This window comes from Calypte anna, chromosome 1 (genome assembly GCF_003957555.1).
Source record: "Calypte anna isolate BGI_N300 chromosome 1, bCalAnn1_v1.p, whole genome shotgun sequence".
Lineage (NCBI taxonomy): Eukaryota > Metazoa > Chordata > Aves > Apodiformes > Trochilidae > Calypte > Calypte anna.
This window is the reverse complement of record NC_044244.1, coordinates 85,248,009-85,524,883: the sequence shown is the minus strand read 5'-3', so window position 1 is coordinate 85,524,883 and position 276,875 is coordinate 85,248,009. Positions and strand designations below refer to the sequence as shown.

Below are 276,875 nucleotides of genomic sequence, written 5' to 3'. Positions count from 1 at the left end.
TTGTGAGCATGTCTTAATGTGACTGTTACTTTTTACTGACAAGTTTCTGGTACTGGTATGGAAGGAGGACAGAACTTTAAGCAGAGCCCAGACTACTAGGTGACAGCAGTGCCTCAGAGGAAAACTGTCCCCGAGTTTCTGGGGTCACATTTTCTCTGGTAGATCATAAAATCATAGAATGTTTTGGGTTGGAAGGGACCTTAAAGATCATCTAGTTCCAATCCCCCTGCATGGGCAAGGACACCTCCCACCAAAGCCCCATCCAACCTGGCCTGGAACACTTCCAGGGAGGGGGCAGCCACAACTTCCTTGGGCAACCTGTGCCAGTGTCTCACCACCTTCAAATTAAAGAATTTTTTCCTAATGTCTAACCTAAATCTCCCCTCTTCAAGTTTGAAACCATTTCCCCTTGTCTTCTCACTACACAGCCATGAAAAAAGCCCTACCCCAGCTTTCTTTCTTGGAGGCCCCTTCAGATATTGGAAGGTTGCTTTAAGGTCACCTTGGAGCCTTCTGTTTTCCAGGCTGAATAACTCTGACTTCTTTAGCCTGTCTTCATAGGAGAGGTTCTCCAGCCCTCTGGTCATTTTAGTGGCTCTAATAGGTGGTGGCTGTTGCTTCCTTGGTGCCCAACAGAGAAAGTAATGAAACACCTTGCCATGTTTCAGGTAAGGATAGAGCATCTTCACCACAACACTTAGAGATTCAAAAAGATATGGAAAAGCATATCAGACATTTTCTGGGCTGATATTCTTTCTCTCTTCCTTGCCAAGGTTAAGTCCGCTATGTCCTATGGAACGAACTACTGAAAAGCAAATAATCACTGCAGTCAACTGCAGGCTCTTTCCATTCCATCCTGGTTCACAAGGCTCTCCTGTTACCTGATGCCCCATGGAAATATCTACAATCATCTACAGAATGAGTGTCTGATCTTGAGGTGATCTTAAGGAGAGAGACATGTGGTCTGTCTGCTGCAGAAGAGGGCTTTACACCCTCTTACACCATGACCTGCTTGCCTTGAGGCATAGCTACCCTTCCTGTGCATACAGCCAGGCAGCTGGTGAATGTGCAGCAAGATCAAACACATTGCAGCTGGAGAGGTCAAGTATACCATGCATGGCCTCTACATCTGCTCACAGCCAACTCCCTGCCCAAGTGAGAGGACCATTTAGGAAAGTTTCCACCTGCATACAGAACTATGGCCAGAGCATCCTTCCCACTACTCTGCCTACCATTTTCCCCAAGCACTGCTAAGATGAGGCAGCAAAGAGATCTGTAGTAGCTCTGCTACTGAGAGTGTTCCTTGCTGCTACCTTTCCAAGGCCACACTCTCAACACTCGGTGAGCTGATAGCACAGGGTGCCTGAGAAAAAAAAGTGGTCTGCTCCCCGGCTGAACCACTTCACCTGTTTGGCAGCCTGCTCTTCAACCATGTCCAAGAGTGGGTAGGGCCCTCGGGAATTCTTCTGGAGCCTGAGAATGGTCTGTGAGAGCCTGAGGCTGACAAATGAGGTCCACCACATAAGCTCTGGTCCAGCCAGTCCCAGAATGAGTGACACATACCAGTGAAGCAGGATGTCTTTGGTGCAGCTCATTGCCCTTCCCTCTTTGCCTGCTTGATTTATCTATTTGAGTAGGCACATCTCCCATTTAGCCACCATTTCTGTCTGGCACAGGCATGAAAAGCTATGCTGGGAGCTTCTGCTCTTAGAAGCAACAATGTGTTGAACAAAATATTTTATACTAGTTTTGATTTGCTTCTGTGTGTGTTCTGGAATGAGCAGTCATAGAACAACAGGCCAAAATTGGGGTCCTCGTCTGGACAATCGAATAGGGAACTTTGTTCTGTAAGAAATAGCAGCAAAAAAAATAAGTAAAATGCTCTTCTGGGCTGCAAATGGATTTTTTAAAAAAAGAGAATTAATGCCCCAGTATTATTGAAGTCAATTTAAATATGCTTTCAGTTAGTGTTGGCTCAGATAACCCTGTTGCAATGTAGCATATAGCAGGTCAGAAAGCCAGAAAAAAAGCTGTGTGTTTGAGAGAGATTTCATGGTTACAAAAGCTGGCATTATTTAAGAAAGAATAAAAAGGAAAGAGAAGAAAAGAACAGATCTGAAATGATAAACAGTACATGGGGCCTGATATGACAGACAAGAGGTCATGCCTGACACTTATGGACAAAGGAAAAGAAGGGGAAGCTGGAGCTTTGGCCAATGTCCATTTTCTATGGGGAGACCCTTGCCCACATCTGTCAGAGAGTAAGTGGGTCCAGAGGAGCTGGTATCACCTGCAAAGCAGTCATGTTAGGGTGGAGCACTCTTGTTCTGATATTGCCAGGTTTGAGGATAGTATAAAAAGACACTGCAAATCACATCTGATAAGACATGAGCAAAATGTGCTGTGCCCAACTCAAAAGCAGGCTGGGCTTCACTCCTAGGCTGAGGACTTACTTCAGCCAGCAATGGAGATTTACAGGAGAACAGGGAAGAGTCTGAGGAAAGGGAAACAAGAGGAAAAGGGACATGAATTTTCATTTCTTCAGTAGTTAAAAATCTAAAAAAAGGAAAGAAAGAAAGAAAGAAAGAAAGAAAGAAAGAAGAAAGAAAGAAAGAAAGAAAGAAAGAAAGAAAGAAAGAAGAAAGAAAGAAAGAAAGAAGAAAGAAAGAAAGAAAAGAAAGAAAGAAAGAAAGAAAGAAAGAAAGAAAGAAAGAAAGAAAGAAAGAAAGAAAGAAAGAAAGAAAGAAAGAAAGAAGAAAGAAAGAAAGAAAGAAAGAAAGAAAGAAGAAAGAAAGAAAGAAAGAAGAAAGAAGGAAAGAAAGAAAGAAAGAAAAGAAAGAAAGAAAGAAAGAAAGAAAGAAGAAAGAAAGAAAGAAAGAAAGAAAAAGAAAGAAAGAAAGAAAGAAAGAAAGAAAGAAAGAAAGAAAGAAAGAAAGAAAGAAGAAAGAAAGAAAGAAAGAAAGAAAGAAAGAAAGAAAGAAAGAAAGAAGGAAAGAAAGAAAGAAGGAAAGAAAGAAAGAAAGAAAGAAAGAAGGAAAGAAGGAAAGAAGGAAAGAAAGAAAGAAAGAAAGAAAGAGAAAGAAAGAAAGAAAGAAAGCTGATACAGTGTGCTGAGATGAGGGCCCGCAGAGGTGGCTCTGCAGACCCTGTGCAAGAAATTTGAAGTAGGGAGAAGTAATTTTTGAAGAGCAGCTGTGAAGAAGTAAGATGGTCTGACTACTGCTATCTATCCTAGGGCATCCTCACCCCTGTCTCTCTCTCTGATGGCAGAGACCTGGAAGACTGAGTGCTCCTTCAGGGGCAGAGGTGGAGGTGGCCAGCATTAGGCAGGCATCTGTGTATAGGGCTTAACCAAGGTGGAAGGTGAGCAGTGACTTTGCCCACTTGCTGTGGGAAGAGGGTGAGCTCAATACCACAGCTGATTTATTACTCTATTTTTCTTCTTTTCCTTCAATAAGGCTTTCTTATATCTTGGGGGTTCTTTGCTTATGAAGAAAGGATGCCATTTTCATCATGAGCAGATAGACAATGTAATTTAGCTTGCAGGGATGCTATGGAGGGGTTTGAGTTGATGCTACTGAATATGTAGGAAACACTCTTTGTCACCAGACAGTACGTGGCTGGAGTATTAAATGTAGATAAAGTAAATTCTCTTTCTTAGTCTCTTTTCTCACACCAGGCAAAGTCAAATGTTCTAAAATGCTAAAATGGGCTTCATTTTAAAATCACATTTATAGCATGCAATACTCCAAGATGCCATTCAAGATGATGACAAGAGAATAGTGAAAAAAAAAGTTATTCATTCATGGTATAGGGTAACACTTGGTATCCTGAATAATTTGGAACTAGGTATTCTCAAGGACAGTACACAGAACTGAACAAATATCAGAAGTGCTATCTGTGACCTAGTTGGGCTGTGCATGTATAAAACACATCCTCAGAGCAGCAAATATAAAGATAAATGTCTAAAGATGCTATGGCACAAACTTTCCACATGCTTTTTATATCCATAAAAAAGCAGAACTAAGTGTATGCCCAGCTCCTTGTAAATCTCAGTGTCAAAATTTACAGCTCTCCATACTTAACCACTAACCAGAGCTGGGAAAACAAAAATCTCAGACTCATTTAAAAAGACACACAGGGCTCCCAGCTGCTTTCAAGTGCTCTCCATGCCTAAGGTTGAAAAAATTTGAAGCTACGAATTTGAAGCTATGATTTCCTGATGAACAGTTATTAGCTTGCTAGCAGTAACTTAAATTAATGTCCTCTAGAATCATCTTCTGTTGTGGTGAATCTTCCTTCATTTCTCTTTTCTTTAATTAGATTAAGATTATGAGGGTCTTCCTTATTAAAGGAAAGCATTATGCGGCCAAAGATTGAATTACCTGCTAACTCAGCCTGACTACATAAAGCTTAATAAAATATAGGTGGAAATTGTTCTACTACTAGAACAAATTACTGTGGTTCTATTGTTTTCAGCTAATAAATTAGAAAGATTATGTTAACAAACAACTGAATTAAGAAGAAACCTTGGAATCCATCACTATTTTTTTCTTTGCAAATACTTTCATTTAAAACCTCATTTAGTACAAGAACACCAATTCTTTGATTATAAGCTCTTCAATGCAGAAGACATATTCCCTGTGCATAGATTCAGCAAATACAATTCTATAAGATTTATTTTTCATGAAAATTATTAAAAAAAAACCTGTCATTTTCATACTCTTTTTCTTTTTTTTTAAAGCAGCTTATTTTAAAATCCCTCTCCCCTTTGAAAATATATTCTTTAATATTTTTTTCACTCTGTTTTGTAACTACCAGACATTTTGATTTTCAACTCTTTTGGAAGTATCTCATCTACACTCCAGTGAAGGAAATTAAAGTGGTTTCAGGAACATGGGGAGACATCAGGACACTACTGTCACAGCAGATATAGTACCTGAGTGGGGACAGAAGATACGTAGGCTACAGTCATGGGTATTTGGAAGGCTTGCAGTAATAAGTACCATTTTGCTTTTTGAATGCATGTTTTAGTTGCCAGACTAAATCACACAGAAAAAACAGTAAATCTCTGTTCTTTGGGTGAAAAGAAGCTGAATGTCACACTCATGGCATATATTACCTATGATGCTCTTCTTAATCAAACAGTAACTAAACACAACATTAAACAGCAGCTGCTCAAATTTATGTAGTAGCTGGACTGGAAATGATCCCAAGAGGTCATGCAGCCTGTCCCTTAGCCCCAGAAGGTCTCAACAATGGTAGTGCTGTTCCCAGAATATTTTCTCTACACTTTTTGAGGAAGAAGGCCTGTCAGACACCCAGGGCAGCTTATTCCCATGTTTATCCGCCCTTACTGAGGCAAATGTTTTCACACATCCCACTTGGATATGAAACCTCACAAGAATTCTCATCTTTCAAAAACTTTTCCTTCCCATTCAGCTCAAACATAGAACTGCTAAACTTCATGTGGTCAGCTTGGATACCAACAAGGAGCTGGCATGCTCAGGCTCAGCTGAGTCTCCTGGGCTTTCAGGACCTTTTTCCAGCAGAAAAAGAGATCTGGGGAAGATTCTTGATCCTGGCCATGGCAACAGGGCTGTCCCAGACTCTGGACAAAGCCTATTCAGTAGGATTTTCCCACCTTTGGGAGGCTTGGGTGTCTTGTGGCCAGCACAGACTGCATGGGAGGTTGCCCCAGGAACTTCAATGTTGGGTGGTGTGGAGAAGCCAAGCTGCTCATCCACACCTTGGGGATTATTTGGCACGAAGTACAAGCTTGTGGAAATTCCAGCTGCATTTCAGCAAATCACAGTCTCAACAGGAGACTTCTACAGAGCTTCTTGCTTTTGAAAAATCACTGTTTTCTGTTGAAATGCTGCTTTGTCGTAAAATGCTCAAGCTCTCCCTCTTCATACTTTGCTTATTGAAGTTTCAGAGTTTCCATACCTTTGCAGAAGGTCCAGTATATCTCAGTCAGGAGCTGTGATAAAATAATTACTGGCTAGAGAGCTATACCTTTTGTAATGCAGGTGCCAGAATAATTCATTAGGGATCTTTTGGCTTTCAAATCTGGTTTTCATTAAGCCTCACTCTAACAGATAGCTGTAATTCCCTAAAGTGACAGAAACTCCTCAGCAGATATCCTGCTGTACCTTGAAATTCACTCAGTAATGCCAGGCATGCAGTTAGATCATGGTAAAGCTGAAGCCAGGAGAAATATACCTGCCCTCAACAGATGAGGAAGAAGTTCAGTTGGAACAGGAATCAGAGAGGATGAATGTGGTCAACTTTGTTCCAAATCTCATTGCCCAAGAGAGATACAGAAGGCCACTTCTGTGACCTGGACAATGGACACATGGTAAAAGTCTTCATAGTTCTGAGACCAGTCAAGACTTCTAGTGCTGAGATACCATGACAATATGCAAAAAAGTAAATTGTTCATGTATATTACCAGACCAGACATTAGCTCAGTCTTCTTGCACCTCCTTGGTCAAGATAAGGGATGAGCCCATTAAAGATGCATTCAAAACCAGACTGCTAGTGTGCTTAAACAGAGAAACTGAGTTTGAACTTCACCTGTAGAATTAAACTGTTTTGTTTAATTAAAGAGGCAAGTGTTAAATGGAAATTACTATAAAGCACTTGTCGCCAGTGTGGAAACTGACACTCCCCAAAACAGGGAGATTTGTGTCTGTATAAATACCATGACTGGAAAATGGAATCTCAGCATTGAAAAAGTTTGGAGAGTTAAGACACAAAAGGAGTGTAGACCAAATTTCAGATCTAGAATACTGAATCTACCAATACTTAGTTTTGAACTAAATACAAAACATGCTAGAGCTTTTACTAGGTATAAGACTTTACAAAATCATCAAGACCATTAGCACAGGATCTCCAGGACAGTATTTCCTTTCCCTGCTATTAGCTTAAGAGGGTGTTATGTGTTAAAGATGGAATTTTACTGGCAAGAATCAAGATGCTAATATCCCATTACACTACAGAAAATGTATATTAAAAAAAGATAAATTAGAGTCACACTTGGCATTGGAAAATCCAAGAGGAGGCCAAACATACTGCATACAAATCAGCCATAGTACTGAAGAAGCTGCTGAAGCTCGTAAATAACAAGACCTGGCCAGTTCAAATGAAGAAAACCACATTCTTAGCAGTGGGAGGAAGAGCCCACAGAAAGAAAAGTAGGCCTAAGAGTGTGTTTAAGTTGGCTACAAAAAACCTAAGCACTTGTCCTAGAGTAACCTTCTCAATTCTCCAGGTTAAACTAAACATAAAACCAAATGTAGGAAATCAGACAATTGTATCACATTTAATTCTGCTCCAGCTGACATGCCCAACATTGTTGAGTTCATTAGTGACTTTCTAGAATTTTTGTACCTATAACATTATTCTCATGTAGCAGTCATATAATTAGTTTTTCTTTACTCCTGTGATCATGTTCTGGAGTCACACCCAGATCCATGCTTAACACTGAGAAATACACAAGTGGCAGAAATGTGGCTGGGGAATTACTGCTGGCATTCTGCTCATCATAGCAGCTTGAGAACAAGGAAAGCTAAAGTGCTGGAGACTGGTGTCCAGGCCTCTGAGGAACTACAGATATGGAAAAAGAAGCCAGGATTAACCAGAACACTTCGTTTCAAGGAATCCCAACTAAATTTGGTGGTAACAACAGCAGTCAAAAGAATACCAGCTCCTGACTCTTGCACAACTAGGTAAAAATCCAAGCCTGCCCACAGGCAGAATTTACTATGTGTGGGATTACAAGATCTGTGATTTCCCTCCCACTTCAGCACTGTCTGACAAAGTGAACATCATCACACGTCAAGCATGGCTTTATAGCAACCACCTTTCATTTAGCACAGTATCTGATTGTGGGATTCACATCACACTCTTCAAGTAATTTGCATCTGTATCATGTTAAAAATCCCTTATTTTTGTTATTTGGGTCTTGGCAACTGATACCCCTTTGTGGAAAAAATCTGTGTTTGCTGATGGGTTTTTTGAAGCAGAACATGGAAAACTAAGTGGTGATAGAAAATACCTTAGATACTCATTGAATGTACTCAAAGAACACCATTAGCAGACACAGGAATGTGTCACCAATAAGGGAATAAGGCAATTTTGCAACTTCATATCTTTCCACTTCTTGTGCCTTCTTCAGTAGAAGTGCAGCAAAAGTACATGCATGTACAGATACACTGAAATGCATGAGGTTATCAAGGCATCCTACCAAGCAAAGCATTCTGCTGTGTCCACAGGGCTCAATGGGAAATGGCTAAACAAGAAACAACAAATAACAAATTAATTAGATTGCTTAATGAACTGCTTAGAATGGCTGGGGAGCTACAGCACCACATGGGAGCCTTGGCAGAACAGCAGGGCTTGGATGGATTTCCAAGTCTTAGGGACTTGCAGAGGCACAGCAGCCCATCTGCAGCCTTTTTGGAAAGTCATTGTAAACCAGTTATTGATTACCCTAATTTATGTTGGGAGCTACATTGGACCCTTAAACAATCTCAGATTTAGAGAACATAGGTACCAGGGAATCCATCCGGTCTTTATCTTAAAGCTTTCTTGTTTTACCTCTCTACATTCTAGACTCTGACCCTCTCTTGCTGTCTGGGTTTACTAACCAGGAGTGTCTGCCACCCCTCCTGTTAGAAGCCTATAATCTTAAAAGCTGTTTAAAACATGAGAAAGATGTCTTACACTTAATACCTTCATATACTGGGGAGATTAGGACCATTAAAAATTGCAATAAAATAAGAAGTGATTTTTATTACACTGGCTTTCCTAACTTGTTTCTAAAGAAAGCCCCACCAAGCATGCCAATGACTGTGCATTCCAGTAAAAGCTATTTTACCCACCCCATTAAGAAGATCAGACTCTCCTGGACAGATAGAGAAAGAAAGACTGTGGGGTGCTCTGCAGAATGAAGACACTACCTCCTCGTGGGATGGTGCATATGGCACTGGGATGCTGTTTGCAAAATTTGATTAACTCAGCCTCTGGCCTGCAGGTGAAACAGCCAGGCATACAACCTGTGTACCTGCATATTTTATATACATTCCTGCATCTCAAGCAAGCTTTTCTTTCTACTGCCAGTGCAGAAGCTTTGATCACAAGTGTCACACAACTGAATTGCCCTTAATTCCTAATTTGCAGGATTAATAGCTTTTCTGGGGATGGCCTTAAAAGACACAGAAGTGTGAGTGTGTGCCGTGATCACAGCCCACAGAAGTAAAGTCCATCAGTTCTCTACAAAACAACCCTGCATATGTAGCTGGGAAGTTTCTCCACTGTTCCCAGCTCCTAGGCTGTCTTATTTCCTTCTCTCAAGGAATATGTTGCATCAACAAGAGGGCTCAATTCCCTTAGCACAGTCCTTTTCATTCCTTGCTAGGCATGCCCATAAAACATTATGATCATGTTAAAATAAGGCAATAGAATAGTTTCTGCTCACTTGACCAATGGATAATAATTTCTATTTCACTAGAGTAAGGAAAGGTATAATTATATTTCTGTATTTCTCTGAGTTAATCCAACAGCTTCTGATCATTCTTTTGCAAAATAGCAGGAGCAAATAAGCTCAGATCATGTAAATAAACATGAGAAGAAGAATATGGGTTGTTTCAGCAAAAATTCTTCTTTCCAAAACCTTCTGCAATGCATAGGTGCATAGGTGCAAGCAACTGGAGAAGTCAACCTGTCTGTGAAAGGCAGCTTTTAAATAAAATCAAATAGCAGATTTCTTATAACAACTTGGTATGGTTGTTGAAAGTGACGTTCTTCCAGAGCTGGCGTGGGGAACGATCCTTGACCTTGTACATGCTTCCTTCCTGTCTGGATGAGCACCCTTATTTCAATCATTTTCTTTGTCTGGGACTTGGCTTCCCAACTTGTAATCGTGGCCAGAAATCATTTCAGAAACGAATTGCAACTACGCTTTGCCCATGTGAACAGATGTCAAACTGAGTATCAGCTGAACCAAGGCTGATGCAGGCATTTCTCTAGCAAAAAATTAAAATCACATACAACTTTGAGAGTTGAACTTTTTTCCAATTCAACTTTGTCAAATTGCTTAAAGGCGAAAAATGTATTTTGATTAGCAGTTTTATTTAATTTTACTTTTTTTTAAACCTCTGTGTCTGAAGCAAAACACTTTATTTGATCCCACTTTTTCTCTGCAGAATCCTCAGTGAACCAAACAATAAGGACAACTGTAATTCTGAGCCAATTTCAACATAAATCCATTTCAGAAAAGAACACATAAGTATGTGCTTAACTTTAGTGAGACTTGACTTTAATGAAATGTAGTAGATTCTCAAAGCTTAGAATGTACTTCAGTGGTTTGCTGAATCAGAGACTAAAGTAGCCCCTGGCTGGCTTTTCCATTCTCATTTATACTATAATTAAAAACAAATAAACACATTCTTTTTGTCAAGTGATTTATTTTTACATTAAGTCCAGCAAGATTTACTACTAAATCCTTATGGATTTGTTGTGGTCTTCTTTTTCTACCCTTTCTGTTACTTTTCTAATTCTCTACTGTCTCAGGAAGTATTTTTTTTTCCAATTTTTCCATTGCTTATTTTCTCTCCTTTATGATTTTCTGAATGGAACAACTATTGCTTCTTCTCCAACATTCCTACCTCTCTTCTTCTTTCATTCTAATACCAAAATACCCTTTCCTGTTAATATACTCCTTTTGCCTGTATACTATGTGTAGCCTCTTCATGCTAAAGAAGGGAGGGGCGAATTGGGTGCCCAGAAAAGGCACAGTTAAACCTAAAAATAGGTTTAACTGAAAGGGAGTCTTTCTAAGCTCATCAGAAATTTTGGACTCTAGCAAGGACAGAAATTCTGCTGAACGCATAGAATCACTAAACAAAGACCAGTGGATGGCAGAGGAGACAATCAAGAGTAGAAATGCAGGCATGAGAGGAGATGAGTAACTGGCATGGGCAGACACATGTCCCGCTCTTTTCCTACCAGGAGAGAAAGCAGGTTTTGCTGACTCTTCCTTGCAGAGCTGGCTTGTGCTAGCATGCCTCACGGGGCACAGAGCACAGGGTGGAATCCAATACTGTGTGCTATACACTGACCCCTGAACAGAAACAGTGACCCTTATCTGCCCGTGCAATGCACTGGAAGATCAATGTGATAGGAAGGGACTTGTTTATCAGTTATGAGTATTTGTATTATTCACCTAAGAAATGCTGGCTGGGCCTGTAAGGCTGCATTTCCCTGCAAAGATGTCAGTAAGTTGATACCACAGACCCATGACATACAGCCAGTACAGGCAAGCAGCAATATAGAAACAGCAATGTCCAAGCACCCAGCATATGCTGGTTTTTGCTTCAGGGCTGCACTGTATATATAATTTACAAGGTCATAGGAAGAAACGTTCCATGATTATTTGTAAAGGATGGGGTGGGTAAACATTTTTTTCAATAATCCTATATATATTCTTTACAGGATTTATTCTGAATCCTACAGATGCCTGTTTTCTGTTCTCTTAAGTGTAAGGATTGATTTTCCATCCAGATTCAAATCAGCATTCCATTTGGCATAAGAGCCTACTTCTAGCACTACCCACTGATATCGGTGTCATAAAAGTTGTGCTAGGCAATCATAGTGTGAGTGTCTTACAAGGAACATTTCTAGCTCCAAGAGTTAGCAGTTGATTAATGTCCTAAGCAATTAGTTTTGTGAAAAGCAGACCTAATTTCGCAGAAGTCAGTCCTAAAATAAAATAATCAACACCTTACATTTTTTAAAGATAATTTCACTTTACATCTGAGACATTCACATCCCTGAGTGATATTCCCCTATTGGAAATTCCCGGTCACTCTCTCAATTTGATACAATAACTTAAGATATCCCAATCTGACCTGTGATTTTTAAATTGCACCACTACTGGAGGTCATCAAGAGCTCCAAAGACTCATCAAAATAGATCTTGAGCCTTCACCTGAGCTTTTTCCTGCAAATTCTAGCAGTTTAGCTCAAACTACTGTGGAGATTAATCAAAGTGGCTAGATTTGGCATTGAAGCAGATCAGGAGCATTGTTCTTGCTGGGGAGACTCCCCAGGTGAAAAGCATGCTGATGCAGGAAAAAATAACACGTCAAACTGTCAGCTAGATTCAGAACACATAAAATAATGCTCAAAAGAGGGCTTTTAAAACTGCATTTATCTCAACAGATCTATTTTCACACTTTTAAACAAGAGGAAGGCTAGAAATTTTATCTTTCTCGCTTCCAGATTTATTTAGTTGGTTAATTCTGTCTTGCATCTGATTCTACTACAATATTCAGTAGGAATTTTCATGATTTATCTGGTAAGTAAGCCATTTCTCAGTATGGGTAAAGACAGCAGAACAGACGTGAAGGTAAGGACAAGAAAAGTCATTCAGCTTTTAAAATAAGCTGCATTCAGATCACAGGATTCATCTGTTCTTTGCACTGTACAAAAATAAAAGTCATAAAAGGGGACATGTTAATTTTCTTTCAGTATATCAAAATTTATGTTCTTTAAAACAGAATATTACAGAATCACAAAAATCACAAAAAGGTTTGGGTTGGAAGGGGCCTTAAAAAACATCTACTTGCATCCCCACTGCCATGGGCAGGGACATCTCCCAGTAGACCACGTTGGCCTTGAACACTTCTAGGGAGGGGGAAGGCACAACTTCCCTGGGCAGCCTGTGCCCTGTGCAGTGTCTCACCACCCTCACACCAAAGAATTTCTTCATAATGTCTAACCTAAATCCACCCTCCTACAGTTTAAAGCCATTGCATCTTGTCTTATCACTACATGACCTTGCAAAAAGTCTGATTCCAGCTTTCCTGTAGGCCCCCTTCGATTACTGAAAAGTTGCTGCAAGATCTCCTGGGAACTTTCTCGTCTCCAAGCTTAATGACCCCAACTTTCTCAGCCTGTCTTCATAGGAGAGATGCTCCATCATCTTTGTGGCCCTCCTCTGGACTTAATCTAAGACCTCCGTGTCCTTCCTGTGTTGGGGGCTTCAGAGCTGAACACTGCAATTCAGGTGGGGTCTCATGAGAAGGGAGCAGAGAGGAAGAATCACCTCCTCAACCCAGGTGCAGGAGCTTGCACTTGGCCTTATTGAACTTCACAAGGTTGGCATGGGCCCACCTCTGAAGCCTGTGAAGGTCCCTCTGGATGGCATCCCTTCCCTCCAGCAAGTCGACCACAACATGCAGCTCAGCGTTGTCAGCAAGCTTGCTGATAGTGCAATAGATTCCACTGTCCATGTTGCCAAGAGAGGTGATAAAAAGCAATTTTCCTGTTACCAACCCTTGAGGAACACCACTGGTCTCTGTTATCCACTTGGACTTTGAGCCACTGAGCACAATTCCGAGTGCAACCATCCAGCCAATTCCTTATCCACCGAGTCATCCATCCAGCAAATCCGTTTCTTTCCAATTTAGAAGCCAGGATGTCATATGGGACAGTGCTGAATGCTTTCCACAAGTCCAGGCAGATGATGTCAGAGGCTTCCCCCTTATCCACCACCACTGTGACTCCATTACAGAAGACCAACAAATTAGTCAGGCATGATTTGCCCTTGGTGAAGCCATGTTGGCTGCCAGCAACCACCTCCTTTTTTTCCATGTGCCGTATCAGAATCTTCAGGAGGATCTGCTCCACAGTCTTGCTGGACACAGAAGTGAAGCTGTCTGTAGTTCTATGGGCCTCCCTTCTTTCCATCTTCCTTTTTTCCCTTTGTGAAAATGGGGGTTATATTTCTCCTTTTCCAGTCAGACTGCCTTGACTTCTGCCTTCACCAGACTGCCCTGACTTCTCACAGATGATGGAAAGTGTCTTTGCTACTTCATCTGCCAGTTCCCTTAGGAGCTGTGAATGGATCTCATGAGGTCCCATAGACTTGTGCACTGTTCAGTTCTTTAGATGGTCTTGAACCTTCTCTTCTCCTACAGAGGCAGAGCCTTCTCCATAACCTGGATGACAGTATCTCCATATTATCATCCTTTCTGGCAAAGTTCCTCTCTGAAACAAAGCTGGAGATCCCAGGCTTGTCTTTGATAAGCCCAGTTCCCAGGCTTTGCATTCTTCGTCATTCTAAATGCAGCCTTCCCTTCCCCATTGTTTTAGACACAACACAATTTTTTTCAGTTCATAATTTAAGAATCAGTAGTGAGAGCTACCAGAACTTCAGAGCAGGACAAATGACTCTTTCCTCTGCATCATTGCAATATCCAGCACAAAAAGTTCCCAGTAGGTTGGGAATAAAAGCAAATAAGAATCCTGTGGCATGGAAAGAGTTGAAAAGCAACCTGCTTTATTGCAGAAGCTGGCATGGTGTGATGACTTGAAGGCCTCCAGTCATTAAAGGAGCCTGGCTGCTGGAGTACCAGTTGTCGCTTAGAGGAGCAGCATTGCCTAGAAGCACTACAGACCTGGAGGCAGGGCTGCAGCTGGCAGGGAGCTCTTGACCAGGGAGGGAAGAACTAATATCAGAACCACTGAAAGATACATGAAGGTTTCATGACCCTTCTTACCACACTGTCCAGAAACCTGAAGAGACTATGGCCACTCACTTCCTAAGTGCATCCCTAAGAAACACAGCCATGTTATCTAACCACAACATAGCAACTCCTTGTTAACATGGTGCTTGTTAAATTAATATTTATTAATTGACTTTCCCTCTCCTCCTTTCTGAAGGTGATCTTTTTGGAGCAGAAAAACACCCAGGGTCACACTCCAGTGAGCCCCAGCCACCTTGCCTTCCTGCCAACTCTGCAGCTATACATGCTTCATCTCCGGGACGACGGTGTGACTTTTGGAGGCTCCATGCCTCATTTAGCCCTGGTAATGGCCTAATTGGGCTGGAAAAATGCAGGAGCAGGACCGTGATAAAAAAAAAAAAAACACAAACCCGCTCTGCTGTGCTTATTTAAGCAAGAAAAAGAAAAGAATAGAAAAGAAAAAAAAAAAAAACCCACCACATTTTCTACATTGACTAGTTATTTATGTATGTATTCTTGTTTGTAACAGGACATTATGGTGCCTGGTTGAGCTGCTGTCAAGATCAACATTGCAAATAAAGAAATTTGGACCTAAGAAAGGGACAGCCTTTGATGGGCTTTTCACCTCTAGCAATGTTTTCCATGGGAGTCAGCTTTCCTGTCCACAAGTCTTCCCTCCATCCCCACATGGCTCTCTGTAGGAGCAGAGTTAAGGGGTGCTTTCGCTAGCTATATGGGAGGGGAAAAACAGGAAAGGTGGGTGACAAGAGTCACTATTCCAAGCACAAGAATGGAAGGAGTCCTTCTCTACCTTGTCACATTAACCAAATGCTCATTCATCATTACTCTTAGCCTTACTCTCCTTGGAGGAATTTTGCTCCCTATGAAAAGAAAATCTTCCTGCAGTCCCTTGACCTACTCCTCTAATTTTTCCTACGACGTCTATGAAGTCCCCAAAGAAGGAAATGCAACATCTGCCCTTGGGAAATCACAAAAAAAAAGAATTGGAGGGAGATATACAATTTTAAGTTTAAAAAGGTGAGAGGTGAGGAGCCTCTTCATCTAGGGATCTCTTCTCCAGTAACAACATGACTGCAGGACCAGGGATTGAACCAGATTCCTCTTCATCAAAAGATAAGTTCAAAGCATACTCTGTAGTGGAAAGGACACCCTTCCCTTCTGATGGTCCTTTTCTCATGGCCTTTCTTCATCCCCAACAAGACCCCAGATATCTGACTTACTTTTCTCCCAAGGAGCCAAAAATCATCTCAGAGTGGAGCATTCTTCAGCTGGACACAACACTGCTCATACAGAATAGAGGTTAAAGAGGTGAGCTATACTTGCCACTGTGTAAAGGACAATCTATATCCATTTTACCTTTCTGCTCTAGGGACTTCCATAGAATACAGTATCCTGTGCTTTGTTCAGCCTAGTATCACAGCTTCCAAGAATAGATATTTGGCTGACACAACTTCCAGGGAACCCAGCTGTAAATCAGAACACCTCTTCTACCTAAAAGGTTGTAGCAAGGTGGGTTGGTCTCTTCTCCAGAGTAAAAAGTGATAGAACAAGAGGAGATGGCCTCAAGTGGTATTTGATGTTCAAATTGGATGTTAGGAAGAATTTCTTCACCGAAAGGGTTGTCAGGCACTGGAATGGGCTGCACAGGGAAGTGGTTGAGTCATCATCCTTGGAAGTATTTGAAAGATGTGTAGATGTTGTGTTTAGGGACAGGGTTCAGTGGTGGAATTGGAAGTGCTGTGTTAACAGTTGGACTAGATGATCTTAAGGGTCTTCTCCAATTAAAATTATTTCATTATTCTATTTTATGACTCATTGAAGACACTTTTAAAAACTGGGTTTTGGTGCTTTTTTTAACAGCACAGCCCCATAAACATTTTTACTAGCACAACAGCAGGAGCAGCTAACAGCACAAAGAAAGAACAAGCAGCCAGTGGGGCAGAAAAAAGCCCAGGGATTTTCAGGCAACCACTTATACTTCCTTCAGGAATCTCACTGGAATTGTTCCTAATGACTTTTTACTGACATTTCCTGCACACTTCTTATTACAATTTCCCTGCTAACTTGCTATAAACTGTCGTGGGGGATGTGCTCTTGCAATGAGTATGTGCTGTACCTGCCAAGTGGCCAGTGATGAAATGAGAGTTAAATTTCCTAGAGCTCTGGTGGTAACAGAAATGTTTCCTTGTGGAAGCCCAACAGGAAGTTTTAAGTACTTGCCTCAGACTGGCAATTGCCTAGGTACCAATGTTGGTGATGGGGTTACAGCTAAAATATGAAAGCTGAATGTGGCATCAAACAGTAAGAGAGGACTGGTTCCACTGTGCAGACTTGGAGCATTAAACACATCAACTTTGGAAGTTTAAAACAATCATCAGTCCACTTGACTGGTAGTGGAAAATCAACTGGGAAATGTAAAATAAAGTGTCAAGCCTATCCAATCACAGGTCAAAAACGCATAAAAATATTTACACTAACCCAGAAACTGTCAGAGATAACACACGACAATAAAACATACTAAAAATCACCTATTTGCAGCCTAGAAAAAAATGGGAAGGTAAAAGTTAGTAGTAGTTTCTAAGGCACAATAGGCAGGGAACTTATGAGGAATGTTAATAAAATCCAGGAAGTACTAATATTAACAGAGGTAAAAAAGATATTTTTATAAATATTAGAAAAAGCTTGAGACTGGCCATGAGCCCATTGCTAGATGCTAGTGATAAAACTGTAAATGACAACCCAAAAGAGGCGGAAACATCCAATCAACATTTTGTCCTTTGCACATTGTTTTGTCCTTGGAATGAAGCTGAGAATGTATCATCCCATATTACGTCAGCACAACAAAATTCACTGTAGGTAATAAAAGGAGATGTGAGATGAGATCTGCTAAAATTAAATGTTTTCAAATCAACAGGCCTGGAGTCTTACATAAACTCAATGAGGAGTTCTCCGAACCACTAGTGTTGATACTGAACAACTCATGGAAAACTGGGAAAATTCCAAAGGGTCAGAGAACCATGAGTGTATCTAGGTATTAAATAACTACTCAAGAAGGAAGGCCCAGGAAACTACAAGCACCATACCCCGATACCAATTTGAATACATTAATGAAATAAGTTAAATCAGCATTCTTTCTAAAAATAAATAATCTTGTCAACCCCCCCCCAGTTCCTTTTATGAGAAGCTGACTTGATAAAGACATTGGTGTAGAGAATAACATGGACTTCTCGAAGGCATATGACTATTCAAATTTTAAAATTGCAGTTAATAGCAACTTACAAAGAGTAATAATAGAGATTTAAATAGAGTTTGCAGAGAGATTGCAAAGGTTTTGTGGAAGGGATTATATAATTATATCTACACTATATAATTATATAATATCTATATCATTTCTATGTAATATAATTATATAATTTCTAAAGAGATCACTCGAGGTACACCTCATTCTGAACCTTTTCAGTATTTTGCAATTATTCCTACAGATACTGAAAAGAAACTATTTTTCAGTAAGTGAGAATAAGACAAAAGCCATCAAGGAAAAATGCAGTTAGTAATGGATAAACAATCACTGATGTTGGACACATAAATCTCCAACTCTACTCTGGGAACCAGTGGTTTCCTGTATTGTGCACAACATACTTATCTTTCTGGTATCTCTGCATTGAGATGAACTCTATAACCAAATCTCATGTTACAGGGCTTCTGCTGGCCTGCAGGAGGGAGAGGACAGTTTTTTTTCTGATGCCCAATTTACCTGAACACTCTAGGATGCTGGAGGGAAGATAAAGCTTCACTGATTGGCAGCAGCTAGACTGGGACCCGGGAAAAGTTGCACCAGCATCCTGCTAGGACACAAAGGATCTTTTTTCTGAAGTACATGTGTTGGTCTATCTTGCTCACATGCTGAGGGTCAAATTTAAAGTCAGATATGGAATTAGGAAGGAATTTTCCACCCCACAAAGACTGGCGAGAATCCCAAGCGCAGCTAACCCACTGCTTCTTTTCTTATCTCCCTAGACTTGCACAGGGAGATGCAAATAACAAACCCAGAGATTTTATAGATACACAAAATCTGGTTTCTTAAAAAAAAAAAAAAAAAAAAGATGACATTTCTCCAGGGAATGATGACTCAAAGATTCTTTCTTTTGAGTAAATGTGAGGCAAAAGACACGCCTGAAAAACACTTGGGTAAAATCAGGGTATCTGTGATACTTTAAGTTTCATGATAGTTTTACTGCAAGCTCCTCAGGGTGCAACACAAGCTTAGTGCTTCATTTTTAAAAGCCAGAATGTGTATAGGGTGTGCTACAGGCGTGTCATTCACAAATGAGAACAGGACACTGCAGTCTGCTGCAGATCTTTTGCAGAGCAAACAATTCCTCAGCTTTGGTTGTTGAGGAATTAACTCACTTCTCAGCAGAGCTGTCATGTTTCAGCTGTTTAGGCAGTCCTTTTAGAGTATCTAAAAAGATTCCCAGAAAAACAGCTAGAGACATTGCCACTGGTTATAACTGCTGTAACTACTTCTGCTGTTGACATATCAACTTACTGACGAGGGAAGTATTTCCTATAGTGTCAGCACAGTGAAAAAGTTGAAGTCTAGGTCACATGTATACTTGTCTCAAGCATAAACAAAAAAACCCTGATAAGTTCCTCATCCAGAGCCCTTTTCCTGTGGGTGCTACTGTAGTGAAGCAGAACAAGCCTGGCTTGATGTTTAGATAGCAGGCTAAACCTGCAGCGTTAGCAACGGAGTGACACTTTGTTTTGACTTACAAACTGAGAAGAGCAAAGACAAAGCCGCAAAAAGAGCATAAATATAGAGGAGCAAGAGGTCATTTCATTGATAGTTCACTTTTATGGGAGCTACCCACACTTACAAGGGGAAGTGCAAACGCTGCACCTGAGAAGTCGTTCTCAAACTCTCCTGAGGCTTCTCATGAAAGCAGTGCCCTGATTTCTCCTCTTCTCTGCACCTTATGCTAAATTCAAGTCTGGCAGATTTTTGGCCAGCTAACAGAGCTAGCATGGGGTACAAAGGGAGAAGGAATTATTTTAATCTATCAATGGAAAAATGGTCGTATTATCTCCCTTCCCACTACTGAAAACACAGACCTAAAGTGTACCATAGAAATGCACTTGAGATAACCTGAATTTCTGTAAACTAGAAAATACTTTGAAAATATCAGACAGACAGTGAAAAGGTACCAATACAACAGTCAAGGCAACAAAAATTTAGAAAGTGACTGGGAGCTGCAGATTTTAATAAAATTGCTCAACCTAGGGGGTTTTTTGTGTTTTTTTTACTCGATTATGTCCAATAACATTGTTAAAGAGACTTGCTAAAGACTTAGTGCAATCACTTTTTCAAATTATAAAATACCAAGGCGGAGAGCTCCTAAACCTTCAGGAGACAGGATATTCCTCTCCCTTGCTGTTTTCAAAGCTGGAGGAACCAATTTCAAACAAAAAGCACCCCCTGTTCCTCTTTCCCCAAGGAAGCAAGGAGAGCACAAAAGTAACATTTTGTAAGCTCCTTCTGAGCTCAACCCATTAGCAACAAAAACATTGCTAAGAAAACAGTAGGAGGAGGTACTCCAGTAAACAATTCCATCAGTTAGATTTTGAGTGTTCGTTGTATATGCCTTATTTCTTGCCAGCTTCATTTCTTGCTCAGTCATTTACTTCTTGTGGCATGGTAAATGCAGTGAAAAAAACCTCTTATTCCCTAGCCAGTAAGTAGATAACAATTAGCTTTGACCTCTTCTGCAGAGAATGGAGGAAGTTAAGACTTAATTGTTGCTCCTCAGCAAAATAAAAGAAGAGAATATTATTAAATAAAATTATTATAATGATATGGCATACTGCTTTCATAGCTTCTCTCCAAGGATCCAAAACTTCCTAAAAAACATTAAATTAAGCCTTGCCATCACACTCTTGGAAGACAAATAGCTCTTCACTACAGTCAGCAAATGGGAGAACATAATGAACAGGTGATGCTTATACACCTAATTTAAAAAATGCTTTCATTATTTTATTTATAAATATTTATTTAATTTCCCAAAAGTGAAATTGGGAAAAGTATACTATTTCATGCCAGCCTCTATCCACCCCTTGGAAGCCTTAAAACATTGAGCCTGTAAATTCAGTTGCTGTGTCTAGAGGCTCAGCACTAATAGCTCTGTCTGGAACATCAGTATCAAGGGACAGTAAGTGTCTTCAGAGTTTAGTGGAAGCCAGCAAAGGGCTTTCTGAAGAGACAAAAATATTTCCACTATTTATTTTAGAGAGAGTTCGTATGAGGGAAATATTAAAAGAGCATATTATTTTGATTACCAGCATCCTGGAAAAAGCACCAAAATTTATGTTTAGACATGGGGAAAAAAAACAAAGCCACACATCTACATAAATTGCCTGGGTTCTCTCTGCAGCAGAAATCATTGCTGGTAATTTCAGAACAAGATACACTGAGCTCAGATAAATAATCTCCCACCTCAGATTCCACCTTTACCTCCAACAATTACAAGTTCTTAAAGCATTGAGGCAAAGGGATTTCCTATTCCTACCAGTAAGTGTCATCTTAAGTGATTAATATTCCTACTCTTATGACTATTCATCATTACTTAAAAAAAATTTTTTTTTGCAATCCTTCTATGCTCTTGAACCAGTAAATTTTCTCTAGTGCTTAATTTTTCCACTAATTGATACATACCCAGGGTGTTTCTAAAAACCCATACTGATTTTCTGTCTATCCTGACTGAAAGACAGGTGTAGGTGTTCCCAAATATACTATTGTACACACATTAAGACTATCACAGTGAGATAATACTCAAACTTAGGAGACAGAATATGAGAAAGACTCTGCTGAAATGTAGGAAACCCAAGTTCAGCTGTTCCTTTTATCTTTTCAAAGGTGAGCCATTTTAAACTCAATTTTCCTTACCATGTGTGTTTGTCATCATATCTTCTAGCAAGAACTATGAATCCCACTGCTCACATCTATATATTTGCATGATTAATATTTCTGAATTTATAAACACAGTTTTATATTCAGGTATTTAACGTATTTATGCATCTAGAATCACATAAACCCAGCAGTGTGTCTGTATATCTGTCAATCTGCTGTTCTGGCTTTAGCCTTGTGAGTAATACTGTCAGCTATGATTGTGTCTTCTGGGATCTGGATTTAAATAAACTTTGCATCATGTCAGCCCAGTAAACATAAGCAAAGTCATCTTTACCTGTAGCTTTGAAACAATACAGTATTTAGGGAAAAATCTGATGACTCATTTGCAAAGGCATGGGTTCTAAGCCAGTATGGATACACAGGTCCATCACCTTAAGAAATTCAGGCCTTGAAACAGGCATCTACCATTAACAATAATTAATGTACTTGACACATGTTAAATGGATCGATTATTGCAGTTAGTTCAGTTTTCCTTAAGCCAGACTCTCATATATAGACCTATAAATATGTAGAGAAAGACCTATAAAAATAGACAGATTTCTGATATACTTACAGCAAAACACATTACTGAATAAAGACAGTTACAATGATTGGTATTAATAGGAAAGGAAGAAATAAAAACCTGAAACTTAGAATGGAAGATTCAGTGAGAGAGAACATACTGGACTGCAGTATAAAAAAGAAATACTAATAGCTTATGACACACCACAATCAATTGTCATTTCAATGGACACTTCAAACTCAGGTCCTCTGTGTTGAGAACTGAAACCCAGTAAGAGCTATGTGACATTGGAAAAACTATGTAAGCTACTAATCAAATGTTTAGGTATTAAGTCTAAAAATCTGACTCTTGAGAACCTAAGTTGTGCTGAAAAGCAGCAGGAGTTTGGCTCACATCCATCCAAGAAATATTTGTTTACCATTTAGGTGTCATTCAGGGTTTTGAAAATACAAATCAGACGCCCCTGTAGGAAAGCTATGTCAAAAAACTTGCTCCATGTAGTGAATTATGTCAAAATTTAAGACACTTTTTTCCATTCCACATCAGAATAACTAGAACACCTTTCCCAGTTTTAATCCAGAAATGTTAGAAACATTGCTCAGGACCACTGGTGCCATTGGCAAGGTGGGTGCTTGCCTGCAACATGCAACTTCTGGAGCCCAAATTTATCTACTTGGCCCCACTTCAGCTGAAAGAATTGAACTGGGCACACATTATGTACCAAGTGAGCCACCTACATATTAAGTTAGGATCATTCACTTATGACCCTAACTTAGTGGGTCTTCCTCTTGTTGACCCCAAAATGTATTGAGTATTTGAACTGAATTCGTATTGATATCAGGTAGCTACATCCATAACATCTGAAATGCTCAAGGCGCAGGCAGGGACAAAATTTGTGATTATTATTTGAATTCATAAGTGCAGAAGAGTTGTTCAGACAAGTTACACTGGAGAAAGCTTCTCTTGATATCATGTGACCTGTAAAGAATCCAATAGATGCATATGTGCTTTCTAATTTCTCAACTTATAATAATTTAAGACTATGGAATGGCAAGGATTACAAGAACTGCAAAAGAAATTAATTCCTGATACAACTTGCTGGAAAAATATTAAAATCTGTGTAAAGTTAATTAACATTTCAGAACCTGCTATAAATTTTACCTGTATTCAATTAGTAATTATTTGATTAGTTATGCATGATTAAACCATCCTGTAACCAGGGAGCAGGAGCTTTTCCTCAAATCACAGCTGAACCTGCATGATTATTTTGATATTTTGTTTAAATGAGCTGAAATAACTTTAGTCATGGCAGCACATGAACTAGAACTAAGATGAATTAACTAGCTCAGCTCCACAATATGGACTCAAATCCATCCTGCTCTAGAAACCCATTTTTCCATGTTTTGTCTCCATGAATGTGAATGAATGAGAATGATCTTCTGATTTTTCAACTAGCTGAGATGTGCATTGTCACGCAACCTTTATTTACACAGTCATGCAGTATTCCTAGAATAATATAATGTCAGGCAGCTGTTACTGTAATTTTATATGTATCAATGCAGAGTCTTGGAACACACAGAGTATTTCTGAAGAAATGGTCCAAGAAGGCAGTGTACGTAGAATAGTTCATTGACACAATCAGCAGAGGAACCACAAGATCTTTCTGTTTCTTCAAACATTTAGAAAAAAATAGAAGTATAGTGAGAAAGGGCTGGGATAAGGTTTGCTATTTTATATAGCTGTGGATTTTGTTGGGAGGACTTCTGTACACTTTTTGTGTGTAATTATTACCCTAGAATATTTAAGTTGCACAGAAAACATGCACTGTCTTAAACAGATATCAGGACTGCACTTGGCTTTACAAACTAAATAAGCAATGGAAGGGGAATTTCTTTTTGGCCTCTAAGATTTACACAATCCGTGCAGATAAGGATTTTATTACTTTGTTAATAGAAAACAAAGCAGAAAGCAATTAATCCAGGCATCTCTTACAACCCCTAGCTTAAACATGTAAACATGTAACTGGAAAGGGACTACCGTGCTGCAACAAACAATTACACAGAAGTAAATGTTGCTGTACAAGTCATGCCCAGATTCTCCAAGCTGTTCTTGGCATACAACCAGAGAAGGTAAAACGAAAATAGCTTTATGCCATCTTTGCTGTTGCCCAAATCCAGTGACAAACAGGGAGGCCAACCCCATCCCTGCATGCCACTGTGTGGCTGCAGGGCTGCTCCGGGTATTCCCACTGCCTTGTGCTTTCAACAGGGTTTTTGAAAATTGAGGACCACTGGGAGAAGGTGAATTTTAATTGCCCCAGATATTTTGCCCAGGTACAGAAAATACTAAAAGAGCTGGCAGGTACTGAGTAAATAGGTCTCTGTATTTTAGAAACATCTCAACTAGAAAACTGCATTCCAGGGCCTTTTTGGATGAAACAATGCCATAAAATTAACAGAGAGCACTTAATTTCAACTGGACAAAGTATATAGGCAAAGCAGATGTCACACAAGTCACTGTGTTCATCTTCAGTTTCTACTAGGCTGGGGTGTTAAGAGGAAAAGATAAGAGCCATGAGTTATCTAACCCTGATGCCAGGTGTATTAGTGAAACTGTGTTCCCCTAATTAAGGGAGATATATCTCATAATCCCCTTCTCCAACAGGATGTGAACTCCTGCTCACTTAAAATACTTCATTGAGGAGGAAGTGAGCATTATTAGTTACACACCTACGTACCCACAATACATGTATAAATAAAAATTATGATTTCTTTTTCCTTCCTAGTTATTGTTTCTGTAATTTTCCCTGAATAATTTTGGTAATTGCTTTGCTTCTGAAGAAGGCTGCATAATATTACTGTAAGTATCACAAAGATATGTTAGCTGGCAATTATAGGCTGAGGTCAGAGAAAAACTATCAAAACTAAAAAAGAAGTTTAAGAGAAAAAATATCAGTGAGAAACAGAATAATTTAGGCTTTTAAATGTTTTATATGCTCATCAAGAATTCCCACTGACCAACTTTGGGCCTGGAAATCAGATCATTTTCCAGCTTGAATGCAATTTGCCATCTAAACCCATATGTAGATCAATAAAATAAAGTATAATATCAATGTAACTACCCAACAATGGAAATCTGAACCTGAAAATTACATTTGTGTATTTTTCTACTGTGACAATCCTTGATACAAAATAGGAACCCATTATGCCATAATTAGATATTTTTAAAAGCTCTTTCAGACCTTTGGATAAAAGAGAGTATCTGGATGCCAAGCTGTTGTCAACTGTTTTCATTGTCTAGAATTTGTATGTTCAGATCCTGGCTCAGTCAAGCAAACCTTTCTCATTTCTGAGACAGCTATTTCAATGTGCTGTGATTTACTACAAGCAAATCTTTAAAACAAGGTGATATATTGTAGGGTTATTTCAAAAAGTGCCTGTAAAAACAAAATAATCCTTCGCATGTGCTGTGTGCAAGTATATTCTTTATGATTTACAAAATGCTATTGTTTCAAGTGGCCATGCCTCCAAACTTACCTGCCAGTTTGCAAATTATTAACAACAACAAAAAGTCGTCAGAATAAAGTATGCCCTCAGTGTCACCTACATTCTTCTGTATCCCCCAGTTTCTTGGCACAACTGTCAAAAATTCTCAACTACAAGACAGTAATTCTCCAGGCAATGCACATGAAGAGATAGGATACAAACTGTTGTGTCAGCTCTGCAATGTGAAGAGAAACTACAGTGCCTAGAATTTTTTCTAGACTTTAGTAACTGCAGCAATCATCTTGATAAATATGGCAATAGACATATTGAATAAGTAAATGGGACTACCACAAATCACCTCCCAGAATAAGAATTCACTTTAAAAACTGCGGAAACTAACAATATCATGTCATTGCTTATAGGAAAGATATCTTGGTAAAACTATAAAACTTTCAGGAAAGAGAAGAAATTTCAGTATATATTATTCAAATTATTTTGATATAGTGACATTAAAATGATCTGTTCCTCAGTAATAATCTTTGTCAACAGTCTCCTCTTGCAGGATGTCATTTGGAGCACAGTATAGCAGCATCCAGCCTATGGCTGTGTATATTTTGTCTTGAGATCTTTAGCATCACCTACCTAAAGGTTCTTTAAAAATATCATCAAATGCTGCTACCACCATTAATAGTCCCCATCTAGAGCCATGGATATTAAAAATGCCAGTGTCATTAATAGGCAATAAGTCTGTCTCTACATATAACATGTTGATGCACAAAACAAGGAGTAGTGTATTAGGGGACAAGGGAACCAAGCATTGTATAGGAAAATCATGTCATCCTCATACAAGTAACAAATGGGGAGCACTCAGCCTTTGTTGACCCTGATCACTCTGACAGCCACACAAGGGAAAAAGTTCTTCCTGCATTTCATCTAGGCAGGTCTGTCAGAGAGTACCAGCTCTGTGCCAACCTCAATTCCCACCCCACCACTGCCTCTTGTTAGGTCTTTACATCTGGTCCAGACCCTCTCACTGCTGCTGGGTTTGGTGCTATCACTCATGCACCTCTCATCACACTGCACTGCCAGCTACTTCATGCAGTGCTGATGATAAAACATCAGACATGTTCTGCTTCAGTTAGAGCAATTCCAGCTTGGCAAGGACTGAAAAATGGCTAGATATAAGCCCCTACCAAAGTACCTTTATCACTATACAAAATCCAACAACAAGGAGAATCACTGCACTTCTCTCCATACTGTTCACCTGTGACACTGACCAGCATGTATGGATACTTCTGGTTGTAGTCAACTCCTTCCCATTAAGAGTGCATTGTGTCCAATTTTTGTTGCTCTTTCTTCATAAAATACTTAATTGCCCAAACTTGAAAAGGAATTAAACTCTATGAAAGTGATGAAAATAACTACAGCGAAACAACTCCTCAAAATTTAATCTGCTTCATCCTGACTGTTTTCAATATATGGTGACAGATCCTGCCTGTGAGAGTATCCAGCCACAGAGTTATTGATGTTTCCATGGTCAGAGCACAAACTCAGCAAGAATCTACCTATGACTTTGATGATCAGGGACCACATGGCTTCAGTTAAATCTCAGTTTTCAATGAAAACGAAACACTTCCAGATCTTATAGCTGTGAATTAAAACTTCAGTGCTTTTTAAAAATGAAACAAATACAGTAAATGTTGCAGGCATTCCAGAAGAGGAAAAGATTGCAGTTTTTAACACTGAGGTATTAATGCTCAGGTTCTCAAAGATTCTCAGTCTATTCGTCATCCACTTTAGGGAGAGGTTTTTACATCCTCAAAAGTGTTATCCAGGTGGTACTGCTTAAACTTGGAAGGTTGAGATCTCTTCTCTGCAAGCCAGAACATTGACACTGTCTCTCCTGCATCACTTCATAGAGGCCCATTGCTCAAAGTTTTCAACTGAAATCTTCCAAGTAGAATATTCAAATTATGTTCTCTCATCTAACTGCAGGGGAGGAAAAGTAAAGGCTTCTTAAGATTAAAGCAGAGCTTTCTGATTGACGTCTGCATTCAAAGGCTTAGGTATACAATTGCCCATGAAAATGGACATGACACATCAGAGACCATTAACAATGCAAACATCACTTCCTGAGAAATGGAAGCAGCAGTAATTGTGCTTTAGCAAGCTGCTAAAATTACTCAATCTAAAACTATGCTGGGAGATAAAAGAAGCATAATCTGCTATCAGTGTGCCTGTTCCAGGCAGAAGTCTAAAACGTATAAAGAATTCATGCTTATATATTCACACATAATGCACACACCACTGCTGATATTAATGTTTGCATCCCCATTGCAATGCTTTAGACAAGGTTATCATATGGAGTAATGGATTTAAAGAACATTGTGTGCAATAGGTGGAACCTATTTCAGTTGTTTAGAAACCAGACTGTAATTCACTAACTGGATTCAGCCCCTTCAATCTCTGATACATAAAACAGGAGAATTACAGTTGCCTCCCTAAGGTAAGATAAGGACTGTAGGCAGGTTCCCTGAAATAATAAATACAGGCAACACAAGATTTAGGATTACAGCTCAGTTTATAAATCTGTGCATTTTCTCTAGAATGAAGGCCACTGAATGTAGGAAACTCATAAGCAGGGTTTGATATTTTATCATTTGTGCAAGAATATGACAGTCTTGCAAAATATATAGCTATGCAGAAGACGTAAAATATCTGTGGGACTTAAATGTTGCATAGATTAATTGTCTTTTGAGATGACTGTTACATTTCCAATGCATTATCCTGGAGGGAACTACCACCACAATTGCAATACTACATGGTATAGAGCATAGTGCTTGGTGTAGAGAGGGTACAGCTTAGTAAAATTCCAGCTCAAGGTTAAATGGAAAACATCATCTGAAATGTACAAGAAGAGAGATTTAAAAACTGGATTGTTGTAGGACTTAGATAGCTTGCTTGCTCAGAGTCAGTTACAGTTCCTAACAGTACTGATTTTGGTACACTCAAAATATTTAAAAACACATACAGTTATCTTGAAAGCAGCTATCACAGCAGACTGAGCATGGTACATGTGGACCCGTTCAGTCATGGCTTACCACAACAGGGTTTCAAGTGGTGCCAAAGAACTGAGCAGAAATGTGTGTGCCAAGGACAGCAATGAGGTGACAGGAGAAGGGATTAAGGATGCAAACCCTGCCACAAACACCAGCTATTGAGGCATTAGTCTAGACATTTAAATGTGTCTACACCATGCCCTGATAGAATGTAAGAGAGAACTGCACTTGTTTGGAGACCTGACACAGGACCTACAAAAATCCTTGCCCTTCTGAGGTACAGCTGCTATGAGTTAGGCAGCATACAGCTGTGTATCTGAAATGTCACTCACTGGGTTTTTAAAAAGTACCTGAACCTTTCTGGGAAGAGGGAAGTGTGCTAACAAAACCATCTGCAAGCTCTAGATCAGCTCAGTCTCATGAAAGAAGAATTTAAGTTGAAGACTGGATGAATTACCCATCTGATACCTCAGTCCCTAATCTGTAATTGACTGATGAGCTCCATCATCGCCAGATCCCTTTCTGCTTTGCCTCTATGGAGAGTTTTGTGGAATGGACAATGTGAACAAAGCCATGAGTGGATGCTCCTGAGCTTGCTGAACATTTTGACTCTATCAGAGAGTATGAGACATAGAGCTTTTGCACATTCACTGAACCAGTCAGTTTGCTCCCATACACCTTCCCTCCTGATATTTCCAATTGCTACTAGAGAATCCAGGAGCAATGAGGCTGCAGGAAATCTCACCATAAAATCACATGCCTCCAATGGCTTGTCTTCAATGTTGCTTGTTTAGGCTCTTCTGAAACAAAGAAACTTCACAGGCAAATGCTTAACTAATGGTGTCAGGCCACTGGTGAAGGCTGAAAATCAGGAATGGGGAATGAATGTCCCCTCTTCAAGAAGATTAAGGTTACAAGGTAAAAACAAAACACAGAGAAGAGAAAGCAGAAAATATAGGTAGATAGTACTTCCTGGAGAAGAGGACTATGTTTGTTAAGCTCTGCCTTGAAGAGATGATGACAGGCAATGGAAAGCTGGAATGCCTTTCATCTTCTTAACCTAATCTGCCTGAGGCAACTTCAGCACTCTATGAAAGGGATCAGCTCTTTCCTGTTTGCAGAGCACAGTGTAGACCCTTGGTTTAAGAGATGTTCTCCTGATTGGAGACAAATAATGGTTACACTACCAGGTCAGCAGCTCTACTGCAGACACCTCTGAGCAAGGTTGCAGTGCTGGAAGGCAGACTGACGGCAGAAAGTAGGCAGAGCTTCTTACAGCAGAGATGATTTTTAGTGACACTTTAATGTTAGACTTTGTTTTGCGTTGCTCCTAAATGTTCTGTTTCTAATAAAATGTATGTAAGAAAACCCAAAGCATCTTGTTTCCCAATGTTTGAATTTACGGCATCAAGTGTCAAAGTATAACAGAGACACGCTGGGCAAAAAGAAGCATCAGGTGTCAAACATTTTCAAATCAAAGTGAACTTTCTGTATCTGAATAGAACTGCATGTTGATTATTTATTACAAAAACCTGAAAAAAATCCTGAAATCAACCACCTTAAGTTCTATGAATTCTTATGTATTTTGTTTGCCTAGAGAGGTTGGTGCAGCTGTTATCTATCTTTTAAAGTGCACGTATTGCCAAAAATAAAGTGCACGTATTGCAAAATTTACTAAACTGATCCCATAATTTAAGAAAGCATTGTAGAAAGTGTATTGTTATTCAGTAGAGATCACTTAATGCATTCTTAATTTATTGGTCTGAAAGTTAAGCAACTGGTTTAGATGCTGAACCCAGGTAAAAGTCTCAAAAATATTTATTTTTGCAAACTATTACACAAATCATGTGTATTAAGGAATTCCTGTAGACAGTAGCATGGAGACAGAGTTAATTTTTTTTAAATATATGCCAACAGTTTAGCTGCAATGAACAGAGTATTAAGGTAATTCACCTAGTATTTTGGCTGTGGGATGACAGGCTAATTTTCATAATTTATTTATGACCATGAATATACCTTTCTGGTTGAGTCATGGCTCTGTGTTCATTTTTTAAGAGGTCTGAATTCCATTTCTTGACTGTCCATGGATTGCATCATAAATTCAAGACTACACACTCCCCTCTCTTCACCGATCTCCAACAGATGCCAAAAGGAAGCTTGTACAGAGATCAAAGGAAGAATCTGGGCTCTGAGTAGTAAAATAAAACTTTCAGTTGTTATTTTTCACATCACATTCAGAAGTGCTTACTGGAAAATGTTCCCTTTGCTAAGATTATTGCCACACTGGCTCCTGTCTCTTTTCCCTTCCCCATCTTTCTTTCTTTTCTTTGTCTTCCTTTTCTTATCTTTGTAGGTGTCTCAACAAATTCCCATTCCCTGTGCAACATGCTGGAGTGGCCATCACCAAGTACCACTGTTAACCATGAGCATTTGCACTCTTGCACTCAGGGACCTACAGTTCACAGACCTTAGGACAGAGTACAACAGCCCTCACTTTCTGCACAAGAGAACGGTGCATATCTGTATCTGCCATGCCAGAGCCCTGTTTAATCCCCACCCTCTCCCCTGTTAATATACATTTTTCAAGAGGCAAAAATGACAACCTGAGCACTTAGTAACTGCCATACCCATATGAAACACTAACACAGGTGTTGAGTGTCTTGTACAGCAAAGTATTCAACACTAAGTAGTCTCAGTCCCAGTGCCAGGCACTACAGGCAGAGACAGGTTAAGAAGCCAGCCCCAAGTGCCCCAAACTAACTACTACTCGATAGAAATTATCAAGTTTAGTAGCACCAAGTTTTCCCCTCAGTTCCAAAATGGATTTAGACAATTGCAAGACCAAAGCAAGTTTCAAGCACAGACAATCTAGTTACAAGGTCTATCTGAAAATTGCAGAACAGAGAAGCAGTTTGACCCTATGCACCACAACGGTGAGTTGAACCCTTCTGAAAATGGTGGAAAAAAGGATCAGCAACTTCTCTGCTTTGCCTGTTCCCATATAGAAACCATAACTTTAAACAATACATAGTTCATTGCATATAAATTCCAGTGTACTTCAGAAGAGCCTTTTTCTAAACAAGACATTTCTAAAAAGACCCTGTGAGTCATGTCTTCTCCTCACTTCTGAAACATAAAAGCTAAAAGGAAATGTTTGGGTCAGTGTCAGGTGTCCCAGCCCAGTACAGATCCGGGAATTGATTTTACAATTAAGTCCCTTGCTCATGCTGCATTCACTAATGTTTCATCTATACATGAAGAGATTGCAATCTCTCATATTTCGTGAGCTGAGCAGTTCATCTATCCTAACTTCCTGAGCTGAAATAAAAATGTAGGCATGCAGAATTAGTCGTGATACATCAGAATGGAGGATTTTGGTACTAAAGCTACAACACTGTCAACGCTCCCCTCAGTCTACTTGAATGTCAGTAATGTTCTTATTGGCACAAATTAGTGCAGGTAAAGCATTCCTCACTCTTGCAGTTAATAAGTGACTGAGAAAGCCTATCGACTTATGCAGAAGTGGTTGTTTGTAACCTACAGCGGATGCAACATTTTGCAACCAACATGCAGATGGAGTAGGAACTCACTAAAAAGCTCCTGTTATTCGACTTGGTATTTTTGCTTATATTTTGGGAGATAATTCCAACACGTTTATCAAATATCGCAAAAGTTTTGAGGCCTGAGAATGGCGCAAAAGGTGTCAGACTGACAGACCTGGGATATGAATTCCTTCCTTAGCATAGGAGAGAACTTTACAACCTTCTCTGTCAATACCACCCTATTGTGTATGAGGTCAAAATTTTCCCTGCATGCCACCCACTCTATCACTACTCTCTTTGAGATGTTACAGATAGGATGGTTGGGTGTCGGATACTGTGGTGAGATTTGACACACACTTGAGCAGAGGATTGGGATCACTCTAATAATTTTATAGATGATCCCAAACGTCAACCATATCCTGTCCTAGAACAAAAGAAATTACTCTGAGAAGTTCTGTATGCCTTCTCTTCATGAACATGCCACTACTAATCTGATTTTAAACAACTTTCCTGCAAGTTCAATTACATTGATTAAATGTAAACTAGTTACTGAAACAATATTTCATCTGAACAGCCATCAGAGCCCTTCACCACAGCTCAGTAAACGCCAGCAAAAACGTTTCTAATAATAATCCTACTAATTTCTTCACCTCCCACAACTAGAAGAAATGTATGGATCCAGACTCCACAACACTGAGATCAATGACCATACCCCAGTGCATGCACAAGGAACAAAACTGGATGCTGTCTCTAGGGATGGAACCTGGATTTCCCATTGAAGGGTGAACTTAATCCTGCAGTATGGTGAGGTGAGAGGGTAGGGCAGAAAGTGAAAAGAGTCCACAGTTGCCCAGCCCCAGCCTAAATCAAGAACAAGACTTAAGGGCTCTGATTTCCACTGTCAGCATAAACACTTTCAGGGACACTACACTGCCTGGGAAATAGACATAGCAACGCCTCACTAATACTCCCCTGACCTTGCCCCTCCCAGCACATCCTCTTTGCATTTACACCAGGTGGTGAAACTCGAGTAGGAAGCAAAAAAAAAAGTCCTGACTGTGAGAGAGACACTATTCACATGGAGAAATCTGAGGAAAAGCCTGCAAAACCACTCTCCCCCCCCCCCAACATGACCAGTCAGGAGCACTGACTGCACTGGGCATGGCTGGGAGATGCCCTGGCCTTTTACCTCCACTACTCTGCTCTGGGTGAGGTCCAGAGTGTCTATCAAGGTAAACTGTAGTGTGCACCAGGACTGCAGAGTAAGACACACAGAGATGGTTTTGAGCAGGACAGTGAGCAGGAGGGTGTGGATAATGGACCATCAGTTTTAAGTATGAAAAAAGTCAATAAAAAGGGAAATACTTCAAACAACTAAATATATCAAAGAAATTCTTAGATCATATCCTGTATCCTCAGAAGGAAGAATTAAAATTTTAAGGACAGATTAGTTAGTTTTTAGATTCTCTGTTCAGACGTACAGTGAAGTTTTATTTTGAGTAGTCTCAAGAGCTTCCAAAGCTTCTAATTATGTTACAAGTTAGTTTACACAATACTGCTTTTTGCCTGTTTCTCTCAGGACCGCTTGAGGTGATCTTCTTCCCAGTGTGTATGATTTCAGCAAACCAACCTGTTGCTCTTCAAAGTTTTGTTATGAATTACTGCTCTTCCCCTCAATATTATTTCTAGATAACTCCAGCCAGATAAAACACACCAGAGCTCTATGGAAATGTCTCCTTTTGCATGATCCTCCATGTATGACAAGCCACCCTGCCCAAGATTTGGGGAGGGGAGGCGGAGGGGTCCCTCGGTGGAATTACGTCTGCATCCGGCACAGCCGGCGGGGCTCAACCTGAAATGCCCCTAGCTGCCCCTCTCCTTCGGATTGTCCCCCCACCCAGCCCCGCCGGGGGCTCTGCTCCTCTGAGTATCTGCACCCCCAAAGCCAGACGCCGGCGTCGCTCTGCGGGCCCTCTCCCCTCCCGCCTCGCCGGCCGTGCAAACCCCGCAGGCTGCGCTCCATCCCTTCCCCTGCGCCCCCAGCCCCCAGAGCGGGCGGGCTGGTCCCAGCGGGAGCCCTGCCCGCCCCGGCCCCGCTCCCGGGCGCGCACCCACCTGCACCGCGGGCCCGCGCCCCGCTCACCTCGTCCCGCCGCCGCCGGGGCTGCTCCTGTCGCCACCAGCTCCTGCCCCTACTCCGGCACTGGGCAGGGCGGCGGCAGCAGCAGCATCCCCCGCCGGCCCCCCAGCTGCCGCGGCGGCACTTGCAGCCTCACGGGAACCGGCGGCGAGGGGAGGAGGGGGGTGGGGGAGAGAGAAACCCCTGGCCGGGGCCCCGTCCCAGCCCTCTCCGCAGCCTCCGGCACCCGGGCCCGCTCCCACGGGCCACGCAAGGCGGGGCGGGCGGCGGCGGCGACCGCGGGGACCCGCCCGGGCGTGCCCCGCTCCGCACCGCCCCGCTCTGCGCCCGCAGGTAGCGGCCCTCGGCTCCGCGGCTCCTGGGCACGGCGTCCCCGGCCGGGGCATCGGCGCGGACCGCCCAGGAGGTGCAGGAAGTTTGGGGGCCCCTCTCCTCAGGAACCTTTCTGCACCTGGGCCACCCTGGGCTGACCGAGCTCCCCTGCACGGCACGGGGTGGAGGGGGTGGAGGGTACGGTGCAGGGGAACCCGGCTCTTGACCTTCCCCCAGGCAGCGGCACTGGACAGGCCGGTACCCGAGTTCTTAAACCTGCAGCAGGACGCTACTGTGAGGGGAGAAAACAAGCCAAACATTTATCGTTCACTGTTGCTTTCAAGACTGGGGTCTTCTCCTTCACAGTGGAGAAGTCTGGCTGCCTGTTTTGTGCTCTGCTCTGGTACCAGAACCCCACGCAGTAAAGATACCATTAGGGACCTGTACCTCTTGAAGCAGCAAATCCTCAGTTCACTCTCTACAGCTGAACTGCATTGTGTGTTTGTGTGGACATGAACAGCTCCAGATTTGATCTACTCACTAGCTTGTTTTGATGTTAAGAACTGAAATGCATACAGCATGGTATTTTTATCATTATTTACTACCACTTGCATTATTACACTGCTTTTCACATCCAAATATCTGTCAAAGTTGGTTGAGAGCAACACTGTCTTTTGGGATTGTTATACAGTTCATATCTAAAATTCAATAAAATTCATAAAATGCTTTTTTTTTTTTAAGTAGCAAGTACCCCCATATTCAGATTATGGTGCCATTGTACAGCCCAACCCTGGTGGTTTGGATATGTCCGGAGAGCCCAGTTTTCATTTTTCCAAATAATAACAGCAAAAATGTTATTAGAGTTATAATATACTGGTGATAGTGATGCTTAGAATATATTAAAAGTGTATTTTATTTTTCATCCTGAAGGAGATCCATGAGGCCTAACTTTAGTTAATGACTAGTCCATATATTACTGCAGAATTACCTTTTTACTTAAAGTCCCCTTGGTCCTCAAATAGCATTTCATATATTAGAATGCAAGTAATTTTGATAAAGAATTCTATTTATTTTCCCACTTCGACTGTAGGACACTAATTTTTAAAGAAACAAATCATAATCCTTACGATATCTATCACAGTATAGTTGCACAGTCATAATGAAATGACCACATATACTTTCCAGGTAAAAAAAAAGTAAATTACTGATTGCAAAGGTGAACTGATGTTTTTCTTTATTCTTAATCAAGCTTAATTTGAGATGATTCCAGAAACAATGTCTACAAATTCAGAGAATTCCCCATCAAACTAAATGTTCATTTAGGTACCTAAGCAAACCCAACACTTCCCTGCAGCAGTCAAAAGTGTTAATGTTGTGAATCCCAAATCAAAATAAGCTCTTCTTTGAAGAAACAGAGATTTCTTTGTATGTCAAGCATTTGGGGTGAGTTTTTTTTCAGGAATACACCATAGCAGGGCAACAAAACTAAACTTATTTAAGGCTATTCTCTGTGCAGAAACTGCAGGAAAGGAGGAAGCTGGTTATTTTAAGTAATCGTCTGGATGTAGCTATGGGGCAGAGGCAGGAAAGATGGAAGAAAACAAAATCTTTAAAATGGGAAATGATTCAGGTTAGACATCAGATTGTAGTACCTTTCCAAATTTCTTCCAAAAAACCTGTAATTGGGCAGGGATATTGCTGTGTTGACTCACTACCAACCCCTCACCCCCACCCCCCACGCCTCCATTAGCCAACCATGGAATTTATGCAGTAAATTTTTTATTTGAGCCATGGTGGTATCAAACAGGAAAAAATGTAACAGAAGAGTTGTTATTTTTTAATTATTATTTCTCTTAATATCATTGGGAGCTCTCCATTATCTGCCACTACATCACTTTGTGTTTTCTTCTTTCACCATGATAGTAGCAGCAGAGAAAAAACTCTTTCTACTGATAAGCATGAGACAGCACAACAAGCCCATGGGGACCTCTTGCTGGACACCTTGATGCTTCCTAGAGGGTAGCTACACCAGCCAAGGTAGCAAAGTTACATCCATTGTATCTCAGTCTTTGTATCTAAGCCCGAGTAACATGACAGGCATTTATATGCCTGTCACAGAACTACAGAACACACAGAACTGCATAGAACATGAAGCTATTTGTTCCTTTAAAACAACAAGTCAAAACCACCTTTGAGTATTTCCTGGAAACGCCACAAGCAGTTAAACAAGGAAAAGGCAGAAAGGGTTGATCTGGAACACCAAACCATAGGGTAAAGAGAAAAAGCTAGGTGGCACAAGAGTTCTGTGGTTTCCAGAGTAGTGTGGTCACCTCTACTGCACTGTGGCCCTCGGGGTTTGATCTCGAAGGATCAAAAGCTGTATAGTCAAGCAAGTCTGTCAAGTTGTACCAGGCCCCTTTTGATGAAAAGACACCTGTGGGGAGATTCTTAAGGAAGCAGCAAGGGATGTCTCAGAGAACAAGGAGAGAGTTCAGAATGACCAACAGAAACAACTACTTGCTCTTGCAAGGGTTTTGTTTGATTGCTGGGCTGATGTGATTTGCAACTTCATATCATCAAGTGCCCAGGCATGTTGGCAACTCAGAAGAAATAGAGGGTTGGGAGAGAGGTGGGCAACTGCTGGGGAGGAATCCTGAATGAGACCATTGACTGGAGGGATATCTGTAGTCAGTTGGATCTACTGTGTCTATGTGTCTATGCAATACACCTTATTATGCAGAATTAAGACAAACAGGGTACTATGCATTGTCCTTTAGGACACAGTTGGACAAGCTATGTTTGGATCATAATTCCTTTGATGCCTCTGATGATCCCGCTGACCCTCTAGGTTAGTGTCTTTTGTCTTATCTGTGTCCCTATCCAGGGTGTGCTTGCTGTGCATCAGACTGGAAACTGTGACAGTGATTCTAACAAAGCTTTCTAGCTGGCACTTGCTAGAGGTATGCTTAATACAGCAGCTGTGAGTCTAAGTTGCTTTAGCCAGTTACCTGGGAAGCTGAAGCCCAAATTTGAACCAGGTTACTGATGGCTGAATCTTGTTCCAAAGACCTGATATGCTGAAGAGAATTATACTGATAAAGGCTAAACCAGAATCTCCATTGTCTGCTCTGATACATAGGCTCAGGGACACATGTGACAGGGAGAATGATTATGTCTGCCTCAACTTCTTTAACTACTTTATTTTTAATAAAACTAGACTGACAGTTTGAAGACTGACAACCCAGAAGGCAGAGATCTTCTTTCTATTCATCAAGCTGAGCACCACAGGCAAGGCAAATGCCTGGTTTCCTCTATCACAGAATGTTCCTCATCTTTTTCTTGTATAGGAGAAAAGGCTTTACTCAAGCCTGATGAGTACTCAGAAATGCACAGCATAGGCAAAGAACACTCAGAATACTCAGGATACACAGAATACTCAGAATACACAGCATATGCAAGCTGAGTTTTGGTTTGAATTCAGAGAAAATCTGAGCTGTTAAGCTGTGACGGAAATGCTTGAGAGAGGCCAGGGCTGACATATTTTGGCTGTGTAAATGTGGCTATATCACTGTCTAGTGGCTGTCCCATGAACACAAGTCCCCTCGCTGCAGCTAAACTTTATGGATACGCCACGTGCTCAGATAATGAGTTCTGTGTTTCTCAAATCAAAATTTCTTCTTCCCCTGCTGAGGACCACGTGGTCTGTATCTGCAACACATGGATGCCTTACAGAGGAGTGGCTTTGCTCTTAGAGGGCAGCTGATGTTGTTTTGATTGGTGCAAGAATGAAGTAAGGAATCAGCATTTGATGACTAAATGATAAAAGGACTAAACTGGTATTACACTACCAGTGTACCACATCTACTGGTCCAGGCAGGAGTGAAACATGAGCAAGGCAAAATCTGAATTAAGAGCTGCTAGAGAGAAACAGCATCCAGCGTGCAATGGATAAAACCAGCAGCCTTATGGACTGAGGACTATCCAACAACAACTCCAGCTCAGCTCCATAAATGTTATTGAACAAGTCTCATGAAGGTGTGTCCTATGTGAATTAGGCTCAAACAAAGAGGACTAAAAATCTCAAGCCTGTTCCTTCTTCCTCCCTGCTGTTTTGGTTTAAAAAGTTGAAAAGTCATGATTAAATTGGCTGAACTTGTTATTTAATATGTTTGATTTAGTTTGTATCTATGATTTTTTAAATATTTATCAGATTGCTAAAGAATGGTGACTGTTTTCATAGAAACTGGAGATGGAAGAGACCCAGTTAAGTTCACATCCAGTCCATCCCCCCTGCTGCCATTGCAGAATTTTTCTTCATGTACATTTTCCAGGACCACCTCCAAACTAATTCTGAAATGTTCTCCTTTCTTGGGGAGGGTCTGTATGCCTCATATGCAGATGTGAAAATGACTGGGGATTTCCATTCTCATGTTTTCCTTATTCCTTTCCCTCTTAATCTTTCTTCTTGTATTCCTTTTTTAGGCAAAGTTATCCTTAATTGTTTCTTCTCCTTTCTTTAGCTTTTTAAAAGGATCTGCACAGTTGGGTAGGGCTACTCTGGCAGATGCAAGCAGCCTAAGCAATATCATTTGAGCAGTTATTTGTTGAGCAACCCTGGAATATCCTGCCCTGGGGAGTTTGAATAACCAAAACAAAAGCTCCAAGGTATTTGCTGAATATCAAAGCAGAAGCACACAGAGAACACTGTCTCTCTACTAATCACAGCTAAGCACACTGTTCTTAAAATCTTAGTCTGCTATAACTTTTCAGCAATGAATTTTCTGTTAAAATGTTATTTATAACTATTGTTGCTCCTTGTTTATTATTCAGTCCCAGCATTTGTTTGCTCTACAGGTCACATTTGTCCTGCTTAGGGTAGCTTAGTGAGCTGGCTGTTTTCCCTCATGAGAGAGTCATCTTGTGCTTCAGGAGCTAGCCATGGATAAAATAACAGTTTCATGTCCACGTTTTATGATTGCAAAGAAAACTTTCCTGATGTGAGCCAGGCAAAATGGATGTAGTGGTATCTGCACCAGAAGGCTGCCAGCTTCAAACAATAATTCTGAGAGGTAGGACTTGCTTTCCACATTTCAGCTCCAGAGCTTGCTACCAACTATTTAAAACCAACAGTGTTCAGTATGGTGAACACTGTCAAGCTTTCCAGCACAAGTGAATCAAAGGCAAAATTTACTAGTGTCTGGCTGTGTGCTTTTTCCAGTCAGAAGTAGCTCACATGCTAAAAATAATTTTAAATTATGATTTATGTAAGAAGTCAATTCTGCTCCATGCAGTTGCAGGCATGAGCAGATTCAACATACAGAATGAGTGAAGTGTGGTTCTCTTTGGTTTTGGTCAGTTCAGGTATTGTCCATCTGGACGAACATTAACTGGGAGATGAAACTTAAGTTCAGCTGTTGTCATGGTTAATTATTCACTATAAGGAAGGTTAATAGCTGGTTTTCCCTACAATCTTTGTAAGTGAAAGTTTTTCCTGTAGGAAAGTCTGAATGCTCATGTACTCCGTATAAATCTTCCTTTCTACACAAGAGTTGCTCTCTCCTGCTGTTCTCTAATAACAATAAAGAGATGAAGATCTGGCAGTGCAAGCAGTGAGACTTACTATGTATCACATAAGTACAGGGCCCCATAAACAGAGATGAAGAGCCCCCTGGAAATACCTGTTGGAGCAGAGAGGCAGCATGGGAGCTTTTCCTCCCAACTAAGATACTTCAGTCAAGACCTTAAAATCTGGATGGAAAAAAAATTATGCTAAACCAGGATGAATAACTTATGACTCAGTTTGCAGTTTGCAATGTGAGGGTGCTCTTTTGTCTCCTATCTTTCTCATATTTTCTTTCTTTTGTAGCCCTTAGGCTTGGCCAAGCAGTCTATTTTAAAAAATCTTTCAACATGATCACCAAACAGGATAGTTCTCAGTATCTTTTAAGATTCACACAAAATGCTTCGGTCTTATCAGTCTTATCTCATCACTTCTACTCAGTCATCCACAACAATCTAATCTTTTCAGCTGTTGTTGGGTTTCTCATGATGAGAAATCCACATGCATTGACACTCATACATATATACACTGAGACTCAGCCTTCAACTACTATGGAAGCAGTTGGACCTCTCAATGGGCACGTAGATGAACATCAGGTTCATTCAAACAGTGCTGCACAGAAAAGTGCTAATTTATAAACTGCCTCTGATTTGCACTGCTGTAGGAACAGATGGAAGAGTGTATCAAGTGCAAGTTTCTCACTTTAAGACAGATGGCCTTAAAAGTGGTGATAAGCAAGAAAAAGGCCATTAGAATTATTAGAGATTTGGAAAAATATCTCGGTGTAAATTTGAAAGACACAGCTTTTTTTAGTGTATGAAAAGTAAGGTGAAGGTGTGAGTTTATCATAGCCATCAAGCATCAACATAGAGGAAGGAAAAGCAGTAATGGAGAGCTCTTCAGTTTCAAAGTCAAAGACAGTTTTCTGGCAATAAAGCAAAAAGTGGTGTATCTTACCTGTTTGGTGTTCCAGGTTGGGCAAAAAGCAATGGGTAAGCCCACAACTTCTCAGGAATGGACAGACATCGTTTGCCTGTATTTACACCCAGAAACCTAGCAGGGCAAGAGACACTGAATTCAAATTTAAGCAACATCAGATTTGAAATTAAGTACATTTTTTAACATTACTGACATAACTGTCAGAAAAATTACAAACAGTTTCTGGTACAATCTTCTACAGTGAAAACCTTTTTCAACTGATTTTTTTTGCAGTCAGGATATTAATTCCAAATCCAACAGCCTCTGTTCCAGAAAAGGTCAGACTACATGTTCACAACACTTTCTCCTGTCTTTATAACACCCCAGCCTTTGAATTTATGCCTTTATTGCAGTATTGTTTGGTCATCAATCTTAATGAAGCTCTCATTAACCACCTCTCCTTCCCTGTGAAATGGTCACACATGCTCTTCAGCCTTTACTGAATAAATCTAGTCATTAAAAAAAGGAAATAATTAATCTCCTCTTATCTTCTGTGTCACAGCTGCTAATGGGGTGATACGAGATCTGTAATACACATTAGAAAGTGCATTCTACTTCCTTTTAAAAACACAAGAAGTAATTTAAAATGTTGCTACTGTATTGCACCTACATTATGTAACACCCTTTCCCAAATTTGCCATGCTTTAGCGCATGCTTCTCGAGCAGAGTGAGTCTTCAAGCTTTCATAGACAATGAGAATTTTCTGGGGGGCTTTTAAATTTTCTATTACTGGAAAATATTCACATCACATTTGAAGGGCAAGGTAAGAAGAGGTGTTACGTTTAGCTATATATCCTACCACACTATTTTTCTACATCAGTCTTACTAGTTTCTATGACAAAATGTCCCAGTCAAGCAGGTATATTGCTTCTTAAAAAGTTCTTTGCTCCAAATACTCACTATTGCCTCTCCTTTGCAAATTGCCAACTCACTTGAATTAATATCCATATTCAGTGTTGCAGTGATTAGTTTCAGATAGTGACAAGAATGAGTGTCTCTTCAAACAATCAGGTAGTTATTTATTAGGTAGGCATTCAGTGTTAGGTATTTGAAAATAGCTTCTCCACCTTACCAGCTGTGACTTGGTCTAATTGTCTGTAACAAATCTTGGTACAGTCTTGTTCACTCATTATCTGTCAGTGACTGGCCAGTTTAACTAATTGATTTCATTGCCACACCCACTCCTCCTCCTGCTAGCTGATTCAACAGCTAGGTCATTATTGAAATAAAACAAATGGAGCTATTATCGTGACACCAATAGTTCTATATTTTTAACAAAAAGGAAGGGCCTAGTAAGATATATAGATGAATAACTTGTCACATCTGTCTGTATCTGAGGCTATAGCCCTAAGAAAATCCTTCCAGAATAGCTTCAAGGTTAAGAAATTCCTACTTGCCTGCCTTGGCTCCAAACATTCATATACCCTTTACTGTCATATGTAGTTCACTGTGGAGAGGGACACAAAACTGGGGAACTGATCCAATGAAAGAATCAAAATGAAAAATACGTATTTTCAATTTGGTCCTGTTCTCTGCATAGCCCCACAGTCATTAGTATCATCACAGCTAAGGAGAGTAGATGGAAACAGAAAGTGCACCTGCTTGAATCAGGAGAAATAGTTATTAAAAAGTGGCCCCAAAGAATACCTCTGTTCCTTGCAGGTACCTGAAACTATTCTGAAGCATAACCTGGAAAACATTAGTTAGTCCAAAGGTGATTCTTCCAAGTGGCCAGCCCTTACGAAGTCTCAAAATGTTTCTGAGAGCTAAAGTCTCTCCTCAGGTTGAAAGGTCCCTACCCTTAGTATAATCAACTTTCAATCAGACATTAATTCACATTTTTGCCTCTGAATGCTCACCTCAGATTTCTTAGACTTTGGGGAAAGATTGGTATAAGTACAATTACAATCCAGTTTCCCAGCTCATTACATTGGCTCAACCCTGAAACTACAGGAAGCACTTCAAACATAATTTATTTGTTGTAATAAAGGTTCAACAATTGGTGTCATCATTTCACAATTTTCCAGTCTAGGATGACTGAATGACAGTACTCAGTGATGATATCTCATGTAATATTCCAGATTCTTAATACTAATATTCTATCTTTTTCTTTATGTTGATCATTCCATAGTCCTCCATCAGTAGCTGACGTGCTTTCATCATTTGTATTCTCTTTTAAGTCATAACACTTGCTTTGCATTACTTGCTTTTCTAAGTAACTCTTGCTATCCTCAGAAAATAGTGTAGTCATTACTTTTTAAACTTTCACAGAATCCAATTTATTCTGGTTGGAATTTGAAATAAAAACATAATCCATAATTTTGCAATGCAGAAGGCAACATTTGGCACTGTAGGTTGATGTTTGTAACATTTTTCAAATTTATTTTTCTGCTCCTAGTTTGTTTTGGGTGATGGTAAAAATTTTATTATTGTTTACTGATTGGACTTTTTTTCTACTTTTTTGGGCCACTGCTAATTATGTTTATTTAATCCTTTGATTTTTTAGAAGTACTTGCATATTACTAGAGGACTTGTACTGATTACAGCTGGTACCAATTCAGCAACCAGCTGTTTCCCTTTCAGCTCCTTTCTGAATTCAGTAGAACTGGAGATGCCATGGGGAGACTTAAATTCTGACTTATCCACATCTTGAATGTTGTCCTCAGTTCTGGTATTTCCCACTAAAACTATATATATATATATCCACACACACACACAAACTGGAACCAGAATTATCATAAATTAAAACAGTAAGAATAGTCAGTGGACAAGAGTGGATTACATACAGGAAGAGACTACGTAGGCTGTTCAGTTTAGAGATGAGGTAACTGAGGTATGTTACAATAGAGATCTGCAAAATCAGGAATGGTCTGGGAAAAAAAAAAAACAAAAAAAACAAACCACAATAAAAAAAAAATTTACCATTTCTCATAATATAAGAAGTGGGTTGGAAGGCAAGTGAAATGATATGGAGAACTCTTGAACAAACAAAAGGATAGAATGTCTTTTCCACACAGATTGTGGAGTTCAATGACAAGAGATGTCATTGAGGCCAGAAGTATGAATGGGTTCAAAATTTTATTTGACAGTCTCATGAGGGAACGCTCCACCCAGGACTGTTCTGGCTTGTGGGAAAGAATTGAACTGGTGGATTTCTCAAACCTGAGAGAGAACTGAACCACATTTAGACTTTTCTTATGCTCCTTCCCTCAGAATTTGCTGCTGGCCTACAGAGGTAGCATGCTGCATTCTTAAGTGGACCTTTACTACAACTGAAGGTAGCTGTTATGTGCTTAGGAAGGTTGGGACTGGGGAGGGAGAGAGAGATGAAGAGGAGTGTGGAATGCATTGGTATGTGAGACCATGTCACCAGTGAGAAACTGATTATTAGAGATGTGATTATTAGTTGACTGTTGGACAGCAAGGGCAGAGACGAGGAGAGCAGGAAAAAGAATCTGCCTTTTCCTCTCCTTGTCCTGTACTTGTGACTCAGTTTGCAGTTTGCAATGTGAGGGTGCTCTTTTGTCTCCTCTCTCATGTTTTCATTCTTTTGTAACCCTTAGGCTTGGCCAAGCAGTCTATTTAAAAAATCTTTCAACATGATCACCAAATAGCTGCATATATAAGATGTTTGTGGCCATCTCCATTCCTATTCCTGTCCCTTTCATAGCCCCCCAGCATTCACTAAATTGAATATTAAAAGCAAGGTATCAGTTAAAAAAGATCTGCCCTGAAGTAAACCTACCACATTCCATACCATCTCCTTTGTCACCAGAAGCCCTATAAAAACTGAAATTCTACTGTTTCTTCTAGCCATCATATTTCTAATTCCAGCTACTTTAATGCTGCTAGTGGTTTTCTCTTGTTGTGCACCCTATGTATAAACAAAGGTCTTTTTTCACAAAACAAAGTCGAGTTATCATCTTTGATCAGATTGTTTGGATTGGGTTCAGCTGACAACTACAGAGTTGTTTTTCCACCCCTATGCATTTTCAACATGCTGCAAATCCCTTATGCTTGTGGGATTTCTTGTTTGTTTGCCCAGGTTTCTTCAGAGGTTAACTTCTCCAAAGAGCAGTGTGGAAAAGAGAGAAATGCAGCATATTTCCCAGATCTTGAGGAGCAAAGAATGTGTATTGCTGGCAGAACATGATTGCTAAGAAACACCTTGGATGCCATCAAACTAAAAGCATAAGGGTTGTGAAGTCAAAGAGTGCACCCATGGGAAAAAGGTGAAGCTGAAGCTGTCAGGCCTTTGAACATATGGTGCATGCATGAAATAGATCTTCAAGATCAACGGTTAAAAGTTATTTTTTAACTCATGTAAAAAGTTCTTTTGTGCTTCCATGGTGCCATTTGTCCAGGGATGCTAAAGCATTTCTGTAGCTTGGGGGGCCATTACCTTATCTGACAATGAGGGACACTAATGTGCAGAGAGTTGAGGTGCAAAGTCAAGTCACACAATCAGAAAGTAAGGGCTGGCAACAGCAGAGACTGTTCTTTTTTCTGTGGATTTTATTTTTACAGCATTAAGGATTTAATATCTAAAGAGCCGAATACTTTGTTAGGAGAGTAATTATGAACTGACTAACCCTTCCTATAGCCAAAAAGACCACCAAAATGTGACTTTGTAGTGAAGTACCTGTGACTTACCAAAGGGGAGAGTGGTGCCTACCTCTGTAAGAAAATATTATTATTATGCTTTTAGAGATGAGATACTCAACACTCAGTTCTGTGTTCTAGTGAATGACTGACACTTGCAGCATTTTTTATGTGCATATACCTATATTCTGACCACTGTTGTAAGAGTGTATATACTGACACATGTGCAGTTGGACAATGTGGTAACCCTTGTTTAAATCTCAGCTTTCCTGCAGGCTTTGGTTGACTGCCTGATGCTGAAGTACCAAACCTCTACCTGGGACCCTCATTGCAGTACTGATGCAGTCAGTATAAAAGAAATTATTTACAGGATACAGAGCTTGACAACAGCAATGTCTGGCATATTTTGTCCAATATACTGAAAATCACTGCTCAAAATTCAAATTCATTTTATGCTTTTAAGTGCTGACACATCTGTTCGTTTGCCCTCATCAGGTTGGGATGGAGCTAGAAATAGCACAGTACTTTAGAGATAGATCACATTGTCCTTGCAATATTTCAGACCTTGGAACTGAAATATGAAGTGGTTCTTCCTTTGATCTAGAAAGCGTGAGTTACACCTAGAGTACCAAAGCGATCTAGAGTAAAGGGCATGATGGAATGTATTCATTTTGCCAATATCTGTGATTTTAAATGAACCTCACCAAACATAAGCAGATGTTTGAGAAACAGGCAAATTTATTGGAAAAAGCCCTAATAAGAACTGCTTTAGAAGAGTGTCTGATTTGCAGTATCTGGATAGGCATCAGTGATATGAAAAACATAGAGAAAGATTACAGAGGAGTCTCCAGCAACTTTCTATTTCTGTGAAGATCCAGTTTTTAAATGTGTCTTCTTCCTGAAGTGCCAGAAAGACCCCAAGCTTATCCAACATAGTGAAAGGAAATTCTGTGGGAAATAATCTGTGGCAAAAAATAGATTTGGGAGAGTTGAAACTGTTCTGCAGATTTTGAAACCCACTTTTTCCATTAGAGCTTCTGAATATTTTAAACCTTTTAAAAAACAAATATTGGAAACAAAACAATTTTCCAGTTGAAAAAGGCTTCATTTTGAAAACATTAAATTCAGATATTATTACCATATAATCTTTTTTCCAGACTTTGACTTATGAAAATAGGCGCTTTTTCATTAGCAATGTTGATTTCAAAGAATTAGCTTTTCATAATGGACAATGTTACTTCAGAAAATCCATTACCAGTTTCAGGAAGGACTGTGTTTAAAGGCAGTGCAAAATTCCACTCATGGGGCCCTGGGAGGGCATGCTGCTTGTCAGAAACAAACATACCATCACCTGGTGGTAACTAGCTTTTATTCAACAGCTGCTAAAAGGTACAGGTCAGCAAGACCAACAGAGAAAAAAAAAGGTGCTGATGCAGGTATACTGAGTAGGAGGCCTGACCATATAAGTAAGATGAGGAGATGATAACATGAAGTTGTTGGGGCTTTTTTGGTTGGGGGTTTTTTATAGGGGCTGGAATTACTGGTGGTACCAATTAGCAAAGTGATAATGCACACAGGGAAGCATGTTTTCGAAAAAATTTTTTTACTGTAAGGGTGACAGAGCCCTGGAACAGGCTGCCCAGGGAGGTTGTGGAGTCTCCTTCACTGGAGACATTCAAAACCCGCTTGGACACGTTCCTGCGCGATGTACTCTAGGTGGCCCTGCTCTGGCAGGGGGGGTTGGACTAGATGATCTTTCGAGGTCCCTTCCAACCCCTAGGATTCTATGATTCTATGATTCTATGTTCTCTGTGGCTGCAAATGAGGCAAGAAATCCTTTACATGTCAATCTGTCTATTTCTATATAGAGCCCAGCAGGGTAAAGATCAAACATTCCTGATCAGCTTAGTAACCTGGTCCTACTGCCTACTAACAGCTTCCAGGTACTTCCCACCAGATGTATCTGCACTGTTCTGCTGATGCAATTAATTTCCTTAGGTGGCTGGGAAGCAAGCAACGACAGAAGGATTACTATGGAAAATCTATTGATGCTGCTGTGTACTGACTCCACAGGTACAATGGTCTAGGATCCAGAAGCCATGGAAATTGCAATAGCTGGTTTAAGATATGCAGTTATTAATAAAAGATTAAGTATTCTTGTTTGGATGGGTGACAAGGAGGGATATTTGCTCTAGATAGCACAAAGGCATATTATAACAAGAATGCAGGATACTTAATAAATCAATATTTCCTTCAATCCACATTTGCCAAACCACTACTTTCAAGCCTCTGACTTGACTTGTTTCCTCCACTGTGCTCTTTTTCCCTTGCACATCAAAGTCTGTTCAGGTTCTAAACCTGCTTGTTATCCATTTGCCATTCAGAAACATCTACAACCTTTTTTAACCTGGCTCAAGCATAGCCCAGAATGTGGACTTCCTGTTGGGAAAGGGTCTTGTATTGACTGAGATCAGTTGTTGAGTGGTTTGCTCAACAAGGAAGAATGGCCTTGTGGATCAAGCAACAGCTCTCAGGAGATCAGATTCTGTACCTTGCTCTTTCAAAGCCTTCTTGGATGGCTTCAGTCAAATTGTTTAATTCTGTGTTTTAGTTCTTACATGCCACAGTGTGACAGCACTTGTCTTCTTCCCTGGGGAATTTCTTGCATGTTGTACTGATGCCTAAGTGTATTTGCAACTTTTCTTTGGAGCTGCTTAGCTCCATTAGGTCAGTTCCAAGCTTACCCTATTGCTGAAAGCTTTCATTTGTGCCAGATTATAAATTGCAGCTAATTACAACAGCCATTTAAATTTTTTCCTATCTACTTTCAAATGCAGAGAATAAGCTTTTTGGAATTTTCAGCTAGACAGTCATCCTTCTAATTTCTTTGAACCATTTGTCTGTAGACAATATTAAACAATTGCTGTGATCCATCTCAGATATTTTGATAGTGAGCTGTTCCTACATAAAAGGAATATTATTCATACAGAACTAGACAATCTTTCAAGTGGCTCCCTAGCTGAAGGCAACAATCTCTCAGATACATTTCCTTGTGGCTGAGACTCCACTGCAGGAGTCTCATTCTTGGGATGTGTTACCATAGCAGAGTCTCCTGCAAAACCACCGAGGGACAGCTCTGGGTCAAATCTCTCAGTTCTCCATTTTCATGTGGGGGTTTGGCTGCAGGGGAAAAGTTGTTAAAAGTAAGGGTCCACAACACCAGTAACTTGGGTTTTATTCTCGCCAGGGACATTGTAGAGAAAAAGCTATAATTTTTTCTAAGAATTAAGGGTGGCAGACTCCTCCTCTGGTCTGTGAATGAAGAAACTTATTTAGTTTAAAAAAAAAATAATAATTCCGAAACAAAATGCATCTTAATAATTTTTGCTTTATGAGACATCACACAAGTTGTTTTATTGTACATTAGGCTGGAGGACTACCAGGGCAACCACATTTCTCTCTCACTGAAAATAAATTCTGCCTAGCATTCTGCTGCAGATGTTTCTGAACTGAGTGGAGCTTCAAGCAAACATCTTTTCTCATTCCCATGTTAAGTAGCAGGAAACACCCACAAGTCCAAATATGCAAACTCACACAGGTAAGTTCTTTTCTTGATGCTGGTCTAGGCATACTTATCAGAAAGGTAAGGGATAAGGCTGTGATGTTTCTATAGCTTCAGAGCATGATTTATGTAGGATTGGTTCCAGGGCCTGTTATATTTTCTGGTGCAAAGTTTCAGAATTTAGACTTTCTCACAGATCTTCTTAAGTCAGTTAAGAGTGGCTTTATCACTCAGCTGCTTAATCACATCAGCTGCTTCCAGCTTTCAGAATGAGGACTTGAATAAGCATGTTCCTCTTCAGTAATAGAGATTTTGATTAATCAGTTGGAGAAGACCACTGGAAAAACAGGTCTGATTAACCTGCATTCTCTACCATGTGTGTACTGTCACTCACTTTTACCTGACACTGCATTTCTACCAGCTATATTTGACTACTTGCTAAAATAAAAGTAATGGATCTTCCCACTGAATGCCAAGTACGCATTCACTATCAGTACTGCCCTAATACACTAAGGGATGTCAGGTTTTTTTCTTATTTTCTTTCACTTAACTACTGTGAAGATCCTGATGCACTAAGGGCACCTACCTAACCCTATTCAGAAATTTTCATCAGCAGCTTCAAGGAGTCTCAATTTTTTTTTCACTGAGCATCTTTGCAGAGAGATCACTGAAGTCTGTGCTGTTTTATTAATCTTTTCAAATAAAGAGCATTTTAGCTGTAGTTACATCATCTGGAAGAGCTAGGAAGGCAAAGACCAGTTACCTGCCATCCAACATACTGTATTTGTTGACATTCTTATTAGAGGTTATTTAAGAAGTGCACCTGAATCAAGAAATTTACTTCAGTGGATATTTTTCTTGCATATGTTTTGAAGCATATTGTGCAATTTGGCTTCCAGGAGAATTTTTATTCTCATATTAGTGGGACAAAGTCCATGGAAAGTTCAAAGACTTTTGTTTCTAAGACAGAGACTTAAGAGCTGGTGAGATCCGCAAGAGACTGTTACTTTGATTTGTTCAGTTATCTAAAGTGAAAGCTAGAAAAAAGATGCTCCTACTGCAATCTGTCTATCAGCTGCAACAGTTCAAATGATATTGATGGCTTTCTTCCAGAATATTTTGTATTCTTGGAATTTGTAGAGCTGCTGCTGGGACTGGAAGCAGGGAGCAGTCCCTATTATTTTTTTTCTTTCCTGCACTTGTGAGAGAGAGTAAGGAGAGTAAAGAAAAAGGAGTGGTGTTTTAAAGTACTTTTTAGATATTGCCAAGGTGAAAACTTCAGTTAATATTGCTTATATAGCCAGAGTATTAATCTAGACAAAGTATCTAAGAGAAGGTCAGTAATAAGCAAGTAAATTTTTTAATATAAAGCCAATAAATAATTTCTCCAAGACTTCAAATCCCATATGCTCCTCAATTTACCCCCTAAAATGTCCAGGGAAAGCAAAAGTTGGCTGCTAAAGAATCAGTACTTACTTCTCTCTGGCAGAGCCATTATCTCCTTTGCTTGCCAGCAATGCCATAAGGATGTGGTACCACATCATGAAGATGCTGAGGTCACCAGGGAACATGGTAAAACAGTGCTTTGCAAAATGTCACTGTGACAACCCTACCCAGCTTCACACTTTATCAGTACTGCTCTACATTGCACACTGGGGGTCATTATGGGTGTGTGATAAAAGTGATGCTGGAGCTCTGCCTTACTATGACACCTACCTAAATGCTTGGAAACTGTCAGAGATGCATGTGAGGGAATGGATTTTCATGTCTCAGATGGCTGATAGTCTACTGTATGGAGTGCTAATGCAAACTGAAATACAACACTTCTTGGGTTTTTTCACCATTATGCCATGTAAGGACTCTTTAGAGGGCTTTTTCTTGTCTGACCTTTCTCTTAGCAATATTGCTCAATTCCATTCTTTTAATATTATTATATATTTTTTAAATTGTACTTATTCACACCAGTAACATACTCAGGAAATACAACTGATGGAGAAGAGTATACATAATGGAGCCATGATGCTATGTAGCTTAAAAAACACTGTACTTATATCCAGATGTATCTAATGACACGTTAGGTAGTAGAATCTATCAAACCAAAACTAACAGGCATCTATTCACTGGTATCTATTCAGTCTCTTAATGTTTCCCCTTTTGATCAGTTGAAACCCTTCCATAAAGAAAATTCAGTGTAAATAAGTCTTTAGGTATTAATAACAAAATACCTACAGACTTTTAAAAATCCTCTTGAAGTTACAGAAAATAATTTGCAAAATGGTCTTCAGAAGCTGGGGAGGGCAAATAATTAAAGTTAAAAAAAGAATTATTTTGACATATACTATGTGTTCTCATGGTGGCCCTTATTTTGTCTGGATTGTATAGTACTGACACTATTCAAATTAAAAGCTTTGTATGCTTTTGAGTATTTTTTCCCATTTTTTACAATTCTTTTTTTTATAATTTTCCTTTTGAGAGTAAGAACATACTTTAAATCATTAACATTTTCCCTGTGAGAAAAACTACTTTCTATCAGCTGAATTTTTTTATCTGCAGGGTTTGTAAGTTTCAGGAAAAAAGAACTTCTCTCTCTAAAGAGTGTCTGTCTGTCTCCGATGTGTTATCATCCAGATTCTCAATGGCCTGTAGAAATTCCATTCTCCCTGTTGCATTCAGTTGTCTGAATATCTCTTTTCTTTCCAACATGCTAAAATTTAATTTCCCCTCTTTTCTAAACCTCAGTATTGTTGTCCAATGGATTCTTTTCTGCCTGGACTGCCTTACAATTCTGTCCACACTGAATAAACCACCTTTTCTTTGTATTTTCTGAATACCTTCCAATTTTACATGAAAAGTTCCCACAATGTGAGCGGAACAAATTGCAAGGAATTTGTTGAGAGTAAGCTAGCCTTATGGGACTGGTCATGAGCCAGGCCTGAGAAGAAGAGATGTCAAGAAAACCACAACATAACATTAGAGACTGTCAGAGTGAATTAATAAATTGTCAGCTGCTGATCTCCAAAAGTGCCAGCTGCTGCTGGGGAAAAGGTGAAAAGAGTCCCATTAGTACAGAGGGAGATGTTAATGAGATTATTTCTGTACCTGTAGTTCATGACAGAAGAGTGACCTGGTGGCAAACAAGGCTGATGTTTTCTGGGGCTGCATCAACCCCAGCATTGCCAGTGGGCTGAGTGAGGGGAGCAACTCCACACCTTTTTACTCAGCACTTCTTAGACTACATCTAGAATAGCGCAGTCAGCCTTGGGCTCCTCAGAAAGATCTGGATAAACTGGAGCAAGTTTGGTGGGAGATTGTCCAGTCGGTGATGGGGCTGGACCACTTGGAGCTCTGAGGAGAGGGCGTACGTGCTCACTTTGTTTAGCAAGGGGAAGAGATACCAAACTGCATCTTTCTAACCCTGCAAGGAGGTTACTGAGGGCTCTTCACAGCAGTGCGAGGTGGGAGCATGGGAGATGACATTAAGTAGGTAAGTTCTAGCCGAGTGCAAGGAAACACATTTTATCTGCGAGGACAGTCGAGCAGTAGTAGACCAAGTCCCTCTGCAAGGCTGCACTGCTTCCATCCTCAAAGGTTTTCAAGACCTGACCGGACAGCTCGGTACGGTCTCAGAGCCGAACCAGTTTGGAGCTGGATGGTGGACCGGAGACCTCACATCCTCTGTCAGACACTTCCTCAGCCGACGCAGCCCTGCCAGGCAGCTCTGAGGGGAGCTGCCCATTGCGGGATGCCCGGCCGGCCAGTGGCAGGGGGGAGGGGGACACGCAGCAGCCGCCAGGGGGCAGGCGAGGCGCGTGCTTGGCTGCCCAACGGCCGCCGGGTTGGGCTGCGCCGCCCCGGCTGCTCCCAACGGTCGCAACGGTGGCTGCGCTTCTCTGCACCCTCTTCTTCGTCTTCTCTCTCTCTCTCTCTCTCTCTCTCTCTCTCTCTCTCTCTCTCTTTTTTTTTTTTTTTTTTTTTTTTTGTGGTATCGAAAAGGGTACCGGGGGCCTTTCCCCGACCAAAGGCCGGCGGAGGTCGTAGCTCGGGCCATTCCCCTTCCTGTCAGGGAGGGTTGGTGAGTGGGAAGCGAGGTCTGATTGGGAGCCTGTGGATGCTACTGGTCAAGCGTTCGGGAAAAGCAAAGGAGATGAAAGAGGGAATAAAGAGCCAGGCCCAGTGGTCTGACTAGGGACAGTTACTGTAAGATCTGATAACATTTTTTTCCTCAGTGAGGTACTGCTGCTGTGGGTGTGAGTGTTGGGTTCTGGAGAGGCTACTTACAGTCAGCCTTCTGAAACTCCCATGCAGATGAATGTGCAGGATGTGGTACCCCAGCATGTAGTTTTCTGCTCGCTTTTTGCCAATGAAGGGAAAAGAGTTATAAAAACCGATAGGATGAGACAGGTCTGTGCCATGGTTTCCAGATCTGGTTTCTGAGATCAAAGAGCTGCTTTATATTAGGGGAGGCTCTTGATTTGTCAATGTGTTAATGCTGGTACAGCATTTTGGTATTACGCTTGATAAAACCTACTCTGTTCTTGTACTGCAGTTGGTTTTTTTACATTTTCTGTTATGGGTGTATACAAATTATCGAACGACTTAACAACCGACCCAGTTTAAAAAAAACCCAAACAAATGCATAGTCCTTATAATGTAATTGAATTTCTATACAGGTTTGGATCTGCAGCCTAGTTTTCACTCCTAGTTTTCCCTCCTAACCTGTTTTGCTATGATTTCAAAGATGTTAAGCAATACCTTTACCATTCAAATATAGTGATCATCTGTATCTGTAGCTGAACTAAAGCAGAAGAAGGAATTAGTTATTATTGAGAGGTTTGTTATTTTGAATGATCTTTTCCAATACGTCTGGACGAAGCTGACTGGCCATAGGATCTGTCGTTATCCATCATCGTAATTCTGCCAGTTTCAGCCAATCCAATCTGACAAAACCTCATCTGAGACAGTCTCCAAACAATAGTTGTAGAGCAGATCTTGCACAACATACCAGACACAGAAAGAAGATCTCTGAAGAAAGATCTCAGAGTGTTAGAGTCTGGCTCTGCTACGTCTGATAGGAAAAGCTTGATTTCTACTGCAATCACAATATGCTCTGCTGCAAGAGGCGACTTGAATAGTGGAAACCGTGAACACTGATCATTCTCTCAAGGAGCTATCTAGTGATGAGTATCTTGTTTTCTTTCCTTGGGTTTGTCTTGGCTTTAGAGTCTCTTGCTAGGTGTCATAATTTTTCTCCCTCTAATATTTATTTTTACATCAGTTCCTTTCTATTACATAGTACAAAACTTTATTATATGTTGGCTCTTTCAGATACATTCCAGAAACCTGCTTACTTTGCTTCTTTTGACTTGTCACCTTCCCATGCAGCAGCTCATGCAGGAACCTGAGAAGTTGCAAAGCAGCTTTGTAGAAACACACCTGGGGGTCCTGCTGGACACCAAGCTGAACATGATCCAGCTCCATATCCTTGTGGCAAAGGCATTGAATGGTATCCTGGGCTTCATTAGGAGGAGTGTTGCCAGCAGTTCGAGGGAGGTGATCCTTCTCCTCTACTTGGCAAGGCACTGGTGAGGCCACACCTGTAGCACTCTGTAGTACTTCTGGGCTCCCCAGTACAACAGTCACTCAGTAAGAAGGATCTCTCACATCTTCCTTATGTAACCAGTCATTCCAAGTTGGAATGCTGGACAGATTAATTAGGTCCTTTCTCCACTTTCTTCATCATCTACACAGGTTCAGTTCCTAAACTTCACACTGTAAACTTGCTTGCTGGTGCCTTGGTCATTTTGGTCACTATTTTTCTAATAAAAGTAGTGTATTTAACAATGCAGGGTAAAGAAGTACAATCCCTCCTCTGCTTCTGTGTCATAGTCCCATTTTCATACCTGCAAGGATTGAATTAGCTTTCTCAGGTGTGAAACAGACTGTAGTTCTGGCAAACCAAAAGGCAAGTGAAAGCTGTTTCCATGGTATATCTTGAGACCCTTTCTCAGATTCTGTAATACTTGTAGGAGAGAGGGAGGGTGAAGATTAAAATGGTGTAAAAGAGCGTTTTTGAGGTGGTAGAGAGGTTCTCAGTTTTGAACACACTTAAAAGGGACCACTAACAGCAATAGAACTAGGATGAGAAAAACTGTAGAAAAATATTTCAAAACAAACTAGTTATGTTTTTCATTTAACATGTATGCTTCAGAACAGGGTGGGCAATATGATTCAACAGCTGTCCAGGTATGTACAACTGCAATTTGACCTCACCTCATCTTTCCACTTTTCCTAGTTCTATGTCCTTTTGAAGAATAATAAGCATTGCTTATTAGGAATGGGTGGCTAAGCATAATTTTATGATTTGCATATGATTTTGTTTTAAAAGGTATATTAACAAAGGCAGTGGACAAAAAGTCTCACCATAGAGCACACACCAAGTGCAGGAAAAATTGATCTTGCATATCTGCCATAAAATTCACAAGTATGCAAGGATGCATGGCAAGGCAAGGATTTTGAGAGTATTTGAGAGATTTCAGGACTTCTGTGCAGAAACTCTCCTTGCTGTTGGTGGCTGGGGAATAGCCTTCCCCAGAAGGCAACAGGCAGACAACTGCCAGAGCCTTTTATTTCCTGGGATCTGTGAAACAGGGTCTTGTGCCCAAGCTCTGCACTTGATGCATGTGCATTTCCTGTTGAAGCCAGCCTGGTTTGTCACTCTTTTCTTTACACTGTCTCAGCCTTCATCCATTTCCCCTCTCTTTCTCTTCTTTCATCAGTTTTTTTTTTCAATCAGACTGTGGTTCTTCTGTTGAGAACCCTCTAGTAGCCCATCCTCAGATAAGAAAATGTCTTCCTTAGACCTTTCACTGCCCTAGCACCCTCCCAGTGCAGAAGATGGAAAAGCAAATAGAGAACAGTTATAAATTATGACAGCCCAGTGTTCCAGTGTTGATAAGTATTTTGTGTATATTTTTTTCTGCTTTTTTCCTTCTGAGTTTGATAAGGAAAAAGAATTTGAAGCCAAAACTTAGAGGTCATACACACAAGAACTATATTTCTTTCATAAAATTGCCATATTTATGCAGTCAAATGTAACCTCCAGTAGCAAATAATTAATCTGAAGAGGGAAAAGTCCACTTAGGCATGTTTTCCCTGAGATGGTTTGTTAATTATAATCTCTTCAGAAGTGACCATAGTATACAGCAAATGCAACTCTTCACTGTCTCCTCATCAGGCAACCATAGGAAAGTATTGCTTGTTGCAGTAACACTGGCTGACATTAAGAAATCCACAGCAAAACTAACTGACTTTCCTCTTCACTAATGACCTGGATGATGCAAGTGAGTGTACCCTACTGGTTTAAAGATGATAGAAAACTGGGAGGAGTGGCACACCAGAGAGTTGTGCTGCCATCCAGAGGGATCTCAAGAAGCTGGAGAAATGAGCAGAGAGGAACCTCAAAGGGAAATTCAAAGTCCTTCACCTTGTGAGGAATAACCCCACACACTGGCACAAACCATCTGGAAAGCACATTCCAGAAAAGGACATGGATGGCCTAGTGGACTAGTTGAAGATGAGGCAGCAGTGCGCCCTCGTGGCAAAGGAGGCCAACAGTATCAGGGCTGCATCAGGGAAAGCATTGCCAGCAGGATGAGGGAGGTGATCCTTCTCCTCAGCACTGGTGAGGCCCCATCTGGAATCCTATGTCCAGTTTTGGATTCACCAGTACAAGAGAGACATGGACATACTCGAGAGAGTCCAGCAAAGAACCACAAAGACGATTAAAGGACTAGAGCATCTCTGGGCTGAGAAGGGGCTGACTGACTTGGGACTTTTCAGCCTGGAAAAGAGAAGCCTCAGACATATCTCATTAGTGTGTATAAATCCCTGAAGAAATGCTGTGAAAAACAGAGTCAGGCTCTCTTCAGTGGCGCCCAGTGACAGGATGAGATGCAGTTGCCACAAACTGAAACCTAGGAGGTTCCCTCTGAATACAAGGAAAGCCTTTTTGGTCACCTGTGAAGGGTGACCAAACACTGGAGCAGGTTGCTCAGAAGGGTCACACAGTCTCCCTTCTCAGAGGTAATCCAGAAGCTGTCTGGATGTGGACCTGGGCACCTTGCTCCAAAGGACCCTGTAGAGCAGGGGCTTTGAACTGAGTGATCTCCCCAGGTCTGTTTGAACATTAATTTCTCTGTAATTCAGTGCTGGTTAACTGAAGCAATCTATCATGACTTGGAGTCTGATGAGAGGATTTTACCTCTGGGCATTGGATACTGTTTTAACAGTTTTCTTTTCTTTGTTAGTATTTTCTGAACTTTATAATTTTATGCCCAAAAATAAAGGAATGGTGTTTTTAAGGGAAGGTATGCTGTGGTATGCAGTGGGTGGCTGCTTGTTTGTTTGCTTGCCATGTTTATAGAGTCACTAAATGACTGGAGGCAAAGAAAAAACTACAGAATAGGTGAGGAGATATCCTGGAAATCTGAATGTATTCATATGGAGGACAAAAATGCCAGCACATCAGCTAATGCTTTTCTTATGCCTTGCTGCTGTGCTCATTAGATCTGCTAGTGCAGAGGATTAGTGCATTTTAACAGATAGAGACAAACTAACATTTTCCCTGAAGTCCATCGGCTTTTTTCCCCCTTAACTGTCTTCAGATGCAGGAAAGAATTAGAGTTCTTTTTAAGAGCAAGTAAAGATGAGTTAGAGAAATTGATCAGGTAATAGAAGGAGGTTGGCAGGCTAAAGTAGACGGATGGCAAGGGAGAGAAACAAACAACTTCAGTAATTAGGAACAAATTAAGGATGAAAGGGAGCTATGAAAAGGTAAACCTAACCCACCATCTCACTTTTTCCAGTAGTTACAGTTGCTGATAGTGATAGTAGGCAGTGTACCAGGGTGAAAATGCCTGTCAGAGGTACTAAGACATAGTGCAAAACCTGTTCATTTCCATGTGCTAGGAATTTATTTATTAATTTATTAAGGGTAAGGGAATATGCTAGAGAAGGACTCTTGAGTCCTAGCATGGATTTCCAGATACCTTATTCATTGTGGAGGAACTGGTTATTGTTTTTCTCCTAGTGACAAATATGACAAGTTGGTAAAGGTTTTTTTCCTTAGTGTATAAAGATGACAATATAAACAGCACATTAGTATTTAGTAAGACAATTTAGTTACAAGACTGTAACTTAGTAATGCTTAGAAATTAATACTTAGTAATACTTAGTTAATTTAGTTACAAGACTGTGAGTTCAAGACTGTATGTGTACACGTGTGAATCTAGTCACAGGGAAGACCCACAAGGCTTCTTGTTTGAGTAGGAGCGAAGTAGGGTTTAGCTGTTGTTCTGACGACCTCAGTGTTATTGTGGCTTTAGGGTGGATGACTTGAGTGGGAAGGAAAAATTATGAACAAAATGAACCAAACCCCAGCACATGTTTAAAAAAGCAAGACAGATGATACACATCTAATGAGTATCTTTGGTTTAGTATACCTCATAGTTTAACACATGCTTTTTTAAGCAACCAAATATTGATCAAAAGTCAGATAAGATTGTGTGACCCACTGGAGATATATTTTACAACCTGCAGCACAGAATCAAAAGGCCAAATTTTCAGACAGGGATTTTGTATCTTGTCTTTGAGGTGTATAGGTCAATAAATCAAGGAGGTATGCATACATAGAGTTGTGCACATATATCTCTCTCCATGAATGAACATACAAAACCTTCAGTTGTGCCATTCTAGTCACTGCAGCAATATCTTTTTTATTCATTTGCTTCCAAGAAATAATTCTGGGAGTGTTTCCTCCTTGGGAACAGCAAATGGGGGTGTTCCCCAATAGACTGCTTTAATGGCTGGAGAATAAAACACCAACACAGAAAAAGACATACATGTTAATAAGTCACTAAATGTATTTTATAGCAAATGCAAACTTTTACATAAAAATAAAACCTTGAACTTTTAATAAAACATTAATAATATTAATCTAAATTAAAATATTTGGAAGGTTAGTGTAACAGCTTAATAAACTGACTCCCAAATGGTTTAGCTAACTCAGAGGACATGTACATTTTGTCACACACTTGAAAATGGAGTAAAAATTGAGGTGGAATTTAGTGACTCAACATCATTTAACAGAAAAAATATCTGTATCCGGCAGAAACTGTCGAGAATTTATGTCCTCAGACTGCAACCCTGAGCTGAAATTTGTCTTGAGAATGTGATGCTAATGACCCTGCTATTGCTGAAAATGTCAGACCTACAAACACAATCAAAACCTCAGAAGAATTTTGTCTCAATTCTGCTGCATTTTTCCTCCTGAGTGATGTCAGTGCTGTTGAAGAACATAAAGTGCAGAGCTCATTGGAAGGATGGAGAACTGTCATATTTTGAATGAAATGGAGAACCTTGTCAGAAAGGTAAAACAAACTACTTCCCTGTAGCTGAGCATACCTTAGTGTACAGATTGCTCTGTCTTCCAGGTTTGAAGCAAAATTAAGAAGGGAAGAACACAGTCAACCAAATTTGAACATGACCTACTAATATAATGTGTTTTTGTTATCTACTTAGCTTAGTTTTCTGTATTTAGATTTATAAACATATGAGTGATAACTGAACTGCTTTCATTTTCTATTCCTGTATCCACCTGAGCAACTAGTACTGCATCCTGTCAGGACACAAACAAAAATGTGGAGTTAATAACTGGGCATATTAAGCTTGGGATAGTAGTAAAAAAAAAATTGTAGTGAGAAATTATGTTTAAAGCAAATCTCTCCTTAAGATGATTTTGAGTTTCAAATGCCAGACTTGCATGACTTTTCTCAGAAGGTGAAGAAATCCCTCAAGTTCCTCTTTCTGCTGTGAAGTTTTACAAGAAAATTACTGGTAGAAAGCCAGGCTGGCTCAGCCAAAAGTGGCTTTGGCTCATGATTAATAGCCTCCCTCAGATCATGTTTCTGGTGATGGTTACAATTCAAATATTGTAACCTCTTTCTCCTTCTGAGACATTCCCTCCTGTAGCCTATGCAGCTTTGCTTTCCTCATTGGCTCTCAATATATTAAAATGTCACAGTGTGTAATGAAAGATACAACAAAAAGATAGTCATGCAGAGGCAGAGCATCGTATTTCCTACCATTCTGGAGCAAAAATAAAAGCAGAGAACACTGGACAGTGGATTTAAGCCATCAGACAAAAATGTTGCATGTTGTTCTGCATGTGGGGATGGTTCTTATTTTGGCAGAGCATCAAAGAATATGAGACCTCAGGCCTTGCTATGTGCAGACATGATTCCCAGTCTGTAGTCTGGCTGATGGCCTTGGTTTCAAATTGGATAGCTTCTATACTGCTAGACTGACACCTGAAACAGATGAATATGTGATTTACAAAAAAATTAAGAAATAGGAGCTGATAAAGATTTGACAGTAAATGCATGGTTGTCTTAGGATTTGGAGAAAGAATGAGGTGGGGATCAGGACCCTTATTAGGACTGACTATGAGGAATGTAATTCCATCTTGCTACAAGGAAGGATAGACTGATGTCAACATGAGGATCCTGCCAGCGCAGAATAAAACCTGGAGTGCTGAGACTTCATCTTGGAACAAGACAGAGAAATGCAACACAAAGATCAAATTCTGTCACAAGTTCAAGATGATTCTTCCAGTCTAGTGTTAGGAAGCCTTTTGTGGAACAATGCCTTGTATCCTTCAGCTCTCATGACAGAGATACTTACACTTGACAGAAGCCTCATCTCATCCCAAAGTGCAATGATTTTAGGATTCAAATCTACCAGTAAACTGTAGACAACAATAAAGAGGAAATTGCAGGAAAAAAAGCTAAGCTGGTGCCATAGCAGTCTCAGAGAGCACAAAGAAGAAGGTGACGTAGACAAGTCAGACAAAAGATGTTTTGATTTACTGCTGGATGGACTAAGTTGTTACAGGAACTAAATAGTCCAAGGAAATTTAGCATGAAACCCAACTTCCTGTCAGCAGCTTGAATGTAGGTAAAGGAATGATTACAAAAAACCCACAAAAAACAAATAACTTACTCTGGCTGGTAGATGATATATTTCTGTTCTTCTTCAGTATCACAAAACCCAGAAGAAGTGTGATCAGTATAATCACAGCTATAAGTGAACCAAAGAAATCAATCTTCACTTGTTCCATGTCTTTTATCTCTATTTCTGAATAAGAAAACAGAGGAGTTACATGCAGCGAAGATTTAATTTGGTGACAATTAGCATAATCTATTCCAAAGTTACTTGAATTAGAAGTTTAGGGAAAGGTCCTTAGCATTCTTTGTTTTTACAGTTTTTATCAATAAATCAGTAGCCACACTGCTTTATTTCCATTTCCAAGTGCAAGTCTTAGCAGCCACTCCAACAACAAGGCAAAGTACTCCTGCAGTTTGAATAACATGTAAAAGATTAACAACTTGATGAATACGAGAGTCTATGAGGCTGCTACTGTGCTACTACTGCTCCTCTGCTACTGTGCAAGTTGGAAGAACATGGGATATGTTACTACATAGGTATCTCTTGGAAATGATGGTCAAAGCCTAATGAAATGACATAAGGAATGTGAAAGTAGCTGGGAATGCAAAAGAGTTTCCCTCTGCTTCTGGTTATTGTGATTTTGAGGTTTTGGTTGCTAAAGTTACTAACTGATAGAGCTTTAGTTACTGCATGATGTGTGCACAAACTTTTGTTTGTGGTAAGTTCCTAGTTTCTTACCCACCATCGCTTTTTACCAGGTGGCTAGTTTCATAAAGCCAGGGAGGAGAGAAGAATTGAATGGGGAAGAGGAGGATGCAGCACTATAGCTAATATAGCCATGTTAACACCTATGAGAAAGGTGCAGAGCTGTGCAAGCCTCAGAAGACTCTTGCATTGTATTTTAATATTGTTTAGAAATCTTGGAATGTAAGGACATAGGAGGCAGTTTGCCATATGTAGCATTGATGACAACACTTTAGCAAAATTTATATGAAGAAAACTGCACTGTAGAACTTTTTTCAGAGAGCAACAAGCATCTTTTTAAACTGCAGTAGTAAGGTTTATGCCTGTACTACCCTGGTAGGCTTTCCTCAGTACTACCATTTCCTCTTGGCTATTCATGTCAATTGAAGCATAGCTCTCCATCTTCAACATGCCTAAAGGAGATGTGCAAGCCAAATAAAGTTATGATAAAAGTGGGAATTGTCTTTATTTTTATGTGCTTGTATTGTAATTTATGAGCAAAAACATGTCAAAGGATGTTTTAATTTTATTTATCTCTTGTCACAGGAGATAAATAAACACAGCTGTAGTTTAAAGAAAGGGTTAGTCATGTGGAACCCTGATATGCTCCAACAGTAAAGTCTTTTTGAAACTTAGTCCCCAGCTTCTTACATGTTATGTCTGAAAAAAGACACAATCTCAGAGCAAATATAATCACCAAATAGTAATTTTGGAATGCACATTTCATTCTGCCAAATATTATGAAAACCACCAGGAATGCTTCTAAGATTAGTCAAAGTTTTGTGGCCTTTACACTTAAACTCAGTGCAGCCTACTTGGCAGCCTATGGGCCAAATCTGGTCTGAGGGATTCTTCTGTTTAATCTTCTGCCTTTCTCCAGGGCATAATTAAGAATAGCACCTGAACATCAGAAAAAAACTTTTTTAATGTCAGGGTGGTCAAACACTGGACTGGATTGCTGAGAAACGTTGGGAAGTGTCGATCATGGGAGATGTTTAAAACTTAACTGGTTAAGGCCCTGTACAACCTGTTGACAACCTGTTTGAGCAGAGTGGTTGAACTATATGATCTACAGCTGCCTCTTCCATCCTCCACAGTTCTCTGATCTTGTGAAGTGATAGCCTCTCTTAACAGCTAAATATCACCTCTAGAGACTGGTTGCAGACTAATCCAGATATCCATGTTGACTTTTTGCTAGTTCAGCACCATATAGGGAAGGGACAAACAGGGCCGTGTTCTTGATCATACAGCACTAGCCTTCCTTTCTGTGCCCTCTCCTTGCTGTAATAAGACTTTCCATCTGGAAAGGAAAGGAAATTTGGTGCACATGGGTGTTGGTGAATAGGATGGAGAAGGTATGACCTCTGTAAACAACTTCTGCTGCAGCTTAGGGTTTATTCCCTGCCTCGACTATGCTGCTATTTGTGATCAGTTCTACTGCAATGTACCCTGCTCCCACCTGTGCAAAAATCGGAATAGACAAACGAGGACTTACCTATACTTAGTGGCACTGAAACAAGGCTCCCCAGCTGCTCTCCAAGGTGAAGCAAGCAGCTTATATTAGTGAGAGCATTTGTAGGAACTGGGATATCCAGCTTGCTAGTAACATTGTACAGCCTTGTTACAGCATCCTGCGAGACATTCATGTGATACGTAAGCCTGTCTGTTGTGTTTTCATGTGAAATTAGCCAAGTCATCTCCTTGGGCTCTGGATAACCTCCGCTGGAAGAACAGGAAAGATGCAAGTATTCATTGGGTTTTAGTTCCCTGGTGTGTAGCTGTGCTATCTCAGGTTGACTATAGTTGGCTGAAATAGACCAGAGAGAAAACATCGTGAGTCAGAAATACCACATCTTGTGACCATTCCTGCCAGTTATTTAAGATTTTCAGGCACAAGCAAAACTAAACTTGGGACTCTCAAGAAGGGTTTTCTATGTCTTCGGTGTATATGTAGACTTGCTGCTCTTTGTCCTCAGGATGTTTCAAGAACGCAAGTCTGAGCAGACAGACAATGGGGCCTTTAGATCTATTGACACCTTAGATTCATCAAACCTGACCTGCTTTCAGGTCAGTGCTTAAGGATAACATAGGAGTGGGACACAATGCTGCCTACTCCTAACCTCCCGATTATGTAAGGGGAAAGCCACAAACTTCTAACTTGAAATATAGAGGTAAGTTGCAGGTCTAGTACTATAATAGGTAGACATATCCTTGGAATCTGTCACTACTATGAGTAATCATTTTGCAGCATATAAAGTAATTTACTCAACTTGATACTGGGCCTCTCCTATCTCAGCTTGTTATGTGGTAGTGACTACAACACAAGTTCTTTCACTTTGTGTCAATGGATACTCATCCCAGTTAATGAAAAACATATATGTTGCTTTTAAAAAATCAAGTTACCCTGGCAAGAAATTATTAGTGAAACAGGATTCGAAAGAATTATTTAAACATAAAATATGAATGACAAAAGGAAACTTTTAAACAATACTCTCTGTTAAGTAGTCTCCCAGATATTCTCAGTCAGGATTTGTTTGGTTAAAAAGTCATAGTAGAAATAGTAGACTATAATGGGAACATGGACATAATACTGACTGCACATTGGCATACAGCAAATTAAAAAGCCAAATGCTACAAAACCCAAGAAACTGACTCATTGAAAATACTTCATTATTTTAGTTAGTGCCAATAGGGATATAGATAATATGGAACTATTAGAACTATTAGAGAAGGGGAAAATAATTCTTAGAAAAATAAGAGCCTAAGGTGGTCTCACTCTTCTGCACATGCACTCAATATGTTGGATCCAGGCTCTAATCCTTGCCCCAGTGAATTCGTAGCATGAATGTATGAAGAAATACGATGTTTTTATTTGCTCTACCCCAACACAGGGGGTAGGATTTAGCTCAGTCACTTAAATCCCCTAGAGAGTCCTTGGCTATGAATTCAAAATGGTAAAAACCCCACCAGTTTTATGTTCCAAAATTTTGTTTTCTCTCATGGGAGCTCAGCTTCCTCTTTCTCTTCAGGATCTGACTTGCTTACTTGACTGTTCACTCCAGCTTCTGGTCTATAGTATTTATTCTCTCCTTGGCATCGTATAGGCAGGAATGTAATCCACTGCTGTGAAACCTGCCAAATCATCCAGGCGATTTAAGAGTTCCAATCTTATTGACAGGAAATAAGTGGAAATAGTGGAATATACACTGATCAAAGCACTTTTGTTTTTATGGCTTCTGGAACCTCAGTTTACTGACAAGTGATGCTGGTTGCATAGTGTGAGCTATGTATATGTGAGCTATGGATTGTTAACAGAAAAACATGTTTCAGGAAGTTTTTTGTAGCTAAAGATAACAAGTCTTCCAAAGATGTGGGCTTAGATTTAAATACCTAAGAAGACAGCATACCCTTCAAGCCCTTAATATTTTTCTCAACAGCTTAGTCACCCCACCTGGTTTTGTTCTGTTTTCTAATGTGGCAATGTGCATTACTTCTCACTTGCTTCCAGACACTGACTGTTTTTATATCTTCAATAGAACAATAAAAAAATAAATCCAGTATTAATGTGTATTTCAGGTTTCCACACTCTGAAAATAAGATTCTTCTCAGTCTTCTGTGTTACAGTGTAATCAGATTGATCTTTTAATATCTCTAGAAGGACTGTATTCTTTCCAGCATTCAGATAATTCAAGTAGAGCTTTTCTTCATGCTTTTAAAAGTAGGACATAAACTGTTAGTCTCTATTCTGGCATCAGTTTCACTCCCAACACTTTGAATAGCACATATTTTGAAATAGCTTCCCCAGTCTCATCTACTTCCTTTATTGATCCTTATTGATCCATTCAAACAAAGGGCCAGAGACACACTACAGAAGCAGAATTTCCAGTTAGGCTGTTTGTTACTATGGTCCCTACCTTGCCTGTTTTAAGAGCCAAAGCTTTCCATTGTGAAGCCCTCCCTTCTTTCTCAGGAATAATCTGTGTTCATTGTTCTTACAGAAATCATCCTGGTGGTACACAATACCCACAATTATGTCCATTTTAAGTGTGACGTGTCATACTACAAAAAAAAACTATGTATGATATGAGATTCTAATTAAGAAACAGTAGGTAAGCACATGTACATGTCAAATTTGTAATTTTCTTCTAATTAATTTTGAGGCTTTTTTTTTTTTTAATAGGATTTTATACTGCTCCTTCTTTTGGGAGATTATTGAACCATAACTAATTTGGAAGGAACACAGCAGCAAATAGCTTAAAATAGTCTTCTTAATTTAAGCCTTAAAAGGTCTGGTAGATTTTTATTGCCTAAATCTAAGACTTGTATAACATAGTGCTCAGATGTTGGCTATGCTGGTAACTGATTTAACTGCTTGAATTAACTGAATGGTTGATACTAAGCACCTCTTAAATTGGAGGCTTTGATACTGAGGACACATTATGAGGCACAACCTTGCTGAAAATACTTGTGAAGAAAATTCTGGAAGAATCAAAATTAAGAATCTAGGTTTTCTATCTGTGGATCAAGGGAAGACTTGCTGGTAGCACAAAGCTAAGCGGTCTTGGACATCCTGATACTCTGTTTCTGGCTGCTGTTACATGTGGTCTGTTCTTTTTTGAAGAAGTATGCTGAAGCCTGAAAATACCAGTGGAAGTTAAAAGTTGTGATAACTAATGACTAGTATCACACTTCAAGGCATATGTCAAAAGTTACTAGCAAAATAGTTTAAAATAGAAAAACATAGGAAAAATATATTAAGAATAACTAAAATATTAAAAAATATTAGGAAAAGATTGCTTCCTTATTTTCATTTCTCATTGTCATTCTTTGCTGCCTTTTTGTCATTCTTTCCTCCTCTGTCATTCTATGTTGCCTTTTCCTGTGATAACACACAAGAAATCAGGTTGAATTTTTTTCTACACATGCATTTTTTGTTCAGAAGTATTTTCACTCTTCCTTTAACTGAATGTGTGAATTTCTACTCCTCCATATAGGATCTGCTGTTTATTTTCCATGAGATTTATATGATCATAAAATATCTGGGTGTTTGCAGAAATCTTATGTTTCAATTCTAATTTACCACCAATTATGATAACTACTACTACTTTTAATAGAAGGTAGTGCATCAGATGCAAATTAAGAAGTATATTTTCCGGAGTCCTAAAAGCTGTATAGCTTACAGGAGGCAAGAGGAAGAAAACAGAATAGTTTCTATAGTTTTCAGGAAGGAGATTGAGGTGCTGGAGCAGGTCCAAAGGAGGGCAACCAGGCTGGTGAAGGGACTTGAGCACAGATCCTGTGACGTGAGGCTGAGGGAGCTGGGGGTGTTCAGCCTGGAGAAGAAGAGGCTCAGGGGAGACCTCATCGCTCTCTACAACTCCCTGAAAGGAGGGGGTAGCCAGGGGGGGGGTTGGTCTCTTTTGCCAGGCAACTCTCAGCAATACAAGAGGGCACGGTCTTAAGTTGTGCCAGGGGAGGCTTAGGTTGGACATTAGAAAGAATTTCTTTATCGAGAGGGTGATCAGACTTTGGAATGGGCTGCCCAGGGAAGTAGTGGATTCTCCATCCCTGGAGATATTTAAAAAGAGACTGGATGTGGCACTCAGTGCCATGGTCTGGTAACTGCAGCAGTAGTGGACCAAGGGTTGGACTTGATCTCTGAGGTCCCTTCCAACCCAGCCAGTTCTATGATTCTATGATTCTATAAAGTATCATGGGGTGGGAATCAGAAATGATGCAGATCTGAGCAAATTGTTCCCTAATTTTCTACTTCTTCTGCTTCCACCTGAGTACTTTTCATTCAGAGCTGAGGATTTTCTGTTGAGAATTCTTTTATCCATCTTCAGAAATTCTGCTCCAATGCAGCTACAATTTCAGTACCCCATATTCCTGGACTGAACAAAGTGACAGAGAACCCTCTTGAAAAACTCAGACCACATAGTGATTAGAGGACATTACTTACCAATGATGTGCAGTAAGCACTCAGATGTGTGTATGACCTTTGGTGATCCTTTGTTGCTGTGCTGTATAATACATTTATACCGTCCCTCATCCAAAATTTCTGCATATAACAGTTGCAAGGTCCATTTGTCCATATCCATCTTGGTGCGATTTATATATTTAGGACTAAGGTTATCATATTTTTCCTGACCGTAATATATTTCATGCACCACTTCAGTGCCTTTTTGCCAAAAAACTCTTAAATCCCTTACGTCAATTTTCTGAGGGTTTGGAAAACAGCAGGATAGATATGCAGTGTGATTGAGAAATGATTTCACTTGATGGACACTGGCAGCAACACCTTAGACAGAGAGAAGAAATTAAGATTTCCATCAGCTACAAAAAGCACCAAGTATTTGCACTCACAGAGGCAATGCTTAACAACAGTAGCAATGAAACTGCCAGCATTTAGACACAAATTCTCCCATTAGCTACAACAGGACCCATAATTCTTCAAACTGACTCACTTAGTCTTTGGGAGTTCAGATCATAAGACTGTTTCTTATTTTTCTTCCTGTATTTTATTTTCCAAGAAAGGACTACCACATACCATTCTTGTATGTAGAACCCTGAGTGTAGTAAGATTCTGCCACAAAGGAGATAGTTGCAGTTTCTCTTTTTTTTTTTTTTTTTTTTTTTTTTTATGTTGAGTCCATTCTCTTAATAAAATAACACAGCATTGCATTTTTGAAGAAAATGTGACACGCACACTGTAAATGTTGGTGTCTATGGGATATAAGACCATAAAGTCAGAAACAGGTGAACGCTTTCAGTCTCATTGAAGAATCAATGTGAAGTTTAATGATAAATTAAATGTCAGATTAAACTGTTGTGTAATTAATTTAGAGTTTAATGACAGATTAAATGTCAAATATCACCGTTCTGCTCCTGGTCTTGCTAACAGAAATAGTAAACAAACACAATTATGCCTTCAAGCAAAGAAGGCATGAACCATATTATAGAAGGGATGTTTTTTCTCCCATTTTTATCAGTGCATATAGCCATTATTACAGGTGGTGATGGGCTGGGAGAACAGGATTTTCTTGGAATGAGAAATGCAGTCCTCTGTCCCAGAAGATACAAACACCTCTGCTATATTCAAAAGGAGGAGAAGATTTATAGTCTCTCCCCTGGTACAAAGTTTTGTCTGCTCCTCCAGAGCACCAGACTGCAAAATTATCTCCATGGCTGCCTAAAACTCCAATTGTCCCATATCAAACTGTCAGTTCTCAGTTTAATACTGCTCTCCTCTATGATATACAGAGGTGATATACACATATTTTAAAGATAGATTTAAATTGAAAATTTAAGAGTAACATAAATAAGTGTAATGTTAAGATATGAAGTTGAAGAGAGAAACAACTCACTTTTATTTAAGAGTCCCTGCACACAATTTAAATGCATATCATAGAGGCTATCTGACCTTGACTGAGTAATGGAAATGATTAATTGCTACTGAGAAATTAGACTCTTGCGGATGAGGAAGTATCATCTAGTAGGACACAGATAATCAAAACAGTTCTTAAAATTAAAAATTTTACTTTTACCTGGGACAAGTATCATAGCGTAATGGAAGAATATGCAGACCTCCATGATGCTGTAAGAAGGAAGAATAAACGAAATACGTCAGAGGTTGAAAACACTCCAGTGTCTTCTCCGGTACTCCCAAAGAAGTGGTAAAGCAAGAAGAAGTTTCGACAAGAGAGTGACTTTTGGGAAAGTTAATCCCACCTTTTCCTGTGGACTGCTGCAAGGACGTCTGTGTGTGTCACAGCCTTTAGCAACAAGAAGCATGCCATCTCTGACCTGTGGTTTACAGAGAAGGTGATATGGTGTGAAACTGCTACAGACAGGGTATGCCATGGGAGAAACACAGTCTCTTGGGTGCAAAAGACAGGATGAGTACCCAAAACGCCTGGTGTGGAGGAAAGATGAATGGAGAGCATGCTTGGGTCTTGGTTGTATGAGGAAGAATATGGGGGAATTGAAAGTAGAGTTAAAGTAGAATGTGACACAGAAGGAGTTGAGGGAGTGGCATGATGACGTCAGCTACCAAAAGCAACTGTCTGACCTTCAGTTTTGTAACAGGAACATATCCTTCATGAAAGTAAATGATACAGAGAAAATCCTGTATGATTTAAAGAACTGAGACTAAACAGCTCATTATTTGTGGTCAAGAAAACCTGGTGTCTGCTAAGTAAAAAAGAAAAACCGTATGACTCATAAGTCAACAAGTTCTGTGATTGCTTGGGTTCATGAGGTCTAAGGGCCTATAATCCTGTAAACAGCCAAATGGTGAGAGAAGGGCACCTCCATCTGACTGGCCTGTGGCTGCTGGTTTGCACTGTAGCACCATGGGTTTTCCTGTGCCTTTTCCATATATCTGGGAAAAGCCTCCACACCACTCCTGCCAAGGTCCTTCACTCACCTTTAATCCAGAGAATCTTCTTTTGCTGGAGTAAATGTAAAAACTCTTCAGCTCTCACGATACTTAGAAACAGTGAGATTGCTGTCTGCTGCCTTGACTGGTACAGCTTCCTGGTGGTATTCCATTATTTGTCATGTTATATTTTAAGCTGGTACACTGTGGTCTTTACTCCAGGTCACTGGGAGAAAGAGTATCTTCATTTTAATACGGAATTTCCCTCAGCCCACTGACATGCTTTTTGTTTGTGTATTGTAACCTACAGAACTGTGAATGGTATTATTTCCAGATGAGTTTAATCTTCCCTCTCCTAGAAAAGGGGAGAAAGAAGCCCAAGTATCTCAGAGAATATAGGTAATTTTCTTTGTGATTCACCTGTTGTAGAAGGGGAGGAAGGAGGCCTTGAGCAGAATCCTTTGTTTGAAGACAGAGGTCATTCTTTTTCTGCTTCAGCTGCCCTACTACATGGTGCACTTTTATCAGGGGTGTTCCTCCTAGGCTGGGCCCCACTGAATTTAACCATATTACTGGTTGCCTAAATAAAATCGATTGTGCCAAGACACTGAATCACTGAATACTACAGAAACTCTCTCAGCAGTCATATTTTGCTCCTGTGAATAAGAATTTTTGCTTCTAGTCAAGTTTAAAAAAAAAGAAAAAACAACAACAACAACAAAAAAAGGATAGCCCCCCTCTTTTTTCTTTTTTTAATACAGTGCAGGTGGTTAAGAGGAGAAATTTTAAAAAAATTAGCAACTGGAAAAATAAGTGAATTAGAGTGAGTCTATTGCTATATTTAAGTATGTTTTGCAATGACTACCTCAGAGCAGCAAGGAGCAAAACTGGAACTGAAAACAAGAGCAAGAGAAAGAACGAAAACCCAGGCAAACATACAAGACAGCACTCCTTGCCTTTCCTTATGCCGTTGGAGCTGTGAGAAGTCTCAAAGATCCTAAATGATTTCCTGGTTGCTGTCTTCCAGGAGAAGGTATGTTGCTGGAGAGAGCTGCATGAAGGATGCCAGGAGTCTGCAGAGGGGCAAAACCACATCCTCTGCAGAGGGAGGTCACTGAGTGTGACAAGCTGCTTCTCTTGGGTGAGCTGCTTTATAGAGCTGCTAATTATGAATTGAGCCACTACACCTTCAGTACTGCAAGCAGCTTCTCTTTCCCTTTTTTACAAGATGCTTTTAAGCGTAGAATGTAAATCCTTGGAGCCGGTTAACAGAAGACTGAGGGGAGGAAGAATTACATAGTCTCTACTTACACAATTTCTTTGCATACTTACTACAAATTCTATGCTCAAATCTCTTTTATATCTGCAGGCCAAAGATTGGTCATGTCCCAGAATTGTTTAGCAGTCTAAGGGGACTTGGTTAGAGGGGAAAGATAGACTTTGCCTCAGGGTATGGCCTGCTGCTGGCAAACAGTGCAGACCAAACTGCCCTCTGTGGCCATGGCCCAGTGCGTGAGCACTTGGCTCCACTTCAGAGCACTGTGGATCTGTGTATGGGTGTGCAGTTTTTCTGTTCATGTGCTGGCTGCATCCAGCTGTGGAAATGGTACTTTTTCATGATGCCACTGATAACTGATGAGATAGGAGTGGTTTGAAGACCCAGTGCTCAAAAATTTTCTTTGGCATCCAGAATTGCATGAGTCCAGTCCACCAGGAGGTACCCATTTTCCCTTGCTAAATAAGGTTTGCACTGTGTAGCTTGTCTTTCTTGCCTTCTCAGGCTTTGTCAGCCATTTCTGGAGATGTCCCCATGACTCACAATTGCAAATCATGTGTGAAAGTCAGAGATGAAAAATGGAGAAATATATTAATGGGAATTATGTCACTATGCAGTCAGAAGTCACATTCCATTCTTTAGTTATTCTCTCTGCAGTCCAGACACCAAAAGGAGAAGAAACCATAGAAGTACAAGCACTTCATTGGCACTATTCATGACTGCTTTGTTTTGGCCCAAACCCACCTGAGAAAAGTCATAAAGCAGTTCCCAATTGACTGAGTAGAGGGGGACTCCTTCACTGAAGAATTCAAAGATCCATGTTTAGGAAAAGTAACTTCACTCCCTTTATTTTTGAAGGCAAATGCCAAAAAGCCCTGTGTGGCTTACTTTGAGACCATGCTTCCTTTCTCTTGTTCCTGCTAATTCAGCATGTGAATCCAGCATGTGAAAACCCAGTACACATAGTGAAGCATAAAGGTCTTGGAGTTCACAAGAGCTTTCTATGTGGTATGTTTGCCTGTGTTTTTATTTGCTCTTTTTCCATGCTTTCATTCTTGGATGTAGTAGTTATCTTTTGAAAGAGTGTCAAATGTGTGCTCTTAGACTTCTAAGTTCCTTCACTGCCCTTCAGTTCCTTTCAAAACATTCCATTTTTATATGTAATTACTTTATTATCTTAATTAAGTATACGTCTTCTATGGGAAGAGTCTCTACCCCCATGTTTCATGATGAACTCAAAGCAAAAGTGGCCACTGAATTAGTAACCTATTCTTTTACCTCTTCTACTGTAGGGAATTTTTCTAAAATTTCCATCCTATGCAACACTGAGTAGCTTCCCAAGCAGTGCTGTGAGCCTCTTGGAGACAAGACATCCACGACTAAGACTTTCCACTGCTGGCCTGAAAGCTATCCTAGAGACTTCTAAATTAAATTCTGCTGAAAATGCATTCACCAGTCTTCTCTCATATTGTAAACAGGATTGATTTGAACAAGTGTTATCACAGAAATCACAACTGAAGAAAATTTCCTTAATATAGCAAAGTCAGAGAATTCTAGGAGGCCCTCCACCCAAATCCTAAGCCATGCAACCTCATATATACCCAACAAGGGACACATTTTAAAAACACTACCCAGGCAACTTGTGTTTCCTATGTGCTTCACTGCTTTAATTAACTGCTAAACATTTGCTCATTCTTTTAGTCTTTTATTTCAACTTTCATATAAAGAATCTGGATTTGTCATTTAATTATGTTATTACAATAAAAAACCCCTCTGTCTTCCTAATTTCTGAGTACTAAATCAATTTCATATTCCTTCCCAATATCCCCTTTTCCAGTAACATCCTTTGATTGTATCTGAGATCTTCAGGAAAATCATGACTTTCTCTGTTATTCTGGGATCACTTTGATCTAACATCCAGAAAATGCTCTTTTAATGCTGGTTTAACACCACCAGTTATTTACCTTTGGTCCAAAGATCATGGAGCATTCCACTTCCTCTGCAAGCAGAATTCTTCATCCACAGCTAAAGTGAAGGTATTTCTGAAAAGAGAGCACAGTGACTGCCTAACCAAGCACATTCCCACAGCACATACAGGAAAGGAAAACGTACCCCACCCAAGTGCAGCAGTGGGGGAAATTCAGAGGGGAGGAACATCATCAACCAGAATGAGATTTTCATTAGCTGTGGTGTTTATTCAGAGTTCAACATAAAGAACAGGTCAGGTTGACATATTTTTCAACACTCTAAGCCACACCTGGCCACAGAATGGGCAAGTTGACTTAACCACTTCTGCATCACAGGTGCCACAAGAGGTGATGTCTCTCCTCCTTTCCCAGCTCTTACCTCAAGGTTGGTCAAACAAACTCATCAGCTAGGAAATAGCAATTACCAGATTCACTTCTCACCAGATTACACTAACCTGTTTGACTTTGCAACAAAACAGAATGTGCACACCCCTTTTCCCACACAGGTCACAATTTAGAGATGAAGAGACCCACCAGATGATGGGATTTCTTTGAGAGCTACAGAAGTGGGAATTCAAATGCCCACCTCCAGGCTGTCCTGCTGCTGGGCCTCCTCAATTTGCACAGGGCACTTTGCCTGCAAATGCCAGCACGGGCACACAAAGCAGGACAGGCATAACCTCAAACTGCAGTTTGCAGGGCATCTCTGGTGACAAGTTATGCACTGTACACAAAAGGTGAAATCTGTAATTGGTTTCTGAAATATACCCAAGCACACCTAAGAAGGATTAGCAGCCATACAATATATTATATATTTGATCCACAGGTATTTTATTTTTTATTTTCAAAGCTAGCTGGCCATGTGACACAAACCTCATACTGCTATTTAAACAGAAGGGTAACTGACCAGGAGCTACTTTTTCTTGCAATAAATTAAACTCAATTATTAAATGAAGATGTCATCTTCAGCAATACAGTTAAATGAGCCAAGTCCTCCAGCTCTCAGTTCTAATGCAGAAATCACCCTGGGGATACATACTTATTTTCTCATAGTGCTTCTCATGGCACATTAACTGATTTACAAAGCTAAAGGAAGAGGGTTTGCCTTTTGGAATTGGGTCCCACTCTTTAACCACCAGACTTACTGTTGTTGACAAGAAGAGACATGAATCTCCTATCTGCTGGTGTAAAATAAAATCACCATCATTGTAACATGCATAGTCAGAAAATGCCCCACAGATCCACTTGGTCCTTCTGCTCAATTTCTGATTATAAATTTCCTGCTCCAGGAATTAAGGAAATAATTGTGCCTATTCCACTACAAAATGGGGTCTAGCTCATTTCATAGAATCATTGAGGTTGGAAAAGACCTGTAAGATCATAAAGTCCAGCTGTTAATGCAACAACAGCTGGCATCTAAACCACGTCCCCAGCTGCCATGTCCACACATTTTTTTAACTCTTCCAGGGATGGTGACTCCACCACTTCTCTGGGCAGGCTGTTCCAATGCCTAATCACTCTTTCAGTAAAGAAATTTTTCCTAACATCCAATCTGAAACTCTCCTGGTGCAACTTGAGGCCATTTCCTCTTGTCCTATCACCAGTTATGTGGGAGAAGAGACCAACCCCCACCTCACTAGAGCCTCCTTTCAGCTAGTAGCAGAGAGCAATAAGGTCTCCCCTCAGCCTCCTCTTCTCCAGACTAATCAATTCCAATCCCGTCAGATGGCCCTCATAAGAGTTGTAGTCCAGACCCTTCACCAGCATCGTTGCTCTTCTCTGGACATGCTCTGGCACCTCAATGTCCTTCTTATAGTGAGAATTCTCCTATAGATCAGTCAGCTTTCTCCAGAGGACAAGGGATGTGTGTGAGGGTGCTACAATTGGCATCTGTGACTCAAATGAAATACAGAGAAGCTATGGAGTCACTTTACTTACAGCAATTACATTTTTACAAATATATGCTCCTACTTGTTTATAGGAGCATTATAAACGCTTGCCCCAGTAACTGCTGAAATCATTACCAGATAAATAAAAGAGACAAAACATTCAAGTGAAGGCATTACTACAATACTACAAAGTACCTTATTTCTTTGTCTAGGCTTCTTGTCTCAAAGGCAGCAAAATATTCCAGTATGGATCTTGAGCAACAGAAATGTTCATTCTTTCCTCTATCTGTAGTACCTGTCCTCCTCCATGTGCAGCCTGGATCACAGTAAATCATCCGTTTCCTAGCATGAATACATATACGGTTCTTCCAGTAAGAACCCTCTGTCCAAAGAATGCTTCCTCTTTTTAAGCTGAAATTCCCCTTTTTTCAAAACACAAGTGTCAGGTTTTTTTAACAGTGTCTCAGAGCTGCTGCCATAGCCCTGATCTTCAAGAAAACCTTTGCTTGGATTTTGCCTGGAGGAAATAGTCCTTTTTGAATAAGGCTTAGCTTTCATGGCTGGCAAATGTAATTAATTTTTGTTTGCTTAAATAGGTCTCATATTAATAGAATGGGAAATACTTTTGCTGGACTGAACTTTCTCCAATGAGATTAGGCAAAACTGTATGTTCTTCCTCAATGTTCTGCTGCTGAAAGTCACCAAGTTAATTTAAGATCTGATAACAATAAAAATACAGCTGAATAGATTGTTCTGTAAGAAAAGTGGTATAAGGGCTGATGCCATAACATTTATGCAAAAATAGAGAAAATTAAGGCTATACCTTTACCACAGATGCCAAGTTTTCCATGTTCTCATTGATTTTTCAAAAAAAAAAAAAAAGTAAAGGAGTTTATGTGTTTGACTATTTGTATGTATAATTCTTTGGTAAACTGATAACTTCATTTTCCTGTAGTGCAAATTTATTTACATGGAATTTGATTTATCCTGTAACCTCATTTTTATTCTGCCAGTTTAGTAAAAATTGCAGCTTTATAATCCATTAAGATTTGTTTTAAGCTGGTTTATGAGCATGCAGTGAGCCTCATAAAAGCCCAACTTAATGACTGCTGTTGTGCTTTCCAGCTGTAGATAAAACATTATTCACACCTGAGTCTTTTTTGTCTGAATTACAGTTTATACATGCAATCCAAAAAGGAGCCGTCTGGAGAGAAGAATCTGTCCTGTATCTATTGCCTATTAAGCTTTATTAGAAACTAATTCTAAATCTGTTTCTATACACGTGTTTCTTTGCCTAGGACAAACTACTCAACAGCCCTGATTATAGAAGTAGGCTGCTATGCATGAAAATGGGAAGTTTTTTCTTCAGCCTGTAGCAACTAGAGAAATATAATTTGCTTTTAACTCAAGTTTTTTCTGAAAGAAGGAAAAAAGATATTTTCTTCACCTAAGCTGATTAAAATCTAACTGGATCTAACAGAAGAGTTTTCCAAACAAGTTCAGCAAAATCTTAAAACTAGGAGCTTTTACAGGCTTCAGGTTTTTTACTTGCTTGCAACTTAGTCTTGTAGTTAACAGGAAAAACAGGAGAAGTGTGCAGGATTTTCAAACATGATGGAGTATCTTCCCTTTGCTCTGAGATGTCACCAAAAGTAATGATGGATGAGACCTAAACACTGTACTGAAAGTAATCAAATTGGAAATGCTAAATATCCTTTGTCTTTCTACCTTCTGAACCTCACCATTCCTAGTGAATGTCATACAAATTTATTGAGTTCAGTTTTCAGCTGAGTCAAATCACCAGCCAGCCAGGCTGGTAGTAGTTGGATGGGGAGACAGTGTCTTTTTTGTGAGCCTGAGTAACTTTTGATGTAGTGGAATTTGGTTCCCTACTCATGGTAAAAGTTTTGCTATGCATTTATAGGCTAGCTTTGCCTATACTGTTATTGATAAACATAGGTTTCTGATGATAGCTCAGTTTGCAGTGTATTACCTCTGTTTCTCCCTTAAAAAGTTGTTCGGTGGTATTTGAAACAGGAAAGCAATATGGCTAAATCAGAAGAGAATCTAAAAGGTTTCAAGCAAGAGAAACAGTGTATAGGCAAGGAAAGATAAAGTAGATGAGGTTTTAATTGAAACATAGAAAAAGTAAATAAGAAGACCACAGAGAGGCGGGGATTTTGTAGAATAGAGATAGGAGCTCACAGCCGATAAGAAGTCTTTTAAGAACAAGTTAGTGAAAATGGTCTCTAAGAGTGTTAAGAGAAAAAAATACTTGCTGCTAGGTCGTGAAGAAAGGGTTAGAAATATATTCAGCCAGATAGACTGAACTTGAAAGCCCAGGCTAAGAGTGATTTTTCATAAACTGTTCAGCCACTTTTTTATCTGTTGCTGAAAGGACATTCAGATTGAAGGGATCTTAGTGCCTTCAGAAATTATGTGTCCTGCAAATAAGCAAGTGCTGCCTTCCTTGGGAACCCCATAAAGCATCCAGAGAAGGTGACAAATTGCAAGCAGCCCAAATCCATGATGCTGGCACCTCTGTAAAGAACAACCCATTTTACAGTGAGAGAACCCCCTTCAGCCCATGAAGGGCCTCAGTTTTCTGTCAAAGGCACAAAGGATTCCAAGACATTCTTCATAGGCTCCAGAATATTAAATGCTGATGCTTGACTGATTAAAAAGCAAGCTACAGATAAGCTCTAAAAAGATAAGCTCCAGACAATGGTGTCTTACAATAAACAACACAGAAGTACCCAAGGTATTGTTAGGAGGTAGCTTGAGATTCTGGAGGTATGATTATGAAATTGTTTCAGCATAGTCCCTGTAGAGTCTCTAGGTACCACTTGGGTCAAAAACTCTGCTAAGTAGCCTGAGAGTCCAAAGCACAAAGAGATTAAGAAACAGAACTCTTTTGCTTATACTGCCTCATTCATGGCTCACTCCAAGTAATGAAAACAACCCTGGCATAAAGTATTCCCCAAATGGGATGTATGGGATAAATTTTAAAATCTAGGAAAAGTGGGAATACGTTCTTTGCCATAACCTGAGGTAACAACTTCTGTAGACAGAGAAGTATCTTTTATTAGATCCAAACATTGGTCAAGAAAACCAGGAAGAGCTTGAAAAGGCTTGAAAAAAGCCTGTTACCCTGCTTTCTTTTTTCTGTTCTACAAGTTACTCTGATACCAACCATTATCTCTCTACAAATCTTGCTTCACTTAGACTGTCCCAGCTACAGCAAGATTGCTGTTATAATTATGGCTTTGTATGTCCATGTGCTGAGAACAAGAGAGGCTAAACACAGAGTTTGCACAGTTCATGGGGAGAATGTAATGCTTCAGAATGGAATTTCTTACAATTAGCCCACTTAGGAGCAAGCCACCTCCATGAGTCTATGGGAGAAGCCAGAACAAATACGTCTTCAGTCTGACCACATTTTAGGATGTGGCTTTCTTATTCTATGCCGATGGGTACCTGCCTTCCCTCAGGGTTCAGTCTAGAAGCCTGTTCTGCTAATAGAAACCTTCATCACGTCCTTTTAAAAAGAAGGCTGCGTAACCCTATTATAAGAGCCCAAGAAAATCCCCTTTCTTTTCTTTAGGAGCCAAACCACTCAGTCAGGACACAGGAGGCCCAGGTTTATGGTTCTCATTGGAATATTCCAACTTAGTTTTTCACACTGCAGTGTGACTCTATGGTTCAGACTAAAGGCAGTCCTGTAATAGGATTGAATCTCCTCTGAAACAGTTCCACTTTGCACAGAAGAATTACAAAGTTTTTGCATCAGAGGAGCAGGAGCAGAATGATCTCCGTTTTCTAGCACTTGATTTGGGACATGGGAGCTCTGGATTCATATTGTTGCTCCCAGGACTGTATTAAGAGTCTTGCATTAAATATTAATATGCCAAATGCATTGGCAGTGGTTTAGGGCTAAGAGAACAAGACCAGGAATGACCTCTTTTGTGAGTCTGCTCTCATCATACATCTAAAGCAGTACTCCCTCTTTCTCATGGGTTCAGGAGTGGTTAATTGCCATTCACCAGGGAATAGCAATCTCCAGTGCTATTCCAAAAAGTGATATACAGAAGCTTACAGAAATTTCACAAGGCAGGACTGGGAATTGGCCTGCACCCTCTCCACCCCTGAATGTGGGCTCTAACCACTAAGCATCTGCAAAAATAGTCCAAATATAATATTCAGGGAGAGACATCATCCTTCTAACCATATTTCAAAAGGAGTAAGCACATGCAATCCAATTTTGTGCAGAGACTTGATTCAATAAATATGTTCTGAGAAGACCAACTCTTATCAAATCCATCAGAAAAGACAAAGAAAAGAAAGGCTGGGACTGAGTCTTGCTAGGGTCTGAATTAGTAAACCCTCTCTAAGCATCTCAAGGTTTGTCACCTGGAAACCTGAAACCCTGGAGGCCTATAGAATTTAGGTTAAATAACTGCTGAAAAGCGGGTTTCCTGTTTTTCAGTCTGTGTTTGGATGCCTGAAATCCTGCCCATGAGCTATCTTAGGTACTCAGAAACTGTGGTGGATTTGATCCCAACTGGAAAGACTTCTTTCCTCCTCCCGTGACCAAGGGCAGCTCCTGCATTGCTTCCTGATAGGTCTTTGGTTGCTGAAGATTACCAATACCTGCTGAAAATAACATCCCACATCTCATCTGACAGGATGACAATAAACGTCTGGAGATTAAAGGAAATCTCATAGAAGGTACCTACTGCAGTTCCTAGCAGCAATGGCCAGCAGTGCCAGGGAAAAGACTCTAGCCCTCAGGAATGCCTGAACTTTAAAACTCTGCTGGTCCCAAGGACCATTTTTGGCAAATCCTAACAGTTGTCCAGGAATCAGAACTGCATTAGAGCTCTCAGGCACACGGTGTTTAGTTTTTATTCAGAGAAAGAAGTAGTTGCTGTTATGGAGCAGGGTAATTACATTTAAACGCCAATCCTTAAGGCTATTTAATTGTCTGTGTCCTACAGGATGTTCCAGTTAAACTGGGAGCGAGATTTCTCTAACATACAATGCCTGACTTTTGTGAGATGCAGATTAAAATATACAGTGCATTTGGAGAGGATTTATTTCTCATGACTTCTGGTTTAGCAACTTCTTTAAACAAAATATGATACTTTGATGTGGGAGTGATGGTAACGTACAAGGGAATTAAATATATACAATTTGAATTCAGGCAGTGAACTTACAAATACTTAACCCTCTATATATGCTGATGTATTGAAGCACTACTGCTCATGCATCCTATAGACTTACTCATTCTTTTTCTATGTTATGGTAACTGGAAAAATTATGACATTTGAGACCAGAGCAAAGAGCACATTTTTTCAACTCAGGACCTCCCAGAACATAAGAGAATCTGGCAGTCCTCCTAACAAAACATAAAAAGTAAAACTGGCTGGAAATGGATGAACATGACTGTAGTCTATTTTGCAGTTCAAGTCCACTGTGTGGAAATGTTATCAAAAGAGAAGCAGCACATGAAATGGATTTTGCTCTTAAGTGGTTTGCTTTTTATATGTAACTTATGTGAAACTCAATGGTGAAACTAGAAATACTCATTTAAGAGGTTACTTTTCTAATTTACAATCACTTCTGTGGGGTTTTTAAATAAGTATTGAGAATAATTAGTTTCTCTTTGAAGCCATCACTTCAGGCAACAGTGAAATAATAAGCCTCTTTGAACAAAGTTTGAGCATTTAAACTTCTCTTTTCGTACTCTCCTAAGCTAAACTCTGCTAAGTGCTGGATTTTTTGCTTAACTAAATTTCTTAGTAAGGTAACAACAGACAATTCTTTTGCCAGGGGTGATATTCCTCTAGTTAGAGTGAAAAAAATTACTTTATTTCCCCAACTCTTTGCTGGTAATAGGACCAAGAATGATGATGAACTGTTAAGAGAGTACAAAACATTGACAGGTGCACTAATTTAGAAAAGGTATGGAAGAATTTTTTTTACAATGATGGTGGTGAAACACTGGAACCAGTTGCCCAAAGAGCTGGTAGAAGACTCATCTCTGGAAGTATTCAAAGTCAGGCTGGACAGGGCAACCTGATTTAGTTGAAAGTGTCCCTACTCACTGGGAGGAGGTTGGACTAGATGACCTTTAAAGGCCCCTTCCAACCTCAACCAATCTATGATTCTATCATGTCAGAGAAAATATTAGTGAATCAGGTCATCAACAAAACAACCAGAGGAAATGAGAGAGAGTGACATCATCAGGAGCCTATCTCTTATCCTAGGTAGGACTTGATAAAAGACCTATGCAGTGATCTCATCCTTATCCTGAAAGCTTTGTATTTTGACACTCTGCTATTATTGCTTTAAAAGACAGTGAAAATATGTAAGCTATCAGCAAAAAAAGTTGAGTTTTCAGTGTTTGATATGGGGCTAAATTGAAGATAATCCCCTGAAGCAAAAGGAAAGGAAACAGCATATTTCAGAGATGCAAGATTTGACATACCTCAATATGTTTAGGGAGTTAAAGAGAGAAAAGGAATACATCCATAAGCACAGGCAGCACAGGTAGTTTCCCTTTGGACCAGCAAGATGCAGACTGCTGCTGTCCTGGGGCTAATTCAAAGCAGATGACAGCTCAAGACTCTGCAAACTAGTCGGCAGATAGCATTCCTCCTGTTGAGTAATTTTTGTAACCTTTAGGAACTGTGATTAACAGTGTGTGCCTGATAGCTTCCACACATCCAAATACGTAGAAATTGCTATCTTAAATCATTTTGCATTGCAAGGACTGGAAGCAGTGTTTGTAGAGTGTTAGCTTACCAATATGGTAACAGAGGGGTTTAAGCCATTTTGAATGAAATGAGAGCAATTAGGTTGAATAATGGAAAATTGCCTAAGTTGCTCAATAAGCAGCAATTTTCCGAAGTCTGGCAGCTGCCTCAGAGAGACGGAAAGGTTATATTTGTTATATTACCATTATTACACATTTTTAAGGCTCAGACAGGTAAATTCACAATCCAAATCCCACTTGTGTTCGTCTAGAGTGCAGTTGCTGACTGCATACTGTATTTTAAAAATATATTAATTCATTTTATTCCAGTTGTATTGTTAACTTGAGCATTATCTTGCTGGGCTTAGTTAGCTTCATGACAAATACTGTTTTATTAGGATATAAATGCATTTTAAGCTTGTTTGTTTATTAATAGGTAATCATCCACGTAAAAGGCTCTCAGGCAAAGGGTTTTTCCCTTTTAGAAATGCAGTAAGGCTATAAAAGCTATAGTCACTCTGCTGGTAAATACTTGTCTCTACCTCTTGATGTGTACCACTGTTCTTCATAGTCCAATACACTGCTGTATAAGACACATACCTACCTTATCTTGTAAGACCATTACATTAGATTCCTATATGTGCTTGTGTGTGAGAATGTACTATTTTAACAGGGTATGAACCAGGGAAAAATTATAGTTAATTCTAATCATATAAAACTTCAGGACATGTGATGTAATGTTTGTGTAGTTATGGCTTCCTAAAATCTAGGGGGTTTTTAGGAAAAAAGACACCTTAATACTTCCCATTTTATTTTGTCATCCCTCATCACTAAGCTCTACTCTTCAAACAACTGTAACTTCGAGAACTCAAACTTCATCACCTTGAAATTTCATTATGTGTAACAGCCAATGGGTCTTGAAATACTGTTCAACGTGCTTCTGTTATCTCATTACATTTCTGGCAAACTCAAGTGAAAAGCTGTGGAGTTTATTAGCAGTACTCTGAAATAATGTGCAAAAAAAGGATTATATAATCTACAAACACCTTTTTTTTTTATATACATTGGAGATTTACATTTATATTGAAAAGGCAAGCTCTTCAAAGCTTGGAAATCCCTGCATAAATTATAACACTCCACCTGTCTTGCTCTGTGATGGACCAACGTACCAAAACTTGTATTGTGCAAGAGTGGTACAGTCAAAAACACTCTTTAATTGAGACAAATTTATCTCCCTATGTGTAGTACCATTCAAACACCTCCTTCAATGCATTATTTCTGTTAAGTGCTATTTTTATCCTACATAAAGTCAAGAGAAGTGTTAGAGTACTTCAGGACTATGGCATACTGACATTTGAAATAAGACATATTTTGAAAGACTCAGGTTTTATGAGGGGTTGGGTTGAAGTCTGGGTGAAAAAGAGACCTGAAGAAATGGAACTGCCTTAATGAAAAGATATTTTAATTTCGCTGACATTATCAATGAAATTGACCTGCTCTGATGTTAACAACATGAATGTTAACACCTCTGTTTCTGATGTGATTAAACAGAGAGAGGAAAAAGAATTTCAGAAGTAGGACCGTACAAAGAAGATACAATTACCTTGTTTTAGGCCTGCAGTCCACAGAACCATGAATAATTTAGGTTGGAAGTGACCTCTGGGGGTCATCTAGGGAAGCCTATCTGCTGAAAGCAAGTCTAATAAGATCAGGTTGCTCAGGGCCATGTCCAGTTCAGTTTTGAACACCTCCTGAGAAGGAGATCCTGTAACCTCACGGGGCAACCTCTTCCAGTACCTGAACAGTCTCAAGATAATAAAAAAACCCCTCAAACCAAACAAAAAGTCTGATGTATAACAGGAATTTCTCATGTTCTAACTTATTTCTTTTGCCTCTCACAAGAGAGGCAAAGATTTCTGACTTCCTTTAGACCCATGTGCCAACTAATATTGTCTAGGAAAACACCTGAGAGTGAGTGGAAGATGAGAGCAAGAGGAATATGAAAAGGTTCAACCTCTTAACTTAGAAGGGCTAGAAAAGCAGCAATTACATTGATGAGTTACACCTAAACAGGTTTCTAAAATGGACAGAATTCAAACCTGCACTGATATGGGGAAATGAAAAGATTTGCAGTTGGCAATTAAACATCAATAAAGTTTCTTTTTTTGTTCAGAGACTTGCAGACTCACTGGCCAGAAGGGACTTCCCTACCCACTCAGGCTGACCCTCCCTCTGCAGAGGCTGGATAATGTTTTTTTCAGAACTAGATCAAAAAACATCTTTTGAAAAGAGATCTAATGTTGTCTTCTGCATTGAAAGGGATGGTGACTTCACTTTTTCTTAAAGCTGGTAAAATGTCACTTACATAACTTAAAAAGCTCACCAGCATAAGGTAAATATTTTGGACTTCACGACAAGGAATAAAGATGAAAGTTGCTGAATTGGAAGTTGGTGGTTGCCATGAGACCAGTGTTCACAGCCTTATATTTAGCATGGCCAACCACAGGAGAGTCCCAAACACAGTTTCAAAAGCTTTAATTTATCAAATCTCAAGAAAGTTGTAAGTAGAATCAATTGGGAAAATATATCTGGGCAGAACAACGTAAGTGGAAGATGGTGGCTCTTGTGGAGGGTTCATTAGCTCTCCAAAAGTCACCTCACCATAGAAGAAAAGAACACTGGCTGTACTGTTTTTAGTTGCTAAGGGAAAGCCACTATTAGAAATAAATAAATCATTTATAACAAATTGAAAAATTGGACAGGTAAGAAGGGTAATGAAAAAAAATTACAAGTCTTGGAAAACTGATATGGGAAGATAAGGCTGCTATAGAAGATCTCTGTCTGGAAAGTAAAACAATAATCTCAAGTTATTTAACTTGAGTAGTATATAAAAAAAACCCTAAACCCAGAAATGCTTGGCCATAGCTAGATGCAGCTAATTAAATTGTTTCTATCAGTGCAGAATAATAATTTCTTTACAATATTTAGAAGAAAGCGGTGTGATATGCATATGTCAGGTTAGACATTAACTAATTTCTGATTCACTAATTATTGATGTGTTAAGTAACAGCTGCTAAGACTGCCAAATCTGCAGGCCCAAATTATTTACTCCTAAGAGGTATAAAAGAATTGGCCAACTCGACTTCTGCATTTTTGATAATTTTAAACAAATCTTGGAATGATGGAAAAATACCAGAAAACCAAGTCTTTGTGATAATGTTGTGCCAATACTCAAAAAGAGTGAGAATGATACTGCTAAGTATAAGTCAGTTAGCTTGATTCAGTCATGGTAAAATGAAGGAAAAGCAGTTTAGGGATTAGCTGAGAAAGACCTTAAGGGTAAGATTATAATTTATGTCAGTTAGCATTTTTCCAGGGAAATTAGTAAGATCAAACAGCTGTGCTGGGAAGACAGCAAGTTACACTGCTGAAGACAACAATGTTGATACAGTATATATGGGTGCTTATAAGGCAGTTAATCTATTACCTCATGATGCTGATGAAAACGTTTGCAAAGTGCAGTGAGAAGAGAGTTTACATTGACTAGATTAAAAAAATAACTGGCTAAATGATGGCTACCAGTAACTAGTTGAAAAGCAGAAGCTGTCACTGAGCAATTGTGTTTCATTCCCCAGAACTGAGTTTCAGCTGGCAGTGATACACCAATACACTTCTCTGGTGGTGTATGGTGTGGGTGCCTTTGAATCTCCTCTTGGGCAGCCACGCTGTGACTCAGCACTTGCTGGTAGGTGGGTTTGTGCCCCATGGGACCATGCTGTGGAGCAGCTCTACATGCCATGTGGAGGGCCTAAAGGCTCTCACTGTGATAACTCTAGCTCAAAACCAAAGGTTAAATGGACCACAGCTTCTTCTAGATGATTTAGAAGAAAATGCCCACTTCCTTAGCAAAAGTGTGGAAGACTTTGGTCCGTGCCTGCAGACAAGCTGCTCAGGGCAAGTCACTGCAAATCAGGACAAGAGGGTTTGATAACCACAGGATGGCTTTTCTTGAGTGGGAAAGCTATCTTGAATCCTTCCTGGCTGTGGCACCAATGCCCTGACTGCAGGCATCTAGCAAGACATTTTCAAAGTCTGATCACTTAATTAAGTCAGAACTTTCCTTTTTCAACTTGTTCAAGATTGAAATGCTTTGGACACAAGATTGTAACACAATAGGAATCTCCCCTGCTTTTCTGATGAAAGAGGCTGACACTGTTTTTGCTTGAACTTAATAGAAGAAAATTCAGGAACCAAATAGACTAGGCATGGGAAATTCCTCTTGGAAGACAATTATGGGCAGTTGCAAACAAAAGAATAGCATTTAAGACCTTACACAGCCAAATCAAAATGTACATACTGATCCAATAAAACCGTATGGTAGATGATGTATTTGTTTGATCTCAACTTTTCAACCTTTTCTCTCTTTCCAAAAAAGGGCTCAGGGTAGGCACAGACTTCTTTGCTTTCCATGAACTGTGTCCCAAAGCACTGAGTGAAGGGAAATTTGGAAAGATATTTCAGAATGAATCTTGGGTGCTTTCTTCTTGGGTGCATTTCTATTTTAGTAGCAATAAAGAACTCCTGCAGTGGAACATTTATCCCGACCTGTGGGGAGAGTGTCAAGATTTGTTTCCTGCCTGAAGACTGATTAAGCTGCTAGCATATGAAATGCTAGTTGTTGGCCACGCTGACAAAAAAGGCATTTGTAGTTTTTAAGAACTGTCATTAATCATACCTCATGTCAGGAAGTAAAGAGTGCAGCAGTGCCGGCACATTTCTGAGACAAAAAAAGAGCTGACAAAAAGGGAAGCGGGACTAAAGGATTGCCTGTGTTTGGCTGTGTGGCAATTTGGTGCTGTATCCTGGAGGCAGAGTGGGCGGGTGAGGCAGGCAAGGGGGGTACCCAGGCAAAAGAAAAAGAAAAGCTGAGCTTCTCTTTTGGAGGGTAACTTTCCCAATGCACATGCCTTTGGGAGAGGTGTGGAAGGCTTAAGTAGCTTGCCCTAGCTTCTCACTCCTTTGCTTCCCAGGGTCTGTGCCAAGACTATTATGTAGCTGTGTACCACAAAATGATTCTAAAAGTCTATCAAATTAGTTTCATAATACATTTCAATTGTTAAACAATGTCTGTGAAGGATATGAAGTGTAGCTGATGACAGAAAACTTCTAAGATTTATATGCTGTCACCAACCACACATACATGAAGTGCAATGCTGTAAGTTGTACTTAAAAGTCTTCTGTCTAATGTAAACCTCACAACTGTTCTACCTGTTGGTTACTAGATAAATGGACATGAAACGAAAGTGAAATAGCATAAGAAGAACTGTTCCAGGCATAGATCTACACCAAATGTTACAGACATTTGCATTATTTATTAAGGGATATCCACGAGCAATCTTTTGATCTTTGCCATGAGAAAAAATCAGTCAAAACTAAATTTCAAAGTCTTTCTAAAAAGAATTAATCAAAACTGGATGACAATGCTAATACTTCAGTGGTAGCATTTGAACAAAAATGAATGTCTATAAATTAGCCCAATCAAATTTAAACAATGCTAGAAGATTTTAAGCATCGGAGAATGAATTTCTGAAATAACCTTGCACACCGAGTTGTAGCTGAAACCCAGGTTGAGTCAAATTTAGCACAAAAGAGAGAGAAAATGTGGAAATAGGATGTTGTAAGCTCACAAAAATGTAGCTGAAAACTGAGAAGTTTATGAGAACCATTTGTGCCTGTTTTTAATATAGGCATTATCAGAATCTGCACATTCTTCCTTTATCCTGATTAGGAGGAGAGTATTTCCAGTCATTCCATCTTTAATCCAGATATATTCCTGCCCTGTCTGTACACTTTGGCAAACTATTGGGCTTATCATTACACTTGCTGGGCTTTTGCTTGGCATTTGAATATTTTCTATTACACCTGCCAGCTATTTTGCTGACACTGTTTGCATGTTTATTTCCTTTGCTTTTTCATTTTCTCTTGTGTCACGGTTTAGCAGTTCAGGCAGACCAAAAAACAGAGCACAGATTTATTCTCTATTATACCCTCCGAAGGGAAGATAAAAGGAGAATAAAGACAAGAGACTTAAAGTTGGAAATTTTTAAAAATGGAGATTTACTAGAACAGGGGAAAGGCAGTTAACATGCGGGATAAAGAACAAAAATACAAACGTATACAAATATGTATATAACCCGATCTGGCTGATGGCAGGGATAGGTTCTTCAGGGCCCCATGTGGCAGGGCTGCCTCAGGAAGGGGCTCCATGGCTCTTCCCAGGACACAATGGATGTGGATGCTGAAGAGCAAGTGGGGAGCTGAGGGTAAAGGAACCCTCAGGGTTCAGGGGAAGAGCAGAGGAGCAAGGAGTGGGTGAAAGAGAGGAGGGGCTGATGGTCTGCATGACCTTGAGAGAGGATGGGCAGGGAATGGGAGGGAATAGAGCCCCATGTGATCCACCCCCTCAGAGTCTGAAAGCCCTCCTGCTTTAGTTCCTCACACTCAAAGTATTACATCTAGGCTTTACTGAAATAAATAGTTTAAATTGGTTGCTTAGTATCATGTAATCTGTGACTTTTAAAGGCCTTTGGTATTTTGATTCAGTGGTCTTTCAGATATTCCTTTCTTCACTGAAGTGCTAGATTTCTGTTCATTAATTAATAGCCCTGATTTAAAAATACCAAACAAACAAAAAAACCTCAGCCAATAAAAAAACAATCAGCCACCCAAAAACAACCAGCCACCAAAACCCCACAATAAACAACAAAACCCTTCAGGATAGGGAAATCCTGGTTCCCTGATTTGTTTTTTTTTTCCCCTGAACTCTTACTGAGGAAATGAGTAAGATTTCCTCCTCTGGACACAGCAGTCTCCCTACCTGTGCATTAGCATTTCAAAACAATATTGCCCTGTATCTCCTTGCACAAAATGTAACCAGTGACCTCAAACCAGTCCCATTCCTTTACTTCTAATCCATTTTACTAGTCCTAGTGATCTGCATGGACAATGGAAAATTCTTGTTGAATCTGAATTTTTTTAGGATTTCATCAGTATCATAATTTTTTTAACTGCCTGGTTATTTACATGGTGCCACCCTGGAGACCTTGGAACTTTGTTTTTATTGTGATTTTTCTGTACTGAGGCTAGTAATTTTTATCCATCATAGAATCATAAAATCATTCAGGTTGGAAAAGAACTTTAAGATCACTGAATCCAACCATTGACCTAGCACACTGCTAGGTCGACCACTGAACCATGTTCTTAAGCACCACATCTACATAGCTTTTAAATAACCCCAGGGATGATGACTCCACTGGTTTCCTGGGCAGCCTGTTCCAGTGTCTGAAAACCTTTTAGGTGAATTTTTTTCCTATTATCCAATCGGAACCTCCCCCTTTGCAACCTGAGGCAATTTCCTCTTGTTCTATTGCTTGTTACTTGGGAGAAGAGACTGACACCTACGTTGCTACAACCTCCTTTCAGGTAGTTGTAGAGAGTGAAAAGGTCTCCCTCCTCAGCCTCTTTTTCTCCAGACTAAACCACCCCAGTTCTCTCAGCTGCTTCTCATAAGACCTGTGCTCTGGACCTTCAATTAGCTTTGCTCCCCTTTAGCCATGCACCTCAATGTCTTTCTTGTAGTGAGGGACCCAGAACTGAGCACAGTACTTGAGGTGTGGCCTCACCAGTGCTGAGTGCAGGGGCATGGTCACTTCCCTTCTGCTGGCCACACTGTCCCTGATACAAGCCAAGATGCTGTCAGCCAGCACCCTCAGGTCCTTTTCTGTCTGACAACTTTCCATCCACTCTTTCCCAAACTTGTAGCACTGCATGGGGCTGATGTGACCCAAGTGACCTGGCATCATCTTCCACTGGCTTAGTCTTTTTTTCTGTATTTACTGAGAATTGTGATTTCTGCTTTAAGGACTCCACTGCATTCCAGTCTTATTAACCGTAAATGCTAGGTAACAAAAAGTAAAATTTAAACAGTAAGCACAGCACTCATGCTGCTGTCTTTCAGCCTGACTTTAGTCTCTGCCTCTGTCCATGAAGTATGTGAAAATATAGCAATGGTACAACACGATAACCTGCCAGCAGTTATTTAACTATTGGATGGAACATAAATAGATTTCTGTTTATGTTCCATGCAGCATTTAAAGGGAGGCTGGATAAATTCTGTGAGGTGTGAAAGGACTATCTCTAGAGCTCTGAAGATGTTCAGGTAAGATCAGCAGATTTTTACTCATGCATGAGAGAGAAGGGATGAAGCTGGCTTCATTTTTCCTGAGAGGAGATGTCTTGGTGTTCTTAATTATCACAGTGTGTGAATGCATGTGTGCATGTGTGCTCCTGGAAGGGAAAAAAAAGAAAGATAATGTAAAACAATGATGAATGATCTATATAATCTTAGATACAGTAGAGCAAAAATTCCCAGTCTAATCTTTGTGGGTATTCCTATCAACAGTGGCAACACTGGCCACCACAACCTGTAAAAGCAGCAGCAGAAATAAGTTTTTTTTCCACTTGTTGTTACATGCCTAGATTTCCCCAGAAATGTCTGGTTTGGTATCCAGAATTTCAAACTTACTGGTACTGGAGGATTTTTAAGTGTATCTGGTAGGTCCAAGAGGCAGCAAGTCTCCTCCATAATAGTTCCCACTGGGCAGCTGTACGGAAGTCATGATGGTTTCAAACACATCCCGTAAGTAGAGTAATGCCATGAGATTGCACTGAACTCAATTATCATCTGTCTGCTACTCAGTCAGTTGAGCCTGACCAGCATTTCTGGGAAATGCTGGGTTCATCGTGCTTGTATGACTTTGATTCATACCTTAATAAATGCGATATAGTCCAAAAGTCAGGCTTACTACTCTCACACACCTACATGTATCTGGGAAATCCCAGAGCAGCAGCAGGAGACCACTCAGCCTCACATGGCACAGGTGGAATACCAGCAGGGATCTGCTGGGGTTTGTGGCTAGGAAGCCTCATGCAATGGGAGTGGGGAGAGTACTAGAAGGTGCATAAGGCATATTCTAGCTGCTGCCTAAAGGCACTTTGGAGACACCATGTAGGGCCTTTTCTGGATAAATTTCCATTGCAGTTTCTGCAGGGAAGCCCTGCAGTGCTGGAAGCCTGATGTTTAGGTATGTTTAATTACAGATCCGAGCAGAAACACAGCTCAGAGGCTGTGGGAAGGAAGAATGGTGACCACCTGAGGGCTGGGTGGCTTTAGATGATTTGAAGAGGACGATGAGTGAGAGGGAGGAAGTACTAAATAAATGCGGGGGAGTGTGATTGAAAAGCATTATGGGCAGACTGCCAAATCAAGAGAAAGCCTGTGGTTGGATGATGACTATAATCTTTCGTGGAAAGCAGTTCCACTGGCTTGACTTGGGACCTGCAAAGAGGTGCAGGGCAAATCCCTGTCTTACTGTTGTTGTCCTGACAGGCGCCCTGACCGCTTTACAAGGTAGGAAGTACAATGCTTGGAACACAGCAATGCAGCTTTCCCTGCTGCATGTCAGTCTGCATTTAGCTGGATAAAAGCAGGCTAGACAACAGTATGCCGGGAATTTGTTGGCTGTGCATAACATCCATGCAACAAATTCTTGCGTTTTCCCACTGTCGCTGCTGCTGATGTTCATGATCTGGCTTTTTTTGATGCATTTGGAATAAGGAGCACTGGCAAGTGAGCCTCATATAGACCACAACATACCATGCAAAATGACACATATTGTGTCTGGTTAATTCGCTTTGATGCCTTCAACTCCACCCTCAGGCTTGAGCTAGCCTAGAAAATCTCAGGTATAAAGGTAATATATAGGAATAGCCTGGTAAAGCTTCTGTTTGTGTAGAGCCCTTCTTCCCTCTGGACTAATGGCTGGATTAATGATTAGAGATGCTAATGTGAGAGCTGACTGTTACTTTTACACTAAGTGGAATATTCTCCCTTAACAGCAGAATTCTTCACTGGCTGCCCATAAAACCAAGTCTAATTCAGTAGCATGAGCTGAATGGGAACATTTTACCTGGAGATTAATCTTCCAAGTGATTGGCTTATCAACTTGTTGTAGTTCTAAGGCAGTTTAGACTTTAATGTTCATCTGTCTTTCATGCTTTTTTCTCTTTCTAAAGAGAAAAGTCTTTTAACTGCTCTTTTAGCATGGGATGGAGATAACAGATAACTATTGACAATGCAACGATAAAATGTCAAATGGCAAAATATGCAGGGGCCCTTCAGTTTTCTACATATATCTATGTCTACATCTACACGTATCTATATCTACCTAACTATGAATGACTTTGTTTAAATATAAAATTTTTTTTCTTTCAATGTATAGATACAGAATAAAATAAATTGAAAGCAAAGAGTGAAGCTTGGTGTCATTAAAACATGGAGTTAGTGAAATGGTGGCAGATGGGCCCTGCTGGGAAGGAGATGACAGAATGAGACTGGGATAAGTTAGCAAGTTTGCAATTATAAAGCATGTGGCTTTGTAATTTCTAACCCCCAGTTCTGCAAAGTAATCAGTGCAGTTGGGACCATATGCCTGCAGGGAAGCTCACTGAGACAGGCATGAAGATCTGTGTAGACAAACAGGGACAGGCAGGCACTTCAAAATATAGCTGAAAGGAAGTGAATTTCTCTCTTTTTCAGCCAAATTTTAATCTGCCCTCTCCAGAATGCAATAAAACTTCCCTCTAAAATATGAATCTGATTTTCATGCTCCCCTGTAGTTGTTACCAGACCTGTGCTAGAATTTTAAGAGTATCACAAGCCTTTTAAACACTGACTGATCTGCCACTATTACCTGTTGTCCACCTCAGTATGCCTGTGGCAATAGGTGACAGGTTTTGAAATTATGATTGTAAGAGGACTCTGACTTGCTTTTTATAATGATGAAAATCTTTTATCTTGACTCATTTCTGTAATAAACTTTTGGAAACTGAAAGGTGTAATTTATTTACTTAGAAATTCCTCATCTCCATTATCATAAAGATGTCAGCAATTCTATTTTTAGGATTGCACAAATGGGGCATAAATCCGTTTTTTCTTCTAAAGCAGATTGTGCTTGGATGTAAAACATCAGATGTATGAGACTTGTGTCTATGTAAATGATCAACTTGTTTTTTATTTCCAGGAACAAACTCAGTCATCAAATCCCATCATGGACAAATCCAGACTACCATGCAAATGACATACTTAACTTGTTACACAATCTGTTCCATATGCTTAACAAGCTCAAATAATTTAGGAATGGTCTTCCCAGTGCACACTACAGGCAATTACTTGGACCCTGAGGTCCTCAAGCCATGCATCTCCTGACCCTTGTTTCTGAACATCTTTGGAAAGCTTATTTTCACTTTCTCATCCAAAGAGTGGCAGTGTTTCTGTTGATCCAAACACATGCTCAAAGACCTCACATTTTCTTTTACCATCTGATATTTATGACCATTTTGTGTCTCTGTACAAAAGCTGTCATGAGTAAATACAGTTTTCATATCAGCAAATTTTCTGGTATAGTCTAATTCTCTGTCATGGTTCCCAAGTTCCTTTTTGATGTGCAAGCCTTTTCATGCCTTAGGGAAGCACAGAAGAAATCATGGAAGTACTTGAAATGTTAATAAAGAGGTGCTGGAGGCTGATATTATAGGCCAACTGGTGTAGGAGGAGCTGGTGTCTTAGTGATGAATCAAAAATCGTGGGAGAGGGGGGAGTCATGTCAGAAAAGACTGGGAGGATGCAAAGCTTAAAGTGACACAGCAAGTGCAATAATACACAAAAAATTATTTTTCTGGAAGCATTCTAAACAGACCTGAAAGGCACAAGACTGCCTCCATGAGAACCAGAGACAATGAAGCAAGACAATGCCTAGCTGGGACAATCTTTGATATATTACACAGAAAACACTCAACAAGGTGTGATTCAGAACTTGGATGTGAGGACGTAGGAAGAATTCAGAACAGAAGACTGCATGGGTTAAGGGTTTGAATTGTGAAAAGATTGTGTTCTCTACCTTGATCAATAAAGGAAATAGGAGAAGGAGATTAAGGCAGTATTAATCAGCCTGCTATATCCACTTTGAGGATGAGCAAGGGCTTCATGGGTCCTCGTAAAGATCAAACAGTAAGCATTTGTTCTGAACAAAATAGCATCTGAGGGGAGAGTTTTATTTGTGAGTTGTCCATATAGGAATAATAGTAATATATATGCTTACATACATTCAGTAACACTAGGAGGAGTTATGTAGGGAGCAGGAAAATGGCTGTGGATGAAGAGTCTCTTCCAAAGAAGTGATGATTGGAAGGATAGGATGAGAAACATGAAGACAGAGTCACTAGAGACTAAATTTCAAAAGAGTGTTCTCACAGGATTCCAGTAACCATCTGGTCCAAGAGGACTTGAATGCCATTTCAAGCTGTGTCAGACTTTCTGTGAAACCTGGGGATCAGAGGAAAGACTGCAAAGTGCTTGTCAGAAAACTGAAGAGAGTTAGCAAATAGTGATGACAGACTGGGTGCCCAGACTGTGATGCTGGAAGGGATCATTGTGGGCATTTCAAGAAGAAAGAAGAATTATGTGGATATGGATCCAGACTTCCACAGGACTTACTTTGTCCTCCTTTGAAAAATGTGAACTACCCTAATAACTTTCCAGAAATGTGGGCTTGTGGAAATACAGTAACTTTAGTGGTCACGACCAAACACTTTTGCATCTCAAGCTCCCTGTTACATTAGTAATTGATCAAAGACAAGGCAACAAGTACAGGAAATCCCTGGTTCCTGAAACCTTTAGGTTTCGTTGGAAGACACTTCTGAGAATGGCCTGTACATCTCTGAGAAAACATTTCCAGCTGCATAATCTACAGAGCATAGCACAGGCTCACAAACCCACCTGATTCAATATATTTCTATATTTAATGTTCAGCTACAGAGCAACACCACTGCAGTGTGGAAAATCACTGGCAGACTTACAGGGATATGCATATTACCCGGTATGACAGAACTAAAGGATGAAAAATTACTCTTAGACTTTGGTAATCAGTAGGCAAGACAAAACAAGCACAAAATTGTAGAAATAAAAAACTTCATCATGGCTTAGACACAAATGCTTTAGAATTTGGAAAGGTCATCATAAACTACAAAACCTACAGAAATGTCACTTCATTGCAATGAGCTAAGCACAAAGAAACAAAGAATTTGGAAGCTTCTGCTCAGTCTTTTAAAGCAAAAGAAAAAACTCACAATTGGCAGAGAAGAGTGAAGCAAAGGGAAAAAATACTAAAGAACAAAAGTCTTCATGGGCTGATTTTTTTTTCAAACTGTGTGTGAAAACAATTTAACAAGTGAGGACTTGAACATGTTTGAAGATCTTTTACTTTATCCAGATCAAAACTAGAAGAGAGCTGACATGGCCAACAGACTGGTTGAAGCCTGTTGATCCTGGAATAATAACACAAAATGTTTAGTTGCTGCACTGGATGGAGTTCATTGTAGGATCACTGGTAACACAGGTCTTTTTGTGTAAACCCTCTCTTTGGTATCTCTGTCCCACACTGGCTTTTTGGTTGTTATCACCTCATGGCAGAGTTTCTCACTTTCTTTTGGTTTTACTAGAGCAAGGTTAGTGAGTGGGCCCAGCTGTCTGATGCACACATTGTTGTGGGTCCCCTCTGTATAAAACAGAGAACAGGAAGCAAAAATCTAAGTTGACCAAAGAATTTAGCTCCATGGACAGATGGGAAAGGCCATTATCTCTGGTATGTTATGCAAAAAGATCCAGCAAGGTGTGATTCATAGCTTGGATGTGAGGACATGGGGAGCGATCACACCAGAAGACTTAGTCTCACTTACAAAATGTCCCTTCACCTTGACTGATTAACTTCAGATAACCTGACTGACCCTAAGTGTTTATTCATCTGGATTTTTTTTGACCCCCACACACCTGTACATTGACCATCAAAGTTTTTTTATTAGCTCAGCTGCTTTCCCTCCTTGTAATCCTCCCAAATTCACCTCTCTTGAGGGCTTAATTTCCACAGTGCACATGCCCAGCTGGACTTGGGATGTTTTTTCACATGCCCGCTTGATTCCCCAATGATTCAAAACATTTAAAGTGAAGTATAAGACTGATAACAGACTCAGACATCTGGTGCTACTATTATCAAACCTGCTCTGCTCAGATGGCAGCAGCTGCTGAGACTGGGATCAAGGGTACCCTATTCATGGGTATAACAGCATCAGTGGTGGTGGAAGCCACCCACAGCTCAGTTGCCTGCTCTATCTGCCTGTAGGACACATGGAAAATGTGGAGGTCATTGCTGACAACCAACACAGCTTTACCAAGGGCAAATCATGCCTGACTAATCTGGTGGCCCTTTACAGTGGGGTCAGAGCATCAGTGGGCAAAGGGAGAGCAACTGATCTCATCTACCTGGACTTGTGCAGAGCATTAGACACTGTCTCACACAATGCCCTGATCTCTAAATTTGAAAGATATGGATTTGATGGTTGGTCCACTCAGTGGATAAGGAATTGGCTGGATGGTGGCACTCACAGAATCACAGAATTGTCATAGTTGGAAAAGGCCTCTAGGATCACTGTCAACAACCCCCCTCCCTCCCCCAAAAAACATATATATCAATATTTGTATCACCTACTAGAGCATATCACCTATCTGAAGTGCCTCATCTACACAATATTTAAATACTTCCAGAGATGGTGACTCCACCATTTCTCTGGGCAACCTGTTGAAAAGTCTGACCACTCTTTCAGTAAAGTAATTCTTCCTCATTTCTAGTCTAAACATCCCTTGGTGCAACTTCAGGCCATTTCCTCTAGTCCTATCATTGTTCACTTGGGAGAAGAGGCCAGCACTCACCTCTCTACTGCCTCCTTTCAGGTAGTTGTAGAGAGCAATGAAGTGTCCTCTCAGCCTCCTCTTCTCCAAACTAAACATTCCCAATTCCCTCAGCCTCTCCTCATAGGACTTCTTCCCCAGACCCTTCACCAGCTTGGTTGCCCTTCTCTGTACTCACTCCAGCAGCTCAATATTTTTCTTGTAGTGAGGGGCCCAGAACCGAACACAGTACTTAAGGTGTGGCCTCACCAATGCTGAGTACAGGGGCACGACCACTTCCCTTCTCCTGCTGGCCACACTGTTCCTGATACAGGCCAGGATGCTGTTGGCCTTCTTGGCCACCTGGGCACACCACTGGCTCATATTCAGCTGGGTGTTGATCAGCATCCCCATGTCCTTATCTGCCTGATAGGTTTCCAGCCACAACTCCCCAAGCCTGTAGCATTGCAAGGTAGTGTTGTGATTAATGTGTGGGACCCAGCAAAGAGGGGTACAAACTCAGTTATACTCAACAGCTTGACATCCAAGTGGAGATTAGTGATGAGTGGTGCTCCTCAGGAATCAACACCTTTGTCAGTGACATGGACAGTGGAATCCACTATACTTTCAGAAAGCCTGCTGACAACACCAAGCTGTGTGGTATGGTAGACAAACTGTAAGGAAGGGATTCCATCCAGAGGGACTTTAACAGACTTGAGAGTTGGGCCTGTGCCACCTTCATGAAGTTCAATAAGGCCAAGCACAAGGTCCTGCACCTGGAGGGCAATCCCAAGCACAATGGAGAATAGAGTGAGAACAGTTCTGAGGAAAAGGACTTGAGGGTTGTTGTGGTTTAGGCCCAGCTGTTAACAAAGCACCATGCACCCACTTGCTCACTCCTTCCCTCACTGCGGGATGGGAAGGAGAAACTCCAACTAAAAACTTGTGGGTCAAGAAAAGGATAGAGAGTGTTCACTCGCCAGTTATGGTCATGGGCAAAACAGACTTGATTTGTGGAAAAAAAATTACTTAATTTATCATCAATCAAATCAGAACATTACAAAGAGAAAATAAAACCAGATCTCAATCACCTCACTCCACCCCTCCTTTCCTCCCAGGTTCAAATTATTTTGCTCCCAATTTCTGTGTCTCCTCCCACCCCAGGGGCGCAGTGGGACAGGGAATGGGGTTTATGGTCAGTTCATCATATGTCACTTTCTGCAGCTCCTTCCTCCTCGGGGAGAAGGATTCCTCACAGTCTTACCCGCTCCAGTGTGGCATCCTTCCCACAGGAGAGAGTCCTTCATGAACTCCTCTGACATGAGTCCCTCCACTGAGATGCACTCCTTCAAGAACAGCGTGTGGTTCCCAGAGTTAAAGCCTGCCTTGGAAACAGTCATCTGCCCTGGCATGGTGTCCTCCACAGCTGCTGCACTGTGGTACTTGATGGGCTGCAGGTCCGTATCTGCTCTACCATGGTCCTCCATGGGCTCAAGTGGGGCAGCCTTGTTCTCCCTATGGGGTGAGCAGAGGGGAACCTCTGCTTGGGCACCTCCTCTCCCTCCTTCCTGACTGATTTTGACATCAGGTGCTCAGGTATTGTTCTTACCTTCCTCTCTCCTCTGTCCTGCAGGTCGTAATCCAGTTTCATTTCCCCTTTCTTAAATATGTTAATCACAGAAGCGTGTTCATCATTGCTGATGGGCTCAGCCTTGGCCAGAGCCAGATCTGGATTTTGGAGCTGTGGGAGCTTCCAGCAGCTTCTCACAAGAGCCATTCCTGTGGCCCCTCCTCTCCTACCAAAACCACTCCACTCTGACACAACACTGAGGTGTTGGTTGGTGAGAAACTCAACATGAGCTGGCAATGTGCACTAGCAGCCCAGAAAGCACACTGTATTCTGGGCTGCATCAAAAGAAGTGTGGCCAGCAGGTTGAGGTAGGTGATTTTCCCCCTCTACTCTGCTCTTGTGAGACTCCACATGGAGTTCTGTGTCCAGTTCCGGAGCCCCCAACAGAGGAAGGACATAGAGCTCCTGGAGTGAGTCCAGAGGAGGCCCATGAAAGGGATCTGACGGCTGAAGCACCTCTCCTATGAGGACAGGCTGAGTTGAGGTTCAGCCTGGAGAAGAAAAGTCTCCAGGTAGACCTTATACCAGCCTTCCAGTAGCTGGAGGGGCCTACAGGAAAGCTGGGGAAGGACTTTTTCCAAGGGCATGTTGTGGTAAGACAAGGGGTAATGGCTTTAAATTGGGAGGGAGGAGAATCAGGTCAGACATTAGGAAGAAATTCTTCACTATGAAGGTGTTGAGACACTGGCACAGGTTGCTCAGTGAAGCTGTGGCTGCCCCCTCCCTGGAAGCATTCAATGCCAGTTTGGATGAGGCTTGGAGCAACCTGGTCTAGCAAGAAGCATCCCTACCCATAGCAGCTGGGATGGAGGTAGATGATCTTTAAGGTCCCTTCCAACCCTAGCCATTCTGTGATTCTACAGTTCTAAAATGGTAACATTTGTAAAGGGTAAACAGATTCTTTTCCGTCTCTCACTTTTCATAGCACTTCTGCCTTCACATTGCCACAGGTTTGAAGCAGCTGGGAAAGCTGCACGGCTCTAACAATTAAAGTCACTGGGCCTGGCACTATTTCCTCTCGGCTCTCAGCTGCCCCAGGACGTGTGCTCCGCTATCCCGACCCATCCCTTACCAGAGACCAAAGCAACCACACGGGACCACGCACAGGCTGCGTACATGCGCTCACATCACACCTCGGCGGAGCTGCCTCGGGACGTGGCTGTCGTGCCAGAGACATATATTCCCCCGTTCTCAGGGGCAGGCCCTATCTTATAAACAGTCCTCACGACGATTAAGCGGCTTAGCCGGCTCTGCGCGATGTCTTTCTTCCAAAAACAATACCCCTGGCTCTGCTGCTCGACCTGCCGGCCTCTCCGGGCGCCGCAGACCCGGCGGAGAGCGCAGCCAAGAGCGATCCCGGCGCTGCAGCAGCGATGCGGCACCATCCCGCAGGGGGCAACGCCGAGCCGCCGCGGCCTGGCCGGCGGGGCAGAGCTGCCGGAGCCTCAGCCGTCCCATAGGACCTGAGCTGCCGGTGCTTATCCCGCTCCGCCTCAATCCTTCGTTCCTGCCCGCACACCCGACTCGGGCCGCCCCTGCCCGCAGGGAAAGGCGGAGGACGGCCCCGCCTCCTTCCCCGCCCCGGGCCGGAGGGGCGGAGCATCCCGGGCAGCCCCTTCCTTGCGACCTCTCTTTCCCCAGCGCGCCTGCGCCGCTCGCCGCCGCTGCGCAGGCGCCGTGGAGGCGGGGAGCGGGTCCGGAGTGGGATCGCGGTGGCCGTTCCCGGGGCCGTCCGCCGTTCGTTAGCGGGGCGGCACGGCGGGGATGAGCCTCCGCCCGGCCCGGCCAAGGGGACGCGGGTGGAGGGAGGCCGCACGCCAGGCCGGGTCGCCAGCAGTCCGCCGCAGTCGCTCTCCGCTTCTGCTGGCGGCGGCGGCTTCGTCCCGCAGCCAAGCGGCCGCGGAGCTCAGGGAGCGCCGCTGACCGGAGCCGCCCGCTCGGGCCCTGCTGGCCCCGGGACGAGGGAGGGGGTCGCGCAGGTAGCGGGGCGGCCCGAGTTCCCGGGGGGGCGGGCGGGGGCCGTTGGGGCGGCCCGGCCCCCCCCCCCGCCCTCCCCTACTCCCTCGCGGAGGTTCGGCGGGCGAGGCGGGACGCGGCCCGGCACCCACGGGGAGGATGGTGAAGCCGCCCCCGGTCCCCGCGCCGGGCCGGGAGGCGGCCGAGCCGAGCCGGGCCCGCGGCTCCAGGGCCGCCCTCCGCAGGGACTGAGGGGATGAGCCGTGCCCCGTGGGGTGGTCGCTAGCGGAAGGATGACCACTCCCGCCCTGCTGCCGCTCTCCGGGCGGAGGCTGCCCCCTCTGAACCTGGGGGCCTCCGCCTTCCCGCACCACAGGGCTACCTTGAGACTCTCCGAGAAATTTATCCTGCTCCTTATTCTTAGTGCCTTCATCACCCTGTGCTTCGGGGCGTTCTTCTTCCTCCCCGACTCCTCGAAGCACAAGCGCTTTGACCTGGGCTTGGAGGATGTGCTCATTCCTCATGTGGACACCAGCAAAGGGGGAAAGAACCTCGGCGGCGGCTTCCTCATCCACGGGCAAGGGCACGACGAGCACCGGCACAGGTAGGTGAGCCGCTGCGGCGGCGATCAGGTCCCTTTGGGATCAGGAGCGGGTGAAAAGGATGTCCCTTGGAACAGGTCCTTCCCGTGTTGCTGCCGCTTCTCTCGCCCACGTCCCCGCGTCTCCCCGACGTCCGTCAACTTGGGATCGCTAGCCTCGTGTCCTCCCGCTGCCATCTGTAGCTCCATGTTTTCTTTTCAGTGTGAGTTTAGTCTTACGGCTAGCTAGGGCTTGGAGGGTACACTGCAGCTCTCTACCTCCAGAGATTGATTTGTTTTTCTCGTGTGGGTCCGTCCTGGAAAACAAGGGGTTAAGGTACAGCGTTTGTGGATGCACTGTAAGCGACTGAAAAACCGCTGCATCTTTCCTATAGCTTTTATGTGCTTACTCAAAACAGCTGCTTCTTGCTGAATAGTGAAGCAAGAACTTTGATCTGACAAAGACTTCACGCTGTGACCCAGAGGCTGTCAGCCTGCGATGTGCAGGACACAAAACTCTAGCATAGATGGCATAATTGCCTTTTCTGGACCTTGAAATCACTTGTTACAATGTTGTTCCAGACAATTGGAGATGCCGGTGGCTAAGTTTCCTTAATTGTGTTTGACAGTGTAAAGAAATTGGAGATAAAACAGCAGTTCAGAGTAACAAGAGTAAATGCTATGCTATTGATAAGCTTTTTGGGGCCACCCAAAGCTTTGTGTAGTGCAAGCTGATCAGCGTTCAAGACTGGGTCATGTGAAGTTAAGCCCTCAAAACTGAGATTCAGAAACTTAAATGAGGGCTTTACAGTATATTTGCTTCCAACATAGATTAATTGCTTAAATCCTACCCTGTGTCTGGATCATAATAAAGCTGACTGATCTGTCTTCACTGTCAAAGATGTGCAAAATGTGATGATGAGTGATAAAATACATGCTCTTCAATACTCAAATTAGCAATACTGTGAAAATTAAAGGAAGGTTACTTATGCTAATACCGTTCCTTTGAGAACAGTTTAAAATATACCCTGTTGACGTGATGTAAGAATTATTTAAAGGTTATTTGTGCTAGATTAAAAGGAGAGGGTAGAATTGCCTCTCTATTAATCTATTATGAGTTATGAAGACTACCTGAATATTATGATATTTTTTTCTTCAGGCATATTTGCTAGTGGATGTCTTGGGGCTCTTATCATGAGCTCTCTCTCTAACTGAAAAGACATGGATGCTTAATATTTAATGAGGACTTATTTTGTCTATAGTGTTAATAGCTGGTGTGGTTAAATGCTGCACAAAACATAGGTGTAGATACTCTCTAATATGTCTTTGAAGTTCCCATCTTTCACTGTCTTTTTGTGCATGAGCATATTGCTTAGCTTCCTCAGTCACTGGTACATGCAGTCAAAATCAGATTCTGAAACAGAAGACAGACGAAGAGGTGATCATCAGAAATTTTTGAAACTTCAGCTTTGACTGTTGTATCTTGTGTTGCCCAGTAGATGGGCTGTAGAAAAAGGAATTTGTTGATCCTGATAGTTCTGGAGTGATGCTCCTGATTAACTTACTTATATGGGTTCTTTACAGGTTTCCCTAAGTATAATTACTTTAGTGACAATATGAATCATGTGCTACTTATGTCTGTGATATGTAGCTAAGGAGTAGATTTTAACTGTCAGAGCTACTAAATGCAGTCTGCTTGTTTGGGATCTGTTCTTGAAATGGTTATCCTGTCATCAGTTAACTCCTATGGTTCCTCCAAAAGCTACAAATGTGTACCTCCCCCAGGTCCTCATCTAAAATTCTCTGTCACGTGCAGTTTTTTATGACCCTCTTTTGAATTGTTATTGGAGCATGAATAGATATTGTTTCTCTTGTTTTACCCATGGAAACCACTGGGTTACACCAAGCATGTCTTACCTACTTAGAAAGCCTGCTTGCTTATCCTGCTTGTGAGACACTTATGTGAACGCCACAATATGGTTTGTGAGGCAAGGTTATGTGTTAACTTTTGGAGCAACTTTTTTTGGCTTATTACCATGTAGTCTTACCAACAGTCTATTTGCTAGCTTGGAGCTGATGTGGTCACTATTTTCCATAAGGAAAAATGCCTGCTGCCATCTTCAGTGCTGAGTTTCAGCTTCTGAGTTGCAAGGACCTTAACAGACCATGTTTTTAGAAGGTAAAGGATCTTTCGTAGTGAATTCCAGATTGGTTGTTACCTCAGTTTGGAACAAAAGAAAATTTGCTCAGCATATCATCAAGGAGCAGTGTTAACTGGTTCTTTACAGGCAGTGTTTTTTGGATAGCACTAAGTAAACCTGGTGCAACAAATGAAGATAAAAAATAACCTACTGTTGATACAAAGGAGAACAAAGAAGTCTTAAGATGTGAAGCGTGATGGTTTAACAATCTGTCTTTCTGAGAATTGTGGGACTTCAGAAGAAAATAGATTTCAGGTCATTCATATGAAGTATACACTTGATCATGAAATGATAGGTGTGTTGATTTAGTGACTAAAGGAAAGTGTTTCTTCTGTGAATGCTGGTGTTGACCTTTGTGGAACAATAAAAAGTACATACCATTATGTACATGGGCTTTGATATTTTAAAGCTAGTTTTACTCAACTGCTTAAACCTTGAGCTTTGTAGGGTATTGGAGGATATTAATACTTCTGTCTTCTACCAAAATATAGCAGTGATGTAGATAGGTCCTTGCAGCCATGCATTAGGTTTGGGTGTAGTTGGTTCTCACTGGAGCTGCTCTGTATTCCTCACATTGTTTTCCCACCTCTTCCCCTGTCCCACTTTGACATTCTTCTGTGTTTTATTATTGTTGTTGCAGTGGTTACCCCTTGGCAGCATTTACATGTTCCATCAACCTGTTTTTTTTACTACTGTTCCTCTTCCCTTCTTTTTGCATGGATGTGTAGCAAGAGGACAAGGGTTCAAAACTTGAAGAGGGGAGATTTATATTAGATATTAGGAGGAAATTCTTTATTATGAGGGTGATAAGACACTGGCACAGGTTGCCCAGGGAAGCTGTGGCTGCCCCCTCCCTGGAAACATTCAATACCAGGTTGGATAAGGCTTGGAGCAACCTGGTCTAGCAGGAAGCGTCCCTGCCCCTGGCAGCTGGGATAGAAGTAGATGATCTTTAAGGTCCCTTCCAACCCTAGCCATTCTGTGATTCTCTGCTTCCAGGCAGAAAACTGGGGAACCCCACTCCCTGATGGTCTTCAGTATTTGTTCAAGAATTATGGTGTCCTTGCCTGTCATCCAAAGAAAACAACTTTGTTGTAAGAAGATTTTAACCTGGAATAAAAATCGCAACTTATTTTTTAGGACATGGATGTGCTGTAGTACAAGTTAGTATTAATTTGTTGCTGTTCATTTCATGGGTAAGCTCCTCATACACACTTGCAGGATGGCTCATGGGGAATTTGTTAGTAATGTAAAGGTGTACCACAAAATTTTACTTCTGGGAGGAGAGAGAGTGGCAAAGGCTAGTCCAGGACTCATGAAGATCTGCACGTACATGCTTTTAAAAGATTAATTTCACTTCCTAAAGGTGAATTTCTCTCCATTTCAGCAGACAGGATATTGCAGAGAATCTGGAACAACAGTAGAGATTCTGGAACCAAGAGAAGTTCAGTTTTGAAGACGTATAGAATCATAGAATGGTTTGGGTTGGAAGAGCCCTTGAAGATCATCTGCTTGAGGGGGAGCACCTTCCACTAGACCAGGTTGTTTAAAGTCCCATCCTAGCCTAGCCTTGAACACTTCCAGGGAGGGGACATCCACAGCTTCCCTGGACATCTTGACAAACTTGTGTGTCTCTCATAATTGGTTTTGGGGTTACTGTCACTGTTCCAAATTTGTGCATATCCCCTGACACACAAAAACACTTTAGTTGTTTCCCGCTACCCAATTACTTTCCAGCTATTTTAGGTATTTTATTCTTCAGTACCATGTCTGAAAGATAGCTTTGGAATGAAAGCAAAATGTTCTTGGGGTTTCTTGGCATGAGTGAGAATGCAGCAGTCCTGTAATCTCCTTGTCTTACTGGATTTTTTAAAAATAAAAATACATACATTGCATATCTGTAATATGAAAATTGAGCTGACTTGTTTCTTTAATGATGTGTCAAGCAGCTGCTTTTTGTATTACTTGACAAAAGTTAGGATTGTTCCTGGGGTAAAAGTGCATTAATCTTTGAGGCAAGGAATAATGTAGCTTTATGAGCTCAAAGCTGCAAAGCCACTTTGTAACAGCACTTAGGCTGCTGTTGTGTCAACAATTTAGTCCTTCAGAATGCACAGAGCTGTATCTTCAGCTGCTAAAATTCCTGTGTTACTTCAAGTCATAATTCCGGCCTGTGCTAAAAAAAAAACCCACCAAGCAATCAAAAAGTCCTCCTGGCAACAGATGGATAGGTGCTGCTAATACAACTGATCACCTCAGGTGCCTTAGCCCCACCATGTAAGGAGGAATAGATCAGTATAAATCATGCCTTCGACTTCTTTTTTGTGAAGTTAAGCAATATTGACTTCTGTGTCATGCATAGATACAAACTCAGTGGTCTGATGTCACCAGCTGTGGGTCAGCAACTATATGGCAGTAGGCTAAAAGTGCTCCTGTTGTTCAATATATGGTTATCTCTGGCAGTAGCAGCTGCTCTCACCTACTCTTTGCAGGTGAAAGTAACAAAAATTATTCTGAAGAGCTTTCAGTCTTAGTTTCTTCTTTTGAATCCTGCAATTTACTTGTTTGGTTTTTTTTAAGAAACATGAAAGGCTTAGTATGCTGCTTCTGAATATGTTTATATTCTCTGGTCTATAAGACTTAATTAGCCAAAGTAGAAGTGGGCAGAGATTTCACCTCTGTTACTCAGTGGGATCAGTGTCTCCTGTCATCTTCTGCTGTGCCATCAAGTATGAAACTCAGTACAACTCTTTGTTCTTCCTACTACACCTTTACTTGAGGCACAGCTCATTAGTGCAATTAAGAGTATTTGCTATTGTGATTCAGAGAACCTGTTTTTTCCCCTGAAAAATAAGGAGCCACTCTAGTGCCTGGGCCCCACCTCCTACTCTCTCCAGTTTTTTGTTGCATGAAATTGCATCTGTCTTCAATGCACACTCCACAGCCTCTGGAATGTGGACTCTCAGTTTAAGCTGAAGTGCTTTATCTAGAAGGAAAGGGCTTCACAGGAGATGCAGATGACATCTGTGGAGCTGATGAGTCCATGAGAAGTGCATTCCAAGTCAGGCCTCAGAAACAGCTTGTTTATATAGAGTAAAATTGTAACTGGTGTCAGTCTTTAGCTGTTGAAGCTGTGGCAAGAGCACTGCCCAGCTTTGTCTGGAGACTTTTTGTGATGTTGTTACTTGAAATTGTACAGAAATCTGATACCCTTTGCCTTCTTCTGGAGTCCCCATGTTATACTCTTAAAGCCACTTTAAATTTCTCCTGAAATTGTACTTGTCTGTGGTAGAGGTACCCTCTTGTATAGTTTCTAAGGTTTTCCTGAAATTAGTGCGTTATGATGTAGGCTCTCTAATTTTTTAGATTCTTTAATCTTCAAACTACAAAATGCAAATTCTAGACCATCTGGCTAGATGTCCTCCCTCCTCCCCCCCCATCTGCTGAGCAGCCTACATCACATGTAGAGTGCTGCTTTCTTCAAGTTATCTTGCTGTGCCCCAGGTTGTCAAAGTATTTCCTGTCTTATGAAAGAGATAGATTGAGACCTGGTGTTCTCTGGTATGATCTTTTACAGTTAAAAGGAAAAAACCCAACCTACAACAAAACAAAAAAACAAAACCAGAAAAAACTTGTTGGTTTTCTGCATGATGTACACTTTGTTTGGATGCTGGAAAACAATCAGGCATGGGAAAACTGCAGAAAGTCTGCTGGCTGGATTTTGGCCAGGTAGTGGGTGGGAGGCAATAGCACTTTGGTTCATTTGGAGTTTTGTTGATTAAAATCTCAGAAGAACTTCAGCATAAATGTGGGTTGTTTGATGATGGTAGCAGTGTAGGCAATAGTAAGCAGCATGGCTAGTTGTGGGCAGGTTGCACTGTAAGAAATCTCCCATCTTCTGATCCTCTCAGTTTCCTGTAGTAAATAAAAACATCTGGATCTTACTTAGGTAGTCCTGAGTTACACGTTTTTTGCTTTCTTAAAATAAATGTATGTAAAACTAAGGGCAAGTTTGATGACATCATATGTTGTTAGTGTGTTCTCATAACAGTTGAACTGAGAGTCAAAGAAGAAAAAATTTGTAATGCCTTTCTTATGCCTTTTCCTAAGAAGCCTGTGAAGTCCAAGACATGGTCAGCACTTTGATTCTATCATCCCAGACTTTCACTATTGCAGCTCTCATATTGAGGAAATTTTGGTCTGATGAGTAGGCAGCTGTTCCTTGCAGTAGTTATTCAGGCTGACAGAGTTTGAACTTCAAGGCAAATGTTTGGGTACAGCTTGTGGGATTTGGTCTTTTCCCCTCATTTCGAGTTGCAAATTCAAGTGAATGCTATAATCTATCTTAATTCAGTAACCAGATTGTCGCTTTATTACCAAAATTCAGTGTTCTTTTGCAAGTTAACTGTTTGTGGGGAAAAAAAGTGTTCAACAGGCTAAGGCAGTAAGGCCAAGAAAGGGGAAAAAGAAGTACCTTTGTTACCCCAAATTTTTTATTTCAAAGTATGAGGGCTCTAGATGTCCTACATGATTGTAACTTCTCCAAAGTATCTGCATTTGCAATGTAGTTATTTTCCTCTTGTTTGATGTAGATGACTTCTGCTATTTGTCTTCACATTCAATGAATAGATTTTTCTTTACTATCTTACTGTATTGAGAGTAAGTGCAGTTATTCACAGGCGGGAAATATTTGGCATAGCTTTGAGAACTGCTAAGTTTTTGTAATGTATATTTGCTGATAAAATTTGTAGACTTTTAATTAATTCTGTTTGTAAGTTGTCTGACCTAGCGTCCTGTACAGAGGAAAATATGTAGCTTAATTCACTCCGAAATCTGGAGGTTCTGTATTATTTTGTATTTGAAAGGGTAATTTTCCCTGGTAACTTCCATTTTTGGTTTTATTTTGAGTATCCAGCCAGTTACACTGCTATTTCCAGAATTAAACAAAAATAAATAAATTCAGAAGGTATGCATTTAATTTTTAATTTAACTATTTTAATAATTTTATTTATTAACCTTTTTTTTTCAAACTAGAAACTGCTCTTTAAAGGTATTTTAGCCTTGCCTGCTAGACAGAGTTTACATGGCTGTGCAGCATGTATAGTTGCAGTGCTTGCTGACTGTTCTGTTCTTCATTCCCCCTTCCTCCCCTATAACATATAGCAGTAGCAAAGGGTGACCTCTCAAAATAAGTGTTTCTGTATCTTTTGTGTATATTATTGCTGAGTAAAAAACCTTAATTAGGACAGTGCTGAAGGAAGAATCAACTGTGAGCCCAAGACTCATCTGTGATGCTTACCTTCTGCAAGTCAGTCTGCACAAGTTCAGCTCTCAGCCAGCCACAGTATGTGCCCACAGTTCTTCACCTGTCACTGGAAAAGGCTGGTTGAAAATTTATGCTGTGGTGGGGAAGAGGCAGGTTTTATGGGGTGCCAGTAACAATGGGATGTGTTATCAAGGTGATAGGAAGCATTGGGATGGCAGGCTAAGGCAACCAGGGCTGTCTAGTCTGGAGAAAAAGAGGCTGAAGTGGGAGACCTTATTGTTCTCTACAATTATCTGTAAAGAAGTTGAAGCAAGGTGGGAGGGTGTTGGTCTTTTCTCCTAAGTAACAAATTGGCCTCAAGTTGTGCCATGGGAGGTTCAGATTGTGTATTAGGAAAAATTGCTTCACTGAAAGTGTTGTCAGGCACTGGAACAGGCTGCCCAGGATAGTGGTGGAGTGACTGTCCCTGGAGGTATTTAAAAGATGTGTAGATTTGGTGCCTAGGGACATGGTTCAGTGGTGGACTTGGCAGTGTCCTAGGTTAATGGTTGGACTTAATGATCTTAAAGGTCTTTTCCAACCAAAATGATTCTGTGATTCTATGATATACTGGGCTGCTCTCACACTGCTCCTTACAGGATCTATTTGCCCAGACATTGAATCACATTTATGATTCTGTCTTGCTCTCTTCACTTTTTCAGGCGTTCTTACAGTGCAAGCCCATGAACTTGATTGCCATGCATATGGTGTTCAGCATTAGTTTAATTAATATTTTACATGATTTCTTACTTATTAGTCACCACTTAAACCACTGGGGGATTTTGTAAATGCTTCCCCTACTCCTTACTGCAGTGCTGCCATTGAGGACAGGTAGCTATCTTCTCTGATTCTATTTGAGAGAGCAAGTTTGATTTTTTCATTGGGCTTAAGATGATGTAATCTGATCAGTATGCCATGAGCAAAATTACCGCTTTTAGGGAGCGCATATGATGAAAGTATTTTCTTGCCATATAAAGATTTAAGAGCTGTTAAATGAAATTACTTTGTATCTATTAACACCAGCATGCTATGCAAAAAATGTCAATTTTCACATTTATTGTATGCAGTTAGCAACTTGGAAGACTTTTCCAAGGTGACATTCATTTCATTTCAGCTGAGGCTTAGTCCTGTTTGTAGGCCAGCAAGGCGTTTGAAGTTTGCACAGGCAAGCTGCGTAAGTAGTTTTTCCCTCTCAGTAATTCATTATGATTTTTCTCTTGGAGCTGCTGACATGGTTTAACTGCTGAAGTGTACACTCATGCCTCTTACGAGCAGGCCATTATGATCAGTAAATCAAGCTAATTAATTTTTGTTTTTATTGGATCAAACAATGTTATCTCAAAGAGTAAGAAAATATCTCGTATGTGGGAGCGGCATAGACCTGAAATCCTTCGGTAGGAAAGGGAGGATCACAAATGCCATGTTGTTGCTCTGAGTATCCTGCTGGATAGGTAAACTTCAGCTGAATGCGCTGGGTTCAGTTGTATTCATGGTTCATGTTTGTTGGCTAGTAAGAGAAGCTTATAGCAAATGCTGTTTCCTCCACAGATTTTTCCAGATGTGTTATCTCATGAATCGGTTGCATTTTGAATGCTGTTTATTGTTTCCCTATGCAAGTTAGGGACTCAACTTTTGCTCCAGGATACTTGCATCCTTTCTGTGGTGTATTTAAACAATCATAATGCAGAGTTGACTCTCTGGGCTGCAGACTTTCTGCTTGTTTTCGTTACTTCATGAAATCCAGTTTGCTCTGTGCTTTTAAAACAAAGCCTTGAAAGAACACCTGCCATTCTTTGGGGTTATATGAGATGGCAACAGTAGAGAAAAATACTTCTTAGAGAAGAGGGGGGTTATTTTCCTGAATAAGATGCAATATTCTTGCCCCCTGTACTTTTTTTTTTCCCCCCCCTCTCTCTCAAAGAAAGAGAGAACTCAGTTCTGAAAACAAATGACTAGTTTGACTAAGAATCAAGAATCATCTTTCTAGTGACCTTTTAAGTCTCTTGTTAATCAAGCTTATCTTGGAAACTGAAGACTGTTTAATTCTAAACTTAATAATTGCAGATGATGTAAGCATGTGTGTGTTTTCCCAGTGCTGTAATCACACATCCTTAGTTTCCTAAAAGCATCTGTTCTTCTGTTGTTGGTTTCTATTTGGATAGTATTCTCCAACTTACTAAGTAATGCATATATTGAATTCTGAGTTGCAATACAGAGTGTTTTGGAGAATAAAATACTAGATGGGGTTAAGTGGGGTTTTCTGCTTCATGGATCTCTGATGTTATAAAGGGGATGGTTCATACAGGAAAAAATTTCTATTTTTTGGTAACTAATTCCACCTATAGGCAGTAGACTACATGGCAATTAAAATACAAATGGGTTTCTGACAGAGCAGTTTTCCAGTAAGCAAGAAAATCAGAACAAGTGAGAAATAATACTAAGACCTGAAGTTTGAAAATTATTTTATTTTATTTAGCATATTGGTCAATTTTAGCCCCTTGTTGTTAATCCAAACTGTTAAAAATACTGATTTAGATACTTAAAACAAGTCAAGTTGGAATCAGAAACTGATAGACTTGTTAAGTTAGTCCAGATCAGTGTGGTGAAAAGTTCATACAGTATGAATATTTTGCCTGTTTGCACATGAAATGAATTACTAATTCAAAGGGGACAAATGTGCACTGCAATAACTGTCACCATGATAACTGAGAATTATTTTTGAGGATTCTTGTGTCTGGTCTGGATACTTTATCATCTTGAGGAACCAATGTTGATGGAAGGGTACCAAAGTATCTACATATGCAATGTCTATGAACTGCTCTGTGTAGTGGGTTGTCACTGCTGTCATTTCAATATTACATTAACTTTAAATGAAATTAAAACAAATGGCTAGTGAGATGACTGATATTGTACTGACAGTTTTTACAAATTACTTCTTTTATAAACTTGTAGATTTTCCTTGGTGTGATATTGCTGAATGGAATGATTTGGAAGGATTCAAAGCTGTACTGGTCATTAAAGGAAGCTTTTAACGCTCTTCCCTCCCCCCCAAAAAACCCAACAAACAACCAAAATAACAAAAAAAACCCCAAACAAACAAAAAAACTATCCTGAGCCAAAATCAAATAAAAAAACTGCCAAACGCATCACCCCATCATTATTGATACTACTTGATACAAAGAACAATAGCAAAACCATTGGCACTGCAACATTTGATAGCTGCTTGCTGGCTTGAGTAGGTGATGGGAATAATTTATGGACTCAGAAGTTCAAATGCCTAATGATGACTTTTTTCCTGTGTTTGTTGAACAACAGAATTTTTGACATTGTATTACTAACATGAATACTACGTGTGAACCCCAGGTCCTTGGCTTGCTCAAGGTTTTATAGATCTGTAGTTTTTTTATATGTTTATTTTGGTTTCTATAAATCACCTGAGCACTGATTTTATTCAGATGGATTGCAGTTTATGTATAGTGATGTTCTTGACGCCCCTGTCCCCTCTTTAGACATAATTTTCTCAGAACAGCATCTGGCTGTCACACTAGTGTGGGACTAGATCATATAGTCTGCTGCAATTACAAAGAAAAATGAGGCTTGACATATTCGTGTCAATTTGGCAAGATGCCTGAATCATTATGCTCAATGAAATATGTGATGTTTCAAGTGGCAATATAACTTGCAGGAACACTTTCCAGAGGAACTTTGCCATGCAGAGAAAATGCCACCTTTATTTGGTGTGTGGGGTTCAGGTAGCAATGCAAATCACCAGATCAAACCCCATCACAAAACTGTGATTTAATCCATTAAGGTATGCAATTTTATTCAGAATTTTTTGTGCTATAGAATTTGCTGGTGGTGACCTAGAAAAAATTGAAGTGCTTTATGAGTTTAAAAGGTACATATTTTTTCTTGGTTGCCTAGCAAGTTTGTTTTGAACATTCATGGGTTCACAGTGTGGAATTTTTAGAAAAAGCAATCTATAAAATATTTTCTGATGTTTTTGTAGCTAGGAAATATGTGGAAACATAAAGAAATTAAAGTATTTTTTAAATGTGGTACTTAGTAAATTGATTTCTCTATCTGGCTTCCATTACTAACAAAAAATTCTTGAGCTTTATGCAGACTATAAATAGAGTTCTTCCAAGTTGCCTTAAAAAATTACCTGGAACTGCATCTGCCATAACCTCACCTTGCCAGCTTTCAGGTGGCTTCAGTAATGCTTTAAATAGAATGCCTTTTGAGATTTAGAAAACTTTATATTTACATCAGATGGTTCAAAAACATTTGTGGCAGGTGGTTTTTGGTTTTATATTTTATTTTCAGTTGCTGTTCTACCTCTCCTTTTTATAGAATTGGTCACTTATTTTTAGCAATCTGACCCTTCTGTTTTCAGTTCAGTGCTCAACAGCTGAAATAAAACAGGGCTGTGAAGGTGGCAAGTGCTATCCAATAGCTGTGTAGCCCAAGGCATATAAAGCAGCATCACCATCTCCTCTACTGTGTGGAGCTGGGAATACTGGGAGGGAAGGATTCCAGGAGTTGCATATGGAAGTGCAACCTGTAAGTTTTCTTAGGTTCCTTTGTGATCTGAAAAACAGTGTGGCATAGATATCCTTTGCCCCAGCCTTTCTCCTGCAAAGTCTAGGTGTGTTCCTGAAATATGTTGTAGTCACCTGTGGCTAATACTGCTTCAGCTTCTTTTACACCATTAGGAATGACTGAAGTGTAACCTCTGAGAAGCAATAGTTAATAAAAGTCTCCATAAAATCAAAGAAATCTTCATGGAAGGAAACTATTAGGCTTTAACAGCCACTTAAATACCATGTTTTGTGTTCTTCCATACCTTCTTTATGGAATCCAGAGTGACAGTGGCTGAGGATTTATAGGGGAGGCAATTAAGCATCCACCTCCTAGTCTGAGTGCTTTGTTTTGTAGCATCTTCACTTTGGGGTTGGAAAGAACTTCCAACTTAATATCAACTTCCATTCATGACAGCGATTGCAAGGTTATGACTTTTTACCACAGCATTAATCTTCAGAAATAGTCTTTGTAAAATTGCCATGGGTAGGTGTTCAGCATCTTTTAGAGTACACAGAGGTGATTCAGGCAGGAGATATACAGCCATTATTTGCTGGCTCGTGCAGAGAGCCTACCCATTTAGGCTGCTTACTGAGGATTAATGTGCTCACCAGCTTGGTGAGTCCCTGCTGGCCTGGAAGGTGGAAGGTTGGAAAATATCAAACTCCCATGATTGTTGGAGTGTTGTTTGGTTTTTTGTTTTGTTTTTTAATCTTACTGAGTCAGCATACTCCAAATCCACTTTTTTTCCTTGGATTTTAAACCATTTTGAGTCAGTATTTGTCTCTTAAAGTAAGTTAGTATCTTGGCAATTTCAATATTTTTCTTAACCTTTTGTGGTTTATAGTTGTGAGTATCCTCTCCTATAATAACCGTTTGGTTTTGGTAGAGCTGAGCTTGGGCTCACATTGGAATAGTTAAGAGTTGAATCTTTTGGTGTGGTAATGTTGAGACTCTGTGCTTATTTGCTATGGACCAGTATGTTTCAAAATTTTGAGTCTCAACATCTCAAAACAAAAAACACAGCAGGATTTTGTGGCCTACAGCCAATGAAGGAAAGAGTTGTGTGTTGTTTCTGGTTCCAGAGTTTCCATTAGTTCAATCAATATTACCACCCCGTTTGAGTCATCTCTTTCTTACGTTCTATTACAGACAGTATATTTATTAGGGAATTGACCTGTTTTTCATGAAGGGAGTAGGGAAGTTGCCATAATAATTTGAGCTAGGGAAACATAATTTCATCTTAGAGGAATCAAACATATAGACTGCAACTATCTATGAGCTGTGTTTTGCTGCTGGGAGTTTAGACAGTTGACTGTGATGGAGAAGGAAGAAATCTGACTTTGCATGCTGGATGGATATGTGTTTATATTATGGAAATTAACAGAGGAAGATAACACAGTGTACCATGTACTGTTTATAAAGCTATCTGAGATTCTGTAGATGAAAACAATTCAAAGATCAAATTGCTGAGATTTTATAACCCTACCTGTTCAGTTGTTTTAGGGTTCTGGGCTACAGCGTTTCTGTGTATTTTCTGTCTTGTTCATGTTGGGTAGTTTGTGTTCAACTGATCTGTTGCATGCATCTAGAACCTGTCTATGTAGTCTGCAAAACATGTTAACATTAGAGTATGTTGCTGATCTTGGGAATTGGACTGATAGCTATTAACACATGATTGCTTTAGTTTAATCTCTTAATTTTATCATGGGTTTATGAAAAGCATCTGTGATAGTTTTGGATGAATATACTAGATGTACTACTGTACTGTAGATGTGAACTCATTTGCTGTATTTGGGTTCACTTCTTTCATTGACAATATTTTTAATGCAAATATATATGAACAAAGATCTACTTAGCAGTTTCTGAAGGATGCCAAGTCATCTTTTGCTGACTTAATGGTAGCATGTAGATTAATCATCATAATTTGTTCTTTTGTACTCTGTTACATTTACCATAGTGATGCTAACATCCTTATGAGTCAGTCATTCATAGAATCATTAGGGTTGAAAAAGACCTCCAAGATCAAGTCCAACCATCAACCCAACACCACTAGACACTAAATCATGTCCTCAGGTGCTACATCTGTATTTGGTTTGAACACCTTCAGGGATGGCCACTCTTCCTTTACCATTCAATAAAGAAGTTTTTCCTAATGCAATCTGACCTTCCCCTGGTGCAACTTGAGGCCATTTCTTCTTGTTCTGCTGCTTGTTTTTTTGGGAGAAGAGACTAACCCCCACCTAACTACAGCCTCCTTTCAGGTAGTTGGAGAGAGCAATAAGGTCTCCCCTCAGCCTCCTCCCAACTAAACAGTTCCAATTCCCTCAGCTGTTCCTCATAAGACTTGTGCTCCAGGCCCTTCACCAGCTTTGTTGCTTTTCTTGGAAAACACTCCAGAAACTCAATGCCTTTATAGTGGAGGGCCCAAAACTGAACATGGTGTTCAAGGTGTGGCCTCAACAAGGCCGAGTACAGGGAAAAAATCGCCTTCCTGGTTCTGCTGGTGCCACACCACTGGCTCATGTTCAACTGGCTGTCACCCAGCACTCCCAGGTCCTTTTCTGCTGGGCAACTTTCCAGTCACTCTTCCCCAAGCCTGTAGTGTTGCCTGGGGCTGTTGTGACCAAAGTGCAGGACCTGACACTTGGGCATGTTGATGTTCATAGAGTTGACCTTGGTCTGTTGATCCCACCTATCTAGGTCCGGCTGCAGAGCCTTCCTACCCTCAGCCAGATCAGCACTCCCACCCAGCTTAGTATCATCCCCAAACTTACTGAGGGTGTACTCAGTCCCCTCATCCAGATCACAGATGAAGATGTTAAACAAGATTGGCCCCTAAACAGCCTTGGGGAACACTGCTTGTGACCAGCCACCAACTCAATTTACCTCTGTTCACCAGAACTCTCAGCGACAGTACATCTGTCTAAGCCATGAGCTCCCATGTTCTTCTCTAGAACACTCTGGGAGACAGTGTCAAAGGCTTTACTGAAGAGCAGGAAGACAACATCCACAGCCCTTTCCTCATCCACTGTCCAAGTCACTAGGAAATCGGGTTGGTCAAGCAGGATCTGCCTCTCATAAAGCCATTCATAAATATCTTGGCTGTCCTGCACTTTCTGGATGAGTTCTTTCAAGATGAGCTCCCCCAGTGTAGCCAGCTGGTCAAGAGAGGTGATTCTCCCCCTCTGCTCTCGTGAGACCCCACCTGGAGACCAGTTCTGGAGTCTTCAACATAGGAAGGACATGGAGCTCCTTGAATACATTCTGAGGAGAGCCACAAAAATGATCAGAGGGCTGGAGCATCTCCCCTGTAAAGCCAGGCTGAGGAAATAGGTTGTTCAGCCTGGAGAAGAGGAGGCTCTGAGGTGACCTTACAGCAGCTTTCCAGTTCCTGAAGAGGGCCTACAAGAAAGTTTGGGTAGGACTTTTTACATGGGTGCCTAACAAGAGTGCAAGGGACAATAGTTTAAAACTTGGAGGAAGAGGGGAGATTTAGATTAGATATTAGCAGGAAATTCTTTACTATGAAGGTGTTAAGTCACTAGTTGCTCATGGATGTTGTGGCTGCTCCCTCCCTGGTAGTGTTAAAAGGCCAGGTTGTATGAGGCTTTAAGCAACCTGATGTAGTGGGAGGTGTCCCTGCCCATGCAGGGGAGTTGTAACTAGGTGCCTTTTAAGGTCCCTTCCAACCCTATCCATTCTATGATTCTAAGATAAACCTCTCCATAATCCTCCCTGGTACTGATGTCAGGCTGACATGCCTGTAGTTCTCGAGATCCTCTTTCTGTCCATCATGTATGGATGTCACTTTGGCAAGCCTCCAGTCCTCTGGGACTTCCCCTGTTAACCAGAACTGTTGATAAAATGATGGAGTGGCTTGGTAAGAGCTTATCTGCCAGCTCCCTCAGTTCTCAGGTGGATCCCATCAGGCCCTGTAGATGTGAGTGTCCAAATGGTGTAGCAGGTCATTAACTGCTTCCTCCTGGATTATGGGGTGTTCTGCTTTCCATCTCTGTCATTCAGCTCAGGAGGCTGAATCCTGTTGATAACTGGTCTGACAATTAAAGACTGAGGCAAATAAGGCCTTAAGCTCCTCAGCCTTTTCTTCAGCCTTGGTGCTAATGTTCGCCCTGGCATCCATTAAGCATGGAGACTTTCCTTGGCTCTCTTTTTTTGGTGTTCATGTGTAAAAACATTTTTTGTTTTTTCTCATGACAGTGGCTAGATTGAGTTCTATCTGGGCTTTTGCCTTTCTAATTTTTTTTTCTGCATGACCTAATGAGAACTCTACTTGACCTGAGATGCCTGACGCTTCTTCCAAAAGTGGTAAAGTCCTGGGGTTTGGTGTTTTTTGTTTGTTTTTTTCTTCCTGAGGCCCAGCAAAAGCTTCCTGTTCATCCAGGAAGCTTTGTCCCTGTCTGCTTTGTTCCCTGCTGCTTTGTCTTAGAACACATAGAAAGAACCTGCTCCTGTGCCTTTAAGATTTCCTTCTAGAACTATGACCAACCTTTCTGGACCCCTTTGCCCTTTAGGACTGTCTCCCAAGGGACTCTCAACCAGTGCTGAGGATAAAGTCTGCCTTCCAGAAGACTACATGCTGGATTTTACTAACGTAGTTGGCTGTCAACAATATTGTTTACTCAGTTGGGAATACAAAGCAGTTGGAAAGGTGTCTTTTTCAGAATGAAGCTTATCACTCATATTCTTTGCAAGTTGCTCATGTCTGAGTAAATTCTGCTGCATAGTTTATGGTAATGATACCTGCATCCTTGAAGATACTCAGAAGCTGTCTGAACACAATCCTGGGAAATTTGGTCTAGGTAGCCCTGCTTGACCAGACAACCTCCAGAGGTCCCTTCCCACCTCAAACTTTCTGTGCTTTTGTGGTGGTGACTGTGTTCCCTTTCGATGTGCACAAGACTGCTTTCCGTATTTATAAATGTACTGAGTAGTGTGAGCCATGCGTTGTTACAGTTTTGTTTTTTTCACTGGGGAGCCAGTGATACTTTTCTGGCCTATTTTTTTAAAGGGAAAAAGAACCAAACCAACACCTAATTATTTGTCTCTTCAATCAAAATTGTGTAGTCTGTTAGCATGGTAGAGTATTTCAATGTGGAAACTTACTGAAAGCACCTGGAAGGCTAAATAATTTGTCACACAGTTGTCTTTCATCCTCTGTTTTATTGACAAGATTAAAGAACTTCGGAGGTAATGAGATACTGTTTTGCTCCATGGAACAGTTTAGATTAGACTGTATGTCATGATTTCCAGGTATTTCATGTCTCTGTCTTTACTTACTGTTTTGGTTGATTTGCCAAGTACAGAGGTAAAAAGCTTTGCTCTTCTTTCCCTCTAACCAGTCCCAGAAGTACCATAAGGGAGAAGAGCTTTACTATAGAGTATCTGCATTTTGATTACTCCAACATTACTGTAGAAGTATATCTACACTGCAGTCTCTGTCCTCTTATATGAAATCCTTTTGAATGACAGTCAGTAGTAAGTTCTCTACATGTGTTTGTTTTCCTCCCCTCCCTCCGCTCCCCCCCCCCAAAAAAGGACTATGTTTAACAGGAGAACATGACCTGCAGCTCCCATTCTGTCTGGGTTTTTCCTCATGAGATGTCACAAAATACCTGCTGAAATCTAATAATATTCTGAGATTGAGTTCAGATTATTTTTTTCTATTGTTGCTCCATAATTCTTCCAGTTTCTGTGAAGCAGGGCTGCTTTTTAAACTGCTGCCATGCAGAGGGATGGTAGTGCTGGTGACTGGTATGATCCTGCCAATCCTATGGTACAAAGAACTTATTTGTGAATTTCAGACTAATGCTTCAAGGCTCACTGAGTAGCACTATTGCTGGATTAACCAGGAGAGTTGTGCCTAAGAAGTTCCTAGTGGTGAGAAGAGCAAGTAAAGAGAAATTGGTCTAGATATGTTTGGACTAAGATGCACATCCCTAGTAGTGGTGTTCCCCTGTAATGAAGAGACTGTATCAGTCTCATGTGGATAGGTCCCAGGGGTTTTCCCCCGCCTTTTCCTCTTCAAGCTCTTTGTCATTCAACATTTTAGTGACTGCTATTCTAATTTTAAATGCTTTGATACACAGGTATCAATTTATCATATAGCTATATGCTAACAGTTACAGATGGAGGAGAAAGATAATCTGACCAGTACCTGTGAACTTCCAATAGGATGTTTAAAACACGGCTGCTTCTTGGATTTGCAAAGTAACTCTGGCTGGCTGAGTGAAATAGCAGTATGATAATGTGGTAGCTTGTGTTGACAGAACATCTGCGTTGAGGGTAGGCACTTCCTTAGAGCTCTGTAGATCCTGCCAGAGGGTTTCCCATGCAGAGAAGTCTGGTACCATCTGCTTACCTGAAAGTTTGCCATATCTGAGTCTACATTATACACTACTGTCTACTTCTGCTTTCTAATAACCTTTCTTCATATGTGTATTTGCTAGCTGTCAACTTACTTTATTATTTACAACTTCCTTGAACAATTTATGATTTTTAGACTAAGACCATACTCTTATCATGGTTGTTGCTTTAAATCACTACCTTTCTTCAACTCTTTTTCTTTAGTTGGTGAGAGTCTTGAAGTTTACTGCTGAAGAAGACTCATGGTATAGAAAGAGGGAGCTACAATACTTAGCTGTGGTACCTGTTTTGAACACAGGCATCAGGAAAAAGATGCTGCTTCAGTTAATAAAATTCTTGTTTTTCTAGTATAGGGATGGGAAAAGGGAAAAAAAAGTACCTGAGTAGCAACAGCAACCTTCGGGGGCAAACTGAGTCAGGACTAGCAGAGGGCCTTGGTGGTGGTGAGAAGCAGCAATTAATTTATTTCTTTGAAAGCTGAAGATGGGAACTGCACACAGAGCAAAATAAAAGGGAGTGGGCTGACTATGAAATGGTGCTGCCTTCTTTGCTGCCCTTTTTCCCTAAGTAGAATCAGTGTTGTCTGAACCATAAGAAGAGGTGGGAATTGGCTGAGCAAGATATCAAACACTAATCAAAGTAGCACCGGGCAGGTGAGACATTTGATGCAAGATAATGCCTTAATAAGGCAAAAATAAAATTTAGGATAGTAGAGAGTGACTCTTACCTGATGGAGGAAACAGTAATATTGGGTTAAACCTGGGGAGAGGAAACAATATGGCTGAGAGAGGGGATAGTAGGAATGACTGGGGTTAATGGCCATGTGCAGCAGACATTCTTCTTAGAGCTTGGGCTCTAATTTAATGTCTGTGAACATGCATGTCTGTAACACTTGAGACTCCTGTCCTGTTCTGCTGTGTCCCCAGCCATCTATCCTTACCCCAACAGCAATGTTTGGGCTGTCAGCCAGATTAGGAGACCTGATTTGGCCTGAAATGATTGGTGATTTTTCAGCTGGCTCAGTTCACCACTGGCTGGCTGCCTGATTTCCTGAGTGCCAGCATAAGGAGTAAGAGAGCTTGGTTTTGTAGGGCAGCTAAAGCTTTGAAACTTAAGGAACGATTTGCTCAGAAATTGTGATCAACACAAGGACTATAAAATTAGAATATAATTTATTACACAAACCAGTATTCCAGTTATTATTGTTGATCATGTTATTGGTACTGCAGTTGCACACAACCAATCTTTAACCTAATAAATCAAAAGCATTTGTGGGGATACAAGTAGTCAGATGGTACTTGACTTGTTGCTACAGGACCAGACATATTCTAGCCATCAGTGACTCACTGGAGCAACACTGGAGAACCTGTGTTGCAGTTCAAACTGTTGGTCTGATGATCAGGAGAGAGAACCCATGCTGATGGTGGGCAACTCTTACTCACCCAGGGAGATTCTTTTCCTAGTCCATACATGTGGCTTTTCTACTCTTTACTTCCAGAGTGAAGGCAACATCATCTGTCTGACTGGAAGTTGGGCTCCCACTGAGGTGGTCAGAACTTCCCAAAGCTTGACCTGCTATGGCTTGTGCTTGTATTGGTGGCCTCTGCTCTAGGTGTTGTGTGCATTGTCCAGTCAGTTCATTTATCTTGCCATTTTATCCACTAGTGCTCAGTTTCCAGCAGATCCTTGCCCTTTTACCCTTGGCTTTGTTTACTTCTGAATTCTACAGTTAGTTTCGTTTCTTGCTATGCCAGTGACCTTAAAGCTACAATTTACACATCTGTTACTGGCAAGCTCTCTCAAGGGGAGGCTATGTGAGCTCATCTGTAGAGGGAAAATTGCTCCTGCTTCTTCACCAATGTTAGCTTTGTCTGTCATCTGACACTCACCACCAGGTTAATTCTTCAACAGCATCAAAATCTGTATCGATGACTTGGACACAGGATTGGAAGGAATTTTAAGCAAGTTTGCAGATGATGCAAAATGGGGAGGAGTGGTTGACTCCCTTAAGGGCAGGCAGGCCCTGCAGGGGGACCTCGGCAGGTTAGAAAGATGGGAAATCACCAAATGCATGAAATTTGACAGGGATAAGTGCTGAATTTTGCAGCTGGGCCAGGGCAGCCCTGGTGGCAAGGACAGCCTGGGGAATGAGTGGATCAAGAGCAGCGAGGCAGAGAGGGACCTGGGGGTCCTGGTTGATGGGAAACTGAACATGAGCCAGCAGTGTGCCCTGGCAGCCAGGAGGGCCAACCGTGTCCTGGGGTGCATTAAACAGTGTCACCAGCCATCAAGGGAGGGGACTGTCCCTCTCTACTCTGCAGTGGTACGGCCTCACCTTGAGTATGTATGCAGTTTTGGGCACCACAGTGTAGAAAAATCATCAAGCTTTTGGAGAGCATCCAAAGGCGAGCAACAAGGATGGTGAAGGGTTTGGAAATAATGACATAGGAGGAGCAGTTGAGGTCACTTGGATTGTTAAGTCTGTAGAAAAGGAGGTTGAGGGGAGACCCCATCGCAGAATATGGGTTCCTCATGAGGGGAAGAGATGGGACTGACACCAATTTCTTCACTTCTGTGACCAAAGACAGGACCTGGGGAAATGGTAACAAGTTGAATCAGGGGAGGTTTAGGTTAGGTATCAGGAAAGAGTTTTTCACCCAGAGGGTGGTTGAGCTGTGGAACATGCTTCCCAGGGCAGTGGTCACAGCACTGAGCCTGCCTGAATTCAAGAAGCATTTGGATGACAGTCTCAGCCACATGGGGGTGCCCTACACAGGGACAGGAGTTGGACTTGGTGGTCCTGATGGGTCCCTTCCAACTTGGCATATTCTATGATGCTGTGATAATTCAGGGAGCCAATTCCATGCAAAAAATCCCTCAGGACACACAAGTGTCCAGGAGAGCACTACCAAGTCCTCAGATATTCTACTGAGTTAAGACCCCCAGTAAGTTCACCAGTTGCTGACATGCACCAGATCTGGTGCAAGGTTGAGTAGGATCTTTCACTTGGCAGTGGTTAGGTATTAATCAGCTTCTATATAATGTGAAATTGTAGCCAGAGACTTTTTTTTTTTTCTGCTGCAAGCTGATATGTGTGAGAACATGTTAAGTGAGTTTTGTCTTCTTTTGTTGTTGACCTACACAGTAACTGATAGCAGGAGGCTCTCATTCTGTATTCGCTCAAACGGTTTAGTTTTTTATGGAGGTAAAGCTCCAACCTTACCACTTTGAATGACTTGGATGTTTACAGAATGATAGAATGGCTTAGGCTGGAAGAGACCTTAGAGATAATCTACTCCAACCTCCTTGCCATGGTCAGGGATGCCTCACATCTAGATAAAGTTGCTGAAAGCCTCATCCAGCCTGGTCTTGAACACCTCCAGGAAAGGGGCGTCCACAGCTTCTCTGTGCAACCTGTTCTATGGTCTTACTGCCCTTGTACTGAAGAACTTCTTCCTAAGATCCAGTCTAAACCTATTTCCTTCAGCTTAAAGCCATTTCCCCTTGTCCTATCTCCAGACACTTATGAAAAGTCCCTCTCCTGCCTTACTGTGGGTTCCCTTCAAGTACTGGAAGGAAGCTATAAGGTCACACCAGAGTCTTCTCTTCAAGCTGAACATTCACAGCTCCCTCAGTCTCTCCTTGTTGCAGGGGTGTTCCAGCCCCTGAATAATTTTGTGGCCCTCTTCTGGACTTGTTCCAACAGATCTATGTCCTTCCTATGGTGAGGACACCAGATCTTGATGCAGCATTCGAGATGGGGTCTCACGAGTGCAGAGTGGGAGAATCACCTCTTTTGATCTGCTGGCCACTCTTCTCTTGATGTATCCTAGGACATGGTTGGCCTTCTGAGCTGCATGAGCACACTGCCTGTTCATGTTGAGCTTCTCATCGATGAATACCCCCCAAGTCCTTTTCTTCAGGGCTAGTCTCAACCCACTCTCTACCCAGCTTGTAAATGTGCCTGGGATTGATCTGAGCCAGATGCAGGATCTTGTACTTGTTGAACCTCATGCAGTTTGCACTGGCCCATTTCTCAATCCTGTTCAGGTCCCTCTGGATGTCATCCCTTCCCTCAAGTAAATCCACTGCACCACACAGCTTGGTGTCACCAGCAGGCTTGCTGAGGGTCCACTCAGTGCCATTGTCCATGTTGCTGTCAAAGGTGTTAAGCAGCACTGGACCCAGAAGAGACCCCTGAGGAACTCCACTTGTCACTAGTCTCCAGCTGGACATCAAGCTACTGATCACAACTTTTTGAGTGTGACCTTCTAGTCAGCTCCTTATCCATCAAGTGGTCCATCAATTACATTCATATCTCTTAGAGACAAAGATGTCACATGGGTCAGACATCTTGGACAAGTCCAGATAGATAACATCATTTGCTCTTCACATCTACCAGAGCTGTAACTGTTTTAGAAGACCATCATATTTGTCAGGCACTATTTGCCCTTAGTGAAGCCATACTGGCTGTCATTTATCACCTTGTTTTTCATGTGGCTTACTACAGATGCCAAGAAGATCTGTTCCATGATTTTACCTGGCACAGAGGTGAGACTGACTGGTCTGTGATTCCCTGGGTTTTCTTTGCTCCCTTTTTTAAAACTGGGGGTTATGTTTCTTCTTTTCCAATCTGTGGGAACTTCTCCAGAGTGCCATGACTTCTCAAGTATAGTGCTATGCTAGTGGCATAGCAACTTCAGCTTCCAGGTTCCTTGGGCTTGTGCAGTTAAAGGTTCTCTAAATGTTCCTGGACCTGATCTTCACTGACACTGGGTGGTTCTTCACTCTCCCAGACCCAGCCATTGCCCTTTGTGGTGTGGCTCAATTGGTTACCAGTGAAGATTGAAGCAAAGAAGCTGTTGAATACTTCAGCCTTCTCTATATCCTCAATAACCAGGTCATCTGTATCCCTCTGGAGGGGCCCCACATCCTCTCTTTTTAGTTTTTCTCTGACATATCTGTAGAATCTTTTTCTGTTGTCTTTTATGTCCCTGGACAGATTTTACTCCATCAGGGCTTTAGCATTTCTAACCTGGTTTCTGGTTTCATGAACAATTTCCTTCCAGGTTACCTGTCCTTGTTTTCACCCTTTGTGGATTTCCTTTTTGTGTTTGATTTTGGCCAGGAGTTCCTTGTTCATCCATGTAGGTCTCCTGGCCTTTTTGCCTGTTTTCTTCTTTTGCCATTGAGCTTGAAGGAGATGATCCTTGAAAGTCAACCAGCCTTCGTGGGCTCCCAATTTTTTCCAGGGTCTTGTCTCATGGTATCCTACTAAGGAGGTTCCAGAAGAGGCCAAAATAAGCTCTTCTGAAGTCAAGGGTTTCACACTTGCTGAGCACCCTCTTCTTTGCTGCCCTGAGGATCTTAAACTCCACCATCTCATGGTCTATGCAGCTAGAGCTGCCCATGATCTTTACATTCCCTACCAGCCTTTCCCTGTTGGAGAGTACAAGGTCTAGCATGATACCTCTCCTCATAATGACAGTCATGTTAAAATGATTGTAATTTTTTTTTTGTTAGCTTTCTTATAAAACATCTCCCCTGCCTCCAGATACGCTTCTATATAGCAAATGTCTTTTGGCACCCTATTCTTCTTTTCCACTATCCTGAGCTCTGTTTTAAGGTAACTTACTTGACACTTCCAAGGTGAGCTGAATACTACTACTCACAGTTGGTGTGTTTAATTTGTTTCTGATTGTTATTTGAAATTAAATAAAACATCTTCACCAAACAGAATCAAGGTAACTATATACAAGTGGGTTAAGAGAGCTGTTTGCTTGTTAACTCTGTTAAAAAAAAAAAAGTTTTCTTGATCTGTTTTATGGCTTCCTTGATATTTTTTCCATAACAAGACTAGACCAGGAGTTGTCTTCCACTATTGTTCTTACTGGACTCACAGATTTAGTGTGTTTTCATGTGTGTTTGATTAAGAGACCTTAAAGATCATCTAGTTCCAGCCCCCCTGCATGGGCAAGGACACATCCTACTAGATCAGGCTGCTTAAAGCCCCATCCAACCTGGCAATGAAAACTTCCAAGGATGAGGCATCCACAACCTCTTTTGCAATGTCAGAGAATGTCATCTCTTCTACCGTATGTGGAGAGTCTGTCCTGATATATTAAATATTTAATATGTTTATATTTATCACTTCCCATTGCAAGGAATTAGCAGTGCTTCCTGGCATTCTTACATCGTGATTTCAGGAAGCCTTTGCTACCAGTTAGAGGGAGGATTTTCAAACTGTATATTTTGAAAGCAAACAGGCAAAATCCTTTCTGTCTTTTGCTTAAATGTTCTCTCAGATATTGCTGTTTCTGTGTCTCAGGTTGACTATTAGAAAAATCTCCGTAACTTATTAGTCAAACTGATCTCACATTTTTTGTTATGGGGCTAAACTACCTGAACAAGAGCATGCTGTAATCAATAGATGTACTAAGAAATTTCATTTCTTCTTCACTATGTGGGTATGTAAAAGGAAAAGGAAGTGCTCAGCTCGCTGAGGCTCCTGCTTAAAACTTGGTTCAATTTCTAGAGCCTGTTTAGGTAATTTTAAGTCATTTCTAAAGATTTTCTGTGTGCATTCAGGAGTTTTTTTTTCCTCCTTTGAGAGTATCGTGCAAAAGGGGGGATTTGTAATTCTGGGAACAAAGAAGATGAGGAAGAAGACAGAGTAAGGTTACTGTGTGTGATGCACAGACATGATTTAAGTTCTTTTGTTTTATTTTTGTTATCGTTTCTGTTCACATCCCAGAATTCCTGTACAGATCAAAGGTAATGAACCCAGCATCCCATCTTGACACAACTCTTAGGCAGTGTAACTAATGCAGGGGGTGAAGGAGTGATTACTGTACTGCTAAAGATGTAGTGCAAGCTTCCATAGAGCATATACTGAAACACTTGCTGCTGTTGTATAAAAATGGACCCATGATTCATTTTCTTCAGATAAAAAATTATGTAAGAGTTATGTTTTGCAAAACCCAAAACTTCATTCCAGAGAATGTTGAAATGTTAAATAGTGTAGGAAGTGCTAGTTCTGTGCTTGCACAAGCAACTTTAATGTGGCCCTTTATGTATTCAGAGGAGTGAGAAGTAGGGTCTAATGGTAACTTGTAATCTTTTTGGTTTTCATGTGTTTAACTATATTTTTTGAATCTAAAATTAGCCATCTAAGTCTGGCTAATTTTAAGATTGTGCTTAATATTGGGAAGCTTAAGTATGACTATGATTTCCTGGAAAAAGCTGCCATCAAAGCAAGTTACTTTTGTAATTGTGAAAAATGACTGCATGAATTTAATTTTGTATAAGATAAAGAAAAATAAACGACTCACAAAGATTGTAGCATAATGACATCTAAGAAAGATGAGCTTTGAGTGGTACAGAAAATACAGTAATGCTTCAGACTCTGCAGCAATTTCTGTGGTCTGTGCCAAACCATAGAATTCACCACTCTTATTTGTTCTTGACTTGTGTTGTTAAGTTTGCATCCTTTTTTAAATTATTATTATTTTCTTTTTCAATTGGAAATAGATTTTTGGAAGTGATAGTACACAGGACATGCAGTAATACATGAGAGCGTGATGCTGTGTAATGGAAGTGCTCTGGTCCTTTTATTTCTGGTCCTTTATTTCATGAGCATATACTTCAGGATCTGATCTGGAACACCAACATCAGCAGCACTGCTTTTTCCTATATGTAAAGGTGCTTATTTGTAAAGGTGCCTTTTCACAAGGAAGCAGAAATGATGCATTGCCCTTGTATGGGAACCCAGTTCTGTCTAATTGCTTTCTCAGTATCACAAGACCCTATGTATTATTCTGCCTTGATCAAACTGTCTTTCATAACAATGAATAATATAACGTGCAAGGTGTTTGTCTATACTGTATTAGACTTGTCTGTGGTGAATAAAGTGAAAATACCCTTATACATTGCTATCTATATACATATCTACACTTTCACAGAAGCAGTGTTTCCAGCTACCTAGAGTGGTTTATAGTAGAAATTCTGGGGTTTATCATTATTAATTGTAGTAGGCTTCTGCAGTTTTGAATTAAAATTATCCTAGTGAGCTTTGGTGCTGTTTGAATCCCGCATCAAAAAATCTGGGTTTTCAGGTGGTTGTTCTTACTATCTTGCTAATTTTATTTTTTATTTTACCCAATTATCTTGTTCAGAACTGATTTCCCTTTTCGTTTCTTACTTCTATATTCTATACATATTTTTCACTCCTTCTTGCAAAGGTCTTCCATCTTCATTACTTAAATAAAAATATATGTCTCGTTGGTGTACTTACTGGAAAGGAAGAGCTCTGCGAGAAAGGAAGCTATTTATAATCCTTTTATGCAGGGCAGGTAGCAACATACTTCTGTTTAGGTTTCTTGATAAATCATGAAGAGATCCTAAATTTCATAACTTTTAGTAAGACTTTGGCTTTTCAGTGTCTTTTTGAGATGCAAGATTGATTCCTAAAAAATTTTTTTTCCTCTATATTAGCATTGTAAGTGCTTTGACAGTCAGATTTAAGACCTTGTTCTGCAGGAGCTTAATATTCTGCATGGAGGTAATTAGCTGCAGCTGTTAAATGAATTTTTTTAATCAGCAAGAATTTTGAAATAATGCCTACTTTTGTTTATATGCTAGTGCCTTGAGGCAAATCTAATTGTATTTTATGTCCTATAAACAGAAAGTATCTAAATGAGATGTGTTTGATAGAGCTGTATTGATTGAAAACTGTATGTTGTTGAACTTAATGCATCTATTGCTTTTCCTAAGAAAGTGCTTTCATACCTGAATGGCATTGACACTAAAACCTGAGTTTGCTTATATGTAATTGAAAACTTAAAGCATTGTCTAATTTGTATTTTTTATTTTCTCCTCACTAATGAAAGTTGCATTCATTTTTGCTGTAGTCTTTAAACATGTATCTAATTTCTTCCTGAAATAGTTGATCTGATGCTTCTGAAAATCTGTCTTGGCTGATACTAAAACTGCAAAACTGAGAAATTTCATGTAAGCTTAAAATGCTTGCATGGTCTCTGGTGACCCCTCTGTGCACTGACAAATGCCTGGTCACTCAAAGGAATGCAACTGTAAGAATGCTTGAAGAAAACATCTGTCTGTCTTTACTAGTAAAACTTAAGCTGACTATACCAACTAGGACAGTGGTTTCAGATCCCAAGATTGACATTAACTTGAGTTTGCCATTCTCCTTTTTTGCACTGATACTTGGGATTATGTGGCTGCTAGAGGTAGGGGTGAGGAACAAGCAGTGCTTGTCAGAATATAAAGATAAAAAAAATTCCAATTCTGTTCATGTTAATATTTGACATAGGAAGCAAATAATTCCTTAAGGATGTTTGTTGTTCTGGTTTTGTTTGGGTTTTTTCCCCTTTAGAATTTATACATGTTCTTAATTTGATTGTGGGATCTGTACTGTTTTTTCTTAACCGGAAGGTATGTTTTACTACCAATGTGAAAGAAAGCAGGAGATATCATATGTTCTAATGCATTTTTTAAATGAACTATTTAATTGGATATCTTGCCTTATGGTGATTTCTGAGAGTTCTGGATATGTTTCAAAATCTTAAAAAAGGTATCTGAAAATACTGAGTAATTTCTTGGCTTTTAATTTTCCAGAGGGCTTGCTCTTCCTCCCTAAGGGACATGCTTCAATTCTCTAACCTCTTCTGCAATTTATGTGTGTCTATTCAATCTGTGTTTGTAAAATTCTCTCTAAATATATTCCCTGAGTGTTTTGATTGTCCTCATTCCAGAACTGTTTCCGAAGGCCCTGCCTAAATTACAAGACAAATTAAGTAGAGACACATTCAGGAGTAACATCAAGCAGTGTCTTTTAACGATGAGCATGGAAATCTGTTCATTTAATGTGTGGGACATGTAGAAGTGGCCATGTTTTCTTCCTGTTGTGTCTGGGCAATACATGTAATGATTTATAATTTTTTTTAAAAACAAAAAAGTGTACAGAATGGCAGCATCAAGATGCAAGGAGTTAAGTGGATTGTCTTTCTAACAGGACTGCTGGATGAACAGAACAAGGTCAGGTCAGAGAGGGCTCTATGGTTTAGGAAAGACTGCATTTAAAAATACAATGAAATGAAGAAAAATCTAGGTGTAGTCACTTTCTAGGAAGTAGGAAGTATGTCCAGACACTGACAATCTAGGCAATGAAGAACTTTCTACTGCTGAACAAAAGCTCTGCGAGGAAGATTAAGACTGAAGTTACAGTTCATTTGACTTAAGGTGAAACCTGGCTATCTTCAAAGAAAAGTCAGAGATTGAGGTTTTGGTTTAGATGAAAAAGCAGATCTGGAACTGTATCTGTGAGCTTCCATTATAGAGGTGAGAGGTTTTGAGAGCTGCGAGAGAGGTGGCTGAAGGCTTAGATTCTCAGTCCAAAATTTGGCTGAAAAAGAAATCAATTAGGGACATAAGTTATTGTACAGAAGTAGAAGGAAATTTTATTTGTGGGAATTCTACATGGAGTTCAGTAAGGGATATTTAGGATTAAAGAAAAGTGTCAGTGCCAAGGAATTAATGCTGTTATCTTGTTTAATGGTCCAAGTAAGTTGAATGATGAAAGCTAGAATGGGTGTTCAGAGTGGTGGCCATGCCATTATAGAAGATCGTGAGAGCAAGTTAGCAGAGCCCAAGTTGATACAAACAATAGTAAAGGAAGGCAGGAAATAGGAACATGAAAAAGGTTACAGGAAAGTACAATGATGAGATAAAAACTGTGTGGAGAGGGATAAGAGAACAAAGGTGTAAGGACTCCGTCTTATGCTCCCGGTGTTTAGTAACAGTACTCATGTCATTAGCAAGCCTCTCTTGCTAGAAATAAGTTCTACTGCCAGCTTTGTCTAAAAGAAACCACTCAAGGAATCTGCAATTTGAAATAATTTTCTGGGCAGCAAGGATGAGTATGTATATCTCCAATGTGCTTTATGTGTCATGAATGTATATTCTCTATATTGAAGGAAAACATGATGGGATTATAACATGTGTGGATGTCATGAAATAGTGTATGCTGCAAGACTGGAGGGAGAACTAACTTCTGTAGTTAACATCTGAAATGGTTTTTAGGCACTGACTGTCAAAGATTTTTTTTTTTTTTTTTTAAATAGTGCCTATCTTATTGTTTCACTATCTCTAAACTTCACAAAAGGGTAAAAGTTCAGAATTTCCACACAGGGGTTTGCTTCTGCATGGCAGGCTTAGGTACATATTTGTGGGCTTTAACAGATCTCATCTATCCCTCTGAAAAATCCAAATGATAATAAACTGGTGACCCTTTCGCTATAGTGAGCCAGTACTCTGCTTTTTAGTCTGATGGAACAGTTGCTGTTGGCTATTCTTCTTTTCTTGACTCCATTCAAATGTTTGTTTCCTTTTTTTATCTCAAACCTTATGAAGAAGTTTGAAAGCATTTTTGATTTTTTGCAGTTCAGTTTCTAAACCTGTTTAGTCACAGCAGGTATGAGAGATGTTGAGAGACACTTGGCAAGTGAGACTTCAGTAGCTGTTACATTCAGAAGGCTCACTACCTCCTATATACTTAAAGCACATGAAGTTTTAGTTAGTGATTCAGTTATCAAGCATTATAATTTGTGGACATTTCTGAATGATGCTGCTCCTGGATACATCAAGAGTATACAAAGTTCCTGTATAGGCAGCTGCAATTGTTAATTACAGTGATGGTTTAAAAAACTTGCACCTATTTGTAGTTTCAGGCTCTGATTGTTAGGTCTATTTATGGTTCTTTCTGGCAAAAATTATCTAAACACAGATTGATAATATTGCTTGTTTTAAATTAGCTTTTGCTCTAATTTCATGATACTTGAACCTCTGTCGGTAGACACTAGAATGAGCAGTTAGGGTGATAAGAAGAAAGCAGCAGGTTTCTGTTAGGTGAGATTTTTTTAAGGGTAACTGAAACAAAATATCTTCATTTTAAGGTTTAGCTTCTGTGGCTTAGAAGTGAGGGGGGAGGGAGGGGGGGGGAGGGGGGCAGTTGCATGAGGGAACTGTTTGACACATTTTGGTGTATGCATTTATGTTGGGATTCTTTCCAATCTTGTATTTTTAGATTGATCCTTTCTGAGGTCTCTCTTCTTCAACTATAAGTATTTGAATGTAGTGATATCTGCATACATTAAAGAGTTGTTGACTTTTGTGCTGGATGGGAGTTTATCGGTCTTCAAGTGTCACTTGGCAGTTAGGGGAGCTGTCAGCTGCTCCTATGGTTCCAGTCATCTCATTCTCTTTATTCTGTAATTTCACTTAATTATTGTTGCTTAAGAACTCAGAAGAAAGATGTGGTGTTGACATTTAAGGGTGTGATTTTTCTTCCATTAGGGTTATATGTATATATATATATATATATATATGTATGTATATTCTTGGTAAAATACATCTTTAGCTGAAAGGTAGGATATGACATTTTTTGCAGCTCATGCTGTCCATCATTGGTAATTGCATAGAGGATATGTACCCGCAGAAGAAGCTCTTGTACTGTCTCCTGTAAACTCCCTGAAATACCTGCTGACCTTTCTCTTCATCTTACTGTTTTCTTATGTTTGTCTCAAAATGTCACTTCTGGAAGAGTTCTTTTTCATCTCTATTGAGTCTCAGCGTATTTTCCTCACATATTTCGGTATTCTGCCGAGTGACTGAAGGGAAGAACACTGTCATTCACCTCTCCTTAATGACTCTAATTAGATTATAGTGCTGTAGAAATCAACAGCTTTGGCGTTTTTACATAGTGGTTCCTGCAGTGTACCCAGATGTGAGTTCAAAACTTTTTTTCCAATTTATGGCTGTGTCATGGATTCTGAATCGAGAAATAGGTGAGGTTTGTGGAGTGATGGACTTCTTATTATTGCTGTTGTATGCAGCACCTGGGATTGAAAATTTAAAGATTAGAGAAAGGCAAAATCTTCATGACACTTGATTATGAAGGTGCTTAAGGACATTGCTAGTGATTCATTTTAGTGAGTCACACTCACTATAGCAATTCAAGCAGTGTTATTATTTTTCACACAGGGGGGGATTCTATTTGTGGATTTTCATGTTAACCATAGAAATACAAAAGCATTTCTATTAATGAATAAAGCACACTCATTGTAAAGCATCCTCTGCAAATTAGGTTAATGTTGGGTATGCTTTGAACATCATTTCGTTAAGGTGTGAGAAACATTGTTACATTCTCTTTCTAAAAATTTAGGGGTTCCAGTGGTAGTTGATCCTTTGCTGAAAGAATATCAATATCTATTAACACAATATTAATAGATTTAGTCAGGAGGCAAAGAACTGTCACTTGCCTCTAGAAACTGAGTTTTGAAAATGAGAAGCATACCTCCAAAATACATTATGCCTATACTGAATTAATTTGATTTTTATGTGTTCAGTAAGACTTTCTATTCCACGTTCTCTGTAAGTTGTCTCTTCTGCTCCTTTAGAGTATGCTGTTCCTTGGTGAGAACATGGCTGTGGGGAATGATGCCTTGTTCTGGTGACCTCATTTTCATTCTCTTTAGCTGCATCTTAGACAGAGCCCTCTGCTAGCCCCAAAGAAGCTTTCCAGACTGCACATCTATGTTTTGAAGTCGGTTCAGTTGATAGAAATTTTTACCTCCTTTTGAATTTTGAATTGAGCTCATTTCTGCCACAGCAGAGTAACTTTTGCAGGAATACAAGGAAGTTATGCTCCCCCCCCTGTAAGTGGGTCAGAGTAGAAGCTATCCTAAAAGGTGGAAGTTATCCCAAATGGTATTTGTTTTCTTTCTTTAGACTAGTCTTTTGCCACTTCAAAAGTTGGTACTTTGTTTTACAGTTCAAGGAGAGGACTGCTACGATTGAACACTGTTTATAAGCTTGGATTTGATATTCAAAGTGAGGAGCTCAGACTAGACTTTTTTCTCCTTTTTTTTTAATTGTTTGGGAGAAATATGGATGTGATGGGGGTACTGAGAAAAGTGGCTGAAGAACTTCAGCTGGAATACCTCTCAGTCAGTGCATCTGTTAAAAAATTGCACAATGTTTCTGTATTTATACTGAAAGATGCTGCTGCTGTAATTTTTTAAAAATGTGAACTATAGCACACACACAAAAAAAGACTAACATCCTTTGTGTAACCATGCTTTTTGCTGACAGTATTTATGTTATAGTTCCATTGTTCTCCCACTGCATGCAATACACATTGTCCTGTAAACTGTGAAGTTATTTTCTGGATGATGTCATATTTGTTCAAATTAGAATAAAATGTGTGCCTAAAAAAAGTCTATTTGAGCTTTTGAACCCAGGCTGATGGCTCGAGCAAAGAGATGTATAAATTTTAACTTAAAAATGTACTGTGTGTTTTTGAGATAGAAGTCAGGGCTAGTGCACTGGAGGTTTGAACTGTGACATTCTGTAGCTAAAAGCTTCATTTTATTTTTTCTGCCTTGTCTTAAAATCAGGTCTCCTTAGGCAGTGGACTGTGACTTGCACAGAAGGGACCAATCTGGTCCATTCTATATGTACTATATATTGTAACTCTATGCAAATTAGTAATTATTAGCTTCATTAGTGTAAACTATTTGTAATTATTACCTTCTTTTGTAAAGGTGAAGCAGTGCTCTATACTAGACACAAAATTATCTTGATCTGCAAGATTAATAAAAGCAGTTCTATTACACATGATACTTGCAAAGCTCAGTAAGACTTCTCCATATCTCCCGTTATTCCAATGCAGCACTCCAATGAGTTACTTGAGATTTGTTAGAATCTCTGGAAACATTATTGTTTTATCATAGATTATTTTCAAATATGTTTAATTACCTTCGTAGGAAAAATACCCCAGTTTAAATAAGTGAAAATATTTGTATTTTTGTTGCCAAGTGTTTAGTTAACAGTTGCCAATCTTGTGTTTATTATTTCTGTATACACTGGATTGGCTTTTAATTGCAATTGGACTAGATGATCACTGTTAGGTTCCTTCCTAATTCTCACACACCAAATGGTGATTGCTCTTTCTCATTGGTACGTTTTCCATATACTGGAAAAAACACATCATATGGGTCAGTGTCTAAAAAATCCTAAAAGCATTTAGGCTAGAGCTTAGTGTTTCTTTCATGGCTTGCTGCTTGCCTTCTTTCTTTTCTATTACCCACCATTTTCTCCTTAATGCTTTTTAAGGAAAAAATATTTGTGGCCAGGGGAGGAAACAGGCAGTGAGTGAGTGAGTGAGTTGGTTTTTGTAACTAGGGTTGTTATGAATCCTAACAACTATTTTGGCTTACATTAGTCATTTGACTATATTGACAGATAGAGAGACTAACTATGTTTTAAGGAAGCTTGAAAAGGTTGTATTACAGTGAGAGCCTTATATGTATCCTTCTCCTGTCTTGAAATCTTCTAGGTATGAAGTGAGCCATTTTTGTCTGTTGTTACAATAACCTCTCATTTAGCCCAGGCTGTAAAATGGTACTCTTTGTTTTGTGTGTAACTTATGAAACTTTAACTGATCATTAAAGATTATGGTGTAAGATCATGCTTAGAACCATGATGTTGGCTTTGTTGATTGGAAGTTTCATAACCTCTGAGGCTTATGGACCATGCTTTTTGGTGCAATGAGTTCTTAATTAAAGAAAAAACATGCTGTGGTAGGGTTTGCAGCTCTTGCTGCTCACATCTCATTGTTAATAGAAGGAGTGGCTGCAATTTAAAAAAAATTTAAAATTTTTTTTAGCAGTTACTTTAGATCTTAAAAAATTGTATATGATGTATTTATTAGGCAGAAGGTGAGGGAGAGGCCTGATAATTTTTATTTTTTCTTAAATGGCATGATTGCTAAATGTGTCTGCACACATCCTGTAGCTGAAGTACAGGATGTAGGGCTTTTCCTCTTCGACTTCTGGAGTAGAGAAGTAGAGGTGGTGAGATATACTGTAGAAAACCCCTGTGAAAATTTTTCTACAATAGTGTTGGAGATGGGTGTGCTGTTCTTTTTTGGTTCACAGAAAATAGTGTAAGGTTCTGCACTAATAATTTAGTAAACTTTTATGAATCATTACAATTAATTGGAGTAAACTAATTTTGGATGTGGCTCTGTTTTGAAGCTGCAGTTTGTTTATAAGCAATGTGTGTTAAGTAAGGAAATGCTGACTGGCATTTGTGTCTCTAGAGAAGAAGAGGAACGTCTGAGAAATAAGATCCGAGCAGATCATGAAAAGGCTCTGGAAGAGGCTAAGGAGAAATTGAAGAAATCACGTGATGAAATTCAAGCCGAAATTCAGACAGAAAAGAACAAAGTAGTGCAAGAGTTGAAAAAGAAAGACAGCAAGCCACTGCCCCCTGTTCCTTTACCAAATCTTATAGGAATAAACAGTGGAGAACCAGCAGACTTGGATATTCGAGAGAAGAGGAACAAAATTAAAGAGGTAAAAATGATGATGATATGGTCCTACCCATTTTTGTATCTGATAGCATTTGTTTATATGGTGTTAAGTTGCTGTTATGATTGATACTAAAAAGAAAAGAAAAACAGGACTACAAATGTTTTTAGTAAATAGAAAGTTAAAAGTGCACATGACGTATTAATTACATCATCGCTGCATGTTTCTCCTGGTTTTGGGGTGTTGATGTTTCACTGGAAAACAACTTAAAAAATATTTTAAGTGTATGGATTCACTGTGAGTTTGTCGTTAATACATGGAACAGCAGCAAGTGTTTTTTTAAAGCAAAGCCTGAATTTGTGAGGTTCCATGCTAAAAGTGTTTTTTGTTGGTGTGTTAGAAAGTATTTCCAAATGTTTTAAAAATGGATTAGAAAAGATAGGAAAACAGAAATTAAATGCTGCTAAAATGTGCAAATTACCAAACTATCATACATACTTTCAAAATAGGTTTTAAATGGGACTGAAAAAACAGGAGTCATTCAAGTAGATTGCCTCATCTGTAAAACATTAAAACTAAGATATTGGCTTAGACTTCTGGTTCTGTGGCAGGCTCTGCTATAGCAATTGCTGTTTCTGATCTTTTCCCTTCCACTCCTGGTTGGCTGTGAAATTCATTACTCCCCGGCATTGCTAGTTTCCTATTATTATTGACATACTTTTTAAAGTCTGAATTTATAGGTAGTATAGCAGAAACACAGGGCCTTTTTCTCACCCCAGCCCACTCCCTTCCTGCCCCCAAATCTGCTTAGTTTTATGCCTAAAAATTGCGTTAGCAAACAGGAACAGTTCAGAGGTAAACAACCACTAGCTCTGTGATTAAAAAAACCCTAGGACTGTAGCACTTAGTTACACTAGCTAAGTCTTATTTAAAATTGTAATCTGAGTTTAATTAGCTCATAAAACCAAGCAAAAATAAGTCAGTCATACACCTGTCATCGTAACAGTTGCAGTTGGAGTATGTGCCATGTTGTGGGTAGATTACTCAAGCTGGAATTTTGGTTCGAATATTAATGATGATTAGATGAAACCCACTCTTATCAAATAATGAACAACTGCTTATGATACCTGAGTGATACAGCATGGAGGTGCTGTGGGGCTATTTGAATCTCTCAATGAGCTGATCCTACCCTGGAAGGGAAGGAGGCCTGTTTTGCTAGAGACTACTGCAGAAGGACTTTTGACTAAGAAGTTGTGTGTGGAATACCAGATCTCCTTAAACTTGCTTGGTTAGGGCTCTTTCCTGAAGGACAGTACTGAATTGTGCATTTCAAAGGGCTTTACTGCTTTTTAGAATTGCCTTTAAGTATTTTCAATGAGAATATTCAGAAAATCTTGCTTTTTAAAATGTCATCTATAGGGTGGAGATGAACAGTAAATGGTATGGTCTTGTAATTGTCAACACTTCTTAATGTTAACTACAGATTATTGTATTTAAATACCATTGAGTTTGCCACTGATGGATCTAATGGGTTGAATAAAATTGAATTGACCAAATAACATGGGAGTACTGAGCACAGCTAACAGTGAAGAGCTAGCTGGAAGAAATAATCAACTAAAGTTCCTATAACCTCGAATTCAGAGGAGGGTTGAAAATTAGTATTTGCATTTCTGAGGTTGTTTTGTAAGAGTTTAGACTGAGAAGCTATAGATTAATAAAGAATGGCAATTTTCTTGGTGATGTGAATAAGTAGTAAAGTTTAGACAATTTTTATTGAGCTAAACCTGATGATTTGGCATCAACTGGTGAGTAAGGAATCCAGGTTAGTTCAAATAACAACTCTAGTGATTGTTAGCTGCAGTTGCCACAAATCTAGTGCTGTAGAAGGCTTACTCCTTTTTCTGGTGATCAGCCTACACATGACAAGCTGTTTTATTATTGCATAAGTATTCTGATTTCTGAAGTGTAGCTTTTCATAGCCAGACCAGAGGTTTTATGGGTCTGTGTATTATGTGGGTAAGTACTTCAGTTAGGGTAATCATGCCTTTGTACTGAGCAGTTCTCAACAGTATGACCACTGTGCTTGAACAGTCCATGATCTGAACTTCCCGTCTCTGTGGTGTGAATTGCCTTCACTGAGCCTTGTTAGTAGTCTGGTGATTGGTGATCAGGTGATCTCCAGAATTTTTAAATTCCTGGACACATGGCAGCAGATTATCACTTCTAGAGCCAGGTGTGTGAAGGGGCAGAATGCAGGTGTGGAAGGTCTGCTAGTGGGAATAGACAAATAATCATGCTGAAAACCCACTGTTTATACAGTGTCATTTTTCTTTGGCCTCTGTATCTCCTTCTGGATTTTGTCATCCACTATGTTGAAATGAATATAACATGGCTGAGATAAAATATGTATCAACAGTGTCAGATGAATAATATTTTGTCTGAAACCTGTTTTTGACAGCATCAGATGTATCACAGAAGGCTGCAGCAATTCCAGAGATGCAAAGTGCATTTTGAAATATGCTATGATCATCGCAGAGGTCTTCACTCGCTGTTTTTTATAACCAGCAGAGACTAATCATAGAATCATAGAATCCTAGGGGTTAGAAGGGACCTCGAAAGATCATCTAGTCCAACCCCCCCTGCCAGAGCAGGGCCACCTAGAGTACATCGTGCAGGAACGTGTCCAAGCGGGTTTTGAATGTCTCCAGTGAAGGAGACTCCACGACCCCCCTGGGCAGCCTGTTCCAGGGCTCTGTCACCCTTACAGTAAAAAAATTTTTTCGAATATTCAACTTGAACCTCCTATGCTCCAATTTACACCCATTACCCCTTGTCCTATCACTGTTCATCACTGAGAAAAGCCTAACTCCATCTCCCTGACACTCACTCCTTACATATTTGAAAACATTGATGAGGTCACCCCTCAGTCTCCTTTTCTCCAAACTAAAGAGACCCAGCTCCCTCAGCCTTTCCTCATAAGGGAGATGTTCCACTCCCTTAATAGGAATGGTCTGTGTAGATGAGGTAGAAAAATAGCAAAAAAAAGAACAAGTGCAGGCGATGATGTCTCTAACATAGGTCTACAGCTAGCATATGTGTAGCATTTCTGACTTGCAAGATGTTATGGTTGCCTGGATTGAGACCAAAAAACAAGCACAGGGAATTTCCTAGATCTGTGGAGGCTGGAAATCTGGCTTCAAAATTCCAGGTGGTTGTGAGAAGGCATTTGGCTCATACCTTGGTTTCCCATGGAGTGTCCTGATGCATATTTGAAGAACTTTGTTCTCACAGAGCAGCTTTTAATTGTTTAAATTCACAAAATTAATGAATTTATACAGCTGATTTTACTTAGTATCAAATGATGAAAAACTATGTAGAATTGGGCTGTCTGTTTGGGACAGTGTGTAACACATGCATGGGCCATTACAGTCAGGAGAAAGAAAAAAAATTTCCAAACAGAAATCTAGTTTCTACCATTTTTACATAAACTTTTTTTCCAACTTTTTCTTTTCAAAGAACTACTTGGTGAAGTCTTTTTTTTTTGAGAATAAATCTTTTTTTTATAAAAAGTGCTTTGCAGTACTTACTTTAAGAAGGCATATTTGATTTTTTTTTTCAAGTGCATATAAAAGTAAGAAGAATTTGTGTAATGCTCTTAATAGTGTTTTGCCAAGTATTCAAAAGCTTTATATAATAGGAATGTTTACTGAGCACAGAGGGGAAAGCTTCATAAGTTCATAAGCTAGTAACAGAACCTTCATCTCTTTATTTAGTTTCTGTGTGTCTTTGGTTTTGATGCTTAAATGATGTTTTGTCAATTATAGCTAACTCACAGCATTGTAGAATTTGTCTGTATTCTTCTAAGAAGCTATTAATTCGGTTATTGCAATAAGGACCACTCATGAGTTGGCTGATTGTTGTATATGCAGAATAACAACTTTGAGAAGTTAAGGTGGTCCAGCCTACTTACAGTACCTGCTTTTTAGAACTTTTCTAATGTATTAGCTTGCTACTCTGGCTTTTTAAAAGTGCTATGGCTTTTAATTAACTGGTGTTTTAAGAATAAACACATCCAAAAATTGTTCTTGCTGCTACATTCCAACTTTATATCAGTATTTGAGATATATTTTTAATGCTAAGTAAAAGATGAGAAAATGTATTTTAAGAGGGTAGATGTATAATTTTCAAAAAAGATGTGTCTTTATATTGTAAATCCAAAGAAATTAAGAACAAAACTTAGCTTTTGGAAGTAATTTGCTTTCTTTCCAAGTTAAGTTATTTATAATTTCATAGAATCAGATAATGGTTTGGGTTTGAAGGGATCTTAAAGATTATCTAGTTCAAACTACCTCTGCATGGGCAGGGGTACATTCTGCTCAAATCCCCATGAAATTTCATGAGCACTAGGAAATTTTGACAATTTTCTTTATTAGGTCCTTTAAATGGTGTTCAGAATATATTTTTTCCTGCAATTTAAGTGTAATTATTACAGATAGTGCTTTTTACAAAAAGAGCTTCATTTCCTTGAGGAGTTAAATTTTACCCAGTCAAATAAGGAAATTTTTCTTATTCTTTACACTGTACCCATGGTTCAGGTTTTCTTTTTATTTAAGCCTAAGATTTCACAGTACTGCCTTACTGCCAGCATTCATTTCAGATACTCTTTAAAGTATGAGTATTTCAGCTGAGTAAGGTTCTACTCCCATGCAGTATATGCTATATATACCCTGTTCTAAACATTTAAATGTTTATTTTAGGTCTTTGATTCTCAAAACCCAAAGGTCTGAGAAGCTTTGAAATAATGGCTTTTACATACATAGAAGTCAATATGTTTTGTATTAGACAAAGCATTGTTTTTGCATTCATAGTGACTACAAAGCCCTAGGGGTGATTGCCAGGGACCCAGGGTCCTACCTGGTGGTCTCCTTGATCCTGCCATCAAGAGGAAAGGGTGTGAGGAGCAGTGCACTGGCAATGCACATCAGCGTTTGGTTGGAGCTTGTGTTGGCAACAGGGCTTTGTTCTGCAACCATGGGACTGTTTGAAGGGTCTGCCTGGGAGAGGTGGGATCCACATCTAAGGCAGGAGGAAAGGCATCTTTGTCCGTGGGATGTAAGGAGGGCTTTTAACTAGGAATGATGTGGGAGGCAGAGAGTAACTCACAGCCCTGAGGGAGTGAATGATAAGGGGTAGATGAGAAAAGGGCCTTCAGTGATGATACCGAAAGGGATCACAAAATCAACAGAACAGGGCTTTAGCAGCATCACCTCTAGCATTTGGATATAAGCAAGGAAGTGTCTGCAAGGCACCCTTGTGAAGAAATCCTGAGAACCATTTCTGGGAAATCAGCATGCCAGGGTACCTCACTGAACTGCATGTTCAATAATGCATGTGGCACAGGGAATAAACTTGATGAGTCAGAGGCCTGTGTACAGTTGCGGGGCTGTGATCTTGAGAGATGTGGAGATGGATGGAGATGTGATGGGATGACTTGCATGTGGAGAGATACAGATGCTTTAGGAAGAGCGAGCCAGGAAAATGGAAGGATGAAGTCACCTTTTATGTGAGAGAGACGCTGGAGAGCCTGGAGCTCTGCCAGGGGACAGGTGATAAACTAAGTGAGTTTATGGGTAAGGATTAAAGACCAGACTTGTATGACTTACAGTATAGTGTGTCTGCTATAGGTTGCCTGATCAGGAATAACAAGTGGATGAGGTGCTCTAGGGAGATTGGAACAGTGTTGTGTTCGCAGGCCCTGGTTTTCATGGGGCACTTCACCTCACTTGACATCTGCTAGAGGCACCACACAGCAGGACATAATAAGCCATTCAGGAGTTTTCTGGAGTGCATTGATGACAACTTACTCTTCCAAATGATACCACAGTTAGCAAGAAGAGGTGCTCTGCTAAACCTCTTACTCACAATGAAGGGTTTGTTGAGCATGTGAAATTCAAAGGTGCCCTTAGCTGTTAGGGACCATGAAATGTTGGAATTTATCATCCTGAAAGGAGGAAGAAGGGCAAAGCAAGCTCAGAACCCTGAACTTCAGGAGAGCAAACTTTGACTTCTTCAGAGATCATCTTTGTAGAGGCCCTTGGGATAAGGTCCTGGAGGGGCCAAGAAGTGTTATTAAAATTGAAGGATCACTTTCATCAAGCTTAAGAGCAGCCCAACCCAATGAGCATCAAGTAAAGCAAAAATGCCAGGAGCTGCTTCAAAATGGAAAATGTGGAAAGGAAGCATAAAGAAGGTGAGAACAAAGATAGCTGACCTGGGAGGAATGCAGAGTTATTGAGTTGGGGATCAGAAAAGCCAAAGCCTGACTGCAAGTGAATCTGGCAAGTGATGTCAAAGGCAACGTGAAGGGCTTCTGTAAGTACACAGGTGTCAAAAAGAAGATGAAAGAGTCTATGTAGACCTGCAGGTGAACAAGGCACGGTGACAGAGAATGTGGAAGAAGATGATCTTTTTTTGCCTGAGTCTGGAGCATAAAATAGCCATACTGGAAGAGGCTCAGTTGAAGGAATACTTAAGCAAACTGTACAATTCTAAGTCTATGGGCCATTATGGGATGTACTGAGGAGTGCTGAGGCTGCTGGCTGATGTCATTGTGAAACTTCTTGAGAATCTTTGAATGATCATGGTGATTGGTAGGAGTGCCCAAAATCTGGAGGAAGGCAAATGTTATTTCTATCTTCAGGAAGAGCGGGGAAGTGTACCAAGGGAACTACAGGCTTACCTCACTTCCTAGGAAGGTGATGGAATAGCTAATCTTGGAAGCTATTCCTAGGCCCATGAACAACAGAATGATTTGGAATAGCCATCTTGGATTGATAAAGGGGTAAGTTATGGTTGATCCACTTGATAAACTTGACTGGCTTAGTAGATGAAGGGTAAGCAGTCAGGTAAGTCTGACCTAGACTTTGGTGAGGTTTTTTGCACTGTCTCCCATGAAATCCTCCCAGAGAAGCTTATGAAGTGTGATCTGGATAAGCAGTTTGGTGTGTTTAAAACTGTCTGAGTGGCTGGGCCCCAAGGATGGTGACCAGCTACTTTAAGTCTGTTTGGAAGGCAGTAACTAATGGTGTACTCCAGGTATCAATACTGGGTCTGATCCTGTTCAACATCTTCATTAATGATTTGGATGATGGAATAGAATATGTCATCAGAAAACTTGCTGATGACACCAAACTGGGAGTAGCAGCTAATATGCCAGGGCATTGTGCTGCCACCTAGAAGGAGCTCTCGACTGTTTTAGTGCAAACTGAAACAGAGAAAGTTCCATCTGAATATTGGAAATCCTTGTTTATTGTGAGGGTGACCAAGCACTGGAGCTGGTTTTCAGATCCTTTGTGGAGTCTCCCTCCTTGAAGATATTTGTAAGCTGACTGGATATGGACCTGGACATCCTGCTCCAGATGACTCTGCTTGAGCCCAGAGGTTGGACCAATTGACCTCGAGAGGTACCTTCGAGCTTCAACCATTTTCTGATAGGATGATGTTTCCTGGCCAAACCTCTCATCTGGAAGAAAGCTACTCTAGAATGTTACACAAGCAGTTAAGTACACTTAAGAGTGGAACAGTTCTTATGTTCTAGGTTTCAAAGATAGAATGGAAAATTTGGGTTCACTGGAGCTTCTGTTCTACGACTTGTTCTGTATTTTTTGTGTTATGCTGTCATGTAATTAGGCAGTGCTAACTATAGACTTTTTGAAATTCAGCTCAAGGGAGGTGTGTTCACACAAGCTAGAGTTGTGAAGTGACTGAAGGTGCTGGCTGTAGCATGCTTGCTGGTTGTGCACTTTAAAAGCTGTTATGTTTCATGAGAAAGGATAGCAAGGGGATACCACTTTCTGATACACTGGAACAAGTTGCCCAGAGAGGTGGTGGAAGCCCCCTCCCTGTAAGTTCATAAGGCCAGGCTGGATGGGGCTCTGAGCAACCTGATCTAATGGGAGGTGTCCCTGTCCCTGGCAGGGGGGTGGAAATAGATGATCCTAAAGGTCCCTTCCACCCCTGAAAATTCTATGATTCTATATTGTTTTCGACACAGGAAAACTTGGGTTCTGTTCCTGTTTGTCATGGCTTTCTAGTAAAAAGCAGAGCTATTTAAACAAAAGTTGCTGTTAGATGGGCATCCAAGGAGCATAAGAGCTGCAGATACAGTTCAGTCACTACATCTGACATCTGCTGAATGAGTTGCTGTTGAGTTTGCATGCTTTGCACAATGAGGGATGAGGTTCTGTCTGGGAAGCTGGGGATGTTCCGACTTGAGTTCTCTTGCCAGTTAACTTACTGTGGCCTTCAGCAGAACTTTCAGCATAGCCTCTTTTAAAAAGGGACTTCTGATACATTGCCTCTTAGAAGGGGAGGTAGGAAGATAATTTATGGATGGAGGCAATTTTGGAAATATTTCTAGAGTTGTGCTAAGAAGATAAATGATTAAAATATGTTTTTGTCATGGTTTCTGGATGCTGCTAACACAGTTGAAAAGTAACAAATTGTTTTGTAAGCAGCAAAACTAATGGTTTCTTATGGATTTTTTACAAAGTCCCCTCTGCTTCTCAGGCACACGTTGTTGTGAATACCCTCTTGACTGCATGCTATCAGTGTTCTGTGCCTGATTTATAGCTACCTGCACACTAAATGTGGCCCCTCTGAATGTATGAATTGGATTATAACTGCTTTCCTCTCAGTTGAGGTACTAATTTGTCTGTCTACCTTACTCATCAACTATATTAATTAATTACATCATTAATATAAAATATTCTGAGATGTAACATCATCAGCTACAATTGTCTATCAATTACATCATTAATTAATTACACCTCTTACAGTGTGTTCCATTAACACATAGACTGTCTGTGTACAATCCTGTACTGAAACCCTCAACAGTTTAATCTTAATTTGCTCTGAGATTTGATTTGCATTGCTGGCATATATTCTGATTTGTTTGTTTTTTTACCAGAGGGTAGAAGATGGTTAACCATCAGTTTTTGAAAGAGATTCAAAGGGAGATCAAAGAACTGCAGACCCTTATGTCTGATGAATGAACTAGAGATTAGCAGAAACTATGATAGGGAATAAAACTGTTGAGCACACAGATACCCAAGATTTCCCAGTATACTTTTAATGATGTCAAGATACACTGAGTTACAGAAGATCCCTGAAAGACTCAACACACATGTGAATAAGGGAGATCATGGTTATGTACACATTTTTCCAAAAGAAGTTCATTGCGAGCAACTGTTGAACTATCAGCAATAGGATGGAGAATTGTGTTTGCCTGGAGAAACTGGTTAGAAGGCAGGAAATGGAGAGTACAAATAAGTGATGCTAGGGGCCGTAGAGGACGTGTGCTGAGGGAGCCATGCTCTAAATTATACAAATAAATTATTTAGAGTTGGAAAGTGGATATGACCAACTTTGCTGCCAACATGGAGATTTGGAGCAGAAAACTGAGGCCAGACTGAAGAACTGCAGAAAAATCCTAAATGGTCAAGTGGTTATCTCCCCTTTTATTTCTCATCTAAATGTAAAATTATGCATATCGGGGCTGGAGGGGAAGAAATTACAATTTCACACTTAATATTGAAAGGTGTGAGGTGACATTACCTCTCAAGAATGAGAGCTTATATTTTACTAGTTCCTTGGAAATGTCACTGTAGTGCTCAGTATTTGACAAAAACGCAAATATTCAGTATTGGAAGGAAGGAGGACAAAAGAGTTCTTAAATTAGCTGTGTGCGTGAGCTAAAGTACCTCTGCGTATTGCATGCTACATTCTAGTTCTAGGCTCTCAGCTTCAAAAAAAGATACAGTAAAGCTGGTAGAGGTGTAAGCTGCTAAAGATGATTAGATTGATGCCTGAATGAAAAGGGAAGACTGGAAGATGCAAAATTGGCAGAAAGGCACGACTTTCTGCTGCCCGATGTTCAGCTCTGGTTCTTTGAGATGGCCCAGGAGGTTCAGATTTTCTTAACACCACAGGACCAGTCAAATTTCTGACTACTTTTTTTTCTTGAAACCATGAGTGCACACAAGACCAAAAATACAGATTCATCACCTTGGAAAAGAAACTTTTGGCTTAGTCAGTTCACTGCAGTAAGCTCTCCCAGCTTAGATCGTGTACATCTACTACTCCAGTTCTCACCAATCTGAAATATTTTCTCCTTATTTCTGTCAGGCATCTTAGACTTCACCTATTGCATGCCAGCAAAAAAGGACAAGCTTCCCATTTTACATACATTTGATAAGTATTTTATTTTTGTTTTAGTAATTAATTTGCTACCACATTAATCAGTAAAAGAAAACGCAGCTCTCTGTACATTAAGAACATGTTCTAAATAGACTTGTTCAGAGACAGTTTTCAAGAAATGTATAGCAGAGGTGTGTAGACTGGTGTCTGAGGTAATTTTTTCTTAAAGACTTGTAGCTCCCAGAAGAATAAATTAGTCTGTATGATTTTTCTAAGTTTCCTAAAAAATCTAAATATCTGTGCAAAGAAAAAATCATTCTTTAATTTAAGCTCCAAAAAGCATTCTCTGAAGGCAGTAGGAAAGTGGTTATCAATTTTTAATCTGCCAGTTGAGCAGTAATCTTGTCTAGCAAATTCTTGGTTAATTTCAAAACAGAATATGAAAGTGGTGTATATAAGTCTCTTGAAATCATACTCTAAACCAGGATATGTTCCTTTGAAAGCAGAACCTATTTGTTGTCTCTGTTATGTACATTCCCGCTGAATGGCAAGAATAGGATAGGCTTCTCATTTCTAGGCATAACCAGTCTTTGAAATTTGTCATTAAATTATTTGTTTTGCTTATATCAGGACTATTATTTGTTGTTTGCTAGGTTTCTGCCCTTTCTTGAGGAGTGGAAAGGGGCTTTTGAAACAACCTATGGTTTGAATGATTGTTTCTAGCATGCTGCTGAAGTGAAAGAATTCCCTTACATCAGTCTCTTTTCAATCACTGTCCCTTTTACTGTTACAGTTATGATTTTGTCAAAAGACATCATTACCACCCTGTCTCTACAAAAACCTGCTTTCCCAGTGACTACAGAAAATCAGATCCCATGAGTGTGTTCTGAAGTCAGCAAAAGCATAATGATGTATCTACAAAAACAGTTTCATTTGAGACATGCCCTGCTTCTTGGCATTCTGTCTCTCTTGCAGCAGAGGTCAGATTCATCTTTTTGTAGAATTATCAAACTGTGCATGGCAGTGGCGTCTTGCTGGCTGTTGTATTTGGTGCATCCCCTAATAAATCTTTGAGACTGATATTCAAGCAATCCATCCCCTGTGAATGGTTTTTCCTTCAAAACCAAAATCATTTATTAAAAGTGTCAGTAAAAAGTCCATCAGAAAAAAATTGGTTCTCTGGTGGACAGATTGCAAGATCTTTACATGATACTCCATCGAGTTCCAAACAGTTACTTTGACAAACTGCTTTCATGTATGGTAATTTCAGCTATGGGAACCAACCCCTTGCATTTTTCACAATTACTGATTCATGGTTTCACTCTACTGATCTTAAGATGATGTTTATGGGTTCTTTAATATTTGCTTTTTTTGGGTAGGGTTTTTTACCTTCTTTCTATTATTGTTAATGATGATACTCAGTGTGTAAGACTTCTCTCTCCTCCTAGATACAAGTTCTTTTTGATGAAAAGACTGCCTATGCCTGCAGCTATTCCTCAGCATTTCCAACTTTCTCTACACAAATGCTGTCTGACATAACTCTAGACTTAATCTTGTTTTTCAGATCAGGAATTCATGTTGCTTGTACTTACTGAGCCGAAGTGGCATCCTCAGATTTTTAGCTGGCACAGGCATCTATCTTCTCCTGTCTCTCAAAAGCTTCTGCATGCACAACTGCTCCCAGCAGTATAGCTGTTATATTTGTAGTATATCATACCACCAGTTCTGCCAGTAACAGAAATCTCCATGTTATATACAAAATCTCATATCATATTAACCTTACCTTTGTAAATTATGCAAGAGCTGTGAAGTTTCTCACTTCCATGTAATGTGCTAAAGTGATGTCATGAAGTTTGCCAGAGTAATGTTCAGGACTCATCTGGAAAAAAAAAAAAAAAAATCAGTTGACCACTTACTGTGGTACAGTCAATAGGTTCTTGGGGAATTATAACACCATATTCCTGGATCTTCTTGCATCTGGAGAATGACATCTGCACCCAGGCTGATGTCAGTTTAACACAGGAGTGCTTCCCAGCTTCTGTGCATGTACTTTTGCTATAGTTCAGATTTATTATCTGGGCACGAGTTAACTGTGACATGGGAAATTTGGAGGGAGTTTATGTTCAAAGGAATTACAGCAGTGTAGGTTGAACAGGGATCTCTTGATGGCTGTAGAGAGACAGCAGTGTAGTTTTGCATGTTTCAGCAGGCAGTTTAGATGCCATTTGAAATACTTGGTATTGCTGGATGCTGACTTCCACTAAATCCTAAACTGAGTAAGAGAATAGAGCTGCGTCGATGTAAGACAGTGCTGGTAAGACACTTGTCTGCAGCTTAGTTTTTTGGCAGCTTCTGCTTGTTTACTCCTGTTTTCTAGGAGTACAAGGACTGATTAAGAAAGCTACAGTCTTATAAAACATTGTGAAAACTACTTGCCCTGATACAATCAGTCTCCTAAAGTTAGTATTAGTCTATTAGCTACAATAGTTTCTTAGCTAGTCTATTAGTTTCTTCTCTTGGAGAACATTCCTCAAAGTTGCGGTTACTATTATTTAAGTTCTATAAACTGTCTATTTTTATTTTTTTTTTTTTTGTAATTATATTAACAGTATTTTAATACCACTTTCTAAGATACCCCAGGAAAATAAAATATTTCTAATGTTGTGGGTACAGCTACATGGCTGTTCCTATAGAACACATTTATTTTAACTATCCCTGTGTCTGAGGCAGTGTCTTTTGGAATCTGCTTTCTTCTGTTTAAGTAATGGTATTTGCTTTTCAGCATTTGTTTTGCAGTTTGGTCACCGCTGAATTTCTGCTTTGTGCAAAGGAATTTTAAAAGTTTTGCAAATCCATAAAAGCACTGCTTAGTGACTGATCTGCATAGCTAATACTTGTGGGTCAGGAATACCTCTTGGTTTTTAGCCGTCATTTGCTACAGTATGTGGTGGAAACATAAATTAAAAGACTTGAGAATATGTTCCAGAGCAAATACTAATAATTTTATACTGGTTTGCTCATTTTGTTTTCTAAAGAGTGAAGCTTTTGGCATTCCTTTTGTTGGAGGCTGTATGGGAGTGTATCTTTGTCAAGAAGATGTTGCTAATAAAAATTTATCATGCCTTTTACTAAATTGTTTAATCATGCTTGGATGCAGCAGTATAAATCCTTTTATGCTTCAGATATTGGTGGATATTTTTTCTTTTGGTTAGAGTCAAAGACATTAACCATTTTTTTCACCAATTCCTTATGCATATTCTTAAATGTCTGTGCATATAATTGAAGAAAAGAACAAGAAAGTAACCGAATGAAGAGCATTAGGCACTATAGCTCATCTTAGACTTCAAGTTGTTTCCAAATTTATTCATGTTGTATGATCTGATTTCTGTAACGGATAGAAATAGTGGCAAAGTAATTATCAGTATGCTAGGATGACTGTGAAAGATGAAATCTTAAATAAGAAGTAAAATACTGTATTTGTACAATGTAGTTTTATAATGTAATTGAATCCTATTTTTTCTGTCTTTTAGATGATGAAGCATGCCTGGGACAATTATAGGCAATATGGATGGGGACATAATGAGCTCAAACCAATTGCCCGGAAAGGACATTCCACCAACATATTTGGTAGGCTATATTTTCTGGCTTGTTTGTGGTTTTTTTTTTTTTACTATCCTTTTTTAAAATCTACCCAAACTTTCAAGCAAATTCTGTTTTAACCTAAGTCTTTTGAAATATGGATTACAGAAGAATATTGATTTTTTCAGTGGTACTTCAATGAATTACTGTACTAATTAATCTATTTTGGAAGCAATATGTTCTAATTATTAAGTTGTGTCTATGTTTACTGTTACTTTGTACATACACAAACATATAAAAAAGGTGCAATATAATGATGATATTTTTGAATATATAGCCTCTGTTGCATACGTGTGATCAGACTAGGTGGATTTTCTTCCTTAAAATACTAGTGTCTGTATCTTTGTGCGTGTGTAGTCCTGAAGGACTAATAGTTCAAAACAACTTGTTACTGTTGAGGACTGAGCACTGGAGGTTTAAAGTTCATCCCCTGCTATGGCAAAATGCATAACCTTCATCACAGACATCAAGTTTTAAGCCAGAATTTGTCCAGAATGCACCTAAGATGACTGAGCCATGAAGTTCCTATGTTTTTTTGAAATGTACACAGAGAGCTGCTCTAGGACTGGGTAGGGTTTTTCTATTTCTGGGTTCATACTGGATTCTAATTCAGGGTTTCATGCTGTGTTCATGCACTCTCTGGTACCTAAGGAAGATAAATACTTATCATAACTGCCTTTTACTACAAGAAGAATGAATGTGATTATACTGTGTATATTGAAAGTATATTAGTATTGGCTGTAATAGTTTGCCTGAAATCAAGATTTTTACTGTCTTTTATTGTAAGGCAGTTGGCTAATGACTATGTGAGGTTGGTTCTCATTCTAATCAGTATTTGTTTTATCTTGCTTTAAAACTTGAATTTGGTTCTTGTGGATGACAGAAATACAAATTAGGATGTGTAATTATTTGTTTTTCTGTGTTTAGTGCCTGAACCCAGAATAAATTGTTTTGATTTAAATAAAAATTTGCTTAATTTTTTGATTCAATTGGTAGAAGAAAAGTAAACTTCCACAGGAAACATGTTCCAAAAGAAGAGTCAAAGAACTTATTTCCAAAGAATTGTAATATTTAAAGGAATTTCTTGATTTTTGCTCTGCCCCTTCCCCCTCTCCATTTAACTTTTATCTTGAACAAGATACACAAACAAACAAGTAATTTTCTTTATATCCAAACAATTTCAAATCAAATTTATATGCATTATGAACTTCAGCTTTAAATAAGTACTGGAAATAGAGAGGGAAGGAACATCAACTGGCACACTCCTTCTTTCCCCTGCTCTCATCAGGCAGGAGAGCCTCTGAGTTAAATTTTCTGCAATTCCTAAAACCAAAGAAACCTTCCAAAACGCACACAGATATGAACCTCCTACCCCCAAATCTGGGGTGTGTCAGAGCTTATTAAAATTGATTGCTTTTTGTCATTTGCTGGCACCCTGTTTCTTACAGTTCACTGTGAGGTGAAGACTGATAGTGTTTTACTTCTTCAAATTTATGTTTTTGCAAAGAACTTGACTGGGTCAGGGAAATGTGTCTGAGGGGGTCAAAGGTGAACAAATCAGCATGCTCAGGTGTGTCCAGACTGGATGGGGCATTTGAAAAGTGAAATAGAAGAGTCAGAGATGTGTCCAGCACTGAGCACAGTGCAAGAATAGAGTGTGAGTTTGAAGGGAAGACCAGAACAAAAGGCTTCTGGTGAGAAAGGCAGAAAGACATTTCATAGGTTCCTGGAGAGTGTTATGTAGTATTAGGTAATTTCTCTTTGCTACCTTGAGAACATTGGCACTGCTTTTTACTGAAAAAGAAGCCTCTTCTGAAGCTTCCTGTAATTTTGTTGTATGTTGGTAGGTTCATGGCTTTCCTTTGTGTTTTATCTAGCTGGCGACATTTTTTTTCTGCAGTCTTGACAATGAAAATCTTTGTGCAAATGTTCAACTGTACAATCATGCAGTGTCTTTGCTGTTGAATTTACTTGGAGTTTAGTTGCTTGCTATGCCACATATAGTTTCATACCAGCCTTGGTTTGTTACCTATGCTCTTTATGATGTGAAATTTTTCTAGGGGTTGTGTTTGTTTGTTTTTGCTTTTTTTTTTTTTTTTTATTTGACTGACAAATACGTTGAAACCATTTTGAATTATAATTTTACTCTTATCTCTTATTTTCTTTTTATTCCTCCTTTGCTTACCTCTAACATGTCTCCTAATGAATCTGGGGAACAACTTCTCTTTGGAATGCTTATTCTTCAGAGTTTTGTCATTGCTATCTGAAAGAAATTGCAGGTTTCCTCCAGAGTGGAATTCTTGATCCTCTAGCAGCTGATTCCCCAGGTGTTTGTCCTTTTAGAATCCAGATGCTATTTTGTACCATTGAATTTCCAGCCAAGCTGTGTTATGATTGCTCTGCTCAAGGCTGTTTCATATGAAAAACTCCTCTGGAATACGTAGTTTAAAAGTGCATATCAACTCTGAAACAGAATCAGCTATTGTTTATTTGCTGAGTGGTTGCTGGGAAGAGAGGGGAAAAAAATTGTCCTTGTACTGAGGATTGTCTTGGCTGTATTGTTACTGCTAGTACTTTAGCAATCTCTATTGCCTATAATGAAACCATTCCCAGCAGTATATGCCTCTATGCAAGCATTACGTAAGTCTTTTTGAAATCTGATGCTATTTTTAATAAAAAGCTGCTCAATAAAACCTGTTTTTATTATTCATCACGAAGGTGTTTTGACCCAAACCATTACTGCTAAGTAGGTTGTGCTTACATTTCAATTCATAGCATGCCTATGAGATTCAGCAAGGAGATGGCATCGCTGATTGACCCTGCAACCCTTTGCATGAATCTTTGGGAAATCAGGTTTACTGATAACTCTCGAGTGAGGTAAACATGATTCAATTTAGAAGGCAAATAAGCCATTAATCTTCCCTGTTGGACTCCCCTTTTCCTAAAGAGCAGTGTATATCTCTATCAATGCCAAGAGGAACATCTGTGTTCCAAGCATTGCAGGATCTAGCAGGGTTCAGGCTGGGATCAGAGAAAGGGAGGGGAGGTGCCCTGCTCTCTTCTCATAAGTCCTGACTGTATGTGCTTAAAAAAATGAGGAAAGTTGATAAACTTTAAAGAAAGATGCTCTGTGCCTCACTGAAGTATGCCACAGGAACACTTGTGAGTTGTCCCAGTTATTAGTTTGACTTCTATTACAAAACCAGCTCAGGTTACTTTGGATTACCTGCAACTAGAAACTCTTGCAGTTTTTTGAGATGTCTGACCCGGTGACTATAAATAGTAAATCAGAGCCTGCTGAATGCATTGCCTTAGAAAATCACTAGTTAAAATCTTGAATAATACTTCTTCAGTAGCTGGTTGACAGCATTAATGTGGTGATTCTGAGAAGCTATGGCCAGGATTTGGTGGGCTTTTAAAGATATTTGCGTTTAGATGACATATGAAACAAACCTTTATAAATTCTGTGTTGGTGAAACAGGATGGTAGCTTGCTCCTATTTTTGTGCAAACTACCTGTTTTTGAAAGAGATGGCAATCTCAAGAATTTTTAAAAAACTTATTCTTACCCTGCAAGATAAAATAAAGTATAAAAGGCCAGGAAAACGTATAGCAGAGAGGTGTTATTTCCCTTTTCATTTAAAGTTTTTATTTGCAGCTGTGATGTGGTTATAACCACTAAGCTAAAAGAAAACAAACAACCAACCAAAGAAAACAAACAAAAAAACCCAAACAAACCCCCACAAATGTTAACTTTTTTGTTGGGCTGCTTAATTTGCTGGAATTGATAGCAGCCCTAGGGCATTCTTGCAGCAGTGGGATTGTATGTGATCTGGGTCAAGCTCTCATTAGAACACAAAGAGTGAAGAGAAAAGACTAATGGCAAAAGATGCCTATAAGATAATGATCAAGCATGACAGGCACAGAGCTTACTTCAGAGGGTTTTCCTGGGTTTTGTTGATGGTGTGGTTGGATTCTCTTGCTGTAATTAAAGCTGATTGGATTGGTCTTCAATCTTTATTTTTCTAAAATAATGTTTATTTAAGAGCCTGAATGACTTTTCTGGGAAATAAAAAAAAAAAAAGCAAAAAAAAAAAGCCCACAATAGTTAGGCAATTCAGAACATTGTCCTTGGTAAAACTAGAAAATCATGGCCTGTCATCTTACCTGGTACTTTCTGAAATTAGAGTTCTGAAATCTGTGGTCGGTTTTATTTTGTAATGCTAACTATCTAAAAATATAAATGTGGAGTTTGCCAGGTAATAAGTACATGACAAATTAATTGGAGAAACTCTTGCTTAATTGTATACTTCCCATATCTTTAGCAGTGCATTTCTAAACCTTGCATTTGGACCTGTTCTGTCTACAGTTGAGCTGCATTATGTGAAGATAATCTGATAATGTATAGCTACATAAATGTATGTGTATCTAGATTTTTTCCAAGGTTGTCAAAAGATCCTTCCTAAGGCATAATGATGTGAAATTTTGAAGCTGTAGATGCTTGCATACAGACATGCACATTCTTATGCACATAGATTTAATGAAACTATTACTTTGTATTTTGTCACACTAGGACTGTCTCGCACATATGTAGTGCTTTTATGCCTCTCTGGTTCTCTTATCCCACATGCAATGACCACACAAAGGGTCAATTTAATCTCTGATGTCTTCAGGCTCTGTCTTGGGATGTTGTATTCTGGGAGGAAGGGAAAACTGTCAATGAAGTCCCATCGTGTTTTTTTATTTCCTAGGAGAGCTTCAAGGCTTCAATGCAGTGCCGTATCTCTTCGGTAACACTTGACCAAAGACAGCTGCTGTCCCTTTCGTGAGGGATTTTTGTCTGGTGTGTTCACTGTCATATAATGTCATATATTACTCTTTCACACACACATAAAAAATGAAATTTTGTGGTTAATGAGCAAGATGAATCCAAAGGAACAACTCAGTGATTCAGGCGAGGCAGCTAAATTTTTTTTGACTTGTCAGTGGACAACTTGGTTTCCACCACCTAGTTGAGTCCTGTTGCTTGGCTTGCTGCAAAGCCCTCCTCAGCCTCCTGCTACCAGCACCTCTGGTTTGAACATCTGGTTTAGCCCTGTGGCCCAGGGGAAGGCTGCTGAGCCAGCTGCCAGCTGCCCACTGCTGCAGAATGGGAAGGGAGCTCTTGCACTCTCAAATCTCCATTGCTTAGCAACACACAGATCTGCAGCACATCTCTGCTGTGCAGGAGAGTGGGGGCAGTGATGCTCCCAAGCCCTGCAGAAAAAATGCAATTGTCAGGCTGCAAGGACATGAGGCTGTTGTGAGAAGGAGCTGAGTCAGGCAAAGGAGTCTCTTTTTTCCCAATACTTTTGGCAAGTACAGTGTAGCTCGGGAGAGTCGTCTGCTTTCTTTGTCCAGTTTGTGGTCTAGAAAACAGGAGATGGAATATTTCTTGTAAACATTATAAGAAAATGCTTTAGCATATATTTTTTTCAATTTACTTGGAGAAACGTTCGTTAATTTATTAGACCTTTTTGCCATCTGTCATTGTAACAGTTATTGGGATGCTCAGGGCAGCTCTGACTCTTTTATCTGCTGCCTTCTGAATACTTGGCATTTACTAAGTTCACATAATTGTCAAATTTCACGAGCCTTTTTTTTTCTGTTGTGGTTTTTTTGTGGTTTTTTTTTTTAGCTGCCAAGTAACGTGCAAATTTATAAACGTTGTGGAGGCAAACATTTTTATGAAAAAGACACTAGATGATACATCCTAAAGTAAAGACTGACCTTTCGAAAATATGGCTAAAAACTTGTGGTGTCTTCTTATTGTAAAATCCTAACTAGGAGACAGGAGAAACATCCTCTGCTGGGCATCCTTTTTTTGAGCATGTTTTCAGGCTCTGAACCCATATGAAAGTGAAAGCTGAGGTGTGTATATATGTAAACAAATATGTTATTGACTTCTTGTTTTGATGAAAAAAACCCAAACTTGATTAGCAGTAGTTTATCTTCTCTGTATGTGGACAGGTAATCTACCCATCGTATCCTTTTTCTGAGGCAAATGAAAGGGACAGGAAAATCCATTCACACTAACTTGTGAAGATAATTAATTTTATGATGAAGCTTTTAGCCCAATCTCTGTATTTTGTCTTCTATTAGATTTTAAAGTAAATAGAAATGGCCTTAGGTCAGGTCTGTGCAGCTCTGTCATCTGCAAAATCAGTAATGAGAGACTACACTGAGACAATGTTCAATATTTTATGTACACTGACTGTATTTTTTGGCTAGAATAAAATTTTGGAGAGATAAAATTTTAGGAAAGAACATAAATTTCAAGCGTTGGTAGGCATCTTTGAAATTAGAATGGTGCTCTGATAATGCAAGAAAAATTCCTTTAGGTTGGATGACAGAACAAAAATTATGATTACTTGTCCTCTGAAAATTGTTCATAGCAGGTGCTTAGGGAAGAAATGTAAGAGCAGGGAAATCCTGTAATGAATCTATGTTTCTCAAGTATTCTCCAGGCTAACAAAATTTCGTGCAGTGTTAGTGCTTCTGTGGTCAGAGGCAACAAGTTTTATTTAATGACTTTTATTTTTGTGTAATTTTGTCCAATCTGTTTTTGAGTCTGTGTAAATTTAAGAGCATGTGCCATATCCCATTAAGAGTGGTTCCCTAGTTTGATTCCATATTCTGTAGGAAACTTTTAAGTTGTGAAATCTGTTTCTGTCCTAGTTTTGGTACTGGAAAAAATCAACCCATTATTCATGAGTCATTCATGAGTTTGTAGATTTGCATATGCCTGCAGTTGTGTGCCTGTATTTCATGGAGAGTCTTGGTTTGTTAATTAATTTCTGAAACTTTGTTGTTTCTGTTTTGCATACTGTTCCTTTCCTATAATTGTATTTTGTATCTATTAGGCTCCTTATGGAGTCTAGAAACTCATTATAGGACATCTTTTTTGCTGTAGCATTCTATTCCATTTCAAAATCCTCATCCATTCTGTCTGGTATTTAAGAGTTATTTACAAATATGATGATTTATAAATATTTCCAAATTATTTTACAAACAGGAATGCCCATGCATTCATCTTTGTAGGATCCCACTGGTGGTTTCCCCTCACAGGGATAATCTATTGTTTATACTTATCTTATTTCCTATCTTTAAACAGTTACTCATCTGCAAGAAACAGTATTCTCTTATCCTGTGTCAGGTTAGCTTTTTTAAGAGCCTTTGTTAAGGAATCTTCTTATATACCTGCTGTACATATTCTGTCCATATACCGGCTGACTGTTTAAAAAGGCTGTAACATTGATTCTAAGATAAGACCCCCCCCTTAGAAAATCTCTAATTTAACCTCAGTTGTTCTAATTTAAATCTGTCCTCTGACTGATGTTGATAATTGGGCAAATAGTGTTTCAGAAACACTGTTTTTCTTCACTGCAGTAGACATGGTGTTTATTCAGAACATGGCTGTTCCCTAAAACTTGCCAATGTGTGCAGACAGGGAACAGTCTGGCTGTGCATTCCCCCATACCTGTGGTATGGTACCGCTGCCATACGTAGACAACTGTGGTTGCCTAAGACTATTTTTTGAATGTTATTTCATCAGTATTACAAACGTGCCTGTACATACCAGGAAAATTCATCATGAACAGTTGTCCTCTGTTCTTCTTTTTAATAATACAGTTTTCCCATGGAATTCTTTTCACCCAGTTTTTATTAGCTCATGTGCAACACATTTAGGTCAGTTTTTCTCACTGACTATTTTACTTGTTTCTTAACTGATGATGCTAAATCCTATGGCATTATTCAGAAGACTGAAAAATCTGCCTTTAAAAAATGATAACGGGATGCTGAAATGCAAATTGGCCTTAGGTAACCACACCTGATTTCTGTAACCTGTTTTTTATAATAGTGAAGTAAACATCTATACCAAATGGTAATGAAGAAATTAAGTCATATTAGAGTTCAGGGCCCAGGCTCCAATTGAGAATTTTTAGTCTCTCTAAAAGCATCCTCTCCTGGTTTTCTCTTATAAACCAGATGGTTTGCTCTGAGGAAAAAAAATGTATTTGTTTCCTGCTGGGAATCTTTAGATTTAGGTTTGTTTTGATTTTAGAATTATTTAAATTGCAGGGATGCTGCTCTTGAATTTAAATTTGTTTCCTGTCTTTCGGAATTAAGAACAGAGTGTAATAAAGAAATTAAGACTATGCAGTCTTATTTCAGACTATGTTAAAATAATGCATAAGTGGGCATAGCCACTAAATGAGGATTAGCATACTGAGCTCTAGAACTGAATATGGTATGAAGGGCAACATGGAGAAAGTGGGATGCAGATGCAAGTATGCTTTGCTGTCATCTGAATCCAGCTCTGAGGCAGCTGCGATTCAGAAGGAGTTCAGCCACCTGAGCGCAGCACTGTGCTTGTGCCTAATACACTCTGTCTCCTATTTCAGATTATTCACTTAAGTTTTGCACCATTCTGATGAAGTTTTATAGCTACCACACTGAAATCGATTCCTCTTCATCTATCTGAAAGAAAATTTAGAAAGCGGTTTGCACCAAGATGTGTGCAAATAACTCAGTCCTTTATGGAACGCTTTTGTGTGACATGATGGCTTAGAGGTGTTTTTTTTTTTGTGATGCTTTTTGTACTGTCTAGCTGACATAATAGTTTAGCTTTAAATTACTTGTAAGAAGTAGCACTAAAATCTCAAGATGGTAAAGATGGGTATCTTGCTTTAAATGTAAGATTTCTGCACTGAGGCCACGCAGTCTGGGCTTGAGTCCAGAGAACATCTTTCTTCTTTATTTACTGTCAAATATTAATTGAGTTTTGCCTGCTACTGGGTTTAACTGACTGCTGCCTGTCGTCAGGTTTGGTCTACTTCTGAGCCATTGCTCACAGGTACTCTTTGCTTCAGTTCCACTTCCTGATTTTGTAAAATGCAGCTGCTCCAGATCTGTATTTTTGGTTACTTCCGATTGACTGATTCATGCATGGAGCTGATTGCCATCACTATTCACTTTTCACCCATTATTCTTGCCTGTTATCTGATGCATGTCTATCCTCTCCTTTTTACTCAATGCCATCTTTTCATCCTTATTCCTTTCCTACTCTGATGCTCATTCTAATTGTTCTCTCCTGACTGCCTTTCAGTTATTAGTTTTTTTAACATTGCACAACTCAGATCATAGTTCTAGCATTTGTCCTTCTTAGGGTCTCCACAGAGTCCACTCTTTTCTCCTCCTGTCTACAGTAACTCCATTTTGGTTTTGTGCTTAAAACCAAATACATGGGGGGTGGAGGGAGCAACAATAAAGTAAAGAGATAATTGAAAGAGATGTGGAAAATTGAAACAGTCTGCTATTAATATGCAAAGCCTTTTTTGAATCATAGAATCATAGAATAGGCTGGGTTGGAAGGGACCTCAGAGATCATCGAGTCCAACCCCTGATCAACTACCGCCACAGTCACTAGACTATGGCACTGAGTGCCATATCGAGTCGCTTTTTAAATGTCTCCAGGGACGAAGAGTCCACCACCTCCCTAGGCAGCCCGTTCCAATGTCTGATCACCCTTTCCGTGAAAAAATTCTTTCTAATATCCAATCTGAACTTCCCCTGGCACAATTTAAGACCATGCCCTCTTGTCTTACTGAGAGTTGCCTGGGAAAAGAGACCAACCCCTGCCTGGCTCCATCCTTCTTTCAGGTAGTTATAGAGAGCAATGAGGTCTCCCCTGAGCCTCCTCTTCTTCAGGCTGAACAGCCCCAGCTCCCTCAGCCTCTCCTCATAGGATCTGTGTTCGAGTCCCTTCACCAGCTTGGTTGCCCTCCTTTGGACCTGTTTGAGGACCTCAATATCCTTCTTGAACTGAGGGGCCCAGAACTGAACACAGTACTCAAGGTGTGGCCTTACCAGGGCTGAGTATAGGGGCAGAATCACCTCCTTGGACCTGCTGGTGACGCTGTTTCTGATACATGCCAGGATGCCATTGGCCTTCTTGGCCACCTGGGCACACTGCTGGCTCATGTTCAGCTTCCTGTCAATCCAGACTCCCAGGTCCCTTTCTGCCTGGCTGCTCTCCAGCCACTCTGTGCCCAGCCTGGAGCTCCCCATGGGGTTGTTGTGGCCAAAGTGCAGGACCCGGCACTTGGCCGTGTTGAAGCTCATCCCATTGGAGTCAGCCCATCTCTCCAGTCTGTCCAGGTCCCTCTGCAAAATCCTCCTGCCTTCCAGCTGAATGTTTCTTTTAGGACATTCAGGCCTTGTACTAGAGTGGCTGCATTCAGGTCTTGCTTGTATGAACCTTGAATTAAGCTGAAGGTCTGTGTAGGATTTAGTTGGAGAGTGAAGTGAAGCAATCAAAGGAAGAAAAGAGGAAGGTTAATGCAGTATGAATTCTTAGAAAAGGTTTATACTTGCATCTTAAAGACATAGCTATTTAAGTAGTGTTTTGTTGATTATTAACACCTACCTGCAGGTCCACTTTTAAATACATTCCAAGAGCAAAAACTAGCATATGATAAAGTGCTTCACTCCCATTACCTCCTAATTTATAAAATTAAGGAAGGAATTAGAATTGACTATTCAGTGTTATTTATATGATACGACATTGTCCAGTACAGAAGATTAGGAGCTCCTTTTCACGTGGTCTATTATCAGCAATTTAACAGAACTAAGCAATCAACATGCTTAGTTTTTGTTCTGCTTTTTTAATTAGTCTAAAATGTTGAAGGCAATTGGTTTCTTCATGGATACTTAAAGCTTATTCATTGCACTTTATGACTGAATTGAAATCATATGTTGCAGTTTTGTATTAAGTCTATGGTTTCATTGACTAATTTTGATGCACTTGTTTTCATAGTGGAATTAAACTCCATTGTTCAAAAGTATAATTCATTTTTCTTAAACGTTATCTCGTTCCTTGTAAGTCATTAAGATATTTTACAAGTGGTGTGCTTCAGTTGTGGCAGCTTTATTGCCAGAGCCTCATTAGAGGCTGATAATTGTTTGCTTTTAATTTTCATGTTTGATAATTTTACCGGTTGCTTTTCTGTTGCTGAAGTCTGGAAGCTTGAGTTCTTTGACTCTTTTTGAGTAGAAATTGCTCTATTTACTTTAGATCAGTACAGTGTTTCCCAGTCTGCATTTTTCAGCTATTCTGAAGCAGACCGGGCCGGAATATCAGTAACAAGAATATTTTTTTTTTTTTTTTTTTAAGGCTGTAATAACTCTTTATTTAATGTCAGGCTGCGTTGATCAGGGAGATATTTTTTCTCTACTGCTAGGGATTAAAATGTGAAATATAACAAAGTCAAAAACAAGGCTCAAAGTGTGTACCTCCTTGAGGAAGCTTTACGTGTCCCTTTTTTTGTTTCTGGAATCACTATGATGGAATAATGAGCTTCTGTGCTGTGCTTAGGCATGTCCTGGTTGTTGGGTTATTCCGACAGTAGCACTCGATCTCTTCAAAGTTCAGGTCAGCTGCCAGAGTGGAAATTTAACTTGGCTATCAAGTTAAATTATTTTTTGAGACTTTGGTCCTCCTAGATTCCTTTTGCATGGTGATCCTGCTCCTTGCCTCAATTAAACACAGCAGTAATCAAAGGCATTCTGTACCAGCAGGAGTGGGTTCTGCTTCCAGTAAATTGTCTTTCAATGGCCCTGAAAGAAACAAGAACTGGATATGGGTGGCTGTGAGACCAGTACTATTTCTGGCACTCAAGGTCTCCTTGTATCTTCTGTTTCTTTCCATCAGCAGGATCATCCCATTGGCTCTGCTATTCTGAGGATGACAGCCCTCGCCTTGTATCTGGATCTCTTATCTCTACATTCAACTGCCTATAGATAGGTTTATAATGCTTATAAGGAAGAAAAGTTGGCTTTCTGGGGTGTAAAATCACTTCTTTCTACAGCAGGGATGCCTCAACATGGAGGTACTTGTTTTTTGCGTTATACAGAAGCAGTTTTCTTCTGTAACACCCCGAATGCTTTTACCACATGCAGTTGTTTATTTTTTCTTAAGCAGTCTCACAGATTCTTTTAGCTTCCATTGAAGCATAGTTTGTGGTTGTGTCTGCAGGCTGTCCCTGTAATAAATAAGGATAAGAATTTCTTTTAGATTTCTGGTGTGGGTTTTTCCCACTGGTTTCAGAACCAAAACTGTATCTTAGCTGTAAGGGAAAACTGATGAGCATCTTAATCCTGGGTTGGTGATGTGCTATAATTTCTGCTTAATAATTCAAGATTTCCTTCTCAGTAACTTAATAAGGTGAAAGGATAAGAATTATTGCATCCACCTATTAGGCCTATTGTACCTGACTATCGTCAGAGACAGAATGTCTTTTTGGCAATTTCTCCACTTAGGTTTGTTTCTTTGACTTAGTTGAGGCCCAACTCTGGCCGAGCATCCATTTTGGTAAATGATTTGCTCTGCAAATCTGAAATGCTCTGCATTTGATTTGCATTTGCTTTGGGTTGGTTACTTGCCCAACTGGTCTATGGAGAGGTGCCAAGCGTGTTTTAAGACAGTAACACACTTGTAACACAATAGTTGCAGAGGGCAAAAGGGGAATGAAAAATTATCTATGGTTTTAGTTATTTGAAATATGCTGACCATAGGAATTAAAGCTTTGTTTTTTCTTGAGTATGGTCTCCTACTGCTGGCCCCAGCCGGCTTCTTGCTCACTTCCCACCTCCCACCCAGCCAGGTGGGGAAGAGACTAGGAAGGGCAAAAGCAAGAAAACCCAGAGGTTCAGATAAAAGTAGTTTAATAAAGGAAAACAACATTTACAGCCTTGACACTGCGCAAGCACTGCCAAGCAAGAGCCAATACTGTAGTGTGTTAATGCTGTTTTAGGCACAAATTCAAACCACACCACCATACAAACACAACTCTGTCCTCTCTAGTCCCAGTATATTTGCTCTGCCCTCAGCTCGGCCTAATGACAGTCCCTATGGAGGATTTTTTCAGAAATGATGGGATTTCTCTGGTGTATGCCAGTTGGAGTAGGTACAGATGACGTGAAATAATCGAAGTTTCTGTGAAGCACCCATTTGATGATTACTTCTCAACTCAGCGCATGACTGCAGTTCTCTGGCATAGAGTTTGTCATCTTGTTTCTTATTTACATAATGTGGCTGGGTCTCAAATTTTCATGGTCTTTTCTGATCATTGATCTATGCTAGTTAATATATTTCTTCTCGTACCTCACTGCTCATTGTCTCTTGTGCTTCCACATCGTAAATACACTAAGCAGCCTTGTAGCTGATATCAGACTCTCTAAATCTCCTTACTTATCCTTGTGGTATAATGAAAATGGGCCATTTATTTTCTTCCTATTCCTTTTGTCATGGAACACATGATATCAATCTGTCTCCCTGTACTTTGATAGTCTCTTGTGAGACTTTAAAATGGTATAAATAAACCAATTCTTCATCTAGTGCTTTAACATACTGCAAGAATTTTAGATAGGAAGGCTATTTTTCTTTTAATGGCCCTGCTCTTTACACTTAGTCATATGATTTGCTACATATTTCAGGTTGTAGATTTACATGCTATCAAGTGGAGGAGTTATTTGTCTAATCTCAGGAAACTGATATAAATACATAATGTAGACATAAATACAAATGACTATTTTGTGGTCTTTTGAGATAATACTTTTCTTTAATAAGTCTTCATATGATTTTGTTAATAGTTCAGCCAAATTCCTAAATTCCTTCAATCAGCTCATGATAGATGTTCTGTTTTATTTAGACGAATGAGCATTGCATTCATTAGGCAAACTTCATTAAATTTGGAGCTCAATCAAATAGAACTATAATTATAGGGAGACAAAATGCCCTAATCTGACGTTTGTAAAGCTGAGCTCTTTTGAAATCAGTGTATTATCTTATGCAACATGACCAACTGAGTCTTTGTATTTAATAGAGGCACAGACCCTGGGAGAACTGCCTTCAGCTAGGAAAAGTGTTATTTTCTATTATAATTTAATTTTTTATAGCATCTATCACCCCAATGAGACATTTGCTCTTTCTGTATCCTGTGCCATAATAGATTAGACTAGTAGAGGTAGTAGTAAGGAGCGTATACTCTTATAAAGTATTAATAATCTCATTGTTTAGTTACTTCATTACTTTTCAAATTACTTATTCTGCAATTTAAATCCATGAAGACTCTCCTCATGTCCTTTTATTTATGGATCTTACTATGGTATGAAAGAAGAAAAATATATACTCTATTATGAATGGAAAATTATCTCTTTCTTTGTGACTTCAGACTGAATGGTTTCTGTCAGCATCAGGAGGGGGCAAGTACAGCTGCCTGTCCATTGTATTCTGTTTTCCCTATAGCACCATGTGTGACTAATACAGGCCAGTGATCTTTGAACATTTGCTGTTGCCTCCTGCTTCAGATTTCAGGTGCTGCATTGCTGGTAGTGCAGTGCATTTTAAGATGGAGTAAGACACAGCTATGACAACATCATTGCCTTTTCCGGGTAGATTGTGAACCTCAGCAGCTACAGAAGAATCTGATGGAAGCTGTTATTTAGAAACAAGTTAAGAAGCAATTCCCCTTCACATGATCTGCCAAGAAAGAAGCTCAGAGCCATTAATTAATTTTAATCTCTAACCCAACCTAGGGTAGCCCACAAATGGTTTTAAGTTGTAGCTGTCTTGTAAAACGGGGCAGCTCTCTGTGTTGCCTTACGTCCAGTCTGCCCTCCATTTCTGTAGGCACAAGACTTCTGGGTATGAACTCTGTATTTTGGGCTCTTCTACTCCCAGTGCTTGGGAGGAGGGAATTGCTTTGTCCTGCCTGATTGACACTGAAGAAAGAAGACTGGGTAGACAATCTGTTGCAAAATATTGATTTGCCATTTCTTGACCCTTTGGAAATGCTTTCAGCAAAAAAGGTTTAAAACCAAAGGCTGTTCTGAGTCTTCCTCAAGGAAGAAGTGCTGGTGCGTGGTTAGGATTAGTTAGGCAAAATAACCCCAAAGTGGTTGAAATAGCTTTCTTAGGTAAAGGAAAGAGGAAATAGTTGAGCTCTCACTTGGAGTCTAAAAACTCAACCATACAGATCTGCATCTCAGAAACAGGTACCTGTCACTGCTCTGGGAGGGGCATGTGTGAGAAGAAGGAGCTTTGCTCAGTGATGCTTTGTTGGATGTTTGTGTGTCTAGGAAAGAGAAACATAAAAGATTAAAAAGGAGCAAAAAAGGCAGCAGGAGGGAGGGCTTGAAAAAACTATTGGAGTGTGGCCCAGACAAAAGCTGAGAGTATGAATGTACACCTTTAATTGATTTTAGGGGCAAAAGATGCTGAGCAGAAGTCTGGTTTGCTCTATTGGATCAGCATTTACTTCTGTGACTGTAAACAGTGCTGGAGGATCTTGCATTTAACAGGTTATCATTGAATCCTGATGGGTGCATGGAGGACTGCTGAGGGTTCTGTATATGAGGCTGAGGGCTCACTTTTAATAGTGAGGGTGAAAGCAAATGTCTTTTCTGTATTTGATGAAGATGCATTGTTCAGTCACTATGGGATATGTTAGGACACTATGGACACTTTTGGTCCAGTTCTGGAGAAAGCTCTATTCCAGCAGTCCTGGTCTTTCCACTCTCAGTTTGGATGCATCTATTGGATTTATGAGATGGCAAAAATAATCATGGGCTTTTGCATTCCCATGGTCCTTTTTTTATGATTCTGTGCAGAGAACTTCATTAAAAAGATTGTTGAAGACAGACAAAAATGTTTTTGAAGACAGTTTTTGCAGCACTGGGAAGTAGATGTTCTCATGCTCAACATATTGCTGTCCCCCTTTGTGGACACTTGGATGTACTTGTGACATCTAGAAAAATGTGGGTGATTGTACAGTGATGTCTGAGCTTTGTTTCTGAGATGGGGGACGATGATGACACACCAGTCCATCCCCACACACAATGTATTCTCCTAACTATGTTATAAAATATGAGACCTTACTGATGTGGTTATCACGAGTTCGAAGGTTTTTGTTTTTTGAAGCTATTACCTGAGCAGCTTCCAGGATTTCCCAAGACACCCTGTGTTTTTTAAAGTGTTATGAACGTTGTTTAAATAAAGAAATGAAAATGACTTTGAGTGCTGGAGCAGTATAACACATTCCAACTTTACATCAGAAATACTTTGTCAGCTAATACTGTAGTCCTTGTGTCCTGGTCTGATTTGCATATTTTTGAAGTGTTAATTTAGGTAACTGTCATATTATGCTTATGAAAAGATACAAAGTTAAATGCAGGCTGTATCTCTGATTAAAGTGATCTCTACTTTAATATAAGCAGTAGAATTTTTAACTTGGCTGTTGCTAAACTTTACAGTTGCACACCATGATGAATTCAGTTCCTGAGAGTTATAGGTATGCATGGTGGCCAGTTTGCCAGAGAATATGTCTTTTAATTAATCTTACGAAAGTTAGAACGTCCCCATCTGTACTTGAATGTGCTTAACAAATGCCACTGACTTCAGGCTTTCCGCATCAAGTCTAAGTTAGTTAAAACAGATGCATGGCTATTTCTGAAGGAATTAGTTGGTGGTTGCTTTGTCAGAGAATGTTGTTTAATTTTTATCATTTGCAGAAAGAAATCTCTGAAAATGGAATTAAGCTTGCATGTAAGTATCAGTCACTTAGGTGTATGAAAGAAATACAGTAGTGGTAATGGCTTTGTTCAGTTATTGTTGTACTTGTGGGAAAAAATAATCTCTAAGCATATACAAACCAAAACCAAATAAATAGAAACAACCAAGCAGGAACCAGCAAACTCTAACCCTGTAGAAATTCCATTATGGATAATGGAAAAAAAAAAGGCATAACTTGTCCTTAAATTGCTAACTGTATAGCTATTGTACTTTTTTGTATAATACTGTTGTGAACAGTAAAATTTGGCTACTTTCTTACTGCATGGAAAGGTTTATATAATCGATTAAATAAATAAACCCCTGCTGATTCTTGCTTTTTTGTAGAAGCAAAGACCTCTGCCTAATAAAGGGCAACAGTTCAGGTCAAGACTAAGTGTGGTCATTGGCTCATGACCAGTTCATCCTGTGTCCCTTGTACAGACCCAAGAGTCACTCAAAAATCAACTCTAAATAGCTGTTGTTTCAAGTAAATGGTTTCTTAAAGTAAAGCACTGATGATTTTTATCTGGCTTAAATGTTCTGCTTTAGTGATGGCAATAGCAGAATCCATAAGCATCTCATGGTATGGGTCTGTGCAGGTGGTGACCTGAACATCTTGAGGCTGCAGCTTTATCAGTCAAGCCAAGCCAGGGCATCCCTGCTCATCAGTCCATGCTTTCACTGACTTAGGTAGCTTCTAAAATCACAAGCCTTTGAATGTTTTAATAGGAAATGCTGGGAAATGCAAGTCATCACTGCAAATACCAATTGCTTTATCTTGCATAAGCTTTTTTAATAGTTCTGTCCTAGAATTTCTAATAGATTTTTGAAACCAGATTTCTTTCTTCCTTCATTATTTTGTGTGTGTGTATGTTAAGGTACAGTTGCTTATGTTCAGGTTAGGAAACCAGATGAGAAGACTTTTTCAGTTTTCTTTTCTCCTCAGAAGCCAAACTATGCCAGAAGACCGTTTTGAAACACAAATGTGATCCTCTTATGTAGCTGCTAATTCCTTGCTTGGTTTGATTATTCTTCACACTATCTTCTTGGTAGTAACATTGCTTTGCTACTGGTTGGGTTATTTTCTTATGCTTATCATGTTTAAGAGAAGTAATAAGATAATGAAATAAACACTTGCAATAGAAATCCTTCTTTTTTGTGTGCAGGAAACTCACAAATGGGTGCTACCATAGTAGATGCATTGGATACTCTTTATATCATGGGGCTTCACGATGAATTCAGAGAAGGACAAGAATGGATTGACAAAAATCTTGATTTCAGTGTGGTGAGTAAAATTTACCCCAATATTTCCGTAGTCCTTTTCATAGTGTTCCTCTCATGGCAAGACACAAGAGGTCTTTCATCTGGAACTTGAAAAAACTTAGAATTCAAGTATTAGAAATTCACATGTAAGCTTTACTGAAATTCTCTGTTCGTAACTTTTATGTATTTTGAAAAAAATAAAACAACCCTTCCACTCTTCAATTATAAGATACATCTATATGCTATGTTTTCAAAGTACAGATCATAACTGGATCATGGAAGAAAGGATAATAGTCAGTGAGACCCAACAGGGCCTCAGAAACAAATGCAGAAAGTTGAGGCCACACAGTTGTGAGTAGCTGGAAATAACAGAGCTGTGAAAGACAATTTTCCCAAAAATATGGTGTACAAATAAATTACATAACAATACAGTCTTCTCCCATGTTAAGATGTTTTAACATTAAGAATGCTACTTGTGTCACAGAATCACACAGAATCACAGAATCATCTGAGTTGGTAAGGACCTCTGAGATCATCAAGTCTCACCTTTAATACACTACTACTGTGGTTACCAGACCATGGCACTGAGTGCCACATTCAGTCTCTCCATCCCTGGAGGTTTTTAAAAAGAATTCACCACCTTCCTGGGCAGCCCATTCCAATGCCTGATCACCCTCTCTGTAAAGAATTTTTTCTAATATCCAACCTAAACCTCCCCTGGCAGAGCTTAAGTCCATGCCCTCTTGTCCTACTGATGGCTGCCTGGGAGAAGAAACCGACCCCCCCCTGGCTTCACCCTCCTTTTAGGGAGCTGTAGAGAGTGATGAGGTCTCCCCTGTGCCTCCTCTTCTCTAGGCTGAACACCCTCAGCTCCCTCAGCCTCACCTCATAGGACTTGTGCTGGACTCCCTTCACCAGCTTAGTTGCCCTCCTTTGGATCCGCTCTGGGACCTCAATCTCCTTCCTAAACTGAGGGGCCCAGAACTGGACACAGGACTCGAGGTGTGGCCTCACCAGCGCTGAGTACAGGGGCAGAATCCCTTCCCTGGACCTGCTGGCCACACTGTTCCTGATACAGGCCAGGATGCCATTGGCTTTCTTGGCCACCTGGGCACACTGCTGGCTCATGTTCAGCTTCCTGTCAATCCAGACTCCCAGGTCCCTTTCTGCCTGGCTGCTCTCAGCCACTCTGTGTCCAGCCTGGAGCTCCCCATGGGGTTGTTGTGGCCAAAGTGCAGGACCTGGCACTTGGCCGTGTTGAACCTCATCCCATTGGAATCAGCCCAACTCTCCAGTCTGTCCAGGTCCCTCTGCAGAGCTCTCCTGCCTTCCAGCTGATCGACACTCCCCCCTCAAGTCAGTGTCATCGGTGAATTTGCTGATGGTGGACTCAGTCCCCTCATCTAAATCACCAGTGAAGATATTAAACAGAACTGGAACGAGCACTGATCCCTGGGGGATGCCACTTGTGAGTGGCCACCAATTGGATGAAGTGTGTCTTCTTATTAGATTCAGAACTTTACCTGTAGTTGATCAGAAAAATTTCCTAGCTGACATCTAGGCATGCTCTGTGTCTGCAAAGTTTGGAAGTATGAAATAGAAGAAATTGCTCTGTTTCATCCTTGTTGATTAGCATTCTTATTACCTGTTTTGGGAATGTGTCATAGACTCCAGGGCAGAATTTGTATTTCAGTCCTTGGACTTGCCCTACAGTTCCAAAAATATTTTTCATGGACAAAATGAAAAGTAGGTATACAGTCAGAATCGAGCACATTATTATTGCTAGTTTCTTGTTATATTCTACATTCAGAAAGGATTTGTTTGGGTTTTTTTCCTCTTGTTTTATACACTGTCTGGCAAAGATTAAAGAAATTCTACTCTCTGATTTTTTTCAGTTAGTGCCAGATAATTATTCAGTCTCAAACTGAAGACCATAAATATATAAGAGACAGTGTAGATGTTATGAGGGTGGACTAAATTACATCCATAACTTTTGTCTGATCTGAGGCAATCTGAATATAAATTCGTAGAATTAATCTAGAACTAGGGTGAAAAAAATTTACGTGACCCACTGTCGTTCAGTTACAGCTTCTTGTGTCCATAAATATTTCTGAAGGTTAATGAGTTGTCTTATATATACCAGACTTGAGTAATTTCTTTATCTGCTTTGTCATTAAATTTGTTGTTCTTGGATTCTTTTACTGGGAAACAAAAATCATTGTTTTCACCATTGCTTGTGTGATTCATGATTTTAATAGGTGTTGAGTGGAATCATATGCTGCATTGTTGATATTTTTCTTGTATCACCTCTATGTGAATAATTTTTTTTATTTTTGAAACCTCTATTTGGAACTATTTCAAACGTTATCCTGCTAATCATCATTACTTTTTGAGAAAATCTTTAGTGTTAGTATACTCTCTGAAATAAGTAATATACATGTAAAATGCGTTTATTTTAAAAATGCATTTATACCAGCAAAATGCATGATACAGCCATAGGTACCATAGAAACAGCACAAAAGGAAAGATAAACCTATAAATATAGTTTCAACTGTGTGTTAAGTGGTGGGTCAGCTTGAACAGTGTATATTCTGGTAATTTTTCTGGATAAAAGGAAAGCACCCTTATCTCCAAGCCTGTTAGTGAAAACTACATTTCTGTGTCTAGTGGGCTGAATGAATAGAAGTTTATGGGAGAGACAGATAGGGAGTATGTGGGCAAAGGAGTGAATGGGGCATAGAGGGAAGTAGAAAGATGCTGAACTGGCCAGTTTCTCTTAATATTTCAGTGGGTTAAATGAGTCAAAAGGTACTGGTGAATTTAGCCCAAGGATATTAATATGGAGGAAAGCAGTAAAATCATTTATCCCGTTGAAAGTTTCTCAGTGTTTTACTTGATGTAAAGTAATACTTGATGTAAAAAAATTGAACACATAAAGTCTCTAGATAGAGAGTATGGTAAAAGAGAGCTCTGAATTCGAGAATGTACATTGGTAACTCAGGTTTGAGAAAACCTACAACAGAAGTTCTCTATTATTTTCCTTTATCCTGTGAACCTGGAGGATTTGGTGTTACATTGGTCCTAAGAGAAAAGATGCTGTATTATGGAAATCTACAGTCCTTGCTGCCATTCCCACAATCCCAAAACATCTTTAATTGCACTTTTGGTGATAATAATATGGTCAGAGAGCAGGAAAAAACCTGATATTATTTTTAAAAATAATTTGAAGCTGTCACTAGAATTACCACTTGGTGTCATGAAGATGCGCACAAGAATTTCAGTATGGATCTAGATACTGAAATAATACAAACCCTTGCATGCATATTGGTTTAGGGTATGTAATTGCTTCAGCCTTGGTAATTTTTTTCTCCTTTGACTAAGGAGTTGGTTAATTATTTACTCATTTTTTCCTGTTCCAGAATTCTGAAGTTTCTGTTTTTGAGGTGAATATTCGCTTCATTGGTGGTCTTCTAGCAGCATACTACCTTTCAGGACAAGAGGTAAGGAGAGTTACAGGTGTCTCTGAAATGAAATATGTATGTAGCAAATGTTGCATATGAAGAATTTTCTAGTATTGTGTTTTTTCAGTTGTTTGCAAACTAATTTTACATCAGTAAGTTGTCCAAAGTGACCAAATTCTTAGAATACAGAACCTTTAAAGCTTGTTTATGCACAGCTCTCATCCATTTTAGGACCTTTTGTTAGAGCTTTGAAGTGCTGCTTTTATCAAGATGTTTTCAAAAGATCCCCACTGAAGCAAACATCAGCCTGAAATGTCAGGTCACAAATGTCTCACGCCAGCAATGAGTTGTTTTTTATAGTCTTTAACTTCATGAAGGTAGAAATGAGTTCTGTCACTTGTTCTACAAGACTGTAGATTTGCTTCACAAAAGCGTAACACAATCTTCTTATCTTTTTCTTGGTGACAAGCTGAGAAATATCAAGCCACTTTCATCCTGTTTTTAAAACTTCTGTTAAAATTATTAAAGACTTACAGTCCTGAGTGCTTATGCAAAGGCATGCTGAGATTGAAAGGATGTATGTACCCAAAGACTTGCAACCATGGACCACTTTGGACTAGCAGTAGCATTGGTGTGACCTTATCCTCCATTACTTTACGTAATTTATTTAATAAGGCTGGAAGGTGACCAAACCTGTAGATTAAGTAATAGCTGTTCTTATGTTTTACCAGTCTACCTGTTGCCTATGTCTTTGATTTGTTTTGTTTGGGTTTATCTTTAACTACCTAAAATATTAGGCTTCCAGACATATTTCATGGCTTAAGATTTGATACATTTTCAGATGTTCTGATATATCTTCCTGCTTTGTTTCGGGGAGTGCCATACTTACCAAGTTCCCTGGAATTTTAAGTACACAGCCTTAAAAAACTACAAAGAGAAACCTCGCTTTTTAGGTCTTTAGCATCATCCTGGGATCTGTGAATTTTCTTTTGTAGGAGTGTCTTCTCTTTGGATGAAGAGCTTAGTGGAAATTCACAAATCCAGTTTATTCACAAATCAAGTTTATATCTTGAAAAAAAAATTGCTAGTTACTTTTTCAACAGATACTACTGCTTCACCTTTCTTAATTGTCCACACTCTCCAAGCCCCTCATTTGCAAAGGGAAGAACTATAGCAGTCCTTTCTGCTGCACCCATTTATGTGGTCTGTTATAAGAGGCCCAAAGGAAAGAAGCAGCACAGCATTGTTAACCTACTTGTTTTCTCTCAAAGGCCACCAAAACAGAAGCTTTCTTTGCTGTCAGACATAGACAAGGAAAACTGCATCTTTTTATTTCAGTAGCAAAGAAGTTTCTTGGGGAGAGTCTGAGCTACATGTGTTTTTCAGCTTGCACAGCTGAAGTAGCTAAGCTGAAACTGTTAGGAGCAGTCACCATAGTTCCTACTGTAAAGCAAGTGACCTCAGCAACATATGGAAGGATACTTCTGTATTCCTGTTGCTTGGATGGAGCTCAGATCACATATGTGATCACTGAAACCGTCAAGCATTGAGTAGAGCAGTGCTAAATCATCTTTTCAGCTGTTGTTGATCCTGTCTCTGGATGAATTAAACTGGAGCATGCTCCTTGGAGACATACCATGACTTCAAAAAACCTCAGAGAAAGAGCAAAGATAACTCATCAGTAGCTGGATTGTTTGTGTATCACACCTATGCACAAGCATCCTAACCAGAACATTTTTTTCCCCCTTATGGAGGCGGGTGCAGCTAAACACTGTTAAGACACACACTTTGCCTGCATTTGTGAGGCTGAATATTCCTTTTCCTTTCAGTTGCTTCTAACCACTTGGTACAGTCAGAACAAGCTCCTTTGATGGAAGAACTTTCATCAAAACACTTTTTCTTTCCTTCTTAGAAAGCTTTTACTCTCTCTCTCTCTTTACTAAACTTGTGCTACTGAGATGACTTGTTTTTAGAAATAATTTTATGGCATCAGTCTCTCCAATGGACTTTAAATGCCTTGTGACTTGTGACAGATTATTATGTCACATGTTTGTATGCGTTATCTTTATTTTTCCAAAAGAACTCATTATTAAAAAAAAAAAATAAAATCAGACTGCATTTCCTACAAAACATTGTGGCAGATAGGACTGCTTCTGGTACCTGAGAGACTACTATTTGCCAGGTTGGATGTTTCACTGCAATTTGTCAGTGTGGATAAGACAAGCAGAGGAACTTGAGGCTTTTCAGTAATTGGGCGCCGGAGAGAGACACCTGCTTCTGGCAGTAACTCCTTGGAGTTGGAGACAGGTTTGTTTGAAATGTCTTCTCCAGTCTGGTCTTCTCTCTCCTTTTCCCAAGAAGGAAAAGTATTCCTTAGCTCAAGGTTGGGGTGTGCTTTGTTTTGTGGGTTTTTTGTTTGTTTGTTTGGGTGTTTTTACTGCATTCAGACATGTGAGGAAACACTTTTAGCCACTGCTAAGACAGACAAGCCTGTGATCCCAATTTGATGCCAATTGCTTGGATGGTTTGCCTGGTCAGGTTGCAAACATGCTGCACATGGGCTTATGCCTATCATTGATTTGGTCATAATCCTTCCTCATGCCATCTTGATATTTCAGTCCCCATCTCCCTTCCTTTAAGCCTCTACTTCTGTAAGACTTGCTAGATACTGGTTTAGAAGGTTATCGTACTAATTTCCATATTTTTGCATGTCTTTTTTGATGTGTTGGTGAACAGATCCCGTACAAGGAATTGGCTGCTTGGAATTAGTTCTGTTTTTCCACTTTTAAATTATATCAGTTCAGCTTAGGTCACCAACTGCTGTTGGGTGAAAATTATAAAAACTGTTTTTACTTCCTTTTTACTTAGCATCAGGTGTGGAAGTTCAGTTATTTTCAAGTGGCTGCATTTAGAGAATTTGATAGTCAGCTTGGTTTATCTGTATGCTTTTGCCCTTTTTATAGAGAAAGTAATTGTACTTGGTAGGATTTTATCTGATTATGAGTCATAATGCTAGATATTGATAGTTTTTAAATAAAGCTGGCTGCTAATTTAGATAAAATTGTTCTGTTCAATTCTTATCTTAGAAACTTTAATTTAAAAAACTATTTTAGCATGGCTAGTTGCAGGACTGTGGTCTCCATGCTATGTTTTACTTGTCATGTTACTGGTAATCAACTGTGATTATGGTTTTAATGATGGTAAAATTTTAAGCTTTTTGTATTAAGATTGTGTATATTGCTGTCCATTTCTCCAAAAAGCTGCTTCTTATTCACTGCAGTGGATGAGAGTGACAAAATATATCTCTTAAAACAAACAAAAAAATCTGCTGTTTTGAGCAGCTGACTGCTTGGCTTAAAATGCTGTAGACTCATCCTGTCCAGTGCTGAGTCACAACAGTTTCTTTGTGAAACATGACTCTTTTGTGAATTTTTAATAGCTCAACTTTTACGTGTGGGAATTTCTGTTGAACCTCCTTGAGGATTAAGCACATAAAGCTAAAGTTTGAGGAAGATGTATTTTTGTGTCATCTGAGCTGAATATCTTGGTTATCTTTCTTCCCTGTACCCTTCTATTGATGTTAAGGGACAAAATGGTTTCTCTAAAAGGTGGTTACCTTGATTTGGGGAAAATTACCATGTCTTTCTGTTTTTCCATGGCAGAATGCCTTTTGAGTGGGAGAAAAATAAGATATGCCTGTGTAAAATCTGCCTGTGCATTCTGTTTCAGTCTTCTCAAGCAGCAGCAACACTGAAATTTATCTGTTGGCAGGGATAGTAGGTCTGCAGTCTGGGAGGCCCTCATTTAAATCCTCTGCACAATAAGTTTTTTCCTGTCTGATCATGGACAAGCCATCTGGTGTCTGGCTAGGTGCATTTTATGGTATCTAAGAGTGTGCTGCCTTTATTTCAGCTCCTACAGAGGAGTGAGTTCCTAGTCATTGCTTTTGAGATTCTTTGAGTTGTTTGTTTTTTGGTTATTTTTAAGCTTTGGGACTGTGGCTTTTCTCCAAATTATATATTTGAATTATATATTGAATATATGGTATGGTAAAATAGTGGACTACAGAATGACAGAATGGTTTGGGTTTGAAGAGTCTTTAATAGATCATCTAGTCTAACAGCCTGCCATGGGCAGGGACATCTTCAATAGATCAGATTTTTCAGAGCCCAGTTCAATCTTACTTTGAGCACTTCCAGTGATGAGGCATCTGGAGCTTCTCTTTACAACCTTTCCCAGTGTCTTAACCACCTTCATCCCAAAATAAAGTCTTCTTTATATGCAGTCAAAACATATCCTCTTTCAGTTTAAAACCATTGCCTCTTCTTCTGTCACCACAAGCCCTGGTTAAAGTTTCTCTGTTTTTCAAATAAGCTCATTTAATACATAGAAAGGCCACTATAAGGTCTCCCTGGAACCTTCTCTTTTCCAGGCTGAGCAACTTAAACTCTCTCAGCCTTTCTTCACAGGAGAGGTGTCCCACCCCTCTGATCATTTTTGTTGTCGTCATCTGTATCCACTCTATAAGAGCTCCATGTCTCTCTTATAGTGGGGACCCCAGAGCTGGAATACAGTACTGGGGAGCCCAGTACAAGTGGAGCATACTGGGATGTTTTTAAAATCATATTGTCAAACCAAAGAAAGCAAAAGTGACTTGATAAAAAGCAGAGTGCTGTATGTCTGTGCAGGCTCTCCTGTATTTTGCTATATGTCAGCTTTTTCTTCCAGTTTCCACTGAGCAACCAAAACAAAGTGTTTATTTCACTAATCATTATTCCTTATTAAGCTGTATTTTGATAGGCATACTGTCTAAGTACCAAATCTTAAAGTAGGAAGTGCAAAATTCATTGTGCCTTTACTCAATCAGGAGCTATTAATTGAGTATTTCTGGAGGTACAGGGTTTAGGAGAGTTGCTTAGAAAGTCCCTGGGAGCCATACTGTAAGAACTAGGCACTCCTTTTTTCCATCCCAGGTTATGATGGATTGGATACAATTTTCACATTTTGATCAAAAAGGAAGCATGATCTTGTAGTTAAGGTGTGTGGGCTGCATGTTTTCCACCCTTGAGTTTACAGGGACCACTTGCTTTCTCTTTCCCATCTGTCAAATGGATTTAACAGGCCAAATTAGCATTCAGGAAGTAAAATAATATTATATATAATAATCTATATAATATTTATATAATATATAAAAATAATATATAAAATAAAATATATAATACAATAACAGAGCCAGACTGTTTCTCAATAATCTCTGCAACAACCATTTAATATCTATATTAACTTGACATGGTCTTCATTATGCTTGGGGCAGGGGACAGAACTGTGACATATAGTTGATAATATAGCAGAAATAAGTAGATATTAAATGCACCACGTGCCTGTTTTGGAGTAAGCAATGAATATGGCAGATTAGGATGAAAATCAGTCTTACATGAATTAAAAAACAAACAAACAAAACCCCCAAAACCTTCACAACCCCACCTTAAACAAAAACTGCACCCCTCCAGAAAAGGCCCCAAAAAGAAAACCAGCAACACTTAAGACTCAAGTATTTGTTTTCTCTCATGCATCATCCTGGCACAAAGAAAATTTTTATCTTTCATTATGAATCAATGTGGTTTATAGTTTTTAATGATGTCTTTCAAGGCGTTATTTAACACTTTATCTGGAACAGTATGTTCCTTTATGTTTGTCCCAAGTTATTCCCTAGACTTACTGTACAAGAGTGTTTTGTATTCTTTATGGCTACCTTTAACCTCTTATCCAGCACTAATAAAATGTCTTGATATCACCCTATTGTATGTAATAGCATCAGAATGAAAATGCTTAATGAAAGAGTATAATGTATATGCAGAGATTAGAACAATATAAAGCACTTGAAATAGCATCCTTTTTTTGTAAAACGCAAGTTACACTTTTATTATTAGATTGCAGCTCTCCATAGTCTTTAAAAGTCTCGGGTTTCTCTGTTACCTGGAAATCAGCTATATTGTATAGTTGGTTTCCCAGGATGTGGCTCTGTAATTCATTCATCACCCGTGGTGTCCAGTTCTTTGATTTGTACAAGATCAGTCATGTTTGGTGCTTGCTTTTTCTCTGTGGAACATGAAGTTTTCTTTTCACTAGGTATGCTGGTATCAGTAATTTTTTTCCCTACATGAATTATCTAATTGATCCTTTTTGGATAAATGCTTCATATATATATGTATATATATATATATATACACATATATATATATTCTTATATATATGTTGTTTTTCTTTCAGTCACACTTGTGGATCTGGGTCTTTTTGGGCATCAGGGTGGCCGATACTGACTTCTTAAGGAGGACAGGAGTGTTGCTTTTTAAAATCATTGCCTGTCCCAAATGCTCTCAACTCCTGATGGAAAAAAGAAACAAGTAGGCAAGCAGTATGAATGAATGGTATCGAGTAGAAAAGAGCTGGTGGATCTTTGTGTTAATGCTGTAATAACGAGGCTTGCCAACAGACAACAGCTATATGCTGCAGTAGAGGTTACAAAATAGACCCATGATGAACGTGCCTAAATGTAAAGTCCTGAGAATAAGCTGCCAGGAGACTAGGAATGACAATATCCTCAAGGCCTAGGACAGTAAAAGGTCTGTCAGAAGCTGATGTAGGGTACTACATTGGAATCTTGAGCAGAAATGGGATTTTCTCATGGAGTGCTGAATCAAATGCTCCAAAAGCTGTTATTTCCACAGTGCTGTCCCCACACCTGGTTAGTGAAGTACAAGGAAGAAACCATAGACCACCAGTGCCAGCAGGAACAAGCTGCAGTTCTTCATATTGGCTATGTGAACTTCTTTCAGCCCATGAAGTCAGATGAAGACTCTTAGAGTATCTTGCAGGATCCAATCCCATTGTTCCTCATTTCTGAAAACCACCCAAAAGACTGCAGTGAAGGTGCTGAACCCTGCTAGGAGCAGTTCCTTTACTTCCAACCTTTTGTGAAGACACTATAAAAAAAGTTTATACTTTCCAAATGAAAATTTGTGTCAGGAAGGAGAGAGACAGCTGTAGAGCCCACGTGATGCATATATGCAGAATAATCCTGTAATTAAACAGATGAAATTATCATAGAAGCAATAAAGCATAAGCAAAAGAAAGGGCAATGTTGCTGTGATTTCACAAGTAAAGATAACAGAGTTGATTGCTGGGTGTTCAAAATCTTGTGGTTTCTACAGCTATAGTTGGTGAACTTCTGTTGCTTCTCTGTGGCTCCCTCCCAATAGCCTCTGGCAAGGGCTATACCCACTGCTAGAATGAGCATGATACTTAGATTACATGCCAAATGTCTGTCCAGCTTCTTTAAGAATAAACAGATTAAGTCAATTTTCAAGCAAATCTACAGGAATAGTAATCTCTTCACGGTGATCCTGATCATAGCCATATCCATTGTTGATTGACACCAGCATCTCCCATGAGAGTTAAGAATCCTTGAGTACCATTTATTCCCTGGATCTTGAAGCCCTCAAAGAAGTTGCAATTGCCCTTTAGGCAGTTCTAGTGATGAGGCCTGTGCCATCACCATATTCTTCACCAAAGAAGGAAGACAGACAACATAAAACTGAGAAGATGAATTTCTGATTCAAAGCAGCAAGGCCAGAGAACCTGGCTTTTCAGGAAGCATGTCCAGTGAAAAGGGAGTAAGAAGCAGTAATCTTATCCTGTCTCTGGAGCATATTTGATGATTTCAATTTGTGGAGTTGGCATTTGAAGAAGAAACAAGTGGAGCAGGAGGGGAAGAAGCAATGCCACTATCTTCCAGGGATTCTGCATGCTGTGGGACCTCTTCTTACTCACTTATGGCTTAAAAAAAGTTTGTCTTTCCAGAGTGACTTGGCATACTTCCTTGTTACACAGTAAGTCCTAGAAAAGTAGAATGAGCCCTATCTACTGATTGTTACAGAATTAACTGTGTTTCCTCAACTGAGGAAGGAGTCTCCTCACTTGTGTGTAGCAAGGCTGCCCCTTCCCCAGGGCTAAAGCCCAACCTTTGTCTGTGACACCCTGTGGGTCACTGTGGTGGCAGGCCCTGATTGCCATGGACACCTTCTGGGGTCAGTAAACTTGTTCAGATAGCTGCTTTTCTCCTAGTCACTTCTCTCCCCTTCCCTTCTTATGTCTGAATTGGGAGATGAAGTCCTTTGATAGTAAACTTTAATAAATCTTACTTAAGGTTGTACTACCATCATGAGCTTTCAGCCTTAGTTAAGGATGTTGGTGTTCCCCTTGTGTGTTCCCAACAAGCCTTTTCTGCTCGTGTGTGTGTGTGTGTGTGTGTGTGTGTGCATGTTAGAAGTTGAGCAAGATGCTGTGTATACTAACAGCAGGAAATAAAATCCTGTAACATTTAGAGAAAATACCTAAAGCAAGCACATTTCTGGGGCTTCTGTGTCATGTCTCCAGGCAGGAAAAGGCAGGATATAAAATGCAGATCATTGTCAAGAGGCTGAAATGGTATAGTTGAAAGAATGAGAAGGATTTGATGTTACCTGGATTTCTTTTATTTGACTGCAGATTTTCTTTCAGGTACTTAGCTTTTATCCAGATTAGGATGAATCCTTAGAATGTGTGGGTTTTACTTGTCTTTCTGCTCTTTGTCTTTGGGAAAGGACAAATGTTGATTCTTTCAGCCTTAACTCAGGGCACGTTAACTGAAATTTTAGTTTGAGTGATTTTAAGCAAGACATCACTTTTTGTAGTTAGTGTTTGGCGTAACTTAATTGTGTCTTTGTATATAGATTAGGGCTTTATTTACATGGATTTGTATTATTTCTTTAATGTTCATTTCAATGGGCAAGCCTATTTTTTTCTAATGCTCAGAAGTCATTGCTTGTTGTGATATGCTTGCTTTGTGGGGTTTTGTAATTTTATCACAGGCTCTGGAATGCATTTTCTAAGGCTGGTAGGTCACAAGCTGCTTAGAAAGTGTTGCTTTGTCCTGCAAATGCATAAAGTGTAAACCCAGACAGAGGGAAGATGACAGCAGAAGAGTTGGTCATCACTCAGACCTTCTGTGCAAGCAGACTTGGCAGGTGACTGTGTGTGTGTCTAACCTGTCTGTATATGGACCCAGAATGAGCCTTCTGTTAATCTTTTCTGTAAAATTATATCAGACATGTGTCCCATGAATGTTCATTTGTGAAGTCTTACAGTATTCTGAAGATAATCACTGGATTTGAGGTGCTTCAGTGAAGAGAAATGTGATGGTACCTTTTCTCAGCAGTTAGCACTTTGACTGCCCATGGCCCTCATTTACAGATGAGGGTCCTTAGAACTTCTGAAAACACATTTTCTGAAGGAAAATGAACCAGAAAAAAGAACAGCCAGCTGTGGTCTGTAAAAACTCTTAACTGCTAAGATTTAACTCTAAGTTAAGATTTAACTCTTTTGACTGTCAACTTACAGTAAGTCTGTAGTAAAACTGAACATTGGGCCCATGGATTCTAGGTTCCTCCCCACAAAAGTTCAGCTGCAACTGTTGACTGTTTGCCTTTTTTCCTGGAGTGGAGCTTCAGTAAAACTCCTGGTGTGACTGGTAGTGGCAAGTAAAACGTTCCTGACAGCAATAATGTGGAGCATGAAGGAAGGCTGGAGATGGATAAAGGGTTGGATGTTGAGTGGAGTGTGTAGTTGTGCTTGAGAAACAGCATCAAGTAGGGAAAATGAAGTTAATATTGCTTTCAATAGCTGTTGTGTGGTAGTGGCAGGAGGACACAACCATTGTGACAGTGTTCTTGTCTGCTGATGATTTATTAATACAATAGAAAGGCTAGCTTATTGTTTTAATTTTTGTCGAACAAAGCAATGTATGGTATTTGCAATATAGCATAATGATTAATGATTTATTCTGTTTACCTTTGCCAGTCTTAAAGCAATTCCTTCACATGGTTGTCTTTTTCATCTCTATAAACACTATCAAAATGAGATACCTTTCTGGGAAGATAATGATATAATTCACGTGGATAAATCCAGCCTGAAATCCCATTTAAAACAGAGAGCAAGGGCTGTTAAGTACTTGATACTCTATTAACAGAATCTATTAACTAATCGCTTCCAGGAAGATGACAGGCAGCATCTCTTCTGCTCAGGAATATGCCTGAGTAAAGTTATGTTATATATGCCAATGGGCATCCCTGAAAACTCACCTAAATATGTGAAGTCTTCAGTAAGCAAGACTGAACTGTAGTAGTACTGAAAGTATTTTGTCAACAGGCTTCTCTGAAGTTTTGACTGTATCTATGAAGGCCTATGGGTTGCTTGCTGCTGTGCAGTTTTTGTGTTTTCTGTTTACCATGGTTGTAGGAAACATTTTTGATTGGTTAACGATGCATTTCCCAACTTATTGCTGCATCTTGGTACTGCACAGCAATCCAGGAGGAGGAAAGGAGGGAAAAACTGACTTCACTGCTGTTTTGTTCCCTCTAAGTCTGGTTTGAAATAGGTTTACCTGTTGGTATAATGGGCTTTAAATTGGTGGAAATTAATGATGAGCTGTTTTAGCAGTACCAAATACAATAAGTACACAGTAATAGCCACTCTTAAAACTCACTCTTTGGTAATTTTCCGGCAGAGGGCTATAAAATCTAAGAAAGGGTAGATCATTTGTAACTATGCACATGGCATGTATCTCCTGATGATGTCTTAGTTCATGGCTCCCTCATCAGTAGTTTAGTAGTCATGCTGATGAATACCAGTGACAGCAAGAACAGTATCTTACCTGTTACTTTTCCAGGCATTCGTTTATGCACAGTCCAGCAATGTGCACAGGCACAGTAGTACATTAATTTCTACCCAATTAATTTACCTACATTCTTTCTGTATTAGCATCTGCACTCAGAGTTTTCATACTTCATCTGATCCAGACCGGAAGTATGGATTCTTTTTCGACAACTGAAAGAACAGATCTTCCAGTAGGATTTTTTTTCAGTTTCAACCAGAGCAAAAATACAACTCCGGACATGATAGCATTTAAAAATGAGGCATCTTTCTCTGGTTTTACCTACTGGAACTTATTTTCAGTCAGTGCTAATTATTATGTTTCCCTCTTAGAAAGATGTTTGAATACTAAAAACTGTTTAGAAAAGAATATGTACTGTAAGAGAAAAATGAAATAAATACCATGAATGCTACAAAAAAAGCTAGGCAGAAGTTATGTAGCATCTAATGTTGTATATGCCTAAAACATGATGAAGATGCGGAACTCTTATAGTCTATTAGGAATAAAGAGGATGCTAGGCTGTCTGAAGTAGTACTGTGTTATTGTTTATGAATTGGATCATCAGCAAACAAATATTTAAATTATTAAGATCTCTAGCATTTCCATTCAGTTAATGGAAAATAAGAGTATAGTAGTATAGCAGTGATTTGATAATATGTGTATACTTGTTAGAATTTATAGCTGACTGGAGATTTGCTCATGTTGAAATGGCAAGTAAGTGGAAAACTCTGGAGAAATTGAATGAATTGGCCAACATTGCCTGTGTAAGTAAAGTCCATGTTAATGTTCCCAAAGGTGTAGTTGCAGGCTGTAAGTTAAAAGAAAAAAAAAACAACCCATATTGGCTGGACCAACATGGAACAGAGCAAGCTGTGGCTTCATGAATATGTGGAACTTACCAAGGGCAAGCAGCTCAGTTGAAACTTTTGCTATGAAATCTGAAATCCTATGTTAGAAGACCTATGAGCATTTGGCTTTATAGAGTTTTTAATACAAGGAGGAATTTATTCCTGTTTAAGTCATTAATAAAGAGTCACTTCTTGGTATGCTGTAAATGTCTTGGTAATCACATTCTTGAAAGGGTATGTAAAAAGGTGGTAGACAAATTGCAAAAAGATAGAGTACTGATAGTTTTCCTTCCTGGACACATGGTTAGTCGGTAATATTTCACTTAAATACTACTTATTAACAAACCCAAAGGTGGCTTGTTAGTTATGATATATTAAGAAGACCAATTATTGCTTTGGTGACCTTTTGATTTTATTTTTTCTTTTGCATGACATAAGAAAATTTTGGTTTTCTTTCCCCCAGAACTATAAATTATGTGACAGGAGGTTAGGGGTTTTGTCTTAACATTTTTCAAAATAAATAGCAGTTTCTTCAAGTTATCTTGCAGAATTTATGCAACTATGAAGATTCAGTGCTGACTAGTTCATTGCTTATAGTTATTGTTTGCCAACTAATTTTCTGTCAGAACTTGTTCCTTATATATACATTCACTAAGCTAAATATGTCTGTAAATCTGTGAAAACAAGCCACTTCATATGAGTTTAAAAAAAAACAAACAAAAACAACCACAATAAACCCCAACCCAAAACAAAACCACTAAACTATTTAGTCACTTTCATCAGTTGCAATGTAATGAAATATATTTGCATCTGCCATTGCGTAAGGGAGCTGTTTTTGCAAACCTAAAAGCTATGTGATTTTTCTAATTATTTGTTTTTCCTATACTATCTGTAATTTTTGCACTGTAATCTGTCACGTCATACCAATCGGAGGAGGGAGTCTGTGTGTATGAGTGCACAAAGTGTGAGACAGTATGTAATTTAATCTCTGTTTAATTTTTTTGTGTAAAGGCAGATACGGTCTAAAGGGGACTGAGTCATTTCTGGCACAGTCTAAAGGGGAAATCAAGATTAATTGAAAATGGGAAACTTTGGCAGCGCATTCAAGAGAAACGAGACAGAGGAATAACAGAGAAAGTAGATATTGATACAATGTTAAGCACAGGGCTGAAGGACAAAAAAGATGACATAGTTGAGAAAAATATATGGGCAATTAAGAAGATATTTGATATCAGTGGAGAAAGTATTAGGAGAAGGTGTTACCAAAAAAACCACAACACAGCATCAAGAGAGATTAATAATAAGAGAGGGCAGATAATCTTTATTGCATGAAAAGGATTCTTGTTATTATAGCACAAACAACATTATTACTTGACTTCAGAACCATTTCTTAGAGCTCTTAAGACACATTTTTCTTTCTAAAAACCACAGAGAGACTGTATCTTCATTTGGGTTTGGAACCTTAAGGAGCATACCATTTGCTTTGCCTGAGTGCATTTGGCTACTAGAGCATATTGAGAGCCTGATATGTTAGAGTCAATCCTACATCTTAAGAATATGTTTTGGATATGGGAAAGTGTTTTTTCACTGTCAGATCCTCCGAGATGTTTCTCGTTCTCCTGTTCCTTACAACTGCACTTTTGGCACTCCCTCCATGATCCCTTCTGATGTCTTGTCTGGTGTAGCCCTCCGTTCATTCCCTGCCCTGATGCCTTTTGTTTCAGCCCTTCAGCTCCTGTTTGTGCTCTCTTACCAACTTCTTGGCACTGTACCACACATGAAGTGGGGGACTGGAAGCCCTGTCTTTTACCACTTCTGCTTTCCTGCTGACAAAGCTCCATACTGATCCTCTGTCCCTTGATGGTTCTTCTGTTTGGTTTCCTAGTGGCCATTCAGATTAATTTTTCTCCCTTCCCTTTCTGCATTCCGTTTTCTAAATCAATATTTCTTGCTGCCAGTAACTAGTGGGAGAATATTAAAGCATATGCCAGACATTGTGCTCTCACATCTGCTTCCCTGTGTGGCAGAAGCTCCCACAAGAAGAAATCATCTGAAAGCAGAGTCTTTTAAAAGCCCACTTGCATCCTTGGAGCATGCTTAGGCATGAGTGATTGTGGTTAGCATGTTGTGCAAATTCAAGCTTGTTGCTTCTAGTCCGCACACAATTTATTTACAAAGGTAACTAATCTGGCAGGTTAATACTGTGAGTGTAGGGAAGCTTACAGTGAAGAGGACAGAAAGATGAAAAGAAAGAAAGATAAAGCTTAAGAATTGTCTGGGCTGGAAGCAGCTTAATAACAACAACAACAGCAATGATAGAAGAAGAGAAAATGAAATCAAAGCTCCCATGACTTTTGGCTCAGGCAGCATGAGAAACAGTGCATTATATCTTCTGGAATGATCAGATCAAGGAGACATTTTAATACCAGGTTTTCATTGTATTTATCTTGAGTTTTAAGTGATTTGTGATGTTGGCTGACTGGTATAAAGTGCCTCAGATTTTAAGGTCCTTTAAAAATGGAGAATATGTAACTTCCCTACTTACATATGCATGAAGCCCATGCTAAGGAAGCTGATATGACAATGGAAATGAATGGAAATTATGCAGTTTAATCGAGGCATTATTAGCCACTGTCAGGTAGTTTAAATGTGATTAGCTTGTTGTAGTGGAACAGAGCGACCAGGTGCCTCTGATCATCAAGAAGTGGGTGTGAGCTGCTATCAACTCCACCTGTGCCCAGCCAGGGCAGGGCCCCTATGGAGCATGTGCAATACCATGGGGCCAATAAATAGTGAGGCTCACACCCACCGAGGCAGCTCATTCTAGAGCTAGCTGAGAGAGCGGCTGGTTGCTTCCATAGCAGCAGACCATCTTTGCTAGTTCCACACTGTGGGCAATAGACTCAGATCACATCCTATGAGTCTATATCATCGTATCAACGCGTTGATCCCGGACAAGAGACTCCCTTCCGGCTACAGCTTGTTGTCCAGTGCATGCCAAATTTTTATGTTTACATCTTCAAGTATTTCTAATAAGTTAAAATACGCACAAACTTTCTTATGTGGATTTTTCAAAAATATCGATGGTGTGAAAATAATGAATATTTCATTGGATCCTAAGATGCCTCAGTTAGCAGTAACTAGATTCCTCACATCTGTTGTCCAGGAAAGCAGCTTTGGAAAACTTTAGTAAAAGATAAAGATAGTATTAATTTAAAATTCTGTTTGCAAATCTTTGGTGCTGGTAAAAAAACACCGTGATATTTATTACCGTTTATCTTAGAAGTAGCATTTAAACATTTAATTTCTACTTTGAAAAATGTAAATCAGGAAAGTTGTAGTCAACCATATAATAGCTTCACTGTTAAAGGGAAAGGAGGCCTTTATCAGAATGGATACAGAAGGAGGCAATCATTAAACTTTTTTAGTGTTGGCTTTCTGAGCTTGCTGAATTGATAATGGTTTTGTTTTGGGTTGTTTTGGTTTTGTTGTTTTTGAAAGAAGGAGTATTTAATGAAGTATTTATTTTCTCACAAAACATGTAAATCAGCAAGTTAGTACATCATCTGTAAATATTACACATCTGCTTTTTCCTGTTGTTCTTGAGAGGCAGGAATTCTTTTAGCACAGGAGGACTCTACAGCAACAGTTGAATGAACAGAAGTAATTGGTCCTGTACTTCCATTAGGGTGAATTTGGCAGGGTTTTAAAATTTTGGAGTCTGTTACAATTAGATAATTAAGCCAAATTTCTTTCTTTTTTTGCCCATGGGTAACAGCTGCATGCCTTGCAGAACTGTAGTAGTGTAAAAAGCTAAAGTTGAAATGGGTGTCATAGGGCACCAAAGCTAGTGCATGAGATGAATAACATCACCCTGAATCACCCCTATCTTCTAAAAGAGCCAGGAGGATGACCCAGGGAGCTACAGGATAGTTAGCTTTACCTTGAAAGTGATGGAGCAACTACTCCTGGGAACCATTCCTGCTCCCAGGAATGACAAGATGATGGGGAGTAGCCAGCATGGATTTATAAAGGACAAGTCATGCTCAGGAAACCCTGGTAACCTATGATGAAAAATACACTTGGTAGATGAAGAGAGAGGGCAGTGGATATTGTCTGTCTAGATTTGGGTGAGGTTGTTGGCATTTTGTCCCCTAAGATCCTCACAGGGAAGCTGGTGAAGTACGGATAGGAACAGCAGACAGTGAAGGTGATGATCTGTGGTGCCAAGTATAGCTGGAAGCCAGTAACTAGTGATGTACCCTAGGGATCACTCCTGGGTCCAGTCCTGTTCAACATCTTCAATAATGATCTGGGTAATGGGGCAGTGGACCTCTGTTATCAGCAAGTTTGCTGATGACAAAAACTAGGAGGCCTGGCTAATATGCCAGAGCATCATGATGCCAAGTGGAGGAACCTCAACAGCCTTGAGAAAGGGGTAGATGGGAATGTTATCCAGTTCAGCAAGAAGTGCAGGGTCCTGCACCTGGGGAGGAACAACTCCGTGCACAAGATTACGGTGAAGACCAATCATCTGGAAAGCAGCTTTGCAGAGAAGTGGTGGGCACCGAGTTGACCATGAGCCAGTAACATTCCCTTATTGCATAGAAAGTGTGTGGTATCCTGGGCTGCATTAGAAAGGAGTGTTGCCAGCAGGTAAAGGGAAGTGATCCTTCCCTTTTATTCAATACTGGTGACCCTCACACTGTCAGCAGTGTATCCATTTCTGGCTCCCTAGTATGAGAGGCATTAACATGCTCAAGAGAGTCCAGCACAAGGCCATAAAGATGGTTAAAGGGGTGGGACTGTCTCATGATAGAACAGGTTGAGAGAGTTTAGAAGGTTTGTCCTGGGCAGGAGAAGACTGAAGGGTATCTCATCCATGTGTATAAATACCTAATAGGAGGAATAAAGAAATCGGAGACTACTGACATCGTAGCAATTCTAAGCTAACACCACAGTCCAGATTAAAGTCTGTTCCTGATTTTTTAACTCTAATCTTAGGCTGCTGAGTTAGGTGTAGAATTTTCATTACCGTATTAATCTCTTTCCTATCACAGGGAAAGTAAAAGTTCACGGAAAACATCCCTTTGGAGGCTAAGCTTTCTCTTGTTTAAAGACTTTCAGTCTTTAAACAAATCCTAAATCTTTAAATCCTAAGTATTGTTCATCAGCTACTTTGGTAATGATTACCAAAGCTCACCAAAGACAGCAATAATGCTTAGCCTGTGGCAGTGTCTTAACAGGATGTGCAAATATTTCTTTCCTGAACATCTGCTATGACTCGAGATATAAAGTGCTGAAGAGGTGCTGTTGTATTTATGTTATTCTACATTGCTTCACCGTTATAGATGGTGTAGTTTGTTGCTGCCCTGCTAAATCTCACATGGACATGGATTTACATTTTCTAGGAGCAATTCTAGATGTCACCTCTTGTCATCACTCTCAAACATCTATAAAACATAGCTGAAGTGATCACCCATTCTCTATGTATACTATAAGAGCAGAAACATTACCAGAAGCCTACTGTATCTCCCTCATCTCACAAGATGCCTTTGCAATTACATCCATGCAGTTTATCAGAAGCAAATATGTAAAGGGAGAGTAATTTCTTCACTTCTTGGTGGCAGGATGTCCCCTACTTGTAGTGAGGAGGGACACTAGTGCCCTTCCTAGGAACACTGTAAAACCCAGGAGTTCACAGTCTTGAAGAGTAAAAGTGTGTTGAAACTTAAAACTCTTTATCTGGCATGCAGACATTTTCTTTCTATGTAGCAAGGCTTGTATATAAAGAGGCAACAAAACAGAAATGCTTTTTTATTTATTGTGCTTCTTTTTGACAATGTTGTTTATCTTGATTTTCAGCAGTAAATCACACCATAAGGCTCTAGCTCTACTGATGCAGAAAGACCTATTTGGGAAGTTAAGATTTAACTGGGTGGTTATCCACAAAAAGACAGAGTTCACTAATGCTGATTGGACTCTGAAGGTAGAAAGGGAATTATTTTAGGTTGATCCTGGAAGTACCGAATTTTTTCCTCAAGGATCTGAGTTTACTATTGCTGTCAGATGCTCTCTTTTTGAAAATTTGTATTTAATGAGTATAAACCTATTTTAATACATAGGGCTACCTCATAATAGTCTTCATGCTTAGTCTTCATTGCCATTCATATAGCTGGAAGGGGACAGCTAACAGCAGTGTTAGCAGAACAGTCTTCTCAGACTAACAGCCATGCATCTCAGCAGTCACTGAGTACATCAATAAGGCTTTTTTGGGGCATGCTTGGATTAATAGGCTTAGGAGCAAGCTTTCATAATATGGGGTGTATGACAGGTTCAGTATGTTAAGCATCAGTTTAATGGATGAATATGATTCAGGCCCTCACAGCTGGTCTGCTTTATGCACTGGTTAGTCAGTACTGATTGATGTTTTCATCTTAATGAAGGATCAGCTTATCTGATTTGGGACTTAGGTTTTGCTTTTCTGCTAATTTTTGCTCTCCTTTTCTAGCTGTAAAAAAGTTGATTTATATTAGATAGTGGGGAAAAAGAATCCTTCCACAGCTTTACAGCACTTGCAAAAAGAAGCATTAGCCTACCAAAGGCTGTGTAATTTGAGGGACATAGTGTGTTAGATTTTGCCATGTGAAACTGAAATAGTTCTCTGAGTCTAGGGTGGCTTGTGAAATTTTTCTGAAAAAAATGTCCATAATTTGAGAGTGGACAGAACAGCTACCCTAGGATTGCCTCTTCAAAACACGGTGTTTTGCTAGAGTTGTTATTTACCACCACATCTTAAAGCCACTACATGCTAAATGCAGTAATCAATGCAAGTATGAATTCACACTTGAAAAAAGATTATCCTGCTAGAACATCACTTCTTTGAGAGCTATCGTCTTTGTGTGTTCTGTGACTCCCTGTTAAAGTCTTATACTTTTGAGCAAAGAAACTTGGGTGTTGATGATCTTCATGATTTATGCATCGACTACAAAAGTGCTATGTGGGTCTATAGTGTAGGTACAGGGGCGTGAGAGAGACAAAAAATTTTCCTCTTACATGTATGAAATATACATAGTGCATTTGGTTAATTGGCAGCATGTCTGGAACAGTGGTAAGAAAGCTGTGTGGTCCTCAGTTATTTTTCTGTTCCCTGGCAGAATCAATGAATTTTTAAAAGCTGTAGTGATGACTGCAGCAATCACAGTCATGTTTGATTATTATTGTGCTTATGACCAACTTTTTCCTAATAACTAGCTAACATTCTCTACTCCGTTTTTCAATTTCTCTGTATGGAATTTTTGTTTTTTCTTTGTATTAGGCTTCTACTGACAAGTCCTCTCTTGAACATCTTTTCTCTGGACTAAATAACCCCGATTCTTTTGCTGTTTCATAATGAGCTGTATTTTCCAAGGCATCAGTTTACTTTTGTACTTCTCTGTTCTTGCCTATATTATTCTTGAAATGTATTGCCTTTCAAAAGGGAAGGGCCAAGGCTGAAATAGAATCTATCAGTTCAATCTGTTTTAAAAAGATTAAAATAATACTTACTGTTTGCCTGTACTTGGCACTAGTGAGGTCACACCTTAAGTGCTGTGTTCAGTTTGGGGCCCTTCACTACACAAAGGACGTTGAAGTGCTGGAGTGAGTTGAGAGAAGAGCAACCGAGCTGGTGAAGGGTCTGGAGAACAAGAAGTCTCATGAGGAGAGGTTGAGGGAACCAGGTTGCTTAGTCTGGAGAAAAGGACACTGAGGGGAGACCTTATAAAACTACATATACCTGACAGGAGGTTGTAGCAACGTGGGTGTTTTTCTCCTCTCCCAAGTAACAAATGGTAGGACCAGAAGAAATGGCCTGAAGTTGCGACAAAGAAGGCTTATAGTGGGTTTTAGGAAAAAATGTCTTAATTGAAGGCTTTGTCAGGCACTGGAACATGTTGTCCAGGGAGGGCACTGGTTGAGTCACCATCTCTGGAGGTGTTCAGAAAATTTGTAGATGTAGTCCTTAGAGACATAGTTCAGTGGTTAACTTGGCAGTGTGCTAGCTTAACAGTTGGACTTCATGACCTTCAAGGTCTTTTCCGACCAAAATGATTCTGTGATTCTATAGGGAACCATGTTGTCTGATGCAGTCACATGATTTAAAAGGTAGAGCCTGAGGTCTTTACTGTTGCTCTTACAGTAAGTCTGAAACTTACTAAAAGTCACTTTTATGAGCTCAGCAGGGCAGTCTGGTCACAAATGCAGTCTCCCATAGAAGCCATCTCAACACTGCTTGTTGTATTTCTTCCTTTTCCCTACATATGTCCAAAAGCCCAATACCTACTCACTTTGCTTAGGAAAAAAAAAACCAAAACAACAAATTGTGCCACTGTCTCCCAGTTCTTACTCAAGTCTGCGTCACACACTATATCAAGCACTAGGTGGTTTGGGTATCCCAAAGCAGCAGTGAGATGGGACTGAGGTGGCTGTAGGTATGGTGAGGTACCTTTACAGAAAGCGAAGACGCCTTCAACCCATTCTCCTTGGATTCAGTCTTGGGTTAGATGGATTTAGAGAGAGGTGGAGTTTCACCTTTTGATGCTAAATGAAAGCCACATATAGTCCTCAACTCGATGTAGGTGACAGGAAGGTGTCTCATCACAGCAAGTTTTCACAGGTATTGTTCACATGGTTGTCTAAGCCAGAAATTACTGCAGCTGCCCTGATGATCTGGCTTGCTCACATGCTGAAATGGATGGCACAGTGACTGCCTTGCTGTAACTGTCCTTGTTTGGATTCATGCACATTTAGACCAGCTCAGCCTTTATGTTATACACTTATAAAAAACTGCTTCCAATACTGTAGGGTTTTTTCCAAGTATCACAATACATTTCAAATTGATTAAAAGCTGAATAGCAGTATGTTATTAGTATTCTTCTTGTGAGGTTGTTTCTAGGGATGTTCTTCCATTGAATATTCTTACCCTAATGTTTCGATGCCTTTTATTAATGAATAATACAATAAAGCATGGCACTTTTAGAGGGTCAAAGATCCAAAAGCTGAAGCTAAATAAATTCATGCCACAACTGTCATTCCAAAGTATGTACCATTTAGCTGGACATCATCATTCTGTTCTCAATTAGGTGTTGAAGCTTGTCTGTGCTGTAGAGGAACTCCCTTTGGATGACTCCCTGTATATAATTCTAGCTGGTCTTGACCCATCTACTACTTAAAAATCTAAAAGTTCAGCATGAATTTTTGACACATACTCATAGATGTAAATCAAGTAGTTTATATGTAACTGGGACAAGACAGAGCTTTTAGTTCTCTTCACATTTCATTTTTCCCAGTTATCATATTGTCCACCTGTATTATACCTATGACTTCTGCAATGCCTTCCTATTTTGACTTGTTCCTTTATTCAGGGTCAGAGTGTTCTCTGAATTTTACTGCTAAATTTCTGCACATTTTCTCAAAAACTGTCTCTTGTCAGTATCTTGTTAAAAAGTCATTCAAGCCACATTGCGTCTGTTACTTCACAGCTCTATCAAATCTTGTTCTGAGGTATCCTCTTTTTCAGTTTATACACAACCTATCTTACAATTAGTTTAGAGTAGCTCTGTAAAAGCTCTTTTTCCTGGCTCATTGCTTTCAGATCCACCTCCATCTCTCTGTACTCCACTCCATCAAATACAATTAGGTGTCATCTTTAATATTCTTTTCTGGTTTATTTCATGTCTTGCTAGTCATCTCCTCAAATATTAAGATCTTGATCTTTTTCTATCTCCATATGAAAAATGTTCTTAATTGCTTATTTACAGTTACTTTTCAGCTAGCTTTACCAGCAAGTATCTCTTCTGTTTTCTTTCAGTAGATTTACAAAAGGGAGAAATAATTTTTATAAATCCAAAAGAGCTGTCTTGTAGTCCTTCTTAAAGCTCTTATTTTTCTCCATTACAGTGTATGGCTCAAGTAGTTGATAATGTTTCTATAGTATGTCTGTGTTGCATAATTTATTTTGGAGTTTGGTAGCTCCTCTTGTTACATGTTTGTGCAGTGCTTTAAGCTGCTGAATAGTGTTATCGCCAAATTAAGAAGATACTTTGGCAGATTTGTAGTGAATTCTGACAATGAGTTAATTTAAATGGATTCTAGCAATTAGCTGCTAGACATTTTACATTGTGGGGATCTATGTGCCTTCTTGGAAAAGGTGCTTAGAAGGAACTTTATCCCAGTTACACATTTAGCTAATAAACATTAGGCTCTGAATCAGGCTATTGCAGGCTTATATTCCAAAAGTAAGTAGAAACACTAATAGAAATGAAAGAAATTTTCTCCTGTCAGTAATTTCTATGAGTAATCAAACTTGAGAGGGAAGATTAAAATTATAGTTATTTTTTATATGTTATCAATGAAGAAAAAACTACAGGCAACTGCACATATATGATTTTGCATAGGCAGTGTTCATAAAAGAATAGGAATTCTGTCTGCATTATGTATCATTAAAAAGATAATAGAAGTTTATGAAAGCTAAAATACCTGTGTGTGAAGTGGGGGGTTATCTCTTGATTTTTTTAGCTACAAAATACAAAGTAAAGTTTAAAGCCTGCTTTTGGAAATATTTTAAATTCCCACAATGAGGTTGGAAGACAACTGATATTCTTCTTAAATGGGAATCTAAGCACTATTGCTGTAGAGGATAGAAGGAAAGAAGTGAAAATTACAAGTTTTATTTTCATGTTCAAATATTAGCAAAACTTACAAAGTAGACAAGTAGAAAATATAACTTTATATGTAAAAGTTATTTTTTAAAATATGAAGTTTTTCTAATACAAAGAAGTGAGGGAGCAAAAAAATGTCAAACCTTTTAGTTCTTGGAGGTAAATCAGACTTTGTAACTAATTGCAATTGATCCTACTATTTTAGGTTTTCAAGATTAAAGCAGTGCAACTGGCAGGAAAGCTTCTTCCAGCCTTCAATACACCTACGGGTATACCATGGGCAATGGTGAATCTGAAAAGGTAATCAATTTGCTTTTGTGTTCCTTCCCTTCCCTCCAACTTAAAGTTAATAATGGCATATATCAGTTTTCTTAGTAGTGGGTACTGTAGAAGATACAGACAAATTGGCATTTCTGGTACTTCAGAATAATTTTAATAAGAGATCAGGGTATTCTACCTCATTAACTATAATATATTGTGACCATAATCTTTTTTTTTCCTCAATTTTGCAGAAAGAATTCAACAAGCCATTGGAACATGCCCAGTGTATTATGCCATGTGTTGCCCTAGAGCTTAATCATTGGTTCTTTAGTCACTAGAGAATATTCTTGCAGGCCATGGTTGAACTTACTGGGTTTTATGTACTGTGTGAGATGTATGTTACCTTTAGAGGACTCATGATGTTTGAGAAGATGATGGGACTCTGAAGATACTGATTCATTTTACAGTTCAACTTAGGTATAAAAACTTGTGTGCCTCTCCATCTTCATTACAGTCAGAGAGACGGAGAGGCTTCTTTGTATGGCTGCTCAGACACTAAACAGAGGTGGTCTGCATCATCCAGGGGATTACCTTACCTAATTTGTGTTGTATTCCTTGTTCAATGCTGACATTTCCCTCAGATTTCAAGAGAGCATTTTTGATGCAAGGCACTTTGAAACTTTTAATTATGTTCTTAAACAGTAGCTGAATTGGGAGGCATGTCTAGTTCTATGTACACTTGAGCAATTTGGAATAGTAAGCAGCAGAGAGTTTTTGAATCGTTTTAATTTATTTTCATTTTAGGAGAGATATTTTTTGTGCTTTGTTAGACTGTGAAGAGGTTTAGGACTACTTTGAGAGCTTTTTATGTGCCTTTCTATGTACAGGAAATAATCCTCATTTTGCTGTCAGTTCTTGGGAGAAAACCACAGATCTGTGGTTTGCTGTTCTGCTGCCTCAGGGCTTCCCCACAATTGTCTGTTTTTCTCTGCTTTGCCTGTGCTTCACTTTCCCCTCTGGGGCCATTTATTGAACCTCTGGACAGTTAATATTGTTGGGTTAAATTGTCCTGTGCACTTTCTGCATGACACTATGATTTATTCAGTCTTGTGTTCTTCCTGTACTTTCACAGGGCTTGGAATTCCTCTGTGCTAAAGTTTTTATTTTTGCTTTCTTTCACAAGCTATGATGTTGTCTTTCTGTAAACAGTGGTCACTATATTTTAAAGAGTTCTGTTTCAGGTCAGAGATAAAAATACTACTCCTTAGCCAACATTTACATTTCCTATTTCTAATTTTTAATTTAAAAAATAAGTAAGAAGACATCCCAAATTGATTCTGGTCTTACTGATAACTGTAATCTTTTAAGAGAAGAAATAGAAGTAATCTCCAGGAAAATGTAGTTAACTTTAGGCGTTAAAAGACTAAAAACTCCCAAGTTAGATTAAACCAGAGGTAATTTAGGTGTTATGATTTAGCATGATTGTATCTCATAGATCACAAAAGCTATGTGGTCTGTGGTATTTTTGTTGATTCTTTGTGAGCCTGAGGAACTCATGTTATTCTGTCTACAGTGAACATACTGTTTTCCCATATTGGTACAGGTAGGGCCCACTCCCATCCTGCTCAAATGTCTAACACTGACTTGAAGCACATCCCACATTAGTAAAGGGAACACAGCAGATGTTTGGCAGAACAGGGAAGCAAATGCTGCCACTTTTGGAAGTCTCTGACAATGGCTTTTAATTCTTGTTCTTAGGAACATGAAACGAATAAACAACAATTGAGATTCAGTCCCATGTCAGGACGTTATATTCCTGTGACATCAAGATATTGTAGCTTTTAATCACAGGACTTCTTGTGGTGAAGTTACAGTACCTTTTTTTCCAAGAACACCCAACCCAGGAAGGAACTGATCTATAAAACCACAATTTCTGTAATCTTAAATACAGGTCGATATATTGCTGTTGCATGTTTAATTTGCTGTGGTGGCTGTTAAAGTGCTGTGCACAATAATTCTGAATGTTTTGTTCTTTTCTCCCTTTTTTATGCATATTTATTGGAATTCAGTGGTGTGGGTCGAAACTGGGGCTGGGCTTCTGCTGGCAGCAGCATTCTTGCAGAATTTGGCACTCTACACATGGAATTTGTCCACCTCAGCTACTTGACAGGGGACCCTGTATACTACAATAAGGTGGGTCTCAAATTCAGTTTTTATCACAGAAGTGTATTTTATACTGTTTCATCATAAACTGCATTAAAGGGGAAGTACTTTATATATTGCATTTTATTGCCATTCTTGGTAGTGGGTAAATTATTTCATACTTGTATCTCTGTTACCAAATAGATGACTTTTTCAAGTAGAAACTTAGGACAATGGAAGTTTTCTTCTTGTTTCAGCATACATGTAAAAATAATTTTTAAATATGCTTGTGAGCAGTCCTTTAAAAGTAAATATATACTAAACTGCATGAAGCCCTCAGAAAAGCTTCTGAGTTCAGACTGAAAAAATTTACTACTAAAAAAGAAAAAGTATTAAATTTAGCTATGTGCAGAGAGCAGATGAACATTGTTAGTGGTGATTCTGATTCTTGATTTAATTTAGGTTATGCACATTCGGAAGTTACTACAAAAAATGGATCGTCCTAATGGACTTTATCCAAATTATTTGAATCCAAGAACAGGCCGGTGGGGTCAGCGTAAGTATTCTTCTTTTATTCATTCCTAATTAAAGCTGTGCTTCTTATTTTGCTGCTGAGTTGGAGATCAGAAAAATACTCTGAATGAATAGCATTACTTGAAAACATGCAACAAAGAGGGATTACTTAGACTTCAGATCTCCTGAAACCAATTTTTGCCTGTCTCTCTCTCTGAAGTCAGGCAGCTCAATTTTTATGGCACTTCCTGAAAGTAGCTTCCTATCAAATCTGATGGCTATCCTTACTATTATCAGTCAACAAAATCTTCGGTAATAAAGAACGAGGCTGAAAAGAGTTTCCTTGTTTTGATTTTGTTCCTGCTTTTGTTCTACAAAGCATCTGGTAAGTGAATTATTGTGAGGTGACAGAAGTAATCCTTCACCTGATGTTAGGGATTGACATTTACAAACATCATTCTTCTACCTACTAGCATGTGACATGGCATGTTGAACCTCCCTGTGTGCCTCATTTAAAAAAAAATAATACTTTGGAATGAAAAGAAAAAAATATTTTTCTTGCTGACAAGTGGGTAGAGAGAGCCTGAAGACAGAGACACAAATATGATTCCTGTTCTTGAATTGGTTCTTCCAAAAAGAGCTGAGGGGCTCAGTGCTTTCATACTGGGCATTTTAAAAGAGAATTCTTTCTTGTAGGTTTCTGTGGCTATCTCTTTATCAATGCATGTTTATTTACGAAAACCAAGCATGATGATCTATTTCTGTCCTGTTTGACATCATTGACAGATTTCAGAGACTTCAGTGGCTGGCTGTAAATACCAGCAGAACATGTTCTGCCTTGCAAACTTAGAATTTGCTTCTTTGAGTCTGATATATGAGAGAAATGAATGCAGCTATTGTTGTAGTGACTGTGAAAAGAGTTATCTAATCCAATCAATAAGGCCAAAAGTGTCTCCAGAGAGTCTAATATCTTTGAGTGAATAGTGATGCTTTATGACACTGACACATAGATTGATAAGATAAATTCTATTGCTTTTCTCCATTTCTAACCAGTTGCTCCTGCTCATTCTATCAAAATAGTCCAGTGTGGCATATCACCAGGATTCTTTAGGGACTTTTTGTGAGGTATAATAATAATAATGTTAAGAATTAGCAGCTCTTGGGAAGAAAACATTCCTGGTTACTGAGAATAAACAGAAATTAAAAATTTTAACTTTGCAGAAGTTTGAAGGTCAAACATACTGTGAAAATGAATTTTGGAAGATAATATATTTTGGACTGAAATTAAGGCTTACAGGCTGATATTTAAGTTATTAGGATAAAAAGAGATGCAACTTTATAGAACCATTGCTTTTTCTGTGCTGCTCATTACTTCTTGGAATTTGGTAGTCAGGGGTTTTCTTGGTTGTTTTGTTTGTGCTTTTGGTTGATTTTGTGAGAGTTTTTAAGCATATAAGCTTCCAAGTGCTGATACCAATGTTCTGGTAGTGTTTCTAAGATACCTCCAGTGCAAAGAGCCTTTGTAACCCTATCTTGAAAAGTTTTGTGGGGACAAGAAAGCAAGAAACCCTAATTCTGATATTCCTGCCACGAATCAGGATGTAGCAATGAGAAACTCTTTGTTGTGTACCTGATAGATCACCCCTCAGTGAAAATATTTGCAATATATAAGAAGTTACAGTAAAGGCACACATGCACTGATACACTGGACATCAGAGCTGCAACAGCTGAAGCTTAGGCAAGAATTTGTCTTCTGATTCTACTGCATCACAGAAGTCAGTTCAGTAAGGGTGATGCCTTCATGCACTACATCTCTGTTCACTAGAGGACTTCAGTCAGAGTCCACAGTAGTGTTACTGACTTGAGTCATGTTGTTGGTATTAAGGGCAGGCAAGACTTTTATGTCCTCAGAAGGTAATTTCAAAGAGCATTGTGTCTTGCTTGTTATATGCTTTAGTACTTGAAAGACTGAGACAATGGAAAGAGTACCAAAGCATAACTTTTCTTTTTTGAGCTTCTGGGAAAGCTGCCCTTTTTTGTCTTTGCTGTGACCTTTAGTTTAATGCATCTTTTCTTTTACAAAGTACTTTCTCCAGATAGCTTTTGAGAATTATTTCAGAACTCTTTATTTGCCTAGATACATGTAACTCTTGACTCTGACCTTCCTGGGTTTTGTTTTTTCCTTCCTTTTAATGTTCTGTGGCTTGTTTTTATTTTTTTTTCTTTTCCCATCCTCACACTGTTTTGGCTCAATTATAGTTAGGTTTTCTGGTAATCTGGACAGTGTTCCAACTAAATCATGAGGGGTGTGGAATTAGTAAAGTACATCTACACAAATGCATACATAAATGTGATGCTGAAGAAGCACAGCATTTAGCTGCAATATGGCATCATTCCAATAGTAGGTATATTCTAGTAGTGGTTACCTTTATTCAAAGTAATTCAAATCACAGAATCACAGAATTGTCATGTTTGGAAAAGGTCTCTAAGATCACCATGTCCAACTGCCAACCCACCCCAAAAAATTAAAGTCACCATCCCGCCAGAGCATGTCCTGAAGTGCCTCATCTACAAGTTTCTTTAGTAACTCCAGGGATGGTGACTTCATCACCTCCCTGGGCTTCCTGTTCCAGTGCCTGACTACTCTTTCAGTAAAGAAATTCTTCCTAATATCTAGTCTTGGGGATCAGGCCTAGAAAGGAGGAGTTCAGGAAAGGCAGGTCCTGCTTGACTAACCTGATCTCAGTCTATAAGCAGGTAACCCACCTACTGGATGAGGGAAAGACTGTGGATGTTCTCACCTGGATTTTTTAGTAAATACCAGTGATGTGCACATAGCAGTTAGAGTAATTAATTTTGTTACTACCAGCTGATTATCCAGAGACTATTGAACAGACTATATAATGGAAGAATCCATTTAGGTGAACTATTTTCAGCAGTTTTGTTTTCTCTTTATAGAATCATAAAATTGTGGAGTCATAGAATGGTTTGGGTCAGAAGGGACCTTAAAGATCATCTAGTTACAACCCCCCTGCATGGGCAGGGACACATCCCACCAGACCAGGTTACTCAAGGCCCCATCCAGCCTGGCCTTGAACACTTCCAGGGCGGGAGCTACCTGTGCCAGTGTCTCACCACCCTCAAATTAAAGAATTTCTTCCTAATGTCTAGCCTAAATCTTCCCTTTTCGAGTCTGAAAACATTTCTCCTTGTCCTCTCACTACACACCTCTGTAAAAAGCCCTACCCCAGCTTTCTTCTAGGTCCCCTTCAGATATTGGAAGGCTGCTATAAGGTCATCTCGGAGTCTCCTCTTCTCCAGGCTGAAAAACCCCAACTTCCTCAGCCTGGCTTCACAGGGGAGGTGCTCCAGCCCTCTGATCATTTTAGTGTCTCTCCTCTGGACATGTTCTAGGAACTCTGTGACCTTCTTATGCTGTGGACTCCAGAACTGGTAAACTTGAATTCTTATAGAGAATTCCCATTGCAAGACATTTGTTAAAGAAAAGAGAAGTCGTACTGTAGCTTTGCTGAGGTAACTGAACTGGATGTATTGTTACTTGGAACATGGATTTTGTGGAGAATTCTTGATATTTTCTACCTTGACACTTGATACACAGTATTTCGATACCTTCTCAGAGGTGTTTTCACAAGGAGCCCAGGCACATCCTGATTTTGTGTTTTTAACAAAAAGAACCCACAAAGATTGCATCTATTTTATTTGGCGTGCAATCCAAAGTATTAAATGTTAGTGTGAGCAACTAATATGCCTTGGAAATAGCCTATTTAGAAATCTTTCCTTTGTTTTTCCTTTTTGCTCCGGAGGTGTTTGCAGAGATTTATGCTCCCATATAAGTAACTTGTTAGCATGTGTAAGGTCTCAAAACATAATGCCTTTCTATTTTTAAATCTTAGATATTGCAGAATATAAATGTCACATTCTCCATCAGAACTTATATGAACTGGGTATAATTCACAAATATGAAGCTAATGACTCAGATGCTCATGTTCGGAAATTAGAGTAATAAAATTCAGTGCCAGGTCTTATGGAAGGAGAAGGTAATATTTATTTGTTTACAGAGTCATTAAGCTGGCTGCTTTGTACCTACTGTCATTTTCTCATAAGTTTCATTCACTCATTCACAGGTCCTATGACGTGTCCAAGTGGTCTGGACTCAGAGAAAAAAGGACACTGCTATCCAGTCCTTATGTCATATCTAGGGTTCTTCAGTGATGATGATCTAGTTTTTGGGCAGATCTTTTAGGGATCAGCAATTCTTAAAGGTTTTTTTCTATAACTTAAAATATTTTTATCTTTATTCTCCATAGATCCTAGGCCATGTTTCTGTCTTGTCTGTTTTTTCTCATTAAAATTTGTATTTAAGATACATGCTACATGGTCTGATCTCTTTTTGGGTTAAGTGAAGGGAAATGGTGTATGTAATGTGCTATAACCTTGTCACCAGCCTTCTAATGTTAGGCTGCAGGGTCCAATGAGTCTGCTGTGCTTTGATTTCTCAGAATGCAAGCATTTTGATCTCGATATAAGCAGCAAGTTCTGGTACTACCCTTTTGCTCACAATTCTGCTGCTTCTGCTGGGGTTTAAAAATGGGCAATTTCATTCAAACCAGTCAGTGTTTCATCTACAAATGCCCAAAAAAGGTATAATCAGTAAGTAGTTTGGCAGTTAATTATTGTGATTTAATCAAGAAGGATGCGACCATGGTCCTTCCAGGTTCTTAACAAGTTGAGAGATGAGTGGAGTCATTTACCGTGACATAAATGTTATCCATAGCCATATATGTGTAATGTTTACATTTCTATTAAGATAAATTTCCGTGTGCATTTAATGCATTTTGTGTAGCACCTGAAGAAGGGTTCTGGTGGCAGGTTACCTTCTTTCTTTCCCTGCCAGCCTTGTGAAGCAGCAGCAGCAGCCAGGGTCAAGAGCAACAGCAGGCAAGGTCTGCCCAGGGTCTGCTGCTGCATCCCATCATTTATTTTTCTTTGAATCCCATAAAACTCAGTCCTAAGAACTGCTAGATGAATGACCTACTGGCCACTGATAAATCTCCATGCTTCCCAGTGGAAATACAGCAACAGCACTGGACCCTGACTGCTGTGTAGCAGGAGGGGAGCTTGTTATACCCAGGAGGAGGTAAATGATGGCATGAGTAGGCTAAATGTTTGTGTTCAAGCTTGTAATGTGCAGGTGTTACTGAGGCATGACAGGCAGCTTTCTAATGGTTTCAGCTCAGGATTTGTCAGCTCACTTGGGCTTTTGCTGTATAATGCCCATAGGAATGTTGACAGACTCAATTTTAACTTACAGACTAAGGTGATGGTCCACTAGAAACAAGTGATTTACAATACTTCTACCTTGAGGTTTAAGGTTCTGTAAGAGTGAAAGGAAAAGAGCAAGAGCATATTATATCCTCTCACATCAACTTACAGTTAACTTTGTTAATTTTTTGTTTCACTTGGTGAGTGGTTGGTTTGATGTAAGCCCTAGAACTTTGTTTTTGAAAATAATGTAAATCTATTGACCGTGCCTTCTAGAGAAGCCTGCTAGAGTTTTGATTAAAAGCAAGATATCTCAGAATTACAGGGACAATTTTAAGAAAAAGGAATTATTATTTTTTTAATGAAAATATGTTGAGAAAATTTATTTCTAGTTTGCATTTCCTAACAGGTTAGATGGGAATACCGACAGGATCAGAAATAACAAAGAAAATACCAATCTGCATGTTATTTCCAAGTGCCATTCATGTTAGAACATGTCTGTATATTGGGCATTCTTCCTCTCTACTTTTCAGTCCTAAGAAGAAATTACTGCATTTTATCTGGTTCCAACATCTCTTGCAAGTAATAATTTTACTGAATAGGAGGAATTCAAATGGCTCTGGTATCAGACCTCACTTCCTACAGTGGGGCTACCTATGGAGGTACCTGTGTTGGTTATGTAAGAAAGTTGTGTTAGTTTAACTAAAATTGGTCTTCAGATGATACATTGCTTCCATATGCAAAAAAATAACCGGAGATACCTATTCTGTGATAGCCTTCTGTGTTTATTACACCTTAGTGATATGTGAGCACATTAACAAGTTGCTGTAAAGTAAGGTACTGTGTGAATTTATGGTGCATCAGCTGAGCATTGCTATTAGGAATGTCATAGCAGATACTGAAATTACATTGCTGAATGCTGATGTGATAAAATACTCAGACTGCAGTCTATTCTACAGTGCTTTGTTCATGTTTCCTTACCTAAAACAAGCCCCTTTAGTCAGATTTGCAAGTGAACTACTTTTAAAACCCAATGAAGAGTTTACAGGTATTCACCAACAAAGTGATGTTGGTCCACATACACTTCCTGACTTTAAGTGCTGTTTTTCATGTACAAAGTATATTACTCTCCTCTAAAGACAAGTAAGAGGATTCACCGAGTATGGAGCCTGCCTTGTTACACGCACTGCCTTTAGCACCTTTAGGTGATGTTCTCACTCTCTTGATGTTCCCTTCATATATTACAGCAGAGTAAATAGAGGTACAACCAATGGGGGTGAACAGGAGAAGTTTATATTCTCTGTTTCCCAGTTCCTTGTGCTGTGTACTAGCCTTAAAATAAACGAAAGCAGATGCCTTTGTGAAGGTGCCTGTTTAAAGATCTTCAAGTGGTCTATCATTTCCAACAGTAAATGCTTAACTTAAACCAAACCAAGCACTTTTATTTTTAAAATACAATTTGGAGAAGGCTTCTATGAATTTAAAATAATCAGATTAGATTTGCACTTCCATTAAAATGGTGCAATTTTCACATGTAGGAGAAGCAATAAAACCAACTTGAAATTACTGTCATTAAACTAGTGCAAGTACTAGGTGGATATTCCTAAGTTTTTATGCCTGCCTGTACAGCTGGCTTTAGCTTAATGCTCTTGGACTGAGCTAGCTAATTAAATGCTTCAATTAAACTCTTGGAGGTAATAGACAAACCATGAGTGATACACCCCATCTATTTTCATTTGTAATGTGACATTGTATCAAATACTTAGCACTACCTTTCTGTAGCTATTTGTCAGTATTTAAAGAAAAGTTGAAATTAAATTTGATCTAAATGTTTGTAGTGCACTTTGTTAAAGATCATAGAATTATAGAATGTTAGAGTTTGGAAGGGACCTCTAGAGGCCATTGAGTCCAACCCCCCTGCCAAAGCAGGCCACACAGAAATGCATCCAGGTGGGTTTTGAAAGTCTCCAGAGAAGGAGACTCCACAACCTCTCTGGGCATCCAGCAGACTCCCAGGACACGGGGATTCTTCTATCCCAGCTGCTGAAGCCCAGACAGATACAGGTCTCTCCATCCCAGTCTGATGGATGTGGCTGCTGCTCTTCCCCTTTGCAGGTTTGTCCTGCAAGGCTGAGGATGTATCTTAGAGGGTGCTGATGCATCTGTCCATGCAGACTGCCACCAGAAACACTGCCTTTGGTATTAGTCTGGACCCCTTATGCAGCCCATCAGCTCAGAGCTTGCTTATTTTAAGATGCAACTTCCCAGCTTGTCTAGCTTGAAGTTTGCTAATGAATTCCACGTAGGCACATGCAGCCAGGATGTAATTCACCATAAAGAACAAAACACACAGGTATTTTCAGTTGCTGACAGAGAGACCTAGGGCCCTGAGACCTGCAGCCCCTTTCTCCAGTTGCTGGCTCTCTCACATTGCAATGTGCATCCCAGTCCCTCCAGTTACTGGCACCCAGACATTTCTTGTTTTCCAGTCTCTCCAGGTGCTCACATCTACACCTGCAGGCTCTGCAGCCCATGGCTTCTCCTCCAGGTGCTGATGTTTATACCTTTTATCACACACACATTGGATAGAGAATGGAATTACATGCAAAAAAGCCCAAATAATTCTATAAGAAGATAAAGCAGACTGTGCTAGTAGGTTGCAGGGCATAGTAATTTCATCTGAAGTCACAGTCCCTTTCTGCTCTGCCATAACAATATTTTGTACAGTCTTTAAGGTCCCTTCAAATACATCATAATGCTCATGACAATCATCTTTCTTAACAGTGAAAAAGTATAAGCCAGTTGATGGATAGCTGAAGAGTTCTAGTGTGTTATTGCCTGTTACCACCTGCTCATTAATGTCTGTGTTTAATTTAACAATTTCCTTGCAATTTGTTATTTCTTTTATATTGAATAGTTCTTACCCAGGTAGCCTGATGAAGATGGTGTACTGACATTCTTCATATTCCCGTGCATCAGGATGCTAATACTGAGAATAATCAGCATGTTAGCTGAAGGATACTGTCCTGGCAGTGTGAGCTCTACCTGATATATAGGGAGAGTGGCTCTCTTGAAGGTAGACTTTCACAGCTGCTGCAGAGATTAATAAATATATCAGTGTTCAAATGTCTGTTATCTGGACTTTGTGAAAATTAAGAAAGAAACCCTGTGTTTACATCCCCTTCTGTAAGATTGAAACCCCTAGAGATTGCAAGGTGAGGTGAATAATACTGAAGAATGAAGTTGTCTTTCAAAAGTTGTAAGAAATATTGCAGGTAAATATTTCAGATAAAAATACAATTGTAGCATAAATTAACAAGTAGATGGTCTAGTTATAGTTAGTGAGAAAGAGTTGGAAAGATCCTGCCAGCTGAAGCTGCTAATGTTCTCTGCTAGCTATGAAACTACTTTGCATTTTCTCATCCCCAGCCTTAGATTGTTTGTTTATTTACTGAATGCCTTGTTCAGCTGAAGTAGTCTCTTTAATTATGTCTGTTAATACCCCAGTGTGTTGCAAACAATCCTAAGAAACTAGCGGTGCCAAGAGTTGTGAAAAATCAAATTGAGAAATGTAATGTCAAGTTGTGGCAAAACATCCTCAAAGGAAGTGAAGGGAATTGTGCCAAGTAGGCCTGTATTTAAAAAAAAAAATTTTACAAAACTTTTCAGATAATTGCCTTCAGTTTGGACTTCTGGGTAATAGTTTCTAATGCTTGGATTCATGGGTGATTTTTTTTTTCATTATTATTATTCCTTTGGCTTAAGGAAAAGATTTTCCATCTCTGTAGTAGAAATGATGCGGGATTAAAATAACTAATTTTATTTCCTGTAAAAATAGTTGTAGAAATAGTACCCAAACTGACTTCATCTTTGCACATTTATTTGATTAGTAAGTAGATTTCTTTTTTGTTGTTGGAACATCAGTTGTAGAACTAAAGACAGGTGATTAGTGTGATGGTCAGTTTGAGGATTACAGTAGATATTTATTGTGGTGGGCTTTTTTATGTTTCAAATCTGCTTTCAATTGTCTAGATTATGAACAACTGAAAATACAGTGTGATTTCTAGACTTCCAGCAGTAGGCATGCATGGATCAGTTGCAGATGAGGAGGTGGGAGTGGTTCTTTGTTGTGCAATTTTAATTTGCTCTCTTGTCAGATGTCCTTAATTCTTCTCTCCAAAATATTCTGTCTTGTTCTGTATTTAGTATAATGCATGTGTTTTGAATATAAAATAATTATGTAATCTCTGATGGGGAATTCCCCTTGCCATTTTGCATGACAACCATGTACAAATGTAATTACTGTGTTCCAAGAAAAGGCTGCATTCAAGTTTGATAATTTTGATAACATCAAGTTTGATAATTCATTAGAAGCCAAGAGCAAGTTAAAACTTTATTTTAATGAAATACAGCAGAGCTATGTGTTACAGGGAGCATGCTTTTATAAGTCGACAAGGTTAAGACATTTTGCTGGTCTGTTGAGCAAGATGCTGAGAAAGCTAAGCAAATAAAAACTTCGTTTAATGTGTTGAAGTTTTTAGTGTTATTGAAAGGTTAAGCATGTATATGAATTATGCATTTCAAAGGGAGTGTTTATAAAAAATTCCTAAATATGGGATTTGGATATGGTGTAACTGAGTTTCAAAAGTGCTTGTGTACGTTGCTGTGGAAAGAGATGAATATTTTATTTTGCTCTATCACTAAACTTTAGTTTTAGAGTGTGATCTCAGCTCATAAGTGTCAGGGGGAGCTCATAAGTATCTAGAATTTGAAATTTGCCCCGCAACAGCTTTAACATTTACTTTTCTGACTGTAATTCAGTAAATTAATTTGTATCAAGAGTCAAGCAGGACTGTGAGTACTGCTTGGTATTCTTGAGAGTTGAAATTGTTGGCTTTGAAGACAGCTAGCTTAAAATTATTAGGGACTACAGAGGTGCCCTTTGGCATGTGCTCTGTGAATTTTTGAAGTTCGAGCTCCTGTGGAATCTTGTTATTTCTTGAATCATTGATTTTTGTACTTGGGTCTCTATATATCTAACCTGTATTTTTGAACTATTCTTGACTTATTTCTTATTAAAGGGAAGCTTAGTTCAGCTGCAAACTTATTAGGGCCTTATTAGACTGCCTTGGCTTTAGATTATTCCTTCTATACCACTTACTTGTTAGGGGCTGTGCACCAAGCTGTTTATATCAATGTTCTTTAGACCACTAATAAATTTCAGATGACATGTACTAGTACATATTATTCTGTCTTCATTGTATGAAACTTGTATTCTGATTTATATGGGGATATATACCTTCTGGTGGTCACATGAGAAACATTACCACTTCAATGACATTCAGGGGAAAGGGTCTGTAGTTTTGTTCAGAGGATGTTGAATGCATCATCCTGGTGGGTTCATTTAATTGTGAAGCTCCACTGGGAGCTGGACTGTTCTGTAGCAGCAAGGTAAATACCATCTCATTTTGGTAATCTGTGTGAAGACATAGCTGATCTTTGATAGCCTAAATGGTTAATAAGAGAGGGATGGTGAAGAATGCAGCCCAAACGTGGGGTGTGGTAGCTCAGTCTCAGTCATAGAGCATGAGCTGACATTCAGCACAATTTCTTAGCACCTAAAGAGTGACTAAAACTTTAGCTATCTGTGTGTGCAAATTCAGGCATCTGTTGTATGAGGTATGTAGACACAATTCTAGGAGAGACAAACATGCAGAGTTGACTGGATTTGTATTCCCTGTGATGAAATCCATAAGTACATAAAAAACAGGGAGTGTCTCTCATTGCTTCTTTGAATTTAACTGTCAGCATTCATGTGCTACATATATATGTAGGGGTGTATATATATATGTAAACTCTTACAGTCTTCATAGAACTTAAAGGGAGAGTGTGAAGTTGTTAACAGTGGTTTTCCAGCTAATTTTGCATAGATGAATGTTGGGCAAGATTTAATCTAAAGGTTTTCTCTCTCCCATTTTCTTGCTTTTAATCTGTAAAAGGAGATTAAGATCTTACAGGAAGACTAAAGCAAATAAACTAAAGGTTGTAATTACATTATGAGCCCTAGGTAGAAAGTCTTACTCAAAAGGGACTCTTGAGTTGTGGGTGTGTACTTACAGCAGTATTCATTGTAGCCAAAGGTGATACCAGGTTAAAAACTGATCAGAGGTATTCTTGACTTCCCATCAATCCACCACAAATGACAGCAACTTAGCTAAAGCTGTTAGTGCAGGTGGGATTTACACTGATTGCATACTTGGCAGAGGCACAGATGTACTTCATTTTGGTGACTCTTAAGTGAACTGATCTGGAAAAGACAACTTCAGATGATAAAAGGGCACTTGGCTTATCAGGAAAAGCACCAATGTAAAGGTATAATGTGTCTTTAATTTTCTCACACAGAGTTGATGTTTTTAGTTGATTGCTCTGTAATCTGTGAACATGTCTTTTGAGAGAAGACCTAAATCTTTCTAGAACTATAAATAATAGCTGGAATGTTTTGGAGTTAAGTCAGCTTGGAATACAAGAAGGAAAATATTTGTTCCAGCTGTGTATTCCTGAGTGCAAAAGGAGAGCCTGTTGTAAGATACTAAATTAGGATACTCCTTTGACATTGCAGAATCGCAAACTATATTCAATTTGAAAATAACTTTTTGTTCTAACAACATGAGTTACCACGATATATGTATTGGTTGGGCTAGTTGTACCTGCTGTTCTGTTTCAAATTATTTCTATTGTCTTCGCACACACTTGAATTGTGCAAGATTGAGAATTCTAATCTTCAGTTTGATAATAATTACAGTTCTAGGAAGTAATTTTACTTAATTTTATTATAGAAGAAACTGGTAGCACTTTCAGTTAAGATTGCTCAATGCTTCCCATTAAGTGATTGTGTTTCCAGTTTCTTGTAGCTGCCAAACTTCATGTCTTCCAACTGGAATACTCTATCTGCCTCAAGCTGTTTTATTGGTTGGGGTTTGGGTTTTTTTTTTAAGCAGCTTTGACAAAAACGCTTCATCCATTTCTAAATGAAGCTAGAAATGGAATGTGATTCTCCCCAGATTAAAGTTTGGTTTTTCTAAGTATACATTTAAAAAAACTCAAGAACAATCATGTTTTGAATATGAAATACTGTAGGAGTTATTTATTTCAAGACACTGAGGAGAAAACCATCCATATTTTTCCAGGCCCGTGAAAAATACTCACATCTATGCTCTCCAGATGGAGTACTTGGAGTTCAGCTGCTACATTTTGGGGAGTTCTGTGTGCTGAGCAGGTGTGATCACGCATCCCCAGGTTGGGAAGAGCTGGGAGCTGGGAGGTTTTTCTTATTGCTTGAATCTGTTGTGGCACCAGACAGTAGAAAAGGAAGCAATGTCTGTTCAGCTGTCTCCTAACTTAGAAATGCTTGGCTTTGCAACATTAACTGTTCTTTGAATGTAGGTCTGTTATGTGAGAACCTGCATGATTTCAGAATCATTCTCATACTGGTAACGTGTTACTCAGTGATAAACGACTCATAGCTGACTAAAAAATGCACTTCCACCTCCTTTTATCAGGGCTGCCTCTGATGCAGTTAATTTACGGTGTTTGCACATTTAATCTATCTACTATAGCTTATGGCATCCTTAGGTTGAATTTCCATTATAAGTTGCAGCTGCTGCAATTTGCAAGGTCTCTGCTTTCTGGATTAAAGGATTAGAAAGGGAGCTTGCACCTCTTTAGAGCATCTGAGGGGCACTAAGCCCAACTACACGAGGTAAAGATTGAACTAAAATTTACTTGGAGCCACTCTGAAGACAAACAAAAGGGATTGTTTAGGTTTCCTATAGAGAAAAAGAGGGCTTCTGCAGTGTGAGGCTGTGTTACCCAGACCAACTAATGTTGATGGGGTGTACGGGGTTAATGAAAGTTAGCATTAACTTCATCACTCCTCCACTTACCTTTTCTTGAACTGCTTACCTGACATAGCCCAATATCCCTTTAGCAAAGATACACAGTCTTTGTGATCTTTAGGAAAATCAGCCTCCTCTTTTGCTACTTTGTTCTTTTGTTGAAAAGTAGTACTGTACTGTACTGTTCTTTTGGTAGAAATGAATCAGTAGTTTGTTCATCTTGCTTTTTCCAGTCCACTGATTATCACACATAACCAAGTTTAAGTGAGTTTTCCTTTAGAGCTATAACTAACAATTCCAGTTTTAAGATTTGAGTTTCTTTTACTGAAATATTGCCAGTTTTAAAATTGTTTGCTTGGTTGTTCTCTGTCTTTTCTTAAAAATATTATGTCAGTGCTATAGTTCCAAATTTCTGTGAATTAAAAGTGCGATCATTATAGCTGATCCTTGTCTCTTACATGTGCTTATGTACTGCTAGAATGCTATCTCACAGCAACCTGTGCATACTAAACACACTTGAACTTGGCATTTTACTTAACCTTTTCATCCTGTGTCCATTAAATTATGCTTAGGATTGATGGATGCAAACGTAGGCTGTGCCCTGGGGTCAGGAAGGGGCAGTGGCTCCCTGCTCATCTGCTCATGGGTGTTACCAGGCCTCTCCCTCAGGTGTGGTGACTACAGCATCTGGCACCATGTGCTGCTTTTATAACAATGCCTGGCTTCTCTCTTTATTCCTGCTCATTGCCAGGAAATGACAATTGAACAATTAAGGCATAAAGCAGGGAGGGTTTAGCAAATCATGAACTGTTTTTAATTCGGCTCATTAAGCTGCTGTTGACTACTTAAAGCCATCTGCTTAAAAATAATTTACGCATCCTAAGTTTGCTCTGGAGAGCAGGTAGACCTTCATTAGAGTAGGTTTTGTTATTAATGTTATCTTTAAGGGGCTTTCAGTTGTTGTGGCAAATAGTTTATTGCTCACTAAACCAAACTTTCCCTGTAAACCAAAGGAAGCAGCACGTGTTTGGAACTTGCAGTCTCCTGCCATAACTGTGTTCTTGGGAACCACCATTTATTTAGAAACCAGATAGCTGTGGAGGAAATTTTTCACATCAGGTAGGTCTGGGCATGGAGAAAGGTGAATGAGCTATGTGAGTGCTTAGTTATCTGCATTATCTACTCCTGTCCTCAAAAAATTAATCCTGGAGAGAAAGGACAGCAAGATCTGTCACAGTTTGTCAGCTGTAATTGTGGAGGGAGAACCCTGCTGCCCGTGCCCTGAAGAGCTAGCTGAGGAAAAACAAGTTTATTTGTCTCCCCAGATTTGTGAAGAAACAATTTTATTTGAAGAAAACAAATCACTGGAGAGCCACAGTCTCCCTTCTGTCTTGAGCCGAGAGTCATTTTCATTTCAGTTAAAAGGAATACTCCTTTCTGACCTGCTGTGTATTTCTGCAGTTTGCTGTGAAATAATTGTCTTGGTTCTCATCAGAGGAGACTGTTTCTTTAGTAAGCTAAAGGACTGATGATTTGAGTAAGATTATTTGAAGTGAAACTAGCTTTAGAAATACTAGATAATGATGGTGTGAGAATTTAAAGGAAGGTCTTCCACTCAGTCTGTGGAAAAGTCTGGTTATGTTTTTCTGAATGTTAGCCGAGACATAGTATCTTACTATAGATCTTCTTTTATGAGTAAATTATATTGTCGACCATCTTTTATCAATAAGTTAAAAACTCATTAGGTATTGCTATGAAACTGATTGTGGTTTTTTTTTCCAATTGTGAGCTGTTTATCAAGAAGAAAAATGCCAGTGTTTAACAGGATGTAAATATTTGAAGTATCTGAACAAAAATATCTCTATTAACTGTAAATATCATTGTCTTTTTATTCAGATTTTTTTTTGTCTTTCTGGCAAAGAGGAAGCCTACAAACAGGCTAATGGCACAGGCTTGCACACAACAAGCTTTCAAATGTGTGACAAACTGGAAAAAAATGGAGGGCTTTTTGTAATTGCTTTTGGTTGCAATAGTTAAAGGTGTTCTTTGCAGACACAGCTATTGTGTCTTTTAGTTTTAAAATAGAACTTCCCAAGGAATTCTTGGCCAGAATCTTTTTCTGTTTGCCCAGTCATCTGGGCCTACATTTTTTAAAAATGGGGAATGAAGAAAATGTTTTAGTTTATCTTGACTGGAAGGAAGAAATTTTCTTAAAATGAATACATGTCACTGAGCAGTATATGTGGCTTCTGCAATATTTGATATTCCCTTATATTTCTGTTGTCTTTGCTATATCTGTCTTAATCTGGAAAGAATTTTATTTCATAAATTTCATGTGAAACACTTTTTCACAGTAAAACCTTACAATGACATAGAGCTAATTAAATATTTTTTCAAATCAAATATGTGAAAAATTAAATCCATGTTTGAATTTGCAAAATACTTCTAACACTTTAAGCATAATACTTACCTTCTCACTTATTTACTGAAGAGTAACCAGTACCAACATGCTATTGTAAACTCAGTTATTTAGATCACAAGTTGTTCCTTTCTAGTACTCTGGATTGACATACAATAGGGCTGATTTAAAAAAACTTCAAAATATTTTGTGTATTAAACATTTTTATGAGCAAAATATTTTGAATTGAGCTGAATTAAATCTCTGAATCCATCTAAGCTCTAGCTTGAACATCAGGTGAGAGTGATAACCCCATGGGCCTTCTGATAATGTTCAGGTAGGGAGCTTTGTTTACAGGAGAGAATGATATGTGGTGACCCAAATCTCCAGTTTTCTCCAGCTATGTAATTGCTGAGGTATCTTGAAAAATATTTCACATTTCCAGTCTAGGTGAGAGCAAGCTGTCAAAAAAGTCTCTCAATCTGTCACAAAAAGTGCTTTAGTTTTCAGTAATTTCTAATTATAGTCCTTACACAAAATGCAGCAAATTCTACTTCAGCAACACCTTTTGATACCAGCAGAAGCCCTGAAGAAAATCTTGCCAGGGTGAAGTTAATGCAGCTGAAGAGGTTGGAAAACTTGCAGTGCTTAAACCTCAGTTCAGCTGCTGCAGTGAGAAGTGAAAAGGCTTCGCTTCTACCCTCTTCCTGCTGTTTTTAACAGATGGGAAGGGATCAGGGAAATAAGAACAGTTGTATCTCAGTACAATCAGCTTCCTTGAAATCCTGCTTCCCTTCTGCATGAAAGATCTCTGCTTGTGCTGTCTTATCATGTGTGACCACCAGAAATATTTCCTCTGTTCCCTTTGCTGCTGCTAAGAGGAGGAGCAGTCAGCGTGCCCGTTCTGACAGGCCTAACTTCTGGTCCTACTGTGAGAGGCATCAGCTTGTGGGGTGGAGGAGCCCACTCTTTAATGAGAGAGGAGCCTTGAAAACTCCTTGTAGTTGAGAGCTGTGTGAAGTGGGAATGAAGAAACCACAGCTGCTGGGAGCTGTGAGGCCCTCAGGAACCCTTAGCCATACCATGTTTTTCACTTGCTGAGCGGGAGAGAGGATTTGTATCTGAGAGGCTGCTCAGCTCTGTTCTCTCAATGCATGAAGTAGGGGGCACAAAAGCCTGTACAGGGGATGGCTTTAAGTCTTGTGTCTCCTGATGCTACTGGTTCCTCTGTACTTTCATCTAAATGGAAAAGCAGTGTGGAGGGGGACAAGAGCTGCTGGCAGGAGAGAAAGACAGTTCTCAAGTGGCTGCCTGAAAAAAACTAAATGTGAAATGAGATGTGTTTCTGACAATTGGCTTTAGATACTCACCTGGAAAATAGATTTCTCTGTTTAGGAAATAAATCTTCTCCACTCATCTTTTTTCTGCTCTTCCTTACCCTGAATGCAGCTGAAGCTGCTACAAGGTGAACCCTGCTGAATGTTGAGGAACCCTGCCCTGGTTCGGGACTGAATGCATCTGTGCAAGGGATCTGGCAGAGCAGCAGTGCTTACACAAGTGACAGAGCTTAGCTGGGGAGAAGGCAGCAGCTTCACACGAGCAGTTTTAAACTGCATCTCTTGTGAAGGCAGTCCCTGAGTAGTGCTGTCATGAGCTGTAACTTTGAAGAGCCTTAGTTCTTGTGTCTACTTGAAAATGCAGTTGTGCAGGGAAGGAGTAATTCCAAGCCCTTTGCTTCTGTGGAAGACAGTGACTCATGACCTGAATGCCCTCCCACAGCTCAGAGCTAAAAAGCTTATGAAAATTAATTGTTTGTAGTTAAAGCACTGAATAGCTGGGTGTGAAAAGGCTATCTGGGATATACTAGATATAAGAGAAGGGCTTGAATTAACTTGCTCCAAATTCCCAACCTGGAACCAAATGAGAAAGCTATGGGCTTTCCACTTGCTCCTTCCTTTGTTTAGAATTCAATTAGTAAGTAGCAGTGGAGTCAAAAGGCAGCTGGAAGAGTTAGGATAGAAGCATCTGACTCCTGCTCACATCTTCAGAGACAAGCAGACATGCTAGGACAAGATAGGGCTGGGAGGAAAAAGGAATGGAAGCAAAGCACCAACCTCTCTTACACCTTTATTCCTGAAAGACTGGTTGATTTCACTTTTCTGAGGTACTTTGGAGAAGGAAGTATCATGTTTTTAATTTTTTTTTTTCAACAGGTAAAAGGGAATTTGCATGACTACAACAGCCCTGCTTCAGGCAGTGAATTTCTGGCAATGTGACAAAATTGGTCTTCAAAGCCTTTGCCTAGCTTCAGCAGACTGAGACTGTTCTGATGATAGTGTTTTAGAGGCTGTAATGTTGGGAAAGAAAAGGTTATGTGCTGTTCTAGTTGGAGTCACTTAATAATCTCATAAGAGTGTAGTGCTTTTTGAATGAAGGGTGTACTGCAAGAGTGCTTACTGTGGTTGGAACAGGAGCTCCCAGATTGTCAGGCCATCATTAGTCTTTTTGTGGGAATTTATGATAATTCACCCAAAGAAAAAAATGATGTAGTTTTCCTTTGGTCTCTCTGCACAGAATAGCAATTTCATCTGCAAGGAAAAAGTGACAAAAAAGAAATCTTCATGATGTGGTGGTGGGTTAGTGAAGCAGCCTTACCCGTAGCACATGGCATGGCTCTGCATGGCTGCTCAGGCACTGTGGGATGGAGCAGGCATTGTGTTGTATACTGCAAAGGCAATTTGTCTCCCTTTTGACTGAAATAATTTGAATAAGAACATTTACTTTGAGAAATTCATTAATCTGTTAAGTGAATACCTTGTTGGAAATAAAGATCTCCTGGGAAGATTGGACTTTGTGTAGTTTGTAGCAGTTCAAAGCCAGCAGTATGACAGTTTTATCCTGGATACAGAACTTAGACTTTTGAATATATACTTCTTTACATATATATATATACACACACACACACATAAAATAAAAAATCCTAAACCCTAGCAGCAAAACAATTGGGATTTGTGGAATGAAGTGAAAGCAGAGGTTAAATTATATTTTTAAAATGAGTTAGCCTGTGTAGAATGACAAATAGTGAACATGTACAGCAGGTTCCACACCAATGGGGTAAGTTTGGAGGGAACAGGGGATACCGTGCAGCCTTTTCCTGCTATTAAATAGGCTTAAAATATTGATAAATTTGTATCAGCAGGCTTTAAGAAGTAAGTTTATATTTTGAGTAAATTTAAGGTTCTATTATATAACAACTTCAACTTTTTTTCTTCTTATTTCCCTCCTACAGATCACACATCTGTGGGCGGGCTGGGAGACAGTTTTTATGAATATTTATTGAAAGCCTGGCTTATGTCAGACAAGATGGACACGGAAGCAAGGAAAATGTACGACGATGCAATTGAGGTGATTATAATTCATTGAGTTTTCCAATGCAGTGGAACTTTAAAACTATCTTTAATACTTACAAAAAAAAAGGTAAAAGAAAACCCCCAAAAAACTCTACCACAGGGCCTGTTTTGATTTGTTTAAGTTTTAAGGAAACAAGCGATGAGTAATACTAGCTTTCACTCTGAGTAATTTAAGAAGTGTTATTGTGCAGTACATCTGATGCAGATTAGCAGCTTGTCCAAAATGGTATAATGTAAAAGTCCAAGCTATACTTTATTACAAAGAGATCTAACAATCCTAAGATGTATGCAGCACAACCAAGTCACTTTTCTTCTGTGTTCAGAATCATTCTATGAGTTATTCTGAATTGTTATATTATTTACATAATTTTCTAAAGCATTTAGATGTTACATTTCATATTTATCTTGTAAAATGTAGTTCATACCTATTCCTGGCTGTATGGTTCTTTTGTGATATGGTCTAGCTCCCTCTCACAGAGCAGGTAGTGCTTGTCCAAGCAGGAGAGTGCTGCAGGATGCTTCGGTGGGATTTGGGTGGATACATCTTCATGGTGGCTCTGAGCTTTATGCTGCCCACCTCTTAGTTTTCCCATACACATACATCTTCATCAGGCTTGCTTGTGCCCATGTGTGCCAACATGCCTGTGCTACACTTAAGACTGTACAGAGTTTTAGTGAAGTTAGTCAACAGCAACAGGGACCGTGTAGTCTTGTCCAAGTGCAGATAAGTGCTAGGTCCCTAACTTGTTTCACACTCTGTCTGTATCAAGTTTATTTCAACACAAGTTTTTAAAGTTTAGTTTTAATGCACTCAGTCTCCCAAATCAAAACACCTGTTTTTGGTGTTCTCAAAATTCATATTTTAAAAGATATGTAGTGAAAATGCTGGCCAAGAATTGCTTTGAGGCTGTAGTATTTCTTATTCCTGGCTTGAATTTAACTACATTTGGCTTTCAGCATCTTGAACTTTTTCCTTCCCTACGTTGTTTTAAAGGCTCAACTGCATCATGTAGCTGGTTACTAGCAGAAGTATGGTAAGCATTTTCTCCTGAAAGAGAAATGCAGGTTTTTTTTTTAGTCTCAATATAAAACAGAGTTTGAATTATTTCTTAGGCCTTTTTTTTCCAAGTAATTTCCAGTGTCCTCACTATGGAGACAAGAATGTAATGGTTGTTCTAATACATTTTCGCCTCATTTCTTCTCAGCATTCTCATCATCCAGACAAGAGCTGTGTTTGCACTCTTACCCTTTGCCTCACACTGTCATCCACTTTCCAGTTTTATTCTGAATCTGGTTATAGTCTTTTTGATTTACTGCTTTCCCACTACTCTGATTTACATTCCAAATTCCTCAATGTGTGACCTTAAACTTATCTCTGTTAAAATTGATTCGGGCAAAACCCATTTTGTCACCTGTTCTGAATGATTTTACAGAAGTGACTTTTCCTTTATCACTATCTATAGTTCCATCAATTTTTGTGTCATCTGCAGATTTTTCTTAGCATTTTTTTTTCTCACTGATCACTGGTAGAAATGCTGCCTGGCATTGAACAAAAGTATCTTTACAGAATTGCCATGGAATGAGGAATTTTTTCACAATTCTTCGTTTTACTTTGAACTATTCAAGCAAGACATTATTTAATCCATTTCGTATGTGCTGCCTTGAATTTGTTTAGGACTAATATTTTGTACAATACCAAGGAAATTCCTGACATTCCTAATGTCAGCATGCACTTGTCAATCAAACATTTATTTCTGAAACCACATAATTCATTTTATATGATTGTTCTGTTAACATTTTAAAATACTGTTAATATGATTGTTCTATTAACCTTTTAAAATACTGTTAAAACGTCAGTTATTTCCTATCCATTTGAATGTACATATCTCTCCTGGGTTTGTTGGAGTCAACATTGGTAGTTAAATATATCTACTGAATACTTTTAATATAAGTTTAAAATACAGCTTATTGGGACCCGTGGGTTAAAAAATGTTCAGGAGTTGATGATTAACATCTATTGTGGTTATTGTAGAAATATTTTATCTTAATACTCTTAAGATGTGAACACTTGAAAAATAGAGGAAATAAACTTTCCCTTTCATGCTCTTTACTAAGCCTAGTTTTGCAATAATTTTGCATGGGCAAATCTTGGTCCCTGAATGGAGACACAGCAGAGCGAAGTGGGACCAGATGAAAACATGCTGTGGGTAGGGTATAGAAAGAGCTGCATTGCTTCTGTTTCAGGTGATGTATGACCTGCAGTGCAAGCATCAGATGGTTTTCTCTTTGTCTTTCAGCTAGACCCACCTGTATACACTTGAGTCTGCATGAACTGTACTGATTTATACATTGTGGAATGTCCTTCTGGTTCAGGGTTTGTGTTTACCCTAGGTCGTATTTAACAGTGAAAGATACAGACAAAGAGTCAGTGAGTGAGATTTCTTTTACATGACTGCCATTTGAAATTTTATTTAAAATCTTTTTAAGAGCCCATTCCCTTACCAATTTTTTTGTTGTTGCCTATGACATAGGTCTTCCTCCATAGCTGACACTTCTTGCTTTTTTTTTTTCTTGGAGAAAAGCTCTTTGCATCATTTATGCAAGCAGAAGGTTAAGGGTGTGAAATACATTCTTCCCACTCATAGCACTGAGTTGGCAATATTTTCTGCACCCACCAGTCTAAAAGATTTGTTTCTCTTCAGCTTATTACAGGGATGTGAGTACAAGTTAAACACACCTCACTCTAAAGTCTTGCAGTAGGCAGTGATATCCCATTCCTTGGAGATATTGGAAGGAAGAAAGATGATAGCATCTGTTCTTCAGATGTAATGATTTCCAATCCATGGCATATGAAACATTACCCAGGTCATCATATACTTCATATAAGGAGTATAAACAAGTGCTCTACCTATGACCTCTCTGTGCTGTGTGACATCAGTGTAGCCTTCCGCTGGAAAGAATGATTAATTTCAGTGTCCTAGTATGTAGATTTGTAGCTGCCATAAAAGTAGAAGTTGGGAAGCTTTTTGAGGATTTTTTTGTGGTGATAAGCATTGAGGATGGGCCTCTGAGCTTTCGACGTAGTCATGTGGACATCCCAGATAGAGTGGTTGAAATCACAGATTGTTAGGGGTTGGAAGGGACCACAAGAGAACAGTGTCTTTTTTCCTTCTCACACCAACTGAAGGATAAGGAAGCTTCCTTTTCATCTGTTGACTTGAGTATAGTCTTATCCTTTAGGCTCAGAAGTGAGCCTCACTCTTTCTTATTGGACAGCATTAGGTAGCTAAAAGAAGGATTCAGCAGTGTGAGTGTCACAATATAGCAAGAACTGCTGCAAGACAGCTGAGAAAATGCAGGTTTTGTAGTCATAAAAATCACAGAGAAGATGGCCATCAGATAGAGAACATTCTGTTTTCACAATTCTTTCTGTTGTTTTGTGCATTTCCAAGACTAAGGAGACTTCTTCTATCAGTTAATCTCATAGCTGATGTGAAGGAAATCTTTTCTTTGGAAAGAAGTCTTTTCTTTGGAAGTGTAAGCCTACTGGTCCAGATGGATGTGAGGGCTTTACAGTACTTGTTGGAGGGCTCTGTGGCCCAGGCATCCAGCCCAGGAAAAATGTGACGTCTGTTCCAACCTGCTCAAGTTTTCTTGTCCTTTAGGCGGTGCTCCAAGCAACAGCTCCCCAGCCGTTCCTTGTTAATTACTGTAAATATTAATTATACATTTTATACAGTTAGTAAGCAATGGGTTGTTGACCGATAAAGTATTTTGAGAAGGTTACATTTATTTTCTTTTTGGGTATACTTCCTTTCTGACTATTCAGATGTAACTTAATTATTAAGTAGCTGACAGAACTTCATTTTCAGATTTCATAAACTACCCCCTTACACAAGACAGTGACATTCAAGTTCAGAAGATGTGGTCTCTGTTTATAAGAGGGACACCTAGATCATGTTCTTCCACCAAACCTCAAAGCAAGACTTGGAGTGAAGGAGTAGCTTGTGAAGGAGGTTATAAATTTGGCCTTTGATGGCTCTCCTGGTGCTAACCATAGTGATTTTGTCCCTCCTTACAATGCTTCTGCAACCATTCAGTCCTCAATAGCTATGAAATTACAAAAAGATACTATTGAAAGAGAATTTGACACAATATTTGGAATTTTTTTTCCTCTGGGGAAATAAATAATCCAAATACTTTTAAGACTTCCTGCTCTTCATAATAAAAGCAACTTTTCTTTAAAAAGGAGTCCTCAACTTCTATGTATTATATGGTTTTAAAAAAAAATCCTGTAATCATCATACTGTTGGCTTTGTTACAGTCTAGCATAATTGAATCAAGAGAGCAAATGCTGCAGATCTTAGCATCATCTTCAGTGGAAGAATTTTCAGCAGATCCAGTCTTTCCTATACCACTACTTTCAGAACAAAATGGGCTTGTACAGCTAACTACATCAGGCTCCCTAGCAGCAGAAGCCACAGGAGCATCCCAGTCTTCAGTGCCAGTTTGTATGATTGTTAGACAACCACTCTGGCAGCTGTCAGAGACTTAATAATTCCTGCTCTCTCGATTATTTCTGTGTTGCTCTCACTGGATCCAGCCATAAGCGTGAATGTCACAGCTGTCAGTGGTATTAATGAACAAATTAACTCAAAGGAATACAGACCAGCACTTCAGTTTCATTACCTTCAGAACACAAAGACACGACAGAGGACAGTGGAGAAATTTCATTATACAAATGACGGTGAAGTCAGCTAGAGTGTAAATAAGGAGCAGGGCCCTATTAATGATATCATCATCTTTTCCTTGTAATCCACTACATTGGCTTAAGATGATGTATTTGCCTTAGCTATACAGGGATTAGCAGATCTTCACAGGGTACATGACTGAGGTGCAGTTTCATAGCACTGTAACCATTCAGAAAAGTTAGCTGAAAGCACTGCAGCTTCTCAGGTCAAGAACATACTTGGAAACCCATACAGAAAAACGTAAGTATTCAGAAACACAACTGCTTCAGACTGCTTTTTGTGTAATAGTCTTCCTCAGATGGGGCTCCTAATCCTACAGATTCTGTCTTTTCTAACTGTGTCTTCAATAATGTTGTTCTTGGACAAGTTTTTGTTGAAGACAACTTTGGAAGCTTGTCAGATGTTATTTCAGTACCTGAACGGAGGCCTTCCATATGATAAGATATTGCTCAGTAAAGCTCAGCTGTCCATTACAGCTGTTTTAACAGTCCTGTATCACTTAAGCATCACCTTAGAAAAAAACCAACAGTTGAAATACCTACTGCAGACACAGAGGAGCTTCTTTGTCCACTTTGTTGAAAAAAAACCGTAATTTTTCCTTCAAATAAAATAGAGATACTATTTCACTATGCCCTTTTAAACCTGAATTACAGGTTGCAACCTGGTTAATCCATGTATGTATTGCTTGCATCTGTGTTGTAAGAAACTGCAATGTTTACACTGTGTAGATAGCAAGGAATAACTGTGTAGCAGAGATGATCTCCAGATCCTGTTTTAGTTGTATGCGGGATCTTCCCTCTGCCTGTGTGTTCTCAGTATATCCTCTTTTAGTGCAAATACAGTTGTGGACCTTTGCAGTGTAATTTGTTGTGAGTACCAGAAAAGTAATGGAGAAGGGGTAGTAATTCACTGCTGTAATAGATCTTGTGGGTGGCAGGGAGAGTAGTAAATGCATTTTTAATGGCGCTTTAATCTTTCAACTCTAATTGGACTCAGAGTACTCTGACCAGTCACACAGCTCATGCACTTTGAAGGAAGTTGTGACCCCATCAGATGATTATGTATGGGAAGTACCAAGGAGAATTCTGGAAAGAAGATAATAATAATGTCTCCATGGTGAAGAAGATAATTGTCTTTATTATTATAGGACTCAAACTTTAACAAATCTCAATTACAAGAAAAGCTGTTTAATGCTGAAGATAGTAAATACTGCAGTAGATTGGTGAGGATTGTGAATGTCTCTGAAGGAAGCTTAAGTAAATGTGTCGTTCTGTGTAGTTTGCAAACTTTGGAAAGTTAGGTCACCAGTTCTCCTCCTTACTACCAGAAGAATGCCATTCATAATTCACAAGCAACACTTCACTGGCAAAAAAAAAAGTACAAAGAAAAAGTAGCAGTTGTCTCACCTATGAAAGAATGTTTCTTGTGAACAGCTGCTCTAACCTTCACCCATCTTTTGATCATGTGCAATCAGAAAGCTGCTAGGAGGTGATTGAAGCATTCCTGTAATTTCCAGTTACAAAATAGGAATATAGGTGCTGCCTTTACATATGTTGCTGACATTCTAGCGTGGATGTATTTTCTGAGTATGCACAGACTGTACAGCAGAACATCTAGGTACTCCTCAGAGTTAACAGATAGACGAACATTGTTTGAACCATAAAATGTGCTGAATTCTCACCAAAAAGTGCAGTGTTGTCTATCTCATGATTTTCCTATGTTTGATCTCAGTAGCACTGTTTAGCACTTAGTGTATTTTTTGTGTGCATTGAAATTATATTCTGTACCTCTGGTGCTCAGCAGTTAATTTGAAAGAAGAGATTTCTTTTTGTTTTGAAAACAGTACTTTATTTTTTTGAAGAGAGTTAGTAGTAAAACTTGCATGTGAAACAGTATTTGAAAATTCTCTCACTCTTCTTGTAGGCCATAGAAAAACACCTCATCAGAAAGTCCAATGGAGGGCTGACCTTCATTGGAGAGTGGAAGAACGGGCACCTTGAAAGAAAAATGGGCCATTTGACCTGTTTTGCAGGGGGAATGTTTGCCCTCGGAGCAGATGGTTCCAGAGATGATAAAGCTGGACATTATTTGCAGCTCGGAGCTGAAATTGCACATACGTGTCATGAATCATATGACAGGACAAGTAAGATATCTGCTGTTTATTTCACTAGTTCAAATACAGAAATGGTCATAATAATTTTAAGATTTGTTGGGGACCTGTGGCTTGTCTAACATGTGCTGTTTTTATACCACTATAACTTTTTTTAACATTCATATGTTTACTTCTGATCTACATCATGGTGACTTAATGTAAAACCAGACTTCATATGTTTCCTGCATATCTTTCCTGCACATTAATCCCTAATTTTGAGTCAGTCGGCTAAGATAGGTTATAAAGGTCCAGGGAGGAAAGAGTGGCTTGTCCTCCCAGATATATAGGCCAGGTTTTAATTTCATATATACTGTTCTTACAGTTATGTAGAGTGAGAAAAATAGAGTAGTAGAGTAAAAATTTGTAAGTACACCCTCTGCTGTTTTTCATAATAGAACATTCTGGGTAAATATAATTGAACTAAAGAGGATGAAGAGTCGTGTGCCAGCTGCAATAACAAAACACCTGAATAGTGAGGAGGCAATGTCAGACTTCACTGTTGGGTGGGAGGTCTCTCAAGTGCAATATTTTAGACCAGGTTTATTTTACATCTTGAGTAGTCACCTTGATACATAAAGTTGAAGTGTGGTGATTATACTTAAAGTGGCTCTAAAAACATAAGACACAATCAAAACAGAAGAGTCTCTAAGTAGTAAATGGGAAGATCTTAAGGACTGTTGAAAGTAAGGTCACTAGAAGGCAGGAGTTCTTTCTCTGAACTGGGAGCTGAAAAATGCTAGTGCAGTACTAAGCTGCATCAGGTGAAGAATTTCCAGTAGAGATTAGAGAATATTAACACTTCCTTAGGAGACATGTAATTTGTCACTGAGAATGTGCTGTACAAATCTGAATTTCAAGCAGAAAAAGATGCAGAAGAATTAGCAAAACAACGGAGCTTTTATCTGACAGTGGGAAAATAAGACAACCTGGCCTGCTCAAGCTGGAAAAATAAATTTGTTGTCATCTCAAGGGGTAAATGGTGAAAAGAAATAGAGCTATTTTAAGATATAAATAACACTGTTGAATCAAGAGCAAGATTTGTAAGCTCAGCTTGAACAAATGTAAGTTGGAAATTGGAAATGATTTTGTATAACCATGAGAGAAGAGAGCTTCTGCAATAACTTCCTAGTAGAAGTAATGGTAACTAAAACTCAAGCAGTTTTAAGGTCTGAATTCAGGTATTTATTCACAGTATTACATAGTATGATTGTATAATTGCCTGTTGTTTTAAAGAATTTAGTCACACAAGTGACACTTTTGCCTGAATAGTAACAGCATTAAAGAAAGGAGGAGGAAAAAATTTTAGGATATTTAGGGGAAAAGGTAGGATATAATAGCTATTCTTGCATTCTGAAAAACTGCATGTAAATACTTAATTTGACACTTAAAAATAAGCAATGCTAAATTCTCAGCTTTTTGTGCAGTCCTAATTTTATTCCTTCAGATGTTTATTCTGTACCCTAAATAAGTCAAAAGATGGGGAAGATAAAAGTTTTGGTTACATATTTAATGACAGTTTAAGAACACATCCATGCAAGAAGCAGACTGAAAGGTGTACAGAGAGAAATTTGTAATACCCTGGTTTTCTTTTGTTCACCCCTGCAACCTCAGGAATGTGGATTTTTTTGTTTGTTTGGGGTTTCTTTTGGGTTTTTTTGTCTGGACTGATTTTTCAAAGAAAATAAAGATGATGTGCAAAATGTCATCTTCATTATGTTTCAACAGCAGGACTTGAGACATAGCTGTACACTTTAATGACAGCACTCTAGCTGGTTGCAGAAAAAATTCTTTTTCAGAGGGCAGGCAGTCATGGTTCAGCTGATAGGTTTATCTTTCAGTCAACCCAGGAGACAGACTTGGGAGAACCCTTGACCCATTTGGTGTCCCCAGAAGAGACAGTAAAGTGCTGAGGTTCCATGCTGAGGGCAGAGAGCTCTTTTCTTCATATAAACCAACCAGAACTTTCCTTTCTTGTGTTTTCCCAGGGTTGCTCATAGTAGACTGCAGTATATGTCTGGTCCAACTTGGAATCAGTTAAAATCTCTTTTAAAATAGCACTGCTTTAACTTTGCAGTTTTGCTCTATGGTGTGAAAATGGTTCACATCTGCTGTCTCTGCCTAGACTATGGCCTGACAGCCCTGTTAATATTAAAATATCTGGAAGTATGACTACTATGGGGTTGTGCAATGGTCTTAGATGGCTCTTTGCACAGAAGAATGTTCTGAAAGGTACCATGTTCTAAGTAGCTTCTTTACATTAGTCAGCTATTAGCAGAATAACTAATGCTGTGATTAATTTTACATCCATGCTTTCAAATAAAAATTCAGTGAGATTGTCACAATATGCAAGGGTCACACATCCTTGGGTGGTAGAATTTCTTGGAATGACCCAAAACATTGGAAGTACGTACAAGTAAATAATTGAAGATTTAATGCACCAGCAGGATACAAAGCAAGAGAAGATGTCAAAGCTTCTGTAGCTGATGCATCAGCAGCACTGCCTGAAATCCAGCTGCTTTGGTGGATAAGAGCCTTACAGCTGACATAGTTTACCTGATATCCAAAAGGCTTTTTGAGAAGTTCTTTAATAAGGCCCTTTAAGGATATCTACATCTACAGCAAGTACACCAGCAAGATATCTACATTTACAACAAATACTTGCGTGGAGAAAAAGATGATTCTAGTGTCACAAATAGCTTAGAGGTATAGCCAGCTTTTGCAATGGACAAATGGTGGTTAGCCAATGTTACTCTGATATATTTTACATATATTTATAAGCATACTTAAATAGATACATATACATGTATAGTGTATTTACATTTTATATTTTAAAATATGTATATGTAAATTAAAAATATATACCTATATACACATAAATAATCAGGAAAAGGGTGGGAATGGTGAAGTAAGTGTACTGAGAACTAAGCTATTGAGGATAGCAACGATGAAAGAAAGCTGAAAAATTGCACAAGGACCTTATGAGGCTGAGTAATTGTGTAATAAATTACTAAATTAAACTCTATGTAGTTAAGTGTAAAGTCAGACACCTATGAAAAAATTATTCCTAACCTCACTTATAAAATGATGAGCTCTTAACTGACCATTGCAATTCAGGAAATTGCTCTTGAGATTATGAAAACGTCAGTTCAGTAGCAGTCAGGAAAAACAAAGTGAAAAGAGCAAAATAGAAAAAATCATTATGTCAGCATATTAATCTTGTCCACATTTATAGTGCTGTATTCAGGCTGGTCCTCTCATTTCTCAATTGATATATTAGAAATAGAAGAGTTGCAGAAAAAGGCTAGAAGGAAACTTGGGTGTGGAACAGTTTCCATTCCAGCAATAATTGAACTGGATAGTATTCTTCAGTGGGGAAAAGCTACGTGTTAGGCAGGATACAACAGATCTGCAATATCACCATGGAAGTGGAGAGAGTGGATAGGAATCAGCTGTTCACTCTCTTCTCCAAGCAGTCGTCTTAGAGACTATTGAATGAGCCTAACAGGATCCAGCCTGAAAATGGAGATTAAAAAAAAATGTGGTTCTACACTGAAGGGGTATTGGAGATATGGAACTCCATAGCAGAAGTTGTTTTGGATGCTTAAGGTTTACATAGATTTAAGGAAACATCAAGTAAGTACTGGGGAAATTGATCTATTAATGGTTGACGTCTACATAAAAAACTATGTTTAGTTTGGGTGAAGCCTGCTGGAAGAAGGTCTCATGTACTTGTCTGGTCCCATCCTTGTCTGATTTTGGCCATTGTTGGAGGCCATGATATTGGATCAGACTGAACTTACATCTGGTCCAGTATACTCATTCTTATCCTCTTCGTTTTGGATAGGTAGAACTCTATCTAATATCATTGATTTTGTAATAAAATTTGTAATTTTTTTTAACTGAAACTCCTAAAATAGTGCAGTTTGAAACAACTCTCGTAAACGTTCTTGTTGGAGTTTTGCTTACCATATGTGTGACTGAAGGAGAGTGGTGATTTTTTCTATTGGCGTACAGAGCGATACTCCCTTGAAACAAAGAGATTAAGGAATTATATTTTTTTGGCAATTTTCTGCTTTGTATGATGTGCTTATATTTTTCATTGTGGTATTCTTAGGTTCTCCTTTCAGACTAATACAGCCATGGTTAATTTGAGCCTCTAGCCCATAGGAATTACATGATTAATTGCTTCGATAATTTTTAAAGCTTGAGCACAGCTTCAAAGTTCAGTACCTTACATATTCTCTGCCAAAGCAAAAGCTGGGGAGCATCTGTAGATAAGAGTGCATTATTTATGTCAAATTTGAGGAGTAGTATGTATTTGTATAATTTAAAAAAGAGTTATGTAATTGCATGTCTCCATTATAGGAAGTTTTTTTACAGATAACCTCCTTCTTTTGCAGGATAGTCTTCCAGATGCTAACACAGGGCTGCTACAGCCTCCTTTAAGGGCTGAAATAGTGGATCTCTTAGTTCAGAGATTTATTATCAGGTGTGGCTAGGTTTTCATTGCCTACTTGTAAACTCTTTACTTGAGGATCACATTAAGAAGCACATCAGTTACGGTGGCCTGACAGCACTTCCCTACACCAAGAGATTTTGGATGAAAATACAGGTTATTTGACATGGTTCTAGGATCTTTTTCCTTTGTGCTGGGTGGGATCAGAGGGCATCAAAACCTCTGTTGATCCTTTTTTTTTTCTTCTGCTTGTAAGGAACTGATGTCAGTTACTTTAATTTTGCCCTATAATTGAATGTCTTAATATGTTTATATTCTTAGCATTTCATTAGTTTTCAAGATAATTACCATTCTTCTGTCAAAATTGGTAGTTTTCTCACAGGAACTGGATAAATTATTCATGAGAAAAATTATAGGCCTCGACAACAGGAAATATTTGAGACTACTTGAAGACAAGATAGTTTCTGCTTTTCTCACATGCTTGGGATATAGCAGTCGGCTATCCACCCTTCCTGCAAAGATTGGTAAGGAATATTTTATTTTTTTTTCCCCTCTGCAGCGTTAAAGCTGGGCCCAGAAGCATTCAAATTTGATGGTGGCGTAGAGGCGGTGGCAGTGCGGCAGAATGAGAAGTATTACATCCTAAGACCAGAGGTGATTGAGACCTACTGGTATATGTGGAGATTCACCCACGATCCCAAATACAGGCAGTGGGGCTGGGAGGCAACACAGGTAACTTTATTTATTCTGGAGTAATTTATGTCATAAATTATTCTGTCAGTAATTTAATTTTGCATATTTTCCTTTTGTAGCCACAGTAATCTACTGGTACTAAACACTTCAGATGTAATTGATTTTCATGAGTTGCTGTGAACCAGGGTACATATGGGGCTGTGCACAGTTATTCCTGTTCTGCAGTTGCTGCATCAGATGCACAAATGAGCAATGTGTTCAGCATTAGGCAGCTGATGGGCTTTAGGCATGGAAGTAGAATCCACTGGTCATGACTCCTACTGTTATCAGTAGTCTGCAGCCCCTGAGAGAGGAAATTTATCTTAGGAAATGAAAGTGTATTATAAATAACTTAGTTAAGCATGTGTTCACACTCTTTCTAGGTTTAAAGAGAAAACTATTCTTACAGTGTCATCTTGGTGAGCTAGTAAAACAAGTGGTAGGACAACTGTTCTCAGGTTTTATAGTTAGTGGACTAGATAGCTTGTATATGCGTAAGTGTGGGTTGGTATCATGTTTCTTTTCTTTTCTTAGTTGTCTGATGAGAAGGAAAAAAGTTGCCAGTCAGTTTAGATTTCCTCAATTATAACAGAAAAATTACAGCATCACAAGATGTAGATCATAAAAGGAAAAAATTGTTGCTAAGGGATTAGAGATTGTTGGTATTTTTGTTGTTTGTTTTTTGGTGGTTTTTTTGTTTGTTTGGTTGGGTTTTTTTCTTGTTGTAAAGCTGCTTTCCTGCATTTAAATCTAACTGTTGGATGTTTTAATCAAATTCCTGAGTGTGAAAATGCTTCTGAGTCTTTGTCATTGGAAATGCTTGTACTGGTGTACAGAAGCCCTGATTCATTGTAAGACTCTTAACATAGAGCTACACTCATGGCCTTCCTTTTTTCATGCTGTGTATGTAGATGGAGAACTCCTTTATCTGAAAACCATAGATTATAGGATATATGAATAACTAGACCTCATTTTTACATGGCAATATAATATTCTAATTTTAAAAATAATTTCTAATCCCTGAAAGAACTTGTGAGCCTTTTTTGATCTCCTGATTCTCACTGCTTCCACCTGCTGGTCTGTACTGAGCTCCTACAAAACTAATTTGCTGGCCAAATAGTTTTCTGATCATCTTCAAGATCTGTGGATTATTTCAGCTCCTCCACTTGCCTGCTACAGCTCCAGCAGTTGCACAGCTGGAAGCACAGCTCCAAGCCAGTTACAGTGATAAGAATAAACATTAAAAAGAAAAAGACACTAATGAAATATTTTTGCTACAGCCAGAAGAGATGAGGGAGGTAGCAAAGAAAGAGATCAACCTTGAGACTGTTCTGTAGGTGAAAGCCAGTTTTGCTCCAGTGACAGGAGGCCCAGAAAGGTACTTGTAGACAGAGATCTGTTGAGAAGCCTGGAGTCATCAGGTGGAAGATACTTAAGGAAGGTTTGTATTTACCCTGTCCTTACCTCCACTATGTTAGAGGTCTGCTTCTGTCATTCTGCATCTCTTTGAGATTTTCAAGGATACATTGTAGAACCACCTGACTTATAAATATAGTGCATTTAGCCCTCTCTCTGCCTTTTATCAATGCGGATTTGTGCAAAGGGCTGGATTGTATGTGAATGCAGGTCGTTGTTCTGTACTTTATCTATTTCACCATTGGCAGCTTGGTTTTGATTTTATTACCTAGATATTTTGGATGGCATATTACTGCAGATTATGAGCTTTGACCAAGGCCTGTTTTTCACATCTCTCCAAATCCAGTGTCTGTGGAGAAAAAACAGGAAGTCAACAATCTTACATTCCCTCACTGATTATAATCAGGGTCTCTATCTTTCCTAAGAAAAAGAGACTAATTCTCTCTTCTACCATACTTACCACTAGAGACAACATCCATCTCAATTGTACTGGGTCAGCCAAAGTGGATGATGGGATGCTGGGGGGCTGTCTGAAGTATTACAGAAATATGCATGCAAGATATGCAGGGTAAATACAGAAAACTAAAATCCCGTTCATATAAATTATTTGAAAGCAACAGGAGCCAGCACTTCACAGTAGGCATGTAAAGCCAATTACTAATCTAAAGTATGTGAATGAAGGGTTCACCTATTTGTTGGGGACTTGCAAATCTGACTGAGTAGCAGAATCATGGAGGCTGCAGAATTCATTTAGAGTTTCTACTTACAGTGATAATAATATACAAGATGTGAAGTTTGGGTAACTTTAGGCAAATTGAGGACTGACAGTGAAATGGTGTGGAGAAAACCTGTAGCTCTCTTCTTAGAGATGCAAAGTACACAGAAAAGAGCCAGGCATAGGTTGGAGGTGAAAGGAACATGGGTTCGTGTGTTGGAAGCTGTGAGTACCGCAGCTGGTGAAGAAACTGTCAGGTTTTGTTAGTGTGTTGTTGGCATAGTGAAGAAGAGTGACACAGCCACAGAAATAGCCTCAGAGGAATGAAGGGAGCTGAGGTCAGATCAGAGGCACCTCCAATTTTATTTCCAAAGATGATGGATCAAGCCTGTATGTCACAGGCCCTGCAATCTCACTTTGTCTCATTTTTTGCACTGAGATATGTGGGCTTGGCAAGTGTACGCTACTGCACAGTCTTCTGTTCTACTTTTGATATGAGTAAAGGGAACTGGAAAATTAACTTCTTTTGGTACTTTATCCATTATTTAATTACATGTGCTGTTAAAAATACATGCTTTATTTCCCATTTGAATTTGTCTAGTTTCAGCCATCGATCACTGGATTATCCTATGATTCTTACACCATATTAAATGTCTTTTGTTCCCCCATATTTTCTTTCCAAAGAGCTTTCATAGATTGTAATAAGCTTACTGCTGAATCTACTTAGGATGCTAAACAAATGGTATTGTCTATTGCTGTAAAGCATTTTCTCCAAATGCCTCCACCCACGTCAATTCATCATCCTTTAAAAAAAAATAAATTGTAGAATTTCATATTCAGGTTTCGACTATCTGCAGCCCTGTGCAAAAGCAGAATGATATCCCTGATACCATTTACTGTCCCTGTGTGTGCTCATGCCACGATATCTGAGCAGGAATTCCTACTGAATTATCTCATGTGGCTACTGAAGTCTTTGAAGTGTCTCTATTTTCCAAGCTATCTGGTCCTGCAGTTACACAACCTTTATGTCTACGTTTAAGATTATGTGTCTGGTTATAGGAAACTCATTTTGTTTAGGCCCCAGTTACTGCCAGATTGCACTTTCTGCTGTTATTTCCCTCTGTTTTTTTTGCCAGCAGCAATGCTGTGGTGGTTGATAAAATTTCCAACTACTCCTTGTGGCTCTCTGAGATGAGTCTCTGTTTGGTGGGTTTTTTTACATTGCCAGTCTGTTCTTAAAACACTTGTCAGTCACTTTTAAATTGAGATAGTGATATTGATAAGGTATAATACTCTCTTTCATCGTAACATCTTACAGTACCATGTCAATTGCTTTAGAAACTTAACAGTTTCTTACAGCTCTGCAGTTACCTTTGTCAATTTCTAGAGCTCAAAGAATGAAATAAAGCTTGCGAGCAAGTTGGTTTCTATAAAACCGTGCCAGTTGGTGTCAATTATTCTCTTATCCTGTGTTTTTACATATATTTCCATAATTGTTTGAAACTGACACCCGGTAAACTGCCATCCTAAAATTCAGTCTGACAGTGACTTACAATAGTAGCATTACCTTGACACCATTTCAGTCATCTGGGATTTCCCTATATTCTAGGGTGCAATAAATTTAGGATCGTTTTATCAAGGAGATTGTTTTTCACCTGTTGAATGAAAGATGATTTGGGTGGCAAATCAGATGCCTCCACACCAACTAATCCAAGATCTGTGTGATGGCAGAATGCCTTTTGAGCAGCTTGTCTACGGCATCAAACTTTTCAGCCAGTGTCTTGAAGTTCTGTACACCTCTGAATCAAGGACACTTTGTTTATTCGTATTTGGATGAATAGCTGTATAGCAGTCTTTCAGAGGATTTTTTTCCCCTCTATAGTTCATTACTACCTGCAGTGTATGGATCTCTGATTGTTTAGGGTGAATCCTCTGCCTACCCTGAACTCCAGTTTAGCAAGAGCCTATCTCTCCAGGGAGAAAGATAAAGAAAAAAAAGAGACAAGATTACTTGGAAATTATAAGAGGAAAAAATAATAATCAGTATAAATCACACATTTTCTTTCCTCAGGCTTCTAAGCCTGCTAACTTCACCAGTGTTGCACTTAGTTACCCAAGCATGACACCTTTAGAGCAAGGAGCAGGATCTCAGGGCAATCTATTGTCGACGGTCTCCAGAATAAACAAGTTGAAGGAGACAGTGTCCTAACAGTGATGCCATTTGTTCCTTCTTTTCATTTCATCACAGTCACTAACAAGTTTTTTCCTGTGTGGAGACTCTGTCACTGTTGGTGAGCGTAGACCAGAGAAACACCTGCAAGGTCAAACTGCATGTGGGTAATTCTGAGGGAATGGAACCACTGGGGTTTTATCGACATCTCCATCCCTACTCCCCCTCTCACCACACTCCAGAGCAGAGACAAGGTGGTGTTCAGCAGTATTATAAAAAAGGTGACACTGGCAAAAGGGAGCACTTCATTTCCTGCCTAGAAACCAAAGTGGTTTTTTTTTATTCATATTGCACCTGCTGGTAGCTGTAGGGCTTGTGAGGCAGAATATGCAAATTATTCCCTAAACAATATATGTATTATTTCTTTAGAAGTCAGGCAACCAAATAATTGATTTTTTAAATTTTTCTCCTGTTTGGCTGCCATGTAGAAGCTAGTGTCACTTCTGATGTGCAAGAGTATGTAGACAAAGAGATTGTTGTGTGTGTGGTGCTGTTGAGTTAAATTTGTCCCATATACCTTTCTCTCCAGACTGTAGTGAAACCAAGTCCCATCATGTGAATGGTCTCAGTGTAGCCCTAGCTTGCATTAGTAATCAGATCTGAAAATTATTCAAGACAATTTATCCTTTTAGTCTCAAGTCCCAACAAAAAAGGGAGCAGTTCTGTCAAAACTTGGAGAAAGCTTTACTTGAGATAAGGAAATACATTGAGGATTAGGTTTTTCCAAGAAACACAGTGCCTTTCTTGGTATAAGTCGAGGCTCTACAGCCACAGCCAGTCCAATAGCATCCTTGGACTCTCACTTCTTTAAAAATCTTGATCTTCAGAAATTTGGAGGAACTTGGTAGAGTCTGGATGATTCTTTAATCTGTGAACAGCCTCACATTTCCACAGGGTAAGAGTGTATACTAGGAAGTTAGCTGTAGTGCCTGATGTGCCATGACTAGGTACTTTGCTCATTTGCCTTTTCACTTTTTCTCCTGATCTCAGTGATGGCATCTACCAGCATCCTTCATGTGTGCATACAATGGAAGATTCTCCTTTGTTTCCCAGTATTTCTAATATGCAATGGACCCTGAAAAGTTAATTTTGATTGAACTTTTTTTTTGTGCTTAAAAAGGGGCATAATTCAAAACTGATTTGCTTCCCTGCCTTGAGTCTCCTCTGCTTCTGTAGACTATAACTAGCAACAATCAGAATTAATGAAAAACTGGGCCTGAAGCACCATGTGGAGAGAAACTTCATACAGGTTTACGGGCCATCATAGATTAGTGAACTGTAGGTAGCTAAGTGTTGTAGCTGGTAATGATGGACATCCTGAGCCGAACATTTTCCTTTATCACTGTGCCCTTTCTGTCCCTGCGTGAATCTATTAGAAGAGATGGTGTCTGCTGAGGAAGCACTACCAGAGCAGTGGGAAAACACAAATAACCTGTGAATCATTTCAAAGTCGTTTCTTTGGGGCTGGTTTTAATGGCTGATATCCTTGTGTGCTTCGAGGTCACGCACGTGAGGTGAATAATCGGAGCGTAGGCAAGAGGTGCGTGGAGCTGCTCCAGCTCATTCTTTACGGTCTCCTCCGTTCCGTGGAGCTGCTTTTCCTTGTGCTTTTCTGCAGCACTGTATTGGAGCTGATGAGCTGGGTGAATCACAGATTCATTGGCCTCTTTCTGTATCAAATGTTTGTGGATTTAAAGTTCTTGCTTTAAAGATAAAGAGGTCCTCTGCAGTCCAGCACACAAGCTGACTAGGATTTCAACTGTATAAAGGGGAAACAGAGAAAAGCACATGTAGGAGATAAAAATGTAGGGAGAAAGCAAGAGCTAGAAGGTGAAATAGTTTATCTTATAGTTTATAAGATGAAATCCACAGTCCCTAAAGATCAATGCAGTATTTTATTCCTACTTTCAGTAAGTCCTTGTGACAACCTGCTAGTCACAGAGTTCCAAGAATACTTCAGACCCTTCCAGATGCAAAATCAAGGAACATTTCTCATGTTCCTATGTACCTGATAACACCTTTTGCATTGATTGACTGAAGGATGTTCTGCTCCGTGTTAACTGTGAGGTGCTGTACCAAGTCAGACCAAGTCTTCTGAGTCCATATTCGTCCATCAATATCAGTCAACAGGAGAGAGGTATTCTTTCCCAGAATACTTGTTTAGCATCTAGCACTTTGCCAGATGTGGTGTTATTAGTAGTTCTGGAGGGATTCTACTTCTGCTTTTTTTTGGTCAGCATAAACTGTTAACATTCACAGCATCATCTGACACAATGATTCACAACAGAGTAATGCAACATGGAAAGAGCTGCCTCTTTTGTTGATCAAGCGTGATCTTTTAATGGCTCAAATTTTGCTCTACAGTTAAATTCTCCTTTTCTTTTCCCTACCTCTTTGCAGGCAATTGACAAGTACTGCCGTGTCAGTGGTGGCTTTTCTGGTGTCAAGGATGTTTATTCCTCATCTCCTACATACGATGATGTACAGCAGAGCTTTTTCCTTGCTGAAACTTTGAAGTAAGTTCTCTTCACTTTTGTATCTTCCTGTAAAAGCTAGCATCTCAGTTCTAGAAGAATACCATGGCTCTACAAATATTCTTTTGTCTTGGCAGGATGGGTTTTGGTTTGGGCTTTCTTTTATTCCCTGCTTTTGGGTCCCAGGTCTGCCTATTTTGCCAGTAGAAAAGACAAGCAGAATTTCCCATACAAGAACCTTATGCAGACAGAGCTTTAGTTTTTGAAACTTCTGTTTGATTTCTGTTATCACAGCAGAGGAGGGGTTATCTTCTTTCAAAGTACACTCTTTGCAAAAGATTTTTTTTTCTTTTAAGATACGCTGACTGGGCATGTCTTAGGCAAGTATGTGCCATGCTCTGATATTGTAGAACCTGTTTTTCCTATGTGTGTCACTGGAAGGAACTAAATATATGGAATGAAAGTCCCTTATGCCCTTTGAGTTTTTTGCATTTATCCCACAGCAAATTTCTCTAGAATATTTTTTGTTGTGGCAAGAATATTTTATATTTGATATTTTATATTCTCTTACAGAATTAAATATTTTCAATTCAGTTAAATCAGGGCATCTGTAGTCCATCCTGAAGAGGCTAATGCACTCTGTTGCATATTGGTTCAAGGTAAAATGCTCAGAGTCATTGGTCTTCCACCATGTTTCTTTTGAATTTATGATAAAAATGCTACACGGGAATATACAGGAACCTCTGTGCCATAACAGTAAGAAAAACTAGTATAAGGACTGGAACATATTATGGAGATTTTATTAAGAGATCCATTTTTTAAACTAAACAAACATATCATAGCTATTCATCATCATTGACACAAACCAGCTATGAAAACATCTCCTTTGTCACATGGTTGTGGTTGCTCTTGGAGTGCTGCCTCTGAAGTAATGTGTTCTAATGTACGATGATTTTCTTGATACATTATATCAGCAAATTCATAGTATTGTTCTGGCATCGAAATCTACTAAGATTTCTGTATTGGTTACCTCCCTGTTAATCTTCAGAACTGTACACTTTTGGAAGAAAAGTGTCTGTGATGGCTATATTCCCTACTGCATCTTTTTTTTTTTTTTTTTTCCCTTCTACATAGAAGTATGGAAAACATTTATTTATCCATCAACAGAAATCACTGCTGGCAGTATGAATGAGCCCAGAACTGCTTTAAGGAGACTTAGTTGTTGCCTCTGCTCACATATCCATTGCACTTTCTACCATCGTGTGATGGAAGGGATGATACATATGTTGTTGATAAACCTGTCAGAAACTAAGACTCATAAAGTTGCCCTTTACGTCTTTACAACCCAGTGAGGTGACAAAAAAAAAAAAAAAAAAAAAGTAAGCATTTGGCAGACTAGCATGCAGGCTTTCCAGAATAAACAGGGTTTCTACAAAACAGCAGAGTTTACAGTATCAGCAATATCCCATTTTCAGGTTTTGGCTGGAGCTGATGTATGTGAAGATTGATTTGGGGTACTGGGAGCTAAAAATGTAGCAGGGAGAAAGCAGTTCCTGAGATTAGCAGTACAGGTGCTTTGGGCACCACGTTCCGCTGGCAAGAAGGGGTTGTGAGCTCATCACATGTAAGGGAAGAGTACAGCCAATCTGTCCTTCTGCTCACTCTTTACCAGAGTCCTCTACATAGTCATACTCCATTTCCCTGTGTTATCATTACAAAAATAAAGTCAGCCCCTGCTGCTTCCTTTGTTGTCTTCATTAATTTTATTTCAGTTACTCCTTCAAGTCCATTGTCTGAAGCCTAAAAGCTATACTCCCAAAGAGAGAGCAGATCCAGCCAGAGAAACAATACTTCCCCAGCAGCTGATCTTGTATGATTAATCTGCCTATAAAAGCCAAATAACAGAATGAAGTCTGCTCCTAAAGGACTTCTGTGGTGACAAGATTGACCTTTGAAATATTGCCAGAATCCTGTCTGCATCTTAAATAATCCCAAGGAGATGTGGAAACTCCCTGATGCATCACTCAGTAACTGGATGTACCGTAGCACCAGTATTGCAAAAGTTCTAGGGAGGAACTCGGAAATGTTATTAGCTTTTGTTTTGGATCATTTCCCATTTGTGGGACAAAAGGAAGTTTTATTTGAAAGCTGAGCATTGGATATTTGACGATGATATGATAACCAAACAGAAACTGGTATCATCTTGAGATAAAATCCAAGAACACAAGGTCAGGATAGCTCAAGTGGCTATGAAAATGAAGACAGCCTGAGTGTGATCCCATCAGAAAAATTAAGATGTCCCTCAGAAGAGTGGCATAAAATGTGCATGATGGAATGCCTGTTGTGATCTTTTCTGCAATTTATGATAACTTCTACATCTTTATTCCCTTCAAATTTAAAATTTTTACCTCTCTCAAATAGGCACTGTTGCTGCTCAGGTACTTTGGCTTGTCAAAAATAGATTGTGAGTGTTTGGGCAGTCTGAGTGGCGAGACAGTAGCTGCTCATTGGGAAGGAGAAAGATGTAGAAATAGGTTCCTCAGGTTATTCAAAAGAAAAGCATGAATCAAATGAGGAAGGTGAATCTGAGCAAGATAAAACATTGCTGCTGATGTGAAAAAGGGTTTGGAGAGCTGCAAAGCAAGAAAGTGAGGAGGAAAGAAAAGACATGATATTTTAAAGAGAAATGAAAAATGAAGAGAAAGAGAGAGAAAAAGGAATCATCTCATCAAGAAATTTTTATCTGTAAATGGTCAATTGATGAGGAAGAGAAGGAAAACACAGCTTCACTGACTGGGTTGTACTGTGCATACAACCAGCAAATAAAGGCAATCGAAGAAGGATCAGGATCAGACAGTGACATGTGACTGTAGAGAGAAGAGACACAACCAGTGTCTGGTTGAGAAGGGACTGAAGTAACAGCAGCCTCAGCAGAGTGAAGGCAGAATGATGTGTGTGCGCCTTCTGGATGTGCCAAAGCCCACTAATGAGAGTGACACCTCTTCTTTGTCACATGCTGCTGTCACACAGCCATGATTTTAAGCTTGCACTTGCACAGTCAGGTTTTCCAGAACAAAGGAAATGCCTTTTGAATTTTATCAGTAGAGTTTGGAAGCCTTGACAAAGATCCCTACCACAAATGCTTCCAACAAAGCATAGCTCAGTCATGCTCACAAGTGTATATTGAGAAAACAGAACCAAGAAAGAACCTGTTCTTCCATAGGTGTGCAGAAGCCTCAACTTTGTTGCATGTTTCATCTGCTCTGCATTGCTTTATACAAAAATGATCAGAGGTCTGGAGCTCTTCTCCTGTGAAGACAGACTGAGAGAGTTGGAGTTGTTCAGCCTGGAGAAGAGAAGGCTCTAGAGACAACTTTATCACTGCCTTTTAATACTTAAAGAGGACTGATAAGAAAAATGGGGACAAGCTTTTTAGTAGGGCCTGTTGCAATAGGACAAGCAGTAATGGTTGCAAACGAAAAGAGGGTAGATTTAGATTAGATATGAAGAAGAAATATTTTACAATAAAGGGTGGTGAAACACTGGAACCAGGTGTCCAGAGAGCTGGTAAGTGCTCCATCTCTGGAAATATTCAATGTCAAGTCGGATGGGCTTTGAGCAACCTGATCTAATTGAAGATGTTGGACTAGATGACCTTTAAACGTCCCTTCCCACTTAAACTATTCTGTGATTCTACAATGTACAGTGTTTATGAATTCAATATATTGACCCATTTTCTCTCACAAGAAGCTGAACCAACTTCCAATAAGGTGGTAACAACTGAGATACCTGGCATGGCTTAGTGGCTTCTCTTGTGCTTCCTTGAAACCTTTTATTTGAATTAAAGAGGATTAGTCATTTCCAAGTGGCTTTACTCTATCAAAAAGAATTTTTTGCCAACTTCTTCTCTGACAACTTCTCTCCTGTCCCCAGAATCCTTGTGCTTTGTATCTTGATGTTTGTTTTTCATTGCAAGTCTTTGAAAGGAGCTTTGAAAAACAGAAGTCTCTTGGAGAGATTAAAATGGTATCTTTATAACAACTTGAAGGGTTAGATCAAGATAAAAATAACCTTTAGATCATTACAATGGGGAAGGTTGTGTGGCTGCTGTATAAATACGGAAAGCAAGTAGCTTGCTTATACTTCTAGCTGCTGAATGGAGGGGCTTGAAGCTTCTGTGTTGCCCCTCTCTGTCTGTTGCTCTGCTTTAATACCCACTGTTTTTCCTCTCTTTCTTGATATCTAGGTATTTGTATCTGCTTTTCTCCAATGATGACCTTCTACCATTAGACAACTGGGTTTTTAACACAGAAGCTCATCCTCTGCCTGTTTTACACTTAGCCAACACCACACTGTCAGGAAATCCTGCATATCAATAAAAGCAGCTCTATGAAGAGGAAGAGAGACTGTTGTCAGCTCTGATTTGTTTACATGGACCACTTGAGACTTTAGGCAGGAGAGGAGACAGAGACTTGCTAAAACTACACCTCTGAGTCGAGCAAATACCGACGTGAGAAACAAAGCTCTTCGACATATAGATAAGTTAAAACTGAAAAAAAAGTTGTTTTATACATGACCAAAACATGGTAGTGTGGTATTTGCAGGACAGAGACTTCATGTGCATTGAATCCTAACAAGTCATGAAATCTACTGTTTCATATAAACACAGCAGCATAAGGAAGAAGAGGCTTTCCCAATCCAGGGAAAGGAAGTTGCTGCTGCTGTCAGCTGTTTTAAGGAACAACACACCAGTCACCACTTCAGATCGGGTGGGTTCCAAATACCTAGATTTTTTTTTTTTTTCTTTTGTGTTTGATGATGGCATGAACAAAGCAGCAACAAAACACAACATCACTGCACCAGCAGCAGCAGGAGTGATGAATTTTTTTCTGTACCTGTCTAAATTTTCTAAGGAATGTCTGTATGTCCAGACTGGCAGCCATTCTCAGGGCTTCTAAGCTATTAAAACTAAACTCTAAACTATAAAAACTATTGCCTTCTCATTATCCTTTTTCAAATTAATGCTGAAAGATCTCTGTTATATCTTACCTCCAAAAAAACTGTAAGCATTTGGTTTGGAGTTCAATATGGGCTTAGTTCCTTTGGCAAGCAGCAGTCACAGAGTCTGGAGCATATTGCAAGTGTAGGAAGGAGCCTAAGTTTCCCTTCCTCAGAAATCCTGTCACATGGAAAAATAACATTTTCTTACTAGTCCTGGGTCTTTTAGCTAAATAAATAGAGATGACACCATGAGAAGAGTCTCTCATGATTTATATAACAGGGTACAATATATAGCACTTAAAAATGCTCCCCTTGAGCAAAGTGGCAGTAATTTGTTGCTTTATATTTTTCCACACAATCAGTATTATTCCTGAAAGTTATATTTCATTCTTTGGATACTATTCTTTGAACCTTCTTTGTGGGTATGTGTATGACAGAAGCCAAAACCTGCCTTTGCTTTAGCATACATAACTCCTTTTCTTCTGTGTGATCCAGTACAAAGCCAACATGATTTTCTTTGAAAACAACGTGACATCTCTCATATATGAATGGAAAAAAGAATCTGAAGAGTCTCTTCTTCCATTGGTTTATGAGAAGTGAGATACTTTACCTGCATGGATTATTTTTCTTCTGAGTATTCCTAGTCTGAGTTGCGCAGTGTCACTTAAACGGAGTCTCTATCAATCCTCACTTACTCGCTAGAAAAGTTTCTTCTTTTCAGATATATCTCAACCTCTTTGCTCTACCATTCTTCCAAAATCCTTACAGCTCATATTATTCTTTTTACTCACCTTTAATACTTCCAGTTTTTATTAAATGCTTTAATTCTGTTCCCTTTCAAATGCCTTTGCCATGGTGACTAACCCCCTTGCTGAAAAAGAGCTGTGAGGTTCTTCTTTTGCTCCTAATTAGTGTACAGGTTGGCTCTTCAAACAATTTTGATTGTGTTTTTATTAGTATAAAGTGAGTGGAAGAATTAGTTAGTGAGCTACAGCAGTACACAATCAGATCCAAAGGGAATGAGTGCAATTTCCCATCCTCAGAAAAGTTTATATTTGAAGTTTTATATATAAAAGCTTTTCTCTCTGCCATATTATAATATATCTGACTGTACATTACAGTAAAATTACCCCCCGTAAAAATTACCTTCATATGTCTTTGACACTATCTTAGACATAGAAATCATCACATGATTAATGACAAAATGGTATCAGATGCTTTTTTGCAGATAGTTACTTTAGCTTAAGAGAAGGAAGACATAGAGCTTGGAAAAACCTCCAATCTCAGTGTTTTTACATCAATACTAGTTACTTAGTTACTGTAATTTGAAGCAGTATCTTAAAAATAATCTGAGAGCTGATGAAGTCATTGATATAGTAAATAATAGACTGTTATGTAATTGTTTTTTAAGAAGAAGTAGCTTAATAAATGGATTCTTCTTACTGGTCACACAATAATTATTTTTCTAATTAGTATGCTGGGACTTAATGAACAGTTAGTCATGGTCCAAAGTTCAGATATGTTTCCAAACTGAGTTTCTTTCATCCCATGAGAACAGTTATTTAAAACTGCACTCAATTGCCTTGTTCTCTGGACATTCAACAGAGAAAGAGGAAATCATTATCTTCTATTAGGAGAAAAGAAGGCACTTTGCACCCTGTATACCTGTCCCCATACGCCTCCTGATAAATGCAGATGTAGAATGGCTGCCAGTCTGTTCAGAGGAAGGTCAAGGACAATTCTGGAGTCCCAGAAACAGCGAACTTCTCACCGTTGTTTGTCACTCTTCCACCCTCCTCTTGTGAATTAAAGAGTGACCCTTCACATTAATTCCTTCATGAATCTCAATGGGTTAACTCACTGCCACAAGAATGCTTGAATTGAGGACCTAAGCCATTTCACGGTATGGGATGGTATTTTTCTCGTAGCATATGTACAGTACTGCTATTTCTTCTTTGTGTAGACAAGCAGCAGGTACCAAATAAAGGACACTTTTTTCTCATTTTCCAGTTACCCCAACAGCTGTCAATTTCTACTTTATCTGCTCTTTAAAAAGTACAAACTCTCCTTTTCCTCCAGAAGCTACTGATGTGCACAGTCTATCAAAAATAATGCATTTTATGGACTAATTGATGTATCATACATGAATCTATCCATCCTGAGATTTCTAGAGCAAGCGGAGTTTGGAGGCAATGGGTTCTCAGCAAGGTGGGTGCATAGCAGCCAAGCACCACAGATATGGAAACTTCTGGCTGAAGTGAGGTGCCCTCGGTCTGAGTCCTTCACAGAAAAGTAGGTTGTGATCTGCAGCATAGTGCAATCCGAAGTTCAGACTGTTTTCCCTCTGGGTACATAAGATACAGTAGAATATTGCCATTTTCACTCTGTTGCTGCTGTCTTACATCCTTTCATGAAGTTAAAGTGTAACTTTAAGCACAAAATGACTTTTTAGTCCTAGTTGTTTCCAAGTCTTGCACTGTATTCTTTAACAAAACAATCCCTGTTTTATTAAGGTAGGTGTCCCATTTTAGCAATTTCTACAATATCCTCTCCTCTTACAGGATGAAATAAAGAACAGAAAATCATGTACGTTTGGCACACTGGATTTGGGCAAGAGCCTGGAAATCCCAGAATTGTCTATTTCCTGTTTGCATGCAGTCAAAACAAGGATGTTCAGTTCTTTCTCTAACCCAAGCCTCAAGCTTGCCTGTTGGTCGAGATCTGCTAGCAGTACTTTTTTTGTTTCCTAACACTTACAGCTTGACTTTTCTAAGAAGACAGATTTCTGCAGCTTCCACTGACCACCTGGAGCTGTGTGTGTCCTGCAGTCAAGAAGTCAGCTTCTTAGCTTTGTCCTCTAAATAAAAACAAAACCCTTCAGTGATATTCTGGGTGTTCATTTTACTACACAATATGGTCCTTAAAATTGAAGGATTAAGAAAAGTATGGAAAATAGCAACTGCAGTAAAGGCAAAACCAAGTATTTTCCTGTGCCAGTCACACCTTTGAGGTTCTTTTAGCTCCCTACTCCAAATCTGTGGGTCACTGACATATTCTCACCTGGTATATTGCAAGATTTGAATGTTCAGTGCCCAGGTTCTTAACAGTGAAACCAATTACACAGTCCCTGGAATACCTTCCTTCAAGGTTAACAGTCTTGACTTAGAGCTAAGCAAGGCTGTCTTCAATGATCCCCTCTTCTGTCCCTCGGAAGATGGTAGTACAGATCTTCATAATGTGACTGATTCCCTAGTTTGAGTAGAGAAGTTAAGAGCATTAATGCTAAGAAGATCATCAGTGTAATCTGGTATCCACAGAAAATAATAAGGCAGTTTACATCTCAGGGCTGTAGTAACAGGCTTTTAGCAAGTTGAGCTTGTTATGTACGTTAATAAGTACATATTTTTAAGGGGACAAATAAGAAACAGGCTTCTTGTTACCTGAGAAAACTGAAAGCAAGGTCTTGAGCCACGCTGTAGGTAGGAGATATATTCATCCTGATAAAACATCCCTCTCTTGCTTCTTGAATTTAGAGAAGCAGTCTTCTGAATCAAGAGTTTGAGTTGCCGTATGAAGAGGAAACCCAAGCTCTTTTACAAGTTATGTGCATACAACTGTAGCAGAGATGATAAGCACTGGCTGCTTTGGCTGTCAGCCCCTTCTAACTCTGTAATTGCCCAGAAAAGTTGGGAACTACCGAAGTCAAAGGAGACAGCCTGAGTTGTTTTGGTGAATTGTTGCCTTTAATCCTAATCGCTTGGTGGAAGTGGGATTTGCATTCTGCCTTTACTCTTGCTTTGTCTAAAACTGACAGATTATTTTTCCTCTGAAATAATAAAAGGGCAAAAGTCTATCTTCTGATGTGGAAACCTTCTGCCTCTGACCTGGAATCCTGCATATGTACTTTTTACAGATTAAAAAGAATATTGTATATAAAAAAGATTGAATAAAGAATGTCTTTAAGTGAAAAATGTGTGTTTTGTGTCCTTTGCCTCAAATAGCAACCTCCTGGACTGTGAAGCTGACCCTGTTTCATAGCTTGTTGGTGCTGCAGCTTTTCTTTCCCCTGCAGGTCTACTAGAGACTTTGTCAACTTAAGCATCTATCAAGACCCCCTGTTGCAATATAAAGTAAAGCCCTTTACTCTTTGCTTGCTTTTAACAGGTTGCTGTAGTTCTCAACTTTCCCAAGATTTTAGCTACAAAATGTGCAACAGCTTCAGGCTGCTTCTGTGTGCTGTTGTGAAAGCCACCAAATTTCAAAAACATTTTGAGATTTCTACCCTTTTGTTAAATTTGTGTGAAAATGACTAAAAAGTTCAAAGATCCTTAGTGATGAGGACAAAGGGGGCAGGCAGACAAGAAGTGCTGCTAAATAAACTTAATTTTCTGAAGACACCAGGTTAAAACCCCAGCTTTTCTTGATAGTGAGTAGCCAGTGAATTAGGCAACTAAGTATGTATGTCCATTCATTCTGCCTTCTGTGAAAAGGGAAAAGTTTGTAATAGCTTCAGTTTTGTTCACAGGGAAATAGGTGCGAGGAAAATGCGTCCATATTTCCTCTATACCTTTAAACTTATTAGAACTGCTGCTATAGCTTTCTATTTTGCAGCACAGAAAAAAAACCAAAAACAAACCAAACAGATTTTGCTTTCAGAATCAATTTAATTGTAGGTAATTCTTACTGCCTGCTATCAAACCGTACTGGTAACTGCAGTCCACAACCCATCAAGTGACTGAGCATCCTGGAAGAGAAAAAAGCTGGTCTCATGGAGGATAAACCTGGCAAAAAACCCACACAAGTTGATACCTGCATTATCTGGATAATTTTTTACAGGTTCCTAGAAGTAGAAAACATGTTGTTCTACTGAAGAAAAAGGTGATGTGTGCTTGCCTGCAATTTCACATACCTGACCAATGAAATATATGAGGTCCTTTCCTGTCCTACATTCCAGAGTTCCTATGGGAGCTCTGTAACTAGGGCTGACGTTAACAAAAGCCCTTTCCTTTGTGCTGTTACCCATTTCCAGTGAAGTGCAAATATGAAATGCATGCTGATCAGAGAAAAAAAAACACAACAAATTCTTTCTTACCTTACATGGATGGGAGTAACTGGTTCACTTTTGCTTTTCTGGTTAAGTAATAATGAGTTGAAAATGACCAAAATACTTGCTATTAAGTTTTCTAACATTGTTACCCAACTAGCTTTCACCATTGGGTTAGCAGTGGCTGAATCAGAAACAGACTGCCAGGTGTTGAAACACAGGACACCAATATCTTTATAATCTAAAGATTTGTTACTGAATAAGAAATGAGGAACAAAGATACAAAACTAGAAGGCTGGTACACTCGACATAGTCCTTTGCGCAATGATTCTTATACATCAAAATAGTAAAGATCATCAGTACTCTCAGAGAAATAACCTCTGAAGATACCACATTTTGGATGCACTTATATTCTGCTCATCTAGTCCTTTATTTGGGTAAATATCCCATTACTACTTGAGGTGCTTTATGTCTGTGCATTATTTCTATACTAATTGCTGTTGGCATCAAGGGATTCCACCTACACTTCTCTGGCATTTTTGTAAGCATACTCTTAGATCTGCACAGATGCATAGTTATGCATTTTGTACACTGTAGCCAGGCAAATTGTTTCAAAGAATACATACATTGCTGCTGTTAGTATGCTCAAATCCTAGAGCCATTGTTGACTTGGGCAACCATTTGTATCAAACTAATACTATGGTCTGCTAAAACCTCATGCCCAGCTCTTATAAACTCAGTGTTCCTACTTGTATCACAGCCAAGTTCAGGTTTTCATGAGTTACATTTTAGCTAAAGTGGAGACTTTCCACTGGAAAAGAATGCCAGAGATCTTTGAATACCCACAAGTCATCAACTTTTAGGATTAATTGCTTTCCTGTGAAGCAGCCTTTGATGAGATGAGTGAGACAAGGGATAAATGTACTGCCACATCCATGAGACATCTTCACATTGATTTTTTTATAAACTTAAATAATTCAGATTGTGTTTTTCTGGCTGCGTAGTCTAAGTAAACCTTTCTATATACTGCCTCTGATTTCTTCTTGTTCCTGCTCATGCTATTTCTGAAGAAGTCTATAGGAAAAACACAACCCCTTCCCAGTGCACAGTGGGTGGCCCTACAGATGTTCCTTCTGAACAGGTTGTGTCAGTGCCAGATGCTTGTTAGCTGCAGATCAGTCAGCATCAGAAAGATGCTCTGCCCACGTCCATACTTTACCCCTGCACAAATAAAACAAAAATTACAATTCCTCTCTCTTCTTTTTTTGTTGGTGTCCTGGTTTGGGCCAGGATAAAGGTGATTTTCTGTTTTGTACTTTTACTTTCAGCTAAGTCTCTTTAAGTAGTTGCACTTGCTGAAATTAACAGCAAGTTTCTCAGATATTGTGTGCTTCTAGGATTGATAACACTTGATGTTTATAGTTACTGCTAGAGACTGGCATGCAGAGCCAAGGACACTGCTCAGCTCTGATGAGAACATTTTACCGTCCAGGAGGATAAAGAGGTCTCACCTGAGCCCTCCTTTGGGGAGGAACAGACAAGATAGATGCCAGAATTGACCAAACAGAGTATTCCATCCCATATACGTTACACTCAGTATAAATTTGAGGGATCACAAGGGTCAAGCCGTGACTTCTGGATTTCCTGATTTCCTGCTTCCCTTCCTTCACCCGGCATCCTGGAAGGATCCCGTCCGTTCGCCTGCCTGTGGTCCTGATCCGTGCCAGCCTGAATCTGTGTGTTCCTGCCTCCAGTTCCCAACTGCTGCCGACTCCAGAAGTCCAGCCTGGACTTTCCCAGGGCTGCCCTGCAGCCTCAGTGGTGACGTGAGAGATACTGGGGGAAAGGAGGGAGGAATGTGGTTTCCATTTTCCTGTATATTTGTATATTTTTATATATTTAGTAATTTTACCTATTTATCATTACTGTTTCATTAAAGTTGTGTGGTTTAGTTTCCAACCCATAAGTCTCTCTCCCTTATTCTCTCTCCTTTCTTTATCAAGGAGGAGAGATTAATAGAGAGCGTCTGTTATTTGGTTTAATTGCCGGGATAGTGTTAAACGATGACAGTTGTGGGTTTTTTTGTTTGTTTTTTTCTTTTTCTTATTTTGGGTTTTCTGGATTTTTTATTTTTTATGTTTTGTTTTCTGGTTTTGTTTCTTAGTTTTTTGGGAATTTCTGTTTTTTTGTTTTTTGTGTTTATTAGTTTTTTGGTCTTTTTCATTTTTGCTTGTTGATTTTTAATTGTTTTTTTGTTTTTTGGGTATTTTGGGGACGCTGCGCTGCCATCGGCACGCTACCGCGCACCCTGTCGGCACGCTGCCGCGCGCCACTGGCTCCCAGTAGTCCGTACAGGACTACCAGGCTCTACCAGGCACCCAGGGACTCATTCCTTTGCAGTCTAGTGTGTCTCATGCCCTGAGTGCCTTCTGAGGCTCGGCTGTGTCACCAGTAGCAAACTGTGATTTTTCTCACACAGGAGTAGGAAAATGAGCTGTGCAGACACACTCGTCTGACAACACCCTCCCTGGGTGCATTTTTTAATAGGTCCCTTACCGGCATCCCAGAGGGGACACTGTGGCAGGGAGCGATGGCTGCCGTTGGAAATGCATCCTGCTGCTATTTCTCTGCCAATGCAGTGAGAAAGCCACCCAACAGGACTGGCTGAGCCTTCACTTCTGGCTGGAAGAGGAAAGACTCTGGCTGTGCCAACTAGGAAGCGGAGGGCAAAGGCAGGTGCTCCTCTGCACCTCATCACAGTGACCTGCTTTTTAGAAGTGGGCGTGGGGGGACACGGGCACCTAGAACTGCAGAGTCTGAACTTCAGCTCCACTGGCACACGGTGCAAGGCTGTGGGGCCTCTCTGGGGCATTAGTTTTTTATTAAAACCATCTTTATTTTTATGATGTGATGTGGAGGCATGAGAGCTTCCTAACAGAGGTCATACAGCTGGTTAGCAGTCCTTATGTGCTTCTTGTCTAAGCAAAATAAGAGCGTAAGCAAAATCAGCTGTGTTAAATAATTGTGTTTGGATTTTGGTTTTGGGTTTTTTTGTTGTTTGTTTATTTGTTTGTTTTGGGGAGTTGTGTTTTGTTTTGTTCTGTTTTTTCTTTTTTTTAATTCCAGTGCACACATCAGCTTGCTTGGCACAGAGACTATACTGGAGTTTGTAATTCCAAATTTCATTTTCAGGTTCCTTGTTCTATAAAATAGATGCAAATTTCCTCATTCTTTATCAGTCTCTGGAGGAGTTTTCAGCATACAGTGCAGTAAGGGGTAGGTCTGCAACATGAGATAGACTTCTCACTCATAAAGAAGCAACTCTGACAGAGGTGTTGAGGATACTGCTTGCTCAGTGGAGAATGGTGGAGGTGTTGACATGGTTGTGTGTGAAGCAATGGCATTCAAATAACATCCACAGCACTAGACTGCTGAGTGTTTACAAAACTACAAGGGGAACCTAGAAAACTTATTTCTGTGTCCCCCAGAATATGACTGGATGTTCTGGTGGCTGGTATTAGACTGCTTTATATCTCACACATTTAACCTAAGATGTTACTAAAGAAACTTAGAATGTTTACAGTGGAACTATCTGATGTCTCGGACACTAAATAATTAAACTTAACATAGACTTCAAGCTGACAGCATCTCTGGAAATGCAGTTTATTTACATTAGTACTGAGTCAGGTAAAATATTTCTGTACACACCATCTTCAGCGGAACAGAGAAATTCCCATCTTTTAGAGTTGTTTTCAGGAAGTGAGCGGTAAGCTTAGGAAACAAATACTGGATCACATCTATTTTTTCAGGTAAGTTCTACATTTTTGTCCCCAAAGTCATTACCCATTCTGCAGAAACTCATATGATGATCAGAAAAGCACCAGGACAGCACATGTGTATCTATCAGATGAAGTTAGCCTTTGTTGCCAGCTGAAACCTGGAAATAGCAAGATTTTTTTTCAGCACTGTTTATTTTTCCTCAGTGTTCACAAATGTCTTGACTCTGCAATGGAAACCTTTCAGTGATGAAGGTTGTCCTGCAACATTTCTCTCCTTTTCATCTTATTGAAGCTGTTGTTCTGCTGGGCAGCCATCAGTTTTATTGCAAAACTGGTAACCAGCAAAATGAGAATAGACGAGGAAGTCTTCACCTGACCAAATCCCTTCTTCTTTCCCTCCACACAACATCCTAACTTACAACTATGTTGTGCTTATGTTGTGCTTATATTGCACTTCTGGCATCACGATGCTTACAGTGCTACAAATTGTTTGAGAGTTTGAGAGTCAGGTGAATGGCGTATGGAACTGGGCAATGCTCTTGAAAAAGTGATCAAGATTTGTAACAGTTATGCAATCATGTGGCTTCTACCTGCTGTGTGTTTAGTAAGGCTGGCAAGAACTGAGTGAATAGTGCGTATTTGAAAAGTATAATCAGAGCTTTAGGCTGAATTGTGCTTTACAAAAAACTTAAGAGTGATGTAGAGTGAAAAAAGAGGGCTGATGTGTTTACACCATGGACTGTGTGGAGTCTTACTAACAATGTCTTCATGGTACACAAGATGTAGAAGTGGATGTGACTTACATAGTCAGTTTTACCCTGATCAGCCTCTGCTCAATAAACAAATGAACAATTCACTTTTATTCATTCTAGTTTGAGACAGTGGGAGGATGAGGGGGTTGTTATACAAAATCTTCATTTAAATGCTTTGTAATTATCTGCTGCTGCTGCTAGCCTGGCTCTCCTCTGGCTGAAGGCCCTATTTAGCCAGGCCTCAGCTCCTCTTAAGTCTTAGGCAGCCTTGCATCCCAAGTACTCCCTTCTCTCTGGGACTATGGATGCCATCCACTGGCCAGTGCGGCGCTTGGCCTCTTCCCACGTGTAGTGGGGAACGTAGCCCAAATCCTTTTGTGCTTTTCTATAAGAGAACGTGAATGGGGTGTTCAGTAGAGTGACCAGGTGACGGTTTGTGGAGGGAACATACCTTACGAAGGGTCTGAGCAAGAAGCTCACTATCTCCAGCAGCAGGGAGAAGTAATACAACACTGTCAGAGGCATGGGGAGCCGAGGCTCAATTCCGAACCCCAGGTTCCTGGTCAGCTCATAATTTAGATCTGCGTAGCTCATATGAGGAGTGTCATCCGAGATGTAGTAGAACTGCCCCCTGATCTGCTTGGCTTTCTCTGGGACCTGCAGGGCTTTGGCTGCCTGCACGTGTGCCCAGGCAATGTTTCCCACGTACACAGGGTTTACTAAAGCCTCCTTCCTGGAGAAGCGCAGATAGACATTTTTGTTCAACAGACACTTATCCAGATGACCTTGGAGAAATGGGCACCCTTCTCCAAAAATATACATGGATCTCAGGGCACAAGTTATTAGTGTGCCACCATCCTTTAACGCTTGGCCATCTGCTTTCAGCACAAAGTTCTCTGCCAGTCTCTTACTCTGGGCGTAAGGAAATTTTGATACGCTCTCATAAGTTGTATCTTCATCACCATTGAAAATTGGGTCACCTTTGCAGTTTGGGCCTGTCACTTCTATGGTACTGGTATATATGAAGTGCTGGACATTACAGCGGACACAAGTCTCGAGCAGTAGCTGAGTGCCTTCAAAAAAGAAACATGCAGGTCAGTCTAGAGCTCTCTAACCAGGGAAAAGTGGGGGGTTTGGATCAGAAACAGCATTTTTACCATGACCTTGGCCAGATCTCCCCTCTCTGGAGCTGGAAGAAGCCTATCCCAAACTGGGCGTCATGTTCAATGAAACTGAATATGCTCTGACTGTATTTAAATGTTGTCAGTGCACCCCACTGGAGTTAAGCAAGGACTAACATTTGGTTCTAAAGGCATATTGTGAGGCTTTTATGCCAAGAGTCAAATTTTGCTCTTGCCTAGGCTATCATGGACACTGACCACAGATAGAGGGGCTTGTGCCTGTTGGTCGGATTGACTGGCTCAAGGCAGAGAACCTTCAGAAGCTGTCCCTCTCATTAAGTACCAACTATTCTGTATTCTGAAGCCTCTTTTTTCCAGGCTTAAGGATCCTCTTGAGTGGTTTGCTAAGCAGGAGCAGAATTTATGTAGGTGGGACTGCCAGTGGGAGTCTAGCCACTATTCAGTTTGCTTCAGAGGAAGGCTTGAAGAGAAAAAATCATCTGTCAGAACAATGCTCAATGTCATGAAGTCAAAGATGACAAAGTAATGTGCAGTAAGCAAAGCAGTGCTTGCGTACGTATTCTTCCTTTTTCAGTATATTCTGGCTTTTAGTTTACTTTACTTTTACTTTACTTTTAAAGTGCTATCATAATGCATTCATTGAGGAAAGCAGAGAAGCTGGAAGCTCAAGGTATTTCAGTGAGCCAAGAAAATAAAGCTAGGAAAGCACATTCAGAGGGGGAAATAATTTAAAGTCGTTTTGTTTTACTAACAAGTGGAATCTTCTGAGCTTTGAGGCAAAAAAATGCCTTGTTTGTTGTGTCTGGTGTAATGAGAGAAATTATATGTGAAAGAGCCAGTGATTTTGGAACAAAAACTACAGTGTAAAGACATTTGAAAATTACTTTGGCAGAGAAGTATTAAACCAAAATGGCTGAAATATTCTTAGGGTGTGGATTAAAATCTAGGGGACAAAATCAAACACTAGCTGTAAGGCATATGAATGATCTAAGAAGTCTGCATAGTCTGTTACAACCACTAAAGGCAGGACAATGCAGGTCAGGCTAGCATTGCTAAAGAGAATTTAATGAATAAAAGACGTTTTAAGGATGAGGAAATATTGGCAGCAGAATATGAAGCCCTTAATGAATGAAGAATGGGAAAAAAATATTGAACTGAATATTGCTAAGGACACCAAAATTACTTTTTGAAAGCTTGAGTAAGAAAAAGAAATAAATTGAAACACAAAATATAAATTTGCATGATGCTTTAAGAACTGAAGAAGAACAAAGGACAAAAGAAGGAAAGAAAGGTTACACAACCAGAAATAAATTGATGTTAAAAGTGGGTTCATGCAAGTCACTATGTTTAAGGTATTGTACATGCCAGAACAATCTGGAAAATTAATTAATAAAAACTATTATTTAAAAAAATAATAGCTTAATTTCTGCCATCAACCTTTTTTAGAAAGTGAAGGAAACTAATAAAGAGCAGGAGGGCGAGGCAATATCAAATAAAAGTGCAGGTTTTAAAATGAACAAACACAACATTATTTTGGCAGTTTGTTTCTCATCAGGATCCATTTTGTCCAATTAGGATGTGTTTTATTTGCAAATCAAAGTCATACGTAAAAAATGAAAAGGTTCTGGTTAGTAATAGGAATTAGAGCATCTTTCATGTAGCATGTAATAAAGTAAAAATTCCATGGAGCAGGTCTCCAAGTTTTGCTTGCACACAAAGGCCTTCAGGCTGCAGATCTGATTCACTTTTCTGGGTACTTTGCTTTGTTTGATTATATTTAATTATATTCTTAATTCCCTTCCTCCTGGAAATTTACATCCAGTTCCCTTCCAAAAAATCTGGTTTTGCTCTGAGGCACTGTGAGGTGTGTGAGACAGAGGAAAATGCTGCATCATGGCAATGTGAGTGCTGACAGGAATGAATGATCCTGCAGAGGAAGACTGGTAAACATTGGGTGTGGAGAAGGCCATTGCTGCACAGAGCTGAACATGTGCATGCTTTGCACTCATGGGTATGGTTATGCAAGGTACAGAACAACCCAGTTAATCTGGCTAAAACACATGTCAGGTACTCCCTTTCCTGAGCAGATGATAATCAGGACATAGCCAGGCATCAGTCTGAGAAAGGCATTTCACCAGCTCACCTGTAACATTGACTTCCCAGAGCAGCTGTTTCTCTACGAGACCCAAAGTGTCGATGATGGAGGCTGTGTGGATGATGAGGGAGACCCCCTGGCAGGCACGGTGCAGGAATGCCACATCTCGGATGTCCCCTTCCAATATTTTCACTTCAGTCTTGCCCTGGAACTCTGTAAGGCCAGCAGAAAACAAAGCAGAAGATCTTACGGGCATCCTAAGAAGAGCACTGAAAGGGGTGGCTGAGGGCTGTGTGGATGCTGATGTTGTGCCTGAGGGCAAAATATTTTAAGACTGGAAAAACAGGAGTTTTCCAGTGGCTGTATCATCATCAAGTGATAGTTACAGTGCTGAAGAACTCTATGTAGTATTACCTGCCATATTTTTTGAGTTGATCTTCAACACTGTTCTTTTTTTAAAGAAAAATCTTCCCCACTGTTAGTCAGGGCCTGAAGTTTCCTTTAGGTGACTTCTTTAAAGCTCACAGGGGGAGTTTTAGCTAAGTATGTTTTGGTGACTGGCTATATATAAAAATGTTAACCAAGTACAGAACATTCAGGCACTGCATGTTCCTATCTTCAAGGTGATGAACGATGTGCATACCCACAGCTCGTGTGAACAGGGTTGTGTTCATACCTATTTTATGCCTCTTGACCTTGTCCATATTGCAACTCTTCTGATGCATTACACATCTTTTTTATGTATCTCATCCAGGACTTACTGTGACTCTTCTCCCTTCAGCTCTGGCTCTGTTTCAGCATCTGTGATATGGGGTAATTTCTAGCACTCACATTTTTCTGGTCCAAATCTGAACTCCTAAGGCTGCTTTTCTAAGATACTTCAGCCATGAGTTCCTTTCACTGCTGGGTTTTAGTACCCTCCTTCCCCAGCAGCTAATGTGTTTGACTCTGTTGCAGTTCTAAACCTTGGAACCATCCTTCCCCTAAGTTTTGCTGGGCAGAAGCATCCTTACATAGAGGCCAGAATTATGCTAAGAAGCCAGCACAGGATGATCACCTGGAGAAATTTATAGTCAAAGGTGAGGCTGCTCTCTGGGGAAGTCTGCTAGCTTGGTTGCATCTGTGGGATGAGAGAGGAGAGGACTTTCTCAGCAGGACTTAAAACGTTTTAGCAGAAGTCTCCTCACGAGTTTCTGCTTCAGCTGCACTAGAGGGCTCCCCAGGCACAGCTACTGGGCAGGGACTCTGCAGCTCAGACAGATCCTCTGTCTTCCAGCATAATCAAATGCCCATTTTAGATAAGAAAACAAACCCTAATTAATTTATACAGCTTTCAGCCTCAGCCATTATGGAAATCTTGTGTGTCCTAGTGCTTTGTCACCAGCTCAGAAGCCAGCAGTATTTCATCTGGTATCTTTAATGGAGAAACACTAAGACAAATGCTGGGATCTGGAACTGAGCGAGAGTATCTTTTAAAACAGTTTTATATCACTATTTTTGTAGCATGATGGGATGGAATGTAATCCTGTATTAATTTAGCAATTTTTCTGGTGTGGAAGGTTTGAGGGTCTGTTTTTTTCATCACAATCTGCTGGTGTGAGTTGTGAAATGAGAGTTTCAATGCTCAGCATTTACAAGACTGTTACTAAATCTAGAGTTACTGCCCTCTCAGCACTGTCACTGCCACTGCCACATTCTCTCCCATGGTCTTTTATTTCACAGGGTACACTCATTTCTTTGGGCTTTGTTTCCATAAGATTTGCACTGTTGTCTACATGTACAGATTCAAAAGTTTCAGATTCTGGGGCCACATTTTTTGTTAAGCACCTGGCTGTTAGATTTGTTCTAATAAACATTAATCTTTGTACAGTCCTTAGGTTGATGTTCTCCATGAGTAATGCTTTGTAGGGTTGCAATAATCCAAAGGATTGAAATACATAATTTTCACAATGTAAATTCTGACATGTGAGCCCTTCAGAGTGATGGGTTTACGAGCCTGAGCAGGAGTCAGGAAAAATGGAAGTTTTTACACATAGAAATCAAAGCTTTCAGGAAGAATACAAAAGAAGCCTGTCTTTTAAATATGATTGCAGGGATAGTTTCTGTCAGTCATTAGAATCTTCTGTCTAGCTGCTTTGTCCCTTGTTTTGGCTTGCAGTTTAAGTTGTATGTGTGATATAAGGCAGGAAAGCTGCTCCTCCATCAGCTTAACTCAGTAGAAGTTGCCCTGATAAGTACAGTATGACCCTTTTTGACATCAGTTAGATGTCAGTAACCAGCAGAATGATCCTGTTTTGCTCTGAGGGAAGTGGAAAACTACAGGTGGACTTGGACAGAGAAGAAAAAAGAAATGAGAAGAAATGAGAGACAGTGGTTTCAGCCTGGACAGCGGAGAAAACCTTGATTTCCATCTACAAAAACCATTTACCAGGCATCAAAAAAGCATGTGTCTGTCAGGTGGAGGGGGAAGGAAGATAATAAATTCAACTCAGCTCTCCATTTTTTTATACAGTGATTATGAGAAAATACCCACCCACTGGGGAAGCTGCTTCTACTTCACCAATGGTTTCTGTGTCCTCTGAGCTGTAAGCAATTCTCCCTGCTTCCTACAGGGTAATTTTTCCTTGGAAACGCAATGATTACTCCATAAAATTCATTGTCCTGTTATGAGCAGAGTCTGAACCAGCAATCCCATCAGACTATTTTCCCAAAACTGTCTTTCTCTTTTCTATGTGTTGTTTAAATTTCAAACAAACAGCAATGTCTGTGGGACTTAGTATAAATTTTAGTTCTCTTTCATAGAGGTCCTAACAGCTGTGAGGTGAATGGTGAGGAAAGGCATTTCTCACTTTCCTGGTTAAATGCATGATTCATTGAAATGGTCTACTTTGTGTAACTGTTGGAAAAAAATAAAAATTGCATCTTATTTACATTTGTAAAGGGGAGAGCAATTGTTTGGCTTCTTTAGCCCAGGGAAGCTGAGATGTTTATTCTGTTCCCATTTCAGCTATTTGGATGTTTTGGTACTACTCTGCCTTTCTGCTTTGAATGCAGTGATAAAGGTAAATTAGTGACTGCAATGTTGAGGAAAAAGCCAAGAGACAGTTTCTCAGAGCAGAAGCTTTCCCCCAGCAAAAGTCCTGGGAAAAAAATCCCCATTTCTTCTTCCTGTACTTTCCTTCTACTTTGAAACAATACTGGTTTAGCAGTGCAAAACAACTCAGTGCTCAAGCATCACACAGTCTATAAAAGTCTGTTTTTTAAAAATTCTAAATTTCTAAAAAACAAGAAATGAGAGCTCAGGGGTAAAGGGGGGTGGGGGTGGGGTACACAGAAGATGAAACAATGGGGAGTCAAGGTTTTGAAACAGTGAAAAATCCTCTTGAGAACAACCTAGGAGTTTCTAGTTTTTCCAGAAATGCCAGTGCATTAATGGGGGGAAAAAAATTAAAACCCCACATAAATGGAAGCCCAGGAAAGTCAGAAAGATAAATCTGAAGTGGAGATGGGAGGTAGAAAACCCAAGGCACCAAATTACCACGTTCAATGTGATGTTCATTCTGAACTACACATTGTAAGCGGGCAGACTTCAGCTCACTCCTGGATTCCCTAAGGCTGTGGAAAACCACAAATGCCACTGTTATAAGCAGACCGAGTATGATGGTCAAGGTCTCAGCAGGAAACTTCCTTGGGCAAAAAAGGAGTGTCCCTGAGTGTCTCCTGGCACAGAGATGTAACTTGCACATACTTCTGTGCCTTACTACCCACAGCCCTGACTCTGCAAACACATTGCAAGTAAAAGGTGCTCAAGAGCTTAGCAAGAAAGAAAATCTGCTACTGGTTATTCATGAAACGCAGATAGAATTTGGAATAGGATTCTCTGTGCTGGATAAGAGCTTGAAAGGTAGGGGGAAATTTCAGGCAGTCCCAAGCACAAGCACTGACAGGACATTTGAAGAGGTATAGCTATAGAGGCTGATACAGAGAGTGAATTCCAGTCAAGGCGCAGGGGTTCAAGGCAGTTAAAGCACATCTGAAATGCCAGCCTATTGTTACTGCCTGTTTGTGGGGGGAAAAATACCTGATACCTGATTTTTCCTGTCCCCTTGTGCTGGTCAGGCAGCAGAAATCTTGTAAAACTAGGAGAGGGAGTGTCTGGGCAGTTTTCAGTAGAGGAAGGAGGGAGACTAAGGTAAGAGGTCCTAGAGCTTTCCTATTAATAAGAAAGGAAAGCAGAACCTTTGCTGCAGCCCAGCCAAGATTGTGCTCCCATTAATAGTTGTTTTCATACCCCCCTCCCCAGGAATCTCCATTATCCACACAAATCTCCCCTGGCCTGAAGCTGTGCAAATGCTTTTGTGACTACCCTGTTAAACCACACACACTCCTGCTGCTGCTGCTGCTGCTGCCAGCACCTCAGCCTTCTGCAGCTGCAGGTTTTGTCACTCTGGAAGTCAGAGCAGGAAGGTCTGCAGCAAGTCTAAAGATTATCTAGTAAATCGTCAGTGAAATGCTGAGTGAGATTTAATGAGGAGGAAATCTGAGCTGTATAACACCATCCTGAAGGCTTGTGCAATTTGCACCAGGTTTATGGTGCACTGTTACTCTTTGGTAGCACTTAAACTCTTAAGAGAAAGATTGTGGCATTTCAGCAAACCTTATGTGGGTATTCCACAAAGGTTCCCATATAGTTGCCTGTATAGAGGAAAAATCATCTTGATGTTAAGATGAAATGGAGGAAAGCATTTTCAAGTAAATGTGATAGAGTAATTTAAGATCTTGGTTGAATTTAGGTTCCCATGTGCCATTTTATAGACATGCTCAGGATGACAGTACATAGGACCTTTAAGACCTAATAGTCTGAGCTGCCTTCCCCACCACAGACCATTTCTGACACTGGGCATATCACTCATTTGTGCTGGCCCCAGTCTGTTCAGAAAGCCGGAATCCAGACTTGCCCTTTGCAAGTGGGTCCTGTCTCCTCCTTGCATAGCATTAAAGTGTTCTGCTCTTCAGGCAAGTGTGGTAATAACAAATATTTAAGATACCCCATCACAGCTCCATCACATCACAGCCAGCAGATCACAGGTTAATGATACTAATCACAGATTAGTAAAAAACTCAAACCTATTAGTGCCTGCTTCCACAACTTTGCCCCTGCCTTCTAGTCCTGTACATCAGAGCCCAGGACAGTATGCCCCACCACCACTCCAAGTACATTAATGCTTGCATTTCTCTTCCCCCAGTGTGAGATTTTTGCATTGCTTTTGCTCTGAGGGTTTTGATGTGCTAGAAGTCAGGTTGAAGGCAACCTATATAATGCATTAACAGTCTGTTAGTCTCTCTTCCCATCTAGGGAAACCTCAGGGAAAGAAAACTGGCAAAGAAAATTCTTGCTTTTACATTTTACATATGATTTCTGAGCTGGAGGGGAGAGAGGGGTAAAACAAGACCTCCTGGAACTAAGACCTTTATCTGCAGAGCTAGGTTTCAGTGGGAGGTAAGGACTTCTGTGCTATTCACCTGAGACAACAGGACCTATACCCACAGTACACAGTCCTTATGAGGTGGTACTTACTTCCAAATCTCGCAAGTGCATCATTGCTAAAGGTTTTGTCCACCAGTCGGAGTTCAGCCAGTGCCTCCTCTTCCTCCAACAGCAAGCAGACAATCCTTTGGCCAAGAAATCCTCCTGCTCCTGTCACCAGACAGCTTACCCCAGACAGGGACATTGCTCTGGATTGCTCCTCAGTGGCAAATTGGTTCTCCCTTGAGCTTAGACCTCCTGGCTCACCTCCTGCATGAGGAAACGAAGACAAAACATCATCCTCTGGATGATCCAAATCCAAGAAAGTTACCAGAAGGAGACACTACTAGACAACAAACTCTGAGCCTTATATTAAACAACTACTTTTAAGCATTTCTTACTTTTGCTGACTCTTCCTATTCAGAAGCAGCCTAAACATTTTTTCCATGCAAAGGAAAAACTATTTAGAACTTACAAAATGAAGAAATTTTCAAATCCAAAAATGCTCAAAATCAACATAAACGCTAAACAAACCCCACAGATGTCTGGGTGAAGCCTTTGTTCCACCTCTCTAGCACTTGAAAGACTGTGGGGGAGGTCTGCCTGTATTTATATACCACAGAGCACCACCTCGGTCATTTTGCTTCCCCTCCCTCTCACATGCCTCCTTTGCTGCAAACAAAAGTGTGGTGCTTCCACCCCTCCCCTCTTAAAGATGAAGGCTCTGGATGTGATGGGGTCTGAGTGCCAACATTTTCTGACAATAAACCTTCATGCTGACAATTCTCTATAGCTGTCCTTGCTTATGAAATACAGTACTAATATGAAGAGATAGAATATCAAAATTAAGTGTAAATAGCAGAGGTGGCTTTTTTTTTTGAGAGGTAGACTCTTCTGCTGTAGCTTTTTTTGAATGGGAAGCTCTTTATAAAAGCATGAGTTTCTCTCTCTCTGTGAGATTGAAAACTAGCCTCTGGGTTTTATTGTATTTGTTCAGTATCCTTAAGGCATTTGAAGAGGTGAAATGGTTTAATGTACAGATTGGTTACATTAAAGCTGCTGGAGAAAAATATTCACCTGTGAAATCTGTAGTGTGAGAGCACCTTGTTAAAATAAAGCTGTGCCTGGCTGCTCATGCCTTTGCACCAAGCCTAGTTATTACTTTTTTTTACTCCAAAATTCAGGGAAAATGCCCAGGTATTTCTGCCTAGGGTTTCACTCCACTTGTAGGAAAACTCTTGTAGTGTGAGACCATGGCAGGGCTTAGGCATTAATCTGGAGCAGGAAATACTTCCACTGCCTTCCCAGGTCTTGGTGTGCTGATACACTGACAGGAGCTGTTATTTCTGTCTCCCAAGAAAGGCATAGGGCAGACATCCCTGCTGAAGGAAGATACTAAATAAGCAGCCAGTCACTAAAAGAGTGAGGTGTGCTGCTACAGGACATTGCAAAGAAGCCCAGCAACACAACAAATTAGGCTGAAATCACTGAGAAGGGGATCACTAATTTAAGGCACAGCTGGAAGTGATATCTAAAAATGCTCTACTTGCATTTGTACAGCCAACTCCTAAATTCCCTATTTTATTATAGTAATGGATTTTGTCACTCATTAAAGAGAGCCCTGGAGAAAGGTTATAGGATCAGCACCCACACATAGCTGCTTTTTTTTTTTTTTTTTTTTTTTTTTAATAAAAACTGGGCCTGCAATCAACAGCAGGGAAAAAAAAATCATCTCTGTTGGAGAAAAAAAGAGTTTCTAGCTAACACAGATGACGAAGTTTTGGCAACTGTTTTAATCACAGTGTCCTTGAAAACCATTCCCTTACCCCAACAAATCTTTCCAAAAAATGTTATCACTTTTTCTTTCCTTGACTTCTCCCAGACAGGACCTTGACGCTGTATGTTCTTATCAGAAGCTGCTGCAAACTCATTTTTTGCATTGCATGTGTTTTGCAAGGAAAAATAACCAACCAAAGCTTGCTGCTGTAACTGGTGCTCTCAGAAATAGTACTTCTTTTTTACTGTTAGGGGAAAAGGAAAAAAAAAAGCTTTCAGGAGGCATTCTAAAACCAGACAACACAATATAGATTCTCAGGATAGAGAATATTCTCCTACACCTAGGTAACCTATGAGAACGTCCAAATTTAGGAGGGGTAGTGCTTGAATATGAGGGCAATACAAAGGACTGTAAAGAGATTTATTACCACTGTGCTTTGTCACCTTAGGTAGTACTGGGCCAAGTGTTTGGTGCATTAGAGGGAATTTTATACACTGTTTCTCAGCAGCCTGGTGCTTGTGGATATCAGGATTTTCTGCTTTGTTTTCTGCTGCCCTTTGCTCAGTTCAAGTGCAGACCTGCTGGTGCTTCCTATGGTCACAACTGGAGACAACATTTTCACCCTCTGTTTCTTCTTGACACTGGTGTGTAGGGTTGCTGGGCAGCTCAGCAGCTCCTGTGTGCTGCAAACAAGACTGGCTCTGGTGTTTCCTGGAGGATACAGAGGCAGATGCTGGAATGGGCTGTACATCCCAAAATGGTGTTAGTGAGCAATGAGACCATAACACACCAGATGCCTAACCACCGGGAGAAATTGGAAGAAATTCAAAGCTACTGCACATGTCTGGATTTGCAAACTAAACCAGAATTCATCAGCATCTAAAGAAATTACCAATTGTGCCTTCTGCCTCAAGGCATAGTCATCTTTTTAACTACATTGCAGTTTTGCCTCGAATGTATCATACAATGACGCCTTTGTAATCTGGCATTTTGCTGATGGGCACAGAGGTGAATAGTAGAATGGGCTGCATGTCTCAGAGAATCATTTTAGGATATCAGAGCCTGCCTATTTTTGGCTTGTGTTGGAGAATTGCAATACATGGTGTAAGTGCATAGATCAGTACACATGTGATCCACTATGTCCCACCACTCCGTGTCCCTAATCTGCTGGTCCAGGAACAGTGTTGCTCCTCTGGCTTTATTGGTGCTTTCTGTGACAGAGATACATCAGGTCACTGTCTGGCTGGTGTTAGAAGAACATTTTCTTGGCCTTTCCACAAAGAAAAAAAGGGATTGGAAAGGAGGGGGCCAGGGAGTGCAGTGAAGGTGAGAAGACATCAAGAGAGAAATAGAGAAAGGGAAATTGAGAACAAACTGAATCATGGTCCTGGAGTGAGTGAATGCAGTAAAATTGCAGAATGCAGAAGTTTTAGGTAGGATAAAATATGCTTTTACAGAGGGTGATGCTGTTTGATTGCTTAATTGTGCAATCAGGCAGAAGCTATCCAGAAGTAAGAAAAGAAGGACAGATCCTTTTGTCCAGAAAAGAAATCTTAATTAGGAAAGGGGTTTCTGAAGTCTTCTCTGTTGCCCATACTGATGAAAATTGAAGCAGGGAAAAGTGAAGGCATGCTCATTATTTAAATAGGCCTTTTGCTGCCTAAATGCAGAGTAATTGTGACCAAAAAACCACAAAAAAATGAATGTGCTTTTTATGTGGATAATTTATGTGATTCTTACCGTCATATGCCAGAAAGCTCAAAATGGCAGTTCTAGGAAAGAGGGTATACTTTGAGATGTAAATTTACTCCAGGAGTACTTTTCCTCTTCAGAGTGAAAGGCACTGTTCCCACGTGGGAGCCTCCTGGATTTTCCTCTCTCTTCTGGTTGCACATTGACAAGAGGCAAAAAGATTTAAACAGTCAACTTCTGGACAGCTGTGCTGAATCAAATTCTGAATGAACACAACTTCTCACAGTGGGAGACAGTTTTAAGACACTTTAACCAAGGTATGAAGATAATCACCCCAAGAGGCCTCAATGTTTCTATGCATTTAAACTGGACAAAGAAAATATTGCCTGTCCCAGTAGTACCAAAATTTTTCTGGTAAAAGAAAGAAAGTGAGTGTAAACTTTTATTACACGATCTTCAAGATCAGAAAGACCTACTTGCAGTAATCTTCGTTATACTAGACAGCACACAAATTGGGCCATTAACTAGAAACACAAATTGAGTGTCATTTTCCCTTTAGTTTTAGGTAGAACTATGTTTCCTTTACTGAAATTGATGAGTAAAGTATATATTTAAAGGCTACAGAAATTTGCACCATGTGCCAAAGAAAAATGTTTAAATTTTGATCAGTACTTTAGATAAACTACCCTCATAAACAGTCTGATTCTCTGTCCCTCTTACATCCTCCAGGGATGCTGGGAGGCAGCAGGGTTTGATTAGTCCCTTAACCCACATGTTTACAATCACTGCAGGCACAATTTTTTGGAAAGATTTGACCTTGCTTCAATTTGCATCAGAGAAATACACAGCAAATACAGAAAGCAGGACAGAGTGTAGAAAGGGGAATGAGACTTTGTTATGCATTGGCACAGGCTTAATACAGGCAGTAGAAAACATCCAAAATCTCAAAAAGTTGTAGGATGAACTTGTTCAAAAGACTGCCAGCCTGGTCAAAACCCATGAGGTCTTCTTTTAAGCTAACTCACTATATAACTTTCTTTTTCCCTCTTCCAAGGAGCTGATTGTGGATCTCCATGGTAGCTGATCACAGCAATACGCTGGTATGGCAGGGTATAGATCTGATGTGCACCTTCTATTTTATGATTCTGTGATGTGTCTCAACAATTTAGGTTGAAAGGAGCCTCTAGAGATCCCTGACCCAACATCTTTTCAAAGCACTATCAGACTAGTTGAGGTTGCTTAGGCCTTTGCCTAGTCACTGTTTCATCCTTAGAGACAGAGGGTTTCCATACTCTTTGTTGTAATGTCTGACCACCCTCATGGGGAAGTTTTTTCCACTAATTTCTAACAGGAATTTTCCACATTGCAACTTGTGCCCATTGCCTTTCACACTTCTACTGCACACATCTAAGAAGTGAGGCAGCATCTTTTCTCCTCCCTCCCACTGAGCAGTACAAGATAGGGATGTTATTCCCCTCTCTGTGGCTACCTTTAGCCTTCTGAGCACATCCAGTTGTCTCAGTTTCTTCTTGCACATCCTTGAAGTCCATCAAAATGTGCAATGTGGTATTATTCCTCAGTCTTATCTGCTGGGCTGTCAGTCTGCCAGTAAAGTTTATTATTACTGGAACAAAGAGGAAGGTCTCCATGTGAAGGCCTCTGGACGATCACTGCAGACATTGTTATCTCTGCAAGAAATGCAGGTCTAAACAAAGAAAGTTAACAGCACTAGCTTCTTTCTTCTGCTTCCTAAAATCCCCTTAGTCCTGGGGACAGAGGACTTCATACACTGATCTGAAGTTTGATTGGTAACTCAAACAATAGAGCTGTACAAAGATGAAGAAGTAGTATGTTAGAAGGTCTAGCACTTGATCACCACTCTACATTTTGTTCACTGGCTGCACAATTAGGAAAAGCCTGGTTCAAGTTTAGCAGAAAATAAGTGTAAATGCCAGAGCCCCTGAGTTCCAGACCAAAATTCTGTCCACTCTTCCTGAGATTTTAACAACATCCATTTGAAATAAATATGAACTGTGCTTTATTTTACTTTTATGCAATATCAAGCAAAATAATTGTGGATTCAAGTGTTTCTGTTGGTATATAGTCTGTTACAGACTATACAAGGGAACAGGGAAACAAACCAATTCTGTTTATTTCTATTGATGTGCAAAACACTTAAAAGATTGGAAATGCCAGAGGTGAAGACTGATACAATCTTAGTTATACCTCTTAAGCACCATGACGGTCTTTAAACCCAGGCTCCCCTTTTATTTCACTACCATCCATCAAACAGGGCACAGCAAGAAGATTTCCAGGCAGAAGACAGAGCAATCCAAGTGTAAGGGCACTGCCTCAGTTCTTTAATATGCCAGCAGTTTTCATATGTACATAGTATTTACCCTGTCTCACTTAAAAGACCTGTTTAAACCCAAGTAGTTATATCAGTTAAACTCTTCATGGAGATTCAGCTTATTTCAATTTACACTGGCCCAGGTCTCCACTGATTAACACACCACATTTATATCAAAGACCACATGTGCACAAAAGGGTTCTAGATATTTTAATTAGATAAATTCTGTTTACATCTTCACTTGGGCAGCATTATTTAAAGATTTAAAAGTAAGTATTGCTAAACCCCTCCTAGGAAGAATAGTTCAGAGTAAACACTCATGTTGCAGCCTATTAGAACAGAAAAAAACCACCAAGAGACATCAGGTCTAGATAATACAATATCAACAAATGTCTACCCAGGCTGCAGGACCCTGTCTGCCCCAGCCCTGCCTCACTTAACACTCCTCAGTAGCTTCCTCATCCCTGGGCAGCAGCAGGATACTTGCTGTCATCTCCAGGATGCTCTGGTATTCGCACTAGGGGTCCAGGACACTGGGAGGCTTGGATTAGTCAGTGATACACAAAAATAATAGCCTAAATGAGGACTGACAGCTCTGTGAAGAAGAATAATGGGGAAAGGGTGACTGGTGGGGGACAGGTGATGAAAGGAGAGAGAATGAGGAAGAAAGAGGAAGACTAGAGGATGTAGCTGAAGATTGTGCTCTCAGGAGTACTACAGAAAGTAAACCATCCAGCTGAAAGAGAACTAGAATCAAAAAGGGAAGGGGAAGGAACAGGGATAGGGAAAGAGAAAGGGAAAGGGAACTCTGAGTTGTTATTAAGGATCCACCACCACCAGGTGATGGAAGGCTCAGCCAAGGCTGTGCTCCCTCATCCAAGACCAATGTCTCAGAAGAAACTTGAATATTGAAGGAAGGAGAACGCATTCTGTTAACTTGGAGGGTAAGGGTTTATGCAGGTCTGTGCTGGCTGCAGGCACCCCACTGCCTCTTCACCATGTCCTGAGAGCAAAGGGCACGTGCTACTTGGGAGGCCACGTTCACTCATGGACAGAGACCAGGGCACTGGGTGAGTTACTTACACAATGCCATGAATTCGCACTGTGCTCAGAGAATGTGTGGGTTGTGACTGCTGCTCAGATGAGTTCACAGTGCAAGTGAAGTGGGCAGCAGAGGAAGAGGAGCTCTTCCTGGGGAGCACATGGTGTTGCTCTGGTTACTAGTGATCTCACTTGTCTGCATTTAGAAGCGGTTCACAAGACACTCTCCACCACCATAAAGGGTGGCTGGGGTCTGTCTCAGCTGGTGCATCTTTGTTTCTGTATCTGCTGTGAATACATTCAGGAAAGCCCAGGCTGTGGAAGTTATCAGCCACAACACACTGCCTGGGGCAGGAAAGTTTTGTAGTAGAACCAGCAAGAAGCAAGGGAGATATTTTTCCATGGGTGACTGCCATTGTAACAGAAATTGGGAGTAAGGCCTAACACAAGTAATACTAGGGAATGCCAGTTTAAAGTAAATGTATTTAAGCAAGTAACAATTACCCAAAGTGTTAAAGAACTCATCAGTCTCAATAAAACCAGAGAATGGCCTTTGCTGGCACTGAGCCTTTCTTAATCTCCTCAGGAGCTTCCTGAAGGCCTTAAGAGACACTTATTGCACATTCAATGTCTGCACCTCCTTCTTCTGTCTTCAGTCTGGTTTGGGACCTCAGAGTCAGCTGGCTTTCTTTTGCAGGAGGACGTTCACAGCTTTGAGAACTGAACAAGGTGTGGGCCAATCTCTGAGACACTGGCACAGCCTGAAATAAATAGAGAAATGGAACATGTTGGTGAGAGAGGAAAGTCTGTGGACAAAACTTGGAAGGCTCTTTCTGAGTCATGGTCTGGTCTTGTCTGAACTATGTGGGGACAGGTTGTTACTTCAACAGCTCAGTCACACTCCTCCTCAATGGCACCTTCAGCCATGAGGTTGCTTGCTACACAAGAGTTAGACATGTGGGAAAAAAAAAAGATCCTTATAGCAAACTGAGTAGGGAGTCCTCTGATCCAGACAGAAGTGAGAGGTAGACAGAAAAGACAGAGGGTCTGCTGTGTGTCAAGCAACCAGAGGTGGAGATTTGCATTGCTGTTTCATGTGGTCAAACCTGGGTGGAATTTCATAGGCCTGACAAAAAGGTCCCAACCTCCTACTCATGCCACATTCAGTGCCCTTTTGCATGTAAAGAAGTGTGAGACGCTTCTGGAAAAAAACAAAGCAAAACAAATCAAAACTTGCAAGAATCTTTACTGGTTGAAAAAGTAACCCAAAAAACACCAGGCTATTAAGAAATGCCCAACAGGATTTCAGTTCCAGTCTCCCACTCAGCATTGCTATCCACTGGAGTTAATGGCTGCTAGAACATGAAAATCTTTAAAACATGATTTAAAGTGTGATAAGACCTTTTGCTGGTGTCTGAATACTTTTGCACTGTATGGGTGTCTTGTGCTTCTTCAAGTGTGAAACAAGTTTGTACTGGGCTGTACAGATTTGCTTTTCAGTGAAAGAGCCAAATATGGGCAGCTGCAGGTAGGAGCAGAAGTGAGAAACACAGAACAAGGAAAACAACAGTAAAAGCTTGAAGGAAACATGGAGGCTTTTAAAGCATAAGTGATGCAGAAATTTGAATCCGTGCCAAAAGACTGCATTATCTAATACAAGGAGAAAAATTCTGCATCCATTTTTTCAAAACCTTTTATGAAAAAAAAAAAAAAAAAGGTTGCATTTTATCCCAGTAAATGTTTAATTAAATACTAGGAAAAGTATGTAATTCCTGGAAGAGCAGAAATCCCAAGTTTTGCTCAGCTCTGCTTAGCAGTTTTGCATCTGTTTAAGTGGGTCAGAAAGCTGCTTTAAACTAATTCCTCCTTACATGCTTCATTGCTATAGCACCTGAAATGTGAAGTGGTTTCACAGGAAGCACAGATCACCTTAAGTACAGCAATTAGAACCAGCAGAGCTCACATGGACCCCCTTTTTGTGACCCATCTGTTAGGCTTCAAGTTTTCGACGGTTTGCATCACCTCTGTATCACTGGTTACACAACACTTACCAGCTAAGGCCATCGACAAACGAAATTCATCCTGCAAAATCCTCAAAACATCTTGAAGACCTTCTTCACCCTGCTCCAACAAAGAAAGCAATCAGAGTAAAAGGAGCACTGGCACAGAGCAATGCTGCAGAATGCTTTCACCATGAGAGCTGGGACAGTCCCTTAAGTCTGTGCCAGTTCCAGTCTCTCTCACAGATGAATGATTAAAATGATATAATGGATGTGCTCAGATCATCGCAGATTAATTTAGATTCTTTTCCTTTTGTGATACATCTGAACAAGGAAAGAAAACAAAGCTGTTTTTCACTTCTGACATTTTCTAGCTGATTGTTTAATTATTATTTTATTTTTATTATCTTTCAGTTAACCTTCACCAATGGGTTTGTTTTAAAATGTCAAGACTTACAAAGCTGACAGCATTTTATGAGGTAATGTGAGTTTTATATATGGTACAGCTTTGAGAGCTTGATTTTACTCAGATACTGCGCTGCATTTTTTAAAATACTAGACTCTGCGTTTTCCTCCAGAACTCAAAATCCAATGAAATGTACTTAAAATTTTGATCTCACTGTAAAATCTTGGAGGATTTTTTCTTTTTCTCTTAATTTTTGTTTTTATTTCTTGCAATGAAGAGTGCATTGGATGCAGATAATGTCGGTGCTCGTTCACAACCTTTCTCTCTTGTATGCTGGGGCAATGCCTCTGAGATACATCTTTAGGGGTACTCCGTGGAATATAGTACAAGGGTCTGTAAAGGCTTAGAGCTTGAGAAGGGTAGATATAATTCTTGATATATATTCTTTCTTTATATATATTAAGAAAAAAATATTTCCTGTGATAGTGGTGAGACACTGTCACAGGTTGCCCAAGGAAATTGTGGCTGCCCCCTTCCTGGAAGTGTTCAAGGCCAGGTTGGATGGGGCTGTGAGCAACCTGGTCTGGTGGGAGGTGTCCCTGCCCATGCAGGGAGGTTTAAACTAGATTATCTTTAAGGTTTCTTCAAACCCAAACCATTCTATGGTTCTACGATTCTATACCAAAGCATAGTCGAACTCACAAAATCCCATCTCCTTTCTTGTATTGTGGAAAAAATGCAGTCAACCCAAAGAAACATCCTTTTCATGACAGAAACGTTTTCTTTGGGAAAAAAAAATATGAGTGCTCTCAACTCTTCCAGGCTTGTGAAAAGATTCAGGTGATTTTTTTTTTTGCTTAAATCTATCTACTGGGATTCACAGCAATCACATCACTAGACAGGAGCTCATTTAAAAGTCAGGAAAATATTTCTCGACCATATAATAAGTATTTTTTTCTTCTACAGAAAAGCTTGAAAGCACCAATCTAGAGTCAAAAAAGCAAAGATTTAGCAAAGGGAAAAACTGGTTTCATTAAATTTTAATTTTACTCTGTTAACCTTCTGCATCAGAGCCTAACTGACAGCTCTGGATCATAGAAATATGCTAGTAGTTAAGCAACAGCAAAGCTAGAACTGAGATGGCATGCTCAGGCACCTACAGGTTGTGGTTTGGCTCAGTCTCATCCAAAATGTTTCAGGCATCAATGGAATGTAGTTCTATTTGCATCTCTGAAGAATTCATAACACCATTATGAAACTGTTATTTAAAAAACATCTATTGTTTCCAAGTAAGATAACAGCATATGGATTTGTCAGACTCATCTTTATGGTAAATAAGCCTATCTCCAGTTTTCAAAAGCACTTATGGTCCTACAGTATTGTTTATAATGCCAAACTGGAACACCAAGAAATCAGGCCCCACAAAAAAAAAGTCTCCAGTGTCAAAATAGTACTTGACATAATAAAAATCAGTGGTATTTTTAAATCACAGAAAATGTCTGGTTTTCATTCAAATTTGGGTGTTTCCACTTGAAATTCAGCAAAACAAAAACAGATAAGATTCTTCACTGATGAGAACTGTCTCTGTGACTTCTAAATAACAACAGTGTTGGAAGGTATGAGAAGTAGACACAACAAAATCAAAGCTCTCTACTCACCTTGTAAGCCAGACCCCACAAAGCTGGTCTTCCAATAAAGACACATTTTGCTCCCAGTGCCAGTGCTTTTAGTATGTCACTTCCTTTTCGGATTCCACCATCTAAATAAACTTCAGCTCTGCCTTGTACTGCCTCCACAATCTCAACCAGAGCATCAATCTGCAAAGAAGCAGACATTGTCACCCTGAGGTCAGCTCTTGATTCCAAGAGGAGATACTCTCAAGCAACACACAGGGAGGTAGTGCTTTAGCAGCATACCTTCTCAAAACAAAATGTGACAATGCATCACAAATTGCACTGAAAGATGCAGGATAAATTGCAAATCCCTGTTCTGTTTGCCAGATAGTTAATTCCCTTTTCAAGTGCTTTGCTTATATTGATATTCTTTGCTAGCACTTCTGATAATGAAATAGTGAGGTTTTCACTTGCTTTCTGACAGATTAAAAAAATAAAGTTCAATGTAACTTTCTTTTGAGACAATGTTTGATGTTTGCAAAAACAGATGTTTGTAAAAAAGGCTGATGTCAGACCTCTCCTTTCTACTGTCTGGATTGTCTAAACTTGCATTTCAACCTAATCCTGGTCACCACCTGTCAAAAGCCACCTCATACCCTCGAAAAGATTTAACTTACTATGTAGTACAGTTAGAGTTTCATTTGGTCAAGACTGTGTAGTCTGGTTCCCTGAAGCCTTTTCTGTGGAGCACAGCACAGTGCCCAGGCTGGTAGTGCAGGGCAGTACCAGGCAGTGATGCTGGCTCTGCTCCCAAAGGCAGTATGTAGCCAGTGGCATGATGTTGCTCTTGACCTAAATATCTCTACTTTACAGAAAACCCAAAGGTCTCTTTTCTATAGTCTTTTGCCCTCTTTTAAACGTGTTTGGTTTTTTATTTTTTTTTAAGTAGAGCAGCTATAACCAAGATTACTAGGCAGATTTTTCTAAATTTTCATAATTTTTTTTTTCAGAATTTCAGACTTAAAAATCTAAGGCTGATATTTTCTTTAAAAAGACTAGAGACATTAGCTTCTGCTGACAGGTTTGGTACCAGAGGAGTAGCAGAGCTGAACTAGATACCTACTGGTTTGTCTGTGTCTATAAAGAAACCCTTGAGGTAGAAGAGCAGCTTAATGTGGATGCAATTTCCATTATTTTGACCTTAGCATTTAGATTAGTATTTTGTTAATTCACTATTGTCAGCATAGACATAGAACAGAATTCCCTGGTGCCTATTTTTATTTTACAGAGGAAAACGGAGAAAAGAAAGTCCATAAGATACTGTGCAATACAGAACTGTAAAATAAAAACAACTGGAAAAACTGACAGAAGGCAAATGAAACCAGTGAGATACACATATGTCCAAACAACCCATGATTTCTTTGTACAAATCAAATAACAGGGGATTTTTTCTCCAGATAAATTATTCTTTTTCTGGCTCATGAAAGTCAATAAATTCCCATTTTGACTTGAGACTGTAAATACGCAAGCAGATTTCTCACTAAATCTAGCTGCATTGTTTGTGTGTGTTTTGGCAGATGTGAACAATGAGAATACATTACGCTCTCGTTTGTACATTTTTGGTTCCAGAGCTTTGTTTTATTTTTGCTGCAGTGCGCAAAGAAAACGTGTGCACTGCACCCAGCTAATGAAGAAGACATAAGCAAAAAACTTCTATTAACTCAATCCAGTAGTTTGTCTGCAGATATGTGGTTTCAGTGCTACCTGTAGAACCCTCACAAGAAGCTGAAAAAATACTTCAGTGGGTCACCTATGGAAAGTCAGTTTAAAGCTAAAGTGCCTCTGCTCACATCCACAGCCATGCAATGAACACACAAGTCCACCAGAAGCTCATGCACGAAGACTACCAGGGTTAGCACAAATGTGAATACAATGAACTCTCATGTGACATCCATTTTTCTCACTTACAGTGGCAAGTCCTCCGTCCAGTTGCCTTCCACCATGATTGGACACAATAATTCCCTGGACTCCGTGTCTCACTGCCAGCTCTGCATCTTCTCTCGTCAAGATGCCTTTGATGATGATGGGCAGCTGGGTCAGGCTTCGCAGCCAGTAGATATCGTTCCAGGTGACAGAGGCATCCAAGCTGTTGGGTGGCAGTCCGTACTCAGAAGAGTCATCTCCCTATAGCCATGGGACAGAAGGAAACCTCATCTGAGCTGTCACAGTACAGAGGCCCCTTGAAGTCTGCCCTAGAACAGAGTAATTAAACTTGGTAACAGACATGTTAATCAGCTCCAGAAAGCATGTGTCTCCAGAGAAGGATAATTACGATTGGTATGGACATCAGGGTCTGTAAGGAAGCTGGACTGGGATTTTGAAGTCAGAACCTCGTCTGGCAGAAGGTCAAGCCAGGGCTCTGCAGAACCACAAGAGGAGAAGATACACCCTGGTGTATCTTGACTGAACAAATCAGCAGTTACCCAGTGGTTTTGTCTCATGTGGTACATGCCAGCCCAGCGAATGAAAGGACAGGCTCATTCTACAAACCTCAAAGGCTCCTTCCAAGTTCTTCAGTTTCATGTGGGGAGGAAGGCGGAAACCATTGCGGATATCATCGCGTCTTCTGCCTGTGTAGGGCAGATCCGCGGTGAGGACAAGGGCCTGGAAACCCGAGGCCTCCGCCCTTTGGACCAAATTCTTGGAAACCTCCCTGTTGCGGTGGACATAGAGCTGGAACCAGCGGAGGCCTCCGGGAGCAGCCGCAGAGATCTCCTCCAGCGTGCAGGTGGAGTACGTGCTGGCAATGTAGCAAGTGTTCATTGCTTTGGCAGCTTCGGGGGGGATTGGAAAATAGTCAGGATCAAGGTCATTTGAACAGTCCTGCCAGACACCAGGTACAAAAGATTTTTATATACAGATTGCAGAGAAGGCCTGAACTCCTCTTTTACTTATATCCTGCCAAACTCAGTGCCCTACCACTTGGCAAATACATCTCCAGGGTTATATATGTCTGTGTTTACCATGCACTGTTGGGTCATGGTTACAGAAGCAGGAGAGGGAAAGGTAATTTACCAAGTGATGCTTTCATTTTGCATTTCTTTCAAAAGCAGGAACATTATGGCTGACACAGTCATAAAACATGACACAGTTCCTCACAGGAATTGCTGTCAGTGCACCCAGTGTACACAAAAACACACACAGGACAAAAGTATTTCCAGGGCTCAGATCTCCAAAGCCACCATGGGACTTGGGCAGAGTGGTCATGTTTTTCTCTGCGGGAGGCACTGTTCTTACTCATAATCAAGAATTTACAGGCTGAGTCCATCCAACACTTTTATGTCCCATCTAGACCCTACAGAACTGAGGACCTGTGTGGTTCTTGGTGTACCTCAGAAATGTGTCCATATTCTCTGTCTTAAGTTTGTAGAAGCCTCCACAGGGCTGATCTCATATTAGTGGTTGCTGGAGAAATAGAACAATGTCTCTACAGCTTCCCACACTCTTTGTGTCACCAGGCCCAAGTGGGTCATCCGCAAAAAGGAATGTCAGAAAGTGGGTAAGGAGTTTGCCCCTCAAGACTGAAGATTTTGCTCAGTCACACAGAGAGTCATCCTAACAGCTTCCTGAGGCTTTCCCACAAACCCCTTCTTGCTACTTGGCAGCAAAGCAGAATACCTCTGGCTGTGCTTTTCTCTCCATCAGGCCATGCTAGCTGGTGGAAGCCTGTAGGGGCGATTCCTACAGGAAAGCTGATTTCACTCCCAAGGATCTTAGTCCTAATGTCCATCACGGATACGTCCCGCAGCATACGTGGCCGGAAATGAATTCTGTAAGGCAAACAACCCCTTCAGGATGGTAACTTTTCAGCGGCTTTTCTGAAATTTCATGGACTCCAGGTCTTCATTTACATACTGCAATGCAGATATCTGAGCCAAGAAAGAAAACAGGATATAACAAAGGCTCTTTGTCCTTTCTGTTCACTTTTAGAGGTCACCCAGCAGTTCAGCCACTTCCACTTTTCAGTAATCCCATAGTCCTGCTTACTGGCCACAGCACCTCATTTCTGCATTTCCCACCACAGCTCACTGGCTCTAGTTCTCCCACAGTCCATCCCACAGATTCCTTCTACTTGCAGCCCATTCCCAGTCTTGTGGTCACTGCCTTCCACACCACCATTCCATATATACTCACTGTACATTGTGCCTGCCCTCATTGTCTGCAAGATGTTCCTCAAATCCCACACGTAGGCTTCCTGCTCTTCACCACATGCTCTCCATTGCATCTCATTCTATCATAGCTGCTCATGTCATGTCATGTCATGTCATCTCAGACCAGACCATGCCCTGTCATTTGCCTCTACCCTCAGCATCTCTTATACTTCATACAATCTGTATCATATTCAGGCTAGCATCAGTACATACAGCATATATCACTCAGGAAAGTGCATTTTTTTTGCTTGGGGACCAACCACCTTGAAGGGCAAGGTGTTAGGAATTTTTGCTTGTGAAGTCCAAAGGTTTGGACAAAAACATAGTTTAAAAGCTCCCAGTACAACACCCCTCATTACCTCTTCATGTTACCTTTTATATGCCAGGATGTTTTCATCTCGAGTGTTACAATCGTCTGCTCCAGCTGCAAAAAAATCCCAAGCAATCTTGGGTAAATACTTTTTAGCATATGCTTCAAAGTCTGAAAGACACACCATAGCCATTGCTGAGAGGCTGTGGGAACCCTGAAGAAAAGAACAACATGGAATGGGAATTAGATTAGAAAGGTCCATTCTGTCTTCCAGGGGCTCTAATGTCACATAATGATAACCTCAGACTTCTCTGTCTTCTAGAAGAGTTGCTGAGAGGTTGTCTCAGTCTATCTTGCCATTCATCCTCTCCCCTAACATAAGGAAAACTTGAAGTTGCAGAGGAAAGAGTAGGAAGAAGCATGTATCTCTGTGCCTCTATTGTATCTTCAACAGAAGCCTGGAGAGGACATTTTAGGTCCTCTGCTATTTTAAGACACAGCAGTTGAGTAATTCTGTCATAATTTCCACCTTCAAATTAGCTGGGATATTTATTACACTTATTCTCCTCAAAGGCTGTCCCAGAACATCATTTGCTGGATCACGCCTTAGGACAGCTCCCCAACTGAACAATTAGTTACGGAGCGCAGTGACTTAATTCAAGCTCAGAGAATCTGGAAGCGAGTAAATACAGAGTGTAACCTGCTCCAGCATGAACATATTGAAAAACTATGTCTATTTTGAGTGCAAGTCACTGTTAAGGCCAGCACTGTGGAAGAACAAGTATTTTCTACAGATCTTCATTTTTCTTTTGTAGCAAGTATCTTCTCAGTGTTAGCATTACATACTGCAGCACCAAGACATGCTAAAAAAGAAGCATACACAATTTGGACAAACTCTGAAAAAAGCACTTTGCAAAAAGCAAATTCTACAACATGAATCATGATTCTAAGAGCTGCTCTCAGTCTTCCAGGGAACAGGAGTGACTTTGTGTGATCCAGATGTCTAATCACACCAACATAAATGCTGTCAAGCAAATGAATGCACTTACATGTTTTTCAACTGGTCAGGACTAAAAACTATACAAAGTGATGTTTTAGCAAACCATGCTCATGTGCGAGGAAACACGTACAACACAAACAAAATCAGTTTGCTACATGGTTTGTTCTAATTACTTCCACAGATCTGATTAAAATAGGCACTTTTGCAAGGTACATGAAAACACAAAGTTTTAAAACAGCTGTGGTTAGGCTGAATTTTTTATAAAAATGTACAGGAAGAAGTAAATATCCTAGTTTTCAGGATTAGCCTCCCACAGCAGATTAGCAGAGATTGCAAGCTTCACCAAAACCAGTCCCATGTGTCCAAAGTTGTACACTTCTGGCACAGAAAAACACAGAGGTTAGGTACATGGATCCAACCTGTCAAACTGCAGGCATGGATGCGTCTCACTGACTGAGGTGCCTGTGTATGCACTTGGAAATCAGGACTCATAACTCTCTGCTAGGAAAGAGGCCAAGATTGGAACATGAAGAAGAAATATGATTCCTTCAGCATTGTTTTATCTCCTCTGACAGGCATTAGGTAGCACATGGTAAAAATATCCCAAGCCCTCTCTATATGCCTTCAAGACATCAAGCACTGCTAATAGCACGTGTTCATATATCACGGATTGTGATATACCGCAAACCATGTATCACTTCTGCTTTTCCAGCTGTTAGAAAGGTCAAAGCTGGTGAGCACAAAAAGATAAACCAAGTCCTCTCAGGACAGAATAAATGGGAACTTTAAACAACCCATGCCCAGCCCTCATTGTCTCCCACTTCAGACCTCAGTTCAGACTTACTCTATGTTCTGCAGGAAGTGAGATCCTTTCCTTCAAGCTGTCCTGCAAACAGGATGTAGAGGAGGTCTTTACACTGAGTAGCTGCTGGTTTTTCTGCAGTCAATAAGCAACGACCAGAGATTAAATCTCAACCCTGCAGTAAACTTTGTACTGTTTGTATAATGTTAACTTTGTTCTGCTGTCAGGTGATCAACATTTCTTTCGAAAACCATGCATCCCTAGCAGCAGGATTGCCTGGGACACAGCCCTGGAGCTGTGCTCTTCTGCAGTGGCTGAAGGCTGTGCATTCCTTTAGGAAAGATTTTCAGGGTTTTGTTTTGATTGAATCTCTAAACTGTTGGTAACTTGCTGTTGAATGTGCTACAAATCCCACTACAATGGTGTTTCACAGACAATGTGATTTGCTACAGCCCACAGCTACAGAGCCTTGAATCTTTACCTGAATCTTTACCACATGTGGGGGATGTTTTTTCTTCCTACCATGCACAAGAGGCGTACCTTTTATCTTCTGCTATTTTTAAAAGGCTATGAGTGCTCTCACGATCTGGCTTCTCTCTGACTGAACTTCTAGATTCCCCTCCTCTGGCTCCCCAGCCATTCATCTCCCAGGAGAACCATGGGTCCTCTCCCTTTCTTTGTGGTTCCCTCTGTTTTCCCTGCTAAGTGTTACAAACTGAGACTGAGGTGCCAACAGATTTATGATTCTGACTTAAATTTGTGAGATATGAGAAGTAAACATTCATCTTTCATTTTTTTTAAGCCTTTAGGGTTCATGCTTTACATTTTTAAATGAAAGCAAGAGAGCTTGAAACTTTGACTTTTACTAACAAAAAATTAAGATACTTTGTAGAGAGACATTGTCAGCCAGGTGCCTTGAGTTGCCAAAGAGTGGGTGTGAGTCCACCTGTGCCTGATTAGGACAGGCCCCTATTGGGCATGAGCAAGACCAGGGGGCCAATAAAGGTGGGACACACACCCACAGAAGGCACCTCAGCTCACTCTGGTGTGAGGCATGGAGAGGCCAGCAGCTTGTTGAGCCTCTGGAGCAAGAAAGGCTCTTCCTGCTACACTTCTACCCTGGAAGCGCTGTGTGGTGGCTGGAGTCCTGGAAGAGACCAGCAGCTCGTCGAGCCTCAGGAGCAAGAATGGCTCCTCCCGCTATGTTTGGTGGAGAATGCGGGCAGCATGCAGATGTCTAAAGAAGCAGCAGTGTGAGGAACTGGTAACAGGAACATTCTCCCTGATTTGAAATGTGCCTGGGCTAACACTCTCCCTGAAAGGTATGACCAGCAAGCTCTTGGACTGGAAACCCCTGAGCAGAGGGAAGCCAAGATAAGGATTCTCTCTTTGGAAACCCCTGAGCAAAGGGAAGGAAGCCAGGAGGATGGAATCCCATGGTATGGAATCCCACGGAGGAACCAGAAACCCATGAGGAACCCCTGAGCAAAGTGAAGCCAAGATAAGAATTCTCTCTTTGGAAGCCCCTGAGCAGAGGGAAGCCAAGAGAAGAGCAGATACAGGAGGGAGAAGAACAAAAAGTGCCTGGGCTGGGAAAGGTAGAGACTTTGTGACATTGAACGGGTGCCTGAGAAAAAACCCTGTATGTGGAAAAAATCCTGTAAGTTATATGTCTAAATCTTGTAAGTTATATTTTTGTGTAAAATCCTGTAAAAATCCTGTATGTCTGCCTCTCAGCGCCCCCTCGATGCTCTTAGCTGAGTGTCCTGCGGGGCCCGAAGAAAAATCCTGTGTATAAGTGTAAATGTTTGTAAAAATCGTGTTAAATCGTGTTAAATGTTTGTA

The 276,875-nt window shown here is 39.8% G+C and overlaps 4 protein-coding genes across 8 annotated transcripts; 1 reads left to right on the top strand and 3 right to left on the bottom strand.

Moving 5' to 3' along the window:
• Positions 1-60,612: 60,612 nt before the first annotated feature.
• CD86 (CD86 molecule) lies at positions 60,613-69,991 on the bottom strand. The gene is made up of 7 exons (XM_008505453.2): positions 69,920-69,991; positions 69,745-69,819; positions 69,561-69,610; positions 67,976-68,314; positions 63,509-63,820; positions 61,324-61,458; positions 60,613-60,632 (listed from the first exon to the last, which is right to left on the bottom strand). The coding sequence occupies exons 2-7, from the start codon at positions 69,810-69,812 to the stop codon at positions 60,613-60,615; spliced, it is 924 nt and encodes a 307-aa protein (XP_008503675.2). The 5' UTR covers positions 69,813-69,819; positions 69,920-69,991.
• Positions 69,992-100,876: 30,885 nt separating this feature from the next.
• MAN1A2 (mannosidase alpha class 1A member 2) lies at positions 100,877-242,373 on the top strand. 2 transcript variants are annotated; one of them, XM_008505451.2, is made up of 13 exons: positions 100,877-101,311; positions 135,942-136,197; positions 149,880-149,976; positions 167,805-167,923; positions 171,321-171,401; positions 193,866-193,960; positions 195,991-196,114; positions 196,526-196,619; positions 215,442-215,557; positions 222,237-222,456; positions 227,481-227,653; positions 234,415-234,530; positions 238,735-242,373. In XM_008505451.2, exons 1-13 carry the CDS (start codon positions 101,001-101,003, stop codon positions 238,865-238,867), a joined length of 1,935 nt encoding a protein of 644 aa, XP_008503673.1. In that variant the 5' UTR covers positions 100,877-101,000; the 3' UTR covers positions 238,868-242,373. The 2 variants fall into 2 exon arrangements, with proteins under 2 accessions (XP_008503673.1, XP_030301000.1); XM_030445140.1 differs by lacking the exon at positions 238,735-242,373 and adding an exon at positions 236,261-236,612.
• A 6,949-nt stretch (positions 242,374-249,322) lies between these two features.
• LOC103538995 (3 beta-hydroxysteroid dehydrogenase/Delta 5-->4-isomerase-like) lies at positions 249,323-258,045 on the bottom strand. Its single transcript, XM_008505450.2, has 3 exons — positions 257,880-258,045; positions 252,350-252,514; positions 249,323-250,137 (listed from the first exon to the last, which is right to left on the bottom strand). The coding sequence occupies exons 1-3, from the start codon at positions 258,031-258,033 to the stop codon at positions 249,323-249,325; spliced, it is 1,134 nt and encodes a 377-aa protein (XP_008503672.1). The 5' UTR covers positions 258,034-258,045.
• A 6,561-nt stretch (positions 258,046-264,606) lies between these two features.
• HAO2 (hydroxyacid oxidase 2) lies at positions 264,607-275,159 on the bottom strand. Of its 4 annotated transcripts, none has more exons than XM_008505449.2 (8): positions 275,073-275,159; positions 273,291-273,442; positions 272,386-272,537; positions 271,258-271,541; positions 270,676-270,891; positions 268,753-268,911; positions 266,740-266,809; positions 264,607-265,449 (listed from the first exon to the last, which is right to left on the bottom strand). In XM_008505449.2, the coding sequence occupies exons 2-8, from the start codon at positions 273,419-273,421 to the stop codon at positions 265,394-265,396; spliced, it is 1,068 nt and encodes a 355-aa protein (XP_008503671.2). In that variant the 5' UTR covers positions 273,422-273,442; positions 275,073-275,159; the 3' UTR covers positions 264,607-265,393. The 4 variants fall into 4 exon arrangements, with proteins under 4 accessions (XP_008503671.2, XP_030325149.1, XP_030325148.1 ...); XM_030469289.1 differs by having other exon boundaries at positions 271,258-271,337; XM_030469288.1 differs by having other exon boundaries at positions 273,291-273,342.
• Between the last annotated feature and the right edge of the window lie 1,716 nt (positions 275,160-276,875).

Bases quoted from the DNA above. Each gene is read 5' to 3' on its own strand.
- MAN1A2 (XM_008505451.2), top strand. From the start codon at position 101,001: ATGACCACTCCCGCCCTGCTGCCGCTCTCCGGGCGGAGGCTGCCCCCT. The intron at 149,977-167,804 runs GTAGGCTATATT...TTTTGTGTGCAG, and splicing joins ACATTCCACCAACATATTTG to GAAACTCACAAATGGGTGCT. The intron at 167,924-171,320 runs GTGAGTAAAATT...TTCCTGTTCCAG, and splicing joins AAAATCTTGATTTCAGTGTG to AATTCTGAAGTTTCTGTTTT.
- CD86 (XM_008505453.2), bottom strand. From the start codon at position 69,812: ATGGCATGCTTCTTGTTGCTAAAGGCTGTGACACACACAGACGTCCTT. The intron at 68,315-69,560 runs GTAAAAGTAAAA...TCTCTGTCTAAG, and splicing joins CGCTATGATACTTGTCCCAG to GTGTTGCTGCCAGTGTCCAT. The intron at 61,459-63,508 runs GTAAGTCCTCGT...TTTCTTATTCAG, and splicing joins TTCAGTGCCACTAAGTATAG to AAATAGAGATAAAAGACATG.
- HAO2 (XM_008505449.2), bottom strand. From the start codon at position 273,421: ATGGCTATGGTGTGTCTTTCAGACTTTGAAGCATATGCTAAAAAGTAT. The intron at 271,542-272,385 runs GTATTCTGCTTT...TCCCCCCCGAAG, and splicing joins AGAGAAAAGCACAGCCAGAG to CTGCCAAAGCAATGAACACT. The intron at 268,912-270,675 runs GTAAGTGAGAAA...GCTTCTTTGCAG, and splicing joins TGGACGGAGGACTTGCCACT to ATTGATGCTCTGGTTGAGAT.
- LOC103538995 (XM_008505450.2), bottom strand. From the start codon at position 258,033: ATGTCCCTGTCTGGGGTAAGCTGTCTGGTGACAGGAGCAGGAGGATTT. The intron at 252,515-257,879 runs GTAAGTACCACC...CTGGCCTTACAG, and splicing joins TGCACTTGCGAGATTTGGAA to AGTTCCAGGGCAAGACTGAA. The intron at 250,138-252,349 runs GTGAGCTGGTGA...TCTTTTTTGAAG, and splicing joins CTGGGAAGTCAATGTTACAG to GCACTCAGCTACTGCTCGAG.